This window comes from Ursus arctos, unplaced genomic scaffold (genome assembly GCF_023065955.2).
Source record: "Ursus arctos isolate Adak ecotype North America unplaced genomic scaffold, UrsArc2.0 scaffold_13, whole genome shotgun sequence".
NCBI lineage: Eukaryota > Metazoa > Chordata > Mammalia > Carnivora > Ursidae > Ursus > Ursus arctos.
Window position 1 is genome coordinate 53,270,307 of NW_026622797.1, and position 284,057 is coordinate 53,554,363.

The following is a 284,057-nucleotide window of genomic DNA, read 5'->3' on the forward strand; positions in this document are numbered from 1 at the left end:
TGGAATGCTAAGACACTAGTATAAACGCAGAAGTCTCACCAGATAACAACTAGCTCTTAAAAAGAAATGCATGCAAAAAGACATCCTGAAGTTCTGGGTGATTGCTCAGTGAGGGTTCAAAGGAGCTACCCAATGAGCTAGCTGTAGAATACTGTTGGCTTATAAAAATAGAGCTTCCCTTACATACACTGAGGTCAAGGTTTCGCCCCCGAGCTTTTATGCCCTGCAGAGCTATCCATGCCCTGCTCTCTTGCTGACCCTGAAATAAAGCATAAGTTATAGCTGATTATGAAAGCTCTACGTACTATGAGCATTCACCAATCACTTAACACCTTCTCCACAGCCTTCCTGCCCTCTCTACGTCCTTGTCTTTTTTTCTTTTTTAATTGCAGGATAGTTAATGTACAGAGTTATATTAGTTTCCGGTGTACAATAGAGTGATTCAACAATTTTATATGTTACCCAGTGCTCATCACAGTAAGTGTGCTCTTAATCCCCATCACCTATTTCACCCAAACCCCTCCCCCACCTCCCCTCTGGTAACCATCAGTTTGTTCTCTGTAGTCTGTAGTCTGTTTTTTAGTTTGTCTCCTTTTCTTTGTTTGTTTATTTTGTTTCTTAAATTCCACATATAAGTGAAATCATACAGAATTTGCCTTTCTCTGATTTATTTCACTTAGCATTATACTTTCTAGATCCATCCATGTAGTTGCAAATAGCAAGATTTCATTCTTTTTGATGGCTGAATTATAGAGATCTTCTTTATCCATTCATCTCTCAATGGATACTTGGGCTGCTTCCATAATTTGGCTATTGTAAATAATGCTGCAGTAAACATGGGGGAGTGCATGTGTCTTTTCAAATCAGTGTTTTCATGTTCTTTGGGAAAATACCCAGTAGTAGAATTACTGGATCATATGGTAATTGTATTTTTAATTTTTTGAGGAACCTCCATACTATTTTCCACAGTGGCTGCACCAGTTTGCATTCCTACCAACAGTGCAAAAGGGTTCCTTTTTCTCTCCACATCCTCACCACCACTTGTTCTTTCTTATATTTTTTATTTTAGCCATTCTGATATCTCAATGTGGTTTTGATTTGTATTTTCTTGATATTTAGTGAAGGATGTTGAGCATCTTTTCATGTGTCCAATGGCCATCTATACGTCTACTTTGGAGAAACCCTTGTCTGTTTTACATTTCACCACTCACACAAGCTCTAAAATCCCTGCCCCAAACTCTGGGTCTCATGCCCTAACTTTGATTTCAGCCTTTGGACCTCTCAGATTTGGCAGGCTTCAAACTCTAACCGGGTTCTTGGATCTTGTCCCATAATGTGACTTTAAGTTTTTTTTTTTTTTTTAAGATTTATTTATTTTATCTTAGAGAGGGGCGAGGGACAGAGGGAGAGGGAGAGAGAGATTCTCTCGATCCCAGGACCCTGAGATCACACCTGAGCCAAAATCAAGAGTCAGCCACTTAACCTGCTGAGCCATGCAGGTGCCCCACATAACTTTAAGCTTTGCTCGCTCCTTCTGACCAGTCTCTGGTCCCCAAAACCCACAAACGACATGCTGAGTTGGTGCCAGCTTAGTGGGATATCTAATGAAGAGATTCCCCCCCTATCTGACATTTAAAGAAGAGTTAATACCAGTTCTTCTCAAACTAGTCCAAAAAATAGAGGAGGAATGAAAACTTTCAAATTTGGTCTATGAGGCTAGTATCATCCTGATACCAAAACCAGATAAAGACACCACAGCAAAAGAGAATTACAGGCCAATATCTCTCGTGAATATAGATGCAAAAATCCTTAACAAAATATTAGCAAACCGAATCCAACAATACATTAAAAAAAATCATAGACCACGATCAAGTGGGATTTATTCCTGGGATGCAAATGTAGTTCAATATTCAAAAAATAATCCGTGTGTTAGGTGGCATCAATAAGAGAAAGGATAAAAGCCCATATGGTCATTTCAACAGATGCAGAGAAAGTATTCAACAAAATATAATATCTATTCATGATACTCTGCAAAGTAGGTCTAGAGGGAACATACCTCAACAAAATAAAGGCCTTTTATGAAAAACCCACAGCCAGCATCATCCTCAATGGTGAAAATCTGAGAGCTTTTACCCTAAGGTCAGGAACACGACAAGGATGTCCATTCTCACCACTTTTATTCAACAGAGTACTGGAAGCCCTAGCCACAGCAATCATACAACATAAAGAAATAAATTAACCAAATTGGTAAAGAAGAAGTCAAACTCTCACTATCTGCAAATGACATGATACTATATAGAGGAAACCCTAAAGACACCACCAAAAATCCACTAAAACTGATAAATGAATTCAGTAAAGTTGCAGGATACAAAATCAATGTCCAAAAATCTTGGCATTCCTATATACTAATAATGAAGCAGTAGAAAGTGAAATTAAGAGAACAATCCCATTTACAATTGCATCAAAACCAATAAAATATCTAGGAATAAACACAACTGGAGAAGTAAAAGACCTGTACTCTGAAAACTATAAAAACACTGATGAAAGAAATTCAAATGACACAGAGAAATGGAAGACATTCTAAGCTCATGGGTTGAAAGAACAAATATTGTTAAAATGTCCATACTACCCAAAGCAATCTACACATTTAGTGCAATCCCTATCAAAATACCAATAGCATTTTTCACAGAACTAGAACAAACAATCCTAAAATTTCTATAGAACCACATAAGACCTTGAATAGCCAAAGCAATCTTGAAAAAGAAAAACAAAACTGGAGTTATCACAATTGCAGATTTCAAGTTACATTACAAAGTGGTAGTAATTAAAATAGTATGATACTGTCCTTAAAATAGACACATAAATCAGTGGACTAGAATAGAAAACCCAGAAAAACCTCCTGATTATATGGTCAATTAATCTTCAGAAAGGAGGAATGAATCTACAATGGGAAAAAGGCTCTTTAACAAATGGTTTTGGGAAAACTGGACAGCCACATGCAAAAGAACAAAACTGGACCACTTTCTTTCACCATACAGAAAAATGAACTCAAAATAGTTTAATGATCTAAGTGTAAGATGTGAAACCATAAAAATCCTTGAAGAGAGCACAGGCAGTAATTTCTCTGACATTGGCCAAGGCAATGTTTTTCTAGATATGTCTCCTGAGGCAAGGGAAATAACAGCAAAAATGAACTATTGGGACTGCCTCAAAATGAAAAGTTCCTGCACAGCAAAGGAAACAATCAACAAAACTGAAAGGCAGCCTATGGAATGGGAGATGATATTTGCAAATAACATGTCAGAAAAAGGGTTAGTATCCAAAATAGGTAAAGAACTTATAAACTCAACACCCAAAGAACAAATAATCAATTTAAAATGGGCAGAAGACGTGAACAGATATTTTTCTAAAGAAGACATACAGATGGCCAACAGACACATGAAAAGATGCTCAACATCACTCATCCTCAGGGAAATGCAAGTCAAAACTACAATGAGATATCACCTCACACCTGTCAGAATGCCTAAAATCAGTAACACAGGAAACAACAGGTGTTGATGAGGATGTGGAGAGAAAGGAACCCTTCAGCACTGTTGGTGGGAATGCAAATGGGTGCAGCTACTCTGGAAAACAGTATGGAGATTCCTCAAAAAGTTAAAAATAGAACTACCCTATGACCAGCAATGACAGTACTAGGTATTTACCCAAAGAATACAAAAAAACCTAATTCAAAGGGACACGTGCACTCCTATATTTATAGCAGCATTATCAACAATAACCAAAATATGGAAGTAGCCCAAGTGTCCATTGATTGATGAGTGGATAAAGAAGTGGTGATATATATACATACACACACACACACACACACACACACACACACACACACGGAATATTACTCAGCCATAAAAAAGAATGAAATCTTGCCATTTGCATAATGGCAAATGAATGGAGCAAGAGAGCATAATGCTAGGTGAAATAAGTCAGTCAGAGAAAGACAAACACCATATGATTTCACTCATATATGGAATTTAAGAAACAAAAGAAACGGGTGGGTGGGGAGAGACAGACAAACCAAGAAACAGACTCTTAACTATAGCGAACAAACTGATGGTTACCAGAGGGAAGGTGGGTGGGGGGATGGGTAAATAGGTGATGGGGATAAGGGAGTGCATTTATTGTGATGAAAATAAACAGATAAATAAAATAATTGTGGTAGGGTTGGATTCTTTGGTCTTTGTTTCTGTTTTTTGTTTGCCTTAGTTAGGTTAAGGATGTTCTCTTCTATTCCTATTTTTCCTTGGTTGTTTTTTTAATGAATGAGTATGGAATTTTGTTTTCTTAATGTCAAGAGATGATCGAATGGTTTTCTACTTTCTTCCATGTTTCATTTTTCTTCTTTTCTTTCATATTTTCCATCTCCTTGTCTGTGTTACATTTAGTATAACTTTCTCAAAGTACCTTTCAGTTAATTAATTCTCTTTAGCTTTCTAATTTGATATTTAACCTAGACATGACTTAATTTAACTTTAATTTCTAAAAGTTATATTTTGTTTTTCCAAATCCAGTCAGTCATTTTTATAGTGTTGCAATTTACTATTTGGGGGATGACATTTTTTTTCTTGAAACACTACATATCTTAGCATTCTATACTATGTATTTGGTCTCTCCAGTACCTAAAACCCTCAGAGGGTCTAAATATGTTGTTTGTTATTTTTTTTCTTACTCTTATTTATCATTTAAAAAATGTCTAGGTAGGGAAAAATAAAAAGAACTACGGTAGCTACTGCAAATAGAAGGAATTTAATATATGAAATGTGTGATACAAGTGGGATGGCCTGGAAGATTGAAAGAGGAAAGGTAATATTACCTAGAGATTCAGAAGTCAGTCTTTCTCTTAAGGTTGGAGAAGGAAAAGGTTAAGTGGTTCATGCAGTCCCCAGGAGCATGATGCTGACGCTGTGCCAGCCCCAGTCACTAATCGCTGTCATACTCCTTAGGTAGCCCACAGCCTACACTTTGCTGCCAGAGGCTGGGAGCCCCAGTCCCTTTGAAATTGCCAAATTTGCCACTGATGCTTTGGGGGCCAAAGTTTCCCCACCACCTATCCAGCCTGCAGTGATCTGCGGGTGCCTGCCATTGCCAGAACCTAAGCCAAAAGAGAAAAGTGGTGTCTCTCCTCCTCCCCCAATCATCCCTGTTTTCTTCCTCTGATAGAAAGTAGCCAGAAACCAGCTGACAAGGGCATTTAGGAAATGTAATTTTCAGGCTCACAGCCCCTTGCAGTACAGTGGATATCAAGGAAGTGTGAAAATGTCACCGAATGCTAACTGACTGAAAGTCAATATCGTTTCCTTGCATGATCTGTGATTGTGAGTTAAATCATGGTTGATTTAATCAGGAGAAAACCTCTGGGCCTACCTTAGGATGTTTTCCTTCAAAAAACGGCCCCTTGTAATAGACAATTCAGAAATAGTCATTTCTTTTCAGGCAATCTTTCTGGAGTGTGTTACAAGGAGAATGCATCATACAACCCCAGAGGGCACCATTTACATAGAAGGCGATGTAAATGGTGCCCTTCGGAGTTCTTTATCCTGGTGACCCTATTGCTTCCCACTCTCCTGGGGTTGGGGGGGGGCTTGTTTTTGTTTGTTTGTTTTTGTTTTGTTTTGTTTTCTTAATGGTCGGTCTGGTTGGAGGGAAGGAGGTGTGGCAATGCTTTAAAGATTCTTTCTCTAGCAGGACCTATCTAGTCTGCCTTATTGCCCCAACTGAAGCTCTCCATGTAGTACTTTTATAAAAACAATAGGGTGATGCTTCTTGGCCTCGCCCCCTTCAGAAAAGGAGAAAAATGGTAAGGCCGATAGAGAGCTGGGAATTCTGTCAGCTACCTTTCAATAGAATTTGTGCTGTCAACCAGGGAGATGTAGAAATATTAGCTTGTCCTAAGAGTTGGCGCAAACCCTAAACCAGCCAGGCACCCAACTCTTTAGGTTTTATAGGATACCGATTCCCCAAAAGTACAGAGCGTAATGGACTGAAGACTAATGTGTCCCAGCATGTATTACTTATTAGAGGCTATAATACTACACTGGTCTATAGTGAAATGGTTAAACTATAAATGTCAAATAAGGCCAGCCTAGTGAACTTGAATATAGGCTTAGTTCTTTAGAGTTAACCTCAAGATGATACCTGTGAGGACCACCTGGCAGAAACCGTAGGGAATGGAAAGACAGTCTGGTTGGTACTCGGTAACTACAGAGAAAACGGAGGTGCTGAACAGGGCGAACAAGCTTTTGTGTGCAGGTCAGATACACAGCTTGGTTTAAATTAATGAGGAAAACATCAAGGGGTCCGCCATTAATTATCCTAGAGTTGTAAAATTCCAATAGAACATAACAGTTTTAGCATTAATATTTTAAAGGCTGTAAGATAAGGTGTTGTTCCGCACAAGACTATCTTTCTGTGTGTCCAACTCTGATTTTCTGCATGTGTTTTCATGTGCTTCTTGTCTGACTCCATATTATCTTTTCGTGCTTATCTTCACCTTTCTTAATATTAGCCAATCTGGGATGCTGTGTCTCCATCTTGCTTTGCCTATATCACTTTCCCCCACCCCTCTGTTCTTTCTTAATCTCCTTTCTGCTTTTATTGCCAATAATTTTGAACTGACTCATTTTGAATATTACATATTATACTTACTGAACAGTTCTAAATTTAAAACAGATGAATAGATCATTTCATCTTTCCCCACTTAAATAAAATAACTTGATTTTACATGTGGGAGCCACACCTGATTTTTCTCCTAATAACAGAATAGGAAAAAAAATTCCTCTCTCCTGATCTAGAAACACTCCTAACTTGGGAGCTTCGTTAGAAGTGGTATAGATAAGTTCCATGAACTAAAGTAGAAAAATACTGCAGATTCATTCTTGATCCACTTTTTCTACCCCATTTTTTAAAAAGATTTTTTATTTATTTATTTGACAAAGATAGCCAGTGAGAGAGGGAACACAAGCAGGGGGAGTGGGAGAGGAAGAAGCAGGCTCCCAGCGGAGGAGCCCGGTGTGGGACTCGATCCCGGAATGCCGGGATCACGCCCTGAGCCGAAGGCAGACACCTAAGGACTGTGCTACCCAGGTGTCCCACTACCCCATTTTTTTAAAACCTGGATTTAATTCAGCCCTAGCCCAGGCATTAAGTTGAAGAGGGGAGGAGGGGGTAGGGACCCTAGATTTCATAGCTATAACGCCAGACACCTCTCCTAGCCTTTAAACTGCATGCCTCTCTCAAGATAAGGGTATTAGAAGGGAACAGCTACAATTTCTGCAAAGATCAGATCTATGAATTTAGTAAGTACCAGAGGCCCAGCTATGGCCTCTGAGCCAAATCTACACTTGTGGTTGGTTTGAAAACAGAAGAAAACTATGGAGAAAGCCCTTTCAGTAGATAATCACTACCCATTCTCCCCTCCATCTGCCCAGGAGTTATGGATAGCACTCCCCCAGGACAATGTCATTCTGAATTCCAGAGGTAGTTTTGAGGCTCCTACACCTCTACTTTAGTTCTTACTTAGAACAAAAGAAACTTAGAAACCACCTGATGCGATTCTTTCATAGTATAGATAAAAAATACTGATGATGTGGGGTGCCAGGCTGGCTCTGTGGGTAGAGCATGTGACTCTTGATCTCAGGGTTGTAAGTTGGAGTCACATGTTGGATATAGAGATTATTTTAAAAAATAAAATTCTTTTAAAAAATTGCTGATGATATAAGGACTCATTCAAATCCAGGGAAATAGGAGCAGGGCCAGGAATAGAACCTCACTCTTACACTGGATGCTTTTTCACACTTGGTGATGCCTTGTGGAGATTAGATATACAGGAATAGATAAGAATTTTCATTAAAAGCCATACTGGAAAATATTATATCAATCTTTAAGGAAACATAGCTGGAAATGACTATACTTCACTAAGTAGTAGCTTAGCTAGTTAGCTACCTGGAAACCAGAGTCAAATGAAAGGATTATCCAGGCAAGCACCCAAGGCATCAGTCTTAAGGGGTACTAACAAGATGGCGCTCTTGTGTGAATTAGAAATGTTTCCCCTGGGCAGATGCAGCCCCCTGCCAGGGGACCTCTGTGAGAATATGGACACCCCTTTTTCCGGATGAATGAAGCCAGTGCCCTGGTGCATAGCATAGCAAGTAGAAAGTAAGATGGATTTCACTCAACACTTACCTCCTTGGATAACTACCAGAAATCCTCTCTTGGAGATTATTACAGGTGGTTGGGAAGAAAGCTGTGACAAGTACTCAGAGTGGGTTTGAGACAGCCAAGCAGCAATAAATATCACTAACCTGACTCCTTACTATGGTAACTCTGGTTAACAGGGTGGGCTACAAAGTTGGAGATTAGGCTATAGAGCTTGGGCTGCAGACTCCCCTGGAGGTCCTTCTATGTCTCTGCAGGGGCCTCATGCTGTGGGAATGGTTGTAGGCACAAATTTTTACAGAGTTAATTCTCTAATTCCCCTGGAAATAGTGTGCAATGTCAGAGGTGAAAGAGCACTCTGGCATTTACTCTGGAGGTAGAATTTCCATTTCTGAGATGGTTTGAATACTTCCCTTCTCTTCAGTTTCTACGGACAAGATGGAGTATGCACTTTGCAGTGATCTGACAAATTTGAACCTTGGCTCCGTCTTAGCTCTGTGAAGACTTCAGACAAATTCCTTTAAAGCTGCTGAGATTCCTTTTCTGTAAAAATGGGCTTTTTTAGGAGGATTAAAGCAGACAACTCATATCAAATATGTGGCAAAGGTAGGTAGTGTACAATCGGTCTGGCCAAAAAGAGGAGAGCGGGCTTTTCCTCTCCACTCCACCTCACTCCACTTGCAGACAGTCTACTGCTGGCAGCCCATTGCACTGTCTGCGCCGCATACAAACCCTTGGTTTTCAGGGCCTAGAGGAGCTGGGCGCCAGGATGACTGCCTAGAGTGGAAAGGAGGAGGATACCTGAGGCTCGATTTGTCCTTTGGGTATCACAGTTCCCCTAATTTCTACCTTTCCTGCTAAAATGAAGCCCTGGGAAAGTTCCACCTATTTATGGGTGTCCTTATAGACCACAGAGTGCTCCTACTTATTTATGATTATGACTCTGTTGGCATCAGAGAGATCTGGGTTTGAATCCTGGTTCTATTTTTTACTTTTTTTTTTTTTTTTTTAAGTATTTGTGAAGTCCTGGGCAAAAGTCAGCCCCAGTTTTCCTCAGCTATAAATTGGGTTAATATTAGTTATCTCATAAAGTTTAAAAAATTTCCTGGCGCATAAGAAGCACTCAGTAAGCATTAACTATTATTGCTGTCGTTGTTATTAGGGGATCAGCTGGGTCAGGTGTTCCTGGGCTGCTCTTAATGAACCCTCCTACAAGTGGCAGAAGTGGGCAGTGCCTGGCAATCCCTGGGCCAGGTGACCGGTAAGCAAGGCGGGGGGTGGTGACTGGGATCAGGAATGCTGGACTGCGGAGCACTATGTCTGTGTTTGCACGGAGTTTGGCATCAATAATGTGAGCTTTCCCAGAACTGAAGATTCTCAGGTTGCCCAAGGAGGGGGTTTTGGAAACAGATGCAAAACATGGTTATCAGATATTCTGCCATGAACAGAAACACTGAACTATGGGTGAGACACAGAATTGGGATAATACGAAAAAAACAGAACACACGAGTTTACAACCCTTAATACGTCCACTTGGAATTTAGGATGGGAAGGACTTTCTGGTCACACCCATGCCATCCTCCCAGGACTTTTAAGAAGTCAGGAGTACAGGGGCGCCTGGGTGGCACAGCGGTTAAGCGTCTGCCTTTGGCTCAGGGCGTGATCCTGGTGTTATGGGATCGAGCCCCACATCAGGCTCTTCCGCTATGAGCCTGCTTCTTCCTCTCCCACTCCCCCTGCTTGTGTTCCCTCTCTCGCTGGCTGTCTCTATCTCTGTCAAATAAATAAATAAAATCTTAAAAAAAAAAAAAAGTCAGGAGTACATAACGCATGTGACACATACAACAGTTCTCATGATGGGGGCTATAAAACTTCTTTCCGATGGTCCAGAAAGCAAGACCTACCCCAAGGATGAAGAAATAGAACTATTAAAATGTCATGACTTTGAGGTCAAGCATCTTGGCTACTACCTTTTCCCCTACAGGGATGACAGTAGGTGCTCCATAAACAAACACATTGGCAGGAACGGAATTAAGGAATTGGCAGGATGATCAAAAGACCCTAGATGTTCCCACCTTAGACCCCTCTCAATTGGCAAAGCTCAGATAAGGGCTCGTCCATTGTCCTATGAGCACCTCAAAGCACTTCTATAATTTGGATGCCCAACCACCCAGGGCTCACTAGGGGTGTTGGAGTTAAGGGAGACGTGTTTCCTTCACGGTTATCATGAGCCATTATTCCTTCCCTTCCAAGTCCGGAGTCGTAGGCAGTGAAAATTAGGCCACCTCATGCCCTCTGATCTCCAGGCTGGGGAAAGGCGAGATCGCTCTTTGCCGCCCCACCACGCCCGGGAACAGGAAGATGGGGGAATCGATTAATAAGCAAACCCGGCTGTTCACTCTCCCGCGAGCGCGGCTATGGCTAAACTGACAGCGAGGGACTTCGGGGAGGGCGGGAGGGAGGAGGCGTGGTGGCCCCGGCCCGGCGTGACCGGACGTGTGCCCCGCACCGTATGCCCGGCCGGCGCGGGTGCGACTCCGGCGGGTGCCCGGCGCGGTGGCCCCCGGCGGCGGGCCGGCGTGGCTGCGGCGCGGCCTCGGCGGGGTGGCCCGTGTGCCCGGGCGGCGCGGGCGCGGCCGGCGCTCCTGCAGAGGGAGCTGTGCGCCCGGCCCGGCGCACGCACGGCGCCGCCCGCTCCCTCTTGCCGCCGCAGCGGCCGCTGGGCCCGCCCGCCGGGGAGGGGCTCCCGGTCTCGCCGGCAGTTGCTTCCTGCTTCCAGCACGTCCTCGCCGCCTCGCCGCCTCGCCGCCGGTCCGCTCGTGGGAGCCCCGGCCAGAGCCGCCCGCCACCGCCGCCGCCCGCTCGGCCCCCGCCAGCGCCCCAGCCTCGCCCCTCGGCCAGCCCGGCCCGCTCGCGCCCACAGCCCGCAGCCCGCGCCCCCACGCTGCCCCCCGCCCGCCCCTGGCCATGCTGTCCTTCCAGTACCCCGACGTGTACCGCGACGAGACCGCCGTGAGTACCCCAGCCCGCGCCCGCCCTGCTGCCGGCCGCGGGTGCCGCGTCTGCCGCCGCCCGCAGCTCCTGTCCCCGCAGCCCCTCGCCCCCTGCGTCCGTCCCCTCCCCCTCGGCCTTTGTTTGCGAGAAACGGGCCGGGGGCGCCGGGCTCCTCCCGAGCCGCGGGGGCCCTGGTGGCCGACTTTGGCCGCCTGCTGGAGGCGGAGCCTGGGGTCAGCCACCGTTTGGCCGCCTCCTAAAATCAATGGGGTCAAGGGCAGACGCCCAGGTAGGAATGGGCGTTTTACGGAATTGGGAAGACAGAACGTGTCACTGCTTTTTGGCTGGAGGAGGCTCTTGCTTGAATATGGTGGTAGGAGAAAGTGTGTATGTGTGTGGATGATGTAAGATTTAAAACAAAAGCAAACTTTTTAAACTTCCAGATTTAAAATCCTTAAGAGTTGAAGTTCATTCATTCGATTTTAAAAACGTGTGTTGAGCGCCTGCCCTGTCACAGGCCGGGTGCTGGGCGTTGGGCGCTGGGGATGCAGAGACAAGACAGAGTAATGGGGAGGGTGGAGCAGTGACCCCATAGGGTTGCAGTGCTGATCCAAGTTTTCCTAAACAAGAAAAAGAGTTCATGGGGGTGAGAGGAGGCCTTCAGAAGGGAGAGGGGATGGCCTTTTTCAGAACGAGTTTGTTTTGCTTAGTGGAGGGGTTAGCCATCATTTACATAAGCTGTAGATTAGCTCAGGGTAACTGTTGAGATCTAGTGGGTGGAAATCTGGGCAAACACGCTTTTTGTGTAAAAATTAATTTGGCATCTTAAGAACTGGAGTGAATCCAAACGTTGTGGGCATGATTTTCTTAGGAATAGCCAAATTTCTCAGATTACTTAGAATCAGAATAAAAAAAAATTGTATACATACATTTAGCTTTTTCGTGCTTACTCTGACCTGATTTATGCCAGAAAGTCTGTACTTCAAAGCACATTTCACTTTGGGTTAAAAGGTACTGAGACTTTTGAGTAAAGGACATATTGTTTCAAATTAAGACTTCGAAGTGGCACTGTGCATTCATGGTTTCTTTGACCAGTGACCATCTGGTAACCATGTTTTCTCTATTCAGCTGCTTGCTTATTAAATTTACCCCAACAGCCCGAGAAGCTCTATTCCTGTGTTTCCTTTGTGTATGGGAGTAAAGTGATCCTGCCGGGAATGGAAAAGAGGACAGACCAAGTAAGGAGACCTGAGTGCTAGTTCTGGTTATGCTGCTCGCTAGCTGGATGCCTTTGGGGAGATCACTTATCTGTTACAGGCCTTCTTTCTCGGATATGAAATATTAGTGCTGGCTTGGCTAGTCACAGGGCTTAGGACTTATGTTTGCAGTTAAGAATCTCGTCATTCATTTATTCACAGGGCTATTCTAGCCCTGCAGTGTGCCAGCCTTTAGTAATTGGAAGACATGTGAATATCTCAGTTCAGTTCTTCAGGATCTTTGAGTTTTCAGGATGGATAAAAATATAAAGAACTATCTAGTATGTGGCTTGATAAGTGTTGTTTTAGATTTGTTTTGTTTTTAGTGGGGATCGGTTCTTGCTTAGTTTTTCCATTTGGGTCACCAAAGTCCTGCAGTTCTAGAAAGGGTTAAGTGAGGATTTTTTGAAAACATCAAAAAGATTGTGAGCAATTAAAACAGTAATGAAAAATTAACTCAAAAGGTGCCGTGGATTTTAATATTCTCCAGTTCGTTCTCACCAGAGAACTCATGAAAACCCTAAGCCTCATGGACAGGGGAATGTAGCTCTCGTCCAACTTGGACCCTACCGTGTGGCTCCCAGTGTGTTTATCCCAGCCCTGATAGCCTACATGGGGTGTCTTTTTTCCTGTGACAGAGTCTGATCACCAAACCTTAGGCTAGACTTAACACATTTACTCAGATTGTAGCCTTGATTTCTAGGATGGTTTTGTCTTTCTCCAGCAGGTGCTAGAGATTGCTGCAGCTCTCTCTCTGTCACTTGAACATCTTTCAGCCATATACCAGGCAGTCTTCTGCCGAACTGTGGGGTTGCAGTGTGCAACCGTTTTTGGTGGATTTCTGCCCTAATAAGCAGAAATTCGGAAACCATGACACTTCCAGTGTAATGCCATCGTCCATTCCCCCAGCGTGTTGCTGTCAGGAAACATTCGGGCCTGCTACAGGGGTTAGAAGAGTGTGTAGGGTGAGTGGAGAACACAGAGGAGAATGGGATTAATTTCCATCAGGGGAAAGAGATCATATGTGAATTGAGCCTGGAATTTGGCCAGTTGGATAAGGTAGAAAGGACATTCCTGGCTGCATGACCAAAATAAATCATAGTTATGTAGGGCTGGACAGTTGTGGACTTGCACTGGTTTGTAGGATGGCAGGAAGGCCATTGGCCATTGTGACCATCCATGGGTGGATAAGCTTAGATGGGGTCTGAAAGGAAAAAAAAAAAGTGGTCAGATTTGATGGGCTCTGCCTACTGTGTATCGGACTCTGCAATTTACCCTGAAGTCAGCAGGTTAGCTATTGAATAGTACAGCTAAAATATTGCATAGTAACAGTGCCTTATCAGGGCTCTATTTTTAAAGGCTTTTGGGGAAGTGAGGAATGGCTGGGAAACTTAGATCAGATAGAATCAGACACTGCACAACTTGAGTTCAGGGGATGTGGCCATTAGACCACCCCACTTGTAGGGGATGGTCTTGTAGAAGAAGTAATGGGGCAAGAGGAGTAGGGTGGTGGCCCTTGGCTCCTGGGATTATCCTGGAAAGAATCCGTTTCCTATCCTGGTGAAAAATGTCTGCTGATTAATTGACCTCAATCTGCTTTAGTTGGTAATGCTGGTACCAGGAAGATGGAGCTGTTTTCTCAGAGGGAAACACCATTCAGGAGGCACCACGGGGTTCTGAGTCAGGGTCCAGGTGTGGCCCTGCCAATTTACACCTGGCCTGGTTCATTAGCAAGAGATTAAGTCCACAGGCTTTGGGGTTGGCTTATATAGAGGGTCACGGTTCTACTCCTTATTAACCATCAGACTTCAGTTTCCTCACCTGGAAAATGGGTTAGTAAGAGCCTCTCCATGAGATACTGTGGCTGAAATCTGTGGCACGGTGTTTAGTTCACCGTGATCTCCAAGCGAACAATACGTTTGCGGCCTTTACGCTTGCTAACCTTTGTGAATTGCATTCCGTACTCTGTAAAATAGGAATGTCATCCACCCTCTTACAAGGTTGCCGTAAAACACTAGGCACAACAGTGTGGATGGTGAGCAAATGTTCATTGCTTTGGATCTAGTATTAGGCAAAACTAGCATGATTTCCTTTTTTTTTCTGCTTTCTTATGACAAGTTAAGTTTATGGAAACGTCTGAGTTTTAGTAACATCATAATCGAGGAACATTTTTAAATCTGGTGTGTCACCTCCAAGGAATATTTGGGGAAAAGCTGTTGGCAGTTTGCTTTAGTCCCAGCCCTTGTTCTGAACTCTGTGCGGCCGTGGGCATGTTGCCATCTTGTGCCTGCCGTGGTTCCTAGAAATGTTGGATTGGAAGATCCTTTACAACTTTAAATTTTTCTGATTTCTTATTGTCAGGGAGAAGAAGGTGGTTATTTTAAGCATGTTTAAAACCACTTCAAGGTGTGTAAAATGTGAAAGCCTTGCAGGTAAGAAGGAAAGATAAGTTTTCATTCAGTGGTAACAGCTACAATTGAGAGAGGTTTTCCATATGGGTTGAAAGTTGGTAATTTTATGAAGACTCATGAGGAGAGATTTTAGTCTGGTGTTACGTCCCTTGCACTTGTCAGTTGTTTAATGAGAATAGTTTCTGAGTGTTCTACCTAACTGCCCATTCTTCCAGGTGTGCATTTCTCCAGGTGCTCTCTCACCTGGCCCCAGATGAGGTGAGATGAAGGCCCTTTGTGGAAAGCCTGGGTTTTAGGCACCAGGAGATTCTTCTCACCTGGCCAGCACCCACAGTGGAACTGTGACCGGCCGTAGAAACAGCAGGTTTTCCTTTTCCAGGAGATTGTTTGCCTCCATGAGAGAGGAGCCCTTACCTTCTGATATTATAGACAAAGCAAGGAGACAGGTTAAAAATTCATCTGAGACCCTGGTATTGTTCCCAGAAATTTTCTTTGAGAAACTATAACTGGAATGTTGGAGTTGTTCACAGAGATTTACTGGAAAGATGTTGTCCGTGTGGTTTCAGTTAGATTTATCAGGATAGCATGAAATGGAGAGATTCCGTAACAGTCTTTACCGTTGGGAATTTTCTTTAGGCATGATCACCTGGGAAATGGTGACTCCCACCCGCTCTGGCAGCCTTGCTCAGTTTCTGAGGCCAGGCCCAGGATGGGGGCTTTTCAGAAGCTTGAAGGTGTTGCTGATGGTCAGTTCCCTTGGGAGCTCCTAGAGCCGTCCCCTCCGCCAGACCCAGCCTGCACTAAGCAGTTGTCTGTCTTCAAATACCAGGCTAGTCTGAATGGGTGATGCCTTCGGGCCTCTTTTTTGTGTTTCGTAACAATACACAAAAGGGAAGAAAGGCTTCAGTTTTAGAAATATTCTTTCATTGTGCCTAAGTCAGCTTTTTCAGCTGGTATCAACTAGAATCTTTTTACTACACGTTGGTAACTTGCTTTTTGCAGTTGAGACTTACAGACAAAAACTGATCATGTAATACATTGCAGGGGGATTTCCTCATCGTTAGCCAGCCTAGCAGGAGCAGCAGAGCAGCCAGTAAGCACGTGTGTGGTGGCTTCTGCACAAACACGCGCTCGCTGCGTCCCGGCGGCATTGTGCGGTTCTGTGCTCTGCCACTGACCACACACTTCCAAGTTTCTTTAGCTCAGCGGCAGGCCTTTGTTTTGTGTTGTACAGACAGAGCAGTTCCCTATTCTGACCTTTCATCTTTCTTCCCTCCCCAGCTAAAACATTCTTTTCATGACGGGTGGCTTGACACCTTTGGGATCCTGCCAGCTTTGGTTCATGTGGTAATTTGGGCAGACACATTGCCAGTGAGCCAATTGGGGTATTTTCTCCTGTCCTTCTCTATTACATTCAGAAAATACCAATTTAATTGTGTGTTAGACACTAATTGTCCAATACCACATTTTGTCTGTTGCAGGTGCAAGATTATCATGGACATAAAATTTATGACCCTTACACTTGGCTTGAAGACCCAGACAGCGAGCAGACAAAGGTAATTGGGGCTTATAATTAAAGATAAGGTGGTCTTAGTACCTGACGCCAAACCCTAGCCAGTCGGTAGCTATGGCTTTTCCTTCCTGGTGTCTTCCCGTGTTTTCTGCCGTGGGGTGTCAGTTGAACCTGTTGCTGCCACCACTTCTTGTCAAACGATTCATGGGAGAAAGATGAGAGCGGTTTAGTCCCAGAGAAAATAAAATATTTGCAATAATGTTTACGGTTTATGGTGACACTGATGTACCAAGTGTTTGAAATGAAAATATGAGAAAGAAAGAAAACTGATTGTTACCAAGTAAAAATGAAAACATAAAAGAATGTGAAGGGAAAGTTGCCTAAAACATTTTTTCCAAAGGAAAAAGAAATCCTATAACGTTGGTCCTTGAACAACCTGGGGATCAGGGGCATTGAGCCCCCTACGTAGCTGAAAATCCAATGATAACTTTTGAGTCTCCAAAAAGTTAACTACTAATAGTCTACTGTTGCCAAGAAGTCTTACCAATAACATGAACAGTCAACACACATTTCGTATGTGATAGGTATTGTATATTGTGTTCTTAAAATAAAGGAAGCTAGAGAAAAGAAAATGGTATTAAGAGGATCATAAGGAAGAGAAAATACATTTAGAGTTCTGTGCTGTAAAAAGCTCATGTATTAAGTGGACCCACACAGTTCAAACGTGTGTTACTCAAGGGTCACCTATATATTGAACAAATATCAGGTCTTAAAAAGTCAGTGCTGGTCTTGGATTCCTTATTGATTTTAATGCAACAATAATAAAACAAAAACCAAATTGTAAATATAAGAACATTCTTACATTTTATAGAAGTAAGGGGGTGGAGATGAGAATTTTCTGTCTAAAAATACAAAGCTTTCCTATTCTTTTGGAGAAACACAATATTTCTTTTTTTAAAGATTTATTTATTTAAGAGAGAGAGCACAAGTGAGAGCACATGAGTGGGGGGAGGGACGGAGGAAGAGGGGGAAAGAGAATCCGTAAGCAAACTTCCTGCTGAGTGTGGGGCCTGATGTGGGGCTCGATCCCAGGACCCTGAGATCATGATCTGAGCCAAAATCAAGAGTCGGCCGCTTAACCAGCTGAGCCACCCAGGTGCCCCAAAACACACAGTATTTTGAGCTGAAGTCTCATTTCATTAATGAAGTTGCCCCTGAGTGCTCTGTTGTACAGATATTCCGTTCTCCTTGGAGTGCCCAGGACTTGTCATTTAGGACTCATCCTTACATTTACTGTATCTGGTTAATGAGTTTGCTTGGGTGAGGGGATCACGTTTCTCCAATTCATCTCAAGTTCCTTGATGCTTTTTGTAGCTATGTTTACATATTCCGTAGTACATGGGAATATGTATACTATTTCTAATATGCTCACTATTCCAGAAATTTATGTGAGCTTCTTTAGAATCCCAGAAGACGTTTCCCATTTTTTAAAAAGCAGTGTTAAATACGCTCCCTTTCTGTCACCCTCTCCTGTTCTTCCTAGCATGTCTGTCCTACAACTTCTTCCCTACCTTTTGTCCTTGAAATAAGCACACCACCATTTTGAGATTTTCTAGTGGTGTTCCTTAATACTTCTAATCCTTTTTATCTCCCTTTCCTGACCTTTTAAGAAAGACAAAGTTCTCGTGAGTGAGAATGATTGGTATTTGGGTTTTCATAAAGCATTGGTTATAGACACGGATGGGTAGAGATTCTAAAACGAGAAACAGAGGGGGATCTTCAGTGGGCGAAGGCTCTAGCTCTGCAGAGAAGGCTAGGAGGTGCAGGGAGCAGGTGTGGGGCTGCCTCCTCACCTCGACCGCGCCACGAATGACCTAGATCAATGAGCATTAGCTTGAGCTGAGATAGGGATTGAGCCTGAGATGGAGAGTCACAGGCAGCTGCAGAATCTAAACAATGGGAAGCAGTGGGGAAGGGAGTGAGCTTCCTGTGCATCTCCTAGAAAACTGTCCCCAAGGACTGTCTCTGTGATAATTACTTTGTCTGGGGTTTTGGGTACAACCTGGATTTCTTCAGGCTTAGATGGTGATTGAGGGATTCAGCAATGTCAGAATGACCCAGTTTTAGTTTATGTATTAATGAACATAACATATAAACTTTGCTGTTCCTTAATTGACACTGGCTGGTCCCATGGTTGACAAGCCACTTATTAGTAGATAAAACTTTGCTAGTGATCTTACAGTCCTCATTTGATGGCAGCTAATGAGTATGCACTATTATTTTCATGGTATACGTTTACTGGATGCTTACTGTGTGCCAGGCACTTCATTGGTAGCTTTGCATACCCTATTTCATCTAATTCTCAAAGTCTAAAATAGATCTTTTTATTTTCCCCATTTTACAGATGAAGAAATTGAGCTACTGAATGATTAAGTAACATGTCCAAGGTCACTGGGCTTGTAGGTGTGGAGCCAGGAGTGGCATCCAGGTGGCCCAGGTTGTTACCAATTTTACATTTAAAAATAATAAAAGATGGGGCGCCTGGGTGGCACAGCGGTTAGGCGTCTGCCTTCGGCTCAGGGCGTGATCCGGGCGTTATGGGATCGAGCCCCACATTAGGCTCCTCGGCTATGAGCCTGCTTCTTCCTCTCCCACTCCCCCTGCTTGTGTTCCCTCTCTCGCTGGCTGTCTCTATCTGTCAAATAAAAAAATAAAATCTTTAAAAAAAATAATAATAATAATAAAAGAAAAAAGACTCCGGGCGTTATGGCTTTGGGAATGCAAGCTGTAGGGACATATTCGTGTCTTTGCTTGCCAGGGGACTTTGAGGTCCTTCTGCGAGGACCGTGGGCTGGCCCCCATGCCCAGGCCAACCTGTGCAGACAGCTTCACTCAGGTGTCAGAGGGGCTTTGCAGCTTTTGCCTCCCCTCTGCAGTCTTCCTACACATTCTTCTCACCCCTCTCCAGACAGGTTCGTTATTGACAAATAGTATATCATGTGGTTTCTAAGGAGTTAAATTTGGGTCTCAGACTGAAAAGGTAGGGTGTGCTTTTCCAATGAGCAGAAGAGCAACATGAACATTTTCTGCTCATAGTTATACACACATACACAAAGGTGTATTAGTCATACCTTGGTGTAAAAAGGAGCACCTTCACATAGCCTCCAGAACAAAGAAAAAGCTGCTTTTTCTTTTTCTTTTTTTTTTTTAAAGATTTTATTTATTTATTTATTTGACAGCACAAGCGAGGGGAGCAGCAGGCAGAAGCAGAGGGAGCGGGAGAGCCAGGTTCCCCATGGAGCAGGGAGCCTGATGTGGGGCTGGATCCCAGAATCTTGGGATCGTGACCGGAGCTGAAGGCAGATGCTTAACCAACTGAGCCACTCAGGTGCCCCTAAGGCTGCTTTTTCAATAAAAACCAGGCAGGAAATAAAGAACATATGTAGCTCTTTTATACTAAAATCTGAAATGCTATCAGTAGGTCTTTGATTTAATCTAGTATTTAATATGGGTTATCCATTTCTGACAGTGCCTGGCATTTAAGGCTTTATCCTTTATAAAAGAATATCAGAGCAGACCTGTAGCTTAAAAAGTTCTCAAAAACCAGGGTAGGAAGGTGTTGAATCTAGATGAATCCTTTCAAGCTGTCAAGGGCCATATAATCCCATTTTATAGCAAATATTCCAGATTGTAGAAGATCCTGCACAACTCAGTTGATTCTCTGAAGTATATCCAACCTTGACATGAAAACTTGAGAGAGACTTTGTAAAGAGGAAACAGATCAGTGCTGCCCAGTAGGTAAATAATACCAGCCACATACATAATTCAAATTTTTCTAGTAGCACATTTTAAAAAGTAAAAAGAAACAGTTGGAATTAATTATATAGTACTATATTTCATTAATTAGTATTGTCAAAATATAAATAACAGGTAATCAATATAAAATATTATTAAAATATTTTACTTTTTTTTTCGAGACTAAGTTTTTGAAATGCAGTGTGTATTTTACACTTCCTGCACGTATCCGTTCAGAGCAGCCACACTTCAGGTGCTCAGACGCCACATGTGGCTAGTGGCTATGTATTGGACAATGAAGATATATAGACCAATGTTTCATGTGAATAGAGATTAAAGAACATATATGTTAGTAGATTTAAAAGAAAGCAGAATTTATCACAGGAATTGAAGAAGAGTTTAATATTAATATAAAAATGGATTAAATAAAGCTATATAATTCTAATTAATATCAAAAAGAAATTAAAGAAAATTTAAAAGTAAAGTAGAAATAACAGTGCTTTATCAAGATGACATGTCATTCAAAAACAACAACTTAATCACTAGGCTAAAATGTCTCCATCACTACTATTTTTATATGTTTACAAAGCTTTGACCAGTACAATAAAACATGAACCAAAATTTGGAGAAAAGAAAATAAAATTATCATTAACTATAGATTATATGATCATGTGTCTAGAAAACCTGAGGTAAACAAATGAGAACTTACTACTGATTCAGTAGCGTGTGTACAAAATAATACGTACGAAGTACAAAACTGTTAACCCTCGTATCATTGATAATGAGAAATTAACCCATTTGATGGCAACAAAAAGCAAACACTTGGGAATGGAAAAGAGATTTCACACCTCCTGGGAGAGTAATAATGCCATTTCGGAAATATGGAGATCTCAAAGTGTCAGTTTGGGGTGTTATTTCTATTAGTGAAAAGTTAGCATTTGCGTAGAATGTGTTGAATCTGCTCAGTGAAGTCGTAGATACATCTATTAAAATGTTGGGCTGTAAAGATTGCTTACTAACCTGAGAGAGTGCTTATGATGGAATATTAAGTGGGAGAAGAATACAAAATTCCAGCGCTTCAAATGATTACAGCTTTAAAAATGACCTCTGTAAAAATGAGTGTAAGAGAATATATATGGAAAGAGGACTCAACAACAAAAATCAGATAAAGGGAAAGCTGTGGGTTGAAAGTACTTAGAGACCTAGGCATGACTCTTGAAGCATCTGAACCACGGTGAAATCTCACTGGTGTAAGTGGAACACCAGGGTCACCTTGGAAGTTTTCAGCATGGAGTGCTAGACAGGGAGGTTTGCAGTCATTAAAAATGATCTGAGGGCTAAATAAGCAGGTCCCAAAAGGCAGTTAGCTCATACTCCTTTCAACAGGCATTTCCAGCGTGTTCCACGCACATCGTGGGAGGCGTTTTGGACGCCAGTGTTTTGACACTGAGGTTAATTTGAGCCTTCAGTCTAATAACAAGTCCCCGCTCCCCCGTCCTTCATCCACTGACACTAATGTGCCTGTGGCTGGCATCCTCATGTTTTAACTTTCGAAATTTCTTTCTTGTTTCTGGTGGCAAACAAGCAATCCCCAAACCCCAGACACTGCCGTAGCTTTTTGCGACCTCTGTCTTCCTCTCTTTGGTGTCCTGACCCCTTGGGAGGTGCCCTGGTCAGATGTTATTTCAGATCTTCTCATGGGCTGTCTCCCTCTCTTCCTCTGCCTGTCCACAAGCCACTCTCCATGCCCCTTGATGTAGCTGAGCCACCTTCCCTTGTCACCACGCCCAGGAACATTTCCTGTCAGTACAGACCAGCCTCCATCATGAGCAGCCATGGCCCACTTGTCAAATCCAGAAACTTCCCAACCCTGTGTTGTTCACTGTGCATGTGGACCACACATCTGGGGGAGTCATGGAGACGTGTGTGTGTCCTGGCCAGGGGACTGCTCTGCCACTTGGCCCTGCATTGCCTCTCAGGCCCCCAGACTGCTCCCATTGCTTTTGTGGCTGAGATGGTGGTCTCACTGTGAGGAGTGAATATTTGTCCTGGCCTCTCCACCTGCTGTGGTGCTGTCAGTCCACACCATGCCATTTGCTCCCCTTCCCGATAGTGGTAACTTCCTCTCTTTACCTCACTGGGCTTGCTTTTGCAGCCCCAACGTCCAGGTAGAAGCAATGTCCTTGTAAGCTCTTGAGTCTTTTGGTCTCACTCCATGTTTTGTGGCTCCAACTTCTTAGTTGCATATTCTAGAAGTCGTTACTGAGTTACTGAAGGGGAGATACACAGAGAAAGGAAGAATTTCTGTCTTTCAAGGGATAGCTGTCTTAATTGTAACTAATTGTCAGATCTGACTTTCAGAGAAACTCTGTCCTGGGACTTTGCTACAGGAGTAACTAAGTGTAGAATATCAGCGCATACACCTAAGGACTAATTTTTTTTTCTCCCTGAGAGCTGCCCAAGGCAAAATGCAAGTAACAACAGCTCCATTTCCTTGGTGGATCATAAGAGAAGAATGCTAGTAAGAACAGCAACAACAACAAAAAAAGAGTTGTTTTTATTTATATTCATGCTTTCTGATAAAATGAAAAACAATTACCGTCTGTTTCAGAGAGGATCAAAGGAATACGCAACATAGGCCTTCTTTTCTGGGACATTATTTGCTCTTCCTTTCCATTCTCCCATTGGGCTGAAGAGTTACAGGCAGCTAGCTCATTACACCTGCTGATAAGGGGCTAGGAAAAGTAGGGAGGAGAGCAGGAGTCCTTCAGGCTTCCAGAGTAAGAAAGCTGGGCATGTCACCTTTCTCTTCCCCTGTCCTTGTACTATTTTCTTACCTGGCAGGCAAGATTTGAATCTCAAAGGACTTCTGATCATCTCTAGGATATTGAGGTAGTCTAGAATTTCACTGTAGGTGTTTTAGTGTCACAGAGGTCAGTGGAGAACAAAGTTTAGGGAGGTCAACACCTGCTTTCAGGCATCCTTCCTGCCTATTGTGAGGTCCCTTTTCTTGTTTGCTTGCTTTTGTTTTCATTGTTAAAGGTTAACCCGAAAAGCATGTAGTGTGAGGAGTTTCTGCTCTGTTCTGGTAGCAGTCTGGCCTCGATCTCCCCAGGCACTGTGCTTTTCCTAGTATGGACCCAGAGCCAGCTTGTGGAAGAACGAGCTTGGAGCTAGGTGAGCAAGATTCATCTGTCCACCTGCTTCGCTGCATCAGGCCACCGTACCATCAGGCTGCAGAGCCAACAGAGTGGAAGCCTGTTCCCAGGACTTCCAGTGCTGTGAAGGGCTAGTCCAATGTCTCTGAGCCAAAAGACAGCAGATAAACTTTACTGGAAATTAATTGAAAGTATAAAAGACTGGTTTGAGTTTATGGTGTTCTTTGAAGACTTTGAATATTCTCTTTGTGGCTAGTTCCTTCATCCTGTGGGCTTGCAGGCATTCTTCATGACCCTTTTGTTGGGAGAGAGTGTGGGGGCAGAGGATATTTGCCAAATGGGACTGGAAGTCAATGCAGAAATCAGAGCTCTTGTGCTTCCATTTTCTTCTGCTATGACCATGGCAGCCTACCTAGCCTGGGTTCATTTTATTCATCTATGAAATGAGTATAATCGTCATCAGTTCATCTGGCTTCCAAGGTTTTAATGACATTCAACTCAGAAAATGCACAGAATTCACTTTCCATACACAGCAGAGGTCTGTACAAAGATGGCACAGCATGGGTCACTGCTGCTCAAAGGTCTTGAGATCTAGACCCTCAGACTCGAGTGTTTCAACTCCTTAGTCACAAGGTCGAACTTAAAGACTCTTCTATTTTCATCCAGAAAACTAAGCAGGATTTTCCTTTTGAAGCCTACGTTTTTCAGATAAATGTGCTTACGTTCTGGGCATTGGTGTTTTTCCATGGAACTGTGACCTCTTAGTGAGGCTTCTGTGTTCTAAAGCATGAGGATTCAACAAAGGCGAAGATTACCTTGAAGCTGTTTGGTAGAACCCCTTTTAATTGGGGCCTTGTGAACTCCACTGGCAAGGCTGGCCTGTAAAACGCCCTTCCAGGAAGCATTCATTAATGTTTCATGTAAGGACCTGGATTCAGAATTACTACTATGCTGTCCATTCTTGAGTGGAAACAGGAAGTGCGTTAGGTAAATATATTACCACATATTATCTCAGTCTCCAAGACTCGTAAGGTCTTAAATATCTCACCACCTCCTTTGAAAATGTTTACCCATATCGTACTTTGTAAACATACTTCGCATAAATCCACAATTGAAATATGTAAGTAGAGAACAACTTCCTTTTGATCTGTGGATGGGACAGTCATCAAAAGTATGAGAAAATGGGGCGCGTGGGTGGCTCAGTCAGTTGAGCGTCTGACTCTTGATTTTGGCTCCAGTCATGATCTCAGAGTCGTGAGATTGAGCTCCATGTTGGGCTCCACGCTGGGCAGGGAACCTCCTTAAGATTCTTTCTCCCTCTGCACCGCCCCCCCCTCGCTTTCTAAAAAAAAAAAAAAGTCTGAGGAAGTTGCTAGTACTGGACTCTTTTCTAAGTGCTGCTGGACCTTTTCTTTTTCTCTCTCTCCCTCCGTGCCTTCTGTAATCAGGGTTTTGATACAACCAGCAGAATGGATTCTGGCCAACGTCAGCAAATAGGGAATTTATGGCAAGGATGAGGACCGCTCCGAGGATGGATTGAAGGGCTAGGTTTGGAACAGGCAGGAACCAGATAGTTCTAGGGCTCTGTGGCAGGAATTTCCACTTTTCACCCAGCACTGCTAATGGCATCAGTGATCTTCACTCATTCAACCCTCTGTCCCTGTTTTGTGACTGTCCTAGAAGAAGGAGTTTGATTGGCCAAACTCTAGATGTGTGGTCAGTCATTCCTTGGCTGAACTGTGGCCATGAGAAGTTTGGTAGAAGCCCTAGGGCCCCTCTTTGGCTTCTGTAGCGTCAGCTACCTGGAGTTACTGTCGACTAAGAAGGGAGGACACTGGCAAGGGAGGAGGGATGCTGGCTATCCCAAATGCCACAGGTCTGCTGGTTTCATCCTCTCTTCCCTCTCTAGGTGTGTTTGTCCCCTGGCTTTCCTCCCCTAGCCTCCGTTGACCTATGTGCCCACTGCGGCAAGCATTAGGTTAAACCGGGGGTAGGAACAGATCTGCTGTCCTATGCACGACAGATGTGGCCCCTGTGGGCATGGAATTTACATGCTAGCCCAGGTGAACTAGTGATTTGGGGGTGGGCAATCCACTTAACCTCTGAGCTGCTGGAGGTCAGTGCCGAAAGGAGGCTGAGAGACATCTTGAGTAGAGTCTGGGATGCTAGCGTCCTGTGTTCACCGTCAGGGAAAGCTCCATTTTAGAAAAGCAGACCCCAGACCACTGATGAAATGCTTTAAAGCGCTTAAATACATTTAACACTGGTACCGTCCCTGTGGGCAGTTAACTTGGCTTGGGTCTTCATCGTCTACTGTGCTGCCACGAGAAGTGCTAGTATCAGATACGGGGTGTTTGGGAAAACCATCGTAAAGAGCTAACAGCTGAAGAACTGAAGTAACTCGGACTTCTCCCAGCCTCTCTTTCTTCCCCCCCAAACTTAGGTGTCTAAATCCATTCACCACCCCACACTGCCGTGTCCAGGGAAAAAGCACTTAGTCATGACAATCACCATCCTTGGGCACGTGGTAAAATACAAGTGCCCAAGCTGTAATCCTGGAGCATCTGATTTCTGTAGAAATCTCTGTTTCCCAAACACTTCACCAGATAACTAAGGTCCAGAAAGCTTGGGAAGACTGCCTTAGAACGCCTTTGATGTATGTGGGGTCCACTCGCAAGGAGCCGAAGTTCTAGTAGCTGCCTCGCTGTTGTTTATAGCATCTTTATAAATTGGCAGTGTTTGTGGTTCTTAATTTTTTTCATTAGGAGAAACCAAGGCACACATTAGAATAGAGACATCTGGGCCTCTCCTATATAACATTGTACAGCACTGTGGCCGTTCCAGTCAGCTGTCTAATCATGCACGTGATTCTTGGGAGTTTCAGTTCTGCCTCTGTAAAATCTCACGCCTTTCTCTTCTTTTTTTTTTTTTTTAATCTCTGCTGACATTGCTCGGGTTAAGGCAGGTGTTCCCACTGTGCTAGACATTTTGGTAGCTTCCTAACTTGTCTGTCTTCTAGAATTTTCTCTCTACCCTATCCCCTTCCCCCCGCCCCCCCAGCAACTAATGAGAACTGTAGAGATCTTAGAACCTGTTTATTCGTGGGAAGGCAATAGTTTAGGGTCATTTAATGAGCAGCTTCGGAGGTAGGAAAAGCAGGTTTGAATCTTTATGCTACAGTTTCATCCGGTGTGACATTGGTCATATTTTTCAACAGCTCTGAACTTCAGTTTTCTGATTTACAATTTGGAGAAAACTACTCTGTCTGGTTGTGGTGAAAGTTAAGTGATGATGTTTTTGAACCATGCAGCAAAGTGGTAAACTCAAGTAAGTGCCTAACAGGTGCTTGCCATTGCCTTCATTATAGAGCAGTTTAAATAGCATGGAAATTATCTGTGTGATAATTTAGAGCTGTTAGGGACAAATTCTTCTGTTGCAATTAATTCTTGGTCTCTTTTCCTCTTTCATGGTTATTGCCTTGTTCAAATCTTCTTTCTTTCTTTTTGGATCAATTTTAGTCCTTTGTATTTCCCAGAAAGTTGCCCATATCGTCGTGATTCTAAAATTGACCAGCAGGGGGTTATCTGTAATATTTCTTATATTACTGAATTTACTCTATGGCTATATTTTTTTGTCACTTCTAATTTTGAGTTTCTATACCATCTCTCCCCTTTCTTTGATCAGTTTAGCCAGAGCTTTGGTTGAATCTGGTTTTTTCTTTTTTCTTTTTTTTTTAAAAAAGAAGCAGTTCGAGGACTTGTAAGTTATACTTTTTAATTTTCTGGTTCATTAATTTCTTCTTATTTTCTTTTGTTACTTTAAAACTTCTTGATTTCAATGTTTAGTTTAATTTCACTTTCTCATATACTGATAAGGCACCATTCGTGTAGATATACCTTTTTTCAGGTTTTGCCAGCCAGGACTTGGGCAAGCTTCGGATCAGGTCCTCTTCTTTTGGGCTGCCCGTGTTCAGCTGACCTTACCTTGCTCAGCCGACTGCAGGACCCCTGCAAGAACTATGTTAAGACTTCTGATTAGCAGTGCCTGAAGCCCAGCTCATACTAGCTCATACAAAAAATGGAGCTGAGTGGCTCACATAACTGGAGGCCAGGGTGTATGTGCGTTCAGGCACAGCTCAATCCAGGAGTTCACATATTTCTGGAGGCCTGTCTCTTTGTCTTCTAGATCATCTGCTTTTCTCTGATTGTTTTGTTTTCCAGTAGCCTCTTCCATGCGGTAGGGAAAGATGGGCCTTGCCTCTTTAGGTTTTACTCAATCCTCATAGCCCCAAATCTTATAAAGTGAGATAACTTCTGTCTTCTAGCATTCATCTCTGTCACTGAAAAAGGATTCTGGTTGCTTTGCCTGGGTTCGTGACTCCTTTATTGACTGTGGCCCATAGAGAAGAATTGATGGAAAGACTCTGCTTATAAAATGAATAGGGTTCCCTTACATACAGAATGTAGAAAGAAGTTAACATAGTTAGAATACAGACAGAGGTAACATTATCTAGGACAGACAGTGGTGCAAGCTACTGGTGCCCAGAAATGGTAAAATCTGATGGATGGAGAGAGAGGGTAAGCCACAAACTTCCTGAAAACATAACGGTCACTTTCCAGACCCAGCTTTTTTATTCAGATACAGAGCACCTCACCTGTGCCAGATGTACCTCATCTGTCACAGTGTGATTGCTGTCCTTCAGGACGTGGTACACCCAGGCACCAGCACAGTCCCCCAGGCTAGCTTCAGATCCACTCCTGAAATCAGTGCTGTGGGACTAGATCAGCTCAGCTCCCCCGATGTGCGTGTGAATCATGAAGCAAGGCCTTGGACACAGCGCAGGCCTCATCCTGCAGGATGTTCTGCCTGGCCCCGGATCAGCCCCTGGGTCCAGGGGAGAGGTGCTCGGAGGGCTGGCAGAGGTCACACACCCCTCCCACGTGCTATCAGCGGGCCTCCTCCAAGGTACCAACAAGAGAGAGAGCACCTCCAAATGTTTTGCCACATCTCATGAATTTTAATTCTTAATAGCCTCATTTTTCTTGTTTTCTAAGTATTCTTATTGTAGTTTGGATTCCCTCACTGATAAAATAGTTATTCAGGAGAGGATGTATATGCATTTAGCTTCTTCATGATCAGGTTTTTAGGGAGGTTTGGATTTGAGGTACCCTCTGTCCTTGCCAGGTTTCTGGTTAGTAGCATGTGTACCAAAGGACTGAGCCAAATGGTGTTAAAGTTCAGCTTTTAGTGGACTCCCTGGTAGTGACTAGATTTGAGAACAAGGCTTGACTGTAAGGTCAAACCGATTTGCACGTATGGGACAGGTAGAAAAGGTGGAGAGAGACCTGGCTGGGCTTCTGGAAGGCCACCTGCTCTGTCAGGTGCAGCTGGAAGCTCAGCACAAGCCTTTGTCACCTGAGGGCAGACGGTCCCAGACAGAAGAGGTGGACCCGCTCTGGGATTTTAATATTAAAAGGCAAGCCCAATGGATTTGGGGTTCTCACCACTTGAGTTCAGTGTTTCTCCTCCTTGCGAATGAGTAATGGGTTTGTGGGGCCAGGAAGAGAAAGGCACCTCACTTAGTTGAGGTTAATGGCATCGTGGTTATAATCTGACTGAAACCAGCTTTTCTTCTGGAGATTTAAGATTTCCTTAGTTGTCTGAGGTACTGCTAATTTTTATAAATGTTCAGTGAGTACTGGAAAATATGGGACACTCTTCTCTCCCTTCCTGTCACGTTTTGTTTTTGTTTGGTAATAAATACATTCCTCATATTAGTCGTAAAGTACGTTATTCCGTTCCTTTATAGTCTTAACTTCTAGATGTGTTTCCTTTGAAGCAGCTGCATCTAATTTTCTGCTTGGCATGACCTGCCTTCAGTTTTCTGTGGGACTGTCCAGCCCTCCTGGAGTGGCCTGCTGGCCCTGGGTTCTGCAGCCTCAGGGAGGAGCTTTGCCACCCCTTGGCTTCTTTTTTATAAGCATATCCCTGCCCTTAGTCATTTCTGAATTCTGCTACACTCCCAGCAGTGACAGGGGACACATAGATGCTTCTCCCTCTGGCCTCCAGGAAGCGCTCAGCCCTTTGCTGGGCTGGGACCATGGTTTTCTGCCAGGCCTTGCTCTGACACCAGCCATTTTCTCCAGAAGCCCCTGAAAGTTGCTTTAACTTGGTCATTCATTTTTATGTATTTATATTTATATAAATTTATATATATGTATTAAATTTATGTTTATATGTATTTACACACACACGTTGTATATATATTTATACACACACACGTGTGTTTGAACTTTGTGGGATGTGGATAGCACCATCCGTAGTTTTTGTTGTTTATTTGGGAAAGGTGAAGGTTGATAGCCTTCCTGGAGTTGGTTTCTGGTCCTCTTGATGCCTGCGGGCCCCACTCCCCCACACCCCTGCCCCATCCTGGAAGCAGTTTCCCCTTTATTTGTTCTCCTGCAGCACTAACCTTTATTCCTGACCGACCTGTTTAATCTTACATTAATTGTGGTGTTTTGTATGTATGGCTAGTTAATGAGTAACTAACCATATGCTTCGTTTTTCTCATCTGTATGCATTGTATTTACGAAAGGTCTTGCAGTATTTGTGGATTAAAATACAGGGCATGTGAGGACAACTTGAAGAAATTCTTTCTGAAGACAGTTAGGGTAAAGGAATCTCCAGCTTCCCACCTGAGTGACCCTTTGCCAGGTGGCTTTTCTTTCATGAGGGTGAGAACATTTCAGATGGGGTCTGCCCTCTGACCAGGGTTTTGTGTGCACAGTACGGTGTTGTACACTACAGGCACGATGCTCTACAGCACATTTCTAGAACTTACTCCTTGTGCATACCTGAAACATTGCTTTGCTGCTGGAGCTTCCTGATATTCGGGGCAAAATGACATGTGAGTAGGGTTTCTTCGTTTTGAGCAGGTCTTTGACACGTTCAGATCCATCCGTAGCAACACAGTCTAAACTGTTGATCTTTAGAGGCTCAGCCGCGGGCGTCACTGATGGGCTCCCAGATTCCCGTCACTTTAGCAACACTCGGGAGTGTGACCGTGGACACTGAAACTTTTGGAGGAATGAAGAGAATTCTAATTCTCCTCACCCTGCTTCTTTATCACCGTGGAAGTCCTCCAGTTTTTTTCTCTACCCTTACCCCTTTTCTCCCTTTCCCCCGATTTGTTCTAATATTGAGACCAAGAAGCCAGACTTTTTAATCCGTAAGTGACCAAGAAGGTACTTTCCTGATTAAGATATCAGAAGTCATATTGAGAGTGCATGGAGCCCTAAATTTCCACAAAGCGCTGTTACAGGTAATTTGCACATGAGAAGGATTTGCCCAAGTTATAAAGATGTGCATGAAGAAAGAACTTGAGACTTTGAGGAATTTGCACACTGTTTGGTTTTACATGTAGCTATTTGACTTGGAAGGTTATAGTCTTTAAATACTGCTCTATTTAGAGTAATTAATTGACTAACATCTGTGGGTGGGGGGTGACAAAATTGGTCACAGTAATCCTTGAATTGTTCCATTATTTAGTGGCATGTCTATGTCTGGTATCACAGTTTTCTGAACAATTGAAATGAGAAAAGCCAAAGTGTCTTCTCTTGTGTGAGCTGGCTTCTGTTGTGTCATGAGACATCTAACAGAAGCAATGTGAGATGGGGAAGCAATTGAAGAACACAGTTCCACTTTTTCAAAGGAAATGAACTGAGCCCCCTATGTCTTTTGGACCCACCGTGGTCCTACTATAGCCAGGATAAGGCCTAGATCAGCCTTAGACAAACACAAACCAGAAGAATAAGAGAAAACAAGCCTGCATGGTGTCCTCAGAGGCCCCTCCAGTGGAAGAAGAGGGGGCCAGCCGAGACCCTCAGCATGCTGGGATCCCAGGATGGGAGCCCTAAGTAGAATGTTCTGTATACTAATGTGTACGGTGACCGTTTTCCTCTGTCCCCATCCCTTTACAGTGGTCGTTCTTCCTCCTTTTAGAGACCAACCCTTTCACTTGGGCTCAGCTCTCACCTGACCACTGGCCCACCTTCCTGACCTCCACTTTTCTCCCCTAGTTTATACTTCATCCAAAGCAAGGGTAGTTTTCTAAAAAGGATAAACCATATCTGTAACTGTCTCCTTTACCAATCATAGCTTGTTTTCAGCTTTGAGTGAAGATTCAAACTTCCTAACTGCTCACCAGGTGCTACATAATCTGCTCCTGCCCGGGTCTTGGCTCCCTGTCACTCTCTCCCAGCCTCGCTGACCTCCCTCCTCTCCTCCACGCCTGTCAAGCTCCCACCCCCCAGGACCCCGAACTTGCTCTTCCTCGGTCTGCCATGCTTTTCCTGTCTGCATGGCTGCTCCCTGTACCCTAGTGGACCTTCATTCAGAACCTCCTCGGAAGGGCCTTCCTGGCCACCCTCCATGGCATAAGTGTTCTGCTTCCCGGTGCTTCCCAGGATGCGTGGTGATTGACTGGTTATTAATTTTCCAAACCGATGTGGATTGATATTTTTGTAGAATGTGACAGACCTGTCACAGTGATGTCCGATTGCTTATAGTGCCCCCTCTCGGCCTCTCTGTGTGCCTCATCCCGGCCCGGCAGCAGGCAGGCACTCAGGGCCAGCTCGGCCGCAGAGGAGCTTGGTTACGCTGCCTGTGTGTCCTTGGGACTAACTGTACTCTGTAACCTTACGGCTTGTGTTTTGTGTCCCCTGGTAGAATGTTCGCTCCACAGTGCTAGGGAGCTGGTCCTAGACTTGTCCCCCATCTGTCCACAATGCCAGGATCAGCACTGACACACACGAGGTTTTCCTTAAGTCCTTGCTGAAGCTTCAGTACCCTGATGTGCCTGTCCAGCCCCGCCTGGCCTGGGTGGGGGGAATCATGGGAGCCCAGCCGCCCTTCTCCCCTGATTGTCTGCTTTTGCTCAGCCCGCATCCAGAATCAGGCCTGGAGTCGCCCTCAGTCACTGCTACCATGACCCTTGAACAATGTAGAAGATGGAGGGGCCCACCCCCACGAGGTTGAAAATTCCCTTACAACATTTGACTCCCCCCAGATTTAACTACTGATAGCCCACTGTTGCCTGGAAGCCATAGACAGTTGACTAACATGTATTTATTTGTATGTTATATGTATTATATACCGTATTCTTACAATAAGGTGAGCCTGAGAATAAATAGTTATTAAGAAAATCATGAGGAGGGGCGCCTGGGTAGCTCAGTCGTTAAGCGTCTGCCTTCGGCTCAGGGCGTGATCGGCGTCCTGGGATCAAGCCCCCTATCAGGCTCCTCCCCTGGGAGCCTACTTCCCCCTGCTTGTGTTCCCTCTCTCGCTGGCTGTCTCTCTGTCTGTCAAATAAATAAATAAAATATATTAAAAGAAAAAAGAAAATCATGAAGAAGAGAAAATATATTTACAGGACTGTAAAAAAATCCACATATAAGTGGACCTGCATGGTTCAAACCCGTGGTGTTCAAGGGCCAATCGTAATTCCACTTCAGTGCTATGGCTAAGTCACTGTGTGACCTTGACCAGCTGACTTCAGTACTGCAGACCTCCATTCCCATGTCTGGAAAGTAGACATGGCATTGCCTTCCGTCATGAGGTCGGGTAGTGCTCTTGCACACCTTGGGGTCTCCACAAGGCTGCCCCTGAGTGGCTGCACAGCTATACAGTGATATTGTAATAAAAACAAAAGCCCATTTCCCCACTGACGCTCTGAAAAAGTCAGCAAACTTCTATAAAGGACCACGTATTAAATATTTTAGATGTTGTGAGCCATATAGGTCTCTGTTAGGTTTTTGGTTTTGTTTTCCGACTCTTTAAAAACGCTGTTATTAGCTCACGTGTCATAGGAGAGCAGGCCAGGTGAAGTTTGCCGTGTAAGGACTAGTTCTTTTTTATTGAGGGAAAAATACGCTTTCATGGGTACATATCAGTGGATAACACTCCACACGGCATGTTATATCTGACATATCAATCTTATATCTGACTTGCTTGTTCGTTAAAATTTTCTGTATAGGCTTTCGTCGAGGCCCAGAACAAGATTACTGTGCCATTCCTTGAGCAATGTCCTATCAGAGGTTTATACAAAGAGAGAATGACTGAACTGTATGACTATCCCAAGTATAGTTGCCACTTCAAGAAAGGAAAACGGTATGTGAGGTTGCTTTTATTTAATTTTATTTTTACTTTGCTAATCGAATGCTTTCTTAAATCTTAAAATACAAATTCTAAATCACTTATCAGTGTATAAAATTAATCCATTATGAAATCAATTCATTTCTGCACTTGAGTATAACGGTTTTTGGTCTATTGTCCATATTCTTAAAATCACGATTAAGAAATTTAGAGGTATTTCCTAGAAAAGCAAATCTGGATCGTAGGAAATTATTGTTGTCTTATGGCTAATAATTGGGCTAGGATGATTTGTAGACAGCAGTGGAGATTTGTTTGCCTCTAAAATTCTCCTTGGCTTTTACTACTAGAAAAGCTTTTATTGTATGGATTTCTTTATCCCAGCATGGAAGGGGCCAGGATGGGGTACCTATTCGTCCACCTCTCTCCCTCCTCTCCCTTCACGCCAACGTAAACATGTTCTCTTGTTCTTTTTTTTAAGTCTCTGTGGAACCACCATCACAAATTTACTTGAAAATTTCGTAGACCCTCCCCTCCTTCACACACACACACCAGCAAAGTATGATCTACATGCCTAACCCTTCCTGCCCCTTGTTTTTGTAAATAAAATTGAAATGGCACACAGACATGTCCATTCATTTATATATGATCCATAGCTGTTTTTGTACAACTATAGAATTGAGTAATAGCAACAGAGACTGTATGGCCCACAAAGCCTAAAACATTTGCAGTCTTGCCCAGTACAGAACAGGTTTGCTGACCCTGGCCCTAGCAGCCTGTCTAGGGAAGGATCCAGCATTTCATTTTAGAAGATCTGGGGCGCCTGGGTGGCACAGCGGTTAAGCGTCTGTCTTCGGCTCAGGGCGTGATCCCGGCATTATGGGATCGAGCCCCACATCAGGCTCCTCCGCTATGAGCCTGCTTCTTCCTCTCCCACTCCCCCTGCTTGTGTTCCCTTTCTTGCTGGCTGTCTCTATCTCTGTCGAATAAATAAATAAAATCTTTAAAAAAAAAAAAAAAGATCTGCTTTCTTCTCCATTGAAAAGAAAAAGTTACTGCTTTGTTTGATTATCCGTTTCAGTTCTAGCAAATGAAGCAGTCTTTATTTGTCCCTATTTAGCTAATATGCAGGATTACAATAAGTTATTTCAATACTTAAAACAATTCAGATACCAAACTAATTACAGGGAGGTGGTGGGGCCTTCCACCCGAGTCCCCATGTCCCTGGCATGGCCTGTTTGCAACTGAACATTTCTATGTTGTTTTTCTTTTTCTTTTTTGCTTATGTATATTTGATTGTACCCCACAAGTGGAAAACTCCAAGGCTAAATAAAGACCATCTCTGTCCCCCAGGTATTTCTATTTTTACAATACAGGTTTGCAGAACCAACGAGTATTATATGTACAGGATTCCTTAGAAGGTGAAGCCAGAGTGTTCCTTGACCCAAACATACTGTCTGATGATGGCACGGTGGCGCTCCGAGGTGAGTGCTACCCGGCTGAGCCCACAGGAGTCCCGGGGCCCTCGCTCGCAGCTGATGTTGGTGCAGTCCCCTCACCTCTGAAATACCAGACAGGAGGGACCGTATTGTAGAACAGATGCACATTCAATATCAAGAAAGCTTATTTTTGCACGGGATCTTTAGATTTAGTGAGTAGCCCCATGTTCTGGTGGCATGAAACAGAACTGAAGAATAATTCACACTGGACCCACATTAGCTTCTAGGGTGTCTGAGATGTTTATCATCATCATTGCTTCTAACATCCCTGAGACCTCTCTGTGTTTAGGAAAGAAATCTTCTACAAGTAATTTAAGCTCTATGAGGAATGTTCCAGCTATGAATGTAAAACAGGAAAGAACATTTACAAGATCTCTTCCTTGGTGGAGAGAAAGTGATCAGAGTTTTAAAATTTAGCTGTATTTTAGAATGAAAAGTAGAAAACCACAATCTTGTAGAAATTAGACAACTTGATACCCTGCTCCCTGAAGATGTCAAGTTTAAAACCCGAATCAGTAAGTTTTGCCCGTAGTTGCCATGTGTCTCCTAAATCACCTCCTCCCCGGGCCATAAAGATTGCCCTAGGTTTGTGCCATAAGCCTAGTTCTGCGGAAGGAAGTTGGCATTCACTGGTTCTGTGGTTTAATAATTGTATATCTGAGAATCATCTCTTGTTAGGATCCTAGATTTTTGTGAACTTGGCTCGGCACTTGCCCCACAGCGTCTTCTGTTTTGTAGAGAAAGCACAGGCGAAGACTCAGCCCTGTGGAGTTGAGCGATTGGAGCACTCTAGTCCTGCAGTCGATTAGGGGGGAACGAAAGGACCCTGTTCCCACGGCGCTGTGTAAAGACCCTTTTAGAAAGCCACTCAGTCATTTAGTGGTTCTTCCTCTGTTCTTCCCAAGTAGGCTGTGTATGTAAATAATGGTCCTTTATCTAACTAGTGTTGAAAGGATCAGTATTGAAAGTAAGATGCCAGCCAGCTAGCTAAGAATATTCTTCCACAAATTTGAGCTCGCAGTTGTAAATGACTGTAGTACACTGGTTCTGTGTAGGAATACACGCTGTGTAGGACACCAACCTTTGTTAAAATTAAAGTTTCTGTAACTCATCCAGAAGAACTTCATTTTAAGAGGGTCTCTGAAAGTTCATTCCAGTAACTTTTTAATGGAATGCCTGCAATGTACGGGTCCTGATAGCTGAAAAGGAAAATCAGATGTGGGACCTGGCCTCAGTCTTTGAGTTTTCTGAAGAAGATATAGGGAAGTTACAGTATGGGTAAATATACAGATTCTTTTGGTAGTATATGATTTTTTTATACATTTCAAATCAACATTTTTATTTAAATTTTTCCTGAAAATTTTCTAATTACGTATAAATAATTTATGTAGAGTGAGAAGTATTTTCTCCGCCTTGCCTTCTAAACTCTTCTCCGTATTTATATACTGATGAGCCTTAATACTTCATAGGAATTATAAAGGATTAATAAGTAGGTCTTGTGAAATTTTACCCTTATTTACCACTAACAGAAATTCCATGTAAAACAGTAGGAAACCTCTGAAAATAGTTGGGTTTCTGGGGATAGTTTTCAACCCCTGGTAACATTTAACAAACATCGTAAGAGGAAATCTCCAGTGTCCATGTCTGGTACCAAATGCTATCTATATGTACTGTATATTTATAAAAGCCAATATAAACATAGAAGATTTCTTAACACACATTCCATAGTGATTAGAACATGGACTTAAAGAATTAGACATGCATAACAGTTCATAGATGGTGTTGCTTTTCTTTTCTTTTTCGTGGTTGCTTTTGGAATACACTCTGTGTGAGCCTTCACTGCAACCCTCAGGCTTTATATACCTGGGCTTGTGCTGGTCAGACGGTGTGGACAACATTAATCCTTGAGTGCCAGCAATACTCAGAAAATGAGGTTGTAAAGAGTGATTTCAAATAGTTTGGAATCCATTCCAAAAATTACTTAATGGCTTCCATTTAGTTCTGTTACATGGTATGTGTCATAATCCAGTCATTACTGTAAAAGCAGTTTCCTTATTCTTTTTCCCCTGCTCTTTAGAGTATAAATAAAATATGCTGAAAGTCTGAGATGAGCTCTGCTTTTAACTGAACTGCTCATTGAATTATAGGATTATAAACAAATGGAAGCGTCTTAGTGGTCATATAATCCAATACGTCGTTTTATAGATGAAGAAACTAAGACCTGGCGAGGCAAGGACACTTGTCGAAGCTCATGAGGTGAATTCCTGTGAGGCCTGGGCTCAGTCCCCAGAGTTCCTCGCGACACGTTCCTTGCTCCTGCCATTGCATGTACGGCAGAGATCTGTGTCAGGCAGCACGGAGGCAGCGGGCAAGGCTAGGGGTTGTGTCCCCACGTACACCCTGTGAAAATTTCTCCTGTGTCCCATAGGCTATGCCTTCAGCGAAGATGGTGAATATTTTGCCTATGGTCTGAGTGCCAGCGGCTCAGACTGGGTGACGATCAAGTTCATGAAAGTTGATGGTGCCAAAGAGCTTCCAGATGTGCTTGAGAGAGTCAAGTTCAGCTGTATGGCATGGACCCATGATGGGAAGGGGATGTTCTACAACTCCTATCCCCAGCAGGATGGAAAAAGTGATGGTAAGTGAAGATGGCAGGTGAAGCGCCTTTTTCATGAAATACAAGTGTGACTTCACATGACTTGAAATGCTAAACTCTACATGGAAGTTGTTCGGTGTAGACCCAGGTTTCCTCAAAGGGTCTTGTATCAGTTAGCTTTGTTGTATGACAGATCGGCCCAAAACTTAGTGTCTTAGAATAATAACTATATTTTTTTTGCTTGTGAGTCTGTGGGTTGGCCAGGCTGTTCTAGATTAGCTGAGTTCTGTCATGTGTCTGTGTTCAGCTGTGGGTCAGTTGGCCGATGTTGGCTTAGCTCTCTCCCGTGTCAGGGGCCTTGGCTCTGATCGTCCAGCAGGCTAGCCCACTGGGTTTGTGTGGCAGCTCAGCAGAATTCCAAGAGGGAGAGTTGGAAGGCACGAGTGTCTTCGATGCCTACACTTGCTCCTGGTGCTCCATCGTGGTGCCGCGTTCTGTTGGCCAAAGCAAGTCATGGCGCCAGCCCTTGTTCAAGGGTTGGAGAAACAGTTACAAGGAACCAGCAAAAACTAGGCCATGATTACAACCAGTCCTTTACAAATATGTTAAATCTCCCAAGGGGTCATGGAGAAGATGCATTTTCTTCCCCATGAAACTGATTTGTTTAATGAGATTGAGCGATTATAAAATTTTCCTACTGTGGTGATCACATATCTTCCTCTGATTAGAAGTTACAGGTCGCTTGGTTGATTTATCTTGACACTTTTCTCGTTGTAAACTTCCAGGACACACCTTCGTTCTTCTTTTCAATTATACGAAGGTCCTCTTATGTTCACACGGTCTCTTTCTTTCCCCTTCACGCCTCATCTTTCCAGAGAGAAAGGCCCACATACCTTGTACCTTGCTATTGCAAGCTGTCAAGAGTCATCTTCTTTGTGCTACCCCATCTCTCTACAATGACCTGCAGCATTTTCCTGTTGTCTTGGTTGGTCTTTATGAGCGGGTTTTACAATCCCTTTGCTGGAGGTTTGGAGCCGAGGTACAGAGGCTCAGCTGCAAGGCCTGGAGCTGGCAAGAAGCACAGCTAAGCCAGTGTTTTCTGCCACATCTGCTGTCCCCTTATCATGACCTGCTGTATCATTCTAATCTTTAGATATGCTGGCTTGCTTTTCTGATTTCCCCCAGTTGAACTGAGAATAAGACTATAATACTCTTCATCTCTTTTGGCAGTGTTCAGCTTTTGCTGCCTTTTCATTAGACTAGTGCAATACTTTTTTTCTTAATTCACCAGTGAACTACAAGAAGAGCTGATTCAAGAGTAGGCTTTTTTTTCCCCCCAAGGCTGTTGGCTAAAGAAAGACCTCTGTGCTCTGTACACCGAATTAGCCGCCCGTGTTGTAAGAGTGGTGCTGAGTTAGAAAATGGCTACTTCCAAGTTCTGGGAGACCCAAAAAGTATTTCACTGGCCATTTCTCATTAGAGAACAATGTTATTAATTTGTGAAAAACATGAAAATTGTTATTTAGGCTCAGCTTTCAGTGGCAAAAACAGTAAAGATTAGTTACTGTGATTGATTTCGGAAGGGTAGCATCTTCGCCCAGCTATAATTTGCTGCCCCCTTGTTGAGAGAACCTCAACAGCCTTTCAGGTTTGTGATGGAGGAACTTACCAATGAGTTTAAACAATTCTGACCATGTGCTTCCCGGAAAACCCATGGAAAATTACCAAGTGCTGTAAAGCTTTCTTTTATATTATAGTGTTATCTTCTTTTTCATTGTCCTGAAAGCTTAGTACCTTCTTACAATGAAAAAAAAAATAGTTCAATCTCATAACATCTGAAATCAACAAATATGTGTGAATTACTTCCAGGGTGATACCTACCAATACTTAAACTCTCTCTCCTTTTTTTTTTTTTTAATCTTTTAGAGCATTTTTAGGTTCACAGCAAAATTGAGCAGAAAGTACAGAGATTTCCTGTACAACCCCTGCCCCCACACATGCAGAGCCTCCCCTATTATCAGCATCCCTCACCAGAGTAGGTACAATCGAGAACCTCCACTGACACATCATAATCACCCAAAGTCCCGAGCTTGCATTCGAGCTCGCTCTCAGTGTTGTATATCCCACGAGTTTAGACAAACGTAGAATGATGTGCGTCCGCAGTTATAGTGTCATACAGAGTTTGACCACCTCATAATCCTTTGTCCCACCTGCTCACCCTCCCTGTCCACTAGCCTCCAGCAACCACTGTTCTCTTGACTGTCTCCATGGCTTTGCCTTTTCCCAAACGTCATGTCGTTGGAATCATACACTATGTAGCCTTTTTAGATTGGCCTCTTTCAGTTGGTGATACGCATGTCTTTTCATAGTTTGATAATCCATTTCTTGTTAGTGCTCGATAGGATTCCATTGTCTGGATATAGCATAGTTCCTTTATCCTTTCACCTGTTTTGTAATCCATTCACCTCTTGAAGGGTATCTTGGTAGCATCCAAGATTTGGCAGTTGTAAATAAAGCCGCTATAAACATCTGTGTGCAGGTTTTTATGTGGACATAAATTCTCAGATTCTTTGGGTAGATACCAAGAAGTGTGATTGCCAGATTGTACTGTAAGAATATGTTTAGTTTTGTAAGAAACTGCAAGACTGTCTTCCAGAGTACTAGTTTGTGTTCCCACCAGCAATGAAGTTCCTGTTGCTCCACACCTCACCAGCATTTGGTGTTTCTATTGTTCTGGATTTTGTCCATTCTAATAGGTGTACACTGGTGTATTATTAATTTGCATTTTCTTGGTGACAGATGATGTGGACCATCTTTTCATATGATTTTTTGCCATCTGCATTCCTTTTTTTTTTTTAAGGAGAGAAAGTGCACACGCGCACAGGGGAGGGGCAGAGAGAGAGGGAGAGAGAGAATCCCAAGCAGTCTCCACACTCAGCCGTGCGAAGCCTGTTGCAGGGCTTGATCTCACCACCCTGAGATCATGACCTGAGCCAAAATCAAGAGTCAGACGCTTAACCGATAAAGCCACCCAGGCGCCCTTGTATATCTGCTTTAGTGAGGTTTCTGTTAGGGTCTTTGGCCCATTTTTTAATAGGGTTGTTTTCTTTTCTTTTCTTTTTTAAATTTCAAGAGTTCTTTGTAAATTTTGGGTAACAGTCCTTTATCAGATATGTCTTCTTACAGATATTTTCTCCCAGTCTGTGAATTGTCCTGTTCTCTTGACAGTGTCTTTCACGGAGCAGAACTTTTTTATTTTAATGAAGTCCAGCTTATCAGTTCTTTCTTTCACGGATCATAGCTTTGACATTGTATCTAAAAAGTCATTGCCAAACCCAAGGGTCATCCTGATTTTGTCATATGTTATCTTTTAGGAATTTTATGGTTTTCCATTTACATTTAGGTTTGTGATCCATTTTGAGCTGATTTTTTTGAAGGGTGTACAGTCTGTGTCTAGATTCATTTTTCTGCATGTTGATATCCAATTGTTCTAGCTCCATTTGTTAAAAAGGCCGTCTTTGCTCCTCTGGATTGCCTTTGCTCAGTTGTCGGAGACCAGCTGACTGTATTTCTGTAGGTCCCTTTCTGGGCTCTCTACTCTGCTCCATCGATTTACCTGTCTGTTCTTTTGCCAATACCACACTATTTTGATTACTCACAGTAAATCTTGAAGTCGGTTAGGGCCAGTCCTCCAACTTTGTTCTTTTCCTTCAATATTATGTTGGCCATTCTGGGTTTTTTCCTCTTTCTATGTAAACGTTAGGATCAGCTCATCAATATCCACAAAATAACTTGCTGGGAATTTTTATTGGAATTAAATTGCATCTATAGATCAAGTGGGGAAGAATTGACATGACAATATCCAGTATTCCTGTCCATAAACATGGAGCATCTCTCCATTTACTTAACTCTTTTTTGATTTCTTTCATCAGTTTTGTAGTTTTTCTCATATAAGTCTTGTACATAGTTTATTAGATTTGTACCTAAGCATTTGTACAGTATCATTAACTATTACTAACTGCGGTCACCATGCTATGTATTACATTCTTAATGATAGTATGTTTTTAATTTCAAATGCCACTTCGTCATTGCTGGTATACAGGAAAGCAGCTAACTTTGCATATTAGCTTTGTATCCTGCGACCAGGTAATTAACTTTTTAAACATTTCTAGCATTGTACAATACGGATGGAATAGATTTTCTTAAAATTGCCAACCGCACTTCAGTATGCATTTTTAACTCCTTCAGGTACAGAGACATCCACCAATCTCCATCAAAAGCTCTGTTACCATGTGCTGGGGACCGATCAGTCAGAAGATGTTTTGTGTGCTGAGTTTCCTGATGAGCCTAAGTGGATGGGTGGAGCCGAGGTATGGAACCACTGTGCGGTTGCCCGCACACACCATGGCACACGGGTTGTGCATATGGATGCTCTTGTTGTGTGATCTTTATGGTTGTGATAAGTCCTGTGAGTGAATATTCTCTTGTTAAAAGTATCGGTATTCAAATTATCTCTTAATGGTGAAGGTGGTAAACCTTTTAACTACAACCTCAACATAAAACACTTAATACTAAAAGTAGTACATGCTTATGGTTAAAAAAAAAAAGTTGAAGTACAGAATCACATAAAGCGAAACATGAACATTTAGGAATTCAGAATCTTACATCTCAGAGGTGAGAAGAGTATCCTTCCAAAAAATTTTCTTTGTGTAAGTGAGAATGTGGGGAGAGAGAATGTGTTTTCCTTTTTTACACAGCTTTCCTCTTCGTGCATATTGTTCACTTGTTTTTACGTTAAAACGTGTATTTTTAGACATTTTCCCATCTAATAGATATTCAGGTATTCCTTGAGGGTCTTGACCATAATCAAACTGTATTTGAAGTCTTTGAAGTTACTGGCCCAGATTTTATTCTGTATCTTGAAAATCAACTGTGAAAAAACTTAGAGATGCTTGGAGTAAAAATTTAACTCTTGTTAGTTCATTTCTGGGTACTAAGAAATATTTTTTAAAGAAAAGCATTGTGAATCTTTTAACATAGGTGGGCTGTTGGCCCATTTTTAATGGGAATGAGAAATCCACTCGAAAGTCTTTAGCTCATGGAGCCACTTAGAACTTTGGTTAAAAAAAAAAAAAAGGAACATTTGATATTTGAACTTGAGCTTCTGGGTCTGGTTCCCTGGGGGTTAGAATATGAATCCACAGTATTTTAGTTCATGTGCATTGATAGACCTTATTCCAGATTGTCCTTATATTTATTTATTTTGTTTCCCTAGGCCAGGGGTTGGCAAACTACTGCCTGCCTTCAGGCCACATCTGCCCTGCTGCCAGCAGTTGTAAATAAAACTTTATCAGAACACAGCCACACCGTTTGTTTCCTGTTATCTCGGGCTGGGCTGCCTTCAGACCGCCATAGCAGGGTTGAGTAGTTGCTGCAGAAGGCCCCGATGGCCCACAAAGCTGAAAATATTTACTTTCTGGCCCTTAATAGAAAAACTTCCCAGACTTTAATGCAGCGTGTTAAAAGTGAATTTATAGGACTTCTGTGACCTGAAACTGTGTCCTTTCTTCATGCTTTTTCCTTCTCACTGAAGTGTCTCCCCCCCCTCCCCCCGGAGTTTCTTGTGTAGTTACTATTGTCATTTTTCTCACCTATTTATTTTTAATGGCTTTTCTGACTCTATTTATAGATTGTTTCTACTGTTTTCTTCTTAGTTCAGCTTCTTCTCCGACCTTCGTCTTCTGGTTACTATGGATAATAGGTGTTGGCTTATAAAATAATATACATTTTTACTGTCATCTGAGTGAAACAATGAGGGAGATAAATATGCTACCAAACAATGTTTTAATGTTAGATCATGTGTATCTCTTTTTGGAGGGAAGGTATTGACAGGGAAAACCTAAAATAATATATTTAATGATCAATTTTATTCCCTCTGGATTCTTCATAAAGTGAAAGACATACTTTTTTGGAGACATTTTTATGCTTCAGAGCTAATAATTTCATTATAGCAGACCTATTTTAATGAAGGTAAACGTATTTGGTTGATACAGTAACAGGGATACTGAAAATAAATGCCAGAATATTTATATAATTTAGCATATTGGCCTAAAAGGAAACCAGCTTTATCATACAATATGCGTGCAACTCAAGTTGCTTGGCTCTCTCTTAGCGTTTGGTTGAAGCAGTTAGATTTTTTTTTTTTTTACTTCTGAATTGTGGTAAAATATACATAACAACATTTACTAGTTTAATCATTTTTAGGTACAGAGTTAAGTGGCATTAAATACACTGACCCTTTGTGCCACCATCACCACCACACCTCTCCAAAACCTTTTCCATCTTGCAAAACTGAAGCTGTCACATTAAGCAATAACTCCCCATCTCCCTGGCTCCCCCCATTCCCTGGCAACCATCCTTCTACTTTCTGTCTCGCTGTGTTGGACTATTCTGGGTGCCTCGTACAGGTGTCATCGTAGAGTACTTGTCCTTTTGTGACCGGCTGTTGACGTAGCGTAAAGTCCTCGGGTTCGTCCTGCTGTAGCATGTGTCAGCGTGTCCTTCCATCGTGGGTACACCCCGCGGTTTACTCATTCATCTGTCGACGGGCACTTGCAGTGTTTCTGTAGCATTATTGTCAGCAACCAGTTTTTAAAAATACAGTGAGGGGCGCCTGAGTGGCTTAGTCAGTTAAGCATCCGATTCTTGATTTTGGCTCAGGTCATGATCTCAGGGTCGTGAGATCAAGCCCCGCGTTAGGCTCCTTGCTGGGCGTGGAGCTTGCTTGAGATTCTCTCTCTCCCTCTCCCTCTGCTCCTCCCACCCCCACTCGCTTGCTCGCTCTCCCTCAAAAAAGAAAAATACAATACAATAAAAATATAGTGGAGATACATATGTATTTAACATATGTATATTCAACTCTACTAGGAAAGTGAAAAGAAAAACAGATTTAAATAGTTGATATGATCCTTTTACCATTCATTAAAAAGATGCTCACTCTGTGTAAATTATCTAATATAATCTTTACCAAAGCCTCGAAAAGGAGGTGATCATTCCCTTGCATGCACCAAGTAAAATGCCTGCCGGAGAGATTAACTTGCAAGTCCGTGGCTGGAACTGCCTGCTGAGTGTATTAGACTCCACAGCCTGTGTCTTCCTAACCACATGCACTTGGCCTCTCTGGTCAAAAGGAAAGAAGTCTTGCAGCAAAGACTGTTGAAAGGATGGCAGTGACTGAAGCCATGCATCTGTACTGCCCAGAAGTGGTAAAGTTGTTAAGAAACTAAAGGGACATATATGGTGAGTCCTAGGGAACTTTGTGTTGGAGCAGAGCCTTATTAGTGAATTATACAGAGGTAGTCTCTGAGGAAACCAGCAGGCCTAGTAAGCACAGACTGGTGTAGTCTTCCTTGAAGCTGTATTCCAGCTACTTGGGTGGTCTTGTTACAACAGGTGACCCCCCACCAGGTGCCGGGGTTGGTCGCTTCATAACCACGCACTGATGCGTGTGCTGCACTGTTGTTGTATTTTTTCAAGTAGTTGCTTTAGGGATCATCATTTTGAACCCAGTTTTGTTAATACCTCCAACACTTTCACAGTGTCTGAATGGAGAGCTAGTGTTACAGTGATGGTGTACTATAACAGAAATTCGGAGATTTTATCCTAGTCGTGTCCGTGCGGCCTTGGGCACACCCCTTCTCTCCAAATCTCTCTCCTTCATTTCCGCTGGGGCTTTTTTGGCTCTGAAAGTCTATGGATAGAGGATTTAGCGCAACATCTCACCGACCCTGACGCAGGCTTCGTGGGTGAGGAAGTAGCTGCTGGATGTGGGAGCAGCTCGGGCTTTGTGGGTGTGCCTAGAGGGGCCCGAGGGATGGGTGGCTGGCTGAGCGTGTGGATGTGCGTGGATTTCTCCGGCGAGCTGCCATTCTCCTCCCTCTGGGCCATTGCAGTCCAGGGTCACTGAGGACTTCCCTTGGTATGCTAGACACTGTCTCCTTATAGATGCCTCCTCTGCCTTCCTGCATGGACAGGTCTTCTTGCCTTGAGCAGTCCGTCATGTACAACCAGGAAGCAGCTCTAGTTTTTCCGTCATTGCCTGTGACAGCATCTGTCCCCAGGACGACTAACTTCCATCCAGCAGAACCCATAGCTTTCTGGACGTTTTGGGTATTAGAACTGTCATGAAAGATCCACCGCAGTCCAAAGCAAAATATCAGTCTCTCCAATTTACATGCTTCTTCCCTCTGTCCAGCTCAAATTTGGTGAGCCCATGGGGGACTGGCAGGGGAATAGGAAGTACTCAACCCCCTGCTTGGTGGTTGTTTTTTGTTTTTGTTTTTTTTCCATACAAAGACTTTATTGAAGATAGCCTCAAACTAGCACAGTCCAAATATCCATTATCAAGGGCATGAATGAACTAATTGTGGTACATCCCTACAACAGAATACTACTCAGCAGTAAAAAGGAACGAGCTGTTGACAGACTCAGTAACAGGGATGAATCTCAAAATAATTATGCTCAGTGGAAGAAGCCAGAAGAAAGGAGTACACAGGAGTACAGAGTGTTCGATTCTATTTATAGAACACTCTGAAAAATGCAGACTAGTCTATAATGACACAAGACAGATCAGTGGTTGCTTGGGAATGGGGGTGGGGAACAGGAGGGAGGAGATATGAAGAGGCAGGAGGAAACTCCGGAGGGTGATCAGACTGGCACAGTGGAATTGACGTTTTACAGGTGAGGCCATTCTGAGCAATGCCAGCGTGTCCAGTTCTCTCCCCTCAGTGACTCATCGTGGATTAGTTTCTCCGGCGGCCGTGCAGGGCGGAGGAGTTGCAGGAGGGGAACAGGATTCTCGCCCCTCTGGAGCTCTTTGTCGGTGTGCAGTTGCCACAGTGTGCTTGCAGTCATGACCGGCATCTTGGTGCCCGCTCCTGCAGGGCATCCCTTTGTAGTGAGATCCCCTCCATTCTGGGAACCTGGGTGCTCTTCTCTGCGGTGGATAATAAACTCTCTGGCTCACATTTGTGTTGCCTCCCAAGGCTTCTGCTCCCAGCAGGCTTCCCTCCGTAGCTCCCCTCTTCCATCTTTTCTCCGCAGGGACCTTTCAAGATGACCGGGGGGAGGTGCCTTCCTGGTGTCTCTTGTTCTGAGGGAAGCGACCTCCATGTCGCTCCATCCTGGAAGGGCGGGTGCTGGTCCCTGCTGCTCTCCTCACCTGCCAGCCCAGGGCCTCCTCCCTCAGTCCCTGAAGCTGCCTCATGGCCCTGGGGTAACTGAAACCTATCTAGAGGGACAGTGCTGTCAATTATTTAACATAGACTATAAGGCTTTACCTGGACAGCAGGATTGTGGGAGAATAGAAATTGTCATGTTTTAGAAGATTCTACTGATCCAAAAAAAAAAAAAATTCCCTTTATTTTAAAGTAATCCCAGAGCATTTGGGAGCGGGGGAGGGGGTGGGAAACAAGGAAATCAAGTATTTTGAAGCACTTTTCCCAGCAGAGGGTGCTCTAGAATGAAGATTCTGAAAATGTGTCAGGCACTTTTAGAAAGGATCAAGGAGAAAATGCCCGGCCTTTTTGTGACTGTCTAGCTGAATTCTGTATTGAGAACCTAATTCTGTCATAACTAAGTCTTGAGAAGGGGCTTCTTTTTTACAAGGGTAATCCTAATCTTAATGTTTATCATGTATCTCTAGAGCCATTTGTATCTGTCACTTGTGATCCCTAATCATTCAAGTATGTGTACATTTGTGTAGACGTTTATATATTATACGTATATGTTAACATGTAAAGTCACTGCCTGATGCTCGACTCTGTGGGCACACAGTGAGCGTTAGTTTCGTTCCCTCCCCTGCCCCTGCTGAGGTTCATGCCCTTGGAGACCCTCGAGGCCTGGTGCGCACCCAGCTTTGCCTCACAAAACACAGGCAGTAACGGCCAGGTGTCCCTCGGGGAATTGCGCCTCACCTGCCCCTCACTCCTGGAAAGCTGGGCTCGGAGCAGTCGTCTTTCAGCAGCGCTCTTCGTGGTCCCCTGTTCCCCGGGGGCCCAGGAAGCCGTTGGCTCGGCTGCACCCCGCTGCTAGGGCCAGGCGATCCCCGGGAGCACAGACCGGCCTGCTCTGGCCCTTTGGAAGATGTTCTTGTTGTAGTCAGCTCTTCTGTTTATACACGTGTTACGGTATTGCTGAGGGGCTGAGGGCTCATGACGCGGTTTCCGTTTGTCTGTCATTTTAAAGACCCTTTGTCCTCCTGCCCCGAGCTTTGGGAATGGAGCGTGTGTTACGGGTGAGCCTTGGTTTCCGTGCGCTGTGCCGGAGAGCCCGCACTTTCCCAGCGGCCGGCGCGGCCGAGTGGCTGTCCTGTCAGTCCCGGGGTGGGTTCGCAGCCGGACTGTGCGTGTCCGCGGCTCATCACCCGTGTCCCCTCTCTCGTCAGCACCGCAGGGCGTGATAATATCCATCATGCTGATTAGCATGCGGGAAAATCCCAGCCCATGGTGGGGAAGAAAAGTCCGGAAGCCACACAACAGGCCCGAATGTGAGTAAAGCTAGAAAGCAGCGCCGCTCTGCATACGGGAAACAGCTCCTGACAGGAGAGAGTAGGTTTTGGTAGTAGTAGGGTCGGAGTTGCTGATCAGTCAGTGAGGGAGAAAAGAAAACAAACAGATTCTTAAACAACCCAGTGGCTCTGCCAGAGAAACAACAATGGCGGCTCTGTCATGTGAAGACCTACGTGACTCGTTTTACTTTGAATGTGGGGTTTTCCCCCCTAGAATCTTCTGTCAGATCTGTTTCTGGTATACTGAGGAAGGAACACATCACATAGGATTTGGGTTGATTTCCGTTTTCCCCCATTGCTGTAGGGCCACGCTGTATTGGGAACGCTGCGTGCTCTGACTGAATGACTGCCTGTTGGAGATGTTCGTGTTAACACACGTCACGCGAGCTTATGACTCCCCCTGTCCTTGTGTACTACGCCACTCCTATTGTTACACAAATCCATAACGACTCCCGTAAGTGAGAAGCCATCACTGTAGATGATTAGTTCGACCTTTAAAAGTTTTCCTGGATTAAGTTTTGGAAACATACTTAATATTAAAGAGATGATGTCGTGATTCACTACTACTGTGAAAGGGATCCAAAAGAGACTATGAAATAAAGTTGATAAAGTTTCCTGCTCTGAGAGGAATATGATTAACTCCCAAAGCTATTAAAATCCATTTTCATTCCTTTTGTTACTATTCCAGACAATTTTAAGTGTCACTGCTTTTTAGGATACTTTTTTTTATATACACAATTCTTTTGTCATAATATGTAAAAGGAATACTTTCCTCGATTGGAAAAGTGCATGTAGATTCAAATTATGAAAAAAAAAACTTTCTTCACTTCTTATCGGATTCTAAGTGGAAATTATTATATGTACCAAAGAAATTTCATGTATCTGGAGATTTGTAAATACGGAGCAGCTTGATCCAGACTGGTCTGAATCGATCATGGTCACACCTACATGAGGCATTAACTGAAGACATTTGATAAAAACGTATTTGGGATTAGATTCCCCTGAGGTGTGCTCCCCTTGCTGCTTATCTTTATCTTTTTAAATTCTGTGATGGTTTGTAGAGGTTATAGCCTGAATGTGCTGATTCATGTGAATTTGGTGTTTGCTGGAGCAGCATAGGTGAACTAACAGAATAAAGTACAAAACATATACTCCAAGGATTTCTTCATATTATTATCTCAGTGTAGCTTAATACCACAGTATACACAAGTTTCTTAGTGAATTAATGCGGCTTCTTTAATGGAAGTATGAAGTCTGATAACCCCATAGCTTAGGCCCTTTTGGTAAGTGTCAGTGAGCGTGGCAGCCAGTTAACTGGGTCCCCTCTTCAAAACAGAAGCCAACACTTAGAACGGTTTTCTCCCGTAGCACAAAATATGCCAAGTTGAGAAACCACAAAGGTTAGAGGGGAGCACTTCTTTCCACACTCCTCTGACCTCCTTTTGGGGGAGTTTTCTTCAATCAGGGCTTCTCAGAGGCTAGATATGAGGCAGGTTGGGAGTTCTCAACCTAAGCGAGTCACAGTCTTGAGCCACATTCTTACGGAAGACCTGATCAGCAATCAGGTCGATACCTGGCTCTGTGTCTGCTGACTCTCGTTTTGTTTCTAGCTCTGAGCTAGGAGAAGTGCATTGTTTGTTGGGCCTGCCCAGGAGACGGCGTGGAAGCGTGGTGGTCATGGGCTGTGCTAGGTTACACACCACGTGTGCACGGTGTTGTGATGGCTTTGCGTGCTGTCACAGGCCAGGTTCCGTGGAAAGCAGACCCGGAAGTTGGATGGGAGTGCTTTCGAAACCTCTCTGCCTGTGCTGGGGAGTGAGGGCAGAGAGGAAGGAGTTGAACTGCAATGCAGTCATGACAAAGACCTCAGCCATCCTACAGGGAGCTCTCATGGGTTGGCCTTCAGCATTTTCCTGACTGGGGGCTCTGTACCCTTGCCTTAATCAGTCATTACATGTGAGAAGAACCCAAAAGGATTTGTGACTTTGGGGAGGCGGTTCTCTCCAGCCTTGAGGACAGGCCTGGAGGTTCTCAGCCGATCCCTGCCCGCTCCTGGCACCCGGCCGACCACAGTGTCCACCGCATACACTGCCGTCCATTGGCAGGCTGTACACTTGAGAGTGAATGTACGTAGCTCAAGTGTATGTCAGCATAGTTCTGTGAACCAGATGGTTATGCCACCGTAGCACTTGTAAGAAGGCAAAATTCAAGGAACCATTTGAGAGAAATTCTGCTTCTCTTTTAAAATCATTTAAGAGCCATCCCTCCCCCAAAGCCTTCTCAGAGCTCACTCTACCTCCACCTCCGCTCCCTGTTAGGTGCCCTTCTCTGCACTCCCTTCATACTTGGCACGTCTTGCTGTTAATGTTCTATAGTGTTCACCCATATGCACGTGTGTGTCCATCTTTCCCATCTGAGCATGAGCTCTTCAGGGCCCTGTCCTACTGATCTGTGTTTCAGAACCCGGTTCAGCGGCGGCCGACCCTCAGTAAATGTTGGTTGAATAAACGGCCTTAGCTCTCACACCCCGAATAATGGCCGTCTGTGTTTGATGGCATATGTTAAATCGTGTCCTGTTAAAACCAGCCACTGTGGTGATGGTAGTCTCCAGCCCCACCCACCCCAGAAGCAAGGGGGCTGTGGCTAGGGTGGCTTTTGCATGTTGAGTTTTGCCTGGTTATGGATAATGAAAGGCTAAATGGTAAAGAGTGGTTATTTATGAGTAAACAAAGAATGGTCGCTCCAGGGGCGCCTGGGTGCCTCGGTTGGTTAAGTGTCTGCCTTAGGCTCAGGTCATGATCCTGGGGTCTTGAGATCTAGCCCCGCATCAGACTCCCTGCTCAGTGGGGAGCCTGCTTCTCCCTCTCCCTTTACCTCCCCCCTCATGCTCACTCTCTCTCTCACTCAAATAAATAAATAAAATCTTAAAAAAAAAAAAAAAGAATGATAGCTCTCATCCCTGTTGGTATTGTTTGGAATGCAGTTAATGGATTTAATATCCGCAAATGTAAATACTTGATTTACAGTAATTCTTAGAATTTTTTTGGTTAATTAATATTTACATAAAAGGTAGATTTTCATGGAATGAGATCATTTTGACTTAAGGAAAATTTGTTTAAACAATATAGACATAAAGTAGAAGCAAGCTGTGAAAAGCACAGATTTAAGAATTACATCTTTTATGATTGGTCAGACTGGTATTATTCCCACCTTGTTGCAACAGGTCAGTGCTTTTGAATCACATTAATTGCTTCCAGAGAACATAGTTATTCTAGTTAATATATTGTTTAAAGAAAAAACAATAATATTTTGTGAACAGGAATTTATAGTATTTTGTGAAAGTCTGATGGGGCCCTTGGCACACCTGTTTATCTGTTTTCTTTTTATCTGGATTTCAGAAAAGTCATTTTAAAACAAAAAAAATATTTTATTGTTTGTCAGAGAGAGAGAGCACAAGCAGGGGGAGCTGCAGGCAGAGGGAGAAGCAGGCTCCCTGCTGAGCAAGGAGCCCCATGGGAGACTCCATCCCAGGACCCTGGGATCATGACCTGAGCCAAAGGCAGATGCTTAACCAACTGAGCCACCTACGCGTCCCAGAAAAGTCACTTTTTTTCTGCTGAGATGCAAGTGCCCTCCTCATCAACAGTATTTTTCTTTCCTCCTCCCAGTTTCCAAAATTCATTTTTAAAATTGCCTTTAAATAGTCTGAATGCGAAGCTGTGGTTAATAAATATACATTGTTACAATTTTAGTGGAAGAAGGTGTATTTCTAACCTACGTATTTTGGGGTAGCAATGACACTTATATAAATGATTTTGAAATCTGAGACTTTGAGCATTTGAAAATTCAGAATTGTTTCCAGTTTAGCAGATTTGCTTGGTGGCTATGAAACATCACTGGGTTGTGATGAAGGAGCTACAGTGAAAAAGACAGACTGAATTGGCATCCCAACAGCAATGTACCTCGGGACGTCCTGCCTTAGATTAAATATAAACTGCTACAATATTTAGTCCAGCCAGAAATGCTGAGAAAAACTCATTAGACGTGCTCGAGACAGCTGTCATCAAAGGTTTGGTGTGGTTCTTGCAGTGAGTTTTACTGCCCTGTTTTTCCATGGGCTGAATCACTACAACTGAATTAACATCATTTATGATCAATATAGCATGACTTTAAACACTAAGCTATAAAAATTCCATCTTCATTTAAATGATGAGAGAACAAAACTCTGAAGTATTAATGAGGCTGCTTTTCATTACATTTGATGAAGTTATGATTGTAAGGTTGCTTGACGATATTCATATAGGATCAATTAAAAATAAGGTGGAACTTAAATTCTAGACATGAGTTTATTAACTACGTATATGAAAAGCTTAAGGAAAACATATAAAAGCCTAGAAATATGATATATATAACTCCCAGAGCAGTCAAAGAAGCGACAGTGTTCATAAAGAAATTTATATTAATGCAGTACCAAGAGGAAAGAAGGGGAAAACAAGGTGAATAGAATACTTGAAATTAAGAACATGGAAGCCAGTACATCAGCAATAACAATTGATGGAAATGGAATATGGATTCTTAGGTTGGATTTTAAAAACTCAGTCAAGTCTAATGTTATTTTCAAGAGAGTCACTTAGCATTATGACAGGTAAGTTGGAAATATAATGAGGATGAGAATGGAGAAAAGAATTAATGGAAATCAGAAATTTATATGAGGATTCTCCAAAACTGACGATCTTTGAAAAGATTAAAGAGCCTCGCAAAAGATGAAAGAGAACACACCTGCAGCATTCGATGTTATGTGTAGTTTGTGGCAAAAACCCATACGGCGAAATACTATTCATGTTTGTTAAGGGAAACTGCTTCTGAACTCAGAAAAGAATGTCACCAGGAAAGAGCAGCCAAATTAGACAGGACTTTCTAGAATCTTTGATAAAACCATAACTTACTTGGAATCCCACTTCTGTTTCTCAAGTACAGATTATCTCTGTGCTTTTAAACAGTCTTTTCTGAGAAAGAGATGTCCAGCTTACGACATCCAGTGTGCTGCCAAGTGTTTAAAGATGCTGGGCACTTTAGACATGCATAGTCATTATGATTAATTTATAAATGCAAAAGAACCTGATTGACCAAAGTTTTGGTCTACCAAAATGAACCTGTAGATAGAAAGTGAATGGACATTGTCAGAGGGCTGGAATCTAATTCCTACAAGTCAAAGCACTTGCTGCTGCTGGGAAGTAAAATCTGAAGTATTCCATGCTCAGACACTCTTGTCTAGACGACGTGCAGCTCGGGGTCATCACATTTCACTGATAGAAGGAAACAGTGTATGTGGGCTTGATGAGAGCAGTGCAGCAAGTCAGCGTGAATGTGTGACAGTTTCATCTCTACGTAAAAAAAAAGAAGCATGCTCCAAAGGCTGCAGGAGGTTCACAGAAGTTGTATTGGAATAGAAAACGGAAACAGTAAAAATACCTTACTGTGTAATGAGATGGAAGGAAATATATCATTGTGATATTTTTTATTAATCATGGATATCATCTTTTAAATTAATTCCATATTAATTACATTCTTAATTTTATATCTGTATATTTCAAGCATGCACAATAATATACTCTTAAAGATGTAATTATCCAATTAAAATGAGTTAGAAAAAAAACACGATGACAGGTATTTGCCTCTGGCCTTGGCAGTGTAACTGGTCCTAGAGCAGTCCTCCTGCCATAAACAGTGAGAAAATTACACAAAATAAACCAGTCATTTGCAGATACAGTGAGCAGGCATTGCTGGACCATCATCTGTAAGAGAAGCAAGTCCTGTGATTGCCCCATCTTTCTGCCTTTCTGGAGATATTTTCTGGAGTCTGGCACAAGGAGTGAGTAGCCCACAGATTATCGCAGTCTCGTCAAACTTAGTATCCAAAGAATTCAGGAAGACTGAAGCCACTGGAATTTGCAGGCAGAGTACCAAAAGGAGGGAACTACCACGAAGAGTCCCAGAATTCTGCCTTGGTCTCCCTTTGTGTCTTTGCTGACCATTAAGTAGTAGGTGCACAGGATGAGACTTCATGATTCAGTCTAACAACTACCGGGGAGCTATGAGCCAACAACTACCAGAGGTTTAACAAGCCTGGGAGACTGCCACTTTCTAACCAAAATGGAAAGACCTTGTGAACACCCAGGGTATTCACCAGCAACCCCAGAAAGGCCACACGTTTCCAGTGGGGCCGTAGGTGTTCCCCAGCAAAGCTTGAACACAAGCCACCCATGGATCAGGCTGATCCACTAACAGATTAACGGCCTCAAAACTTTTTAAAGGAAGACAAATGCAAACAAGTAAAAAAATCCAGACAACATTCAAAATGTGTAGAATCCAATTTTTAAAAAGTTGCTAAATGTGTAAAGAAACAGAAAAATGTGACTTATAACCAGTAGAAATAGTAACCAATGAAACAGACTCAGAAATGACAAGTAGTAGAACTACCAGACAGGGACTTTTTAGAAGCCATTATAAAATAATTTTTAAAGGATTTGAGAAAATGTTAATTTAATGAATAAAAAAATAATATAAAAATGAGCCAAACATTCTTCTAGATGTGAAAATAAGCCATCCAAAATGAAAATGGGCATAATAGCAATTTAGATACTACAAAAATATCAGTGAATTTGAAAACAGGACAACTGGAAATAAACCAAAAAGAAAAAAAAAAACAAAAAACAAAAATGAACACAGCCTCACTGACCTGTGCGACAATGCTAAGTGATGTAATATTATGTGTTTGAAGTCCTACAGGAGGGGTGAGAGGATACAAAAATATATAGGAAGAAAAAGGCCAGAAGTGTTAGGAATTTGATAAAATAGAAACCCACAGTTCCAAAATGCTCAACAAATCTCAGGCAGGCTACTACAGCCCATTATTAATTAATTTGCATAAAACCTAAGATGATAATTAAAAAATTTTAAAAGCAGCCAGAGGAGAAAATACACATTACCTGTAATGAGAAAACGGTAGGAAATGACTTCTCACTCGAAACAATGCAAGGCAGGAGACAATGGAAAGACGTTTTCCTTCTTGACTACCATATTTAAAAGTACATTTCCTCCGTCCCACATCCTGCCTCCCTTACCTACACCTGTTCTCCATGGCATTCATCATTTTATAATATGCTACCTAATTCCGTATTTATCTTCTCTACTAGAACGTAACATTTTTTTTCCTGATTTGTTCACTAATATATCTTTAAATGTCTTGCACATAATGGCTGCTTAGCAAATATTTATGGAATGAACATATGAAAGAGTAACAGTCATTGGTGAGTGTGTGAGGCTTCTCAAGAGAAGCAGAACCAACAGGTTATGTGTATGTGTATAGAGAGAAAGATTTATTTTTAAAAAGTTGACTAACATGATCGTGAAGCCTTGGCAAGTCCAAAGTCTTTAGGGTAGGTTGGCAGGCTGGAAATCCAGAGTTTCAGTTTGAGTCCAAAGGCTGGTCTGCTGGCAGAATTCCTCCTTGCTTGGGAAGGTCACTGTTTTTCTACTAAGGCTTTGGACTGGTTGGATGAGGCATGCTCACATTACAGAGGGTAATCCCCTTTAAGAGTCCACCAGTTTAAATGTCAGTCTCATCCAAAAAACACCTTCACAGAAACATCCAGAATAATGTTTGACTAAATATCTGGGTACTGTGGTCTACCAAGTTGATACGTAAAGTTAGCCATCACAGTGGGATGTGGAAAACCAGGAACTGTTATTCACTGTGACATGTAAGATAATTTGGCAACGCCTAAAAAGGTTGAATATGGGCATATCCTATCACTGAGCAATTTTACTTCTAGTTATATATCCGGAAATACAGTTAAGACCATAAATGAACGTGTTCAGAATTTTTGTGAAGTGTTGCTTAGAGTAAGAAGAAAATAGAAATAAAGCATTTATTCGTGGGGAAAATGGATCAGTTGTGGTATATTTCTATCAGAATACTGCATAGCATTAAAAAAAATCAATTAATTTTTTAAAATTATGTTGAATGAAAAATAATTGCAGAAGGATATGTGTGTGCATATATATAGTGTTTGATACCACTTATATAAATTTTGACAACTCAAAATCATAATATATTGTTTATTATATCAGTTTACTAAAATTCTTTTTGCTACCTGACAGTCTCGTGTGTAATACTACCAAGGAAATCTACGGAAGCACAGGCTTTTGATCTTTGACATCACGTTGTAGAGGTGACTAAAGATACACAGAGTTGTTCGCTAGAAACTGTATCATGTCACCAGTGTGCACCACAGATGAACTTCCTTGAGTCATGCCCACTTTGCTAATTCTTACTCATTTACAACAATTTTAAAATGTGACCCATGACGAAATTTCAAAGTCAGGGATGTTAACATTCAAAATGACAGATTGCATGTATTCTCAGTTAAAGCCTAGACTATAAATTTAAATAAAAATCACATTGAGTCACGACATTCAGTTGTATCTATTGATATTTTCTATTTAAATATTTCACTATGTTTTTTTTAAACTGTGATGTAAGAGTAAAATAAAATTGATGTTCATCTTTTTTTCCTAAGTTTCTTTGCCAGTCATAAATTTGGGGTAACCATATGACATTTGATGCTAACCTTTATTTTTTACTTAACAGTGCTTTCACAAAAGATATTTTCTAATCAGCCCCCTGCACTGTTTTTATTTCCTTCCTAGTTGTCTGATGATGGTCGCTATGTCTTATTATCAATAAGGGAGGGCTGTGATCCAGTAAACCGACTCTGGTACTGTGACCTACAGCAGGAATCCAATGGCATCAGTGGTAAGTTATCTTTCAAACAGGTAATTATTCCAGAAAGCTCCATTAAGAAGCAATTATTTTGGTCTTCTAATTGATTTCCCAAGAAACCTTCTTTCATTCAACCATATGAACCCTCAGTTCATATTTTTTCTTTCAGTATTGTTCCATAAAATGAAGAAAAATTGAATGACACTCTTTGTTGGCTTTAGCATTTTCTCCATAAATTGAGGTTAACCATGTATTTTGCATATGAATGTGAAAATGTCCTGTGAATATTGCAGATGAAGAGTGTTAAGGAGACACTAGCCCGTTGGTCTGTAAAGCATTATAATCTATAGTATAATTCTAGATGTAATGGTGCAGACTGTCACAGGCAAAAAGGTAGGAGACCAGTGAGAATTAGCGAGGTTAACAGGTAATTGTAAGACAAGTTTCTTAGCGCTGAGCCACATGGACAATAACAGCTTGATTTTGCTTTCTGGAAGCCTTATACAGCGTGATAGTAAGCATAGTACCAGCCAGCTACAAATCGTGGAGGTGGCTCATTTTAAATAGTCTTCTCTTTGAACATCTAGGTCATAGCAGCAGCATTATTGAGCGTTAAAGCTTTCCAGCTGCACAATTTGCTATGCGAAGAATACCCAGACCCCAAAACTGCACAGATATGCTGGCCCTCGGATAAGGACAGTAAACTAATTACGCTGTGATCTGGTTAATATAAAATAAATGTATTTTAGAGAATGTGATGCAGATTTTCAAACTATATAATTTGAGTACATTTTAAGTTATTAGTTAGATTACTTCATTATTAATACCTAATTTATGTTACATTTTGATAAGAAAATATACAATTTTGTTTTTTTATTGATCGGGCATTGCATCATTTTTAAACTTCTCTGAGCAAGATCCGCATCCCGACATTCTTAGATACTGCAGAGCGCCATTCACAGATGCAGCAGGATGAAGTCAACAGATTGATTCAGGTGTGAAATATATATCCATTTAATAAAGATATGTGTAGGGGTTTTTTTTTCTGTTAAAAAAAAAAAGATACACCCATTTTGATCGCAAAAGAAATTTGCATCAACCACACCAGCTTTCACATTCTTTGACAGGAGCAAAACCAGCACCCAAGAATTGTTCGCTTGAGTTTCAAGCCTAGTCTACACAGAACTGAACCTCTGAAGAACGAGATCTGAAAGAAGCAGTGACAGCTGTTACTGTGCTGTTACCCTGACAGTATTCCTGTGTGAGTCTGAGATGGTGGAAAGGACTTTGCCTTTCCCCGGTTTATTAAAAATTCCGGTTCTGGCGTTCTTCCTCCAGACAGTGCTGGTTTCATTTTCTTTTTATTACTTCGTTATATCTTTAAATTACTAGGTAGACTTGTTATTAAATGACACAAGTTAACAAATCAAAAAACACAAATTGTTTCATTTACTCTAAATATAAGAGAATTTCTTCCATAGACTGGTCTACTGAACTCGTACTCCTGTGTCCACTTTAATAATAGTAATACTCTGCGTGAAACTTTCAAAAGGGCTGGAGGAACTGGAGGAAACCCTGTTTTCTTCTGAACCTCTTGGTCCTTCTCCTCTTTTTTTTTTTTTTTTTTTTTTTTTTTTTAACCTTACATACCTTTTATTCCCTAATTTATCATTGCCATATTACTGAGGAATTAGGAGAGTATGATACCCAGAGATTGAGATTCTGAAAGAAAGGTAGTGCAAAGGTACACTAGGCCATCACAAATAAAATGCTAGACTCTGTAGCCCTGAATGAGCATGAAGGAGAACGAAAGAGAGCGAGAGAGAGAGAGAGAGAGAGATGTATTGCAAGAAATGGGCTTATGTGATTTGAGGACTGGCTAGGTAAATCTGAAATCAGTAGGGCAGGCGACCAGGAAGAACAGGCTGGAATTCTCAGGCTCAGGCGGAAGCTGCCGTGTATAGGTGGTATTTCTTCTTTCTCAGGGAAGCCTCAGTTGCGCCAGAAGGCATTTCAACTGATTGAATCAGGCCCACCTAGAGTATCTAGGATAATCCCTTTACTTAAAGTCAACTGATTATGGCCTTTAAACACATGTGTAAAATACCTTTATAGTAACACCTAGATTAGTATTTGATTGATTAACTCTGGACATGTCAAAAGACCATCCCAGTGAGCTCATGGAAAACCACAGCAAACAAATCTGACCATGCTAACCTGATTTCATTTTTTAATAAGGTGACTAAACTGACCAGTATTTGGAATTCATTGAGGCACCTTTAGAAAAGTATGTGATATCCTATAGATTTTGAAGTGAATAATAGGATAGGTGGAATCGAAGCTGTTGATTTGTATACTGATATGCATAGTGAAGGCACTGGGGAGTGTTGGTCAGTGATAGCTGCTAATGTCTGGGTTTAGCTCGGCCTGCCGTCTTTTTTAATTATTGCTTTAGCTAGCATTAAATCTGTGGATAACATAGACCTCAGAGTAGTTACTCCTTTGAATGGCAGTCCTGGGATTCTGAAAGCTCTGGACAGTTACAGTGATTGGCCAGTAGTAATTAAGATGAAATGGGTATCTATTACCATGCTTGGGTTTAAGTCAATTGCATACAATAATATTAGAGAGATCTTGTTTTTTGTTTGTTTGTTTGTTTTAATTGATTGCTGATTCATTAGGAGTCAATGATATGATTATTACTGTTTAAAGAAACAAGTACTTTGTGTGAGCTCAACTGTTGAAGACATTAAGTGTGTTTAGTTTATAACAGGGGAGACCTAGCAGACCGAGACAGTGATCATTAAAATTTTTTTAAATAATCCCTATTGATCACAGTTGGATGTATTGCAACAACAACCAGAACACTTTCAAGTCAGATGTGAATTTTAATCTCAGCTCCAAGACTAACGGGTGAGCCTAGGGTGGGAATGTTTTCTGTCAATATTTCCGTGACTACCGATGGGGAAGGAATGCCTACTGCAGGAGGAATTGTGAGGAATAATGAAGAGGTGTGGAACAGGGCTTAGCAGGGTTCCTGGCATAGTAGGTTCTCAGGAATTCTTCCCTCCTTTTTTCCTTTGTGTCTTGACTGAAAGAGGAATATTTGGAATGAGCACACTTTGGTTTGGGTTACCACAGTAAAATAGATTGAAGATATCCTAGAATAAATAGTTATCTTCAGTATCAAAGCTACTCTAAACACAGATCTTGGTGTTGACTTGTTTCCTGCAAAACCAGATTCATAATCAAAAAAGCGTCCTTTTCATTGACAAAAACATAAATAGGTGTGCCTCTAAGTGCAAGACTCTTTGGGAAAGTGTCTAATTTTTACAGGTCAACAATTGAAATTTCAGGGGTTTGTATGCCAAGGATCTTTTTCTTGCTGTTTCCTTACCTGCTCCATTTTTGTTACATTTTTTAAACGAGGGGAAGAATCACTAACACTTAACTTAAATGCTTAATGTGCTAGTCAACTATTAATTAAACTTGAATAGCCGGTAACCAAAAACTGAATCCAATGTTATGAAACCTTTCATTTTATATTGCTGAAATCTGTACCCCTTTTATAACCTATAGCCTTTCTGCTACGATTTTAATCTTTTTTACCTTAAAGGCAGGGAAAATTATCAGCATTTTCATGCAAATTAATTCTTCATTTATTAGGGCATTGCTGAATTGCTCGTTGGGAAAACTAAATAATTTCACTTAGGTAGTAGCACTTTTTAACTTTTCTGTCCACTTTGTCTCCCGAGGAAACCTTCTGCCCCTGTGCATTTTGAAATGAGAATCACAAAAAGCACAAATAAGTGGCTGATGGCTATATAATGTCATAGGAAAAACAGGACATAGAGAAAACAAAACTACATAAACACAGGTTGGAAAAAATTCCTAGGATCTTGAGAGTTAAATGAGTTCCCCGTGGAACTGGTCCTTTGTCATTTACATTTGTCGTGTAAATTTCAGTTTCTCTTCTCCAACCTGCTGACCCTCTTGCCACTCTGTCAGCTGGATCTCTCCTTGGAGAACCTCCTTTCCACCATTTACATCTGCAGAATTTTTACTTAAGACTAATATGAACACATTTGTTACAAACTGTGGGCCATAGCCTTTCCACAGAGCTGCAGTTCAGGGTGGTCGGCTGCTCCTTTCCTGACCTTTCTGTACAGGTAAGTCCTCTGACTCACCTCATTCACCACCATGTAGAAACAGCACTAGGCGTATCTACTGGGCCTTAGAAGTCTGTATAATTTCCCAGGTGTTGAAAACAGCTAAGCAGGTGCCCTCCAAAGAACATCGCACCCCCTTCTGCGCCGACTGCCAGAGACGTTCTGAGTTGCTGACTTCTTTCTTTGGGGGAGGAGGGATTTTTGTCCTAGCCATTACCACACTTCCTCATGCCTTCAGTTGACACCTTTCCTTCTATGGTTGGCTGTTCTCCTTTGCCCCATTCTGATTTCTTTTTCTTTCCATACAAAAACCAAACAACAACACTTTGTGAGCTGCATGAGATCGGGGACCTTGTCTGTCTTGCTCTCTGGAGTGCCCAGCACCTAGAACAGTGCCTGACAGATAACAAGGACTCTGTCTTTGACGACTTTAGTCAGGCTTCCCTAAGCCCTCTCCTCGACTAGGCTTCACTTGCTTCCTCAGCCTCCTGCTTCCTCAGCCTCCTACTTCCTCATTGGACCAGCACAGCTTAGCTGTAGCAAGAATCTCACTACATCAGTGTAGAGAGAGTCCCTTACTCTCCATGTCCGATCACCCTTGGTATCTGGTCAAATTCCTCACCCCATCCCCTTTCCCGCCATCATCTCCCACATGATATCTGATGACCTTGACCTTCCCTCACCAAGACTATTCCTGGGTCAGTTTAGCAAGAATCCCCCTACTCCATGTGTCCTCTTAGTGACTACCCCTGGTCATTGGCTATAAATCCCCAGCCGTCTTTTTTGTATTTGGAGTTAAGCCTGATCTATCGCTCTTATTGCGATAGTCTTGGCACCTATCTCGGCAGTCCTAAATAAAGTCTTCTTTGCCATTTTAGCAAGTGTGAGATAAATTTTTTCTTTAACATAGACTCATAGAAGGTGGGGTCCAGCTTTTCTTGAATGACGTCATTGCCGCTTTATGGCTCCTGGTGCTCAGACGGCCCTGCTTTATAAGCCGTCCTCCATCAGTAACGGTTAAATTTTCTTGTAGGCATTTTGAATCGTCACTTTTCTGGCCGCCTGAATATTTTTAAAATTTTTACCCTTCGTTAAACTCTGAGAATGATGAATAGGTACAGACCATGTTTCTCCAGTCATGTGTATTGTATGAGCCAAAGATTTTTGCTTCTGTTCTTCTATTTCTTGTTTAAGAACAAAAGTGAGGAAACCACTTAGGACCCCAGGCTGGCGTGACAGTTTAATCGTTCTGCAGTAGAAAAGACAGCTGAGTCTTGACTCCTGTGATTCTTAATGTGATTCGTGCCTGCAGATTAGTTGAAATTAATCATCCTGAACCTTGGAAGAAAATGATTTGTGTCTGGATTTTCTTAGTTATATTTTCTGTACTTTTCCTAATTAATAGTTTTTTGAATTATATATATATTTTGTTTCCTAAGTTTATTATCCTATTTTGAATATGCAGTTGACCCTTGAGCAACCCCGATTTCAACTGTGCAGGTCCACTTATACATGGATTTTTGTGGTTTTTTTGATAATAAATACAGTATTGTACTATAAATGTATTCTCTTATGATTTCTTAATGTTCACTTTCCTGTAGCTTATGTTATTGTAAGGATACCGTATATAAATACATATAACATACAAAATATGGTTAATTGACTGGCTATGTTATCAGTAAGGCTTCCAGTCAACAGTGGGCTAGTAGTAAAGTTTTGAGGGAGTTAAAAGTTATATGTGGATTTTTTACTATGCGGGGGTGTGGGTGTCCGTAACCCTTGTGCTGTTCAAGGGTCAACGGTATATAAAGTTACCTCATATCAACTTAATGGGGAATAAATTTTCACATATTTTCTACATTACAGTTAAATATCAGGCCTTAGATCTGTTCTTTTTTCAAATATGTGGACTTTAAAAAATTTCATTAAAATTTAATTTATACCCTGAAAATATAAATGATGGTTTTCAACATTCTCTTAGACATATTTATCTTAGTGTTCAACATAAATATTTAACGTACATTTCTAAATAGTTTTATTGGAAAAGTATGAGACTACAACTTTAAAATTTAAATTTGGTTTCTTCTGTCATCTTCACACTGTCAACAAATAATTTATAAGTTTCAGTCTAAAATGCAGGATTACGTAAGTGTTATCTGCTCAGTTACGAAGCACACGTGTAGCCATGGCCCATTCCGTGCTGTCACTCCTGCCCTGGCGTGCTCCCCGCCTGCTGGGCAGTAGCTGTGAGATCGCCGTGTGCGACTTCAGGGCGCAGCAGTGCCGCGGCCTGGAGCACAAGCCCAGGCTCAGAGGTAGGACAGCTCCGGAGTTCCAAAACACTCAACTCCCTCCCTCTCCCCTCTGTTTTCTTTCTTTTGTTCCCTCTCTTTTTGTTTTTTTCATTTTTTTTCTGTGAAAGATCAGAGACTTTCTTATTTTTTAAGGTGAATACCAACAAAAGAGATGCTGACCATTTGGCCCAATTCTGAATGAATTTACACTTGTGTTAGAGGTTTTTAAGTAGAATCCTTAGGAAGCAGTTATTAAGTGAAAAGAACTATCAGTGCCTAAAATCCTTGTTAGTAACGTAACTCGCTTTGGCACCAGCGTCGCCGTCCTTAATGCAGGCCCGGCGTGGTCTTTGCTCCTATTGCAGCATTAATGAAACATTTGGCAGAGAAGACAGATGGTGCTGACATAATTGATCTTCATAAAGGAAATGCCAGCTTATCCTTACATCATCCGGACTTTCACTGACCTGTCTCTGTGCTTTTTCCTTTTTTGCTGAAAGTTCGATCCTCTTAGACCGATGAAGTTTCCAGCACTCAGCATGTTATTTTAGAGCTTCTGTGTCATTAATGAAAATTGGCTTTCTTCTGAATGAGAAATTCATCTGCACTCCATGTTACATGTAACAATAAAAGGAAGCTCAGTATTTGTCAGACACTTAGATTGTTCCTTTAGCCAGCTCTGGCTAACACAGGGCACACCTCTTGTTTCTAGGTAGCTGGGACCATAGTGACTCCACGGTTCATGCCTTGTGGGGCTGGGGTGTCTTTTGGGGGTGGAGTGGAAAGGGGGAGATAAACATTTGAGAAACTTTAAGCAAATGAGTTGTCCAAAGCTTAGCAAGATCAGCTGAGTGTGAAGAGCCAGACCATCAGGCGAGGAGGGCGTCTGTGAGAGGCAGGGAGTTATTAGAAAATAGTGTGTGTTTCCTAGTGGGAACGCAAGAAAAGCAAAAAGAACTGGAACATCAAAAGATGGCATAAGAAAGAAGCAAAACATTAATTTTGAAGTAAAATAAGTAATAGTGATAAAATTAGTATTTTTACTAATTTTAAAATGAGTGATGTTAAGGGCTTTTTCTAGGAAAATAGCTGTGTGCTGTGACAGATGGAAATTAGATTTTAAAGTTCACTATTAGCAAATCATGCTGTTCAGAAGTCACATTTAGCTTATTTTTGTCACTTGAAGAATGCTGGGATTATTTGGAATAGTAGTAAGTATTGACTATTTAACATTTTCTGTGTGCCAAATTCTGCGCTAAGAGCGTGTATAATTCGTGTAGTCTTCTCAAGCGGCCTCAGAGGAGCACATGCTGTTATCCCCAGGAACCTGGGGATGGTGAGGGCAGTTGGCTTTCCTGATGTAAAGATTCAGACTCAGGTCAGTTGGAAGTCCCAAGCCTGTATTCTAACCGTCCCTGTGAGGCAGGGGGATGGAAGGAAGGCGTTAGGCCGAGGAGAACAGCCACCTTCTGCCCCTTCGGTTTTAGAGCAAGACCACACTTTCCACTTGTTTATTGTTGTTACATAGGGTTTCATAAAGTATAAAAGCACTTTTTAGCTCCTGTTGCTGGAGAGCTTGCAAAACATTTTCTATGAAACATAGTTAATTCTGTGCATTTTCAAAGAAAGCAATAAAAGTAATGACTTTGCTCTAGGGAAAGCATAAGATGACTTATTTTAAGCTAATCTTCACTCAGTAAACAAATCATTTTCCCACCAAGAATCAGGTCTATAAAAAGTAATTTTAACTTTAATGTGGAGAAGTGTGGGGATTGAATTCTGCTGGCTTCAGAGTGAATAATGCCACTTACAAAGAAAAGAATCTAAGAAAGGGTTGGCAGAAAGTGAGATGGTTTGGGAGTTAAGCCATGTCTCTTTTTTAAAAGTAATTTTTCTATTTTCCATTTAAATCAATAGTGTTCTGACTTGTGAGTAGCAGAACTGAGTAAGCCCCATTGTTCAACTGAAATACCATTTCTCTTGAGTTATTTTGTGCCAGAGCCCTGAGGAGCAAGGGTTTCAGGAGAGCAGAAGGATTTCATGAGCTCCATTTTAAACATCCTGCCCCTTGGGGGCCAGTACTTTGAACCACATTTGTATGAGGATAGCCAGATACCTAAATTTGAATGAATTTATGACTTGCACTATTTATTAATGACTAAGGTTAATACTCCAGAATTTGATGGTAGATAACAACCACAAATTCTGTTGTTTCGGTGTTCATTGGACCCTTGATTTTTTTTTTTTTAATAGCTATCATTTATTGAGCACCCACTATGTAAGGTATGTTTCTTTCTCTTTTTTTTATCTATTTTATTTTTAAGTTTTTATTTTATTTATTTTTTTTATAATGATTTTTTATTATATTATGTTAGTCACCATACAGTACATCCCCGGTTTTCGATGTAAGGCTCGATGATTCATTAGTTGCGTATAACACCCAGTGCACCATGCAATATGTGCCCTCCTTACTACCCATCACCGGCCTATCCCATTCCCCCACCCCCCTCCCCTCTGTAGCCCTCAGTTTGTTTCTCATAGTCCATAGTCTCTCATGTTTCATTCCCCCTTCTGATTACCCCCCCATTTCTTTATCCCTTTCTTCCCCTACTGATCATTCTAGTTCTTATGTTCCATAGATGAGAGAAATCATATGATAGTTGGACCCTTGATTATTTAAAACAAATGTGCCACATCTTCAGGCTCACCTGATCACATAGAGATATTGAAGGAAATTTCTACTGTGCCTTTGGTAGATATTTCAGTGACTTTTTCTGTTGGGGTGGGGTGGCTAGGGTCATAATAAATATCACTACAATGGCTGCAAGACCTTTTCAGACAGAAACCGTAAGATGGTTACTTTGAGAAATAAAGGTTGCACATCAGGAAATGTTTTATTGTCAGGGGAACATTTAAGGAATCTGACATTTTCCTGAACCAAAACTCTGTGTCTACAAATGTCATAGTCCAGGAAATTGTGACTCATCATTCTTACTATAAACAAATGTACCTTCTTGATTATCTGCAATTTTTGCATTACCCGCTAATTTTTTACTTATTTACTTTTCTAAGGAATAGTTTTTGGGTTTTTTCCCTTTTAAAGCATTGTTTTATGTAAATTGAAATGAAGTTATCTTTGAGTGGTCACCTGCTTTTGAGATTAGCAGTTTGTCACTGAAAAAAAAAATTGTAACTTCAATGCACAGCTTAACCTTTATAAAAATGAATTGTAAGGATTTCTCTTTGAGGGAGTTTAGGAGATTATATATTCTGAGTAACCTCCCGATTGAAATGCCATAAAAAGTTTATAAAGTTTCTTTCTAAATATATTGCTAAGTTGGCACACACAAAAAAAGAGAAACCATAGAGACCAAAGACAAAGTGAAAGCAGGAATCCTGGATTGTTCTGGAATGTTCCTGCTGGGCTTTGGGGATTGAGTTCCCAACTGATGGCCACCCAGGGCAAGGGGGATGGAGGATAAAGCCTCTGGTTCTCCATGTTAGAAAGTCTAATAAGGGATAGGCTCAATGTAATGGTGATTAAGAAATAAACCGGCGGGGGGGGGGGGGCGCCTGGGTGACTCAGTCGTTGGGCTTCTGCCTTTGGCTCAGGGCGTGATCTCGGCTTTATGGGATCGAGCCCCGCATCGGGCTCTTCTGCTGGGAGCCTGCTTCTTCCTCTCCTACTCCCCCTGCTTGTGTTCCCTCTCTCTCTCTGGCTGTCTCTCTCTGTCAAATAAATAAATAGAGTCTTGAAAAGAAAAAGAAAAGAAGAGAAAAGAAAAGAAAAGAAAAAAGAAATAAACCTGGGGGGGCTAGGGAGAGAGAGGAAGAAAACCTGCCTGCCTTTACCTTCACACTAGTGAGGGAGAGGGAGCTGCAGGATGTAAATGCTCCTAAAACATGAGAAAGACTGACATGGGTACAGGTTGTCTGGATTGTCCCTCTGAGGTCCAAAAATCCTCATGCCAAGAATTTAATTTAAAGGGCTCCCAGATTGGTTGCCTCCCAATATGCAAGTGGAAGCCAAATAGAAATCTTCTCTAGAGGAGCACCATTTTAACTCAGGCCTCCACGAATTGCCACAGATAATGTCTTAAGGGAAATCATTTCACAGTCAAAAATCTCAAATTTAAAAAAAAAAAAATGACAAATCAGACAAAATCACCAGCACGAGAAATAGGGCAACTGAAGCAGGGAGTGGACTTACCACTTCCTAATGTAAAATAAGTACATTAAATATACTTTTAAAAATAAACAATGTGATGCTGCTTTTACAAAAAAATAACCAAGAAGCTTGGAAGTATAAGCAGGAAACAACATATTGTAAAGAATGACCAGATTGGAAGAAGACTCAGTAGAATTTCTACAAATAGGGAATATGGTTATTAACATTTAAAAACTCAGTTATTAGGTTGAAGAAATTAGACACAGCTGAAGAGAGAATTAATGAATTAGAATATGGATATAAAGAAATTACCTAGAATGTAGCCCACCAAGAAGTGGAAAGCATGAATGGTTAAGAGACCTGGAAAAGAGAAAATCTTTTCAGAAATAATAAGACAATTGGGACCATTTTGCAGAGGATAACTGGCCCATGTTACCATGAAAATCACATAGCTGTCTAAATATCAAAGTAGACTTTAAAGTAAAAAGCATTGCTAAAGATAAAACTTCATAACCATTAAAAGGTTCAGTTTTATTTAACCATTCTAATTATGTATATTGAACAGCATGATTTCAAAATACAGAGAACAATTTAATAGAAATACAAGTAAAAATAAATCTACAGTCATAGAGGAACATTTTAACAGAAATTTTCTGTGACTGATAGAAAAAAATGGCTCCCCAAATCAGTAAATACATGGATTTGAACAATGTGATTAACAGATGACTTAATAGATATGCTTAGCATATCATACACGAAAGCTGCAAAATATGCAGAAACATACAGGAATATTTAAAAGTCATTAAAGGAAAAATAATTAGGCTATAAAGTTTTTCTCAGCAAATTTTAAAAAATGGAAGTCATACATACAGAGTGTGTTCTTTGAGCAGGATTCAGCCAAAAGTCACTAACAAAAACCAGAGAATGAACAGTCTCACAAACATAGTGTCATGTGAAAGGAGTCAGACATGAAAGAATACATGTTGTATGGCTTCACTGTACGTGAAATTCAAGAATAAGGCAAAATTAGACTCTAGTGTTTATGGATGCATATTAAAGCAGGAAAAGAACAAAGGAAAATGAAATAATTAGTGTAAAAATCAGGATGATGATTACCTTCAGGAGGAGGGGGGCTCATTCAGAACATCATAGTGCAAAAAGGTCCTCTTCATTCTGTTATTTTTTTTTTTTTTAAGATTTTGTTTATTTGAGAGAGAGAGCACAAGCAGGGCTCCGGCAGAGGGAGAAGGAGAAGCAGACTCCCCGCTGCACAGGGAGCCCAAGGCAGGGCTCGATCCCAGGACCCTGGGATCATGACCTGAGCCGAAGGCAGACACTCAACTGACTGAGCCACCCAGGTGCCCCTCTCCTCATTCTATTATGAAAAATGTATTGAGTATCTTTACGTGCATATTCTTTCAAATGAACTTTAGAATGATGTTGCCAATTCCCTAAAACTCTCATTTGAATTTTGATTGGAATTATGTTAGATTTTTAGATTTCCTTTGGGATTATTTACACCCTTAAAATACTGAGTCTTCCCATTTAGAGATATGGTATGTGTTTCCAGTTATTCAGGGTTTTTTGTTGTTGCTTTTAGGATTCCTTAGGAAAATATTAGCACTTTCTTCATATAGATTCCACATTTCATGTTAAGTGCATTCCTAAGTATTAATTTTGCTTCTACTGTAAGAGAGGGCCCTCCTCGTCCCATGTTTTCTAAGTGGTTATGCTGGCACTGCTTATCTTATTAGTTTTAATTCTAGTCATTCGTTTTATTTTTTTAAAGTATATAAAATTTAATTTATATACAATTTATAAAAGAAATGTAATTTTATATATTAATATATATAATTTGATCCCTGCTCTATTTTTTTAAATAATTTTTTATTATATTATGTTAGTCACCATACACTACATCCCTAGTTTTTGATGTGATGTTCCATGATTCATTACTTGCGTATAACACCCAGTGCACCATGCAATATGTGCCCTCCTTACTACCCATCACCAGCCTATCCCATTCCCCCACCCCCCTCCCCTCTGAAGCCCTCGGTTTGTTTCCCAGAGTCCATAGTCTCTCATGGTTCATTCCCCCTTCGGTTTACCCCCCCCCCTTTCTTCTTCCCTTTCTTCTCCTACTGATCTTCCTACTTCTTATGTTCCATAAATGAGTGAAGCCATATGATAATTGTCTTTCTCTGCTTGACTTATTTCGCTTAGTCCTTCGTTTTAAAACAATATTTGTTGAGTTTTTGTTGTGGGGTAGGTATTAGTAGTCACTTTATAATAATTTTTGAATAGACTTATTCTTCCTAGCTTACAGTTGAGAAAATGAAGCTTAGTGGAGGATAAAGAGATTGCTCAAGGTCACACAACTGAGCAGTGGAGCAGGGGTTTTAATTCAGTTACATCTCACAGAAAAACCTCTCTTTCTACCATGGGAGTATATTTTTCTTGATAAATTTAATTCAACAAAAAATCAAATAAAGATATTATGGTATGGAGATGAATGAGGTAATGTAAAATCTCCTTGAAAGATTTAAGGAATATATGAACTATCCAAATTAATGTAGCAGTTTCACTGAGAAATTTAAGGTAGGGGATTAATTCGAGAATAGCCAAGATCTGGCATTGTCTTTCAGTAGTTTAGAAATCATAGAGCCCATTTGTTTATAAAACTTTTGAAATGTTCTCTGAACATCTGTGTCGGTCACATTGTGAAATAGATGTCTTCCCAGTGGTTTTTTTTTTTAATTTATATTTTTTATTTTTATAAGTGACATTTAATGTGAAATCAACCCTGGGTGTGTGTGTGTGTGTGTGTGTGTGTGTGAATGTGTGTGTACATATGTGTGTCGCGTGTGTGTGTGCGTGCGCGCGCACATGTGAAATCAGCCCCAGGGGAGAACCACTACCAGAGACCCAGAGACGAATGATGAAGATGTGGAATGGTGTGGTGGCAGTTGAGGTAGCAGGAAGTGCTGAGATTTGACACACACTCAGGTAGAAGAGGATTTCCCAGATTACATGGGGCAGAGTGCTGAGAGGAGAGGTCCTTTAGTCTCCTTCATTGCTGGGTTTTTCAGGAGAAGAATTCTTCACATTTTTAAAAACCTTAAAATTCACCTGCACTTTTCCTTGCTCTTTCTCAAGCCTTAGATCTTCCAAATACTGTGTCTGCTTTGTGTTCCATGGACAGAAAAGACCTACCCTCCCTTCCCTACACATAAATACACCACACCACTTTCAACGCAGGAGAGGTGACAGGGATGCTTGGTCTCTCACCAGGAATCCTGAAGTGGGTAAAACTGATCGACAACTTTGAAGGAGAATATGACTATGTGACCAATGAGGGGACAGTTTTCACGTTCAAGACAAATCGCCATTCGCCCAATTATCGCCTGATCAACATCGACTTCACGGATCCGGAGGAGTCGAAGTGGAAAGTGCTTGTTCCTGAGCACGAGAAAGATGTCTTAGGTAAGATTACATGCTACTTGACCACTGTGTGCTCTTGTTTTTGGTGAGAAGGCCATCAAATTGGTACAACTCTCATTCTCTGGTGACTGGTTACAAGGTAAAGAGTCTTCAGCCTTCAGTCATGGAGAGTGAAGTGTGTGAATGGCACGACCAGATATTTACTGGATGACATCTGTGTCGTTAGTACGATGTCATGCAGGGTCTTCATAAAAATTGTAGAGTATGAATCCAGGCTTTCAAAGGTAGTTTGCTGTTGTTTTGATATCAGTCCCTCTCTGTGTAGTTATTATTTGATAATCATCACTGACATTTGATTTTTTAAAGCATTTAGATCAGAATCCTTCCTTTTAGCTTTTGAATAACCTTTGGCTGTTTGTATTACACCTGTTGTAGATCTCAGGGTGGATTTACAGTCCTCTTGTTGGAGAAGAGAAGAGACTGTTGTCAGGTGCCACTGAAGCTCACTGCAGTGAGCTACATTAACCTCTGGAGAACCTCCCTGTAGCATTGTTTCAGAGTGCCCTCAAGTTCCCTCTTATTCATTTTCTCTGTGATTTTCCAGAAATGATATGCTGCTTTATAAATTATTCATTGCCTGAAAGCTAATTTGATTAGAATAAGGTCGCTAACTTTGTTACCGTTTTTTATACAAAGGGAGAGTCCAGTACCTTTAAGCCAATGAAGAGTTTACTTGTTGGAGGTGAGCTTCTGCTCATGGGTTGAATAGGGTAGAATCTAGGGCCATCCCAAATTGTGAAGGTAGAAGATAGAAAATTAGGAAAATAATTCCTTTTGGGATCTGCAGAGTGGCCCTGTCTCTGATAAAGCAGTTCTTAATGTGTTTTTCTGTGAATTAAAGCAAACGTATTGGAGTCAGACAGGTCCAGGTTCATGTCCTGGAAAAGTAAGGGACTCTTTCTCCCTTGGCTCAAGGCAGTATCCCCTGTGCTTGGTACATTAAACCTGGCCTTGCTAGAAGGGAAAGGACAGACAGATGATTGTCTCAGGGAGGGCTTTCTGCTGGGCCCTTGCTTCTGCAGTTCCCTTGGCCCTGGAGGAAGCACTCCTCTGGGTGTTGGCTTGAGATTCTCCTCAGCCCTTGGGCATCTGGCTGCACTCCACCACTTCTTCTGTACTGAAGTCTCTGCATCCTCCTGGACAGTTCTATTGGATAGGACCCAAGACAACCCCATGCCTGCTCTTTCCTGCAAAACCCACATCTGGAACTCTGAGGCAGCAGCGCACCCCAGGCCCTTCTCCTGGCTTCTAGATGTTCAGTCATAGTCCTTTTAGCTTCTCAGGTTCGGCTCTTTCATAAGCTGAGGTTCTCCCTGGGGGGAAGGGGGACCTGGAACATGACAGGGGCTCTCTTCAAGGAAATTCCTCCACCTGCCTCCTCAAAATTCTCATTCACCCCCTGACCCTCATTTATATTTGGATGAGGGATCCATGAGCCAAGGAACAGGGTTTTGGCCATTTGCTTTAAACCAGAGGAATCTGGTTTGTAGTGACTTTGGTAGCCTGATGGCTTCTGTCTCAACTGAGACAGAACGTCCCCTCAAGGATGGTAAGAGCCAGCATTTAGTGAATGCTTCCTAAGTGCCTTCACATTTGGTGGGTCCATGAATTGACTTCACATTTGGTGGGTCCAAGCGAGCCTTTAGCAGCGTAAGTCTTCGTGTAGATGCCCTGGGTGTTTTTCAGGAGCAAGTCAGGTTGCGTCAGTGATCCTCGTATAGGGAGCTATGAGAGACAGAAATACTTCCCCAGACATGTGAGTTTTCTGCCTTTTAAAGTCCCAAAGAAGTGGTTTCACTTATGTCTTAAGGTGACAATCTCTTTCACTTGTAGATAGAATGAGATGTAGATCAATGCTTGAAGATTTTTTTTGGGGGGGGGGGAGTGATATATTTTTACTATCTTCCTTCTATAAGGTTATAAGTTCTTTAGACTAGAAAGAGGAAACCTTCAGTATTGACTAGAACGCATCACTGCAAAGAGAAGCGCTGTTGAATTTGCTATGTATCATTAGCGCAGAATGCCCTGCGAGAATAAAAACTAGAGGTGAGTCATAAAGTACAGCCATGAAGTGAGCGCTTTTGTTAATGACAGTCTGCAGATCACCTTGTCTTTATCTTATTCACTCTGTCTGTTTTAAAATTCTGACGTGCTCATAGTTAACACGGAGTGATTATTCTTTGACAGAAATAATTTGCTTCAGTTTTCCCCTGTACTTTCTTTAAAACATGAAGGCCACCTGAAATATATTGCTTGACTGAGGCACTTTAAAAAAAATTGTATTGGACGATGAGCAAATTACTTTTAGATGTAAGAGTTCTTCCGTCCTCTTGGCAGAAAAGCTTGCTAAGGTAACCCAAACAGGGCCCCTGGGTGGCACAGCGGTTAAGCGTCTGCCTTCGGCTCAGGGCGTGATCCCGGTGTTATGGGATCGAGCCCCACGTCAGGCTCCTCCGCTGTGAGCCTGCTTCTTCCACTCCCCCTGTTTGTGTTCCCTCTCTCGCTGGCTGTCTCTATCTCTGTCAAATAAATAAATAAAATCTTTAAAAAAAAAAAAAAAAAAAAGGTAACCCAAACAACCTAGCACTGTTGAGACCCCGGGTGATCCTCGAGAGTTCCCTCTGGCCAGTATCTTGTTCATATTGATAATTAATCATCTTAGAAGCACGAACCGCTAGTTTCTTGGGTTGTAAGAATAAGTGTCAAGAACCCACCACCACCACACCCCACAGCATGAAAAGCTTGTCTTCTCCACATGTTTGAGCTAGATTACCTGCTCCCCGTCCTTCCACTTACTATAGCATCGCTCCCTTAGAGGAGGGGGTGCTGTCCTTACCTCAGGCCGATCCTGTGCACGCCAGCTCGGGGCCAGGGGCCTGCCCTTCTGTTTTCTCCTCTCCCCATCCGCCCGCTCACCTCCTGTCCTGGCTCTGTCACTGACAGCACTATTCCTGACATCGTTGCAACCTTGGGAGTTGAGGAGGACTCCTCTCTCTGCCTTACTGCCCATAACCCCATGGTTACCACATCCTGATGATTTTTCTTGGGAAATGGGTTTCTTTTCTTCCCTCCCTAGACGTTGTTCCAGCTTGATTTGATTTGACTGGCTAATAATGGCAGTAGTGTTCTTCCTCGTCTCCCCTCCATCCTTCCATAGACCTCCATTGTTCTGTAGCCTTCATTGCTATCCTCTATATTTACGTTATCCTTCTGTCCAGACGGTAACTCCCCTGTAATGGCTAAGTGAGGACTAACCTCCCCTGTCCCGCTCACCAAACCCCCTGCAAACCACCACCCTCTCCACCCACCCCACACTGAGTAGCTTTTTTCTTCTTGAAAATGGATGTCTCACTTGTTCTCTTAACCAGTCTCCCTCCCTCCCTGCTGGTCGTTCATATTCCTTTTCTCTCTCTCCTTTCCCAGCTCTGGCTGTCCTTCCTTGAGTTGCCTGTCCTCGCACCACCTCATTCCCCCAGAGAGCTGTCCTGTCTCTGACACCGCCCTAGGCACCCGTCACCTCACACCCCTGTTAAGATGTAGTTCAGTTCTTGCTTAAGGGCTCTTGTGTGTTTGGGGTCCCCAACCAGCCTCTCAGTTACCTTCGCTTACATGTTACTGCTTGTATTTTTATATGATTGTGTCTTAAGGGCAGAAGTGACATCATCTGCCTGCTTGTTTCTCCAGCACCTTGCAGGGTATCTGGCACATACCTGGGGCGTAATATATTTTTGTTGGAAAAACAGCCCGAACAGACATGGTTCTCCCGCCTATACCATGATACTGGGCACAAAATAAGTAGACAGGATTATTTGTATCACAAAATATTTTGTAGAATATTTTGTTTCCTCTGGACATGACAGTAACAATCATTTATTAAAGGAATACTCTGGCACTAGATGAACGATTACATCTAGTTATAAAATCACTTCGCAAGTCTCATTACTGCATAACACAGTGGAGAGCTGAAGAGCCATTGTTCGACGAAGCACGTATGCTTTTCACTACTTTCAGAGCTACGTTAGCTTTTATCTGTCCTTACCTTTTCAGAATGGGTAGCTTGCGTGAGGTCTAACTTTTTGGTGTTATGCTACCTTCACGACGTGAGGAACATTCTGCAACTTCACGACCTGGCCACTGGTGCTCTCCTCAAGACCTTCCCACTGGAGGTCGGCAGCGTGGTGGGGTACAGCGGTCAGAAGAAGGACACCGAAATCTTCTATCAGTTTACTTCCTTTTTATCTCCAGGTGAGAGTCTTTTCACCAGTGTTACTCAGCTTAAAAATCAGACAAATGTTTGGGTTTCTTTTGGGAAATGGAAATGGAATGCTGTGTTATGGAAAATCCCATATGCTGTATTATAGCAAGAATTACATAATGGGAATAAAACAGTAAAACAGATGCTTAGAACTCAGGGAAATGGGAATGCCTAAAACGGCACACTCATTCATCTTATATCCTGCGTCTCTGTTCTGGGGACAGGACCAACTGGTGTTCTAGGTTGGTTTAAAAAACTAGTATGAACACGTAGAACCAGAGATTCAGCCTTCAGTCTGTGCAGGTCAGGATACACATAGTGCAGAGTAACTAAAAGCATTAAAGAAAAATCTGTAGTCCCATCTGACATGAAAAACCTGTTTTCTAAAACGGACTGAGAATAATTTGTGCTATTGTGAACTGAATTAAAATATAATTCTAAAAGTGTAGTCTTATGTCATATAGAAAAAAATGTGTCACTTGATTCAAGTGAAAAGGAAAGAAAAAAGTGCTTATAAGTTACGATGCTGTGCTCCATGGTATAGGTTAGTTTTCCCCAAAGTAAACATAGTTCTCTTTTTAACTTTTTTTCAGTTGGTCACATTCATTTTGCTGTTTTAGTTTTTCCTGCTTCTCCACTTGGCTGCCCGGGTTTTGTTGTAGGCAAAGCCACACAGATACTCTGATTTGTCCCAGGAGCCTGGCTTAGTTGGCAGCTTGCAGTTGACCGAGCAGACCCTATCTTTTTTTTTTTTTTTTTTTTTTTAAGATTTTATCTATTTATTCGACAGAGATAGAGACAGCCAGTGAGAGAGGGAACACAAGCAGGGGGAGTGGGAGAGGAAGAAGCAGGCTCATAGTGGAAGAGCCTGATGTGGGACTCGATCTCATAACGCCGGGGTCACGCCCTGAGCCGAAGGCAGACGCTTAACCGCTGTGCCACCCAGGCGCCCCAAGCAGACCCTATCTTAAAAGCAATCTGCCTGAAAATATTTCTGCACTTTCCTCGTTTGTTTTTCAAGCTCCTTCATAGCCCTTTTGTGCCGTCCGGCTTTGTGGCCATCGTGCGGCCCCTGGCACAGTCAGCAGACGTAGGGGAGAGAGCTAGGCAGGTGCCCAAGTGGCTCTTTCGTCATGGGGTTCGGCCAGGTGGCAGCGATACGTTGTCTACTTTCGTGTATGTGTGTGTCTGTGTGTGTGTGTGTGTGTGTGTGTGTGTGCGCACGCGCGTGCCTGAGAGTCACAGAGCAGGCAACCATGAGGAATCTTATCGGTATGACAGCTTGCTTGTCAGGGTTATTGAAACCAAAAGAGTGATGTTCTTCTGTAAGTAGGTCTGATGGTAGACCCGGAACACCAGCAAGCTCTACTTTCCCATGTGTCTTTCAGAGGATCCAGGGGGGCTGGGGAAGTGCTCAGAGCCATGTGGAAACCAGGCCCAGTGCCAGGAGTCAGAAACTGACAGGTCAGGAATCCCATGTTGGGGTGTCCTGTGCCACACCCCTTCTGCCCTGGGGTACAGGGGCAGCCAGTGGACAGGAACCAAGGAAAATCCATTTCTTCCGGATTATTATTCTCAACCCACTGCTGTGGGGGTTTACCATTTATTTCCCCAACTTACATTGGTGCCAGAATTTCTGCTTTAAAAATCCCATAGCTTAAACAGTTTAAATGGATAAAGGGCAATGAGAACAGGGTAGGGGTGACTCAACCATTCTTAATAAAAGCCAGAGTCCCCGAAGGCCTGTAACCTCCTTCAATGAGTCCATGTGACCATTTATTTCAGGAACAAGCTCATCATTACCTGGGCAAGAAAGGGCTCACTGACCTCGTGTAAAGGGATGGGTTCCGTGCCAGGCAGTGAAACACTAGCTGTGACTATTATGTCTGTGAAGTTTGAAAAGTTGAAAAGTTCTGTACCGCCGGGCAGTTTCTGAACAAGCTTTAATTTGTTGTCATAATGCTTTGTTCTTCCCCTTTGTCTTGTCTTACTCATTTTGCCTCCATTTTTTCTCTTTTCTCCCTAATGCAATTTTTGATGTCTAAAACCAGAGAACAGGGCTTCTGGTCTCAGGCCTTCTGGTCCAGAGTAAAAACAGCCATCAGAGCATTAAACTGGGTCTCGAAAGCGAGAACTGTCGGCATGTGTATATACATCCACGCACATACATACCAGAGGCTGTCTTTCCCTGGCCTCTGAAAATTAGCTGTCTGCTACCGTGGTAAACAACAGAGATACTAAATTATAAGTAAAGCCTCAGGGCCGAAAATAACTACAGCTCCAGCTGTTTAGAACATGTGGTGGATCTGGCCGGTGGGCGCCCGCTGACTTTGTTTCCCATGGAGGCACCCAGTGAAGGCTATGTGTCTTGAGCCCAAGCTATTTAGGACTTTTATACCTTGAGTCAAACTTGGGAGACAGTGAGCAGCCAGAGCAATTTGGAACACGATGCACTTACTCCCTGTGGCCCAAACCACTTAGTGACTGAGCTGATTAATTCTGTATTCATGGAGCCTCAGAGGGTTGTCTAAGGTTAGCTCCAGACAGACTTGCACCTTGTAATAATCCAGTATAGCAAGTCCCAGGTGCATGGCTCTGGGAAACAGGGATGAGCAAAGAAGCCTTTGCCAGACTGTTTGGAAAAGGCAAAAAAAAAAAAAAAAAAAGAAAGAAAGAAAGAAAAATTTAAGGCTTAATTTTTTAGAGCAGTTTTAGGTTCACAGCAATATCGGGAAGATACCAGAAATTTCCGGTATACCCCTGCCCCCGCATCACCGCCTCCCTCATTATCAGCATCCCCCACCAGCGTGGGACAGTTGTTCCAATTGATGAACCTACATTGACACATCGTAATCACCCAGAGTCCCTAGTTTGCATTATAGTCAAATGCTGTTGGACCTTCTATGGGTTTGGACAAATTTATAATGACATGTATCCATCATTATAGTATCCTATGGAATATTTTCACTGCCCTAAAAATCCTCTGTGCTCCCCTATTCACCCCTCCCCTCCCCTCAACCCCTGGCAACCACTGATCTGTTTACTGTTGCCACAGTTTGTCTTTCTCCAGAATGTCATATGGGTGGATTCATGCAGCATGTAGACTTTTCATACTGGCTTCTTTGACTTAGTACTAGGCATTTAAGTTTCCTCCATGTCTTTTCATGGGCTCAATAGCTTATTTCTTTTAGCCCTAAATAATACCCCATTGTCTGGATGTACCAAGATTTATTTACACATCCATCTTCTGAAGGACATCTTGGAAGCTTCCCAGTTTTAGCAGTTACGAATAAAGCTGCTATAAACATCCGTGTGCAGATTTTTGTGTGGACATAACTTTTCAGCTCCTTTGTGTAAATACCAAGGAGTGCAAACATTTTTAAGACTTGTTTTAGTTTCCATTTGTGTTTTTTTCTTTTAATAACATTAAAACCCACCCTATACAGGTGGGTCTATATGGATCATCTTTTAGAAAAAAATTTTTTTGCCTTCTCTGTATATATCCAGTTTTTCAAATCCTTTGATTTTTCTTTCACAGTTTCTCCCAGAGTGTCCCGTTCCTCTTAACTCCCACTCCCATTTCTTTTACCTCTTTAAATTTATTTTCGATTATTGGGAATATATGCGCTGATCATCCCTGCCTCCTTCCTGTTACTCAAATGGGTTTGTTAAACCACTGCTTTCATCAGGAGACCCATGTCCTCAAGTCCAGACACCTCCTCTGGCCTTAAGGGACTTCCATAACCCAATTCTCTCTTTTACCCCTAAACGTGGAAATTCATTTGCTAGAGATCACCTAACCAGTCCTCTCCAGGGATGATTCTAAGATGTTTTCTCCAAACTCCACCTCCCTTGGACTTACCAAGGGGAATCAGGACACAAACCTCATCAGCCAATAGGGATTCTCAGTATGTGAATGTGCAGTGGGCTCATGGAGGCTAACCCAGATGGATGTGCAAAGAGAAAGTATTGATCAAACGTATTAAGCGCCGGTACATTCAGGTTTAACCCAGCCTCCCCCACCTGCCACTTTAACACAGGGCAGAAGAGAAGAAGTCATGTTCTTGGTACCCTTTCTCTGAATGGTACTGAGACCCTGTTGCCTACTTGTTTTATTCTGCCGTTAGAGGATGTGATGTCTTAGTTTTTGCAGATAAACAGGCATTTAGAGTACATTTCCTATTCATTGTCTTTCACAGAGGAATTTGTATTCTGCTACTTTGGCGACTTGTCCAAGGTCATTGACCCAGCACCTTCAGAGGTGGGAGTCCTGGCTGCCTGGTCGTTTGCCATTCACTGTGGTGCAGGCTGCAGTGGTTCCAGGGAGAGTCGGGCTTGAACGGCACATGCTTGGTCTGCAGTCTTTTTTGTTGTTTGGTTATTCAGGCTTGGTTTTTTTCTTTTCTTTTCTTTTCTTTTCTTTTTTTTTTAATAAGGATTCAGATCTTTTGTGTGTTTTGAGGAAGGGGAGCAATACTGATCAAGAAACTTTTCAGAAATTAACATATCTCTGAAAATAGCCTCACCCTCGAGATTACATTCAGCTACACAAGAATAATACTCAGTATATCCGGTACATTAGAATGTATGCCACCCCCCCAAAAAAAATGTATGCCCAGAGTGTAGTTTGGAACTACTTGATGTATAAAGATATATTTATATTTCAATAGAGAGCCAAGTATGACTTTAAACTAGGAAAGCCAATACTTTGGTCATGTTACTTATCTTCTGTCAGTATTAATCATACTTCCTGTTATAGTACCTTAAAATAATTTGTCTGTAAGCATGAGACTTGCGATGACATTCATAGGGATCAACAGTCGTACTATCAATGAATGTAAACATCTTGCTCTTTGCCATTGGGGGTGCAGAGTACTGTTTCTCATCCGTCAATAAAGTACACGCACAGAGGAGGTGAGAAGAAAGCAAGCCGCCATCAAAATACGTGATCAATCAATTTGAATGTGCCCTGTGGGAGTACCGTTTGGTTTCTAGTTTTCTAGCAAGTATTAGGATCACCAAATCGATTTTTCATGTATTTGACAGCATATGTTTAAAGTATTGTGTGGGAGGGTTGTTTCCACACCAGCCATTCTGGATGACTAATTCTGTTTCATAAACCACCCCAGTGTCATTGTTTCCGAATAGTAACGACTCATCTTACTTATTGTTTCTTTGATTGAGTTTTTAAGTGTTAGAGTGTAATAGCATTAAATGCAGGAAATGGAATTTTAATTAGTGATTAAATAAGCTGGCATTCTTGGTGTATATTCATTAATTTGTGTTGTGCACAGTTAATGGGATAACCAAAATTTTAAAAGCAACTCTAAAATGGTACCTGATCAAATTGGGTCCCTGATTGCTGTCCACATGTATGTCAGTGGACAGGTGGGTGTCGGGTATCTGGAGCCCCAGAGTTCCCATCAAGAGCCCCTGACTGCCTGTTGACTTTGGGCAAATCGTTTGAGTTTTTCATCGTACTCACCTTGCCAGTGAAATGGCCCTACATAGAGTTTCCCATGTCCTTTGACCTGCACTCCTAAGCGACCTGGCATAGGGAAGCCTGTTAAGTTTCCACTGTGACATTTTTCTACCTCTTCTCATATTCACAGAATGCCGTGGAATCTTCTAAAATGTCCTCGCAGATTACAGTTGTAAAAAGGAAGACTGCATGTGGTAGTGATGATGAGGGGTGAACACTCACGTAGCACCCCACGCACCAGACTGTTCTAAGCACTCTTGGTGCGGTAACCCTTACCGGCCTCAGAGAATACCTAGGTCCCTCACTGATGCTCCTCTCTTGCTCTTTGTGGCGTCCGGTGGTGCTGTGTGATCCTAGTCCTCCTTGTATCCAGTGAGTTCGTGGACTAAACCAGGACTTCCGCTTCCTTCTAGGTATCATTTATCACTGTGACCTCACCAAAGAGGAACTGGAGCCAAGAGTCTTCCGAGAGGTTACCGTGAAAGGGATCGATGCTTCCGATTACCAGACAGTCCAGGTACGGAGCAGTTACGAGGGTTAGAAAACCTGACCTCCAGGCCGGGCCGTCGCCACCCTAGTTTGTCAGGAGCCGTGGAGGGAATGCTCGGTAATGCAGACAACAGGGGTTTTTGGTGCTCCTGCTGTCCCTGGGCACAGAGCCGGGCACAGAGTCGGGCACGGTCCCGCCCTGCTAGAGCGCGCAGCTTCTCCCGTAGCTGCTGCTCTTGACCAGAAACCGGGGTCCCCTGTGGGGGGATCCTACTGCAGGAGCTGTCAAAGCGGCACCGTTTGTCTGCTTGCTGGAGAGGGTTATGGGCTAGCCCAGGGCCTGTGACGGCCCGAGTAACACACAGATCTGCCGTACACGAAGTCCAGGGCTGCGAGTCCATCTTTCTCATCTGACGATCACATGTACTTGTGCCTGGCACAGACGAGGCACTCCATAAAATATTAGCATGAATGGCCTGATGAATTGTCATGGCACCACAAGCTCCACCTCTGGCCACCCGTCCTTCCAGGTTAAGATTCTCCATTTTTGTTTTTCCCGCTCCCCAAAGGCATTGAGTCTCCCAGAAACTGAATCATTTATTGATTGAGGACGTAGAATGTTCCTTTGCAATGAGAGGTCACTGGAGGTACCAGGTGTTTATCAGGGCTCTCCCCCGTGGAGGGCCGGACCACACAGACCACAGATTAGGAATCCAAACACTGTGAAGGAAGTGTAGAGCAAAGAGCTGGATGCTTCCGTCTCTGTGAAACCAGGGCATTACTTGATAGCTTGTTGAGTTACCCTTCACCTGTCTAGAAGTGGTCTGGATGATGGCGAGATCTAGGTCATAAATAAAGTGTTGTTTACAGAAACCCATGGTGGGCCAGATCCGGCCCAGGGCTGCAGCCTCTCACCGCTTGCTCTAGATCAGGAGTTGGTGAACTGGCCTCTGGTTTTGTGGGAGAACAGCCATGCCCATCTGTTTACATGGTGTCTTGGTGCATTAATAGGGTGGGTGCAACAGGGCCTATATAGCCTATTTGGCCCACTAAGTCTAAACTACTTAGTATTTGCCCCTCTAAGAAAAAGTTTGTTGTTCCCTGGTCTATATTAAAAAGTACTTATAAAATCCAAATGTTCTCAGGTGCATAGGGAGCTTTGTCATGAAGCTCTGTCAGGCCTGAAATGTGCATATACTTATTGGGTGACATTGGGTGAGTCATTTAACCTTTCTACTACAAGTTTTTTTTAGCTGTAAAATAGACATGGTATCTATTTTACAGGATTCCTATAGTGTTGTATGACATGATATATATTAAGTGTCTGGCACATAGAATATAATCCACTTTTTCAATCAATATTAGAAATAAATGTAACAGACTATTAGTCTTCTCTATCTATTTTGGCTTGCTGCTGCTTTCATTTTCAAGGTGAGCTATTGCCTCGAGAGAGATCCCGTGGGAGCCAATAGCCCGTCTGGCGCTTACATGGTTCGCTAAATCACCCTAGTCCTGTATTAGACTTTAAAAATCATTTTTAGGCTGTTGTTCTTTGCTGTTAGCCCTTTTCTCCATGTATTGAAAATTTGTCCGTTCAAATGTCACATGTGACCTCCCCAGGGCCTACGTCTAGTCTTCGCCTCAGCAGCCCTGGGGCCAGGGTGTGCTCATACACGCCATCGCCTCCCCCATCAGTAACACCAGGGATGCCCAAGCAGTACCCACTGACTGTCCCTCCTCTGCCCTGAAGGGCGAGGCCTTGGCTGCCCTAGAATTGGACAATCACCTAAGAAAGACCCCCTGTCATCTCATCTCTACTGTGTAGCCATTCAGCTCTATTTTAAAAAAACACATTATTGTCTTCTCCTTTCCAGCTTCCCACAAATAATTAGTGCTCAAGTCTGCAGTTATCTCTGGGGTTTGGGTGAGGGAGAGGCACCTATAATAATGCCAGGAAGGCAGCTGCTTACCGGGAAGTAACTCTTCTCACAGGGAGGGTGGTTGGAATTGTTTCTCCTGTCAAGTAGCTGTTCCTGTCCATGCTGGTAATAGTAATATTCTTGATGGTGATACACAGAGAAAGTAGTTACAGCTAATATGTATTGTTTTCATTTATAAATGAAAAGATAAAATGTTACAGCTGAGCAAGTGCTTGGCGGAGTGGACATCTCTCCACCACGTACGTAGCCTGACATCTCCACATTTAACCGGGGAAGAGACAAGCTGGGGTGATGTCCATTGTCTGTATCATGGGACAACTGAACTCCTCTGTGCCTGGTTCTTGTACCTCACCAAGAAAACTTCCCTGATGTTGAGCTACCCAAAAACAACCTTTTGTTTCTACTACTGCGGTAAGGAAGAAAAAAGGGAGAGAGCTGGTAAATATTTGACAGGATAGTAACTGGACAGAGCACATGGCATCCCGCATCTCAGTGCACTGCCCCTCATTTCCAGATTCTAGGAAGTGGAGCTATGCCTGTGGACAGAGATGCATGATGCCACTAGGGGAGTTTCTGTTGACGATACACATCAGAGCTCTTGCACGGAGTTACCAAAACAGAATTCTTTGGTCGTTTACGGGTGCCTTTGAACTGCTCTTTGATACCACAGTACCATGGACTTGTCTCACTTAAACTCCATCGCGCAGTGGTTTAGATTCATGTGCATCGGCAGAGCTTTGACGTGACCGTGAGCGTGACACATGTTCTCACATTTTGATTAGGTTCTCGGTGGTGTGCCAACAATGACCTAAGCGTTGTAAAAGCAGGCCCTCGAGGGGGATTTATGCACGAATGGAAAACATCCTGGCGGTGTGTAATAGAAACCACAGCATTTTTGGGGGGGAAAGATATTTTGTTTTCACTTTAGTGTAATGTCACTTTTGATTCCTCTTAACCCTGCTGTTTATATTTATTCCATATGTGATTTAAAAAGAAGATCCTCTGGGCTGTTTGTGATTCCTTCTTAACATTTTGTGAGGCATGTTTTCATTGGGAGCAAATACTGCGGCACAGATTATGCTGCGTCAGTGGTCAGTGCAACTCATGGTGGCCGTGACCACGTACACCTACCTGGTGGGGTAGCTGGTAAGATAGACCAAGACAAGGAGAAAGAGAAGGTCAAAGAAACACAGGCTAAGTAAGTCAGAGGGCTACTCTTGCATGTGGTACATTCATGCAGGACCCAGCGCATCTTGAGTTTGGGGGGTGGGAGGGATATGGTGTCGTATTTTGCTGGCAGACATAGAACAAAACTGTATAACCTTTACCCATTCCTGACTGCAGCTGCGGGTAGAAAATTGATTTGTGTCAGGAATATAATTTTGAAAATCAGATCCTGGAAAAACTGTTCATTTTTCGTACAGTCAGGGGTACATATAAAAATACAGTTTTAGATAGGGTTACCAAACCTGCAGTTGACTAATCCTGTCTTTTTTCTTTTTTTATGGTGAATGACACGTCCGCATAATATGGATTAGAACCTCCGTGCCCCTCTCTTTAAAAAGAAGCTGAAATACTGAACATTAGAAATTACATTCATAAAATAAGTTTGATGATAAGTGATTTACCTGAAAAAATCTGTCTACCTTTATAATTAGTAATGTGTTTCATTTTAAACAAATGTGAAGTAATAGGGAAGTGGTAAATTTAGTCTGTCAACAAGTATGACCTGACCTTCAATGCTGCTGGTACTGTTTGCATACAGAGGATTTCTGGACACAAGGCATTGACCCTGGGAAATTTACAGAAAGTTGAGACATACAGATCTGAAAGGTCAGACACCGCCAGGGTGTTCTGTCCGTGAGCAAGGGCAGGGTGCAGCCAGTCAGAGCTGCAGTGTTGAAGACCACCCTGACTGGGCTGGAGGAGGAGGTCTTCACGGGAGGGTGGGTGCTTCCGTAATCCCTACTTGCCCAGGAGACTCCTGACCAGTTTTACCACCAACCTCGTTTGGAGACTGCCTTTGCCTTCTCGCGGCAGGTTAATTTTATAATGTCACAGCAAATTCAAGCAGGGAAGCACGCCCTCAGTATCCCGTGCAATGGGCTGCCTTTTGTCGTTTGTGGATGGAATAGTGTTTGCACCGCAGTGGAATGTGCATGATACATAGTGCAGCAAAGTGTACTTTTTGGTTTCTCAGTATCTCATTTTTGTCCAGCCAGCTGAGAGATTGGCTTTTTTTTCATCCCCAAATGAAAGACAAAATTTATAGACCTGAAAAAGAACAGTGAACGGAGTGTACTGTGAATAAACTCCATTATCGACAGTTTCCACATTTCGTAAAAGACAATAAATTGGAAGAAAGGTCCAATTTTATAGGTGAAAGCAAACCATATAGTACAAAAATAGTAAAAATCATCTTGATTCCTGTTTTCTTATGCTTAGTAGGGACTTTGCTGAGGTTTACCCACAGTAATGCATATGAAACAACAGGAACATCCCAAAGGCAGTTTGCTAGGTAACTGAAAATAAATGTTAAAATTAAATAATTCTTTGGGTTTACCAAGATGTCTTAAAGTGGAGGGAGTGAGGATTTTTTCTTTAATTTAGTGTAGATTTTTCTGACCTTGGTGATAACTGATTTGTGGTTGCTAGCATACACAGGCTTTGCCATTCAGAGAACATATGCTCAGAACATTAATTAGCCCTTTAACATTTGTTAACTTCTGTGCTGAGCGCATGGCACACCCAGTTTTTGGATATTGACTCATCTACATCCCCAGTGAGCTGACCATTGATCATGTTTTTCTGTAGCGCTGTGTTCTCACAGGTGCCGGTCAGAAATGTTCAGGAATGTTAGTGAAGAGTGACTGGGGAGCATTTTCAAAAAGAACTTTCTGAGGGGTCACTGTGCTTGCATATGATTAGGAAATGGCTTTAAATTGTTCTTGGCAGGACACCTGGGTGGCGCAGTCATTAAGCGTCTGCCTTCGGCTCAGGGCGTGATCCCGGCGTTCTGGGATCGAGCCCCACATCAGGCTCCTCCGCTAGGAGCCTGCTTCTTCCTCTCTCACTCCCCCTGCTTGTGTTCCCTCTCTCGCTGGCTGTCTCTATCTCTGTCAAATAAATAAATAAAATTTAAAAAAAATAAAAATAAATTGTTCTTGACAATTGAGTGCCTGAGCACCCCAGTTATTGGAGATACTATGTTTCACAGTGGCATTTTCTCGCATAAACAGATTCCCACCCCCCTTTAGAACTCTGTTTGTCATGCAGGTATTCTAGATTGAGGGTATAATGTTCGTGTTCAGAGGGTACATGTTTGTGTCTCTTTCCCCTTTTGGTATCAGCCGTGTTAAAATAATTTGACTGTAAAGGTTGCCAAAGAGTTTGGTCTTTTGTTATCTTATAATAGAGAAATAAGTTACGGGGCCCAAGTCAGTAGCTGCTGCCGTCCTCATACCGCTGTAAATAAATCCAAAGGATATTACTTTGCAGCAACCTGCAAATATGTAACCCTCTTCCGGTAAAAATCCCAAGGTGGCCTTGAGAATTGAGCAGCCGGTCCCCATAATGAGAAGCCTGGGGAGGTGTCTTGGGCCTTCCGTGAGCCTTCGCTGTGACAGCGTGGGTGAAAGCCAGGCCAGTGCTGACCTTGCTCAGAGCTTCTCTGAACTGTGCTGAGGAGATGGAGTCTGCATGGAGATGGGGGCCAGGAAGACCGTTGAACCCACCCTGGTGACTGAGAGCCTGAGGAGGGCGGCCAGGAAAAAGAAGCCCTATTGCTTGGCTGTCCTGGGGGACACGGTGGTGACTCAGCAGCAGGCATATTTGCTCAGCTTATTTTGCTGAGACGTTAATGAGTTAGCAGGTGTTGATTCTGTTTGAATGGCTCAGATTCACTTCCTAGAAGGCCGTCTAGATTTATTGTTCTTTATTGTATTAGAGGCCCTAAATGTCAGAGATCAGGCTACGTGTAAATTCAGTACATAGGTGACAGCTATACTCATTGGAGATTTGTTCTTCCTAAGTACACACAAAATTTGTAATTTGTACATTACAAGCTACATTACATTTTTTTATCTGTACATTGTAATGTATCAGATATCTACAGATAATACTGAGTTTGCTGTCATATGTAATAAAGCCACTTAAATAGATTCAAATTTTGTTTACCTTGTTCTAAGAGTCATGGCTTTGGAGATCCATTAAAAGTCACAGGTTACTGAGCTTTGCTGATGTGCAGGTGGGTAGATTTCCGATTACTCAGTGCTAATAATTAGCTCCAGCTCCTTGCTAGAATATGGTCTTAGGAAAAGAATGTCCTGTTTCATTATCCTATAGGAAACAAAGTAGCAAGTAACTTCCTTATCAGAACTGAGTCAGTAGCATGGTATCCTCTATGAATGGTGTGTGTGCAAAAGGTACTTTTGTCATTTTAATAATTTTTTGTCTTTAAATATGAATTTGAATCTTGGGGTGCCTGGGTGGCTCCGTCAGTTAAGCACCCGACCCTTGGTTTTAGCTCAGGTCATGATCCCAGGATCCTGGGATGGAGCCCCATGTCAGGCTCCGCACTCAGTGTGGAGTCCGCTTCTCCCTCTCCTTCTGACCCTTCTCTCCTTCTCTTAAATAATGGGATAAGTCTTTAAAAAAATAAAAATGAATCTGAATCTCAAGGTATGTTATTCAGATTAGATTCAGCTATGAGCAACAGGAAACACCAAAATTACCATGGGTTAAAGAAGAGAGACATTTATTTCCCTCTCAGAGAAAAGAAGCGCAGGAGGAATCAATTCAGGGCCGACTTGGTATCTAAGGTGGGAGGAATCCAAGCTCCTGCTCTGCTTTCTTGCTGCTTCCTCCCGCGTGGCTTCTGTTCCCAGCATCTCTTCATGGTCCTCAAACGCTGCTGGCCGTCCAGCCACATTATATCCACTTTCTAGCCAACAGGGAGGCAGCCATTGGGAAGAAGAGCGAAGTGGGGGAGGGAAGGTCCTTGTCAGCGGTTTTAGAAGCATGTTTGCTGAAGGTGACAACATTCTGTCTGCTTTCATCTTATTGGCGAAAAAGTACTCATTTGGCCACATCTAGTGCAAAGAGGTTTACAGATGTAGTTTTAGTTCCAGAAAAAAAATGTGCGCACGTAAATTGGGCCCTTTTTATCGATGAAACGGGAATAGACATTGGGGGACAACTAGCAGTCTGTCACACAAGACAAAACAGGACTTCGGCAAAAATTTTTGGTGTGGGTGGGGCACCTGGGTGGCCCGGTTGGTTAACTAAGCGTCTACCTTAGGCTCAGGTCATGATCCCAGGGTCCTGGGATTGGGCCTTGTGTTGGGCTCGCTGCTCAGCAGGGAGTCTGCTTCCCCTTCTCCCTGCCACTCCCCCTGCTTGTGCTCTCTCTCTCTCTCTCGCTCTCGCTCTCGCTCTTGTTCTCGCTCAAATTAAAAAATAAAAATCTAAAAAAAAATTTGGTGTGGACCCTGAGATCAAGGAACCCAAACGCCACCTGGTGGCCAGGTACCTAAACCTCGGGGTCAGTATTAGAAAAAGTCTGAAAAAGGTGAATATTCAAATATTGTAATTACAGACAGCAGAAATCATGTACTACAAAGAGAGAAGCACCCTTTAAAGAGGCTCTTCTCCCGTTAAGAAAGACCTTTAATATTGCTTCCAGAACATGAGTTATGTATTTCTTGAACTCTGGTCTTGACGTTAGCAGAAGTGTAATGCAAGGCAAGATGGGACTCTATGAGAATTAGAATCAAGACGAAGTGTAAGAGGTTATCTCTGGCAGGATGAGGAAGCCAGGTAAGCTAGGTCCAGATGGTTCTCCAGATGTTTGACTGCATGCTACAGTCTTCTTGCCTGGGAAAACCAGCTCCCAACCACCCTCCTGTGAAGGATGTGGACACAGGCCATCCTTGCAGGACCTCCTCATTAGAATGGAAGCATAGCACAGATCCCTTTGGGGAGGGGGTCACGTCTCCAATTTCATAGCCGCCTCTTTGCTTTTTCCTGGGTGATCTATTCTCCCGCTAATTTGGGGCTGCAGACAAAGTTGTGTTCCAGTTGCATATACATTAGGGTTCATATACTTGAGACTTCTCATTTTACAGATGAGGAAACTAAAAATTGATGTGTTTAAACAAAGGTAACAGTGTAAAGAAGTGGCAGAGCCGAGACTAGAATGCAGAGCTCCGGAGTTGTGCTGGTCTGCATGCTTCATTATCAGGATGAATTATTGCACACTGTATAGCTCAGTTATTGTTTTTTTCACCTCTAAAATAAATTAGACTAAAAGCCTTCTAAATTCCTATGCCTGCTTACCTCTAAAAGTACGTTTCTGCTTCATGTAAGTATCCAGCGATTTCTTTGTAAACTCTTATGGAACCTGTTAAACAATAAAAATACTCTGTGTGTGAAAGGGGAGACACTAAGGGCCCATAAATACATTTTAAAATTTGCTTATAAATACGATTTATTTTAGTGTTCACTTCTAATCTCCTTGTTGCATGTTAATGGAGATTCTCATTTCCTTATCCATTTATGTATATATTATATATTCACACACATATACATACAATCGGAGGAGTTTTAGGTAAGTCTTAAATGTTGGTCACCACACGGCAGCCTGAAACTCCACTTAAAAGTGAAATAAAACTTGAGGTGTTTATGGTTTTGCTTTTGTCATCTTATCTCTGCTAGACTGCCCCCAACATCTTTACTCGGGTTGGCACTAATGCCAATACTGGCATCAGGTTGCTTCAAACTCAAATTCAGAAGACTACCCTCCGATTCATTTTGGAAGTGCTAGCCCAAGACCTTGGCTTGTACAGTGAACCCAAAAAGTCACTTCTATGCCCAAAGCAGGAGACCTTCTCAATTGCTTTTTTTTAGAGAAGTACACCCGTTCCAGTGTCTGTCCATCATTTCTGCCTTCTTAATGGGTGAAGTTAGGTTAAATTTAATAGGATTAGGTGGATGTCTAGAAACTGGAATCTGAAAATTGCTTAGGTTTTCTCTGCGCTGCGAAGTCTTGATGGGAGAGAGTTGGAGTAATTTTTCTCCTTTTCTGTGATAATATCACCCCTAAACCCCAGGGGTATGTCTTTATGTAGGCTGTCACCTAGATAAGTGTTCTTTGGCTTCCTGCTCTGCTCTATCCTTAGGGCAGATGGGGAGAAGAGAACATAGGAGCTTAGTGTGGTCTCTCCACCTGCTACATAGTTCCTCCCGCCCCTCCCCTTTGCCTACATTACACTGATGGCCGATGGATGAGAGACTGAGTAAAAATAGACCTGGCGCTGCAGATGTTCCATTAACTCCCTGGAGGAAGAACTGTTATGGTCTAACTTCATTGGTCTGTGAAGAAGGAAGGAAACGTGTGCCATTTCCATAAGTATGACCTTTTGATTGGGGTCAAGTATACCTTGACCTGGGCTTAGAGAAGTAGACGATCATTCTCTATTCACGCCAAGTGCTGACTAAGCGTAAGTGGTAGATGAGAAATGTTGTAATAGTGATAAACATGAAGGCAAAATATCGCCAATTAGAAGGCATTGTGAGGGGGGCGCCTGGGTGGCACAGCGGTTAAGCGTCTGCTTTCGGCTCAGGGCGTGATCCCGGCGTTATGAGATCGAGCCCCATATCAGGCTCCTCCGCTATGAGCCTGCTTCTTCCTCTCCCACTCCCCCTGCTTGTGTTCCCTCTCTCGCTGGCTGTCTCTATCTCTGTCAAATAAATAAAATATTTAAAAAAAAAAAAAAAGGCATTGTGAGGGTACTAAACAGGGACACGCATAGGTTCCTAGTCATTGTCTGTGTTAAGTCTGAGCTCCTCTCCCCAACTCTTGATGCCCTCTTTGATCCAGCCCCGCAAAAGTGCTGCTTGCTGCCCCAAGTCCCCACTCCAACTACTCGGCACCGTCAGGGCTCAACTCCCAACCAAGTCCTTGCCCACCATATGCATGCTTACCTCTGCCTGGCTCTCCTTCCTCCATGCTTCATCGTCGCACTGTTCATTTTCTTTACCGCATTTTCTGAAATTCTATACATTGTGAGTACTCAGCCAAGTCCCAACTTCTGTAGAAGCTTCTCTTCTTGTTCCTACCATGGGAAACTCAGTCAGAAGCAAAAGACAGGGGAAGGGGAGAGTGTGCTGTTACTTGGAAGCAGAGCACGGATGTGGGCACTCCCTGTGCCAGGCCGCGTGCCCCTGCTCTCCGTGCCTTCTCTCCTTTCTTCACACAGTCAGGACTTTCATGACTTCCTTTCTCGAGGTAAAGAGGCTGCGGTGTAGGGAAGTCAGATGACTTGTCTCTAATCACACAGTGGCGTAGCCAGTGCTGTCAGCCCTGAGGAGCTCGGCCAGCTTCTTCCTAGTTGTCCCAGTTCAGCTGTTGAGTACCTGGAAGTAGGTGGTTCTAGGTCTTCCTGTGGGAACTGATAGAAAACTCTGTGGCTTTATTAAGATCCTGGAGAAAGCTTCATTGCTCACCTTGGTTTAATGGCTTGAAAGAAGGAAATGTACATCATCTACTCAGGCTGTGTTGATAAATGCAGCCCATATCAATTCTTATACATTTAAAATCATCTGCTAGTTCGTTCTGCTGAGTTAAGTCATACCTGACCAACCTTGGGTCCTCCCTGCCTGCAGCTGCATTCGTTTGTCTACATGTGTATGTATATGAGTAGATATCGATATTCATATGCATGTTAATATATTTTTAAACAGAGAATATGCTCTTCCATCCCGAGGTGGGTAGTGGGTAATTCTGAAATAGACTCTCAAACAGAAAACCATTTAGGGTGTAGTAAAAATCACTGTGTATGTGCGGCCTTCATCAGGACCCTGAAGCCTTCCGTGTTTTGCATAGGATATAGCTAGTTCAACTCCAAAGGTTAATGTGCATATAGCTAATTTAAATATTTGGAAAAGATCAGAGAAGAGTATAAATACTCTAAACTGTGGCTGGTGCTTTGCTAGAGAATCTGCAGATTTGACTGTTGAAGTGCCGACTTTGAACCATCGCTCAGAATCTGCAGAGGTAGGAGGGACCAAGGGGTGTCGTGGGGCGTTGCTGGCGCCACCTATGCTCCCCTGCCTAGACTTCCACTCTTCCTGTAGTCCATCTACAGCTGCCAACAGGTGTCTTCCTTACCTGCCATCAGAAATTGGTCAGCACTGTTGTGGGGAGGTGGGATGGGGAAGAGAACCACTTTCATTCATCCAATCTGTGTGTTTTTTAAGAATTTACTCTGTGCCAGGCATCATGTTAAACAGTGATCTAGAGAGCTGTGGTCTTTAGAGGAGTATAGGCAGAAAGAAAACAACAACCAAAAAACCCCCAAAAAAACAAAAAAACACAAGTGAACAGAAAATAAACGTGAAGATTGCAAGTTGGGGGAAGGGCCGTGAGTAAAATAAGTAGGGCCAGAAATGAGTGGTCAACCAGAGTGCCCTTGGGTTATGTTAGTGGAAACATAAAGGCGATGTGCAAGGGAACTAACCAAGTGGAGATGTGGGGAGAGCAGCCCAGCTGTTAGAGCAAAGACCCTGAGAACGAAGCGCTTGGCCTCAGAGAGGACCTGAGAGAGGACTGGTGTGGTAAGCGAGGGAAGGCAGAACCTCATGGATGTGCTGGGGTTTGTTAGGGATCCCAAGTGCAGTGAGAGTCCTTGCAGGGTCTTACACTGGAATGGGACATGTTCTGGTTTAAGAAAGCTGTCTTCCATTTTATGGGGAATAGATGGAAGGGGCAGATGTAGCTGTAGAGATTGCTGGAAGACATAAGGTGGCCTAGACTAAGGGAGAGACTGTGGACACGAGGAAGGGTGGGTTTGGAAAATACCTGGAAGGTAGAATCAACAGGACGCACTCAGGGGTTGCACGTGGAGGGGAGAGGAGGAGGGACACATCAAGGATGACTCCGAGATTTGGAATCTGAGCAGCTGGTACCATGTATCAAGTTGTTGGCAGTGGGTCAGGGAGGACATGTCTGGGAGGGCGAATATTTTGGACGTATCAAGTTTGTGTTACATTGTCAGCCAGTGGCAATGTCAAGTATGGACTGGATATTTGAGTCTCAGGCTCAAAGGACAGATCTGAGTCGGACTTATAAGCATGGGCATCTTCAGTGTCAGTGTGTTGTTTAGATCTGGGGCAAGGACAGAATGACATGGAGTAGAATGAGGGAGGGTCAGGACTGCACCCTGAGGAGCCCCACCGCCAGGCGTTAGCTGCAGGAGGAAGAGCCAGCAGGGGAGTCCCAGAAGCAGTAGCCAGGGAGGTACGAGAAAAGCCAGCAAAGTGCAGACCGGGGGAGCAGGACGTCAAGGAAAGGGTATTAGAAGGAGGCGGTGGCAGACAACACTCAGTGTGATTGGTCAAATAAGGAAAGAAGAAGAGTTCTTGGATTTGACTGGGTGGATTCATTGGTGATCTTGACGAGCACTTCCAGGAGCAGTGGGGCCGACTGGTGGCTGAACAGGGTATATTGAAGAAGAGCAGAGAAGACATATGTGGTTTCTTGAGGGGAGGATGTTATTGAGGGATTGGGGGATTAGCTTTGCTTTTCGTACGTTGTTGTATTGCATTATGAGTCTAGTTAGAACAGTCTTGTGTTAATGCTGTAATCTGAAAAGCTTATATTTTTAAACTTTAAAAAAATTTTTTTTTAAAAATAATCCTTGGTAGGCTAACTGCACATCTCTGTCTTTTAACAACTGTGGTTTGTCTTCCTACCCTCCCCTTCTTCTTCCTCCTTCAGATTACTTTTCAGATTTTTCATTTTCTTGCTGTAGAATACAGCTGTGCTAAGAAAACGAATCAATCCAAAAAATCAGATTTTAACTTCATAGAACATTTTATAGATGGAGCCTTCCATAGCTTTTGTGGCAGTGTGTTGTTCAAGATCAGGGAGAAGGGAGGTAGGGAGAGGGAGGTGGGGAGCCGTGTGTGTAGACAGTCTTGAGAAGTTGAATTGCATGAGGTGATAGGCATGTACAAGGTCAATGGGCTGTCTTATGAAGGGGGGAGAAACCAGACTGTTGTGGTGTGTTGATGGGTTGGCCAGTAGGAGGGAACCACCCCAGGAGCCAAGTTCCTTGAGAGGGTGGGAGGGTTCCAAGCCCTGATGGAAGGCCTGGCCTTCGTAAGAGGGACATTCCCTCCATTCTGTGAGGAAGGAAGCCAGCTCCTTACTTTCCTTCTGTGAGACCTCTTAGGGCCTGAATTCTCTATCTTCTTTTGTTCTGTTTAGTTTCATGTTTTTATTTAAATTTTAGTTAGTTTATATGTAGTGTAGTATTGGTTGCCGGAGTAAAATATAGATTCATCATTTACATGTTACACCAGTGCTTATCATCACAAGAACCCTCCTTAATGCCCATCACTCATCTAGCCCATCCCCCATACACTTCCTTCCATCAACCTTCAGTTTGGTCTCTATAGTTTAGAGTCTCTTACAGTTTGCCTCCCTCTCTGTTTTTATCTCATTTTATTTTTCCATCTCTTCCCCTATGTTCATCTGTTTTGTTCCTAAATTCCACATATGAGTGAAATCATATGGTATTTGTCTTTCTCAGACTGACTTATTTCGCTTAGCATAATACCCTGTAGTTCCATCCACGTTGTTTCCTCTGCCCCTGGCCCCATCTTTGACCACAGCACCTGAAATTCTGTCAGTAAAAATCCATTCCATTATTTTTAAGCTTTCATTTTCCAAATATTTTCTTTAAAAATATAAGCGGCTCTAGAAATCTTAGTAAGGCATTACCTATTATTTTCTCCACAGGCATTATTTTTTCTGGTGGACTCAAAATTATAGGAGAGTTTGTGTCCTGAACACAGTGTTTTAAGTAATGTGGGTTTTCCTACTTTACTTAATGAAGAACATAAGCACTGCCAGGGGGCTCCTGCTTGGCTGAGCTGCTGGGAGCTGCGGCTCACGTGTGCCGTCTCGCCTCACAGGTCTGCTGCCATCAGGCCTTTCGGAATTCTGCCCGAGCTCTCGGGCCTCCATCACGCCCCTGTGGACCCGTCTGCATGCAGGAACTTGCATCAGGCCCCGCTAGTCGGTCAGAGGAGGGCAGGAGGACGCTGCCCGCAGCACCAGTGACCCCTGGGCAGGCAGCATAGCCGGCACTGTCTTCCTTCTCGGTCTTCCCATGCACCCACTCTGGCGCCGCCTTACCCCTGCCGGCCACGTCCGGCGAGCAGAGCTCTGGCTGGAGAGGGTGACTGTGGCCACTCTCTCCTCCACATTCCCGGGCCGGCCCGATCTGTGGGGCCAGCCACAGAAACTGGGGCTCTCTGCTCAACTACGGTACCCTTCCTTCGGTGGAGAAATAGAACTCTTCCCTCGCCGTGACAGGTCTCCCGCAAACACGTTACCCCCACAATACTGAGATTTCATGGTGGTGTCAGTGGCTGGGAATGATTTATGTTACTCTCGACACATTAGCGGGCCAACCTCCTGGCTGGGGTCAGTATCAGCAGGCAGAGCGGCCAGTTCTGAGATCCGTGGTCCAAAGGAAAAGACGGTTGGCTGTCGTTTCACAGGATAATGTGGCTTCTTCATAAATTGCATATCCCTTATGATTGCATTTGTCTGCCCGTTGACCAGCCTGGGAGTAATGCCCACAGGCCTCCCCCCACCCCGGCCTGGCCCCTGTCCCCTCCTGCTGGGCACTCTTCTGCAGTCACGCTGGCTGCCTCGCTCTGCCCGCACAGGTCCATGTGCGCTCCCCGTGCTGCAGCTCTGCTTCCTTCCTCTGCCTGGACCCTTCACCCCCGCTCCTTCGTTTACCTCCACTGTACTGATCAGAGCTCCCTCCTCTCCCTCCCCAGTCAGATAGCAGCCCTGCCCCATCCCGTCGTCCTGGCATCCAGCTTTGTCTCTCCATTTGTTTATGTGTCCCTCTGTCTTCCCTTCAGAAAGTGGTTTTCCCCACTGCTATGTCCCCAGAGCCCAGAGCAGATACATGTATATATTTGGCAAATGAATAAGAGAAGTCTTGATAAATGATGCAGTCTGAAATTATCTAGTTATCACTGCCAGAAACCTATGTGAATGGATCATTCCCTTTCTGTAAAATTTCGATGGGACCAGCTCCCTCTCCCCTCCAAAGGTAATTTCTATTCAAAACCAGCAAATGGTGTCAGAAAACGGATGTTTGTTACCATCTGTACTTCTGTGGAATTTCTGTGTGATCTAGTCTTTAAGTGTATTTCGGGTCATAGTCTGTGACCAAAGCAGGAAATAATCCTCTTCCTTTTAGAGCATCAAAGTTAATTTTTTAAATATCTTCCTGGTACACATTTATTATGTTGTTTTCTTGCAAGTGTCTGGGAAACTTTTAGACAAGCTGAGCAATGAGAAGGCAATTCTACTGACGTGTAAATTCAGTTGACCAGGATTCCTTGCTGTGTTTTATGAGAGTATGTGATCATTTGGGTTTTTTAATTAATGCTTTCAGACTTTGGAAGCTTAATTCTCTTCCTTTGGCTTTTGGCTTTTCTAACATGTTTTCTAAAGCAGCCTCTCGTATTTCATGCACTCCGTTTCCCTTTCCTTCTTCACTCCTCCATAGTTTTATTGATTTGTATGTATGGTTCTTCTCTTCATTGTTCGTGTTTCTTGTAACGTATTCCCTTGCTGTGTTTGTCTAAGCCACAGCCCCAAAGTCCCAGTGCCTCCCAGGGAGAAGCCGGAGGGATGCCTAAGGCAGTGATAGTTATAATAATACTAATTTAAATAAAATGGAATTTCTAAATGAGAAGATGGTATAAATAAAAAAAATAATTATTTCACAAACGTTTATCAAGCTGCTGCCTTGTATCCGGCAGTGCTGGGACTATAAGGTAGGATAGAATTTACTAGGTGAAATGGTGTGATCAAACATTTGTAGCAATTTGATGTTGGGAGAAACTCTATGAAAGGTGATCCCAGGTCCTGTGAGAGCCCAGATGTGGAGGAACATCTAAGACTGTCCCTGGAGGGCTTCCAGGAAAGGAGCTTCGGGCAGACAGGGGAAGGACACAGGAGGGAGGAGAGCTTGTACACAAGCAGAGGTCTCCCCAACACCAGGGCTGCACCCCACCAGCAGGAGGTGAGCCTGGAGATGCAGACAGGTCAAAACTGTAAGGGCCTGGTATGCACCCAGGTGGGGTGAGATTTTATCCCCTGGACAGTGGGGAGCCCTTGAAAGGGACTGTGCTGGATACCTATATAGCATTTGTCAGGTGCTCAGAGAATTAGGGTCAGGAGTCAGGAGAGTCATGAAGGCTGGCCATGGTGGGGGTCAGTGAGCACCTGGGCTCAGATCAAACCCTCTGGTGGTGTGTATGGAGGGGAAGGAGGACGAAAGGGAGCAGTAACATTTAAGGATTGGGGAGGTGGCCAGGAAAGCAGTAGACTGAAGAGGCCGTGAGTGGAGCCGCTAAGCCTAGCCGTCTGGGAAAGAGGAGCCTCCTTGCAGCCCTGGGCTTTGCCTGTTAATTACTAGGCAGTAGAGATAGTACACAGAATTCACTAGATGAAAGTTTCTGTCTGCAGTGTGCTGGTTTTGTAGCCAGCTTTTCTGCACACCCCCCTGATGCTTCACAGTCATCAAATGTTCCCCACCCGCCATCGTGAATGCCATCTATCATCAGAACAGCACAGTGTTCTTTTCCAGATCTTCCATGAACATGAATCGATTATTCATCTGAAACGTTCATTTTCCTTAGACTTTGATATTTCACTACCTTAATGCCTTGATTACAAGTGATAATAAAAAGGTGTGTGTGTATGCATACTTAAAATTACACCATTTCCACGTTTAAAGCATCTGAAAATGAATAGACAAGATCTCTCTATCATGATAGTGCTGGGGTGAACACGGTGGTGGGAGGCATTTCATAGCCATCAAAAAAGAAAAAAGTGATACACGGTTCCACTGGTAAGATTTCTGCTACTGTTATTGTACTGCACAAATACGAAACATTTCACACAGCCAAGCACAGAATGTAAATCAAAGAAGTTGTGCTTGTAGCTTTGTAGCAGGATTTCTGAACCTTGTGATTTGCGTTCATTTGCTCCCCTTCCTCTTTTCCATCCCCTGGTGAGTTGCCCCCAGTGGCTGTCTGTGATGCTCCTAGAAGCCTCTCCTTCTGTGTCTTCCCATTGACCACCTCCGTGCAGCCCGCCTGCACCAGCGTGAGTCCATTTCTGGCTCCACGTTTCCCAGCGTGGGGGAGTGAAATGCACTGTGGTGCAAGTGAGCTTCTTAACGATTGTCCTTTAAGCAACCCGAAATCATCCAGGATGGGTTTTGCCCACCTCTGACTCTCCGAGGCCTTTGTTTTGGTGATTTGCATTGGCCTGAGAGACTCCAGGTAGAAGCGGATCAGTGTACTAGCAGCGTTGGAGGTGTGCAGCAGAAACCCCCATACATAAACGTCTTTATGCCAGAGAATCTTACTTCCACATTCCCCTCTTCAGTATTCCAGTCGTTCGTTTTCCCGCAGTGAAATGATGCTCTGTGCATTTGCTCCTCGCAGCGTTTTGCTGCATCTCCCTTTCCCAACTTGGATAGATAGACAAAAAGATGGTGATTGGACAGTTGTGCCAGCGTCCTGGCTGGAGGGCTTTTGTCTGTGCTGCCCTCGATTCAGGGCCACTCTCGGCTGCGAGCAGTTCTGGTTCAGCGCCGCCCCCCCCCCAGGAGCTGCTTGATTGCACAAACACTGCTTTCCTTTCTCCTCACCAACATCTGTCTCTCTCATAGTCCAGCCTTTTAAGGCCTGCAGAGCTACCAGCCACAGAGCCTTAAAGCTGTGTGGCTGGTTCTCTTCTGTGACTGAACATTCTGGCCAGAGTTTGTCATGTCAACATTTTGCTTATTAATTTTATTTTTCTAAGGCAGTAAAATAAATAAGTGGTCCACCATAGTTTTGAGTTAATGAGAATTTGAAATTGATTTCAAATATTCTTCCTGGGTTTTTATGACGCAGGTGCAATCTCATGCAGTAAATTACCATAACTAAACCGTTTCGGAGCCATAACGCTCGTCCACCGTGGCATTGCTAAATTAATAGATGAACGGCTACACATAAAATGTCAGATGTTAAATATTTTTCATTAGTAATAAGTTGGAAATTTGTAACCTTATCCAGTCTCTTGAGTGCCTCAACCAGAGTTAATTTGTATTTTATTCCTTTTCAGCTTATAAGCATTTTGGTGCCAGAGTCTAGACCGCTTTATTTTATAGTTTTTTTCAGGGCACTGCCACTCGAAATACCTTCTTGTGAGTTGTTTGATCGCAGCGTGGTGTCCGGTTTGCGTGTTTATTTATGCAGCGATCCAGACTTGTTTTCTAAGTGCTCGCTGTCTTCTAGGCACCGTGCTGGATACAGAGAGGTCCACAGACACACACAGACACATGATGGCACCACAGCTGTGAACAGGAGGTTCAGGAAGGGGGCCCTGGAGGGGGTTCGGGGGCTTTGCTGACCCTTTGTTCCTAGTGACTGACAGCATGGAGTGTGGAGTCAGTCAGCCCAGGTACAAATCTTGACTCCATCACTCCCAGGATATATGACCTGGACGAGTTACTTCTCTTGGTCAGAGTGACCCCCCTCCCCCCAAAATGGGGCCCTTCGTGGTATAAACCTCATATGTGGATTAAATGAGGGAATATTTATAAACTCCTTAGAATAGTGCTTGGTTCATGGTAAGAACTATTAAAGTGTTTTAAACAAATCAAGTAAAATAAGTAACATCTATTTTGACCTAAGGACTGAGGAAAATCCTATTGTGAAAAATGTAGAAACCTACTGGGGGGCACTTTAGTACTTTTTTTTTAATGTACAGAACTTTAGTTGATAGTTTATATGGAAATTTACTATCACTGGGTTCTGTCTCCAGAGCCTTGGTTGACTTTTGTTCCTGTGTTTTCATTTATTTTGACATTTTCAGGTAAGGAAGGACTTTCTAACAGTGAGAGAGGCTCCCAGTGAAATGAGCTGCTGTCTGCGGTGCTGTGAATTTCTTTCTTCTACTAGAACTAGCCAAGCAAGGGTTGAACCTGCTGAGATACAGCTTTAGGGGTGCCTGCACTGGCTGGGGGCTTGAGGGGGGTCAAATAAGTGAATTCGTAGGAGCCAGCCAGTGAATTTTTTTTTTCCAGTTGTGCTTTAGTCTATAAGGCCTGGTGACTTCAGGGATCTGGAGATGCAAATGGCAGTTTCAGTGGAGAGGACAGTTGCGGTTGGGAAGGGTTCAGAAGGGTTGAAGGTAGACAGTGGAGATATTTAATGGCTGGTCTAAAACGTGGACCTCCTTTTATAGAGGATGGGGAGGTATTGCATGTTGTCAGTACGGGAGTGACCTAGATCAAAAGGAAGGTTTTTAATCTTAGGGAGATCTCTGTTGTTTTTTAATCTTAGGGAGATTAATCTGGCAACAAATGCCCAAAGATTGGAAGCAGGAATCCTGTTAGAAGGCAGGGCCTTCCTCTGGGTGGGCAGGGAGGACGTGCCTCTGAGCCTCAAGAACTGAAGCAAGCCAGCAGGGGTTTGGGGGGAGCAGAAAGAGTGTTTAATGTGCAGTGCTGACTTGTTTATTCATTCATCAGATGTTCACTGAATGCGAGCAGTGCAGGGCTCTCCTGATGATGGACTCCTCACACTGTTTTCATAAAGAGCAAAACAAACACATGTACGTTTGACGTGCCACCCCAGCGCCCCTGTAGTGAGCCTCGTTGCCCACACTTGATGCGTTCTGTGAGCTCACCCCGAGAAGCAGTGCCCATTAAAATACACAGGCAGCTGGGGCGCCTGGGTGGCGCAGTCGTTAAGCATCTGCCTTTGGCTCAGGGCGTGATCCCGGCGTTCTGGAATCGAGCCCCGCATCGGGCTCCTCCGCTGGGAGCCTGCTTCTTCCTCTCCCACTCCCCCTGCCTGTGTTCCTCTCTTGCTGGCTGTCTCTCTCTCTCTGTCAAATAAATAAAATCTTAAAAAAAAAAAAAAAAATACACAGGCAGCGTTCCCTGAACCTGTGCAGGCAGGCAGATCCTTCCATTTTAGGAGAATGTCTGACTATGTGGGCCTTGACCACAAAGAGGTCAGATCAGTGGAAGTGAAGATGGCGATTATGGTCTGCGATCCAGTCCTATTTACTCATCACAGCCCCGAAAGTTTCCAGACTCCAGCCAAACTCATCAAAGTGCCACGATCCACGTGGGCCACTGTCTTTCTTCCCTTGTGTTCAGCACCTTCCCATTTCTGTTTCACTTCTTGCTCCACAGTTTGGAACTTGGAATAGGTTTATTCTTCCAAAGAACAGATGGCCTAGCCTTGGAGAGCTGAGGCATTTCTGCAGAGACAGTCAGCAGAGCACTTAGCACGGTGTTGATGCTCAAGAAATGGACCAAAAATTAAAGTAGATTTTCTAAATAGACTGACGCTGCTGTTATTGAGGTGCCCCCCCAGGAGTTTTTAAAGTTCTACGGTTAGAAAACTGGCCATCCTTTGAAAAGCAAAGGAAAAGTATCTGGAATAGAAATTTCCCTTTATATTTTCTGCCCAACGGTGACTCTTAAACTCCTCCCCACTTATCCAAAGTTAAACGCCTGGAAAATAGATAGGACGGTGACTTTCTAATGCCTGGCAGGTATTTTTAACCTAAGCACAGGACAGAAATGTGCAGCACCCCCTCGAAACCCTCCGAAGCTCTCCCTATACTTGCTTTACAAGGTAATGGAGGCGCAACGGTTGCTTTCTGCCTGGTTCTTTGGGCAGTGGAATGTCTTGACCCTGCTTGCGTTGACCATGAGATTTCTGAGCAGCTCTGCTCCTCGTCACATGTGTTTGCCACACTTAGCACAGGCCACACAAGTGCCTCTGTCAACTCTGATAAAAAGGGAAGCTCAACACCCTTTCATGAACATTCTCCTTTAAACCTATCAGGCCCTAAAATTAGGAAGGAGCTGCTATCACCAGACATTCTTCTCACCGAAGGGCTTGCCCTTTGCAGTTTACCTTCATCTTTCATGTGCAAGCATGTCCCTTTACTGGGGATAATGAGAGTGCTGGCATTTGCCTCAGATAGCACCAAACCTGAATGAGAACAAATCTGGGGTTGAAGATTGATTATTTTCAGAAACTTCTGTGGTTGCCCATGTTTGAATGTCTCAGCAAAATTGATCTTACTACTAAGTGTGTTCATTTCAAGAAAAGTAATCATTTCAGTAGTCATGGTCTCTTCATGACTGATGTCATTCGCTTGAAGAACGGTAATGTTTCCTTGATTTCTTAGGTTTCCTTGCTCTGCTTTTTTCCTTTAAAGGAAGATGTTTTTATTTCATCTATCTCAAACCAGGTTCACCTGTGAGGACAGCCAGACATGTATTCCGTGACTGTCATCTCATGCCAAAGCCCAGCTCCAGAGTAGCATTGCTTTATATTTGGTGATGCCTCTGGAAGTCATGCTTGATAATAAGGGGTGGTCATTTCTGACATGTTTTACTATATGCTTTACATAAGTGTAAACCCTTTGTCTCTCTTTCCTTCCTTCAGTAGTTTTTTAATTTAAAGACTTCAACTCAAGGATCTGTGAGCTCTTATCTGGTAAATAATCATTCATTAGAATATGGGCCAAAATATGCAAAATTGGAAGCTGCTTTAAATTTGATTCCTTAGAAAATGGGGGTTGCTCGCTTTATGATTGTCTAAAGCATTTGTTTCATTTGTGAAGTTAATTGTGTCTGTTACACCTTTTAAAAATATTGAGACGATTTTTTTAGTAGAATGGCATTGCAGGATATACCGGGCTTTTTTATTATTTTAATCTGTCTTCAAGATGGTAACACTGATGACTGTTTGGAGAAGGATCATCTTTCCACGCAGACTTATTTTGCTTTAAAAAAAAAAAGTAAATATAATAACCTCTGTATCTGAAATATGGCTTTTGACATGCTTGAATGAGTCTCCTTTTCAAGAGGGCAACAAAAACAGAAAAGCAAATAAATCATTGTATCTCTGGCAGAATATTTGTCCCCTGGATTTCCTAGAGACTGGTGATTATTGTCTTGAGGGAAAAAAAAATCTATTAAATCAGTGCCAAAGCTTCTAACATTTGCAAAATTTTACACAGTTACACCCAATAAAGATATTTACAAGGAAGTAATACCGTAGAGTGAATTACTTTGTGATAAGAGTAGGAGAAAAACCCTGGACCAGGGACTTAGGAGACCATGGTGGTGATTTTCCATAACTAGCATTGTCACCTTGGCAGCTGTCTTATCTTGACTGATCTCAGGTTTGTCATTTGTATAATAAGAGGGTAACCAGTTTGTGAAGTCCCAGAGTGACAATCTCTCCTTGTATCTAAAACATTGTAAATTCCAGAATTTGAGATAATCTTATTAACTCCCCGGCTGAGAAAGAACTGACACCAGCTTTTTTGTACGAAGTGCCACAGTCTTGGGACTGCTTGGGAAAGACCCATCACTGTCCTCTATGAAGAAACGAGTGGGCTTCCCAGAGGGTACTGCCTTGCTGTGCTGAATGCTCTTGGTTGGAGATGTGGAGTAACATTGTTACACTGCTGTGAGGGTCTCCAAAATGAAGAATTTAAGTCTTAAAGGGGGAAAAATACGATCAAGGAGGGAAGCTTGCTCAGTACAGAGTTTGAGCAACCTTTGGCCAGCTCACTAATGTTTAGAACGAACGGTGGCTTTGAATTGCTGTCATGATGTTGGTTTTTACTTGTGGCGTGGCTCGAAGATTTCATGTGGAAACATGCTAAAGCAGACGCTCCTCCGAGATCTCACAGGTGCTTCCAAAGGCTCTCTGCCACAGGATCTCTGGCAGGACTTGCGGTCTGTTAAGGCGAAGGTGTGTGCCAGGGGGCAGACCCCGTTGTTAACGTTGGCATCACGGGCTCTTTGCTGAGCTGGCTGTATGGCACAACCTATCTGCTCTGCTGCTAGCACAAGAAGGGGGAAGGCAGGGCCCATCAGCTTCACATGACGAGCCATTAGCCCTGGATGACACAGACTTTCTCGATTGCTCAGGTGGCTGCCCGTTAGATCCTGTGCGAGCACTTTGTCTTCCTGTCCATTAAGGATCCCGTAACAGCTCTGGCATTCTATTCAAGGGCTGTGGCCACAGTGGACGCTCAAAAACAATGGATGTGTATCGCCAGCTCTCTCTTATTTGGTTACAAGTATGGGGGACAGGGAATAAGTTGTTTTGCTTTTTAACTTGAGCTGAAGTATTGTGGTGGCAGTGAACTATTGAATAACGGAAAAATAACACATGGATTTAAGCTTGGCAGTTGTCTACTCATAAAGCACTAATGGCTTCTGTATTTTTTTATATATATTACATTATAATTTTTGTATGTGACTAATAATAGTTTAAGGTTCTACTCTTCCTACCACAACTCCACTTTCGCAAATGTGAGGCGTCAGGGAGAACGGCTGGCTTTGAGGCTCATGCAGGAGGGAATCCTGAGCAGGCTTGCCAGTGCAAATGGGAGAGGAGAGGCCTGGCTGTGGGAACTGGAAGGACTGAATGGGTGCCCAGGTGTGGGGTCCTTGGCACAAGATAGGATTCTGAGAGTTGGCAGTCAAGTGGCTGAGAAGAGAAAGAAATGAGGGAGAGCCCCGAGGAGGAGCATGTCCCCAGGGATATCGGGGCATGGTGACGTGGAGAGGTAGACGGGCCACCCCCCTGGGAGATCACAGCCCCTCACAGGGGCCTGCACATGTGGACTTGAAGGTCCTGAGCACAGAGTGATTTATTAGAGCTCTCTGAGAATGGCAGAGGGGGGACTTGCAGAAAAAAGAAGACCAAGTATAGAAAATTGCAACACAGTTGCAGGTGGCGGGAGGAAGAAGAGCTAGTAATGGATCAATTAGGAAGGTTGAAAAAGAATTGGAGAAATAAAAAAGAACCAAAGAACTACTCCACCCAGGAAGCCAAAGAAGCAGTTGCCAGATAGAAATTGAAACAGATGAGGCCTGGGAAGGAACCAATTCAAAAGTGGCATTAATCCTTCAGTGAGTGGTACGTGATAGTTGGTCTTCAGGGGAAAGACCATATGCAAAAATAAACTCCCATTTGGATTACAGATATAAATGTAAAAATTTGAAATGAAAATATAGACAAATATTTTTATAACTTGGGGTGAGAAACTCCTATCTATGCAGTATGTATATTCAAGATTCCACAAAGAAAGTTAAAAGACAGATTATAGACGGGGAATAGATACAAACAAACCTTGACAGAAAAAAAGTTACCTTGATGTAAGAAGAGTTTTATAAACTAATCAGAAAAGTAACACAATGAAAGAATATGTATGTTTTATTTTCTGAGGAAGAGACATAAAATCAATAAATGGATGAAAATATTTTTGAATTCAAAAATAATCTTAAAGCAATAATGAAATGGTAATGTTTGTTAGACTAACAGAAATTAAAATCCATTTTAACATCCACTGCTGATAAGAAATGGACACTTAGGTAATCACTGTCACTAGGGACTTAGGTTGATACACCATTTTTAGAGAATTACTTGTATTGAATGTATTGAATTTTTAAATGCACATAGAGTTTGATCTGGCAGTCTCATGTCTGCGAATATATATCCTATAGAAATCATAGCATGAATATATGAGATTTATCCCATCATTGTTAAGAGAAAAAACAGAATAGCCTGAATACCCACCAGTAAGCAGATGATTAGATGCATTTGTGCACATTCATACAGTGAAATATCAAGCACCTGTTTTTGTTTGGTTTGGGGTTTTTTGGGTTTTTTGGTTTGGTTTTTCGTGTGTGTGTGTGTGTGTGTGTGTGTGTGTGTGTGCACGTGTGTGTGTTTTGTTTTAATGGGGTAAATCTGGGAGTTTTAACATGGACAAAAACCCATGATGTCTTGCTGTGTGAGGAGAGCTATGTTGTAGGCCAGTGTTAGCCCGACTCCATGCATCACCACATGACAGTAACCTGTGTGTGTGTGTGTGAATATGTGAGAATAGATGTGTCTCTATAAACTTAGGAAAAACTCGGGAAGGACATGCACCACCGGGACAGGGATGAAGATGGAGGGGTAAGGAGAAGGACAGAAACGTTCACTGATGCCCTTTAAGACTGGTGATAAAGCTAGGGCACCTGGGTGACTCAGGCAGTTGAGCATCTGACTCTTGGTTCCAGCTCAGGTCATGATCTTGGGGTCATGGGATCGAGCCCACGTAGGAGTCCACACTCAGCATGGAGTCTGCTTGAAATATTCTTTCCCTCTGCCCTTCCCCCTGCTTGCTCGCTCTTGCACTCTCTTTCAAAGAAATAATCTTTAAAAAAAAAAAAAAAAAAAGTGGGTGGTAAAGACACCACTTTACCACCAGTGGTGAATGAGGTTAGAAGGCATGAGCTGTGGGTGTAGGTTACCGTGGAGATGTGTCATCAGGAAGGAAGAGGGAGATGGAAATTTAGCTTGAGGGGCAAGCAGGGCAATGCAAAAGGTTTTGGTTTTTTGTTTTATAGGATAGGAGAAATCTGAGTGTGTTTGCATGCCAAGGAAAGGGAGAAAATACAAAAAGAAAACGTTGTGGTAGTCGGAAGTGTGATGGTGGTGGGATTGGCAAGGACTAGAATCAAGGCCGAGTGTTTCCCTGGGGTTGTAGGGGGTGAGTGAAGTTGGCAGAAGGTTTTCTAAGGACTCCAAGCAGATGGCCTCTATGACAACAGGCAAGACAAAGAGTAGGGGATGCAAATGGGTGGTGCTGGGAATGGAAGAAGACGGAAAGTGTTGGAAACAGCTACTCTGGAATTGATTTCAGAACAAAAAAGGGTATAAGGGAGACATTTAGGAAAGACAGAGGGAGGAAAAGGAGGAGAACATAAGGAATTCATTTAGGGAAAGGAGAAAACTGACATAAAGCCTAAGTTCAGAGCCCGTGAGGTATTACTAATTTGCAGTGAAGTGAGCTGGCATTTTCTGAGTGCCAACAACCTGGAGGAGGAGAAGGAATCCAGTGGCTTCCGTTAGAATTAGAGGACTTCAGGCATTCGTGACACCGAGAGGGCTGCCTAAGGGTCTCGAGCCCAAGGCTGACAGAGCCAGAGAGAATATGAGGGACTGAATGTTGTGATAAAGAGTTAAAAACAACAAAGCAGATACCTGAGGAGTAAGGAAGGGAAGGAAGTGGCGGAAGAACAGGTTGGAATCACGGCGGGGCCGTCAGCGTTCCTTGCACAGAGTTTCAGGATCTCAGGGCAAAGACAGAGCCAAGGTCATGGGTGTTTGTCGTGCCTGCTGGCTTGTCTCCGTACACCCTAAGGCCCGTGAGGGAAGGGGTTAGCCAGCTCAAATTCATCTTTACATCCAGGGCCTGGCCCGTGATAGACACCCAGCAAATGTTCGAATGAGCAAGTGGCCAGGGTGCTGTGGAAGCTAAGATTGGACAGTAAGACATTCAGGCATCTGTAAGGACAGGATGCTGGACAGGTTGTCAATTTCATTGTTAAAGTCACTGAAGAAAATCGCATGAGAACTGGGGGGAGAGAAGTGTAGGGTCGCATATTGAAATATCAAGGATTGTGGGGAAACACCTGGTTTTCGTTGATATAATTGACAAGGATACAGGGAGTGATAAAAGCAAATGGTGTGACTAGTTTTGAGCCCCGATCCACCTGTGCCAGAGAAGGTAGGAGACAGGCTAAATCTGCAGCCTTGAGCGCTCCAGCCCACACCTGTAGAATTGGAACTTCTGGGAATGCCGTCTGGGAAACTGTATTTTTAACATGTTCGTCTTAGATGCTTAGGCCCAGCCAGTGAGTTTCAAGCACCACTAGAGAGGTTCTGAAGGGGAGCTTTTTGGTTTGGCCAGGTTTAGGAAGCAAATGGAAATAGGGAGTTGGCTAGCTTTTCTTCCTAACCAAACAAATCCAGAGCAGTGGGAAAGACACCCCAAAGCCTCTTGAAGAAAAGCTTTGAAGGAAGTGGCTTCAAGAGGAAAGCAGTTCCAGTTAAGTCACAGAAGTAGACAGTGCGTGATGGAAGATGGCTGGGCTGTGTGTGATGCATGTTTCTAAAATGTTCACGTGGATTCCTTCCGTGGTTACGAAAAGACTCAGGATTCAATTTGCCCTTCTATTGAAGGTTTATTATCAATTGCCATGCCATAAATGGAAATGGCCTAGAGCACGAGTGTGTGTGTGTGTGTGTGCGTGTAGAGATGTGGTGAACTGTATACATACGTATTCACGTGGTGTGTATATTCAAGTCTGAAATAGCCTTCTTGTAAGGAGCTTTCTCGAAGTTGATTTTATTGTAATCATCTTCACAGTGCCCTTTCGCTTTTGGACAGTGTTCAAAATGGTGTTATTTTAACATCTGAACCATACAAACTTCAGCTTGGATATATTTTTGCAAGACGGGCGTGAAGGGGACTTTGTGCTTCTGCTGGTGTTCTAAAAGGATTCCTCTGTCCTGGAGCCAGATGGGGGAGGGAGACTTGCGCACTGACTCGCAGGCATTGGAGATCTCCAGGCGGAAGCAAGAGCAGTGGGACAGGGGAGCCACACTGTCCTAGAGCACCAGGATGGGGCACTTTGGGAACAGGAGAGCCAGCTGAGTGGCGAGGAGAGGTGCATCAGCCCTGCTGGCTGGGCGAAGAGCAGGGCGCAGAGGGGGGTGTTGTGGGCGGGTGAGCCGGACCACAGAGAGAGGGGGTGCCGGGGCAGGGGTTTGAGGATAGGTTTAAGCTGGAGGGAACGTGATTTTTGATCAGAGGCTTCGTTTAAGGTAGGATCATGTGAGACAGTTTGCTCTCCTGCTCCTTCTGTGGTTGGCGTGCTCCAAATTCTCCCCACGTCTGAGCTGAAGACCCTGTATTTGAACTCATTAGCCCCAGCCAATGACTTGGAACTTGTTCCTCTCACTCTGCATTTACTCGAACCACCCACACAGTTCCACTCTATTAGAGGCTGCTAACTGGCAGCCACTAACAGCTTTAAACAAAAGTGTGGGTCCCTTCTGATAGTTTTGAATCCTGAGGAGTAAGTATTCTCCATGATTCCTGAACTCCCAAATGTACATCTCTCTCAGTATTTCTCTCCAAAGTCAGAAACAAATGCTTTCTTTCGCTACTTTTTCTTGGCGGGTTTCAGGAAACTACCGAGCTTGCAGGCATTTACTGTGGCCTTGTAGTGCTTTTCGCTAAGTCTGAACCCCCACTCCCCCACCTCCCAACCCCCGTTGACTTCCAAGGACTTTGTGGCAACTTTCTACAGTAGAACTGCTACCGTAAAAAGCTTTGGATAGAATATGGCTCCAAACCACACTAAGTGCGAAGGCTTATGTCCTTGAGTATAACATGGGAGGTCAGCAAGATGTTTCTGAGTGGGAACACTTTCCAGGTATCACTTGGGGTAAAGACACCATGTTTGCCCAAAGAGAAAAACTATTTACAGATTTTCTGTCTGGAAGAAACCATTATCTGCTTTTGGTGGCTTATCACTTGATTAGCATTCAGTGTTCTCTTTCTTATTCTTTTTCTCTCACTCTTTTTATCCATAGAGAAGCAATGAATATAGAAATGTTGACTGAACTTGCCCAAGGTTGCCCAGACTCTGGCAGGTGTCATGAGCTTTAATTAAAAATGCTGAAGAATGGGGTGCCTGGGTGGCTCAGTCAGTTGGGCATCTGACTCTTGGTCTCAGCTCGGGTCTTAACCTCAGGGTCGTGAGTTCAGGCCCCACGTTGGGCTCCATGCTGGGTGCGGAGCCTACTTATAAAAAAATGCTGGAGAAAATGTCTTTAGGAATAATAGGCTTTCCTTGTTCTTGTTGTCTCTCACCTAATGCATATTTTGTAGTGGTTAACATTTTCTTAATAATAGCTGAACACAGAAAAATGAAGAGTATCTTAACGTGAGAACACCTGTTCTCTTCTGTGTTCCGTGTGGTGGGCACAATGGCCCCATTTAGGGCTGAAGAACTGAGGCCAAAGATGATAAATGGCTTACCCACGGTAACCTAATTAGATACTTGTGGAGTAAGAATTCAAATTCAGGTCTCCCTACTTTCCAACACTTTACTCCACAAAGTCTCCTTAAAACTGAAAGATGCTTCACGTCAGGTACCCAGGGGACTGGCTACCTGCACGTTTCTCCCATCTGAAAGCAAGCAAGCGTTAACTGATACTAAATCTGTTCTCTCTTTTGTTCTAGATTTTCTACCCCAGCAAGGATGGCACAAAGATCCCAATGTTCATTGTGCATAAAAAGGGCATCAAGTTGGACGGCTCTCATCCTGCTTTCCTGTACGGCTACGGCGGCTTCAACATATCCATCACGCCCAACTACAGGTAAGCGCAGAAGGCTCCCAGAGCTTCGGCGTGGCTGTGATGTGGGAAGAAACCAGAGACTAGTGCACTAACTCAATGTTTCAAATGTATGTAACTGTATATTTCTTGCTTTTTTTTGTGGAGGGGCAGGACTGTGTGTTAAGTACGTGCCCTTTTGGTCAGGAATTTCAGGATCACGACAAGCTGGTGTTGTGTCACCAGTGAATAGGTTGTTTGAGAACGAGACGCTGAGGCTACAGAAGGGGCGCGTCAGCTGAGGTATGGACGGAAGGAAGCTCATCCCTGCAGTGGTGGTCATTGGCTGTCCTGCCACTGCCCTCAGCATTCTCTTCATAGGGAATGATTTTTCAGCTACTGGTTATATTTTTCAGCAGCACCAAGTTTTAAAATAGACCATCTTAACATTCAGCCACAAGTGTACTTTCTGTATGTGCTATTACTTCATCCATTGTAAGCTGTTTACGTGATTATTTCCCAATAAGTATGGTTCAGGGGGGAAAATCTGCATTGCCACATTTGCTGTTATTCAAATAAATATCTTCTGTCAGTTATTTGCAAACTTGGCTATACCATCCCATTCACAGTATAAAATGGAATTTGTGTTGAGCATTTTTAGTAAAAACGAGTCTCCCTCCAGCAAGACCGCCATGAGCCAGCTTCTAAATAGAGCCTCATATGAAATCTGGTCCCATTCGGGAGAAATGTATGGACTGGTGACTCCCAGGACATAAATTCAGAGTAGATTCAGCTGGCTGCCCTGCCCCTAACATGAAGACAGGGAAACTGCTGCTTTGTTTCGAGCCTTTCAGGATTTGGGGAGGTGTGAAACACGGTCCCTGCCCCGCAGTAGCTTATAGCCAAATCGTGAGCTGCCTTAGATGTCTGGCTATCCTTTTGTCAGTGAGCAGCTGATGAACTTGTAAAATCATCATGCAGACACTATTTCCAGAAGATTTGTGAGGTATCATCACACGGGTACGTTGAAGGGAAACCAGGTAAAAGCGTGGAGCAGTGGCGGTTCCTCATTCCTGTGCAGCAACGGTGGCGCTCTGCGTCCGCGGTGTTTCCTCCACACCAGCCAGTATTCAGGGCACGGCCTGAGCCACAGAGCGGCTGCCCACCTCCGGCCAGTTACCCAGGGAGTCAGCTTTGCTGTCTCGTTCGTATGTCTGTGTCTGTGTGGTTAAACCATATGCCATATTTATTCTGTGCTGATCAGTCTAAGAATGCAAACCAACACCTGTTCGTTCTTTAGGTTAAGCTAATCCTTAAAACAAAAACTAAAACGTGTCATTGTTTGCCCTTTATCACTCAAAGTGATGAAATTCAAGCTTCAGGTCCAGGTCATGGTGAGGCTGAGTGTAGGGCCTATGAGCATGTGTGTCATTTCGTGAACAAGTTAGGAGTCTTGCATCATGAGCCCCACTTCCCTTAGTCCCTACGGGGGGGTCTTGCGTGGAGACCACCCTGATTTCTGAGCAGATCTATAGCTAAGACTGCTCGTCTTTGTTCATTTGTACAAGTAGTTATTAATCCTGCTCCACTGGGACTTGAGAGATGAGTAAGGAAGGGGCCCTGTACCATTTTTATCCCAGAACCCAGCAGATATGCTGGGAGCTTCCGTAGAGACCGTGAGGGGTGCGTGAACAATGTTGATGAGAAGACCAACAGATGGAAAATCTGTTTGGCCAATCCGGTTGTGTGGTATGATCACCTCTCCCAGCTCTCCTTTTCTCTGCATCCTCAAGACCCAGGAAATCGGCACTCAGTCCATCTAGAGCCCCAGGTTACAGAAGCCTGCATTTACCCAGCTACCAAAAGGGAGAAGGATAAAACTTTCATAAACACTCCTTAAGACAGAATTAATTTTAGCTATCAGAGATAATGGATGTCATTTAGCACCGTTAGGGTCAGAGCAGAAAGAGGAAGAGAAAACAAAACCCAGATTTCCCAAAGGACTTACTTAACGGCTTTGTGCTATAGTCTCTTCTGCTTATTTCTAGAAAACTTTTTCTCCAGCCCTGAGCCCTCCATGCTTGCTTTCTGGACTGTGTCCTTGGTCTCCCCAACCCCTCTCACACCTTGTGTTAGTTACGTAGTTCAGCATCTAAAGGTCTATAAAACTGGAACACTTCTTTAAAATCCCAATTTCAGAAACAGCTTGCTTTATTCCAACTTGAACAATGAGGAGAGAGATACAGTGGAGCAGGGACCACCACGGGGGATTCCTGCAAGCCCAGAGCCATTCACACCAGGGCTGTGTCACATGGCTGGGGATACTCAGTTTGCCAACATAGTTGTTTAAAAGAAAGATGGCTTCAGCATGAAATGAGAGCTTCCAGCTCTTTCTTTCTTTGCATGATGAATTGTGTACTCCCACTTCCTATAGTTAAGATATTTACCAGTATAGAAAAAGGATATAATACTGAATGCACATGAAAATGTGTGAACTTTGCTGTTAAACATTAATCAGAACTTCTATATTTTGCACTTTAATCAAATAATAGAGAACTGGACTCCTATTTCAGTAATATTGACATGTGGAGTGTCTTTGGGGATACATTGTTTGGATGGAGAGAGACAGCATGGTCCTTCCCAGGTGGTTGATGGAAGGTTAATTATTTGAACTGCTTCTCAGCGTGTCCAGGCTCATCTTTGTGCGACACATGGGCGGCGTCCTTGCAGTGGCCAACATCCGAGGGGGTGGCGAGTACGGAGAGACGTGGCATAAAGGTGAGGTATTTTCTCTACAGGAACACAAACGCGGCCGAGCCAAAGCTGTGTTTGAATGAGCTGATGGGGTTAGCAGCAGACAAGCGGAAAATAAGGAGCTGTTCAGACATGTTGCAGGCACCACCGCCCCTCTAAAAACAGCTCCGTGTTTTCTCATTTTGTTTTCCTTTGTAGTCTGTTTATTTTAATGAAGTCCATACTTTTCAGAAGCATTCCCTATAGACCATAATCAGAACTGGGGTTTTTAGCAATGCACGGGATGCATTTTTATCCATCACTGGCGGAAGTGGGTCTGCAGGCCACTTTTCGGCATTTCTTTGATCTCTTCTGAGGCGAGACCAGGCTGTTTGGTTAGCATTATGTGGCTCTCTCCAGCCGGGTCATTTTCTCTTAAAAAGAGCAATCTCAAATAGAGCTTTCCTGTACCCAGAGTGAGCATCCTTCTGCTTGTTTCCTCTGATTTTCCTGACGTGGCTAAGACGTAGCATCCTCCTAGCATTACGGCTGTGACTCTGTCGTGTGCAGGTGTTAGACTCGAGAGCTCACTCTTTTTTCTTTTCTGGTTTTAATGATTCAGTCTCCATTCTCCAGGCTCCTGAAGCATGGATTCTACTCCATTGAGGATACTGCTTCGATACTAAGCTTCATTCCCCAGGCTGTCATAATTTTTTTAAACCTTTATCTCTTCCTTTTCTTTACATATGGAGCACATCCTTTCCCCCAGCCTTTTGTGTCTGGAATTCTTAGACTACCAATAGCCAGAGGAGGATGTGGGAACGCACATTCACTCCCATCAGCCCCAGGCTTCTCCCCACTCTCATCATCGGCCGTCATTTATAAGGAGGTCTGTTGGAACAAAGGTAGCCACCAGGCCTTGGGGTTGGTCAGCAGCACCAGGCAAAAGGGTCTTCTCCCACAGTAGGAGCAGCAGACCTGCATGTATCCACTTTTTCCTGAACCGGAGGCCAAAGGCTGTGATTTTCTGCATCAAATCCAGTCTACAAAGATGAGGGGAGATCTGTAAAGAGATTTTTCATAAGTACCTGTTAGATGACAAGATGTAGAAAAGGCCAGGCCTGACCCCCTGAACATCCAGCAAGCACCCCAAAGGCTGACATCAGACAACATACTTAGCAAGAGCACCTTAGCAAGAGGGAGTATTTCTCATTAACAGACGGGCTCCTGGCCTGCCCACCATGGGGATGACTCTTGGGAGCAGTTGCCCTAAGACTTTATCAATTGTTATTGTATAATTTTGACCCTGACCTGATATTAGAGTTTAATTACACTAAAATCATGCTGTGATATTGAGATGATTGATCAAAGAAAAATAAAATCTCTACATATCATATTTATGTTCCAAATCTGTATGCGAAGTCTAGACCCCCAACCCGTGTCATTTACTAGCTAAAATGTTTGTGGCATACACACAACCCTGCGTGGACTCTTGGTCCTGTGGCCCTCTCCTAGAGAACCCACATCGGTCTCCATAAAACCCCTCTGGTCATCAGGTGCACTCCGTGCTGTGATAGGCACCCGTGCTCCCTCATCTCTGTGTTAACCGACTTAATTGTTCAAAAGCCGGGGGCGGGAGGGGGAGTTTGGAGCTTGAGTGAGTCTGAAAGTAGACTGTCTGTATTTAGACTGATTCATAAACGTTCTCCAAATTTAGGCAGTCAAGGGGCCAGAAATGGATTTTTTCCAGTTAGACCCTAGTATACTAAACATTGATAGATCTAAATTCCATTGTTTATTGAGTTTAAAATTTAATGCTCTTTAAAAAATATAGTCATATACCCAAAATGATATTATTCCTGGAAACTAAGTAATTCTAGCTGTTCTAATTCACCGATAATTTCTTATTAAAATTTTAATAACATTTGTTTTGATATGAAAAAATTTCTTCAGTAGCACTGCTTCATCTTTAATTGAATTTCTGCAGAAGTGGTTAATCTCAAATATCTAATTAGACCTGTGTCTGCTTTTTGTTCATCTCAGGGGCAGTTACTTCAGACATCTCTTCCGTTGAGGGCACATCTTTGACTTTTGGCCTTTACTTTTAGATATTCCAAGACTTTACAAATGTTCCTCTCTTTACGTAATTTCTTTGCGTGGTTTTATACATTGGATAACTTCTGGATGAGAAAATCCAGATTCTCTGGGGAGATGTCTGAGTTCTTCATTCAAGAATTAAGAAACTATAGGGGCACCTGGGTGGCTCAGTCATTAAGTGTCTGCCTTTGGCCCAGGGCGTGGTCCCGGGATCGAGCCCCGTATCGGGCTCCCTGCTCCGATGGGAGCCTGGTTCTTCCTCTCCCACTCCCCTGCTTGTGTTCCCTCTCTTGCTGGCTGATTCTCTGTCAAATAAATGAATAAAATCTTAAAAAAAAAAAAAAAAAACCTATAACAGGCTGCTCTGTGCACCACCCCCTCCCCACCTCACTCCTGCTTACATTCCCTAAAGAAGGGAGAAACTGAAGACCTTATTTCTCAGCATTACCGTTTCCAACTCCTGCCAAGAGGAGGGCTGAGAAGTGCCCCCGTGAGTGCACAGCCGTCCCTGAGAGGGGGGAGTGTACACAGCCCGGTGGGTCAGAGCACAGAAAGGGTTGAGCATGGCTCAAGGTGAAGTTCGGCTTCTCTAAAATCTAGGTTCTTTTTGGCTACCTGCTTTCATACTTTTGTCCTCGTGGTTCTCTGACGTAACAGATCATCTCTTCCCTATGCGGCACTGCCGTTGTATTTAGAAAAATAAAGATCCACACTATGGATTCGTGATTATGGTGTTGATGGATTTCCGTAATGCCTGACAAAATTTCAGTTGAGGCGTTTTTCTAAATGCGGTGTTAGCCTGCTGTGTAAGTGATCCGTAGTTGAAACTCTGCCCTATCAGTTGAATTCCCTTTTGGTTAAACTGTCGTGTTTTTTACTGTTTTCTTTCTTAACCATCTTTCACTTTGGCCCATTGCAGGTGGTATCCTGGCAAACAAACAGAACTGCTTTGATGACTTTCAGCACGCGGCCGAGTATCTTATCAAGGAAGGCTACACCTCTCCCAAGAGGCTGACTATTAACGGAGGTTCGAACGGAGGCCTCTTAGTGGGTGAGAACTGGATTCTTTTGTGCTTACTAGTTAACACTCTTGGGGTTTTTGGATACACTGTCCGTAGACAGCTCTTGACTGAGTTTGGCTCATGGATGGGAGCAAAGAAAGCAAAACCCATTTGTATCAGGGCATCTGATAAATGACCGATGAGCCCAGCTGAACCCGCGGTGTACAGGCCTGATTCACGACAGCCTGAGAACCTGTCCCCCACCTGCTCCAAGCTCTTCTGGGCTGCACACTGGCTGGGGCCCCCACCCCCACAAACTGGATCCCCAGGTTTCTAGGGTTCAGCCAGCGCAGGACTGAGCCGATTACCCCTGGGACTGTGTTACTCAGAACGTGTAAGATGTGATCACACTGAACATCCGTTGAGTACTTACGCTGCGGGTGCAGAGAGAGGCATGGTGAAGGAAGAGGCCGCAGCGCACACAGACGCGCAGCGGAACAGACAGGAAATCGTTCATGGTATTGATTCCCACTTGCTGAGCCCTTCACGTGCACACTCTCATTTGTCATGCAGCCTGGGGGACAGGAACGGGTAGGATTCCCATTTTACCGAGGACCCGGGGCACAGAGAGAAAGTGGTGATGCTGGGGCTGGAACCTAACACTGTGGTTTTAGATTCTGTTCCTTTAACCTGCGGGTGGTTCAGCATCTAAGCGGCTTTTCCTAATTTGGGTAGTTGATGACCTCTTACCTTGTAATGAACATTTACGGTGGCCTGCACTTTGCTTCCTGGGTCCTACATCCAGTGTCATTAGGATATGAGGGACCATCGTACAAATGCAGGCTCAACTTAAAACATGTGAAAATCCAGTTTTGGAAGGGGGCTCAGGGGAGCCGCACATGGACTCAGTTTCCTTATCCTTGAAATATACTGAGTCATTGTAAAACCTGGACCCCTGTTCTTACTCTTTACCCCAATATAGTCTGAAAAAAAATCCCATTTGGTAAAATATAAATGTCCAGAATAATTTGTTGAAATTTAGAAAGGGTGTGGATATGTTTCAGACAAAACAGACAACACCTCTGCCCCCCCTGGAGCTTTCGTTCTAGTTGGAGGAGGCAGACAACACACACCGAAGGCCCCGAGGCCAGCAAGGGCTCAGAGTGCTCTAGCAACAGTATAGAGGCCCACAGCTGGGCATGGCGAGTGAGGGAGAGGGGAGAGGTGGCAGGAGGCGAAAGCAGGCAGCACCTCAGAGCCCGTCTAGTGGACCTGGTTGACTCTGGGAAATGAGAAGCCTTTGGGGGAGTGTCCTAAGTTGACTTATATTTTCAGTTTATTGGATTACATCTGTTGGCAAACCTGGTTCCTTGAGGAACTTGCAGAAAATGCAGGTCCCTTCTCAGGGTGTTGAAGGCTTATTTGCAAGGACAGATTCCTACCCTCTCATACAGAGTGAGAGAACCAAGGTCTCCCAGGGTAGGACTCAGGATCTGGTATTGGGAATAAGCACCGAAATCAAAATCAGGATGTGAACTAGGTTTTTTGCCAGAGGCAGGAGAAGTCCAGATCCCCTTGACTGTCATGCCAGCTTTGATGTGACTTCCTCCCAAAGCCCCCCTAACTGCCTTACCCCAGGTTGGGCTCCCCCACAGCAGTGATTCCCACTAAAGCATGCACGGATCGGACTCCAGTGCCAGGCACGTGGCAGGATGTTCGATAGATACTGAATTACCAAAACAAAAATACACTTATGTAACTTAAGTACACAAAGACGAGTGTTTTTAAAACAGGACAGTACTGGTTGGAGCCTGTGCTGGGTTTCAGGCCCTGCCTTGGACTGTATGTACAGTTTCTACTCACAACACTTCCACCACCAAGTGTATGGGTTTTTTTCCTCCATACCAACCAGTTCTCCCATCCCCACTTGGATGTCCTGCACTTCAGTCCTGATACTGCCCAGAGTGAGCACAGACCCCACGTGGTAGGGGCTCAGTCTCCCAGGACTGCCCCCACTTCAGACACCAGTCCCAAGTCCTGGGCCTCTCGTACTTCTGGCTGACTGGCTATGTATTGGCATTCCCAGGCTCTGCCTGCTCGGGTTTGGTAATTTGCCAGAACAGCTCCTAGACCCCAGGAGAGTAAGGTGTGGGGTCGAGGGGGCTTGCAGATGTGCGTGTCATCTCTGGGAAGGCCGCCCTTCCAGCACTTGAGTGCTCACCAACCCGGGAGCTCTCTGAACTCCGCTGCTTAGGGGTTTTTGTGGCGGTTCTATTATGCCGACATGATAGATGAAATCATTAGCCGTTATTAATTTTCAGCCCCTCTAACCACAGGGTTGGCTCCTGTGGCAACCAGCCCCCATCGTGTAGCCCTCTAAGAGCCCCCCCCAAGAGTCTCCTCGTTAGCATAAACACAGGTATGGGTGAAAGGGGCCAGTTAGGAGTTCTAAAAGACACTTTTCTCACCCCTGTCACTCAGGAAATTCCAAGGGGTTTAGAAGTTCTGTGCCAGGAACTGGGGATAATGACTATGTGTTTTTTATCATGTCACAATATCACAGATTACTTCTGAGATCCTGAACAAGTTTTCCTTGTGGAAAAAAATTTATATATGGATAGATATAGATATAGATATAGATATAGATAGATATAGGAATGGGAGCGGGAGACACAATTTTCCAGAAAGTCCTTGAGTTTTTCTGAATAACCCCCGTTGAGATTCATTTCGGGGAGTAAATCTGTCACCGGTGATACTACCCTGCCTCTCAGATATACTGGAAGCAGGGAGAGAAGCTAGTGGCCATTAGCCGGGTGGTTTATGATGGTTTCTTTGCTCTAGGAAAAAAGGCAGCAGTAGTTCTGAAAGTAAAGTGTTGATTTGTTTTTATTTAGATGTTTAATGACAGACCACTTTTTACTTTCTTTCTGTCTTGGTTTTCAGCTGCTTGTGCAAATCAGCGCCCTGACCTCTTTGGTTGTGTTATTGCCCAAGTTGGGGTAATGGACATGCTGAAGTTCCATAAATACACCATCGGCCATGCCTGGACCACCGATTATGGGTGCTCGGACAGCAAACAACACTTTGAATGGCTTATCAAGTAAGTCTTAATTCATGTTAATACATATGGTATGTGTTGCTAACAATTTGATATAATACTGAACACAGTCAAAAGGATAAGGGTTTGACTCTGTCCCCTTCAGTGTCTATTTGCATATCATTTACTGTAAAAGAAGGGAAGTGATGAGAATCCCTATTTGTCTTGTTCTGATCTGGTTTTATTTTTCTTTTTTAAAGATTTTATTTATTTGACAGAGAGAGAGAGAGATAGCCAGCGAGAGAGGGAACACAAGCAGGGGGAGTGGGAGAGGAAGAAGCAGGCTCATAGCAGAGGAGCCCGATGTGGGGCTCGATCCCAGAATGCCGGGATCACGCCCTGAGCCGAAGGCAGACGCTTAACCGCTGAGCCACCCAGGCGCCCCTGATCTGGTCTTTAACAAAGACAACGAACTACGAAGATGTGACAGGCAGAATTCTAAAGATGTCCTCCCGCCCTCAGATTCCTGTCCCCTGCTCTCTTCAAATCAGACTACTAATCTGAGTGCTGCTGTGAAGGGACTTTGCAGATTAAATTAAGGTTACTAATTAGCTGACCTTAAAAATGAGATAATCCTGGATTACTGAAGTGGGCCCAGTCTAATGACAAACCACTTTCTTGGGCTGGAGGCAGGGAATGCAGCAGAAAGAGAGGTCAGATTAGAAGCATGAGAAGGACTGGATCTGCCATTGCTGGCTTTGAAGGTGGAGGAAGGGGCCTCTAGAGCCTGAGAACAGCCCCCAGCTAGCGATCAAAGAAAGGGAGACCTCAGTCCTATGACCACATGGGAACTGAGTTCTGCCAACATCCTGTATGCATCTGGAAATAGATTTTTTTTTCCCCAGCATTTCCTGATAAGGGCCCAGCCAACCAACACCTTGATTTCAGCCTCGAGACCCAGAGCAGAGAACCCAGTTGAGCCAACCCAGACTTCTGGCTGACAGAACTGTGAGATAAGAAATCTGTGTTGTTTTCAAAAGCTGCCGAACTTGTGATAGTTTGTTACCATAGCAATTAAAAACTGATAGAAAAAGGTGTCATTATACTTTACATCTATGTATGGGATTTTAAGAAGGAAATAAAGAGGGATATATGCGGGTACATTAAACTTATTTTGTTCTCTCAATAAACTATATATTTGAAACTGCAAATCACATTATTTATTACAATATTGTAAAACTGCATTCCTATCCTTCAACCTCTTTGGCAAGACCAATGAGAAAATAGCAGACATTTAGACTCTGGAGACCGCAAGCCACGTTCTTTTCTGGCTGTTCACAGTCTTCACTTCCCATGTGTAGGGGTTGGGGACCGACATCAGCAGTTACGAACTGCCTGTGTTGACTCCAGATTTCAACACAGCAATTTCTTCAGTCAAGCTCTTTCATTTTATGTGCTTTTTTAGGGTTTTAGCTCTTCAGCTAAAATGACTAAAGTTTTATCATTGAAAGAACCTCATTGACAAATACCAGTAAAAGCTAAATAAGCTATAGTTCAAATTAATATAAAGAAAATACACACTTAGGGAGTCCCATCTAAACTCAATTGAAGATACTGACTAAATTGTGTATCAAAGGCCACAAAACATTCAATGGAACTTAATACTCTAATGTGGGGGAAAAAAATAAGAGTAAATATCTTTCAAGATGTCTGTGATAGTCCTACTTTAGACTTGATTTTTCCATCCTAGCTCTCACGGGGCTGTAGTCTCCTCAGACCTGCTGCTCCCAGGTGAGCAGGGAGCTCAGCCCTACACACTCAAACCAGAGGGGGCCATACCAGGAGCTGCTGAAACCCTGCACCATGTCCCATGAAGCGACATCTGGAGATTACAGGGGGTCCCCCCCATGAAGGAGCTGGATTTCCAAGTTTGGGAATAGCTTGGATACATTTTTTACAGAACTTCTCAGTTTTCCAAACCTTTTTCCCCAAGAACTAACCTTTTCTGGAGGGCTGGGGTGGATTCAAGAACACTCTGAAGTAAGATCAGAAAACCAATCCGTTGCCGCCGCCACCTTCTCTGTTGGGAGCCTAACTCCAGAGCTTTCCAGTCTCAACTTGGTTAACTGAGCAGAAATTGTAGTGTTTTTGACTATTTACCCTCCAAAATAAAACTCTACTGAAATACCCAATTATATTCAGTAATACCGAACACTGAGAAAGATGACGTCCACACTGAGCAAATGTAAAGGAAAAAAAATCCAGAGATTTCACTCACTAAACTGCTATCAGTTACTGTTTTAAGTCGCTATACTCTTATTCTTAGAACCCATTTGTTCCCTTATCTGGAAGGTTGTTCAGAAGGTGCCGCCTCTGCTCCTCCATTGACTTTGTCACCATCGGCCAAAGGCCGTTTCTTTCTGCCCTAGCGCGAGTCAGCAAGAGGCCCAGACAAGACCCGGGTTCTTCCTCAGACTGCCACGCTGGGCTTGCAACAAACAGTTTATAGATGGTAAAGGGGCAAAATTTCAAGTTTTTCAACAAAAGAAAGGCTGGCAACTCTCATACCCCCAATCAGTGGCTTAAAGTCAGACCACTGTGTAGTAGAGAGAAGGTCAGTCTACAGACTGTGGAACTATTCAAGACCGTAAGTGCATCTATAGTTAGGGTTATCTCAGCAGCCCTGGAAGTTTCTCCTTTACACAGTCTTCCAAAGCGGGAGCCACATAAATGACACGGCTCCCCAGTTTCCAGTAGCCCTGGCCAGTTACGACCTACATGGCGATGCACACAGAGTCTGCGGGGGTCACCCGGGTAACTAGTAGCCGCCGTCACAGCTAGTAAAGTTAGGCTGATAAACCACATGGGCTGCTGTGCCCGCCCGTGCTCCTTGATCAGCCTGGTGAACGAGCCACTCGGCCTTTGCCATCCGGCCCCACGAAACTGCCTTTGCCTTTCAGATACTCCCCGCTGCACAACGTGAAGCTGCCGGAGGCAGATGACATCCAGTACCCGTCCATGCTTCTCCTCACCGCCGACCACGACGACCGTGTGGTCCCGCTCCACTCCCTGAAGTTCATCGCCACCCTTCAGTACGTCGTGGGCCGGAGCCGGAAGCAAAGCAACCCCCTGCTTATCCACGTAGACACCAAGGCCGGCCACGGCGCCGGGAAGCCCACGGCCAAAGTGATAGAAGAGGTCTCAGATATGTTTGCATTCATAGCGCGGTGCCTGAACATCGACTGGATTCAGTAAACGGACTCTCCCACTCCCTCCTGACAGCCGCAGAAAACCTCAAGGGCTTTCACACCGTTCACACGGAGAAACCACTGGGCCTAACGCTTCCCCACACGGACACTATTCCTGCACTCACAGACTGCAGTTGAACAGAACTGCTGCGGGAATTTTATCTTTTTTAGGCTTCTCCTTTTTAGCAAGCCCTTGGCGTTTCTTTCTCCACCCTGTGCAGGCACATGTTTAAAAAAAAAAAAAAAAAAAAGCATGTTTGGATAAATAGCTGAGTGGCAGCCAACACATTGTGAATATTAGAGTGCTGAGTTCAGAGTCGTAGTCGGGCTTACTGCATCTAGACCACTCAATGAAATCTGCTTCTATAACCATAACCAGTATATCTTTAAATGGGAGAACTGTTCTCATGAAAAAGACTTCTTTGCAACAATAATAAATGTTATTTAAGAATGGGAGGCTTTTTCTGATTCCTTCGTGTTGAGGGGCACTCACTCTGGATCACGTCACTTCCCTATCGGAATAAGCAGTTCGCCTTTCCATACACGTTAGTTCCCAAACGGTGAAGCCGTAGAACGTCGGCGGTGAGAAGCAGGTGCCATTCCAGCCCCTTGTTGATGGTGATGAAGCTGTTAGAGGCAGCTCACTAGCTTCTGTATTAACCACTCAAGTCAGCTGGTAATCGGAGCCAGGGCCCTTTTGATTTGGATAGTTAGGCTGAAAAGTCGGTGGACCAGAAGCTTCAGATTATTGGCCTATCACTGTGGTTACAAATGGACGTCCAAGGACCTAGCGTATAAAACTCACAGTGAACTATCTGGATACATTTATCCAAACTTCTCTTCAAATCAGAAATTCAGCATTTCCCAAGCTGTTTCCCCCCCACAGACCACTTCCTAGAAATAGTCACACTGGAAACAGTTCTGGTCCCTTCCCCCTGCCACCCCACATGTTTAAGAGGGGGTGTACCGCTCCTCAAACTACTGTTCATACCATTTCAAGGCATTAACGTCTCATGAAACCCTTCCTTTAGGCATCAGTTTAGGAAATGCTGATCTAATTTATGAGAAGAACACCGTTTCTTCTTTGTCTTGCTTCAGATGACAAAAATAACTTCTATTTTGTATGAAGTATCTTAACCTTAAAAAGGCTTAAAAGATGACTTCATTGTTCCACTAACTTGTACTTTTCCAGAGAAGTCCTATTTTCCAAATCATACATATTTGTGCTTTTCTTTAGAGCTCTACCTCCCAAATCGTGGTCTGAAATTAGACACAGTTTTCTGTCAGTATAGCACTACATATCCAGCATAGCTGAAAGGTGGCTGCTTTGGTTTTTCTCATCTAGAATCATGCATTCTAGTAAAGTGTCAGTAAGCACTGGATACGTGGCTGCACACTCAGCCCCGCCCCGGAGAACAAGGGCGCCACCAGCTATCAGCACGTGGAGAATTGACATCACCTCCGCCTAGAGTCGCTCACGCTGGCTAATTGCCATGTACCTGCCGACCTGAGTGGCAGGGGGAAAAAAAAAACATTTGCATAGATAAGCTGGAGGCAGCCTTTTTCTTAGACCAGCTGGGTGGTTTGAGGTACAGACAGCTGAGTTGTTCCCCCCCAGTCCAGAGCATGTCCAAGCCTGCACAGAATCTAGCCCTACTTTCCCACTGAGGTCTCCTGCTGAGCAGTGGAAAGTGAAAACCACGGTGGGTAGGGTCTCAGTTGCAGGAGAAGTCAGTCAGGCCCAGGTTCAAATCCCACCACTCATTTCGTAAGTGGCGATTAGGAACAAACATTATAATACACTTACCAAAGTGCCTACCAAAGAATTGCCTCTAATTGTGAGTTCTCTTTCCTAAGCTAGTTTCCACATCTCGATTTAAGCAGGACCGCTGAGCCCGCAAACTGAAGGTAGCTTTTTTAAGCCTTAAACCCTGGGAGTATATGAAGTTGGCCCCTTCCCAGATAATCGGGGCCTTCCCTGTGAGATGCCCCCTCCTCTCTGTCCAGTGCTCCGCCCCTCTGCTCTGTCTTACGTTGGTCTATGGTGTTTTGAGACAAAAGCTGCACGCATTGCACAGGTAGCCTCATGTGCTACACAGGCCACGGAGCATTTGCTACCTTAGCGAAATAGTCACATCTCTGATGTTTCACGCGTACACGCCTGGACTAGTGTAAAACCTGGCAATTATGGTTTCCTAATACTCCCACTAAAACTTAGCCAATTACACACAAATGGTGCTGCGGGCGAAAAGGTTAAATTTCGGCTAAGAAAGCTTGTTACCAATCTGTCTATCAGTTTTACCAGCTTCCGGGAGTTCCCCGGGGCAGACCATACAGCCACAGCCCAGAGAGGTTACAAAGACTCAAAGAAAGATGAGTGAAGGACAGGATGGAAAGCTGTGAGGAGTCTAAAAAAAGCAAAGGTCGGACTGGAATGGGGTGGTCAGGCCAGCAGGATGAGGGCTGAGGCCAATGAATAAGGAATATTTAGCCACGTTCTCCTTCCAATCATTCCAGGGGCTGCGGGTACAAAATAAAGCCCTTGTCTTCATGAAGCTGACACTCCAGAAGGAGGAGACAGAAGATAAATGATTTTACCGAGTCCCCTGTGCCACCCAGCCCTAAGCACTCTGTGTATGGCTGTTTGTCCTCAAGCAACCTTACAAGCCACATGCTACCCTTACCGTAGTCTGGCCAAGGCCCAGTTCCCTGGCCAGGAAGTGAGCAGGCAGGGCAGTAACCCGAGCAGCTGGACCCTGGAGTCCGCACTCTCACCCACCGGTGTAGTAAAAGATAATATGCAAGAGGCTTCTCATTCCAGATAGTGACATGGGAGGTTCCAGAACTTACCTCCTCCCACAGATGCACTGAATCTACAGCTATACACAGAACTACATCTTCTGAAAGAAACAAAAACTAGATGAGCAACTCCTACAAACTGGGCAAATGAGAAAAAAGCCCACACTGAAACGGATAGGCGAGGCTGAGACACGATCTTCCCTTAAGCACCCCCCCCCCCAGGCCTGGTCAGCCATGGTCAGGAAGAAACTCACAACTCCCACCTCCTCCCTGAGGAGTGAAAGGTCTGCACCCCACATCTGACGCCCCAACTTTTACGACCTGAATCTAAGAGACAAGCCCCCAAAACATCTAGCTTTGAAAGCCAATGGGTTTGTGTCCATGAGACCCAAAGGCTACAGCAAACTGAGAAACACTTGTTTTCTGTAGTCTACTCACATTTTTTGTTTGAAAGATAAAAAGTCCATGAGAATATAGAAATTTCTGATCGTTTTTTTTTAATCTCCTCTCTTAGCAACTTTCAAATGTACAGTATAGTACTATTAACTACAGGCACCATGCCATACGTGACATCCCCAGAACTTAGTTACAACTGGAAATGTGTACGTTGTGACTGCTTCGCCCATTTCACCCACCGGAGAAACAGCTCTTAAAGGGCTCGTGCAGACTGAGCTGGCCACCCTCAGAGCTCAGCGGAGAGGCAGCCAGCTGAAAAGTGTCCAGTCTTCCTGTGAAAGCCACCAGCTTGTTTATCTGAAAGATTTGGCCTGAAGGAGGGGACAGGCTTCTAACTTACACACCTAGCCCCCTTCTGAAATATTCTAGACTGCGGGGGCCGGTGGGAGCCATCCACGCGCTCTCCCTCTGCCTCCCTCCAGGTCACTGGTATTTCTGGGAAAGGCACTTATGCACACATCTGGTGCCCTGGTTTGCACAGCTGCTGCCTAAGGGACAACCCTTGATCACCTGGCTCTGGCGGCCAATGGGACTTACATTCCTGGGCCCCATAGGACTACAACCAATGGAGAAAGAGTTCTTTCCCGGCTCCCTCCCCGCCAGGGCACAGCACAGAGACAGCACTCTGAAATGCACCTCCAGCATTTCTGTGAAAGAGGCCTATTAGCTTATCTTCATAACTGTGGCCCAAGTGGCAAACTTCTGATTAAAAGCACTTCTAGGGGTGCCTGGGTGGCTCAGTCAGTTAAGCGGCTGCCTTCAGCTCAAGTCATGATCTCAGGGTCCTGGGATCAAGTCCCACATCCGGTTCTCTGCTCAGTGGAGAGCCTGCTTCTCCCTCTCCCTCTGCCCCTGTCTGCCATTCCCCCTGCCTGTGCTCTCTGTCAAATAAATGAATAAAAATCTTTAAAAATAGATAATAAAAGCACTTCTAAGGGCCAACTATAATTCTCTCTAGAGACCAGGGAGGCTGGCAGCATTATGCTCCCTCTGTCCCACCCTAGGTCAGCAGGGTTTTCAGCATTTGTGGCCGTACCACATCCTTTGATAGCCTGGCTCTGGTGGCCAGAGGTGCTTGTGTTCACAGGGCTTGTGTTTTTGTGTTAATGGAACAGTAGCAAACAAAGAAACAGTTCTTAACTGGCTATTACCCAGCACAGAGGGAGCACACAGAAATGCCCATCTCCCAGTTTTCCCCTGAAAGAGATATGTTTGCATACTTTAAAAACTAAGTGTCTGGCTTCCAATCAGCCTGAATCTAGGTGCTGACCAAGATACTCCCCTTTGGGACACTGATAGATCTTGGTAAACCCTTACCTACTGGAAGCCACTAAGACAACAGCAGGCTGCTTGGACAATCACAGAGGTTTGTGAGACAGCCAAGAGCTGGGTAGGGTTGAGCAATAAGGTTCATCTCCTACATGAGGTCACCCCTTCAAGACAGAGAGGTGGCTATTTAAATAATAGATTTAAAAGAAAACAACAGAGATTCAAAGAAAAATGAAACAAGAATATGTTCCAAATAAAAGGATAAAATAAAACCTTAGAAAAAGCCCTTAATGGAACAGAGAAATAATTTACATGATAAAAAGTTCAAAGTAACAGTCATAAATTTGCTCACCATGCTTGGTAGATGCATGGATGAACACAGTGAGAACTTCAACAAAGAGACGGAAAACAGAAGATGGTACCAAATAGAAGTCACAGAGCTGAAAAATACAGTATCTACGCTAAAAAATACACTAGATTGTTCAATAGCAGACTAGATAAAGCAGAAGAAGGAATCAATGGACTTGAAGACAGGGTAGCAGAACTCAGCCAACCAGAACAGCAAAAAGAAAAAAAGAATGAAAAAGCTTAAGGGACTTACAGGACAAGATCAAGCAGACCAACCTTCACATTATAGGGGTCACAGAAGAGAGAGAGAAAAGGGGCAGAAATTTTATTTGAACAAATGATGGCTGAAAGCTTCCCCAACCTGGGAAAAGAAACTGACAGCCAGATTCAGGAAGCCCAGAGAATTCTAAAAAAGATGGACCCAAAGAGATCTACACCAAGACACATAATTAAACTGTTAAAGACAAGGAGAGAATCTTAAAAAGCAATGTGAGAAAAACAGCTTGTTACATACAAGGGAACTCTCATAAGACCATGAGCGTATTGTTCAGTAGAAATTTTGCAAGCTAGAAAGGAGAGACATAAATATTCAAAGTGCCAAAAGGAAGTGCCAACTAAGAGTACTCTATCTGGCAAAGTTGTCCTTGAGAATTGAAGGAGACATAAAGAGTTTTCCAAACAAGCAAAAGCTGAAGGATTTCATCACCACTAGACCAGCCTTACAAGAAATGCTGAAATGAAAGGAGAGGAAATGGTGCTAATTAGTAACAGGAATACATATGAAAGTATAAATCTCACTGGCAAGGGTAAATATATAATAAAACTCAGAATAATCTAATGTAAAAATGGTGAGTTTATAGAGCTAGTATGAAGGTTAAAAGACAAAAGTAATAAAATAACTATAAAAAGTTATTAATGGATATACAAAGTTAAAAAAATAGAATATGTGACATCAAAAGCAAATTGTGGGGTAAGAGGGAAGTAAAAAATGTAGAGCTTGAGAATGTGTTTGAACTTAGTCATCATCAACCGAAAATATTGTTATAAGTTGTTTTATGTAAGCCTCATGGTAACCACAAAGCAAAAACACATCCTAGATACACAAAAGAGAAAGAGAAAGGAATCTAAGCACATCACTACAGAAAATCATCAAGTCACCAAGGAAGAGAAGAGAATAAAGGAATTTCAAACTAGCCAGAAAATGATTAAAATGGAATAATACCTGTTGATTTGCTTTAAATGTAAATGGACTAAATTCTTCAATCAAAAGACACAGAGTGGATGAATGGATTAAAGAAACAAGATCCATCAATGATTCCAGTCCAAGATGGTGATGTACGAAGACACTGAACTCACTTCCTCCATGGAACACAACAAATTACACCTATTTATAGAGCAATTCCTCCTGAAGAAGAACTGAGGGCCAACTGAACAGCTTCTGCACAACAAAAGATGGAGACACATTAACAAAGGAACCCTCCATCCCTGATGCTGCAAATGGCAATGGGGAGGGATGGTACAGAGGGACTGGGAGCATATTCATCTATTCTGGGGCACAGAAAAAAAGAACTGCAGCTAAAGTAACTAGCATATAAAAGAACCAGACCTAGTACTCCACCACACAGTGAGGAAGCTCCTAAATCTCTCCAGGTGAGAAGAACAGCCAGACATGGTCTACACTTCTCCACCTTGAAAGCACAGACCAGGGTACAGTCCAGGCACCCTAACCAGCCTGCCCATCAGTGAGCCCCTGGTTTCTAGCCCACACCAGCCTAGCCATCCCACCAGGGTGGCCACAGGGCAATGCATACCCAGAAGTCCCTGGTTAGCAATCATTATAGGTCCAGCTTTTGCACCAAGGTGAGAGGTTCAGAGCACCCTGGAACACTCCAAGCCCATACCACTTGGACTTTGGGCAGCTTGCTAGGCACTCCCAGTGCAGAGAGCTCTAGTACCTCCTGGCTGCCATTTGCTTCAAATCCAGCTGCCCCACCAGGTTGCCCCCTGTGTGAAGCACCCTGGGAATCCCCCACCTGTGCTTGCCTCAGCTCCAGCCGCCCCACCAGGGCACTCTCTCTATGCAGAGTGCCCCAGAACACCCCCACTCATGTCAGCCTTGGCTCCAGTCACCTGGCCAGGGCATCCCGTGTGCTGAGCACTGCAGGACACCCCAGCTTGCACTCACTTTAGCTTCAGCTCTCCTGCCAGGGTGCCCTCAATGTGTAGAACCCCAGGACACCCCAGCCTGCACCCGCTTCAACTCTAGATATCCTGCTAAACACCTGCTGCACAGAGCCCCATGACACCCGGACTTGCAGTCACTTCAGCGTCAGCTGTCCTGCCAGGGTCCTACTGCATGGAGAGCCCCAAGACGCCTGGCCCTACAACCGCAGCTCCAGCCGGCCATCAAAAGTCACCAAGCACACAGTCTACATAGAGGATGAGCATACACAAGACCATGCCTTCGAGTTTAGGAGAAGTAGATGTTCTGCTAATCTATAGAAACAGAGAAAGTCAAGCAAAATGGAGAGACAGAGGAATATACTCCAAAAGAAAGAATAAGACAAAATCTCAGAAAAAGAACTAAATGAAATGGAGTTAAGCAATATGCCTGATAAAGAAGGTAACATAATGATTATAAAGATGCTCACTGAAGAGTGGAAAAACTCAGTGAGACCTTCAATAAAGAGATAGAAAACACAAAAAAGAACCAATCAGAGTTAAAGAATACAATAACTGAAATTTTAAAAAATATGTTAGAGGGATCAAAAGATTAGCTGATACAGAACATATCAATGATCTGGAAGACAAGGTAATGATAAGCACCCAAGCTGAAAAGCAAAAAGAGAAAGGAATTTTTCAAAATGAGGACAGGTTAAGGGTTCTCTTAGTCAACATCAAGCAAACAAACTTTTGTATTATCTGGGATCCCAGAAGAAGAGAGAAAGAAAGGGGCAGAAAACTTATTTGAAGAAATAAGTGAAAACTTCCCTAACCTAGGAGAAAAAAATAGATATCCAGGTTCAAGAAGTACAGAGTTTCAAACAAGATAAACTCAAGGAAGTCCACACCATGACACATAATCTTTAGCCTTTGATGTTTTCATTATTAAAAGAGAATTTTAAGAGCAGCAAGAGAGAAGGAAAACATTATGTACAAAGGAAATCCTATAAAACTATTAGCTGATTTTTAAGCTTTGCAGTCCACAAGAAAGTGCCATGATATATTCAAAGTGCTGAAAGGAAAAATCTTAACAACCAAGAATACTTTAACCAACAAAGTTGTCATTCAGAACTGAAGGAAAGATAAAGGGTTTCCCAAACAAAAGTTAAAGGAGTTTATTACCACTAAACCAGCCTTACAAGAAATGTTAAAGGGACTTAAAGTGGAAAAGAAATGGCCATAATTAGATGTAAGAAAATTATGAGTAAAAAGATATAAAATATGACAGCGTATACATAAAATGTGGAGTAAAAAAAATTAAGAATTTGCACTTAAATGATAACAAACTTAATACCTAGTATTATATAGTTAGGATGTTATATACGAGCCTCATGGTAATCAAAAACCAAAAACCTGTAACAGATACACAAAAAGAGAAAAAAGCCAAATATAGCACCACAGAAACTCAATTACAAAGAGAACAAGAAAGGAAGAGAGAAGAACAACAAAATCAACTAGAAAACAATTAACAAAATGGCAGTAAGTACCTACCTATCAATAATTACTTTAAATGTAAATAGCCTAAATGCTCCAATCCAAAGGCATAGGGTGGTAGGATGGGTAAAAAAAAAAAAAAAAAAAAAAAAACCATTTATATGCTGCCCACAAGAGACTCACCTCAGACCTAAAGACACATACAAACTGAAAGTGAAGGGATGGAAAAGCATTTACCATGCAAATGGAAGTGGGGGGAAAAAAAAAGCTGGGGTAGCAATACTTATACCAGACAAAACAGACTTTAGGGCAAAGACTGTAACAAGAAACAAAAAGGACATTATATGATGACAAAGATCCATCTAAGAAGAGGATATAACAATTGTAAAAACCTACGTACCCAACACTAGAGCACCTAAATACATGAAGAAAATATACTAATGGACATAAAGAAATTTATGATAATAATGGCAGGGGACACCCCACTTACATCAATGGATAGATCGTCTAGCAGAAGATCAGTAAGAAAACGGTGCCTTTGGAAAACACATTAGACCAGATGGACCTAACACATATATAGAACATCCCATCCGAAAACAACAGAATACACATTCTTTTCAAGTGCACATGCAGCATTCTCCAGAATAGATTACCTTAGGCCACAAAACAAGTCTCAATAAATTTAAGAAGACTGAAATCATACTGTGCATCTTTTCCAACCACAATGGTATGAAACTAGCAATCACGAGAAAAAAAACTGGGAAAAACACAAACACGTGTAGGCTAAATAACATGATACTAAACAGCCAGTGGGTCCATGAGAAATCAAAGAAGAAATTTAAAAATACATGGAGACAAATGAAAGTGAAAACACAATCACCCAAAATCTCTGGGACATAATGAAAACAGTTTTGTTTTGTTTGTTGTTGTTGTTGTTGTTTCAGATTTTATCTATTTATTAGAGAGAGAGAGAGAGAGAACACGAGGGGAGAGGCAGACAGAGAAGCAGGCTCCCCGCTGATGAGGGCCTTGATCCCAGGACCCTGGGATCATAACCTGACCTGAAGGCAGACACCTAACTGACTGAGCCACCCGGGCACCCCATGAAAGCAGTTCCAAGAGGAAAATAGATAGTGATAAAAGCCTACCTCAAGAAACAAGTAAAAGCTCAAATAAAGAAACTCATCTTATGGGGCGCCTGGGTGGCTCAGTCAGTTAGGCGTCTGCCTTCAGCTCAGGGCGTGATCCCAGGATTCTGGGATCGAGCCCCACATCGGGCTCCCTACTCCACTGGGAGCCTGCTTCTTCCTCTCCCACTCCCTCTGCTCGTGTTCCCTTTCTCACTGCCTGTCTCTCTCTCTGGCTGTCTCTCTGTGTCAAATAAATAAAAATCTTTAAAAAAAAAAATCTCATCTTACACTTGAAGGAACTAGAAAAAGAACAAGCACAGCCTAAGGAAGGAATGATAAATTGGAGAAGTAAATGAAATAAAGATTTTGGGAAAAATAGGAACAAAAAATGAAAGAGCTGGTCCTTTGAAAAGATAAAACTGATAAACCCTCAGCCAGAATCATGAAGAAACAAAACAGAAAGGACCTCAAAAAATAAAATCAGAAATGAAAGAGAATTAACAAAAGACACTACACCACAGAAATACAAAGGATTATAAGAGAGTACTATGAAAAATTATGTGCCAACAAATTGGACAACCTAGAAGAAATGGATACATTCCTAGAAACATACAATCTTCCAAAACTTTATCAAGAAGAAATAGAGTATTGCATGGTGCACTGGGTGTTATACACAACTAAGGAATCATCAAGCCTTACATCGGAAACCAGGGATGTACTGTATGGTGACTAACATAATAAAAAAATCATTAAAAAAAAAGAAATAGAATATCTGAACAAATGGATTACTAGCAACAAAACTGAATTGGTAATCAAAAACTATGAAAAAATAAAAGTCCAGGACCACATGGATTCAAACGTGAATTCTAACAAACATTTTAAGAAGATTAATAACTGTTCTCCTCAAATTATTCCAAAAAATAGATGAGGAAGGAAAGCTTCCAATTACATTCTGTGAGGCCAACATTACCCTGATACCAAAACAAGGGCACCACACACACACACAAAATTACAGGCCAATATCCCTGATGAACATAGATGCAGAAATCCTCAACAAAATATTAGCAGACCACATTTGAAAGGATCACATTAAAAGGATCATTCACCACGATCAAATAAGATTTATTCTAGGGATGCAGAAATGGATCAATAGTTGTACACCAATCAACATGCTATACCACATCAGTAAAACGAAGGATAAAAATCATGATCATTTCAATAGATGCAGAAAAATCATGTGACAAAATTCGATATCTGTTCATGATCAAAACTCTCAACAACGTGGGTTTAGAGGTAACACACTTCAATGTAATAAAAGGCCATCTATGAAAAATCCACAGTTAATATCATACTTACTGGCAAAAAAACTGCAAGCTTTCCCTCTAAGATGAGGAGCAAGACAAGGATATCCACTTTCAAACTTTTATTCAGGGGCGCCTGGGTGGTGCAGTCGTTAAGCGTCTGCCTTTGGCTCAGGGCATGGTCCCAGAGTTCTGGGATCGAGCCCCACATCAGGCTTCTCCGCTGGGAGCCTGCTTCTTCCTCTCCCACTCCCCCTGCTTGTGTTCCCTCTCTCGCTGGCTGTCTCTCTCTGTCAAATAAATAAATAAAATCTTTAAAAAAAAAAAAAAAACAACTTTTATTCAACATTAGTACTGGCAGTCCTAGCGACAGAAATAAGACAAAAAAAAATAAGATGCATACATATTGATAAGGAATAAATTAAGCTGTCATTATTTGCAGAAGACATGATATTATACCTAGAAAACCTGAAAGACACCACCAAAAAACTACCAAAGTAATAAATGAATTTGGTAAAGTTGTAGGATACAAAATTAATACCCAGAAATCAGTAGTGTTCCTATACACCAATTGTGCAAAAGCAGAAAAAGAAACGAACAATTACAATTACACTAAAAATAAAAACCTAGAAATAAACTTAACCAAGGAGGTTAAAGACCTGTACTCTAAAAACTATAGAACGCTAATGAAAAGAAATTAAAGATAACACAAATGGAAATCTATTCCATGCTCGTGGATTGGAAAAATAAATATTCCACATTTCCCTTAGCAACTACAGATTCAATGCAATACCTATCAAAATTCCAATGGCATTTTTTTACAGAATTAGAACAAATGATGCAAAAATTTGTCTAAGAGCACAAAAAAGCCTGAATAGCCAAAGCAGTCTTGAGAAAGAACAGAGGTATCACAATCCCAGATTTCAAGACATACTACAAAGATGTAGTAATCAAAACAGTATGGTACTGGCACAAAAATAGACACACATAGACCAATGGAACAGAATAGACAGCCCAGCAATAAACCCATGCTTATGTAGTCAATCGATGACAAAGGAGGCAAGAATATACAATGGGGAAAATGATCTTTTCCGGGCGCCTGGGTGGCACAGTCGTTGGGAGTCTGCCTTCAGCTCTGGGCGTGGTCCTGGCGTTCTGGGATCGAGCCCCGCATCAGACTCCTCTGCTGGGAGCCTGCTTCTTCCTCTCCCACTCCCCCTGCTTGTGTTCCCTCTCTCGCTGGCTGTCTCTCTCTGTCAAATAAATAAATAAAATCTTAAAAAAAAAAAAAAAGAAAATGATCTTTTCAATAAATGGTATTGGGGAAAATTGGATAGCTACATGCAAAAGAATGAAACTGGACCACTTTCTCACATATACACAAAAAATAAACTCAAAATATTTTAAAGACCTAAATGTGAGACCTGAAACCATAAAAAAATCCTAGGGGAGAACACAGGCAGTAATGTCACTAACACTGGCCTTAGCAACATTTTTCTAGATGTCTCCTTTGGCAAGTCAAACAAAACAAAAAATAAAGGGGCTACATCAAAAATAAGTGTTTGCACAGTGAAGGAAACCATCACCAAAACAGAAAGGCGACCTACTGAATGGCAGAAGACATTTGCAAATGATCCACTCAGGGGTTAATATCCAAAATATATAAAGAACTTCTACAACTTAACACCATTAAAAAATGGGCAGAGGACCTGAATAGACATTTTCCCAAAGAAGGCATACAGAAGGCCAACAGACACATATACCATGTCAATATTCCATTCAAAAGCAGCAGGATACACATTCTTCTCAAGAAAACATGAAACATTCTCAAAAATAGATCATGGTAGGCCACAAGTCTTAAATTTAAGAAGGTTGAAATCATATCAAGCATCTTTTCCAATCACAGTGGTATGAAACTAGAAATCAATTAAAAGAAGAAAACTGAAAAACTCCCAAATATGTGAAGATTAAAAAACATGCTACTGAACAATCATGAATCAAAGAAGAAATAAAAAGACATATTCTGCTCCCCCACGGCCCCACCCCACTAGATTCAGCAGGCACATGCAATCCCCACAGAGGATGCCCCTTGAACACCTGGATCTTGTGGCTGGGGGGGGGGGGGCTTGTGTTTCTGAGCCCCAGGGGGCTAAAACAATTGGGGAGGCAGTTCTTGGTAGGATACCACCCCCAGGGCACTGACGGCACAGACAGCAAACTGAAACACACCTCCAGTCTGCCTGTGATCACTCCTTCAAGACTGGGAGAGAGAGCTCTTTCACCTCATACTAGAAAGAAGCACAGAGTCCAGCAAAATGAGGAAACAAAGAAATATTTTCCAAAGACAAAAAACAAGATAAAATCCCAGAATAAAACCTTATTGAAACAAAGATAATTTCCTTAATGAAGAGTCCAAAGTAACGGTCACAAAGATGCTCGCCGATCTTGACAGAAGAACAGATGATGCAGAGAGAACTTCAACAAAGAGGAAATGTTAGTACCAAACAGAGGCATAAAGCTGAAGAATACAGTAACCGAGTAATACACCAGAGGGTTTCAATAACGAACTAGATGAAGCAGAAGAAAGAATCAGTGACCTGGAAAACAGGACAGTGGAACTCATACAAACAGATCAGCAAAAAGAAAAAGAATTTTAAAAAGTGAAAAATAAGGGATCTTTAGAAACAACATCAGGTGATAAAGGATAACAAGCCTTTAAGTGGACTAGCAATTTTGCCTGGAGTGACCTTAAAGAACAAAATAACCTCTGAGTGATTAAAATCTAGACTCACTAGTTAAAATATTACATCACTTACTGATGCAAGATATTGATCAACAGAACAAGTTACCCTCAGATAACAGTGTAATCTTATTCTAGAGTTCATATCAACAACAGGGTTTACCACCTCTATTGTGTCAGGACATCCCAAGGTACAACCACTGTTAATGGTTCATTTGGCCAAGGATTAAAATCCTACATGATCTGAGTTCGGACCAAAGTAATTCAGGGTAGTTTCTATGATAAATTTCTCCCAATATGAAAGGACAAGAGAAATGAAGTTAATCAATAATCAATATAAACCTAGAAGTACTATTCATGCTAGCTATACCAAGCTCAGTTATATGTTCCATCCTCTGATCTAGACGGGCCTCAAATTCAAATATGCATTACTTGGAGCTATCCGAGGAGTAGCACAGAGAATTTCATATGCAGTAACTGGAGCAATTATCTTATAATCAGTACTACTGATAAATGGATTGCTTACGCTACCAACATTAATCATTACTCAAGAATACTTATGATCAATTTTTCCATCATGACCACTAGCCATGATAGGATTCATTTCAGTCCTAGCAGAAACCAACCGAGCTCCATTCGACCTAACAAAAGGAGAAAGAAAACTAGTTACTGGCTTCAACACTGAATATACAGCAGGCCCACTTGCCCTGTTTTTCCTAGCAGAATGGGACAAAATCCTCCTCAAACATTTTCACAACAATCACATTCCTAGAAGCATTTCACAGCCCCTACATGCTAGAACTATATACAGTTAATTTCGTTGTCAAAACCCTCCTACTACCCTCCATGAATTTCAGCATCTTACCCACAATTCCAATACAACTAACCAATACGCCTCTTGTGAGAAAACTTTCTATCACTAGATTAGCCCTTTGTATGTGACACGTATTCTTGCCTATCATTAGATCAGGTCTTATGTCACAATCCTAAAAATACCTCGGACAAAGAGTTTGATAGAGTAAATAATAGAGGTTTAACTCTTATTATTTTAATATAGATTAAATATATATTAATATATAATATATACATTATATATAATTTAATTTAAATATATATTTATACATTAATATATAGTATATATTAATGTATAATATATATTAATATATATTAAATTTACATTTATATATGTTATGTTAATCACCATACAGTTCATCATTAGTTTTTGATGTAGTGTTCCATGATTCAATGTATTGCATGGAGCACTGGGTGTTATAAGCAATATATATTTTAATATGTTATTTCTTTTATTCCTAGAATTACAGGAATCAAACCTACTCCTAGGAATTAAAAAATTAAAAATTATAGCATATTCTATATTAAAGTCAGCCAAATAAACTATTGGGCCCACCCCCCCATATTGATTAATATCCTTCCCTAATAAACCTCATTTTTACATTATAACAACCATTATCTCAGGAACTATAATTGTAATAACAGGCTCTCACTGACTCACTATCTAAATTGGCTTTGAATAAATATACCAGCTATTATCCCAGCTTTAATTAAAAAAAATTTAACTCTTGAGCCATAGAAGTATCTACTAAATATTTCCTAACAAAAGCAACCACATCAACACTTCTTATAATGGCTATTATTAACTTAATAAACTCTGGACAGTGAACAATTACAAAAATCTTTAATCCAACAGCATCCATCTGCCATTGTAACAATAGCTCTCATAAAACTTGGACTTGCCTCTTTCCACTTCTGAGTACCCAAAGTAACATAAGGAATTCCATTATCCTCAGGCCTAATTTTATTAACATGACAAAAACTTGCACCAGTATCAATCTTATACCAAATCTCATCATCCATTAATCCAAACTTAATTCTAACCATAGCTCTCACATCAATTCTAATTGGAAGAGGAGGTGGACTTAAACACGCATATATGAAAAATCATAGCCTATTCATCAGTTGCACACATGAGAGAATAACACCTATCACAATTTATAACCCAACTATAATAACCCCAAATCTATTAATCTACATCATGATGACATTCACCACACTCATATTATTATGTGTAATTCATCCGCCACAACACTATCATTCTCATATATATGAAACAAAATACCCTTAATCACTACATTAATCTTTACCACCATATTATCAATGGGCCTTCCTCCTCTCTCGGGATTCCTGCCCAAATGGCTAATTATCCAGGAACTGACAAAAAAGGATCCTATTATACCAACATTAATAGCCATTATAGCACTACTCAATCTGTATTTCTACATGCAATTAACTTCACATCACTAATTATATTTCCATCAATAAACAACATAAAAATAAAAGGACAATTTGAAAGTACAAAATGGTTAACTCTTTTAGCACCACTAATTTTAATACCAACAACAATTCTCCCACTAACACCAATACTATCAATCTTGGAGTAGGAATTTAGGTTGGAAAAGACCAAGAGCCTTCAACGCCCTAAGCAAGTGTATTCACTTAATTCCTAAAAAGTACAAGGATTGCAAGACTTTATCTTACATCAGTTGAACATAAATCAAAATTTTTTAAAGCTAAAACCTTACTAGATTGGTGGATTTCCACCCCATGAAATTTTAGTTAGTGGCTAAGTACCCAAATCACTTGGCTTCAGTTTACATCTCCCACCATCTAGGGGGGAAAAAAGTCAGAAGAAGCCCCATCAGAGGTGAATCTGCTTCTTTGAATTTGTAATTCAGTACGATATTCACCACAGGGCTTGGAAAAAAGAGGACTCAACCTCTGTCTTTAGAAGTTAATGCTTACTCAGCCCTTTTACTTATGTTCATAAACTGCTTACTATTCTCAAGAAACCATAAAGATATCAGCGCTCTAGACCTACTATTTGATGCATGAAATAGAATAGAAGGAACTTTCTGAAGTCTTTTTTTTTTTTTTTAAGATTATTCATTTATTTGAGAGAGCGAGAGTGCAGGGGGAGGAGCAGAGGGAGAGGAGCGAGCAGACTCCACACTAAGCATGGATCCCAACACAAGGCTCGATCTCAAGACCCTGAGATCATGACCTGAGCTGAAACCAAGAGTCAGATGCTTAACCAACAGAGCCAGTCAGGTGCCCCTGTCTGAAGCCTTTTAATCCATGTGGAACTTGGCCAACCTGGAGCTTTACTGGGAGATAACCTAATTTATAATATAACCATAATTGCCCATTCATAATTTTCTTTATAATATTATCTATTATAATTGGAGAATTTGGAAACTGTTTCATCCCCTTAATAATCAGAGCACCTGATATAGCATTCCCCCAAATAAGTAACATGAGTTTCTGACTATTACCGCTATCATTTCTGCTCTTACATCAACAGTTGGCACAGGTACAGGAACCAGTTGAAGAGTATCCACACCCCTAGCCAGCAACCTAGCTCACTAGAAGCCTCAGTCAATGTAACCTCATCTCTCTCCATCTCTGTGTAGCCTCAATTTTAGGGGCTATCAGTCATATTACCACAATCATTAATATAGATATCACCAGCTGTATCTCAATACTAAACATCTTTATTCCTTGGATACTTCCTAACTATAGCCATTCTGTTACTACTATCACATCCAGGCTTAGCAGCCAGAATTACCATATTACTAACAGACTATAACCTAAAACACCAGATTCTTTGACCCTATAGGAGGAGGCAACCCAATTTGACACCAATGCTTGTTTTAATTTTGATTCTCCAGATATCCCAAAGCTTATATTCTTATCTTCCCTGGATTTGGAATAATTTCATGTATTATTATGTATTATTATGTATTGTTCAGGGGAAAAAAAGAACCTTTTGGATATACAGTAATAGTTTGAGCCATATTATCTATTGGATTCCTAGGTTTAATTGTATGAGGCCGTCATATTAACTGTGGGCACGGATGTTGACATATGAGCATATTTTACATCAGCCACTAGAATTTTTGCCACCCCTATAGGAGTAAAAGTGTTTAGCTAACTAGCAACCCTTCATGGAGGCAACATTAAATGATCACTAGCCATACTATGAGCTCTAGCTTTTATCTTCCTATTCATAGGAGGTCTGGCAGGAATTGTCTTAGCTAACTCATCCCTAGACACTGTTCTCCAGGACACATACTATATGGTAGCACATTTTTACTACATATTATCAATAAGAGCATTATTCACCATCATAAGAAGATTTGTTCACTGGTGCCATTTTTTACATCTACACAATCAATGGTCTTGGACAAAAATCCTCATTACAATGATAGTAATGGGAGCTAATAAAACTTTCTTCCCATTCAGGGCCTCTCAGGAATGCCCTGACATCACTCTACCCAGATGCATGCACAACATGAAACACTATGTCATCTATAGGTTCATTCATCTCTTTCACAGCAATATTAATTATCTTCATAATTTGAGAAGTATTTGCATCCAAGTGAGAAGTAGCAAAAGTGGAATTAACTAACTTGAATGACTACATAGATGTCCTCTATCATATCATATATTTGAAGAATCCTCTCATATCAGCTTAAAATAAGATAGGAATCCAACCCTCTAAAAATGGTTTCAAGCCAATACCATAACCATTATGTCTTTCCCATTAGTGAAATATTAGTAAAAATTACATAACTTTGTCAAAGTTAAATTATGGGTTTAAGTCTTTTATATCTCCATGGCATATCCATTCAACTAGGTTTTTAAGATGCGACATCCTCCATTACAGAAGAACTCCTACACTTTCATGACCATACATAATCATCTTCTTAATCAACTCTCTAGTTCTTTATATTATTTCACTAGTATTAACAGCTAAATTAACCCACACAAATACAATAGATGTGCAAGAAGTAGAAACAATATGGACTATTTTACCAGTCATTATCCTAATCCTAATTGCTCTGCCATCACTATAAATTCTTGATATAATAGAAGAAATTAACAACTCCTCACTGGAAAAACTTGGCTATCAATGATACTGAAGCTATGAATATACAGACTATAAAGACTTAAACTTTGACTTGTACTTCCTGACTTCTTTGACTTCTTAAACTTTGATCCCCACACAAGACCTAAAACCAAGAGAACTACAACTTGTAAAGGTTGACTAACCAAGTTGTCTTACCCACAGAAATAACAATCCAAATATTAATCTCATTAGCAGATATCCTGCACTCATGAGCCATCTCCAGACAATTAAATCAAATAGCCTAATACCTGCATGCATCCAAGCCTATATTATGGGCAGTGCTCAGAAATTTGCAGGTCAGATCAGTTTTATACCAGTCATTCTTGAATCAATCCCACTAAAACACTTAGGAAAATTATCTGCAACTATACTGTAATGTCATTAAGAAGTAGTATTGGGGTGTCTGGGTGGCTTAATTGGTTAAGTGTCCGATTCCTAATTTTGGCTCAGGTCATGATCTCAGGCTCATGAGACTGAGGCCCACGTCAGGCTCCATGCCCAGCATGGATTCTCTCTCTCCCTCTCCATCTGCCCCAACACCCCTAAAAAAATAAAAATTTAAAAAAAAAAATTTTTTTAAAGATTTTATTTATTTATTCGACAGAGAGAGACAGCCAGTGAGAGAGGGAACACAAGCAGGGGGAGTGGGAGAGGAAGAAGCAGGCTCCCAGCGGAGGAGCCTGATGTGGGGCTCGATCCCGGAACGCCAGGATCACGCCCTGAGCCGAAGGCAGATGCTTAACGACTGCGCCACCCAGGCGCCCCTAAAAAAAAATTTTTTTTAAAGAAGTAGTATTAACCTTTAAATGTTAAAGTCAGAGTTTAAGCTTCTCCTTAATGATACACCACAACTAGACAGTGTAATTTATCACCATCATATCAATAATTATAACCTTATTTGTTGTATTTCAGCTAAAAATTTCAAATCACTATGACCCATCAAACTCAAAATTAAAAACAACAAAGACACTGGAGTACTTTACCTCTTGAGAGAAAAAGTAAATGAAAATCTATTTGCCTCTTTCATTATCCCAATAATGATAGGGTTATCTATCATAATTTTAATTACTATATTTCCTACAACCTAACCAAATATCTACTATCTAATTGCTATCAAAAAATGACTAATTCAGTTAGGGGCACCTGGGTGGCACAGCAGTTGAGCGTCTGCCTTCAGCTCAGGGCGTGATCCCGGCGTTATGGGATGGAGCCCCACATCAGGCTCCTCCGCTATGAGCCTGCTTCTTCCTCTCCCACTCCCCCTGCTTGTGTTCCCTCTCTCACTGGCTGTCTCTATCTCTGTCGAATAAATAAATAAAATCTTTAAAAAAAAAAAAGACTCATTCAGTTAACATCAAAACAAATAACTATCCATAATCATAGGACACAATAAAGGACAAAACTGAACCCTAATACTCTTATTACTCATTCTATTTATTGGCTTACCAAGCCTACTGGGTCCACCACCACACTCAGTTACACCTACCACACAACTCTCAATGAATCTGAGAATAGCCATTCCACCTTGAGCAGAGACAGTTATTAATAGCTTTTGTCACAAAATAAAAGCATCTTAGCCCACTTTCTATCCCAAAGAATAACCATCCCACTCATTTCAATACTAGTAATTATCAAAACCATTAGTCTTTTCATCCAACCAATAGCACTAGCTGTATGGCTAACTGCCAGTATCACTGCTGAACACCTACTCATTCATTTAATTGTAGGAGGAAGCCTTGCCTTAATGAAAATTAGCCCCACTAGCTCTCATTACCTTCATCACTCTTAATTCTACTATCCTTGAATTCATTGTGGGCTTAATTCAAGCTTACGTATTCACTCTACTAGTAAGCCTTCCCTCCATGATACCATCTAATGACCCACCAAACCTACACATACCATAAACTCCTGCTCCCAACCATTTATAGGCACTCTATCAGCTCTCCTTATAACATCGTGTCTAGTAATATGGTTTTACTTTAACTTAATCTTCCTCCTATCCTTAGGCATTAACAACAGATGTCTTGACTATGTGTCATTGATGATGAGACATTTGAAAAAGTACACTCCAAGGTCACCACACACCAATTGTTCAAAAGGGCTTCAGTTTGGAGTAATTCTTTTCATTATTTCAGAATTCTTTTTTACTAGCTTCTCCTGGGCTTTTACCACTTAAGTCTCGCTCCAACACCTGAACTAGGTGGTTGCTGACCACACTGACATCCATCCCCTAAAACCCTAGAAGTACTGCTTCTCAATACCTTTGTCCTATTAGCTCTGGAGTATATCTATCACCTAAGCCCACTGCAGCCTAACAGGAGGAAATCACAAACACAAACTTCAAGCCTATTCATTACAGTCTCTCTAGGACTTTATTTTACCTGATTACAAGCCTTTGAATACTATGAAACATCATTTACAATCTCAGATGGAGTTTATGAATAGACATTTTTTATGACTGCAGGCTTTCATGGACTACATGTAATTACTGGCTCTACCTTCCTCATCATCTGTTTCCTGCTGCAACTAAAATTTCATTTCACATCTAATTATCACTTTGAACTTGAAGCAGTTACTTGATCTTAACATTTTGTAGATGCAGTATGACTATTCCTCTGTCTCCATTTATTGATGAGGGTCCTATTCTTTTAGTATTAAATAGTACAATTACAATTAATCAGTTTCAGTACAATCCAAGGAAGAATATAATATTAACCCTATCAATTAACACACTACTAAACTCATTGCTTGCATTAATTACATTTTAACTTCCCCAACTAAACATCTACATGGAAAAAGTAAGCCCATATGAATGTGGATTCGACCCCATAGGATCACCACACCTGCCCTTCTCCATAAAATTCTTTCTGGTACCCATTACATTTCTGTTATTTGACCTAGAAATGCTGTTCTACCTCTATCTTCACTGTTCCAAACAGCCTAAAAACCATACTTATCATGACATTAATATCAATCTCATTACCAGCCATAAGTCTCACCTATGAATGAACCCAAAAAGAATCAGAATGAACCAAATGATAATTAGTTTAAACTAAAACCATGATTTCAAATTAAATTATGGCTAATTTCATAATTATCAAATGTCTCTAGTCTATATCAACATTATTCTAGCAATCATTGTATCCTTCATGGAAATATTAATATGTTGATCTCATTTAATATCATTTTGCTGTTTAGAGGATATATTCATTCACTAATCATTATAGTAACCATAATAATTCTAAACACCCACTTAATATTAGCTAGCATAATACCTATTATCTTCTTAGTATTCATGGCCCATGAGGCTACACTATGATTATTTCTACTAGTCATGGTGTCTAATACTTACAGTACTATGTATAAAACCTTAACCTCCTGCAATGTTAAAAATCATTCTAACCATTATACTGGTACCACTGACATGATTATCAAAAAACAATATAATGTGAATTAACAAAACAGCCTACAGCCTATTAAATAGCCTTATTGGCCTGATATTCCTAAGTCAACTTTACAAAGCCTCAACTTTTCATTACTATTCTTCTCTGACTCCTATTGGGACCCCTACCAGCACTAACATGACTTCTTACACTGATACTCAGAGCCAGCCAATTTCATCTATCAGTGGAAGCCCTAACCCAGAAAAAGCTGTATATTACTAATTCTATTATAAATATTCTTAATCATAACTTTCATTGCCACAGAATTTTACTATATTCCTATTTGAAGCCACACTAGTACGAACATTAATTATCATCACCCACTGAGGGAATCAAACAGAATGATTAAATGAGGGGCTCTAGTTCCTATTTTATACATTAGTAGGGTCACTCCCACTTCTCATTTCATTAATCTACAACCAAAACCTCATAGAGATGTTAAATTTCTTTAGTACTGAGCCTAATCAGTGTCCAACTATTTTTTTTTAATTTATTTATTTGACAGAGATAGAGACAGCCAGCGAGAGAGGGAACACTAGCAGGCGGAGTGGGAGAGGAAGAAACAGGCTCATAGTGGAGGAGCCTGATGTGGGGCTCGATCCCATGCTGGGATCACGCCCTGAGCCGAAGGCAGATGCTTAACTGCTGTGCCACCCAGGCGCCCCCAGTGTCCAACTATTAATCTAATATTTTCTTGTGACTGGCATGCATAATAGTGTTCATAGTAAAAATACCCCTTTATAGGCTATCCCTCTGACTGCCAAAAGCACACATAGAGGACACTATTGCTGGTTACGTGGTACTTGAAGCCATACTACTAAAAGCAGGTGGATATGGGATGCTACTCGTAACAATACTAAACCCTATAACGAACTACATAGCCCACATAGGAGCACCCAAATATATAAAGGAAACCTTAGCAGACCTAAACAGAGAAATTAACAGCAGCAATACAGTAATAGTAGGGGACTTTCGTACCCCACTTGCATCAATGGATAGATCATCCAGATGAAATAAGGAAACATTGGCCTTAACTGACACATTACACCAGATGGACTTGATATATACAAAACATCCTATCCAAAAGCAGAACACACATTCTTTTCAAATACACTATTCTTTTTCAAGGATACATCATTTATTAAGTCACAAAACAAGTTTTGATACATTAAAAAAATCAAAACATCAACCATCATTTCAGACTACAATGGTATAAAACTGAAATCACAAAATTGAAAAAATCATAAATATGTGAATTGTAAACAACATGCTACTGAACAACCAATAGGTGCATGAAGAAATCAAAGGGGGAAATCAAAAAATACCTTGAGGGATTAAGAGTACACTTGACTTGATGAATACTGAGTAATATATGGAACTGCTGAATCACTATATTATACATCTGAAACTAATAACACTATGTTATCTACACTGGAATTAAAATTTACAAATTAAAAAAATACCTGAGACAAATGAAAATACAACATACCAAAATCCATGGGGTAGAGCAAAAGCAGTTCGAAGACAGAAGTTCATAGACAGAAATTTATGGCATAGCAATAGGGGTCTACCTCAAAACACAAGAAAAATCTCAATCTAACTTTACACCTAAAGGAACAACAAAAAGAACAAATGAGCCCAAAATTGGCAGAAGGAAGGAAATAATAAAAATCAGAGCAGAGGGGTGCCTGGTGGCACAGCTGGTTAAGCATCTCACTCTTAGTTTTGGCACAAGTTGTGATCTCAAGTCATGAGATCAAGCCCCTTGTCAGGCTCTGCACTCAGCACAGAGTCTGCTTGAGATTCTTTCTCCCTCTGCCCCTCCTGTCTGTGCCCTCTCTCTAAATAAATAAATCTTAAAAAAAAAAAAAGAGCAGAAAGAAATGAAAAAGATGGAAAACACAATAGAAAAGATCAAGGAAACTAAAAACTGGTTCTTGAAAAGATTAAAAAAAAATGAATAATATTTAGCTAGGCTAAGGGGGGGTGGCTCAAATAAAATCAGAAATGAAAGTTACAACTGATACCTAGGGTATACAAAGGATCATAAGAAACTACTATGAACAATTATATGCCAACAAATTGGACAGCCTAGAAAAAAATGAATACATTCCTAGAAACATACAGTCTTCCAAATTTAATCATGAAGGTATACAATATCTAAATAGGCCCATTACTAGCAAGGAGATTGAATCAGTAATCAAAAACCTCCCAGCAAAAGTTCAGGACCAGATGGCTTTACTGATGAATTCTCAAACTCAAAAGATTTAGTACCTATACTTCTCAAACTCCTCCAAAAAATTGAAGATGTGGCAGTGCTTATAAACTTATTTTACAAGACCAGCATTACCCTGATAACAAAACCAAATGAGGCACCACAAAAAATAGGCCAAAATCCCTGATGAACAAAGATGTCAAAATCCTCAACAAAATATTAGTAAATCAAATTCAACATTACATTATAAAGATCATATATTATGATGAAGTGGGATTCATTCCAAGAATGCCAGGATGGCTCAATATCTGCAAACCAATCAACATGATACACATTAACAAAATGAAAATAAAAGTCATATGATCATCTCAATAGATACAAAAAGAACATATGACAAAATTCAACATCCACTTAGGATAAAAAAAAAAACTATCAACAAAATCAACAAAAACAGAATGTACTTCAATACAGGCCATATGTAACAGGCTCATAGTTAACATCATACTTAACAATGAAAAGCTGAAAGCTTTTCCTCTAAGGAAAGGAAATTGACAAGAATGCCCTCTCTTGCCACTTTTGTTAAACATGGTATTGGAAGTCCCGGCTGGAGAAATTACGTAAGAAAAAGACATGAAAAGGCATCCAAATTGAAAGTAAAGAAAAAAAACCTGTTATTTGTAGATGACATGATACTATATAGAGAAAATCCCTAAAGATTCCACAAAAAAAACCACCATTAAAATGAATTAACAAATTTAGTAAAGTTGCAGGGTACAACATCAATATACTTCTATACACTAATAGTGAACTATCATAAAGGGAATTAAGAAAGCAATGCCATTTACATTTGCATCAAAAAGAATAAGATACTAAGGAATAAGCTAAACCCAGACATGAAAGATGTGTACGCTGTACTATAAGAGAGTAATAAAAGAAATTAAAGATGACACAAATAAATGGAAAGATATTCCGTTCTTGTGGACTGGAAAAATAGTGTTAAAATGCCCATACTACCCAAAGAATCCAATACCCAAAGATTCAATGCAATCTCTATCAAAATTCCAATGGTATTTTTCACACACACACACACACACACACACACACACACACACACACACTAGGACAATCTGAAAATTTATATGGAAGCACAAAAGACTCCAAAGAGCTAAAGCAATCTTGAGAAAAAAGAAAAAATGGGGGCGCCTGGGTGGCACAGCGGTTAAGCGCCTGCCTTCAGCTCAGGGCGTGATCCCGGGGTTCTGGGATCGAGCCCCACATCAGGCTCCTCCGCTATGAGCCTGCTTCTTCCTCTCCCACTCCCCCTGCTTGTGTTCCCTCTCTTGCTGGCTGTCTCTGTCTCTGTTGAATAAATAAATAAAATCTTTAAAAAAAAGAAAAAAAAAAGAAAAAATGGAGGCATCATGCACCCTGATTTCAAATTATATTGCAAAGCTATAATAATCAAAGTGGTACGGTATTAGCATAAAAACAGACACAGATCAGTGGAACAGAACAGGGAGCCCAGAAACCCACACAAAGTTGTCTGAAAAATTTGTGACAAAGAAGCCAAGAATATACAATGGGGAAAGGACAGTTTCTCCAATAAAAAGTGTTGGGAAAACATGCAAAAAATAAGACTGGACCACTATCTTCTACCATACACAAAAATTAACTTATAATAAATTAAAAGCTTTAACATAAGATCTGAATCCATAAAACTCATAAAAGAAAACAAAGGTGGTAAGTTCCTTCACATAGCCTTTGAGGAGGATTTTTTTTTGCAGATTCGACACAAAAAGCAAAAGCACCAATACCAATCTGGAAAGAACACAAACACATGGAGGCTAAACAATATGCTACTAAGCAATGAATAAAACCAAGAAATCAAGGAGGAGATTAACTAATACATGTAGACTAATGAAAATTAAACACAACGGCCCCAAAATATTTGGGATGCAGAAAAAGCAGTTTTAAGATGTAAGTTGAGAACAAGCAGGCCTACCTCAAGAAGCAAGAAAAATCTCAATAAACCAACTAACCTTACAACTAAAGAGTTAGAAAAATAAACAAGCCTTTCCCTTAAGGTCAGGAACGAGACAAGGATGTCCACTCTCACCACTTTTATTCAACCTAGTACTGAAAGTCCTAGTTGCAGCACTCAGACAAAAGAAATAAAAGGCATCCAAACTGGTAAAGAAGAAGTAAAACTGTCACTATTTGCAGATGACAAGATACTATACATAGAAAACCCTAAAGATTCCACCAAACTATTATAACTGATAAATGAGTTCAGTAAAGTTGCAGGATACGAAATTAATATGCAGAAGTCTATAGCAGTTCTACAACAAATAATGAAGTAGGCATTCTTAAGAAAAGAATCCCATTTACAACTGCACCAAAGAGAATAAAATACCTAGGAATAAACTTAACCAAGGAGGTGAAAAACCTGTACTCTGAAAACTATAAAACACTGATGAAAAAAATTGAAGACAACACAAATAAATGGAGAGATATTCCATGTGTGTGGACTGGAAGAATATTATGAACATGTCCATACTACATAAAGCAATCTACAGATTCAATGCAGTCCCCATTAAAATACCAATGGCATTCTTCATAGCACTAGAATCATTCTATAATTTGCATGGAACCACCAAAAGACCTCTAATAGCCAAGGCAATCTTGAGAAAAAAAGAGCAAAGCTGAGACATCACAATCCCAGATTTCCAAATATACTACAAAGCTGTCGTAATCAAAACAGTATGGTATTGGCACAGAAATCTATGTATGTCTACACATAGATTAACAGAACCGAATGGAGAGTCCAGAAATAAACCCACACTTATTTGGTCAATTAATCTATAACAAAGTAGGCATGAATATACAATGGAGAAAAGACATTCTCTTCAATAAATCGTGCTATGAAACTAGATAGCTACATGCAAAATGATGAAACTGAACCACATTCTAACACTACACCCAAAAATAAATTCAAAATGAGTTAAAGACCTAAAAGTGAGACCAGAAACCATAAAATGCTTAGAAGAAAACATAGGCAGTGGTATCACTGACATAGGCCTTAGCAACATTTTTCTAGATAGGTCTCCACAAGCCAGGGTAACAAAAGCAAAAATAAACTATTGGGACTACACCAAAATAAAAAGCTTCTGCACAATAAGGAAAACAATCAACAAAACAAAAAGGCAATTACTGAATAGGGGAAGGCATTTGCAAATTATATATCCAATAATGGGTTAATATACAAAATATATAAAGAACTTCCACAACTTAACACCATAAAACCCCAAATAATCTAATTAAAAATGGGCAGAGGACCATTATTAAACCCACAGGAACCAGAACCAATTCACATAGACATCCTTCCAAAAAAGATACACAGATGGCTAACAGAGACGTGAAAAGATACAGTGTCACTCATTATCAGGGAAATGCGAATGCAAAACAATAAGATAGCACCTCACACTTGTCAGAATGGCTAAAACGAAAAAGACAAAAAATAACAAAGTGTTGGTGAGAATGTGGAGAAAAAGGAGCCCCTGTGCACTGTTGGTGGGAATGCAAACTGGTGCAGCCACTACGGAAAAAGTATGGAGATTCCTCAAACGATGAAAAATAGAACTACCATATGATACAGTAATTCCATTACTAGGTATTTACCCAAAGAATACGAAAACACTAAGTTAAAAAGATACAAGTATCCCTATGTTTATGGCAGCATTGTTTACAGTAACCAATCATATATCTGATAAGCGGTTCGTATCCAAAATAGGTAACTCCTCTAACTCGATGACAAATCCAATTAAAATAGGGCAGAAGAGCTGAATAGACATTTTTTCCGAAGACGACGTACAGATGGCCGTGAGGTACACAAAAAGGTGCTCATCACGGACATGCGTGAGGATTACAGTTAATAATATCATACTGTATGTTTGAAAGTTGCTAAGAGAGATTTTAAAAGTTCTCATCACAAGAAAAAAAAATCATACATTTACAGGACGATGGGTGTTAACTAGACGTACTATGGTAATAATTTTGCAATATATACATATGTTGAATCATGTACACCTGAAACTAAGTTAGTGTTCTATGGCAATTATATCTCAAAATATCTTAAAAGATAAACAGAAAATATAATTTCAGGAATGAATAAACTATGAAGAAACAAAGCAGGGCAAGTAAATAGTTCAGGACAAGGGAATGGTATTTTAGTCAAGGAGGCCAGAGAGGACCCCTTGAAGGAAGTACCATTTGAACGAAGACCTGACCGCGGTGGGGCGGACTGGAGAGGGCAGGGCTGGGCGGCTCCCCCACGGGGGGCCATCCATGCTGAGCAGGGAGAACAACGGGCTCAGACCCAACAACGTGAAAAACTGACTCCGGCAAAAGAGGAAAATAAGCGGGAGGACCATTTAATGAGAGGCGGTCTTCGCACCTTTAAGGAATTTTGAGGTTGGGGTAGTAGGAACCCCCCATGACAAAAATAACACTGACCTGCTACCTTATGGACGAACCTCAAAAACATTACGCTAAGTTAAAGAAGCCAGACACAAATGACCACATAACTTAGGATTCCATTTACAGGAAAACCAAAAAGAAAAAAAGTCTGTATTAACACAGAAGGACAGAGATAAGAGTTGGGGGTGGATATAGGGCTTAAGGGGCATAAAGGGTTTTATTAGGACAATGAAAATGTTCTAAAACTGCATTACAGTAATGGATGCACAACCCAGTAAAAAAGTTTTTACTTTTACAGAAGTCGTTGAATCGCACACTTGAAATGGGTGAGTTTTATGGTATGTAAATTATACTTCAGTAAAGTCAAAATTGGGGCACCTGGTTGGCTCAGTCGGGCGAAGGCTTTGGGCTCAGGTCATCATCTTAGAGTACTGGGATCGAGTCCCGAGTCTGCTTCTCCCTCTCTGCCACTCCCCCCACCCCGCCCCGACCCCACTCATGCTCACTCTCTCAAATAAATATAAAATCTTTAAAAAATTAAAAAATAAAAATAAAGTCAAAATTAACTCTGGCAGTGAAATAAAAAGGAACAAATGAATTTCTGGATAAGCAACATCCAGGATTAGCCACCTGGAGAATTGCCATGTTAAGTAAAAGGCAGGTGACGGGGAGCAATTGAGATTAAAGCTTGTTTATCAGGTTCGGGCTTGGAGGACGAGGACTATTTTGAGCGGTGGTCCTTAAGTCAGAGTTCGCCTCTCGGGGCACAGCTCTCCCCCTCCCGAGTCCCCTCCTAGAGCTCAGACTGCTGCTACCGTGTCCTGCCAATAACGCCCCGAATCCACTTCCCGGGCGTCTCTCTGCTAAGAAGCTCAGGGCCTCCCGCAGACTCGATCGGCTGAGGGCAGGCAGGAGACACAAAGGCAAGCAGGCTCCCTTGAACGCCGGGTAAACAACTAAGAAAGGAATCATTTTCTCTAGCATTCCAGAAAAAACGTGCTGGTGGCCATTTGTGGGAGTGATTAATACCGAATAACCCCAGGAACTGTAAACAAACTACCTTCATGGTAATACATGGTTAGAAGGTGATTCACGTTTGTGTTGGCGATGAAAACATAATGGTCCAAAATATTCACGGCGTTGGTATCAAAGCAAGAGCTTCCAGACATTTTGAAGACAGAGCGAACTGAGGTTAACCTGAAAACAGTCGGTATCAAGACATAACAACCCTCAATTCTGAGGAAAACAATGGAAGTGAACACAGGTAACGCCATGTGACTTCTCCCAGGACCCTCAGGCGTTGGCCCTGCAACTGGCCAGTTCCAGAGAACAAGGTTCCCTGCAACCTTAGCCCCCAAAAGTTGCACGTACCTGCATGTCTCCAGGAACACCAGGGACTTGACTCCCTAGCTCTGTGCTGCTCCCATCTTGGCCTCAGAGCGTAAAATGCCCTCCAGCTCATCCCAGAGAGCGGCTAAATGCGAATGTATTTGGGAGGAAAAAAAAAAGAGGAGGGGCTTCATCTCTTGTTAACACCTGAACTCCTGAGTTGATTTTGCTGTTTCCGAGCGAACAGCAAAGCTGCAAGGGCTAACAAGTTAAAGTGGGTTTCGGGTTTACTTGGCAAAGGAGAGAATGGTCAGAGTGGGGAGGTCGTTCTGGGAAGAGATGATTCCAGAAAGGAAAGTAGGGAACAGATATGGCAGACAGCTTGTCTCTCACTCTTGCTCTCAGCGTTTCAGCCCCGGAGCGCTGATTTCCTGGACTCACCTGTCATGTAGGAGTTTACCCCCAGCCATCCCACAAGATCAAGAGCTTCAGCTGAGAGCAGTGATGAAGATAGAGGAATACAGGTTTTGCAGCCTAAACCTGCCCAAACTGGTGAAGAAGGAAAATTATTAGACCCACAGGAACCAGAACCAATTCACATAGATTTTGTACCTTTACAAACACACATTGTTTCAAGCACTGGTGATTTTTATCACAGAAGCTATATACCCTTTAGAAAGTGTCTTTTACTAATACCTTTTTTAGTTGTTGCAAAAATGAATGTTGTTTGTAATTTTTTGACTTTGTAATTTAGATGTGTAGAAAAGTTGCTAACTCCACAGAGAACCCACATGCCCTTCCCTCAGATTTCCCTAATTGTAACACCTTCCGTAATAATAGTATAATGATCAACACCTGGACACCGTCACAGGCTAGAGAACTATTAAATAACCTACACACCTTATTCAGATTTTTCCAGTTTTCCCACTAAATGTCCTGTTTCTGCCCCAGGTCCCACATTTTATTTGGTTGTCATGTCTCCTTAGTCTTCCATCTATGACGGTGCCTCTTTTTTCTTGTCTTCCATTGGCCTTGACACATTTGAAGAAGACTGGCCTGTTATTTTGTAGAATGTCCTTCATTTTTAGTTTGTGTGATATTTTCTCACTACTAGAATGAGGTTATGCATTTCTGGTAAGAATACCCCAGATGGGATGTTTTGCCCTTCTCATTGCATCATATCGGGGGTGCATGCTGTGGATACATCTTATTCCGGGTAACATTAATTTGGATCACTTTGTTAAGGTGAAGTCAGCCTGATTTCTCCACAGTAAGGTTCCTTTTCCCTCCTGAAGATTTCTTTACAATCTAATGATAGTTATATTTTGCCTAAATTAGATATACTATTTAAACACCACCTTTTAGAAAAGTACTTGAGACAAGTTATAATGAAAGATGTATACGAATAAAGGTCTTGTGTGTCCTATCTCAGTGAATAGTCCGAACCAGCGATACCATTCCCTGAGCCTGGAAGAAGTCTTGCTATTTCCGTGTAAAATCCAGTCACGTCAGGTTCTACCAAATCCCCCTTCTATCATGCCTCAGCTGTGTCCACTTCACTCCAGCCTCACCGTGTTTCATAATCCATCCCCCTGAATCCAAGTCGGGCTCCCCTCATATTCTATCTACAACCTAAGAATAAACTTTAAAAAGCCAGGAAGATTGGGTCATCTGCCACTTGGATCCTTCAGTGGCTTCCCATTGCCTTCAGGCAGAGCTGACCTGTGCCGCAAACCCTGGGAGGAGCCCTCTGGATGAACTGGTGATAAAATGATCCCCTGAGTAGCTGAACAAGCTCATCTCTGTTGCAGATCAGGATCAACTGGGGAGTTTGTTAAAAATATAAATTTGCGCGGTCCTACCTTCAGTGACTCGGACTCCGAGAAGGACCCTGGGCTCTGCGCCGTAACAAGCTTCCCAGGTGATTCCAATGTGGGTGTCAGCTGAGGAATCACTGATTCACACACCAAAATGATGTCAGCTCTGAGGGGGACCTCGGAGAAATTTTTTTCCTTAGTCTCCTAATTCACAATGCTATAACTCCCAACTTCTGTAAAGCTGTTGCAACCCTGCTGTAATTATTAAGTGGACCTAAATTTATTTAAAATTACATTAAATAAAAAATCAGCCAAATGAGAACTCCTGGTATATTCTAACTTCTGTTGAATTTGCATATATTATAAGGATGCAATAATTTTTCTTAAGAAATCATTTTATTTTCTAAGACTCATTAAATTTAACTCCCTCGTGGTGTGGATACAACCCTTTTGGGAATCATGCTATGAAGTCTTGCTGTCGTATTTTAAAGATCCCAGCCACTGCCAGGGTCCAGCAAAGGCATTTTCCACGCTCGCTCTGCTCCTCGTCTTTTAAAACCCAGACTGGGCACTGTGCCTGGTCATGGAGTGCAGGAAATGCTACATGTCATGTGGGCATGCAAAGACAAATACAGTCAGGCCAATGTTAAATATGTCATTTTAGTCATTCCCAATATTCTAAATCTAAATAAAAGTTAAGCAATTTCAAATACCCCCATGAGGAATTATTTATGTCAAGTTTATTATATTTTTATAGGGGTCAAGTCATTCCAAAACCCCTATCCTATGTCTGACTTATGTAAGCCTTGGTATAATTCCCCACAGTAACCCTTAGCCTAATTTTTAAGCAAAATACATAGTACACCAATGACATTCAAAGTTCAAATTAAACATATGATGTAGGCAGCCATTTTGTTTCCCAACAGAATAAAAGGAGTGGCATTTAATCAGACTTGTTATGTTCAACACGCACCTCCCTCCACTTCTGGGCTTACGTGTTTTGCAGTTGAACTTACTGAGGAAATGCTGGTGGAGAGGCGATGGGGAGCAGCGGGCCCGTGTACTGGCCCGAGATGGGCTGTAACTACCTGGTTCTCTAAGCTTCCCTGACCTTAGTCAGAACGCATGTGCTTCCCATTCAGGCCAAGGAGTTAGCCCTCCTTTGCCACCTCTTCCTTTGTTGGTTATGTCTGGTGACAAATGTACATATTTTTTAACTCCCAAGAAAAACTTAAAATGTAAAATATGGCAAAATCCTGATGAAGCAATGGCTTTTCTTTGGTTAATGAGAAAAGTATAGGTAGTGAGATAGATCTTTATTATAGTCTCTGACCATATGCAAAACTGAGAAAAATGGAAAATGCGTGACGTGTGAACATTCAATATTCTGCTATGTTTATTTCATCTTGAGTTTAGAGTATAAAATTAAATCCAATAAGCTCCAAATAAATGGGTCATAAAATCAACTGGGAGAACTCATCAGGGGTTTCCCCAAAAGCCACTTTCATCCTGCGTGGAGTTTTTCTTTTGGGCTCACTGCAGCATTTTTATTAAAAGGTCATCGATTGAGTCATTACCACAGTTCCAAGCCACACTGAATTTTATCTGTTTGGGGTATGTATCTTGGGAGAATTCTGGGCATCATTCACAGTTAAGCAAGACATCTCAGAGTAGAAACCAGAAAATATAAAAAGCTTCCACGGAGGAGAGAAAGTGATACTAAGCACCTGGCTGGAGCTGAGGGTTGGATTTCGCCCCAAGTCTGCTGGCCCTTGGACGAATTTGGGTAAATTACTCTCCACTTCTGGAGCCACAGTTTCTTCAGCCACAAAATAAAAATACTATTTATCCCAAAGGACGAATACACACCATACAGATTCAATGAGTGAATGACTTCACCCAGGGCAGCTCTTCTCCTCCAGCGGGTCTGTCTCTCACCTCCTCCTGGGCCAGTCCTTAACCACAGTAAAGAGCTGGTCTGTGCCCTACACTGGTGACTGTGGATGCTCAACAGTCTCATTGCCCTGCCCGCTGGGGACAGCATTCTGTCATCTGCCACCAGGCTCCAGAGCACTGACCACTTGCCCTCACTCTGCAGTTTCCTCCTCCTGACCTCAGGCTCCAGGTGGTTCTCCCCAGATCTCTGAATTTTTTCAGTGGGCCTCTTGGAGACCTCTGGCTCCCCACAAATTTCCTGCAGGCTGTGGAGAGCTGGGGGCTGCCTCGGGCCCATCTGTCACAACAACTTCTCCTTCAGGGATGAGCCACGGTCCATGTGCCAACCAGTGGATGTTGCCAACCTCCCAGGGATCCAGAGGGTTCAGGGCACAAAGCCCTTTGCTGTTGCCGCCACCAGTTTACCTTGGCTGCTGGACACTGGCCCAAAGAGGTGGTTAGGACACCCGCATTTCACTGCCTGCTTCCCCTCATTTTCTCTCCTCGTTCACGCATGCCACCTACCCTCTGTCATACGCTGACTTCTCTCCATCCCTGCCTTTTATTATGATCTAGGCCACAGGACGGCTCTTGACAGGTGCTAAAGAAATTCTCTCGCCACAAAGCTTGACTTTCAAAGCAAATGCTTTTCTGCAGACCCAGAAGTCCTCCTCTAGATGTCAAAGGCTGGATGCTGAATCTTCCTCTTTGCGTCCCTCTGTGACACTCCTGATCCTCTTCAACGCAGCCCAGATACTCCAGGTCAGAAAATGCAAATCTGTATTTGAATATATTTCAAAGAACATACACACTTTTCAGAATGTCACATCTCTCCCTGTAAATTTCTCTCCCACCTCACATTTCCTCTCTCCTGACTAAACAGGGCTAAAAAGTTCCCTCCTAAAAAGATCAGCTTAAACTGGGACCTTGGGGGAAAACAGGGAGGGGGGATCGTTGAGGATGAAGCAAGACAGGGGCTTTTTGCTTCACCACACCAACTCCTGCCTTTTGGTCATGTGTATATCCTCAGACGACTCCATCAGAGCCCGCAGTCTCCTTTCCTCTAAATACTTTTTCGAAAGATGCTGTGTCCCCTGGTGTAAGAACTTGAGAACAGATTTCCAAACCTCTCCCAGCTACAGAAAGGTCTTTGCTGCCCCAACGATTCATGACCAGCCCTGAAAGATGCTGTACATTCTCAACCACGGTTCCATGAAATTCCTCTTACAGACATTTCTTTCCGCTCCTCCCGGGGCACAATGCTGTAGGCGGGAGGCATGTGGAGATGAGTAAGTCAGGGCCTGAATGCCTGGAATTCACAACCTAGTGAGGGCACAGGAGGACAGTTGAGCAACTCCCTAATGAGCTGCGAAACAATGGAAAACAAAATGCAACAGAAGTGCTAACAGTGGATCCTAAAGGACACATCTCACATGTAATCTCCCAGAGGCAACCCTGAATCATGCGCTGGGAAATAGCCGGGACAGAAGGGGCCTCCATGACACCGAGCTCTCCTAATGATCGCTAATAAAACCACCTGGAACTAACTAACCATCATGGTTCAAGTCCATTGGCTGCTTTTTTTTTTTTAAGATTTTATTTATTTATTTATTTGTCAGAGAGAGAGAGAGAAAGCACAGGGGAGCAACAGGCAGAAGGAGAAGCAGGCTCCCCGCTGAGCAAGGAGCCTGATGCGTGGGACTCGATCCCAGGACCCTGGGATCATGACCTGAGCCAAAGGCAGACGCTTCACCGACTGAGCCACCCATGTGTCCCAAGTCCATTGGCTTCTGATCAGGAGGAGGAGACTGAAGCCCCAGCGAGGGCCTCAGACTGCCCGGCACTTCTCTACAGCAAGTTTGTTAGAAGCTGGGTGGGAGACTCCAGTCTGGTGTAGAAATCGGCAGCAGTTCTCTGTGATGTTCTAAGCTGCTGTGAGAGCAGACACGTGCTTTGGAAACCAGATAAGCGGAGGGTAAGGTTGCTTTTGTGCCATGAAACTTGAGACCACATTCTTTATCCGCAGAGTTTTCATCCAGCTGGAAGGCAGAGAGAGGTCTACCAGGAGCAGAAGGAAGAGCACAGTGACATGAGGAGAGCTGGTAAGGGTTCACTATGAAGGCGAATAGGGAGAATATTCATAACTGGAGACCACGGACATTACTAAATACTAGATCCAGGAATTGCTGTGTATTTGAAAAATTCAGAATAAGTCCTTTAAAGAGGAGATAAGGGAGTCAAGAACTGGAAAGGGCACCATTCAAGGGAAGCTAATAAATATAATGGGAAAGAAATCAAACACAATGTAAATAAGCAACCCAAATATTTAGTGGGAAAATGTTGCTAGGAACTCAGAAAATGAAATAGATCTACTTAAATAAACACCTAAGGGTCTCTCACTTCACATCATGTGCCCAGAGCTGCCAAAGCCCTGTCACGATGACCAGGGTACACAACTCTGGGCCTGGAATGGGGCTAATGTACTTTACTCCATTGTCCTATAATCTGACAGCAGGAGTAGTATGCTTAGGAAATTGTTGCTCAGCCCAAAGTTTAAAAAAAAGTTAGTCAAGGGGCCCGGTGTGTGATGCTTAGCCGACTCTGTGTAGTGAAGGGGATGCTGATTCTGGCCATTTTTATATCTCCGTGTAAATGAAAAACTTGGTGTTCTGGTTTACCATTTGGATCTTAACCCAGAGGATCTGAAGCAAGGGTCAGCAAAGCAAAATGCAAAACCACAGAAGAAAGTAGAAAGAATGGGACTTTACTAAAGATGTATGTATGGGAGTGGGGCCAATGAATACTCTTGCCACATACTTTATTATTTTTTTTTGCCACATACTCTAAATAGAATGTGAAAAAAAATCTGTGACACAAAAATTAAGTAGAAAGAACAAAATCTAAATGGCAAATTTGAACATTGAAGGAAGGAAGCAGGACAAAACTTAAGCAGTTTCTTGGTATCAACTTTGAGTGTTAGTTACACATGGGTCATAGAAACAAAGTAGGGAGAGCTGACGGATAGAAAACTTTGTAGCCAGCCGTATGATATGAGGACAAAGACAACACATTTCTTGACTCTACCATTAGAGGAAGTGGGGCATTATTTATACAGTTTCTTCTCAGTTAAATAACTGTGTTTAAGGCAAAAGATGACAAGATCTGGGTGTCAAGGATCAAACTCTACCCCCCCACACACACACACAAAATTATGGAGCTGGAGAGATACAACAGAATGGGAGAAAGATGTGTACAACCCAGACAGGCATGTCCTGAGAAAGGTCATGCTAAGGAAACAAAGTGAAGAATCATAAAGGCCAGGGGTCTGAGGACAAATAGGAAAATCTTATCCCGTGGGGTAAAACATAGATGGAGAAAACCGAGAAGGAGTTGAAACAATCCTTAGGCTGAGCTTGTTGCCTGTCTAGACCTCAGACTCACATCTATAAAATAAGTAAGTTAAATTAGACAATCTCTGAGATCAGATTCAGCTTGAAATTTCATTACGGAATGATATGTGGGGATCGGCAGCATGCAGAAGAATTAGGCCAATGCAGAGTTATCCCATGAAATGTCTTCTGCGACAAACTACATTAAAACCAATAAAAAGCCCCTGCCCCAAGGGAGAGTTTGAGCTGAACGTGGAGCAGCGTGGGGTCTATGCAACAAAGACTTTTTGAAGTTGGTTCTCTCGCTGAATGAGGAGGAGGCTACTAATGCAAGAAAAGTTTGATGGATAAGAAAGAGAGTATAAGGAAAACAAAACGTTTTTTACCTTATATTTACAATGAGTTCACACTTAATATCTTTTACATTTTCATTGGTTTGTGGGGGGGGGGTAGAAAACAAAATGCAAAGTTGTCTCAGAAATTAAAAAAAAGTTGTAAGGTCAACTTTAAAGCACCTCACAAATACACAGTAATTCCTATTTTTATCGTGTAACGAGCTCAGTGGGAACACAGGCGCGCTGACTCCCCAGGGCCCTCAGCACCGACTTGGGGGACATTCGAACACACGCTACAAAAGCAGCAGTTGACGACCACCATGGTAGATGGGCTCTTACAACGACTAATACAGCAAAATAAAAATCCTTATTGATGGAGGCCGAACGACACTAAACTCAAAGGAGCAAGCTGAAGTTCCTAGAAGAGCTTACATGTTTAGAATCTTAGGTCCTCATTAGCATGAATATTAGCACAAGTTTACGAATGGTGTTAGCTAAGCTCTTAGAAATCTCTTGTGCTTCCGTCCAGACTACCAAGCAAGAGGGAACGCATTTCAAAATGAATAAATGGTAATAATGTTATCGTCAAACATCCTACATATTAGATAGCTCTAACGCTTGCTTCTTGGGAACACAGGCCAATTTTCAGAATAAAAAACAACAAATGCCATATATTGTTTTCCCCAAGAGTTGAAGCTTTGCAGCCTCTCTGATCCATAGATTTGGTGCAAGCCAGTTCCGCTGGCCTTCCGGGGGAGGGGCCTGTTGCACTGATTCTCAGATGTCTTTGCCTGGACGGTATTGCATCCTCCTTGCCAGGGGTCCGGGCTCAGTGTAAGTGGCTCCAGATTGCACTATATGGTGGTGTTTTGCTCCCTGAAGGTATTCAGCACCGATGGGTGGGGTGAATACGGTGGCACCCCACTCTCTAGCCCCAGAGGTGAAAGTTCTCACCTTCTGCTCTTCAGTGAGCCCTCACAGAAAAGCAGTTAATCACTCTTGTCTCCCCAGTTTTCCTCCCAACTCTGTGTTCACCCAGCCTGTGACCAAGCATTTTTATAGACCAGGCATGTGACCCCATTTTGAGTCTACAAACTTTATGGACTCCAGCAGCACAGACCCATGCTGGAAGTGGGGGGGCGGGTCTTGTCACACTTATGCCATTTGTGGACCCCTGCGTGGAGAGCGGTCACCCAGTCGTGTCACGGTTCATGGTTTATGGCAGCACCGAACAGAAAGCCAGTGCCTAGACTCACTGTTTACAGCCTGGTGGCCTGTAGTTCTCTTTTTTTGTAGGGTTTTTGTTTGGTTTTAGTATCAGGGTAATGCTGGCCTTACAGAACAACTTTGGAAACTTTCTTTCCTCTGCTATTTTTTGGAATAGTTTGAGGAGAATAGTTATTAATTCGCCTTTAAATGTTTGGTAGAATTCTGTGAATCCATCTGGTGCTGGATTTTTATTTTTTGGTAGTTTATTTTATTAGACTAGTAATTGGTCTGTTCAGACTTTCTATTTCTTTCTGATTCAGTTTTGGAAGATCGAATGTTTCTAGGAATTTAGCTATTTCTTCTAGGTTGTCCAATTCGTGGGCATCTTTTCTTCCTTTTGTTTTTATTGTGGTAAAATATACAAAACCTAAAATTTATCGTTTTAAGTGTATAATTTAGTGTCATCAAGTATATTCACATGTTGTGTAACTATCACCACTATCTCTGTCCAGAAGTTTTCAATCATCCCAAACAGAAATTCTGTACCCATTAAAAATAACTCCCTATTCCCTCCTCCCCATCAGCCCCAAGGTAATCACTATTCCACTTTCTGTCTCTGTAAATTTGCCTATTCTAGGTACTTCATGTAAGTGTATCATAGTATTTGTCATTTTGTGTGTGACTTATTTCACTTAGCATAATGTCTTCAAGGTTTATCCATGAATTTATCAGAATTTCACTCCTTTTTATGGCTGAACAGCATTCCAATGTATGTATATATCACATTTTTAGTCTATCCATTCATCTGTTGATGGACATTTGGGTTATTTCTGTCTTTTTGCCACACATACTTCACATTGCCCAGGGTAGAGGATTTGTCTTCCCTTCCTTTATTCTTAACATTCAGCCCCTATTTCTTCCTGGCTTGTTACTCTACACGCCTCATTACTGACCTTCCCACCTACACATTATCCTAGGCTTCTTTAATCATTCTTTTTTTTTTTTATAAAGATTTTATTTATTTATTTGACAGAGATAGAGACAGCCAGCGAGAGAGGGAACACAAGCAGGGGGAGTGGGAGAGGAAGAAGCAGCTCATAGCAGAGGAGCCTGATGTGGGGCTCGATCCCAGAACGCCGGGATCACGCCCTGAGCCGAAGGCAGAAACTTAACCGCTGTGCCACCCAGGCACCCCTTCTTTAATCATTCTTATTCTCTCACTCCCAGATACTCCCACATCATTTTGAACCCTTCATCCTCCAACACAAAAGGTAATTCCCAGTTGCATCTCAATTCACACATCTAAGAATAACCAGTGACATACCCTCCTTCCCTTTGCCCAAACTCAACTGGATTTATTTCATTACATACTCTGGTTCATTCAGCCCAAATAGCCAGTATTCACATAGGACTTATTTACTCTCATAAAACAGATCTTTTCTACCTAGTTAGAATGCTTCTGTTCTTCTCTTTCCAGCCATCTTCTCAAATATTCCTAAAATATTTCATTGAGTGCTCATAAATCATTTTCCTTAAGAGTCTATGACAATTCCTGATTGTCACTAATTGTACCAACAATGCTCTTGATCTTTGTAAGTGGATCTGCCTATTTGTGGAGAGAAATGGGGCTAACTCTAAATGGCCACATGGTTATTATACAAGTAAGAACTTGGAATAAGTGTATAGTAATCATGGTCTTTTTATTTTATGATGTTTTGGCATTTTAAAGGCCTTGCTGGCTAGGGAGAGAATGTTGCTCCTAGGGCTAGCTAATTCCTAGAGATAATAAGTAACTCACCTCCAAACATGCCTTTATACAAACCAACCAATCACAATTCCATATCCCCAAATACCCCCCTTCATCTAACTCACACACCAAGCCAATATTTCCCCGGCCCTAAATCAACCCAGGGCCAGGTATCAGAAAACCATAGACCACCCTTATGATAGCCCGGAGCTCACTGAGATTACCCACACTAGCTAATTCTAAACTGTGCCTCCCACCCTACCTTGCCTTTCCTGCAGGAAACAAAAAAAGGCTTTGGGTCACGCTTTCTTTTCACTCCTTTTACTTCCCAACGCTATCTGGTGCTTCCCCATGTGGCCTTGTGGGGCGTGGCATGCCCTTCTACCCCCTTCTCTTAGGAACTGTGAGGAAAAATTCTTTCAATGGCATTAGCCTTTCTGTGGGACTTCCCTAAATTAAAAGTTCTGAGGGGATAATTGAGACAAAAGGCCAGTCAAAACCATCAATGGTATCCATACATCCCAAAGAGGGGGAGGAGTTATGCAAAGGTTCTTCTATCAACTTGTTCTGCCCATACAGAATCTGAACCCGTGCGGTGCAGAAAGAAGGTAATACATTATGCCGAATGCTATTTTTTGAAAGGCCTGCTTACTAATTTGGCCCTTGGCTGGTGTCTGGGACATTCGATTTTAGAAGCGCTCCCACCATTAGCTGATAAGAGTGTCTCACTCTGTCTGAACTATTTGTACAAACAATGTGGTTTATGATAAACACATATTTTCCTTCTGGGAGTGTGGATTTGGACATTTGCCAGGCAGAGGGTGTCCCCAATAAAAACCCGGGATGCTGAGTCTCTAATAAGCCTGCCTGGTTGGCAACATTCACACTGTTGTCATAACGCGTTGGTGGGAGCATTAAGGTCACGCTACGCGGCTCCACCGGGAGAGGACCCTGGGAGTCTTGCACCTGGTCTCCGCGGATGTTCCCCACACACTTTTCCCCTTTGCTGATTGTGTTTCGTATCCTTTCACTGTAGTAAATCGTAGTCATGAATACAGCCATAAGCTGAATCCTATGAGTCATGATAGCCATTCTTCCAGTTCAGCTGCTGTAATTCGTCCTTACTTTTCTAATCAAAGCAATTCTGGCCCGCATCCATCATTCACCGAGGCTGATATATACTGTCATCATCTTCAAGGTTCCGTGCTCTCCTAGAATTATGGAGGAGCCCTGCAAGAAGCTGTCCGTCTGTGGCTGCTATTTCACTATTGCTTCCTGTCCTGTGGCTCAAGCACTCTTCCGTGGTGTCCCTTCAGTGGTGCTTCCTGCCATCCCCAGGCTGACCTATTCCACTCCACCCCCTCACATCCCGTGTCACAGTTCAGACTACTCGGGATGATATAGTTTCCTAGAGATTCCATCTCAGTCCCTTCTTTTTCCCTCTTTCAGACAATTATCTGAAATCGTAGCTCCTCAGTTTGGTCCCCAGTTCCTACTAACTTCATTCCTTCCAGGGGCTATGGATCCCACAGCATCAGAGCAAAGATGTAATATCTAATGTATGGGGGGTGAGGTGTGTGTGCGTGTGTGTGTGTGTGTGTGTGTGTGTGCATGTGTGTGTTAAGAAAGCAGGGGAGAATAAGGGGGGAGGTAAAAAAAAAAACTTATTTCTCTAGTCACTACACATTTGACACCAAATGTGTGGGATGTTTACCACCAACCAATTTTTCAACTCTCTGGACACTAACTGGGTGTCCTAAAATCTGATTTAATTCTGACACTGACTGCCAAAACTGAGCAGCAGACCCTCCATGCTGAGGGCTCCGTCCTACAAGAGTGCCGCCCGCTCAGATGCCACTCACAAATCCTGGGCCTCCAGACGTCTGGCTGACCTGGCGACAAATCAGAGGTTCATACGATCTCCTCCTCAGATTAGATAATTTGCAGTGGTTCACAGAAATTAGGGAAACATTTTATTCAGTGTTACTGAGTTTCCTGTATGCCTGGTATTACTGGTTGATGATAAAGGATATATAGATAAACAGCCAAATGAAGAGGCACACAGGGCAAGGCCCAGAAGCAGCTTCTATTCCTGTGAAGTTGGGATGTGTCAACCTCTCAGCACACGGATGTGTTCACTGACCTGGAAGCTCTCTGAACCCCATCATTTAGAGTTTTAATGGAGACTTCATTACGTAAATGCGATTGATGAAATCGTTGACTGTTGGCGATTAGTTGGTCTCCAGCTCCTTCTAGAGGTTCCGGGGGTGCGGCTAAAGGTTCTAACCCTAGAATGTCTTGGCCGCTCCTCCCACGACCAGCCCTCACCCTCAAGGGGTCATCGCTTGCTTAGCATAAACTCAGGTATGGCTGAAAGGGGCTTATTATGAAAACAAAGATGCTCGCTCACCCCTATCATTCAGGAAATTCAAGGACTTCGGGAGTTCTGTGCCAGGAACTGGAGGCAAAGACCAAGTATGTATTTCTTTTCATATCACAATATCGGGGAGAGTAAGTGGGAATTAATCCTTTATATTTGAATCTCCTACAACGGTATGAATAAAGCATAAGAATAATATATCAATAGGTTCTCCTCCTACGAAAATAGTAAACTTGACTTTTATTAAGGAACATTCTGACCAAAGTCATTTACTTATTAGCACCAGTCAGCAATTTTTCTTCCATATCATCTCTCTGCTACCAGCAGACAATTCACTATTACTCAACCTTTCTCTAACATATAATCTCGGCAGGACATCTCCAGTCTATTTTTTGTTTGTAACATCCACATACAACTTCCAACAACAATTTATGTCTGAGAAGAGAGATTTCTAACTGAAACAACTATTGGGATAGCAGCATTAAGATTAATTCTGGAAGACTAACAATCACACACAACAACCACAAAGGCATATTTAACTTTGACGTCCCAATTCCTGTGGAGAGCCTGGGTAAAAGGATTCGTATTTCTCTACAGCAATTCTAAAAGGCCAAGAAGAGGTGTCCCTGATGCCTCACGCACAGTGCAAATCCTGCCGGTCCATGCCTGGAAGCCCCTGCAGGGTCATTCGATAGTACTGTGCTTTAATGCCCAGTCTGCGCCCCAGGTGGGCCAAGGCCTTCTCTGTAAAGGACACTGCTGAAGCTTCTGGAGTAGTTTTAAATATAAGGTATGATTCTCCAATAAAAGGAACCAGGGTTTCTTGAAATAATGGCTGATTTTAGGCCACGAAAATGCAAGATAAACTGGAAGCATCTTTTAGTGTCAGCAAGGAAGGAAGTGCTCAAAAATAAATAAATAAAAATTTAAAAGATGGGGCACGTTGAAGGAACTCAAGAGTGAATCTGAAAGAGCTCTCAATGGACAAAACTGACACAATCTAAGCAATGAAATAAATAACATAGCATCGGATTATAACCCAAAGTATGACATAAATATCCATGGGTCCATACTGATAGAAATAAATGACTGAAGAAATAAATGTGGGAGAACAGACAAATCTTCCTTACAGAGGAAGGAAGATAATGTATGCAGATGCTCTACCCTCCAGTAGGTGAAGCCTAATCCTCTCCCCCCACCCCCACTCCCACCTCGGCTGCTTCCAAAAAATAGACCAAGGCAAGGGGGGAGAAGTAACTTTATAGTGGAGCAATCTAGCAAACACTACCCTAGCCAGCTGATCAAGGTTAACATCACCCATGATGAGCCCAATTCATCACGTGTACTCTTTGATATAATGGCATGAGAACGGACTTTCCCTCTCTAGTATTTGTCCCCAGAAGCCCTAACCCCAGTCTAGTTATGAGAAAACACAGACAAACCAAAAATTGAGGGGCAATCTATAAAATACCTGACCAGTACTCTTCAAAACTATCTAGGTCATGATAAACAAAGAAAGACTGAGAAACTGTCACAGACCAGAGGAGATTAAGAAGACCTGACAGCTCTATGCAATGGGACATCTTGGACAGGAGCCTGGACCAGAGAAGGGATAGTAGTGGGAAAACTAGTCAAATCTGAATAAAGGCTGTAGTTGTGTTGATAATATTCCAGTGTTAATTTCTTAGTTTGACAAACATATCTTAGATTTTGTAAGATGTTAACATCAGGGGAAGCTAATGAAGAGTATATAGGAATTCCTGTTCTATATTTGCAATTTTCTATAAACCAAGAATTGCTCCAAAATAAAAAAGCTTTAAATATAAATGAATAAATAAATAACTGTATTTATATATTTACTACCTATTTAATAAAGATATATTTGATATATTGAATATACTTAATACATTTATTATATAATAAATTATAACATTATATAATAAATAATTTAAAGTTCTGATAGGACAATATATACTTATTATATAATAAATAAATTTAATAAATATATATTTTCAAATCCACATATTATGCACTGGGCACTGACTCCAGCACATAAAAGCATCCTCTCTAGCCTGGTGTTTCTATTTTATTTATTCTGAATCTGCTTTGCCTGGAAGCTGAAACTTGATTTCTTAAAATCAACCAGAATGAGTGGATATAGAGGAGAGCTTTCTCCTCATGAACTAAAATGAATATATAGAAATACTTTCAACCCCATGGGTAGAGCCTATGATGCCCCGGGACAGCACCTGCCAAAGATGAGCACATAAGAGTTATAGGTCTGTGTCAAGAAGGCTTCATCTCAGCCTTCTGTAATTAACAGTTTGCTTCAGTGCCTTAATTCAGCATAAAAGAAACCACAAAGGAACCAGCAGTCTTTGCCATTAAGAATTGCCAGTGAAAGTGTGATTTGCAGTTATTAACACTTTTCAATTGTGATCTTTGGTAATTACTTCTATACTCCAACATCATCTTCAGTTTTCACTTCAATTTTTTTTTTTCAGACAGTGGGGGGAGGAGGGGCAGAGGGAGAGACAGGATCTTAAGCAAGATCCACGCCCAGCATGGTGCCGGATGCGGGGCTCCATCCCATAACCCTGAGATCATGACCTGAGCGGAAATCACAAGTTGGATGCTTAACCGACCGAGCTGCCCAGGCGCCCCTCACTTCGATTCTTTCTAAAACGTTTACGTAATACCTAGTGTATCTGGATTTAACTTTACCTGCAAAATCAAATTGTAAAAACTATCATTTAAAAAGCATTTGGATCATTTCCTCAGCTAATATCTATTTGAACAAAATAAAATTCCCTTTTACATGAGATTTAAAAATTTAAACATGTTAATAACTAGTTTTATGCTGTACATTTGCAACATACTTTCATATACCTAAAATCATCCTTATAATGACTCTTTCTTGCAGGCAGGACACATACTATGAGCGTGAAAAGTCAGGCAAGCTGGTTTATGTCACACTGCGATCTCAGCAGCAGACAAGGTGGAGAGAGGAAAAAGCTATCGTGGGAGGGACTGGAGTTAGGAAAATTGGCACTTTCATAAGCAAACCCCCCAGAGGGAAGACCATGGCACACATTACAGAGAAGGGATGGGCTGCATCTGGCCTCATCTGGAGATGGGGAATGGCAGAAGGAGCATCATGGGGACCGTGGAGAACCCAGCTGATGGCTACAGTCCCCAGAGAGAGAAGGGATCATGGACCTAGCTATAGCGAGGTTCTGACCCTGGGTAGACGATTAACCAAAAACCAAGCAAAATACCTCACCGCATACTTCTCACTCTGTCCCAGATGGTCTCAGAGACTATACAGAATACAGTCCTCTTCTGGAGACCTCGGGGCATCAGCTTAGAAGCCCGGAGAGACAGGTTGTAACAATCACTCCCATTTTTCAAATAAAGAAGTAGGTTAAGTGATTGTAACCACGGTGGACTCTGCAGCCAGCCTGCCTGGATTCAAGTTCAGCTTCCCCCACTTCCCGGGGTGTCAGCCAGCACGGGCTAGCCTGCGGTAACGAGTAGACCCCCAAGGTGTAATCACTCACACAAAGTAGAAGTTTGTTTTTACCTATGTGATACCCCAAGGAGGCTCTTCCTGATTGATGGGAGTGACTCGGGGACCCAGACTCCTTCTACCTGTGGCTCTGCACCCCCCAGTGCCTCATCCTCTTCTTCATCTAGCCGGCAAAAGATGCATGGAGGGGGCACTCCAGCTTCTAAAAATGGCACACATCTCTCATGCTGTCAGCTGGTACTTAGTCCAGTGCCGCTCTTACTGCAAACGAGGCTGGGACGTGTCAGCTGGCTTTGTGTCCAGAAAGAAGAGACAAGTTTTGGGTGAATGTTGTCGGCTATCCTAGCTGTGCGACCTCAGGAGAGTTACTTAACATCTCTGTGCCTCATTTCTTCTCATCTATAAAGTGGGGATTCTAACATTACCTGCCTCGAAGAGCTGGTAGGAGAACGAACGAGCTGACACATGAACGCTTTTGAACAGCGCCGGGTCCCCAGGCAGCGCTCCCCACACGCTGCCCCCTGCCATCATCAGCAGCGTCTTCCTCATCACTATTTTCATCGTTACCAGGATTATTCGAAAACAAAGTGGCTGGGATTTAAATCTGCATCTTTTGACTCAGAATCCAGGGAGAATTTGTCCTTCTCTTCTAAGACTGCTGCTGCAGTCCCTATCAGCCACATAAAATGATTCAATTCTCAGCTTTCCTCCTGAAATACAAATATTGTTTCCCTAAAAAACGCAGATGAGAAAATTTGGTCACAATAATTGGAAGCAACCGTTGGGGCGAATGGAAGAATGCTGTAGCCTTATTTGATTTCAAAAGTAATATTTCAGGGTTTCTTCTTATTTGAGAGTTTTCATTTCAATGAAAGACAGCATAGAAATACCACGCTGGGGAGAAAATCCAACTAAAGGCTCATTGTTTCCTAGGTCTGTATTTTGAGGGGATAATATACATATTTAATTTTTTTTTCAGCGAGCAGCTTAGTATCTCTCCCTTCACATTCATTTTTTCAGGACCTATTAGAGCAGCCATGGAGTGCTTACTCAATTATTCCTTGCCCTTCTAGCCTTTGGGCTAAAGCAGATTATATCATTCCATTTTTAGTTAATTCTATTTCATTTGCTGGAGTATTGAGAAGAGTATCAGGAAATGAAATTTTCCTTCAGTGAATAAGCCGGACACTTTTCAATCAGGTAAATAAAAATAGTAGGACACATATCATTCCTCATGAACAATACGTTTTTCATTCAATTTTCATTTTCATCCTTGAGCTCTTTGACCATCTAATGTTGCTGTCTGTCTGCATATAAACGGGGGCTTTATTGCAAATGCACTGTGATTATGATTCATTCTCAGGCTGCCTGTGCATCTTGCCAACGGTCTGGACTCGTTTATTATTTTATCTCACTCACTGGATGGGAAAACCTGCAGCACAGTTGCTCCAGCCCAGCAAGACTGTCTCTGCTGAAATGCTGTGATAGTGGGCTTGAAGCATCAATTTATTCTCACCCAAACAGGAAGCATTAAACAAGTCACTCCTGAGGGGGTATAATCTGGTCCTTTTGTTCACTTTCAAAGTCACAAAGGTAGAAAGTCTACTCATGCATTCTCTCCTCTGTACTCAGGAAATTCCAGGCATGGAATTTTTCAAGAAGGTGTCGAAGGAAAGAATGCTGTGATGTGTGAGTCTGGAAAGCATCCTGGACACTTCTCTGGGGATGCCTCACCTTCTTGGGTGATCACCAGAGGCTTCTGGGAGGTGCGTGAGGGAACTTTAGATAGAGTAATGTGGCAGGGACTGGGAGCTGTCTGCCAACATCTGCTCCCCACTGTTCAAAAGTAACAGGAGTGTAGCTGTGCACAGGGCTGTCCTGCAAGATTACATTTCCCAGATGTTCTTGCAGTGAGGTGCGGCCATGGAGCGAAGATTTCACCCAAGGGATGTGAGCAGAAGTGGGATGTGCCACCCCCGAGTCATCAAAGGAGCCTCTGCCACCCCACCCTTCCCTTCCCTGCAGGTCAGACCCTGAATGTGTCAGTGGCTCAGCTCTGACAGTGCAGGCAATGAGAAGCCCTAGGGTCTTGCAACCCCGGTGAGGTCAGGGACTAGCACTGAAACATAGGAAACTGTTAGAAATGCAGAATCTTGGGTCCCGCCCCAGACCGTTTTTTTTTTTTTTAAGACTTTATGTATTTAAGAGAGAGAGAGAGCACAAGCAGAGGGGGACGGGGTTGAGGGAGAGAGAGAAGCTTCCCAGGACCCTGGGATCATGACCTGAGCCAAAGGCAGATGCTTAACCGACTGAGCCACCCGGATAACCCCTGCCCCAAACCTTCTAAAATACAATCTTCACTTTAACAAAATCCCTGAGGAATTCCTAGGCACGGGGAAGTTTGCGGCACACTAGCCAAGAGATGGCAGAGCCCTCCTGTGAACAAAGCTACCGCCCTGACCCGCCACGCTCACCTGGAAACTACCGTGTGAGAGAAAGAAACTTAAAATATATATATATTATTATTATATATATATTATATATATATATTATATAATATTAATATAATATTATATATTATATAAAATATATATATATTATTAAAATATATATTATTATATATTATTTACTGTGGTTATTAAAGTCATGCTATTTTGGAAGGTCTTCATGGTGAGGCTTAGATTTATCCTAATGCCAATAGTGCAACACCGTCCACAGGGTCTTATTTGTCAGACCCTATATTAAATTTCCTGTGGGAGTTCCTGTCCCCAAATGGATCAGTCTTAAAAGTCTGCCATAAGCCTGTACTCTTATCAGCTTAAAGATGTACCAAATGAGAGTTCAGGACCCAGAGACAGCTTGACTAGTAACTAGTGATCCTTGCCCTGGAAGATTCAGGCAGTCAAAAATCACCAGCAAAATCAGGAACTGGGAAAGAGAGTTCCTAATGCAAAGTCACGAGAGTCCAGACCGGAAGTCAAGAGAGGAACTGAAATAGGTGAAATGAGAGCTACAGTACAGGAAGCTCCGGGACCCCCATCGCTGTCTGGAACAGCAACCGCCCACCTGCGTTCCCCGCACCGCCAGCCTGAACCCCTGTCCTCCCGCGGTCCACTGGCTTGTTCAGAACATGGTGGTCTTTGCCCTATCCATCTATGCCCCCAAACTGTCCTAAGGTCAGCATCTTATCTATGAAAGAAATGACAAAATTATAGTCGTAAATGGTATTTCCCACAAGAACGCAATCTCTTTAATTCTCTAATGGCTCCACACACGTGAGCCCGTCCTCAGTTTGGCTACTTGATGCATCTCCAGCCTGCCCACCCTTCCTCTCCTCTTCATCACAGGCCTGCTCCACATACCCCGCACAAAACATTATGCCATTCCTTTGGGACATTCCCTTTCCCTTCTCTTTGGCTTTTCCTATAGCTTAAGCACTCTGTTTTCCAGAACAACAGCTTTTCTCTAGCCGGGAGTCATTCCTCAAGACCAAATGTAATGCTTCTTCCTCCCAGAAGCCTTGCCCTGGCTCCCACTTGGCTGTAGGGCTCTCCCTCTTCTGTCTACAGCAGTTAGTAGCTCAAAAGACATCTTTCTTCTCTTCTTTTTTGTTTTCTTCTCTTAACTTTCAAATTATCTGGAAATACCTAGAGGGATAAGCTTTGTATTTAAGTTCACCTTTGAGAAACAAAACTAATGATCAAAGGAAAAAAAAGAGAGAAACCAAGAAACAGACTCTTAACTATAGAGTATAACTTAAACTGATGGTTACCAGAGGGGAGGTGTGGGGGAGGGTGCGGGTAATAGGGGATGGGGATTAAGGAGGGCACTTGCTGTGATGAGCACCGGGTGATGTGTGGAAGTGTTGTATCACCATATTATACACCTGAAACTAATAGAACACTGTATGCTAACCATACTGGAATTAAAATTAAAAGTTAATAAAAATAAATAGATAGATGGATAGATAGATAAATTCACCTTTGAATTCTCCATGGCAGAGCCCAGCCTCATGGAAGGTAAATTGCTGTTGTGAAATAAATTAATTTTCTTTTCCACCCCATTGTCCCTGGGCCCATTTATACTTAACTGTTATACTTAACTGAGCTTCCTTTGTAAACTGTGGGTACACAGATTCCCAGCTGTTTGCAAGCTTCCATTCTCAGGGCCCATGTACACTTTTAAAGAACCTGTAAGCCCTGGTAGAGCCTAAAAAATGTGCAAACAGAAGGTACCAAAATAATGTTGGTTGATCAACTGAACGAAAGGTTTTCTTCAAGGAATTTTTATTTTATTTTATTTTATTTTATTTTATTTTATTTTATTTTTAAAGATTTTGTTTGTTTGTTTGTTTATTTATTTATTTATTTATTTGACAGAGAGAGACAGCCAGCGAGAGAGGGAACACAGGCAGGGGGAGTGGGAGAGAAAGAAGCAGGCTCCCAGCGGAGGAGCCTGATGTGGGGCTCGATCCCAGAACTCTGGGATCACGCCCTGAGCCAAAGGCAGACGCTTAACGACTATGCCACCCAGGCGCCCCGCTTCAAGGAATTTTTAAATAGGAGTTTGCCAAGTCAATTTTTCTGTTGAGAATTTAGTTTTTCTATTTTTTGAAATGTTTTATTTAATAGAATCTTCCTAACACTTGGATTTACCTTTGATATTTTCCTACATTACCCTCAGTGCCCAGATTTTGGTTCTCAATACCATTCCCACCACAATAAAGCTGGGCTCCCTACAGAAATGGCTGAATCCAGGTCTGAGACAGGAAATGTCTAAGATACTTTGTCACACCAAAAAACAAGAGACTCTCCAAGACTTTTGGAGACATGTCAGTAGGAATCAGGAATCAACTTGCAGGGTTTTCACTCACCAAAAAGGGACAATTTCGACGTTTATAAAATATGCATTTATGATAAATATAAATTTCAATGGTTTGAAATAAATCATGTAAGTTTTTTTTAATATTTTATTTACTTGAGAGAGAGAGAGAGAGAGCACAGAGGGAGAGGGAGAAGCAGACTGCCTGCTGAGCAGGGAACCCGGCATGGGACTCGATCCCAGGACCCTGGGATCATGACCTGAGCCAAAGGCAGATGCTTAACCAACTGAGCCACCCAGGTGCCCCTAAATCAAGTAAGTTTTTTAAAAATCCATGGAATTGGGATGCCTGGGTGGCTCAGTCGTTGAGCGTCTGCCTTTGGCTCAGGGCGTGATCCTGGCATTCTGGGATCGAGCCCCGCATCAGGCTCCTCCGCTGGGAGCCTGGGTGGCTCAGTTGGTGGCTCTCCCACTTCCCTTGCTTATGTTCCCTCTCTTGCTGGCTGTCTCTCTCTGTCAAGTGAATAAATAAAATCTTTAAAAAAAAAATCCATGGAATTGTAATGATATGCCCACCCTTTAAAAAAAAAAATTAAGAACCCTAATTGATTACCTTACTAATCATAGGATCTATGGAACCAATTCACTATTCTAAAAATGGTTTGAAAGGGAAAAAGCCAAGCATTTATCCTGCCCTTTTTGTATGAAGTTTACTCCAGAGAATGGAAAGCTGAGTTTATGCACCTTCCCATATCTGCACAGCCTCACCTGCCCCTGAGGCTTGGCCGCTTCTTCGGTGGACATGCCACCACTACCACTGTCGCCTGCTCTAGCACAGCAGCTGTCTCAGCCTCCCCTGAGGCGAGCTGGGCTCTGAGCACGTGGCGGCCGTACCTGCTGCTTCGGGACACCAGGAGCTCCAGTGCCCGGGTTCAGCCTGAGAACACAGCCATAAACATGCCGCCTCCTCCCAGGGCTTCTGGGCCCAGATACAGCGTTAAACATCAGGACATGGGATCTGGCTTCCCCAAATGCTGGCCTGCGTGGTCGAGAGTTCAACCCGGAAGGTTAGAGGAGTTGACAGCTCTTCAAGTGAACTCTGAATTTTGAGCAATGCGAGACGGGACGTGGGAAATCATCAGCAGAGGGATTTGCCTTCCTCCCTCCCTTAGGGACTGGTCCAACAGGTAGCATCTCACACCTCCAGAAGATGTCCTATGTGACCAAACAACCGGTTGTGCACTTCTGTGAGGCTATACCAGCTCCGGAACACACCTCTTTGCACCTGCTCTTCCTCCTTCCCTGCCTCACTTCCTCTCGTGCTGCCCTTGAGCTGCACCTCCCCATAAAGCTTTAGCATGCAAACTTTCATCGGGTGACCACATGGACGAAGGAGCAAAAAACAGCATTGGCATTATGTAAGTTACTACATAACAAAGACGTGATGGAACTAGAATATCACTTTGCAATCTCTTAGAAAATAATTTATTTTATACCTATCAATGGCTATACTATGTTTTTTAAAATTCCAAGGATTTGTAATGGTATGCTCACCCTCCTAAAAGACAAAACAAAATTAAAAACCCCAATGGAGGGGCGCCTGGGTGGCTCAGTTGGCTAAGAGTCTGCTTCAGCTCAGGTCATGATCCCAGGGTCATGGTCCCAGGATCAGGCTCCCTGCTCAGCGGGAAGTCTGCGAGTCTGCTTCTCCCTCTCCCTTTGCCCTTCCCCAGCATTCGTGCTCTGTCTCTTGCTTTCTCTCTTTCTCAATAAATTTTTTTTTTAAATAAAAAATTCCAAAAATTTTAAAAATAAAAACCCTAATGGAAGCAAGCAGAGAAGTCTACACTCTGATTTCTGTGGTGGGAGAAAGGGTCTTCTTCTCACAAAGACTTGCATGATCAGAGCGTTCCTCTCACCTGTGCCCTTCCTATGTGAGGGTCCCCTCTCCTTTAACCTGACACCATAAGCCTGACACACTTCAGCCAACACAGTCTATCCTTTCTACAAATACAACCTGCACTTTTCCAAGATCACACCATCATATCCATTCTTTGACCTTCCTTGAAAATTCCATACAAGCTGCCATCTTGAAATGTATGCAGGAGGACTGGGAAGGGAGAAGCATTGCACAGATCAAAGATTTGTGCACAGGCGGTTCAAGTCTAGGCCAGTGATGCCACAATTGAAAATAAACTTTCCTCCATCAAATTTTCCTTGAATATTTTCCAAACAGAAGTGATTTTTTCCCTCCCAACAGTCTCGAAAGCACTTGATTTGTAATTTTTGCAAGTCAGTGATTACTTCCATCCTTTTCGAACTGAAGTATTCACACCCACATTGGCAATAGACCAGGGTTTAGGCAAAACCGCAGGGTAAACATGAGACCTTTCCTAAGTTGTCAATTTTACTTAAGTATTTGAGAGAATAAACAAAATTTTAAAGAGTGTTTTAATGTTAAATGTGTACATATAGATATATACGAGAGTGCATATCTTTTTTTTTTTTTAAAGATTTTATTTATTAATTTGACAGAGAGAGACAGCCAGCGAGAGAGGGAACACAAGCAGGGGGAGTGGGAGAGGAAGAGGCAGGCTCATAGCGGAGGAGCCTGACGTGGGGCTCGATCCCAGAACGCTGGGATCACGCCCTGAGCCGAAGGCAGACGCTTAACCGCTGTGCCACCCAGGTGCGCCTACGAGAGTGCATATCTTGCATAATTTTTTCAGGTAAAACGTGTAGCAGGCAGCTTTAAATTTGATCCTAAACTTCCCTCAGTTACACTCCTTGTATGAGGGAGGGGGAGAGGATGCAGGCGGGCAGGTTGAACATGCCTCTGGTTTAGTAAGGGCTTGGAGAGTCTGAAGGCATCACACACACCTCCACTGCTACTATTACATAGAACTTAAAGTTTTTTGAAAATGAGTGGTTACTTTGATAAGAAGACAAGAAGCCTACTGGAAGGAAAAGATTGAGACCTCAGTCTTATTTTTTCAAGGTTTAAGATTTTGGAACACGGGCAGATAGACTAGGATGTTCCTCATAAAGCCTAGGTGGCGGGGAAGAGCTACGAGTCTCCTGTAGGACAGCCCTATAAAGACAGGGGTGGCTTCTGCACCAAGAGTCTGAGGTCCTCCTTGGGACAGTGGCTTGGTCTTCAGATCCAAACTGGTAAGGTGCCTTGGAAAAAGCAAATGGGTCCACTAAAAGACATCATAACTTCTTCTGTGTAGGTCCACTCCAGACTATAGTTCTTCCTAAAATGAAAAGGTTGATGGGGAATATTGCAGGTCCAGGTGAGTCATGTTGCCATTTCATTCTATATCTTGTTGTAGGGAAGTCACCCATGTCTATTCAAAGTCTAACACATGGTCAAACTAAGGCATTGACTTGAAGAGGAAGAAGTGGAGGACTCTGACAATACCAGCAGAGATTTTATTTTTAAATTATGTTAACCGCACTTTCTAATCCACTCACTTCCCCTTTGTTCTAAACACAATCACCACCCCTAGTTAATCTCTGTCTTTAGCTGCAGAAGATCAATAATGATGATGATGATGAAGACATACTATAGATACGTGTGCATATGTTTACACACACATTGTATTCTTACATGTCTCTCATTTAATATTAATTAAAATTACATTCCTTGGGGGCAAAACACCTCCTCCAGTATTTTTCTCCCAATGCTCCAGAGCGTGTAAAGCAGGCTTCTACACACCGTGGGTGGACACGCAAGGAAATTTACGAACTAATTGATGAAGTTACTGCAGGGAATGCCATTATTTGCTTTGCTCTTCCAGGAAACAAAGATTTGGTTTTTATGAATACCAATAAAAAGCTGCTTCCTGGGTTTCAAAACATCATTTTCTCCACTAACACATTCATATTCCCAAAATATAATTCTCCAAATTCAATGATAAGAAACCAATGGTAAAAGGTTTAAGAGATTACATCTTATTGCATGAAACAATTCTTTTATGCGGGAATTCAATTTTGCTGTGAAAGCTGAAAAAGACCTCTATGTCAACAGAGATGGATACGATTTAGCATTTTTTTGTGTTGATGCAGGCATTATCAGAATTCAAGGTATGCTCTAATTTCCTTGGAGTACAAAGGATGCAAGAATGGGGAGCTAGAGGTGCCCTACTAGAGAATAAACAAACACACGTATGTGCGTATTTTACACTGGGCTTTTCAAGGAAAATTGTTGGTTTAGGTAGCAATGGTCTCTCATTCCAGAACAGCCTCTCTTCAGGCCAGCGTTCACAGAATCACATGCTTGTGTCAAAACATTTTGTTTCATGAAGCATTTTGGCCATAATGAGGATCTGTGAATCTGACAAGGTCAGTAAAGGTTATCAATAAAGACCCAGAGTCTACAAAGCAATCCTAGCCAACTGAGTTACAGGACGGCTATAATAAGAGTACCAGCATCAGCAGAATTACAGCCAACAAAGAAAAATAATGACTTTCTCAATCAGAATGCAGAAAGTGGCCAGCTTATTAACAGGCAGCAACAGAACCGGCCCGCATGGACTGTGATTTCTAAGACTTCTCAGAAGTGCCCTGTTTGTTTTGTTCTTTATTTCTTATTATGAGATTCACAGTATAAATTAATCTCATTTGAGCTTTATATCTACTTTTTCCCTTGTTAGTCCTATTCTGTTACTGTAATTCCAATTTTTAGCTGTAAGAAGAAAAATAACTTAAGCCCAATAAGTTATTACTTATAATGATAACTAACCAAAGAGAATAAATCAGCATTTGCCAATCTGCCATATTCTTTCAGTGCACATTTAAATATACATTGTAGATTTCATACTACATTAAAATTATGAAACTCATCACATCTATTATTTCTTAGCGGATAAGAATAAACAAGGGAATATGAAAAATCCACAGCTAACATCATTCTCAATGGGGAAAAATGGAAAGCCTTTCCCCTAAGGTCAGGAACGAGACAAGGATGTCCACTCTTACCACTTCTATTCAACATGTGCTGAAAGTTGTAGCCACAACAATTGGACAATAAAAAGAAATAAATGGTATCCAAATCAGTAACAAAGGAGTAAAACTTTCACTATTTGCACTATTTGCAGATACATGATAAAGAAAACCTGAAAGACTCCATCAAAAAACTGCTAGAACTGATAAATGAATTCAGTAAAGCCACAGGATACAAAATCAATGTACAGAAATCTATTGCATTTCTATACACTAATAATGAAGCAGCAGTAAGAGAAATTAAGAAAACAATCCTAGCTATAATTGCATCAAAAATAAAAAGATACCGAGGAATAAATCTAACCAAAGAGGTGAAGGACCTGTACTCTGAAAACTATAAAACACTGATGAAAGAAATTAAAGATGACACAAAGAAATAGAAAGACATTCTACGGTCGTGGATTGGAAGAACAAATACTGTTAATATACTACTCAAAGCAATCTACTCATTTAATGCAATCCCTATCAAAATACCAAAAGCATTTTTCACAGAACTGGAATGAACAATCCTGAAATTTGCGTTGGGGTGCCTGGCTGGCTCAGTCGGTACAGCATGTAACTCTTGATCTCAGGATTGTGAGTTTGAGTCCCATGTTGCGTGTAGAGATTACTTAAAAATAAAACCTTTTAAAAATGTTAAAATTTGTATGGAGCCACAAAAGACTCTGAATAACTAAAGCAATCTTGAAAAAGAAAAGCAAAGCTGAAGGCATCACAATTCCAGACTTCCAAGTTACATTACAAAGCTGTAGTAATCAAAACAGTATGGTACTGGCACAAAAAGAGACACATACAGCAATGGAACAGAATAGAGAATCCAGATATAAACCCATAGGTACATATTCAAGTAATCTTCGACAAAGCAGGAAAGAATATCCAATGGGAAAAACACAGTCTCTTCAACAAATGGTGTTGGGAAAACCAGACAGCTACATGCAAAAGAATGAAACTGGACCACTTTCTTACACCATACACAAAGATAAACTCAAAATGGATTAAAGACCTAAATGTGAAACGTGATACCATAAAAATCCTAGAGGAGAGAGCACAGGCAATAATTTCTCTGACATTGGCCATAGCAACTTTTTTCTAGAGAAACCCCGAGGCAAGGGAAACAAAAGCAAAAATAAACAATTGAGACCACATCAAAACGAATGGCTTCTGCACAGCAAAGGAAACAATCAACAAAACTAAAAGGCAGCCTACAGAACGGGAGAAGATATTTGCAAATGACATATCCAATAAAGGGCTAGTATCCGAAATATACAAAGAACTCATAAAACTCAACACCCAAAAAACAAATAATCCAATTAAAAATGGGTAGAAGACATGAAGAGATGTTTCTCCAAAGAAGACATCCAGATGGCCAACAGACACATGAAAAGATGCTCAACATCACTCATCATCAGGGAAACGCAAGTCAAAACTATTTTGAGATATCACCTCATACCTGTCAGAATGCCTAGAACCAAAAACACAAAAAACAATAGGTGTTGGTGAGGATGTGGAGAAAAAGGAACCCTCTTGCACTGTTGGTAAAAATGCAAAGTGGTGCAGCTATTTTGGAAAACAGTATGGAGGTTCCTCAAAAAATTAAAAATAGAACTACCCTATAATCCAGCAATCGCACTACTGGGTATTTACCCAAAGAATACAAAAACACTCATTCAAAGGGATACACATACCCTTATGTTTATAGCATTATTTACAATAGCCAAGATATGGAAGCAGCCCAAGTGCCCATTGATTGATGAATGGATAAAGAAAACATGTACATTTATACAATGGAATATTATTCAGCCATAAAAAGAATGAGATCTTGCCGTTTGCATCAACATGGATGGAGCTAGAGAGTATAATGTTAAGTGAAATAAGTCAATCAGAAAAAGATATCATATGATTTCACTCATACGTGGAAATTAAGAAACAAAACAAATGTGCAAAGAGGAAAAAAAAGAGGGAGACAAACCGAGAAAGAGACTCTTAACAATAGGGAACAAACTGATGGTGACCAGAAGGGAGGTGAGTGGGGGGATGGGTGAATTAGGTGACGGGGATTAAGGAGTGCACTTGTGATGAGCACTGGGTGATTGAAATAAAAATTAAAAAAAAAAGAAGAAAGCAATGAGAAATTTTTGCTGGAAGCCTTTCAGGAGCACATGTTTAGGCATGGAAGCTCATATCAGGTAGATCCTAAGAATCTTTTTCAGTCAGTTTTGTTAACTTATATGCAGTAAATGTTTAACAAATGTATACACCCATGTGGCCATCACCACAATCGAGACATCAAATATTGCCAGCATCCAAAAAGATTCCTTGTGCCCTTTTGCATTCAGATCCCCCTTCCTCCCGGCCCCAGGTAACTAGTAAGCTGATTTCTGCCCCTAGATATATGTATTTTTTTTTTTTTGCCTTTTCTGGATTTCATATGAATGCACCGCATATAGGTACAGTATGTGACCACCTTTTTTAGCTTAGCTTAATGTTTTCGAGATTCATCCATGTTTTTGCCTGAAAAAGTAGTTCCTTTTTATTGCCAAGTTGTTCCCCATGGGGCATAATTTATTTGACCAGTTGTTTTTGACTTGTAATGTAATGTAGTGAACTGGGTATTTTTTACTTGATTAACTAACAGTTAGTTGCTGTATTTTGATCAGATGCATCCGAGTGTCATCACTATGAAGATGTCCAGATGGTTGGACTGACCATGATTTTGGTTAAACTAATACAAGAAAATGACATTTAAAAGCTTAAAGAATTTAGTAAAGAATGAACATGGTATGATTATCAGGGTCAGTATTACATTTCCACTACTATGGTAGGTCTGTGGTTTAAATATTTTTTCCTTTTTGGAAAAGTCATTCTTTATCTCCCCTTATCTTTGGAAAAGATGAGCTTTCTTTTATATTTAAGCAATTTTCATTCCTTTTGGTATATGGCGAGTAAGGGATCATCTTCATATTATCTTCTAGCTTTTTATTCCCTGCCCTTCACAAGTTGGCATGATCCTTTCTTGTTCCTTGGGAACAGTGGATTTTTTTTTTTATATAATTACTTTAAACAGTGAATATTTTTGATATTTACAATATTTGAGGGTTTAAATATTTGAAACATAAAACAAAACAAGAAATAAAACAGGGCACCGGTTGGCTGGCTCAGTCAGTAGAGCATGTGACTCTTGATCTCGGGGTTGTAAGTTCAAGCCCCACACTGGGTGTAGAGATTACTTAAAAATAAAAAAACCTTTTAAAAAAAGAAATAATACAAAAAAAAATGAGGAAGAAAAAAATTCCAAATCCTGAGCTCTGAGGAACTCTGATATTTATCTTCCATATTTGTCAATTTGTTCAATGCTTAATATAGATACAAAAAGAACTCTCAAACAAAAAATTAGTACAAAACATGAACTAGAATAAAGCCTTCTTGAATTTCTTCTTGTGAAAATAAAGTTGAAAAGTAGTTTGTGCTACCAAATCACCTGTGTTATATTTTGCAAAAATGAGGCAAAACATTTTAATCGAGTGAGCAGAGACTCGGTGATAATACGGTGAGCACAGCAGATAGATTCCTGGCTCCCGCTGGGCTCACGCTGTAGCTCGGGGTGGGGGAGGCAGCAGCAGACAATTAAAATCTTAAAAACATATTTTATAATGTTATAAATGAATAAATGTTATGAAGAAATATAAAGCAGGGTCAGGGGATAGAGGATGGCGGGGTGATCAGGAGAGGGCTGAGGACAGACGGAAGAGTGAGGAGGGAGCTGTGTGAGCACCTGGGAGAGAAAAGAGTGGACGGGGGGGGGGGGGGGGGGGGGGGGGGGGGGGGGGAAGGGCAGAGGCAATCCGTTTCTGAATGTAGCAGACGTGGTTCTTAGCAACTATGATCCAATCAGATCTGAACTATGGATTCACCAAATAATTGAAAATAACATAGAATCAGACCATAGTGTCTCTCTCTCTCTCTCTCTCACACACACACACACACACACACACACACACACACACACACACACACGAGCACACACAAGCACTGCTCACAGGTATGCTCCTGTCGACAAGCTAACCAGGAATAGGAATTAGCTAAATGGTTCTCAAACTGTAAAGTGCATGAGAATCACCTGGGGATCCTGGTAAAAAAGAAAAAGGAACAGCGCAGGACAACTGGCAGACTGCCAAGCACTTAGTTAGCTCTCACTTTTCACTGTGGTGATCATGTTTCAACTTTCTCTGAGCTTAGTTTAAACTTTTTAAGGACAGTTTGCTGGTGTGGAGCCAGAAAGCAGAGGCTTGTCATGAAAAGGGAGAAGGGTTACTTCGAGTGGGAATAGCACCTGAGGTCATTTGGACCAATGGAAGCACTGAAGACAACAATAAAATCTGGAGGAGATTTGGTTTTTTAAAAAATATATCTTAAAAACATCATAGAGATAAAAGATACAGATTTACAAGGGCAAAACTTTGAAGAGGAAAGTGGAATCTTTTCTATCCTCCACCTTATATCCTCAGTCTGGAAGAGACAGTCAAAAGATGATTTGGGGAGACCAGGGAAGTGGTGTGGAGGGAAATAAAATCAAAGTCCAGTACCTACCAGGTTGGCAGTGCTGACCTCCTCCCCCAGGTCCTGGGCTGGGGCTCCGAAGGGCTACACCGTGGAAGTGAGTCTACGGTGTGCGGTCCACGGACCACTAGCACCCTCAGGGGCTGGCAGAAAAAATGCTTTCTGGGGGAATAAAACATCATCTTAGGTCCAAATTAACTCGATAAAGATTTTTTTTCACATACAATGCCAAGCAAAAATAAAACAATAATAAGGTACACGAAGAGATGAAACAACGTGAACCACAGACGTAACGGACACAATAGAAGGCACGAAGGGACCCACGGGAAGGAGCTCCAAACAGTGGAATTACCAGACACAAACTATTCCGCGGCTTTGCTTACCACGAGCGTGGTGATAAGGGCCAACCTCGGAAACGCTGGCGAGGAACTGGAAATTTAAAAAGGGATATTGCAAATTTGAAATAACCAAGTAGAAAGTGTAGAACTAAAAAAATATATATATGTAATAATTGAAATTGAGGAAATAATAGGTAGCTGAAGAAACTATCCGTGAAATGCAAAAGAATTCCAAAGAAACAGTCTGGAGCGAAGCACAGGGAAACAGAGAAAAGGGGCAAATAAAAAAGGGAGGGTAAGAAGCCCAGAGGCCACGTGTGAAGACTTAGCATGCACATGATTGGCGTCACAGGAGAGGAGAGAGGGGTGGAGCGGTCCTGGGAGAAACGGGCTAAACTAACATTAACCTCCAGAGTCAAGGAGCCTGACAAAGTTCAAGCGGAATTTTTTCTTAAGAGCCCACACCTAGAGACACTGAATGGCGCTGCAGAAAAACCAAGAGAAAATTTTCTTGAAAGAACATGCAGTTGGTTTAAACCCCAACTGTGCCATCAATAAGCCAACCGAGGTCAGGTGAGCAAGCAAGCTACCTCTCTGTGCCCCAGCTTCATGTCTGGAATAATGGCTACTTCACACAGCTGTTGAGAAAATGCAACAAATCGCTTATGTAAAATGCCTAGTATGGTATCTGGCACACGAGCGCCCCTTGAGCTATGCCTACTGTTATCAATTGTCAGCACCATGCGGCTTTGTGAATAGTCTCTGTTAAGGAGACAATTTTAAACTTCTAGGGCAGGTATTTCCTGAAAATTTTTTGAAGTATAATACTGAACCCAGAAATCTAGCCAAATCTGCGGGTTAATGACATCAATGCAAAAAGCTTTCTTTTAACCTTTGAAGTAAAGGAAATAGGTAGTAGTAAATTAAGATCTCCACCCACCACCAAGCCCTTTGCAAAGCATTTCCCCCAACATCTCTGAAAGCTGGTTTTGTTTTAGTCTGAGTGCTGTAATATTCATCATGGCAAGACGCTTCAAGTTCTTACTCAAAATCATGCCTATGTTCCTTAATTATAAAAACCTAAAGAGTTAGGGCTACACCATCAAAGAGAAAAAATAGATATTTATCTAAAAATACTGTCTAACCAGATTCTTCAGTATCCTCCACTTAGCTATGAATTTTGTAATTTCATTTTTAAATCCCTTCTTTATAGCAAAAGACTCTTGTTTTCTTCAAAGAAAGGCTGCATCTTGAATTTATATTTGCTAAAAATTTCTCTTTCATTCTAAGTGTGATATGGGAACTTCCGCACAGAAATTGTTATATACATTTCTTAGGGAAAATATTTTGCATGATTAATATAATAGATAGCAAAGCACAGTGAATCAACAATGTTAAGAAAGTGTTTCTTACTGTATAGAGGGAAAGAAGTACGTATACCTTTTATATTGACCACATTTCCCTTTTATCTTTACCTTTGTTCTTTGTATCACTAGACCTCACCTTGCTGGTAGATGAATAAGGCCCTGATATTTGTTTCCCCCCACCCCAGCATCAAAAAGGAAAATCCTTGTGGATTTTCCTTGTGTGTGTCATGCTTCCTGAATATTGGCCTCATTTTATAGATCTCCAGATCCATGCCTCTAATTAAATTTTCCTTGGGAGTCACAAAGTCTTTGCTTTAATATTTAAGAGAGACCGTGGCAAGTCACTACTTTGCTCTGAGTCTCTGCTGATGAGGGAATCAGCCCCCCACAACCAACAGAACTTCATCATGTGCTCTAAAAACTAAATCCTAACCAACAATGAGACATTTAATATTATTCCAAGATAAGTACTACTGCCCCTATAGATTATCTATAAACACTGTCTATATCTATAAACACTGTCAGCTCTCAAAGTTGATTATCAGTCTTCCTTTCTAATGGTCTTTTGGGAGTTTGCTAACTTAATACATCCCCTCCCCTAGGGGGAGTCAAGAATGAGAGGTAGCCTCTCCCTGTCCTGAGCATCTGGAGGCCCCTCCTTCCTACTGACCCAAGTCCATTTTTGGAGGGGATCTTAGCGTGTACTCATGAGGGTACACCATCAGACAACTCCCAATTGAGGGACATTCTGCAAAATACCTATCAGTACTCCTCAAATGTGTCAAAGTCATCAAAAACAAGGGAAAAAACAAGGAAAAACAGTCACAACCAAGAGAAGCCTAAGAAGACATGATGACTAAATGTAATATGGTGTCCTGGGTGGGATCCTGAACAGAAAAAGAACACTAGATAAAAACTAAAGAAATCTGAACAGACCAGTTACTAGTAACGGGATTTTTTTTTTTTTAAGATTGTATTTATTCATTTGACGGAGAGACAGCCAGCCAGCGAGAGACGGAACACAAGCAGGGGGAGTGGGAGAGGAAGAAGCAGGCTCCCAGCAGAGCAGGGAGCCGATGCGGGGCTTGATCCCAGGACCCTGGGATCACGCCCTGAGCCAAGGGCAGACGCTTAACGACTGAACCACCCAGGCGCCCCTAGTAATGGGATTAAATCAGGAATCAAAAACCTCCGAACAAACAAAAGTCCAGGACCAGATGGCTTCTCTGTGAATTCTACCAATCTTCAAAAAAGAATTAATATCATTCCTTCTCAAACTCTTCCAAAAACAGAAGAGGAGGGAGCACATCCAAACTCATTGTACAAGGCCAGCATTACCCTGACCCCAAAACCAAACAAGGACGCTACAACAAAATTAAATTACAGGCCATAGCCCAGATGAACAGATAGGTGTAAAAATCCTCAACAAAATGTTAGCAAACCAAATTCAACAATATATTAAAAGCATCATACACCATGATAAAGTGGGGTTTATTCCAGAGACGTAAGGGTGTTTTACCATTTGCAAATCAACCAACATGATCCACCACATTACCAAAATGAGGGATAAAAACCATGTCCATAAATATAGAAAAAGAATTTCACAAAATTCAATATCCATTTATGATTAATAAAACCCTCAGCAAAGTGGGTATAGAGGAAATACACCTCAACATAATAAAGGCTGTACGTGACAAGCCCACATCTAACATCATATTCAACAATGAAAGGAACAAGACAAAGCCTGCCCAGAGCAATTAGGCAAGAAAATGAAGCAAAAGGCATCCAAATCAGAAAGGAAGAAGTAAAACTGTTACTATATACAGATGACATGATACTATATATAAAAACCCCTAGGGACTCCACCAAAAAAAACCTATTAGAATTAACAAATGAGTTCAGTAAAGTTGCAGGATACAAAATCAATATTCAAAACTCTGTTGCATTTATACCATTGATAGCAAACTATTAGAGAAATTAAGAAAACAATCTCATTTGCAATTGCATCAAAATGAATAAAATAACTATGTATAAATTTAACTGAAGAGGTGAAAGACCTATACACTAAAAACTATAAGACATTAATGAAAGAAACTGAAGAAGACCCAAATAAATAGAAGATATTCTATGCTCATGGATTAGAATAATTAGTATTGTTAAAATGTCCATACTACCCAAAGCAATGTACAGATACAATGTAATTTCTATCAAAATTCCACAGGCATTTTTCACAGAAATAGAACATACAATCCTAAAATTTGTATGAAGCCACAAAAGACCCTGAATAGCCAAAGCAATCTTGAAAAAGAGCAAAGCTAGAAACATCAGGCTTCTTGATTTCAAACTATATTATAAGGCTATAGTAATAAAAGCAGTATGGTATTAGCATGAAAACAGACAAGTGGATCACTGAAACAAAATAGAGAGCCCAGAAATAAGCCCACACGCATATGGTCAATTAATTTATGACAAAGAACTCAAGAATATACAATGGTGCTGGGAAAACTGGACAGCCACATGCAAAAGAATGAAACTGGATCACTTTCTTACACCATACACAAAATTAAGACCTGAAACCATAAAACCCCTAGAAGAAAACACAGGCACTAAGTTCTTTGATGTCAGTCTTGGCAATGACTTTTTGGATTTGAAACCAAAAGCAAAAGCAACAAAAGCAAAAATAAAACAGTGGGACTAAATCAAACTAAAAAATTAAAAATAGGCCTACCATCTGATCAGAAATTTCACTTCTGGATATTTATCTGAAGAAAACAAAAACACCAAAAGATATATGCTCTTCCCCCTCCCCATGTTCATTGCAGCATTATTTGTAATAGCCAAGACGTGGAAGCAGCCTAAATATCCACTGATGGGTGAATAAAGAAAATGTGTAAACATATACACACACACAGAGGATTGGTTTTTTTGTTATCACTCAAGGTGTCTTTCCATATTGCCATCTGTCATCACTCCTATTTTATGGACAGAGAAACCGACTTGTAGGAAAAGCAGACAGACACACTTATACATACACACACACACACACATACACAATGGAATATTATTCAGCCATTAAAACAGAAGAAAATCCTGCCATTTGTGACCTCATGGATGGATGGCCTTATGCTAAGGGAAATAAATCAGAGAAAAACAAATACCATATGATCTCACTTACATGTGGAATCAAAAAAAAAAAATCCAAAAAACAAAACCAAAAAACCCCCAAATTCATAGATATAAGAGAATAGATTGAAGGATGCCAAAGGCAGGGACTGGGGGGCGGGGGGATGGGTGAAGCTGGTCAAAATATACAAACGCCTGGTTATAAAATAAATGTCATGGGCATGTACTGTGCAGCATAGTGACTGTAGTTAATAATACTGTATTGCTTATGTCAAAGTTGCTAAAAGAATAGATCTTAAAAGTTCTTATCACGAGCAAAAAAATTTGCACCTGTGTGTGTTAGTGATGTTAACTCGACTTATTATTGCAATCATTTCACAATATATATAAATATCAAATCATTATGCTATACACCTGAACTTAATATAATCTTACATGTTGGTTATATCTCAATTCTTAAAAACTAAGGAAATCTGAATAAACTATACGGATATCCATTAATAATAATGTATCAATATTGGCTCATTAATTGTGACAAGTATACCATACTATTATAAGATAGTTACATCAAGGGAAACTAGGTGTGGAGTATATAAAAACTCTCTGAACCATCTTTGCAACTTTTCTATAAACTTAAAACTATTCTACAATGAGAAGTTTATTTAAATAGAAGTTGAAGAAAGTTTGCCTATTCTGGTGAGTTAAACTGGGGGTTGCGATCTCCAGCTTCTGACTGATAAGGATTTCCCTTCTTCCACCCTCCACTGGTCTTTATAAATGGAAAAGCACTGGGTTTTTATTTGATCACTTATTTCTTAATATTTGACTTTTAATTCTGATTCTGTGGTCTGCTTTCTCCATCTATAAAACTGGAGTGATGATAGACAGCAGTAGGGAAGGACGCCTCGAGCAATAAGGAAAAAGCACCCCTCTGTTTGGGTGTGTTCACCTGTGACACTGGGTTCTTACCAACGTACCAAAACACCACCAGCAGTGATGGGACTGTTGGCTGTCCCTGGTCTTCACGCGAAAATCAAAATGGACCTGCCTGTGGACCCTTCCTTCAGAATGCCTCATTAATTCACTTAAAAAAAAATAAGTGCCCTACCGTACTGGCAGTAGTCTGAGTCTCCCAGACAGTGTTAGTATTTTATAAGACAGGCTAACCTGAAACTCTAGCAGAGCCCTCTCAGGGTATCCATCAGCTCATTTGTGAAGCACAAAATGTTTCACCTTGGATGTTGTCAGAAAAGGTGAGTGGAAAGATTCATCAAGCGACAATAAGAAAAAAATATATAAAAATGTCACACTGAAATGAAGAACTTTTCAAAAGAGTCTCTTTGTTTTTCTGCCTTGATGGAGCTCTACGCATGGATTTATCTTTCATAAAGGAGAAAAGCACACAATTAATCAAAGACAGAAATGAAAAGTCATGCTGTCTGGCTTTATCTCATTAGGAAACTATTTCCAGCGTTGTTTATTTTGGCACTGCTAACACATGTTGAAATGAATTTGAATAATAAAGGGTAAGATCTTTAGGGGACATACCTATTTTTATACTGAAGAATGTAGGGTATCACAGCAAGGTATGAGTGTGTGTGTGTGTGTGTGTGTGTGTGTGTGTGTGTGTGTGTGTAATAAAGTAAAGAGAAGTTATGATAAGATCAGAAACCCGTAAGTTAACCTGAGATGATACACTGGAAAAAGAGAGAGACCTATATATCCAAGCTTTTGGTGTTGGAGATGTTTACAAATAAAATGGCCTGAAATGTACACACATGTCAGAAGGAATGAACACCCTTTTCACCTGTAAGTTATCACTGTTCTGCTCCCTCCCATCTGAACACTTTCCATGTCTGCGGAATTCCTCTCCTTATGAGTTCTGCTCACAGGTGGGGGCCAGCTCCCGGCACGCCAGCTAAAACTGCCAGATCATCACTCTCACAGCATCATTTCAAGTTCACACCTCAATGTCCCTGCTGCAGACTTTGACAGGGACACAGGGAAGCAGAACAGTAGGGAGTTTTCTCCAGCAGTAACAGCAGCAGGAGTATCGGGGCACCGGGTCCCGGTCCCGCGGGGCTGCAGTGGCTAGCTCCATGGGGGGAGCTTCCTGGCCAATCCACAGTCTGTACAAGTCGATGTGCAGGGTGCCAGTGGCAGTGTCCTCACTGGACCGACTTTGTGGTATAATTTGAGATGGCTAGACACAGATGAATTGGGCTACCTGATTTCAGTAGGGATACCAGAATCCAGCCCTCTTGGTATTTCTGTGAGTTATCCCATATTCTCCCAATACATTTCTTTTCTATTTAAGTCAAGATGAGTTGGTTTATTTTTCTTGCAACAGCATCCTAACTGCTATGGGGATGGCTGCAAGCAATAGATTCCCAGAGAAATAGGGCAGAATCTGAAATTGATTACTTGGCCTGGTCAAGGTTTAATTCAGCTATGACTGAAGGATTGGCGGGGGGCAACTCTGACCCTCTCGGCACCTGCAGAGGTGAAACAATGCATTTCATTATTTCCCCATGGTCATCAGGAATGAAGCACCCACTGAGTGGTTACTGCCACAGATCAGTTTCTCCGCTTCAGCACTACTAACATTCTGGGCTGGATCATTCTTTGTTGTGAGTGCTGTCCTGGGTGTGCACCATGAGATGTTTAGCATCTCTGACTCCGCCCACGAGATGCCAGGAGTATACCCTCCCACAGCAGTGACAAACAAAACTATCTCCTGGCATTGCCAAATGTCCCCCCAGGGGCAAAATTGTCCCAGGTGAGAGCCACTGTCATAAAAGAGCATGACGAAGCTGATGAATTAAGGGACCCCGGGGTGGAGAGCTTGATAAAGGAGAGTGACAATCCATAATTCTTAAATTCTTAGTTCAAGGGATGGAGAGAAGACCAGGGACTCCATCTGACTTTGCTAAAAGACACCTTTCGCAGTTACAGCCACGAGGCTATGAGAGCCAAAGGTCAATCTCAAACTTGAGCCTCACTCTACCACGTGGCTCCCAGACCAGCAGAGCCAGTAGTGCTCAGAATGCTGCAAATGGGAAGCCATATGGAACTTAAGGCAAGCGTCTCCTGAAGGACTTGCTGCCCCAGCTTCTGAGCGTGGGGGGAGCCTACAGAAGCATTAAGCTGTCAGCCCTCTTCTCGAATTGCCTCAGCTGAAGGGTTTGCCCAAGGTCATGCCCCCTTCCAGGGGAAGCCTATATCCAATGACTGATGACACAGGGCTGTAGATGCCTGGCTCCCTCACATCAAATTCAGCGACAACTCAAAAGGGCCATCCAGCTCTCAAACACTTTGTGGATTTAGCTGAGGTCTTGACCGAGACTACACTGCAGCCAGAGATTCACTGGTAAACTGGGCTCTCTGGAGAAGGGGGGAAGCCCTGATTTATAACATTTACCAATTTCCAAGCACGCTAGTTCCAACACACCACTTGTCACAGTCCCACTTCTCTCTCAGCCCCTTTCTGTTTTCTTCCTTCTTATCTACCAGTGGTGATGCCAAGACCATGCCGTGAACAAACTCTTGGACTCCAATCTCTGTCTCAGAGTCTGCTTCCAAGGAAATCCAACCTGAGAACAAATGGCAACTCAGGAAAGTGGTCGGCCCCTAGAAGGGAGAACCAGGTCCCATTAGAGAAAAGAGTTCACTGTTCAAATCACAAAGAGCCTTGCTCATCACATGAAGTTGTTTGGAACTTGTCTCATAGGCAATGCGGGCACAGGGAAAGTTTTAACTAGGACACTAACAAGATCTGATATATATTGGGAAGGTTGTTCTGGAAGCAGAACACAGAATTAAGTGGAGACTCATCGGAAGACTGTTGCCATAGTCCACTCAGGACAGTGACAGTGGGATGGAGAGGAAAGCCCACAATAAATTGGGAGGATATGATGACTAATTAAATGTGATGGTGGGAAAGGGAGAAAGGAGTCAGAGTTAGTTAAGATGATTACTAGTTTGGGAGACTAGTCGGATTAGTTCATGGCAGAGAATTTTAGGAGGATACATTTCCACCATGTCGAAATTAAGGTTACTCACATGGGTCATCAGGATGGATATATACAGAAGGTGTGTGTGTGTGTGTGTGTGTGTGTGTATGATATAAACATACGTGTGATATATCATATTACTTAGGTTCATACCCTGACTATTCCAAAGCAAGGCTATATAAATACATAAATGGACGAAACCCTGAGGTGAAGAGAATTGAGCTAGAGGTGAAGTTAACACACAGACCCTAAACAACAACTACAGATAGGCCACCAAATCTGCCCTGAACTTCCCAGTTGCAAAGCAGAGGGAAGTACAATCAAGCACATGTTTCATGAGACCCTCAGTTAAAAGCAAGTCAGTGGTTCCAGAGAACTACTCATTCCTACTGAGACCTGAGGGGCAACATCTTCCAGGACCAAGAATCAGTTGGATATGGAGAAAAGAAGGTTTGTAAGTGAGCCCATGATGAAAATGGAGGTGTGGAGGGGCGCTTGGGTGGCACAGAGGTTAAGCGTCTGCCTTCGGCTCAGGGCGTGATCCCGGCGTTGTGGGATCGAGCCCCGCATCGGGCTCCTCCGCTAAGAGCCTGCTTCTTCCTCTCCCACTCCCCCTGCTTGTGTTCCCTCTCTCGCTGGCTGTCTCTGTCGAATAAATAAATAAAATCTTTAAAAAAAAAAAAAAAAAAGAAAATGGAGGTGTGGGAGTTGGGGAGCATGGGTGGTGGTGATAATGGTAGGCACAAGGACAGTGTGTGACATAAGAAGAGAAAGGACCAAGGATGGAACCCCTGGGAACACTGACATTTAAAAGAAAAGCTGGAGAACCAGGGAAAGAGAAAGAACAGAGAAAATTAAGCTCCCCAAGAAATCCCAGACATATGAATTACAGACACACAGTTTGAAAGGACTTGCAAATGTGTCTTATAATTTTATTGTTTATGTCAATGACAATAGAAATCTTAGTCTTGAAACATACCAGTAGTAGCCTTCAAATGCTTGCCTGGGGGAAAAAACCACAACAATCTTTTATCTATTAGAAACACAAATAAAAGCCACTGTCAAAATACAACCCAAAATGCAAAGGAATATTAGGTTATATCGATGATGTCGTGAATATTATGTTATGACTAAAGGGATGTCGCTGGCAGTGGCAAGATGTCTATACAAGACTTTAATAAGAGTTTCTGTCTCAACTCTAATTTTAAAGTAAAAATTATAATTTATGTTCACTTCAGAAATAACTGAGTCTTGAGAAAAGATACTTTTTTTTCGAGAAAAGATACATTTTTGAACAATAAGCTTCTCCTAACATCCTGTCCTAAGAGTATACAAGTTTTGTGGGTTGTTTTTGTTTTTTGCTTTTTTTTTCTTTTGCATAACAAATAAATTCTGCCTATATCATCCTACCATAACAGAATCACTTGGTTTACCTATGGATTAGCTGATAAATGAAATCAGGTAATCTCTGCCCCGAGGAAATTTGAGGCCTGCGTATTCTCAGAGAAGGAAGGCTTGAGAGAATCAGCTCGAGAGGTCACTGCAGGTGCTACTTTTCTTGAGGGGTTGGAAAGAGATGAAATACCACAAAATGCAAAGAAATAATGTAAATAAAAATGATGGAGTCCAAATTCAAATAGTTTCTGATTAAAGAATCAATGGAAATGTCATGGAGAAAAATACACTATTTTATACCAGATTTTAAAAAGCCATAGAAAATAGAAGTAGTCTGTGCATCTTGTCTGAGAAAAGAATGAACAGATGTAAAACAGACAACCAGATGAAAAGCCCATTGAAGAGAACTGGATGATTAATACACTACAAACAGGTTGGGACAGCGTGATTTATCTCCATCTCAGAATGGAAACCTACGATGCAGAAAATGAGGTTAAAATGAAAAATGTAGGAATCTTGACAAACAACAGAACAAGAGATAATCTATGTTTAAAAGAAGGGCATAAATTAAAATGAAGAACCAAAATTCTTGTAAAGAATCCAGGAATCTACTGACACGTGTTGGCGAATAAATGGAGTTGGGATTTTTCTTAAGAGAACTTCGGGTTTTTCTCTAGCCCAAGATGAACCATAGATCTAGAATGACATGACCCACTGCCTTTCTTAATAAAACGATGACACTTTATTGGTGGCAAAGATTTTACAGAGGGGCCAGGGCAGGGCAGGGAAGCCGCTTAGATTTTTCTTTGTGGTGGATGCAGGGAAATAATTGAGGGTTCCCAGAGAAATAGTTGCACTCAGATGATGAGTCATCGCAAAAATCAAATTAAGACAATCTAGAACCAAACTTGGAATTCGACGGTATTCTGATATGATTCATACTCAAAATAAAATATCAGCTACCAGGTGGCAGACAAGGTGGTAGGGATGCATTTTCTTTCTGCAGAGGAAGAAGCAGGCTTCCAGTGGAAGGAGGACAATGTCAAAGGTTAAGATGAACACATGGCTCCAAACTCTGATGTCTTAGTGGGAAGAGTGCTCCAGAATTCTACGGTATAACCTATTTGGGGGAAAGCAATGTTTTCCTACACTTAGAAGGAAAAGTATCTCCATTTTTCCTATTCCCACTTTCCAAAATCAAGGCCCCAAGTTTCCTGGAAGACGTCATTAAATAGCTAAAATTTCATTATGGTAACAGTTGGTTAGTACAGGCCTGTTTTCTTTTTAAAGCAAGAGCAATATCAGTACTGATTTGTGGCTTTTTATATTTCCTTTTGGACTTTGTGTAATGTGAAATTTTATTGAAATACATATACAGAACGTGCACACATAAAGAGTGTACAGTTCAACTAATTTTCACAAAATGAACACACTTATGAAACAAGCTTTCAGATAAAGAGCTAGAGTGTGACCAGACCCACAGAAGTCCTCTCGTGCCCATCCCTGTCACTCACCTTCTCTCAAGGGTAACAATCATTTCGAATTGTAACATAATGAATTGGTTTTGTCTGGTTTTGAACTTCATAGAAATGGAATCACACAGATTTATCTATTTTGTGTGGAGCTTCTCTCATTCAGTATTCTGGGATTTCTATCGCTGCAGGCGGTCTTAGTTTGATCATTCTCACTGCTATGCAGTACTCCACAATTTATAGATCTATCCTATCATTGATAGATGTGTGTTGGGGGGGGGTTTCCTTCAATTTTTGATGGGAAAACACTGCTATGAATACTTCCATATATCTTTTTGGGGAACATGGGGGGTCATTTTGGAATCATTCAAATTTATTGGCTATATTATTGATAATTTTGAATGGAACTTAAAACTGTATCCTTTCTTTCTTTTCAGTGTATATTCCTTTATTAATTCTTGAGACCATCCACTCTATATGTTTTATGTTAAATTTTTCCCTAACAGTGTTTCTAGAATGATTGCCTTAAGAAATGGCAAAGCCTTAAGCTCCTGAACATGTTACTGCATGTTACAGAAATTCCACAGTAATCAAATAACATGCTAGTATAGACTTCTGTTAATGGCAGATGAGGCTCAGAACCAATGAGAAGTGCTGGATAATATTTATCTTTTAAAAGTCTTCTTAAATGCATTGACAAACTGGCTAAAATAGACGGTAAGGAACACTCAGGTCAAAAACTAAAGGGGAGAATGCAGAGAGGAGAGAACACTGACGTCCCTTTCAACTCGAAGGCCCGTGCTGGAGTGAACAGGAGCCTTAATCTGCACAGTCTTCTGGAGCTGGGGAAGAGCAGATAAAACCCAGGGCTTGGACAGTAAAGCTAGGACCCAAAGACCCAGTGGAAGGATGAACTAGAAATAACCCCTATCTCCCAGGAAATTGCAAAGATAATTGCCAATGAGTGGAAGAAGAAAAAAATTGTAATAAGAAATAACTCCATACTAGTCCATAAAGTCTCAACAAGTTTCAAAGGAAAGGTATCAGACAGACCACATAGTTCGGAAACCTGCAAATAATGACCAGAAATATCCCATATTTGAAAACAAAGAAATACACTTCTAAGTAACCAATTGTTCAAGGAAGAAGTCATAACAGAAGTTAGGCAACATTTAGAACTAAACACTAATGCAAATTCTAGGTATCGAAACCTTTGGCATGCAGCTAAAACAATAATTAGATAAATAAGCTTTGCTGCATCTACTAGGAATGAGAAAAGGCTACACATTAGTGAACAAAGAATTCAACTTAAGAAATTAATGAAAGAACAGCAAGATAAATCCAAAAAAAGATGGAGGTAAGAAATAGTAATGATAAAATCAGAAATTAAAAATCAGAAGACAAAGGTACAATAGTGAAAATTAACAAATCCAGAATGGGATGATTACTAAAATTGACAAACTTCTGGTAAGACTGATACAGAAAAAAAGAGAAGAGGCACAAATAAGCAATGATAGGAATGAAAAAGGAAACATAACTACAGATGCTACAGACGTTCTAAAAGGATATTATGAATGACTTTATCTAATAAATTTTTTAAAATTTAGATAAGATAGACCGATTCTTAGAAGATGCAAACTTATCAAGACTGACTCGGAGTAAATGAAATATCTAAAGAAATGGACTTGATGATCAAATACCTTCCTGTATGAGAGATAATAATAGGTTCTTTTTCAATGCTTCCATATTTTGAGGTAGTTTGTCACGCAGCATTAGAAAACCACAACAGTATCCGTATTTGTGATAAAGGTCTCTAGGTTAATTTCAACACAAACTAGATACTTATTGATATTAAGGCATTATGATTAATTTTAGATATGATTCTGGTATTATGTTTAAAAATAATTCCTTATCTTTTAGAGGTACATTGTTGAATATTGATGGATGAAATGATATGAAATTGGAATTTCCTTCAAAGTAATGAAGTGGGTAGGGGTCACACGACACAAGACTGACCATGTGTTGATAGTGGAGGGAGGTGACTGGTAGCTACAGGGGTTCATCATATCCTTCTCTTCATTTTTATGTGTGTTTGACATTTTGCGTAACAGACTCTAAGTTCCCAGGCATGAAACTATAACTTATATGTATTTTGTAAAGATAATTTTGATCTATTCAATAGTTAATTAACAAACTTTTAAGTGAAGTCAGCATTGCCAAAATAAATTTGATACAACTTCTTAGATAATTTGGATACCTCTCCTACCTATCTTAGGGAAAACACATGGTAGCTTTATCTTTGAACACATTTCAAACACTTTTTAGACTAAAACATCTCTAACAAATCATGTTCCTTGTATAGAAAACACCAAACCCCCCCATTTTCTTGCCCAGACTGAATCCTTATGTCCCAACTCAGCCTCTTTCCAGGATACCAACACTAAGAGCAATTTCATGTACAATGTCCTGTCTCAATTTCCCTGCCATATGTGCACTAGGATGCATATCGCTCCCTTCAGAACAGGCGCCTCATTATATTTACATTGTGCGCGTGGTCCTAGCAGAGCACCCAGCCTGTGGTTCACGCTCCATAAGCAGCAGGGTTATGCACTCACTCTTGCCAGCTCCCACCTCCCTTGCTGGCTTATGGTGAGGCTTCAACCAGACGAAAATAAAAGCCCTGGAAATTGAATGTCTAATTGCTCCAGATCCTCTGCTCCAGGTAGAAAGCAGGCAGCTCTCACCTTTTAAAAGAGGCTTCTTTGAGTGGAGGAGGCAGCTCCTTCCCTCACTCACTCCACTCCCACAGGCAAATGGAGTCTTTCTTTGTTCCCTCGCTCAGCAGGTTGGGCTTCCCTGGCAGGGTGAGAAGAGGCTAGAGCCAACGGAGGGCAAAGCCCTGATTTGCGGCCAGTCTCACCATGGCTGTCTCCGCAGGGACGCGCGCGTTACTCAGAGCCCATTTTGGCACAAACTCAGTCACTTCAGTGAACTCAGAAGGGGCACGTGAGCTCCTGGGAGGGAGCCACATTATATCGAAAGGGCACAAAATATAAGGAATTTTCCCCTGTGGCCTCACCCAACTTAACGTATCTTCTTAAGTAGCTCAAATGCTAACCAAAAATACCACAAATCTCCACTTCCTTCCTCCGTTTGCTCTCGACAAGGTACAAGGAATTTGAGGAGGTTGTGAGACTGAGCCCAGAGTTGGGCTCCGAGCTTAAGATTCTTTCTCACCCTCTCCCTCTGTCCCACCCCCTCGCCCCTCTTGCCCTCTCTCAAAAAAAAAAAAAAAAAAAAAAAGGAATTTGAGAGCAGCTTTTTTTTTTTTTTTAAAGATTTTATTTATTTATTTAACAGAGAGACAGCCAGCGAGAGAGGGAACACAAGCAGGGGGAGTGGGAGAGGAAGAAGCAGGCTCATAGCGGAGGAGCCCGATGTGGGACTCGATCCCAGAACGCCCTGAGCCGAAGGCAGACGCTTTAACGACTGCGCTACCCAGGCGCCCCATCTTTTTTTTTTTTTTTTTTTAATTTCTGTTTCTTTTGCCCTTCCGTAGTCAAGACAAAATAATGGGTTAGTATGCTTCACAGGGGCATGGAATAATTTCAGTTAAATTTGAGATTGGTGTTTAACATGTCAAGTTTATCATTTTAAATTAATTTCTCTGTGCAAATCAAGAAAGAAAAGAGGGTTCTGGAATGAATCCCAAGGGAGCTGAATAAGCAGCCATTCTGTGTGGATTTGTTTAAAAAACCATAATTGAGAGGTAGTCTACGTAATCCTATTTTTTAGCTGTTCAGATGAACTTTCCTGGCTTTTCGCTTATCTGATAGAAACTTGTTTTTCCGCATGGTATTAACTCAAGAGTTTCACACCCAGGACCAGCTGAGGGACAATTTTACATCTGAGTATCTTTTTGAGTGTCTAGTCTACCTCTTTCCTTCCTGCAGGTAGGGCACGCTCTCCCTCTCATACCCTCCTGGCATGACTCTGGTCCAGTTCTCCTCTCCCTTCTGGGGGACATAAGTGTACAATTTAGTCAACCTTATTCCACAGGAATCAATAATGTACCATTGTAGCTTAGAAATGTTATTACAGCTTCCAGAGAGGACCTCCCCACCCTAGTCCCAAAGATCAACTTACTCTTTAAACCGAGAATCCCAATTCATCAGGAGAATCATGCACTGTAATACTTGATGTAGGAGTTATTTTATAGGAAAGTGTCACAGGGCCACTTACATGTTGACAAGTTCTGTTTTCTTTTGCTCAAGAGGGAACTGGCATCTCTTGAAAGACTAGAGGGAGGAACGACCTCTCTTACCATCTCTTACCAACCATCTTTGCTCTCTAGGTCTCCTGTGCCAGCTCAGTACCGGTAGAGATTTGCACACTTGACAACTAGATCTGACCCATCTCTGTGTGTGCCTTTGAGATGGAGGGGAAATAGGAGCCACTCAAACTAAGGTCACTTGCTTTGGTTCCCATTTCCACTGTGGACTGGTTCATTTGTGTTTGAAGAAATTTCATATGGCCTGAAATGGTGTATGAATGTGTGCGTGTCTCTGTCAGTGTGTTATTTAGGTAATTTAAGTTAAAAAATGTATTTGAAAGATAAACCAGTAAGAACCTGGAACTGATGTCCTACAACTAGGCTTCCTGTTGTGTTAAATGTCTCTTACAATCACATACTTGTTGGTGGCCAACGGAATTCAAAAGGAAAATATGCATAACACAGACTAATACAACGCTTTCCCAGACTCTGGAGAACAGCTTGCTGTGGGGCTCTGTTTCATCAAAGGAAGCCCTGCTCTGTTGCAAGAATGGCTTGCTCATTCTGCTAATGAATTAGTTGTATTAACGTGCCAGAAAGAAAACAGCAATCTGGGGATGGTTTCTATAAAACTCGATGTTTCATCCAAATGTAATTAGCACAGCCAATAATTTTTGTCCCTGCAACTGTGAAATAATTTGGAGCCAGAGGTGGAGTTAATCAAAGCTAATCTTTTGTCCACATTTAAAGAAAAGTGTCACTTGATTTTCCTTTCTGCATAATCGCTTTCGAGAGAACCATAAATAAGCCTCTTGGTTTTTTTTTCAGTTTGAAGATATTTTTTAGCGAGAATCACACGATGGAATCTGCCAGATTAGAGACTCATTTGGAGATGCAGAATACTTAGGGGGATCAACAATATGCAAATTTTGTAACAAAATAGTTATTGGGGGCTCCTGGGTGGCTCGGTCAGGTGAGTGTCTGACTGTTGGTTTTGGCTCAGGTCATGATCTCATGGGCTGTGAGACTGGGATCCGAGCTCAGCTAGGAGCCTGCTTGAGATTCTCTCCCTCTACCCCTGCCTCCCACACACAAGCACGTGAGCTCTCCTTCTCTCTGAAATAAATAAATCTTAAAAAATAGTTATTAGATATATATTAGATAGACACTGACCTTTAAAGTTATAGCGTACCAGGTCAGAAGGTATACACGTAGCCTTGCTTTTATCTACTCTTTGGGAAGCAGTTAGGCTTGCAGTAAAACATACACACATGGGCATCAGAGTGAGTCAAGGTTTTAACAATGCCTCCGTCACTTTGCACTACAGTGGGAACAGAAGCAAATTGCTGGAGAGTGCTTATGCCCCAATTTCCCATCAACAAAGAGGGCTAAATGTACCTACCAACCTCACTGAGAACCTGAATGAGAATTTAAGTAAAGCACCTAGCACAAAGTACCCTACTAGCTGCTTAACTATTACGTGCCCATGATAATTACACTGTAGGTGATAAGATTATGCAGCAAATTGGAAGAAATAGTAAGAATTTATCTTATTCGAATTAGCATCAACTCAAAGTGTTAATACACTAATTTTCTCCATAATTCACACTGCTTTATCCACGTATACTTAGTAGATTATTAAAAAAAAAAAAAAAAAAAAAGCTCCACCACTTAGCGCATCCGAGACAGCTGATGTTCAGGAAGCTGTCTGAATGCACGACGATTTGACTCCAGCACGCTGACTCAGAGTGGCAAAACAACTCAGTGTTTGGGTACAGAACATGATTTCTATTTTAAATATCTTAATCCTTTAAACCTCAGTTTCTTCACCAGCCACGATTCAGATGGAGGGAGAAGGGAAGGCAATCGCTTACCGCTTCCTGCTTCTCCACTAAATGGGGGATCCAGGATTAAAAGATGAAACTTTTTGACACCCAAGTATGTGCATTTCACTCCTGTACTCGACTGCCTCCCAAGTGCGGGATAAAGACAGGCAGTGCCAGAAGTTTCCAAGCAGCCACCCTCGAGAGAAGCAATGTGGTACAGGGGTGAGAAGTGCGGCCCCCTAGAACCCACTGCCTGAGTCTGAATCCAGCCCTGCCGCATGGGCGATGAAACCTTGGGAAAATTACTCATCTCTGTGCCTGAGCTTCCTTCTCTGGGAAGTGAGGATGAAAACAATTCCTGCCCATAAATTCATAGGAGGATTAAACACTTTAATATATGTAATCTGCTCAGAACAGTGCCTGACCTATAATAAGCATTTGCTACCTGTTATTTACCTTGACGGACATATGGGAAAGAGCCTAAGGTTTTGCTTTTTCTTTCATTTGTTTGTTATTAGATCTGAGGGACATTGACTCATTTGCAACAAATTTTTTACTTTGTCCTAAAAATTGGGGGATATGCCTTTTATCTCTTATGCACTCACTACTTCAAACACGGCTCATATCTGGGTTTTTTTCCTTCCTATTTCACAGGGATTTCTGGGGGATTAAAGGAGATATTTCTAAATCAAGTTATCCCTCCTTGAGGACTGTAAGTGGTATTTATCTTTGGGGCAATGGTTCCAAAATCATTAAGCTTAAAAAGTGGGTCATTGGAATTTTCTGTAAACTGCTGAGAACTGTGGAGTCATAAGGTAAGCTCTTACCTAGGGAAGTTGGCTCTTATCATGGAGCTTGGCTTTAAAGTCAGCATTTAAGGCAAAAAAATAAAGATAGTTCAAAGTATTCTGGAACATGTCTTAGAATGCAGGACAACAGTTTTGTTTTTGTTTTTAGTAAATCCACTCTAGATACTTTTTTCTCCAGCTTTAGAACAGATCACATTTCTGCTGTTGAACACCAGATGAAATAATTGGCTTGTACTTAAGCCAATTTGTACGAAAAACATGGACAACCTAAACCAAGCACTTCTTTGTATACTCCCTCATTTATTTCCCACAGTTACCATCTGAAGTATTAGCAATCCCTTTTTTACCTGTGAAGGACTGAGGCAAAGCAAAATAAATGACTTGCCTAGGTCACCAGCAGGTAGACTGGGAAGTAGAATTCTGACCTCAATTCTCTTGGACATGGAAGCCCTTATTTTCCCTCTAATGCTCCCTCTGCCTAGAATCACTCTTGCATGGCTTTGAGGGAGACAAATCATCCTCTACTCTGCTGAAGAAGACTGCTTACCATCTATTAGAGGAAACACTGAATTTAGACCTCCTCATATGGACTTGAATACGAAGAAGCTAGAGGAAGTCCAATGAAGACTAAGGAACTGTTTGGAAAGAAGTCTCTGGAGGGCTCTGGTTTAAGAGTGGAAAGATTTAGAGAGAGACAGCAAGGCCATTACTGACTCCACGGCATTTTAGAGACATACATAAATGATGCAGGGCAGCCGAGGAAGAATCAGCCTGGAAGTCCGTGTGGCTTGGCGGCAGCCCTCGTAGAACACGGGGCTGGGTGGGGGCCTCCTGTTCCACCTCGCCGTTCTAGGAATCCACCCTAGGCTTCACTAATAAATGTAGCAAAGTCTGAGAGGGTTTTGGCCGAGGCTAGTTACAGATACCGCTCAGCTGATTTCCTGGAATGCCTTTCTGAAGGGAAACCAGACATGACTGTCTTCCCCTCATTTAATGATGGGAAAATGAGACCCAGACAATTCACAGGGAAAGTGACTATTCAATGGACAGCCCCACGTTCCCAGGTTGACACATTGGTTTCCAGGGCAGGGCTCCAAGCACATCAGTGAGAGTGGCCACGCTTACCCTCCAATCCTGCAGGAAGTGCACAGAACATACCTAGTAAGCCCCCCACCTGCCCGTGGGAGGTTATCGGGGCAAAAGGAAGGGAATGTTCCCCATGGCTGGTCCTGTCTACCTGAGGCCGCCAGAGCAGCGCATCGCCTGAGACCAATTACTCAAACTGCTGGCTCACAATAAAGGCGGGACCCTTTCTTGTGCTCTTACTCTTTCTAAAGGGTTCTTTTCCCTTTCATTGTGTTTTTCTGACTATGCATACAATATAGTTAATACAAAAAAAGGAAAAAAACAGAAGAGTGTACAAAATAAGATAAACAATGTAAAGAAGATCATATATTTACTAACATATTTTTCCTTACAAAACTTAGCTATAACAGTAACGACAATAATGATGAAACAGCCTCTGTGCCAGGGGCTGCGCCACACGCTTCATTTGCACCATCTCACTCAGTGAGAGCCATTCTGGACAGGAGACATTTGACACTTCCTCCAGGTCCAATCCAGTATGGCACTCTTAAAGGGTCACATTTATTTTCCCTTTTATTTAAAAAAAAAAAAAAAAAAAGCTAAAAAAACCCCCAATCCAATGATAAAGAACATCAGAATGAGCTAGATCAGTTTATCATCTTAATTATAGCCCCAGACGTATGGTTAATATTAAAACATAAGAAGAACAAACAAAAATTAACATGAATGAGAAGCCCTGGATCAGAAGGCCCCTCTGGGCTCTGTTAACCTGGAGATTCCGCAGTGGCCCAGAGCACTCAACCTCCAGGCCACCGGTAAGTTCGTCAGTCTATTTTCAGAACTTGTTTAGGGTTTGTGCTTCAGCCCTACTTTACTTGGATGACCTTCTGTAAAGGTCTACTATTCTTTTTAGTTCTGCAGGTTTCAGTCATGTAATTGTTAAAGATGATGCTGATATAAACATTTTGCTAAACTTTATGGAAGGTATAATAAAAAAAAGACCAACACATCTAAACGACCAAGTTTTCACTTATCATTTCTTTTTTTTTTTTAAAGATTTTATTTATTTATTCGACAGAGATAGAGACAGCCAGCGAGAGAGGGAACACAAGCAGAGGGAGTGGGAGAGGAAGAAGCAGGCTCATAGCAGAGGAGCCTGATGTGGGGCTCGATCCCAGAACGCCGGGATCACGCCCTGAGCCGAAGGCAGACGCTTACCGCTGTGCACCCAGGCGCCCCTGCACCTATCATTTCTACATAGAATTGTGTGGGGAAGGTAGGCTAATACTGACAAATAATCGATAAAAAGTGTAAAGTCCTTACTGAAGAATTCCACATTTCCATCGTCTTGTTTTCACTTTAGTTGTTTTGCATTTACCTTTTTCAGGGTTTTTCCATTTCTCTACTGGCTCTGAACATTAATTCTCTCCTCTGGAGCTTGCACATAATTTGTAATTTAACAATCCTTTAAGGCTACTGAATTTTAAAATGTGCTTTTTTGATTAAAATCATAGCAAAAAGACAAGCCTGAGCGAGGGCTTACTCTTGTGAGACACTTTTACAGGACAAATCTTCCTCTTTGCACTGTGCCTCAATTCCAGCCATAACCTATAAGGCAGGAAATCAGACATGTTCCATTCACTATCCCCACACATTAAAGCAACTATATCAAGTCACTCAAATCAGGTTTACAAATAGGAGTTGTAAGCAGAATATATTTAAAGACGAATTTGCCTTCTTTCCTGAGGATATTTTCCTTGGAATGTGGGTTTTGGAATGAACTCTCAACTTCAAACTGTGGCCATGCCATGGCAATGGACCAGAGAGCCATAGTGACAACCCATTGGTGCCCAGAACAGTGCCTGGCACATGGTGGTACTTTATAAATATTTGTTGAAGGAATGAATTTGCAGCTGATACAGTGATATGAAGAGCACAGACAGAAATGGGCAACTCTGGTGTCTACCCCCTACCATGAACCAAGCCAAGAAAACCTCAGTTCTTCCCAGGTCCCACATAATGGCAGGGTCACCCCAATCATTTGGTTTTGCCACAAAGACTCGTTGTAGTTGGGTTTTTGCTACGGAGGAGCGTGAGGCCTCTTCACAAATGCTGACCTGGACCTTAACTGCTGCCCTCATTTTTTTTCCTCTCTGACACAAAGTAGAGAACTAGAGGTTAGATAGTAGTTAGCCATCCAATTTGCTGGGAAAGAACAACTGCTTATATGATCTAGACATTGAGATTTGTCTTCCAGTTACAGCTGCTCATCAATTTACAGGATGCCCAGAAGAACATTCTTTTTGAATGGTTATAATACTTTAATGTGTTTAGTTGGCACCTGCATATATTTGAACCGATTCATTTGAGAAGGGAACATTTAAATAAATTTCTTTGTTACTGTTTATTCTTTATATATTGACTATTGCCATTTTCTCCCTTTTTATTTACTTTACAGTTTTTTTATTGAGATGTAATTGACTACAATTAATTTTTTATTTGGTCAAGTGGAATAGGAATAGTTCACACTCAGTTCTTGCTCATTTGTTCATTGATCAGTGTTTACGTTTCTTTAATCAGCTCCATACTGATAATCTAGACCTAACTGTAATTTTTATGGCAAGCAGTTTTCCTTGCTGTTTAAAAAGTAACTCTTGTTCATTTATATCCTGAATGTCTTGAATTTAGGTCTTTTTCTTGATGATGTAAAAATTTACCTATTATTATTTCCCCCCAAATTTAGTATTCTATCTTAACTTAAATCTTTGGCCTTCTGTACTATATGAAGATATATCTTGAAATGAGGAATGTAACTTTGAAAATTGCCTGGGCCTCACTGGGTCACACAGAAGTTCATTGTTCACGACTCAGGAAATATCTCAAGATGGATATTGTAAACTAATCAGAGACCCTCCAGACACCAGTGTTGCATGAAACTCATAAGAATCGTGAATGCCTCAAAGATCCCCCAATCTATTCCAAGCAGGTATTCCTGCTACTAAACATAGAGACTAAGGGCTTCTGGGTAGATAAATGTTCAGACCTCTTCGACAAGATGTGACCTTCACCTAAAAGCTGGGAACACTCGAAACTTTCATAGGACGGACTCCAGAAGCATGTTCCTGGATGACTCACGAGGCTCTAGGAAAACAAAGGAAAAAAAGCCAAAAACAAACTAAAGAGCAACGTAGACACACCACGCAGCACTTGTTTCAGAGAGCAACAGAAATGACTGAGGATTTTCCTGGGTGCTGGTGGAGATCTAGTCAGGACGGCTCACTGGGCTGGACTGCAGGTCAAAACGCTTCCTATTCCCCCGGCCAGATCCCCCGCCCAGCTCCCACTGCCCTCAGGCCTGCTGGGCTCCTATCCGCCTACACACATTGCTACTGTCAATTCTGGGAGCAGCTCTGACAGCCTTGACTCTGACACGTGCACAAAGAAGAGAAGCTCAAGAGCTTTTTATCAGAAGAGTGCAGGGTGAGTAAGAAGGTGAAGTCTAGACAACTCTAAGAAGTGCTTTGATCTAAAGCTATGTAATGAAGTTGGTACTTAAATGGGAGAAACGTTCAGCTTCAGAGACAAAATAAAAAAGGGAAAGGGAAAGGACAGATGGAGAGAGTAAGTGAGAACAAAAGAGGAGCAAGTTTAACCAAGGAATCACAAGATTTGTACACTGAAAACTAGACAACATTGCTGAAAGAAAATAAAGAAGATCTAAATAAATGAAAGCTATCCCACGCTCGTGTACTGTTAGACTTAGTGTGGTTCAGACGGCAATACCGCACCAAAATAAAAAGCTTTTCCACAGCAAAGGAAACCATCAACAAATTGAAAAGGCAACCTCCTGAATGGGAAAAGATATTTGCAAATGATACATTCAATAAGAGGATAATATCCAAAATATATAAAGAAATTCTACAACTCAACACCAAAATAATAATAATAATCTGATTTAAAAATGGGCAGAGGACCTGAATAGATATTTTTCCAAGGAAGACACCCAAATGGCCAACATTCACATGAAAAGATGCTCAACATCAGGGAAATGGAAATCAAAACAACAATGAGATGTCATGTCACACCAGTCAGAATGGCTAGACTAGAAAAAAGATAAGAAATAACAAGTGTTGGTGAAGATGTGGGGGAAAGGGAACCTTCATATGCTATTGGTGGAAATGTAAATTGGTGTAGCCACTGTCGAAAATAGTATGGAGGTTCCTCAAAAAAATTAAAAACATAAATACTATATGATCCCATAATTCTACTACTTGGTATTTACCCAGAGAAAACAAAAATGCTAATTCAAAAAGATACATGCACCCCTATGTTTATTGCAGCATTATTTACAATAGCCAAGACTTGGAAGGAACCCAAATGTCCATCAATAGATGAATGGGTAAAGCAGATGTGCATATATACATATGTATAATGGAATGTTACTCAGACATAAAGAAGAATGAGATCTTTCCATTTGCAACAGCATAGATGGATTTATGGTAATATGCTAAGTGAAATAAATCAGAGGAAGACAAATACCATATTATTTCATCTATATGTAGAATCTAAAAAACAAAACAAAGGAACAAATAAACAAAAATCAGAAACAGACTCATAAATACAGAGAACAAACTCATGGTTGTCAGAGGAGATGGAGTGGGGGGGATGGGCAAAATAGGTGAAGGGGATTAAGAGGTACAAACTTCCAGTTATAAAATAAATAAGTCATGGAGATGAAAGGTACATACAGCATAGGGAATACAGTCAATAATATTGTAATAATGTTGTATGGTGACAGACGGTAGCTACACTTAATTGAGATGAGCACTGCATAATATATAAAATTACTGAATCACAATATTGTACAACCAAATCTAACACAACATTTTATGTCAACTATACTTCAATAATGAAATATTTTAAAAAATAAAAAAAGGAGGGGTGCCTTGGTTGCTCAGTTGGTTAAGTGGCCAGCTCTTGATTTCGGCTGGGGTTATGATCTGGGGGTCATGGGATAGAGCCTGGCGACAGGCTCACCACAGAGTCTGCTGAAGATTCTCTCTCTCTCCCTTTCCCTCCAATTCGTGCTCTCTTTCTCTCTAAATAAATAAATAAATAAATAAATAAAAACTAAAAACAAATTTCCGCTTTTGGAACTTCTTTTAACCTATGCACCCAAACAATCATACACACAGCATGTGCTTGTAATAGCAAATATTAGAAATAAATAGTTAAGGGGATAAATACATTGTGTTATACTACTAATAATACCATAAAATTATGCAGTAGTTTTAAAAAATGATTATATACATATGAAAAGAGAAAGAAACTCCAAGTTATTTTGTCCAAAAAAGATAGCCAACAAATGTAGTTTGATGTCACACAATATACATTTGTATATGACATTACATTAATGTATTACTTGTATAATGAAAAAATTATAATAATGAAAAGCAAATGAGGGGTGTAGAGAAAGAGAACTATGGAGAATTATACAGGGATGAAAAAAACGAAAGAACCATGGAAGAAAGAAGGAAGGAAGGATGAAAGGAATGAAGGAAGGAGGAAAGAAGGGAGGAAGGAAGAAGCAGGGCTAGTGACCAAGCCAGGCTGGATTCACATCTGGAGGAAGGGGAAATTAACAAGCAAATGCAGAGGTCTCAAGGATGGAGGCTTAGAGGAGGAACAAGTTGATGTCAAGAGGAAGGAAAAAAGGAAGACTCTGAAAGCCTCAAAGTAAAGCCTTCCCAAGAAAAGTGGATTGAATGAATCCTGGTTTAACGCTTAATCTGCTCCTAGTTCTTCGCCATGGTATTCCTCACACTGCTGTTGCAGCTTGAGTTGTGTGAGCTGAGTTGACTGTGTTTCTGCTCAGCCTCAGAGGTTTAGTCAAGAAAATGCCCCAAAGGACCTGAAGGGATGGAGGCTGTGGATCATGGACACATAATCTTTGAAGTAGAAATGCAGCCAGAAACCCCAGAGAGACCTACACCTGTGGCTGACATACAGGGTACCACTTCATCGGAGTGTTTGTTTCATAGAGACTCCGCAGTGAAGATCAAGGCAGGGATTCGTACAGGAAGGAATAAGAAAGAAAAATCAGAACACAGCGGGACAGCAATATTTAACATAAAATTCACCAAAGAAGGGACAACACTGTATGTACTAATAGGCTGACTATCTAAACAACACATATAACCTGTATTAGTTACAACAAACTTAATGGCTTAAAATAACACACATTTACTAACTCATAATTTTGGTGGGTCAGGAGTCCAGGCACGACTTAACTGGGTCCTCGGCTTAGGGTTTCACAGAGCCACAATTAAGGTGTCCTCTGGTCCGCATTCACATCTGGAGGCTTGACTGGGGAAGAATCTGTTTCCAAGTTTCCTTCAATGATGGACAGAATTCATTTCCTTGTGTTTGTGGAACAGAGGGACCTGGCTCCTTGCTGGCTGTTGGCTGGAGGCTGCTTTCAGCTCCCAGAGGCCACTGGCAGTTCCTGCCACACGGACTTCCCAACATGGCCACTTCTTTCATCAAGCCAGAGACAACAGTCTCCTGAGAAAGTCTGCCAGCAAGACAGAGTCTTTTGTAATGCAGTGTCATCCCAGGAGTGACATCCATCCCCTGTGCTATACTTATTGTTCATAAGCAAGTCACAGGTCCCAACTGCACTCAAAGGGAGGGGATCCCACAAAGACGTCAACACCAGCAGGTGCTGGGAATCACGGAGCTACCTTAGAGTCTGTCATACAAGGTTATCTTTGCTGCTTCTGAGTTTTTAAATTAAAAATAACCATAAATATAATCCTTAAAACATTGCGATGTGCAGCAGTGACTAAGAAGTGAAATCTAAACCTAGAGCACGTCTGGTATCAAAGCTTGTGACCTTCACACTTCCCTGGCCATATTTCAAATGTAGATATATACATACCATTGACTAGATCCAGGTCAAACTTTATTTCTAACATTTCTGAGTAAATCTCTGGAACGAAGAGTAAAAGCAAAGGCCGAGCAGTGGGGTATTTTCTAGCTAAGTACAGTGTGTAAGAATATGGGTATTTCTTTGACCCTCAGTTTCAGCACAATTAAAGGAGGTTAATTTTACAGTTTATATTAATTACTTTTGCAATTATTCTGGAGAGACATTGATTATTCAATAAATGTTTGCTTCTGGAATCACTGTCATCAACGTGGTTACATGAAGTAAAAGTGAGGGTGCTAAGGGAAGGGAGACGAAATCCTTGAGTTAAGTGCTTCACGGGTCCCTCACTGACTACCCTATGGTTTGATCACCAAAACAAAACAAACCTTCACTAATTTCATAGGAGGAAAAATGCATTTGAGTGTTGCCTGAAATTGCATGCATTTGGCTTAGTACTGATTTGAACACTTTCTATCATTTGTATTTTTAATTTTTTCCGTCTATGGTCGTCTCTGCTCTTCACCCATTTGTGGGGTTTTTTTGAGCTGTCCATTGATTTGACCTTCCTCTGTCCCATGCATCCAAATATTCTCATCCCCCACTCTGGTCATTTATCTCATTTTGTTTATAACGTGTTTGGTGGGAGGCGAGGTGCGGGAATGAGAGGGCACACATACAGTTGCTTTTCATTTCAGTAGTCCGTTCCATCGCTCTCCTGGAACTGCGAATACCAGGCTTGTTTTCTAACCCTCATCAGTGTTGACTTCGGGGAAGCCCTTCTTGGCAAACTTTGGTCCGCAGGGGCCGCTAGGTTTATCAGCAGTCCTACACTCCGGTGGCCGCGCCGCCTGCTCCCGGGAGGCGGGGGCGACCCAGGCCCCTGCGAGGCCGCAGCCGCCACCGCCCTCCCCGCTCTCCCCGCTGCGCCCCGGGGCGCGCGCCCGTGCCCGGCCCCCGCCCGCGCCGCCGCGCGAGCTCCGAAGTAGGCTGCGGTCACTGCGCGTCCCGGCGCGGGGCCGACGCCGGCCGGGTGGGCGGCGAGGAGTGCGCGAGCCCGGACGCCCTGGGCTTCGGTGCCGGCGCGCTCGGCCCAGCGCGCTCGGCTGGGAAACTTCTGTGGGCCCAAGGCCGGAGCTCTGCGCAGGGTCGGGGAAAGAAAGGTAAGGACGGGAGCCCCGGGGTGCCTCGGCTGCCGCCCTCCGGGAGCTGTCCGCACCCTCGCACCTCGCGCGCTTTGGTTCAACTTTGCCGGCGCGGTTTCTACCCCGGCCCCGCCCCAGGGTGGGGGCTGCGAGGCCGCCGACCCCCCGGGAGCGCCTTCGCCGCCCTGTGTTCCGCGCTGCCCGCGCCGCCGCTCCGCTCCCGCCCCGCTCGGGCCAATTCGAGCCCCGGAGTCCGGGTGGCGCCGCTCGCAGCTCCGCGGGCTGCTGGTCCGGGGCTAAAGGCTCCGCGCGCACCGGCCCCTGGGAACTCTGCACTAGAGGCGAATCTTTCCCCCAGATCTTCTGTTAGCCCCACTCTTGCCCAGGCACCTTGGAGCCCAAAGAAAGAGGCCAGATTTTCGAGAGAGCAAAGCTGGTCCAAGGGGCCCTGACAGTCTTAGGTTTCATGGGGAAGTGCAGCGGTTGGGAGTTCCTTTCCCTGTCTGCTAAGGGCCTGATTAGGGTCAGTGTTTTCACACTGAGTTGGGAACAGGAGAAAGCGGTCTCATCAAAGGTCACGCTGACCTGTTTTCTCTATTTGGGGATCCACCTTGAAAAAAAAAAAAAAAAAAGGAAGGAAGGAAGGAAGGAAGGAAGGAAGGAAGGAAAGAAAACCAGTAAGTTACCTCATCACCAAGGTCAGTTACAGAGGTATAATACATTTTGAGGGTCTGTATTTTAGGAAAAGATTAAAGGCACAGGATCAAAATACAGTAATAGGGCTATATAAAAAAATGTTTTAGCCAGGAGACATTTGCAAAACATGAAAAAGTTCTACATGTGAATAATAAATGGAAAAGTAGAATTAGAAGCCCACTTTTGAACATAATTTTACTTGATTTAGTAAACACCTAGAATGGGACAATCTTCCTTCCCGGCTTTTTTTTCTAACTCTTGTCGTTAGGTATTTTGAATTTGCAAGCTTGCAATTGCATTTTATGGCAGCCTTAAAAAATTATTGGTCTCTGTTCATACTAAGGTTTGGTGGTGGCTGTTTTCTGTTATTTTTAATATCAGGGACTGATGCATGGTCATATCCCTTGTGTGACAGTACAGTAACTTGGCATTGTTCTGTGCGGCAAAAGAAAACCAAACAAGAACTACATGAAACAAAATATAAATAAAACAAAAATTGGATCTCCTTCCACATTTGCAGAATGAAGAGCTCTAGCTGATCCCAGATGATTTTAAGGCTATTTTCCTTCCCTGAAGACTGGAGAGTTTAGGATACAAAGACAAACTGAAATGTAGAGTAAGACATTTTCTGTCCTAAAATTGTATACCTATAAACTGGAAGACACTGGATAGTCGAGTTTCTTTTATCTCAACAGTGTCTCAAAAGAGCTGAATCATTGTGCATCCTGTGCTTCTAAATGGTGACATTCTATGCTTATTAAATCAAAATATGTCCTGGAATACCAAACTCCTTCACCACAAGACTGACTAAGAGCATTGACACACTGGAGCATTCACGTCTGCTTATTTTGAAATAGTCAAGATCAAGAATGGTTACGAGGTGTTTCCTGTAGTGTATGAGTCTAACAACACATAAGCAACATGGCAGCCAAGAAGTTTCAAAACTGCTTTGGAAAATATCCATGATAGATCGATCTGCAAGTCTGCAAATTACAGTTAAAATTGTTTTTTGTAATTATGGTTGTTGGTCAACTGGGATTAGGAGCTATAGAGAGTAAGAACTGACAGGAGTATATTGAATCATTAATTACATTTTTTTTTTTTTTGGAGGAAAAGGGAAAATGTTTCCTATCCAAGTAGTTACAGGAAATGTCTTAAACTTTGAACAGGCATTTTTATTTTTTTGAGGTTTTATTTATTTATTTGTCAGAGGGAGAGAGAGCGCACAAGCAGGGGGAGCTGCAGGCAGAGAGAGAAGCAGGATCTCCCCTGAGCAAGGAGCCTGATGTGGGACTCGATCCCAGGGCCCTGAACCGAAGGCAGTTGCTTTACCAACGGAGCCACCCAGGCATCTCATAACAGGCATTTTAAAAAATTAAATAACTAACCGAAAGTTGCTGACTTGAAGTCCCTATAACAATACTGGATCGCCCTCCAATCCAAAGAATATAGGGACTGATTCACAACGACCCAGAGTGGGACCTTCTCATTTTGTTGTTCTTCATTTATATTCTTCAACAGAATAGTAACCTCTGGTGACTCTTACACACAGTATGAAATTGGTTCTAGAAAGACAATCAACTGGCTGAGCCTAGGCACGAATCTTCATTGCTCTGAGCCTCATTTTTCACTCCAAACAGTGGTGATAAAACTACTGACATTGCAGAGGTGCTGTGACTCCTAGAGTCCGTAAAAGGAAGACCTGGTGCCTGGCACATGGTAGGAGCCCAACTAATTGTAGTTTTCCCAGTCTCCCTTAGTAGGTGTTTGTCTAGTGACTGAACAAACTAGACGATGAGCAGTAGTTACAGTTTTTGCTTTTAAATTCAAAAACTCTATGTAGCAAAATCTTGATAAATTGTTGAATCTGGATAATAGGTATATGGAGATTTATTATCTAGTATTTTCTCTATCTTTGTATATGTTTATTCATCAGAAAAGCCTGGACCTGGAAAAAACACATAAAATACATTTCTAATCTTGCACTGCATTTTAAATTGCAATTTTAAAATCATTCTATATGGCCTGGAAGGATAAACACAATTATATATAAGGAGTGAGTGGGTGGGGAATGGTACTTGAGAACAGTTTCTGGTGATCTTCAATTTTTGTGGAATTTTTTTTATTATAAAAAAGACTTAAAATGACAATGATGTTTGTTAATTATGGTCATTGGGCTCATGGATTTTAATTCTTAGAAATTTTTGTATTTAAAATTTTTCACATTAATATAAAATCACCGTATTATTTTATAAAATTGTTATAAAGAATGCAAACAATACAGATATATACAAAGACAAAAGCAAAGTATCCCACTATCCAGAAATCATCATCTTCAACATTAAGTGTAGATGGTTCCATGTCTTTCTTTTCATTTATACAAATAGAAGGATATAGATCACGTATTAATTAATACATATGTATTAATATGTAACATGCTACTCTGGGGACACAAATAATATTCTAGGGTTTGTTTGTCTATTTGTTTGTTTTCAATCTTTGATGGACATTCTAGAAAACAAGCTTGTTTGCATTTTGATTTATAAGACTTTAGACTGTCTCTTAAAATGTAGTATTTATTTAAAAATTTAGTATGCAATAACTGACTTTGAATGAGTTTTAAGTAGCTTGGGTTTATTTGCATATAAGAGATATTTTTAGCTATTTAAAATAGATCTCAAAATTTGAAAGTAAGCTTAAATTATATGAACATTTGAATTTCACTAAAATGCAAGTTCCAGGAGGGCAGGGATTTACTGAATTATTGCATATTAATTAAAAATATTTTCCTGGCCATTTGAAAGTTGATGACACAATTATGTTATAATGTTTGTTTTGAGAATAAGCATCATGTCAATGCATTGGAAATCTTAGGGAACAATTTGAGCATAACACAAATTTTTTGCTTGCTCATGCATCATTTACTCGGCCAGAACACCAGGTGAACACATTAAAGTACAACCAGATGACTTAAGCCATGTAGGAACACACAAAACACAAGTACACATACACCTGATACATCTACCAGCTACCTTGGTTCAACACAGGTTATCCTGCAATATTGTGTTCTGCTATTCCTTTGCAATGGTGAATTTTTCTGTATAAAAACACACCCCTTCACCATCCCAAGAATGTCTAAGCATCTTGATTCAAAATGTCAAATAGGGGCGCCTGGGTGGCTCAGTCGTTAAGCGTCTGCCTTTGCAAAGCTCAGTGCCTGATCACAGGGTCCTGGGATCGAGCCCTGCATCAGGCTCCCTGCTCCACTGGGAGCCTGCTTCTTCCTCTCCCACTCCCCCTGCTTGTGTTCCCTCTCTCGCTGGCTATCTCTGTCAAATAAATAAATAAGAGATAGCGGAAGAGCCTGATGTGGGGCTCGATCCCAGAACGCCGGGATCACGCCCTGAGCCGAAGGCAGACGCTTAACGACTGCGCCACCCAGACGCCCCAATAAATAAAATCTTAAAAAAAAAAAAAAAAGCCAAATAGTGCATGCAAAAGGAAAGCTTCAATATTGAAGAGAAACTTGAAATAATCAAACATTTCAAAAGAATCAAGAGAACACGTATATTTCCTGAGCAGCAGAAATAAGGGAATAATCTTCATTGCTTATCCACTGGTAGTGCTGCAAAAATAAGAGGAACATCTGTGGTTGGAGTAACTTCAAGTTTTACAAAGTCAATAAAAACAAGGCCACAAGAAATAGAAGAAATGGAAAGATTATAGAGCATGTGGACTGAGAACCAAACAGTAAACAGTCTCCCACAATCAAAGAGAAAGCTCCTATCTCTACGCAAACACCTTGAAAGGAAATCCCAGTACCCGGCAGAAATGCTCCTTTTAGTACTAGTGTGGCTGGTTTAGTGGTTTCAAACATCGCTGACCCTGGTGTGTGGTCCATCTGTTATTTAGCCAGGAAAAATGAAAAAGAAAGACTCTAGCTAGTTAGCGAGATCACATGAGCTTGTTAGGCATGTTTGTCAGGAAGAAACATGAGGACCTGAGCTAAATAAACATAGAACAGTGAGTTCATTTGCTGCATATAGGTCACTTGGAGGAAAAGGAAGTGAAGTTGTCTACCTTTGATTCATATCAAGAGAAGACCATTTAATGGAACCATGGATCTCCAGCTTGTCTTGCATTTTTCATCATGAATCTCCGGTGAACTTACTGCATGACATGATAGCAGCTGCTCGAAAGTGAATGGCCTGCTTGTGCCTTTAACCATTTCCAGGTTAAGGAACCTGAAGCAGAGCTTGGGATTGTTTATTAAAAGCAATCAAATGACATTCTTGAGAAGGAGAGGTTTACTGCAGTTTCAGCAAATTAAGAATTATAGGACACTGAGTGATTCAACATGGGACTTACCTTCCTATCCCTGTGTTGCTCAAAAAATTGTAATTTCTTAAGAAGACATTTAAATTCACTGAATCTAGAACTGAAGGGAGAAAACAAGAATGTTGTTGATTTGTTCCACTAAGTCCAGATATTTAGATTCAAACTGTACATGAAGCAGAAATGTCATTATTTGCGTCTGTCTGCCTGGGAGTGATTCTGGGCTCTCTCATTTGTGTATCCTTAGGCAACCTACTTAACTTCCCTATACCTCAGTTTTCTCATCTGTAAAATAGGGACAATAGAACTATGTATTGTGAGGATTAAATGACATAATATTTTAAGATTCTTAGAAATGTGCCTGGCTCATAGTAAGTGCTCGGTAAATGTTAGATGCTGGTAGTGGTGGTGGTGGTGGTGGTAGTAACCGTAGTAAATGAGGTTCAAGGAGATGACAACTAGATATCGCATTAATTTCCCATTGCTCAACTCATCTGAACTTGGTGGAGTCACACAATTAGAAGAATTACAGAGCTATTTGAGTTTCTGTAGTGTCTTTTGAGTATAATCTCTAGATGTGTCTGAGACATCAAGTATTTGCCCTATACATATGGCTCAATTTTACAAAGAACTGACTAAGCTGGAAGTCACCCAGGGAAACTTGGTATTCCAGGAAGTTTGGAGATTGTATATGAATGACCTAATTATTCTGGAAATTGCCCATGTGTCCAAATTCTTAACAATTGTTGGGGCTGTCTGACTCCACTGAAGGAGAACCTATAATGTGTTGCTGGGAGCCATAGTGAATTACATGTAATTCCCAGGGCCTCTCTGAGTGTCTTGTTTTGCAGACACTATTCTTCAAAAGTATTACTGTTCTTACCTGACTTTCCTGATTTAAATCCAGCAAAGATTGAGTGTCTTCTGCTCCATAGATCTGTTTTCCAACTCAATCATAAAATGTAGATTATTAGATTGATGAAAAAAGTCTTGTGTATAGTAAGTACTCATAATTGTGTGTCCATATTAGTTTCCTAGTGCTTTGTAACTGAGTACCACAAACTAGTGGCTGAAAACACCACAAATCCATTATTGCATAGTTTTTGTGGATCAGTAGTCCAGGCACAGCTGAACTGGATCCTCTGCCTTGGGCATTGAAGGCCTGCCATCCAGGTGTCGGCCACACTGCACTCTTCATTTGGAGTCCAAGGTCTTCTTCCAAGATTTTCAGGTGGTTGGCAGAATTCAGCTCCTTGTGGTCATAGGACTGACATTCCCATTATCTTGGTAACTGTTAGTTGGGGACTTCTTTCAGCTCACAGAGACTACTGGCCATTCCTTGGCTTGTGGCCCCATAAGCAGTTCACAACATGGTGTTTGCTTTCTTCCAGGCCAGTAGGAACATGACTCTCTAATTTTCAATCCCTTTCTAGTCCGACAATCTTATATAACTTAATAATTGCAGGTGATCATTCCAGCACCATTTGCCATGTAATGTTACCTAATCGAGGAAGCGTCTGTCCCATCCCATTCACAGGTCTGCCACACTCAAGGAGAGAGGATTGTAGCATGTGTGCACCAATGAGACAGGAATCTTGGGGGCCATCTTATAACTCTATGTGATAAAGTGAGAAATCAGACACAGCTGCAAGTAATCACATGGACTTTAGCGAAGACATGAGAATCAGAGAAGTCCAGCACAAGCTGTAGGCATTTTCTCTAATTTTCTCAAGTCTCAAGAGAAGCCAAGCTCTCATTGGTTTGGAAGGTCAAAGTCATATTCCAGCCCAGAAGCCTAGTGGTGCATGAAGAAACTCATATGTTATATGAAAACAAAGGCTGGCATGGACCCTCCGGAATCCAAAAGGCCACAATTCAATCTCCATTACAAAATTTATGAGAGTATCTATCTGGGATTTCCAATGTATTCCATGAGGTATCATCATAAGATGAAATGAGAAAATGAAACAATGTGATATAATTGCTTGGGAAAATGTAATTTTCCTAAGGAAAAAGGAAAAAGTAGTGACTTCCTTGGTAGGATAAAAAGGCCAAGAGCTATCGTGGGGCTGGCCACCTATCTAGGCAGAAGCCAGATGGCAACATCTATGCCATGGATAAGATCTGATGATTGTAGCATAAGAATATTGTAGCCAATATCATTTACATTTATATCAACTCTGTTCTTAATCTTAGATAATTCTTCCATATTTATACACTTATACATTATACATATGTACTATTTGCACAGTGTCATGCCAAGTCTTTTTCATTTCTTCACTGTTACTTGAGAGGCTCTAGACCAGCACTGTCCAAGAGAAATATAATGCAAGCCACATACATAATTTTAAATTTTCTAGTAGCGACATTAAAAAATAAGAAATGGGCAAAATTAATGTTTTATTTAACCCAGTATTTCTAAAACATTATCATTTCAACGTATAGTGAACATAAGAGTTATTAATGACATGTTCTTTATCTTTGTGCTAAGTCTTTGAAATCCATGTGTATAACACATCTCAATTCAGACCAACCACATGTGGCTGATGGCTACCATATTGGACAGCACAACTCTAGAGTTCTATCAAAGGCCTCGGATCATGGGCATTTAATTTCAACTCTCATTCTCTCTGCACTCACTTTCTAGCTAATCTTGCCAACCCCAGGCTTTCTTCAGTATTGTCCTGTGTAATAGTAACTATTAAAGATACCTCTGTCCTGCCCCTTATCTTCTGCTGTGAACTCTGTTGCTAGACCAAGAGTATTAGATTAATTGAGGATAAAACTGTGTTCCGCTTTCCTCTGATTTCTTTCCAAACTTTGGGCTGTCTTAAAGTTCCAAGGGTCTTCAACCTTCTTTGTTCCTCTGTCTCAGAGTCACTTCTTCCTTTCACTTCTTCCTCAGAGTATAAAATATGCTTTCCTTTCTTCCTAGTCCAACATCTAAATCATCAACTCAGGTGTTGGTCAGATCTCACTTGCGCTTCTTACTTGTTCCAAAACTATTCTGAATGCTGCTTTTACCTGGGCATTGTTATCCTCATCAGTCACTGAACATTTATTGAAGCCTCACTGTGTTCTAGACAGAGGGGAATTCCATATATGTTTCCATAACCAACAGAGCTGACATTTATATGACCAAATATACATGACCAATGACTATATATATATATATATATAATGGTCAATATAACATAACATGTGATGGAAGCCATGTTGACAGATAATAGAGGTAAAAATTCAGAGCTAGAAGGTGCACTTCAGGCCACCCTGTTAAGGAAAGGCTGCTGCAAAATCTCCACAAGCCTTGAGCCCTCTTGGAGCGATGAGTGCCAAGGAAGGAAAATGCCCCCCCACCTGAGCAAAGCATGGGAATGAGAGAACATACAAGGCAAAAATGTGCCTTTCCAGCTCCTTCAAAATAAGAATTAAAATTAGACCTTTACCCTACAGACTGTTCTGGTGTCTCTCAACCTCACCACCTAATAGTTCTTAGCCCTGGTTACACTTCAGAAAATGCCAATGCCTGAGCCCACCACAGTCTGTAAGGAATAAAATAAGTCGTCTCTAGAGTGGGTCCCGGTCATAAAGCTGGTGCTAAGATCGGCAGTCTAAATTCCGTTCTGCTACTCAGCTCTCTATTCTAACCCATGCTAGGAAAAAACTTCCATTCCTTATCACATAGAGTCATGTTACTTTAGAGCCAAAAGGGACCTCACATCATTTTGTCCAACACTTCCGTTTTACCAATGAGGAAACAGGTCTAGTAAGATTAAAATCACACAGCTATTTAGGGGCACAGGTAAGACTAGAACCTTTCTTTTAAGTAACAGTGTGAACTGAACCGACTGGACACAGAATGGAGCGCTGCCACCAGCACTACTGCCCCGGGCAGACAGTGAGGGCTCAGAAGCACAAGAGTCATCAGCATAGCAGGACAGCCAGTGGTCAGCCAGGAATGAACAAAGCTGAGGTCCTGCAAACAAACAAGGATAATTCAGAAATCATGCAGGAACAACATAAAACAATGGCCCTCAAATGTTAGTGTGTGCGTAAGAATCAACTGGGAGCTTATTAGAAGGGCATCTTCCTGGGTCCCTTCCTGGCAGTAATTCTGGGGTGGTGCCGGGGAAGGGACAGTCTAACAAGCTACCCGGGTGACACATCAGTGATTTGAGGATACCTGCTGGGAAGCACTAAACACTAATCTGAAGCAGAAGAGCATCGTTGTCCTCCAGAGACTGGCTTCTTGGCCATTGGGAAGTAAAGAAAGACTCAAGGGTGGGTTGGTTATGGGAGTACCCCTACCAGCCGTAGGAGGTCAGGACACAGGGAAGAATAACAGAGATCACCCCTGCAGGAATGAGTAAATTTAGAATTTAAAATTTAAAGTTGGGTAGCCACCAAAAGTAACATTTGTATTTCTGTATTCAATTGTAATCCTCTGGGTGAAAGAATGCTTTTTAAAAACTAAATTCTTCGGGGCGCCTGGGTGGCACAGCGGTTAGGCGTCTGCCTTCGGCTCAGGGCGTGATCCCGGCGTTATGGGATTGAGCCCCACATCAGGCTCCTCCGCTGTGAGCCTGCTTCTTCCTCTCCCACTCCCCCTGCTTGTGTTCCCTCTCTCACTGGCTGTCTCTATCTCTGTCGAATAAATAAATAAAATCTTTAAAAAAAAAACAACTAAATTTTCCAAAAGGCTCAGCTCTGTAAAATACAAGCAACAAGTACAGCAATGCCTTCTCTATATTATTTTTAAATTTGCCAAGAAGTTTTAATTTAGATCTTCTCGTTTGAGTCTTCTAGCACCCTTTAGCATGGACACAGTAGGTGATATTACCTCTGCTTTACTGATTAAACATGCCTGAGTTCATCGAAGTAGCAAGGAGGAAACGAATGCCTACATTTTCTAAATACTGATACCGTGGAAGCAGGATAATAAACGCGGTTTAGTCTGTGAGCTTCAGAATCAGGCAGAACTGGGTGGAATGTTAGTCCCAATATTCACAATGTGACCTTGAACAATTTACTTACCTTCTCTGGGTTTCAATTTTCTCATCTGTAAGATGGAGATATAGTACCTGTCCTGTGGGGTTGTTAAGATTAAGTGAGATAATTTTAAATACGTCTGGCACGTAGGTCCTGAGTAAAGTGTACCTCCTTGAGGATAAGTAGAGCAGCCCAACTCTAAGTAAATGATTATTTTGCATATGGAACACAAACCAAAGTTAGGACCTATTCCAATTAATGAGTAGAATATTGATGGAATTTTTATCTTCTGGGTTGCCTAGCAACCAAAACTAACGCAATATCACAAGCTACGAGAGTTGTTGTTTTTTAATCAGATGAAAATTCAACTGCTCTTAAGGAACTCAATTTCTATGAAGACAAAAGGATTCCCCTATGAATTTGGAGCTGTGCCAGACATTTAAATAAGTAGTGTCCCACCTCCTTAGTGATTTTTTTACCAAACTGCCTTGGATATTGGGATATTGCCTACTTCTTTTCCCCTGGGTGAAGACGATGTTAGAACATCCATTAAATCGGGTAGAGAGTAGGCATGGAGAAGGCAGAGTGCTTGCTCCTGGATACCAGTGTATTCACTCAGTGTTCACTGAGTGCCAGAAATACAAAACATTTGTCTTTGCCCCTTAAGAGTTTCAGAAGCTAGAAGGGCAAGTCAGCCAGTGTTGAATAATAATATAGCAAATTATTTCACGAGTGGCCTTCTAGGTCTATTTCCCTGGCTCGACGGTGAGCATTATGGATGGAGCGGTACACGTGGATATGGCAGGTCTTAAATATTCAGTGTTAGGATTACTATTTTCCTGGCAAACCAGTGCTGACAATATCCCACTGTCTCCCAACACATTCATATCTGATTCACAGCCTTGAAAGGTGGCCCTGCCTGGTGGCGAGGACATGGCGCTGAGCGGACAGGGACGCCTACCTGGGACTTCTGCCTTTCTTACCTCAGGCCAGTTACTTAGCTGATCTCGTGCCCTGCTTTTCTCATTGGTAAGCAGGGCATGATGATTTAGATTCTGCCTCCCTCCTGGCAACAAGTGTGATACAATGAGATCATAAATGTACAAGTTGTGAACAGATACACGCAATTTCTGAGCTAGTCTGAATCGGTTGGTCCCAAGGCTCCGTCATATTTCATCGAGCATCCTTGCACCTTCTTTTAAATGTTCTTATTCCTCTATAACTCAGGGTCTTACAGCCTAAGGAGTAAAAAGCGGGGAGCTGGGAATCATTGTGTTTATTTGCACTTAATTTTGTCTCCATCGTTTGTCTCCATCGTTTGTATCTCCGTGTGCTAATTTCTCTTGCGGGGAAGATGGGCTTTATCGCCGCAGAAATCCATCGTGCCACTTTGGCATTTCAACATTTATTTACCCAAAAACATGACTTAAGGCCTACAGGCCTTTCAAGCAGGCAGCTGGTTGATGAATCACGTTCAGTCATCGAGTGCTGCTGGCACATAGCAGAGGAACACTCATGCCCGTCACCTGCCCCTGTCAGTTCTTTCTCTTCTAATAAAATACATCTGTTTTGGTGACTGAATAGAAACACACCAAGTGGAGAAGGGCTGGGTGCGGAGTAATTTAATCAGGGCAAGTCAGCACTCTGTGTCGCTGTGTTGAGTGATACAGTATCAAGGATAGGAAGATGATTTGGTAGCAGCTTCTTGAAACAGAAGCCGCTGGAAAGGGCCGGAACCACAGTTCCTGATGATCATAATGGGTCACCCTCCTGGCCTGCACGTGGCCCAGTCTGTCCCCCAAGTCTGGATCATCAGGGGACAAGATTCCCAGAAGCTCCCTTCCGCATCGTTAGCATCATGTTAACATTTTGTTGAGGAGTATAAATTTTTAAGGAAGTTCAAACCAAAGTTCAGAGCTCTGCCAGCAGTGCTTTTTAATATTGGCTTCAGTGGCTAGGTTAGGTATCCGGAGGAACTGATTAATTTAAAATATCCTCGTTTTAAAAGTGAAACAGCAGGGAGACTGACATTTGCAGTCTGGTATTCTGCAGTTCTCACTACTCATTGTATTTAAAAACATTTTTTGTTTGTTTGTTGTGAATATCCAGTAGGATATCATTTTGTGTTGTGTTTAAAGAAGAGGGAGTAAACATGTTCAGGGTGCTGGTCTGCCCCGAATCGCATCATGTCACAGAGTGATGGGGGGAGGCAGAAATTAGGGGGCACGGGATGTTTAAAATGCATTTGAAAGTAGCTTAAGTACAAATAGCAAGATATGTTATAGGTCTGTGTTATATATTTTTTCATTTTTTAATGATTCACCTGGTGATGCTCTCAAAGTCATGACTTGCTGGAAAAGAATCACTATCCAGGACGAAGAACCAGGGACTCCCAACAACCGTGGCTCTTTTCTTTCCATTTCTAGTTCGTTGGTGATGATACTGTTCCCGTTTTTACTTCAGCTAAGTCGTTTTCACCTCTCTGTGTGTATTTTTTTTTCCTATGAGACAAGATCTGTGATATCCGATATTTTATTAACAGGTGTTCTGGAAATGATCTGTCTCAAAAATAAAAACACTAAATATAGCACTTAAGTTCAAGGCTTCTGAATGTTGTTATGGTTTAAAAATCCAATCTAAGGAATGCTTCACATTGAAACTATTTATTGTTAAGAAACCTGGGGATAAATGATACATATCCCACAGCTCTATCATCCTGGTTAAATCTCTCCTGACTCAGATCACACATTAGCATTTTTACCATATGGCTCAAAGGGTAGAGAATATATGTGCAGAGGAACAAGTTGGTAACATTTTTTGACCATCTGGTAAATAAATGTGTAAGTAGCAGGAAGTTTAATACTATTTATTTAGTTACACGGTGCAGACTTTAACTTGCATAGCCTCTAATACAATAAGGTAGATCTGAATTTGTATTTCTCAAACAATTTTGATCTAATTCACGAAACATACTCATAGTCTACTCTGTGCTATTAAATCTGACTCCTAATTATGTGTTTCTCATGTTTATTGTTTTGTGAGGGCTCCTTACAGTGCCTAATTTAAAATCTCTTTCATGAGAGGTCACATGATTGGATCCAATGTACAGGCTTACGTACAGAAGTTCTGCTCTACCCCGACCGCTGTACGACCTGGGATAAATTACTTGGCCTCTCTAAGCCTCGAATGCTTCATCTGTAAAGAGTGTATAACATTGTCAAACAGTATCTCTTAGAGCGTGGGCCATGAAAGGCCACAGATTGATGCCTCAGAACCATGTTGGGGGGATTGTTAAGATACGAACACATAGGCCCCACCCTCAGAGATTCTGCCTCAGTATGCCTGCACACAGCCTACGAGTCTGCATTTTTAGTCCCTGTCCCAAGAGATTCTGAGGCACCGAGCTATTATTATGAAGACAATTTGATTATAGCACCTAGCTTTCTAGAAAGATATGTAGTTAGCTGATTCTAACAAATACTAAAATTTCAGTAAATAATTTATTATTATTATTAAGTATAACCCTAAAAATATACATTTTTCTATCCTAGAAACTTAACAGCATTTGTACTTAAAATATTCTAACTTCATAGAAAATAGGATAGCAACTTGAATAGTAATGCTGGTGATTCATTTAAATATACCTCTCCATTTTCCTTGTTTAATTAGATCCTTCTTTTTTTTTCTTGTCCAGGAAACCACAAATTATTTGTGGACTAGATCTGAATCAGGAGCCCAGATGAACTTAAAGAAGCTAGCATGGGATTTTTAGTTTTTCCAAGATCCATACACACGAAACCCTGAGTCAGTACAACTCCAGCGTCCAGGCTGTCTCTGGTTTTATAAAGATGTAGCGAAACTCTGATGATGGAAAAGCAAAGGACTTAAGTAATTACTTGCTTCAATATCATCTAATGTCAGCTGAAAAGTGAACCAGACAGTAGGACAGCCATGGAGAGAAATTCAAGTCTATGGAAGAACCTGATAGATGAACACCCAGTCTGCACCACCTGGAAGCAAGAGGCCGAAGGAGCCATTTATCATCTTGCCAGTATTTTATGTGTAGTAGGTTTCATGGGCGGCAGTGGATTCTTCGGGCTCCTGTACGTCTTCAGTTTGCTGGGGTTGGGTTTTCTCTGCTCTGCTGTCTGGGCTTGGGTAGATGCCTGTGCAGCCGACATATACTCCTGGAATTTTGTACTGTTCGTCATCTGCTTCGTGCGGTTTGTTCACATTGCGTATCAAGTTCGCAGCATAACTTTTTCCCGAGAATTCCAGCTCTTGTACAGCTCCCTTTTCCAGCCCCTGGGGACCTCTCTGCCCGTCTTCAGAACAATTGCTCTGAGCTCTGAAGTGGTTACTTTGGAAAAGGAACACTGTTACGCCATGCAGGGGAAAACCTCCATTGATAAACTCTCTCTGCTTGTTTCGGGAAGGTTTGTACTCCTGGTGCTTGCTCTATATTAGTTAGTGCCTCTGAACTAGTTACTAGCTGGTGTTTCTTTCTGTTACAGTTTTCCATCTCAGGATAGCATAGTCCTGGGCGGTTTTTAGCACCGTGAGGCATGAGAAACCCCTTGACATGTACGTGAGTCATGGACATAGGCATTTAGAGTACATGCTATTATTTACTTGAAGCAGGATATAATCTAGAGCCTTAATATTTCTTCTTAGAAATCAAATGTACGAATGGGTTTGTCTGGATATGCTATTTGTTTCCAAGCTAATCACTGAGAGTCAAGAAGAGCATGATGCCAGCATGAATTAATAGAATACTTATGTTGGCATGCAAAGTACTTTAAATAGACTCTGATAGGGCATTTTTTTAAGTAATAGAGAACATTTAAGTTTTATAATGACCAATTTTCTTCAGTAAATTCTAGAATTGCCCACTTGCTAGAAGCAGGGGGTGCACCATATATATTTTTTATATGTATATTTGTATGTATATAAACTTTGAAAACAAAAAGTTTGGGGGAGGAAACAATAAGGTGATTATTCATGCCTTTAAAACGTTTAAATATTTAGTCTACAGAGGTATTTACAGTGGTACTCCTTTATGTTCTTCAGTGTTTTCCTACTTAATTTAAAATCTGATTGAGGGCATTGAAACTTTGTCTTGAAGTATAATAAATACACACAGAGGGGCACATGCCATCAGTGTACACCCCGAAGCATGATCTGACGAATGCCACCCAGTACTCCAGAGTCCGAACTGTGTGAGGAACATTAGTACATGAATCTTATAGATTTTGTCATTACTATAATGTGTGAAATTAATATTTTATCCTACCGAATTTTAAAAGCCATGAAGGCCACCAGAGATCTGAAATACCGCTCCCTCCCCTTGCCTCCAATTATGGGCTTGCTTTCTCCTTCTCTCATAAATAATGTTCTTTGTGTTTGGGTAGGATCAGAGTGACAGTTGATGGCGAATTTCTGCATTACATTTTCCCCTTCCAGTTCCTGGATTCTCCTGAATGGGACTCACTGAGACCCACAGAGGAAGGCATTTTTCAGGTAAGGGACAACTAGCTCACAGAATGAACACTGCCTCTTCCAAACAGATAGACGTTTGTTTAAAAACAGGCAAACAAAGGGAACAGCAGATGACAGAGCAATAATTTATATTTAACTTTGGAATGTACTTTGCAGCATGCGTGACTTCCCAGCTCTGGCTGACTCTTGCTGATTACTGTCGCTCTGTAGGTCCAGCAGCAGGGGCCTTGTATGGGACAGAAAGGAGTCCATGATAGATGCTCTCAGATTTTCCTTTGCTTAGCTGCATATATGGAGATTAAAATATCATTGAGATTTGACTAGAAACTAAACACTGCCACTGCCACCGTGTAGAAAAACACCAAGAATTTAAAAGTCTGCCCTTATGACAAAATGAGTGATTCTTAAAATTTAAGATGCTAATAGATTTTAGTTGTTTTCTAGCAAAAAAAAAAAAAATTGCTAAGCTTCCTGTCACTACTCTGCTGCTGAGTCTGATAATTTCGAAAGATAATCACTTCAGTGGATTCTGTTATGGCATATTGTTTTCCTACGATGAACACAAGTGATATATGTATGCAAATACAAATTCATATACATATGCAAAATAGGTAAATAAATTCTATTTTGTGCTGCAGAAACAATTAGAGTTAAATGTCTGCAGTCTTTGGGACTGACTTGGAAATACTTCTCTAACATTAGCCAACTTTATTATTTTTTAGTATCAAGTAGCTCTCCCTTCAGTAAAAGGCAAAATATAGATACCCAGATTTTGAAAAGAGATAAATTGGAAATGGGCACAATGTTGTGATTGTTCATGTTATAAATTGTATATGTAGCAAGACATTTTGTAGTTTCTCTCCATTTTTACAATATATTGTGAGTCAGTGAGCTTTTTTAACCTACGAAAGCAGCAAGTGAAATTTATTTAAAATTGGGGCAAAAAAAAAACCCAAAACAAAACAAGGAGGCAGAACTTTTCTTGCTTCCTAATCTCTGTTTTTTATGTGGCCTTACATTTTTTTTAGGTAACCCTCACAGCAGAAACTGATTGTCGATATGTGTCTTGGAGGAGAAAGAAATTATATTTGCTCTTCGCTCAGCATCGTTACATCTCCCGCCTGTTTTCCGTTTTAATTGGCAGTGACATTGCAGATAAACTCTATGCCTTGAATGACAGGGTATATACAGGAAAAACATACCACTACGATATTCGGTTACCCAACTTCTATCAAATGTCAAGTCCAAAAATACCCAAATCACCCCTGACAGAACATTTCCGGAATTCCAGACGGTATTGTGATAAATGACATCAAAGTTGGAAGTTTTATAATTATAGAGAAGACCCTCATCATCATTCCCCAAATGAAATACAGAAAATTGTGCTCACTCATATTTTTATAAATTAAACTCAGAGGCAAGATGCCACTGCCAGCTGTTTTACTCATCTCAACTTCTGCATTGTGAATAAAGTTTACAAATTTCTCTGTGTTTCTTATTGGAATAAATGGGGAGGGGGAGAATGAATAACTGTGGGCAGTTTCTCCCTTTCTGTGTCAGAACTGGGAGAATGAAATTTTGTGTTCTCAACTATTTCCTCAGATTTATTCAGATCTGATGCCTTGCCCTATTGAGTTAGGCACTGCTTCTCCAGAAGCAGCCAGAAATTATTCTCAGCATGAGAGTGGGTTATGACTGTCCACATCAGGGTTTCCAGAATTCACTTTTTGCCACAACCTCTGATGAAAGCAAGGTGGATTATTGTGGTGGACAGCGATTATTTATTTTAAATGTGAAGTTATTTAATATGACTAGAAAGAATAAATGCAAGAGATGATATGTCCCTCTTGAAGGCTATTTTATTGCAACAAATAATTTATCAGCTCCATCTTTCAATAACATTTAAAAAGAGGCATTTCGTGGAAGACAAAGATGCATACTAATTACGGAGTAAAAAGAATCCCCGGGAACGAATAGTACAAGTGTTGCACAGTATTTGAATCTCACAGGTTAGCCGAAAGGGCAAGTGTGAATGGTGTGACTGGACAGCAAGGGACTCGTAGCCAAGCGCTACCCACCACACTAACACGGGAGTCCCTTCGACACTGTAAAGAAGAGCTAACAGACGGATCCTCGATCTGATCCGTATCATCAGAAAACTGGTTCTCTGGAGATCATGTGCAGGCCATGTTCTTTGGTAGAAAGAGAAATCATCATGCCTTTAACAAGTATGTATTGAGCACCTACCATGGCTCCGGGTGCTGACCTGAGCACCAGCGATTCATCAGGTAACAGAGGCCATCCCTCACAGAACTTACATTCCGGGGTGAGAGAGACCGATAACAAAATAAAACAGAAAAACCTGGAGTTAGAAAGAGTGTCACCACAGAGAGAGGTAAATTAGGGACGGTGGGTAGGATGGGGCATTGTCATTTCAATAGGATGGTCAAAGAAGGCCTGAATGAGAAGGTAATGTTTGAACAGAGATCTGAAGGAAGCAAAGGAACAATCCATGCAGACATCTGGGGAATGAGCAATCTGGAGGAGCAGAGAGAAAAGCAAATGAGAAGGCTTTTGGGCAGGAACAGCTAGAAGGCAGCATGGCTGCTACAGAATGAGTGCTAGGGAGAGAAGGCAAAGCGAATTTGAGGCAGATTGGGTGGGGCCTAATAAGTCACGGTAAGGACTTTGACTTTTACTCTGAGAGTGACCAGAAGCCACTGGGGAGTTTTAAAGGGAAGTGTGCTGTGATCTACCCTCTTCAATAAACTCAACAGAATCACATCGGCCAGCCTAGTGAGAATAGACTGGAGGAAGCGGAACAAGAGCAGACTTGGAAGGGGAGATCAGGGTTAAGTGTGAGATGCCTACTAGACACTGAAGCAGAAGAAATAGTTGGATGAGTCTGGAGTTCAAGAAGGAGGTCTGGGCTAGAGATAAAGATTTGAAAGTATGTCACCTACGGATGATATTTAAAGCCATGAGACTAGATGAGATGGCCAAGGCAGTAAGTAGATTCAGAAGAAAAATTCTGGGAGGACCTTTCCTCGGAGTACTCCATTGTTAAGAGAACAGGGGAAGAGCCAGCAAAGGACAAGGGAAGGAGCAGCTTAGTGAGGTAGGAAGAAAACCCGAAGCATGTCCTGGAAGCCAAGTGAAGAAAGTGTTCAAGGAGAAGGGAGTGATGAACTGTCTCAAATGTGGCTGACAGGTCAGGTGCTGTGAAGTCTAGAATAAACCATGGGGTTGAGCAGCATGGAGGTCACTAGTGAACATGACAGGAGCAGTTTTAGTAGAGTGATTGGGAACAAACACTTGACTAAAGTAGGTTGAGGGGAAATGAAAGGCAAGAAATTAGAAAAGCAAGTACAAGTAAGCTTTTCAAGGAGTTTTGATGTGAAGGGAAATAGAACTGAATAGTAGCCTGAGCAGAAGTGGGGTCAAGAGAGAGAATGTTTTTCATTGTTGTACGTAAGATAAGAGAAATAAGGGCCTATTTGTATGCTGATGGCAATGATCCAGAAGAGAGGGGTGAATTGCTGGAGGGATGACTTTGGGCAGGTGACTGATGATGGGATCCAGTGACCTTAAACAGGAACATGGACAATCAATCATTAGGAAGGAGGGCAGGCAGAGAGTACGTGGAAGCGCAGTTGCTGGCAAACGAGAGAGGTACTGGGAGCTTGTGAAAGTTCTCTCATAATTACTTCTGTTTTCTCAGTGACCTAGGAAGCAAAGTCAGCAAGAAGGGTGGGGGAAGAAGTATTGGGGTTATGGAAAGTCCATTAACTTTCTGTACATTAGCATGTGCTGTGAGTGGGACAGTGTGATGAGGTCTGAATCATAGTCTGGACGAGCTACTGAACTCATCCAGTTCAGCACGAACTAAAGGGATAGATGCAGGGGTGGTGTCCCAGCCCCCCCGTGGCCATGAAGGGCAGCTATTACACAACAGACGCAGTGGCAGCTCTCTGCTAGGGACAACTGAAGGCCTTCAAATATTCCAGTAGAGCACCCTAGCGAGAATCCACACCCTTGGTCAGTACCAGCTAATAATTTCAAAGGCGTGTGAAATTATCAGAGAGTTTTCTAACCATGAGAGTCAACTGAGAACAAACCACACAGAAATGGGATGTAGATTTTTGGTTCAAATCATGTTGGCAGAGGGAGCAAAAGAATTTACATATAATTTTTCCAGAAATCTAACCATTTTTAGGATGAAGAGGAAGGAGTACAAACAGAACAGGCTAAAGGGATGTTGAAAGAGGAGGTGCAGACAGGAACCTCACCATCTTCACACTTGTGCGTAGGGCTGGCACGAGCCGTCCTCAGCAGAACAGAGACGGGATTATCCCACACCTTGGTTTGCACCCAGCTGTTCTCACTTCAACAACAACAACAAAATATCAAAATCCCTCTACTAACCTCTATATAGATAATCTGTATGTTTGGTTTGAAATGTCTAGCCAGCCACATTTTGCCCTCTCAAAGTACTCTGATCAATCGAGACAGAAAGAAGAAACCACAGATATCCAAAATAATAATAATAATAAAAATTTAAAAATACCCCTGAAGCACAGTATCACTGTGCCCTTAAAATTTAATTTCTATTAAAAATTGGGCTCATTTTCATCTCAGTCTGATTGTTTCCAGCCCTAAATCCCTTTGATTCATTTATCACTGGTAAAAGTGCAATAAGATGAGGAACTGATTGTTTCCTTGTGTTAAAAATGCTTTACGGCTTTGGACACAAGATCTGTATATGCAGAAATAAATGAAGCCCCTTGTTCAGGAAGTATAAAGAATTTGAAGACGGAGAAAGCAGAGCACTGAACCACATGCAGGGCTTCTGCAAGCCTGAGGCCCTTTGCATGCCCACAAAGCTGAACCCGGCCCAGCATTGTCCCTGTGACTTAAAGGATTGTGATTGTGATTTTCTGTCCTAAATTTTGTGGTCAGGAATGACCCTGAGAAGCAGCCTGAGGGGGAAAAAGAAGTGGCTTAAAACAAGCCCGTAAGCACTCTCCCCCCAGTCACCTAGGGACAACTCTTGACCAGGATCAGCGTTGTGGGCACGCAAAGGGCCTCAGGCCCCGTTTGCACAGCCTTTACTGCAGTTGAATATTTGGAAGCTTCCCGTTCCCCTCAAGCGTTCATCCTTTGAACTTGATTTGACCTCCATACAAAAGCACCAGTATGATTTGGACTCTGGACTCTGCACCCCTAGGAACTCATGGTGCTGAAATTAATCCACCATAAAGAATAGCATGATGCTCTCTCAGCACTTACGAGCTGAAGAATTTTCTCTCCTCTTCAACAAAGGAGCAGAAGGCAATTCAGTTGCTCTCTGCTCATCTGGATAAACTTTGGATGTCATTTTGTTACACTGCACAGAAGCAGAAGGACAGAATTGATTTGACAGAGAAGTTACTAAGTGAAATCCCCCAACTTAGCCAGCAAGAGCCATACGAAAAACATACTAAGCAGACAATACAAATTATAAGAGCAACACATTATACATCATGTACGTGAGACTCCTGGTTGGACCAAGGACATAAATGTACACGTGGCACTGGACTGCACTGACTGGGTTGCACATTGCTATATGACACATGGTTATAGAAGAAACTAACCTTCAGAAATGGTGTTCCCAAATATTATTTTTTAGCAAATGACAGCTTATTAAACTGTGGGCCATCAGTGAGCCTAATTCCCTTATTTTTCTTCCTTCTACTAAAATTTAATACATACAATCAGTAAAAATACAAATAGATATCAGTATCATATAGACTTACAATAAAATATAAGTTCAATTTGGTAGAACTGTGTATTATTTCAAGTTCAAAAATCTTACAATAATGAAAAGATGTTGCAAGACTGAAATATTACTTTAGCTCTTAGTCATCTCACTATGAGTGTTACCATCATTTTAATGCTGGATTGTACATTTGCATGTAACATCAGCATGGTTTCAACATAATTTGAAGTTTTATTATCATGCTAAATTTGACTAGTTTTAAAACCTGCTAGCTATTAAAGATTGACAGGGAACTTTTTCCCCCGGAAGAACTGATCATTTGTGTCTTGAACTATCATTTTTCCCTTACTGTATTTCAATTCAAGCTTTAGTGATCTTTTTTTTTTTTTTAAGATTTTATTTATTTATTTGACAGAGAGAGACAGCCAGCGAGAGAGGGAACACAAGCAGGGGGAGTGGGAGAGGAAGAAGCAGGCTCCTAGTGGAGAAGCCTGATGTGGGGCTCGATCCCAGAGCACCAGGATCACGCCCTGAGCCGAAGGCAGATACCCAATGACTGCGCCACCCAGGCGCCCCAAGCTTTAGTGATCTTAATAAATATAAATTTTTTTATTTATAGGATTCCAAAACTATTTGTTTTTAGATACTTTTACAGTAGGATGCTAGCTTCACTTGATATAACATGAAATGTTTTGAGTCGTCTAACTTGTGATTACCACTCTTACTAAATATAAAATTATCTCCCAAATTATAGAATTACAAAACAATATTTGACATCGGTTTAATACTTTATTGTTTACAAAGCATGCCCACATATGATTTCATTTACTTGTTTCCTGAAAGAATCCCACTTTATGGATAAAGATTAGAGAGGCTGACTCACAGTGAGTGGTGACACTCAACTTAAGCCAGTTCTTCCAAATCAGTGTGCTTGTATTTTGCACGCTGCACTGACCATGGTGCTGAGTGACTTGCCCGGAACTAACATGCCCCCAATCTGAAGTGAAAGAAAAGTCAAAGCCAAAATGCTAACTACACATCTGTGGAATCTGTTGGTGACAGCACGGGGGAAACTATCTAAACGTGAACCTTTCTTCTTCAGAACCACCAGCAACTCGCTTGAGTTGAAATGTGCTTTACACATAAAATGTGTAATTAAATGTAACCCTACTAAAAAGGCTATATGTTTATATAATGAAAGAGCATGGCCCAGCTTCTTGAAGGCAGTTTTTTTTGTTTTTTGGGTTTTTTTTAATTTTTTCGAGAAAGAGAGAGTGAGAGAGAGAGAGAGAGACAGAGACTAGGGGGAGGGGCAGAGGGAGAAGCAGGCTTTCTGCTGAGCGGGGAGCCTGATGCGGGGATCCATCCCGATCCCAGGACTCTGGGATCATGACCTGAGCTGAAGGCAGACGCTTAACTGACTGAGCCATCCAGGTGCCCTCTTTGAGGCAGTTTAAGTAAATTCTTTAAATCTGGGATCTGTCCCCTACCATTTCAGATATTTCCATGTCTTATTTGTGATCTCTCCAGAAGTTTTACTGAGAAGCCTTCCTTATCTCAGGCCACCAAGGCTTATGTGCCACCCTCCCCCAATTTATAGGTAAATTAATTTAGTGTCCCCTTGTAGTGCTGTTTCTCCCTCTCTTTTCAAAGATGGAATAAAACTCTATGCACAGTGAAACTTGGTAAATGAAAACGTCTTCAAATAGTAGCCAGTGAGGTCTCCAAGACACAAAAGATATTTTTTGGCGCAGTATAAGTGGATATTTGTGAAGAACAGGGTATTACTTTGGGATAGAAATCAGTTCATTGGAGATCAAAGTTTAGCCAATGTATGAGCACAGTATCTATTTTTCTGAGAAAAGGAATTTTCTTTTCAAACTCCCCCACTAGTCTATATCTGTTTGGGAACAGTGCCTGGCACATGGTAGCTGCTTTGTAAATATTTGTTGAGTTGAAGGAAAGTAATTGCATCTGTTCTTGAATCCGTATCTGAATTTTAACACTGACTCCCCCTCCCAATTGGACTTCGACTATGCAGTGCCATCGGCAGTTTTCTCATGAAATAAAATTAAAGACCTGCAATCGTATTTTTTCCCACATATCTTTTTTTCTGCATGATACAGAACTATGCTATTTTAAGTGACTTGAAAGCCACATTCTTCTTGCTGATGGTGTTGAGCTGCGTTTGAGCAACACCTGTTCAGAATGCACAGTTATTAGTTTTTGGGTTCCAAGATCATTCTCTGGGTTGAAAATCTGCAAGGTGATTTAGCTTAGAGCCTCTTTGTGTTGGAAACATGCGATGGATTATTGTGTCTCCTGAGAGTAATTCTATTTTAAATGAGAAGTTAAATAATATAACAGTTTTTGTATTTCATGTTTCTCAGAAATATAGTTGGTAGAGTTTGACCTCCTCTGACCTCACCTAAAGTCAGACTCCATACTTTTATTCTAATTATATTTTTTCCTGTGCAAAAACCATTAAGTGCTCATTAAATTATTTTCAAAAAAAATGAATAAAATGTGCAGGAGATATGAAATGGGGAAACACTGGTCAGACAAGTGCAAAACACACCTTTTAAAACCTGTTACTGATCTCATCCTGTTCTTATACCGTCTTCCCTGTGATGGCAGAAAATACTTGATCCTGACACTTAAAAGTAGTTTCTTCCCATTTTAAACAGTCATTTAAAATAATTCTGTCAGTCTTTCTGCTTCCCTCCTTGCTTTAGGTGCAGAGGCAAATTTATAAGACCTCATGGAAGAGCAGGAGAGGTGTTTTGGCCTCTCTCTGTCCTGAGTCCTCCCTGGACGGACTGCAATGTTGTTTGGCCCTTTGGTCTCTGGGATTCTGGGCTGATGGCTCCAAGAGCGTGTCTGGTCCTGCCCATGCCTCTGACATTGAGGTCTCTGCCTTCTTCCTCCACTGCACCTGACCCCAGGCATTCCTCACCATCAGACCAATCAGTGTTTCTAAATGAATGAATGAATGAATGAATGAATGAATACATCTCAGGCTTAAACCATCATCTCTTCCCTTCCTTCCAAACCTATCTTTTCCAACTTGTTCCTGTTCATCACAAATCAGCTAGATGGGAAGGGGGAGGAAAGGTACTGGGAGGGTATGAGGGTGGACAGGGGAGTGAGGTGTCGCTATTATAACAGAGAGGTCACCATAATTCTAATAAAGTGATCTGATCTAGGAGAACATTAAGTGTCATTTTGTTATTTATTCCTTTTATTAGAAAAATAAGGTGATCATATTATAAGTAAGTGGAATAGAAAAAAAAATAAAGACAATAATTCCACTAAACCAACCTGACTTCTATTAACATGTCAGTATATATTTCTTCTGTTATTTCCCCATTCATAATAACTTCAGTTGTAAAACAAATTTTTAAATATTTACCATTTCTTCTATTGAAGAATAATAGTACTTGAAACAAATGCACTTGACTATTCCATCAACTAGTATTTACTGAGTTCCAAATATAGGCAAATCACATGCTAAGTACCATGGAGATATGAAAGATAAATCAAACACACATCCTACCCCCCAGAAACTTACCACCTAAAAGGAGAAACAGACTTGTACATAAATATGCAAAAAACAGCAAGTGATAAAAGCCATAACAGAGTTAGAGACTAACTGCTTAGGAGAATCACATTTCTGCAATTTCACTTTGAAACATGTGCGAATCACACACCAATACACTAACCACTAATAATATAAGTACTAAATGCCAAGGCATTTTTAATGATTTCATCTTACGATGGTCATTAATAGCAATATTTTCTACTAGATTTTTTTTGCTATTCAACGAACATTTTCAAGGTAACGAAGTTTTATTTATTCATTAAAACAGTCATATGAAATCATCTGCGAGATTTCCCGACTCACTTTGGAATGCTTTGTGGCTTTTAGATGCCATTTTCTGAGCTTATAATATATTCATTACAGTTCTCTTCAGATAACTTGAAGTATGTAGTTGATGTAAAAAATACTAAGAAATCCCCAAGTTGTGGCATACAGTACAACTGCATACGAAGTTTTGTACATGGCACATAAGCCAGACTGGGCTTCTGTCTGAACATGTGCTTCCCTAAAGTATTTTTAATCTTCCCATACTTTGGAGACTCAATGACCTAAAATCCTAACCTTGTCAAAGCACGACCTTGTTCTCCTAGGGAAGAGTGTGACCGTCTCGGTGGTTTTCAAACCAAATACCACCGTAACCATTTTGTGAGGTTCTAAATTTTACCAACTAGGTTTGATCTTGAGCTAAAAAAATATTTCATCTTGTTTACCATTGTTTATGCCAAATGATAAAACTGCTGGTAGCAGGCTCATAAATATTTTATTAGCTTTTATATATGCATTAAGCTCAGGAGGTGTCTTATATTCATGAATTCATTACAACAATTTAAGTAGTAGTAATAATAATAATTTGCATTTAAATAATTCTTTTCTCCCGAGAATTCTGAGTGCTTTTGCACGTCAATTAATGCCGGATGGCAATGTCATTATTCCCAACTTTATTTTATTATTCCATCTTTATAATGTGTTGCTCTGGGTTTTTGTTTCTAGCTGATGTCAATTACCGGGCTGGCTATTATCAGACCTCACATTTACCTCCAAGACCAGCCCTTTCTGAGGATTAATCACATAACAGAATGATACTGCTCAGTAGAAACTCTGTGAAGTTCTGCTTTCACCAGATACAGATTGCAAGTCACCCCACGGCTTCACCGTCCATCAAAATCTTATCTATACCATAGACGACATATTACCAAGAATTGCCAAAAGTTATTTTTCTATCATTCACAATTTTTCCTTTATAACCACCAAATGCCTCATATAAAGAAGTTATTTACACACTACAAAAAAAAAAAAGTACCTTTGAAATTGTCTTCCTCGGGGTTGCTGCATTTCTCTTCTCTAAAAGTAGAGGTGCTTAACTGCGGATTCATAGACAGGATTCGAGGGTCTGCGAATTTCTAGAAAGTCCCAAAAGGGCAAGAACAAACACAAGAGAGGTCAGCACAGTGGTTGGAGCCAGACTTTTGAACCTGTCTTCTGGGGGTGCCTGCCTGGGCCTAGCGTCCAGTTTCCTTCTGAGGAGCCAACAGGGGCCCCAGTTTGAGGTGTCTTTGGGAATCAGAGTCACTTCTCTGATCACCTTTTCACATTTTTTAAAAAACCGTAATTCTGTGATGCTTAGCTCCTTATAATAAATTCATTCTCTTTGAAATAACTTCCTAAAAGATTAGAAAATCCTATTACATGTTTCATCAAGGGCCTTTGTTGGCTGTTGTCAAATATTTAAAACAAATAATTCACAAATGCAACTCTTCTGTTTTAGAACGAAAGCTACGTAAGGAAGAATAGACAGAAGGAATATCAGGCCTCTCGTTTTTGACATAATAGTCACGGCATGCATGTTTCTGCCAACCCCAAGATGGTAAATGGCTGTAACTTAGCTCTGCCGAGTGCCCGGTTTCTAGAATCTATACTATTGCATATTTCATGAGTTTGCTTTTAAGCCAATATCTCATTTCTGGCTACTCCAAGGAAACCCCAAACCACTGGAAATGTTAGCATGTGCCAAACTCTTGCAAGTTACAAATTTTGTTTGAAACATCAATCTTGTGTTTGCTAGAGTCCATCTATTTAAAACAGGCAAACACATAAAAAATAAAACTACCTCTTGGGTGTTTCATGTGTTCATAGGATATTTCAACTATTTCATCAGACTAGGGAATTTTGATGATTGAAATTCTAATAACTTTCATTGATTATGTACCACGTGTGGAGCACTGTAAGGGGGATAGAAAAAGTGTCCAATTAATGTACCGAAAACTTGATGCCAGACATTTTTTAAGAACATGGTCTCTAAAGGTCAAGATAATCCTGTCAACTACAAACTATTATCCTGGTTTTACAGACAAGTAATTGAGGCTCAGAAACGTTTAATAAATGATTGGAATTCACCTAGCTTTTTAAATATAAAAACCATGGTTCAAATCCAGCTGCCAATTCCAACCTCTCCCCCCACTCTTTTGACTGCCTTCATAATTCACTGTCCTGTTTAAGTTCTGGGTCACTTTTCATTTAGGAGTTTTGCCCTTTGGGTAAAAGCTCATTTTTAAATGAATCAATGGTAATCCAAAGTTTTTTATGGAGCTTCTCCATGAATTTAGAAATATTTGGGTAGACACTGTTTTAACTAATTTTTTAAAAGACTGTGGGCTTTGGGAAGCAACAATAATATGAAAGATCACATCCCTTTGCTTTGAGATGTTTCTCATTTTTTATTTAGCCAAGATATACACACCCGTTCAGTGTATAACCTGCTTAGTTATTTTGAACAAATTAACCAACTCAGTTTAAAAAGCAAAATACCTATTAAAATGACTAAAACAAAGGGTGTCTGCTTCTCCCTCTGCCTCTGCCCCTCCTCCCTACTCATGCATGCATGCTCTTTCTCTCTCAAAAAAACTTTAAGAATACCAAATGCTACAAGAATGTGAAATAGCAGGAACTCTCACTCATGGCTTGTGGGAATGGAAAACGGTATGGCCACTTTGGAAGGCAGTCTGGCAGTTTCTTTTCAAGCTAGCATAGCCTTACCATGCAGTCTAACAATTGCAGTCCTTGGTATTTACCCAAATGGGTTAGAAACTTGTCCACTCAAAAACATGCCCACAAATGTTTACAGCAGACTTATTCATAATTGCTACACATTGGAAGAGACCAAGATGTTCATAAAATGGTGAATGGAGAAACAAACTGCGGTACATCCATCCTATGGAATATTATTCAATGACTTTAGAAATGAGCTATTAAGACCAAAAAAAAAAAAAAAAAAAAGAGGAAACTTAAATGCATATAGAAGCCAGTCTGAAAAGTCAATATTCTATATGATGCCAACTATATCACAGTTTGGAAAAGGCAAAACTATGGAGACAGTAAAAAAATATCCATGGTTGCCAGGGGTTAGGGAGGGGAGGAAAGAGAGAAAGAAATAGATGGAGTACAGGGGATTTTTAGGGCAGTGAAACTATTTGATATTAATGGTGGGTACACGACATTACTAAAGGAAAACTCTATTTCCTCTCCTCACAACACTAGACACCAAATGGGGGGAGGGCAGTTCCCACACTAACCAGTTCTCCAACTCTCCAGACACCAAGTGGGTGTCCTACCATTCAATTCTGACACTAACTACCCAGAGTTAGTGTAGACCCCACAGGTTAGGTCTCAGTTCCACAACAGTACCTCTTTACTTCAGAAGCCAATCACAAGTAGTGGGCCCCCAGGGTCACACTTCTGACTGACTTGGCTATAAATTGGGGTTCCCTTGACCTTGTCCTCAGGTTTGATAATTTGCTATAATGACTCACAGAACACAGGGAAACACATTTACTGGTTATGTTATAAAGGATATAATGAAGGATACAAATGAACAGCCAGACAAGGAGGTACACGGGGTAAGGTCCAGAAGGTTCCTGAGTGCAGGAGCTTCAGTCCCTGTGGAATTGGGGTGTGCCACCTTCTCAGTATGTGGATGTGCTCACCGACCTGGAAGCTCTTCCAGGAGCCCACCCAGACTCATGTCATTAGAACAAAAAATGTTCCTCTCACCCAGGAAATTGCAAGGGGTCTAGGAGCCCTGTGTAAGATGTGCCTATCATCCCCATCACTCAGGAAATCACAAAGGCTTTAGGAGAGCCATGTCAGGAATTGAGGGTCAAACACTAAATATAAGAAAGAAAGATGCCCCTAGCACCCTATCACTCAGGAAATTATAAAGGTTTTAGAAACTCTGTGTCAGGAACTAGGAAAAAATACCTAATACAGATTTCTTATTGTGTCAGAGGTAGATACACAACGTTATACATTTGGCAAAACCCATAGGACTATACAGTGCTGAACCCCAAAGTAAGTTTCTTAATAATAATGTACCAATATTGGTTCTCCATTGTGACAAATGTATCACACTAATGCAAGATCTTAATAAAAGGAGAAACTGTAAGCAAGGGAGAAAGGGGTATATAGAAACTTTCTATACCATCTGCTCAATCATCTGTAAACCCAAAACTGCTCTGCAAAACAAAGTCTATTAATTTTTTAATGTTTTTATCAATGTTTTATTTTTTAAAAATTTTTAAAAAGATTTATTTATTTGAGAGAGAGCATGCACGTGTCAGTGGGGAGAAAAGCAGAAGGTGAGGGAGAAGGAGGAGGAAAGACTCTCTAAGCAGACTCAATGCTCAGTGCAGAGCCAGACGCGGGGCTGGGTCTCACCACCCTGAGATCATGAACTGAGCTGAAACCAAGGGTTGGACCCTTAACCGACTGAGCCACCCAGGTGCACATTTTATTAATTTTTTTAAAAAAGGAAACAAAATTTAAAAAGTCAATTGAGGTTGGTTGTCAAACTGGTCAATGAAAAATTTGATGAAACATTTAACGAGAGGAACTTAGATATAGAAAAAATCTAATTAAATCATTGTTTAATAATGCATGTTTGATCAGAACTGTCTTCCTTGAGACCATACCAGAAGAAGCTATGTCTCCATAAAATAAGGTCTGTACTGATGTTAACAATAAGCAGATATAGATACGAAAGATAATGCTACATACTTTTAAAACTGGCGACTCCCTGAGGTCTTGTTTTGTTTTCACAAAACTTATTCTATCTGAACTTTGAAATCTCATCAAGGCTTTGTCCAAATAGTAAAAGCAGTCTAGGATGCCCATAGAGAAACGAAGTTAGAAATCATCATGTCAATTTAAGCTGTGTTGGGCAGAGTTTTTACAGAGGAGACAGGCTGCCCTATATTTTGTTATTTATGCCTTGTACGCTTTTCATTCTACACTTCTGTGCAACTTACTTCCCTGCATTAGGTCAGTTTCCAAATGGTGCTCAGAATCTTTCAGCCTGACCTCTCCGTGACAAGCAGGAGGGGACCAGGGAGCCTACCCATTCCCAAAACCAAGTTTTGTGTCTACAATTCTTATTTTAAATTTTATAGAGCTATTATTCATACATCAGTGATAAGAAACAAATATAAAATTATGTTTTAATCTTTAGATGCATTATAGTGAGGCTGTTAGGTTTAGTTCAGTCTCCTCTTTCTATGGAACACAGACTCCAAGAAAACCCAGACTCTATCAAATGCCAGTTCTCAAGTCTTAGGATTTTGAATCAACTACTCTTTTCAAAAAAATATACAATCTTTGTATGATTTATATACCTTACAAGCATCTTATTCTGCTAGGTAAGGAATGAGTGTGTCCTGTAACAGCTGACTCTGTAACTGTACCTCTGGCTTCTGGCCTTCCCATCCGCAAAAGCCAGAACCTGGGCTCTACTATTTTAATAAATATGTTTTTAAGTTACTATAAAAGTAACATATAATCATTGTAGAAACTTTAGCAGAAGGAGAAGCAGGAGGAAGGGCGGGAGGAGTTGGAAGAAGAAGGGGAGAGGAAGGAAGGAGGGGAAGAAAGGAGGGAAAAAAAAGAAAAATCACATACAACCTCACCACTCTGAGGTAAGGAAGGTACACATTTTCGAGCTTATCACCATGGATGATTTCTAATATTCTACACACCCTTGTAACTTGCCTTTTTCTACTTAACATCTTTCCATGGGAAGCAATGTAGCTAGAAGTAGAAGGTAGCAGAAACTTGTAGCTAGTGGACAAAGGTGTGAGCTCTGGAACTAGACTACCGGGTTCACATCCTGGATCAGCTTTTTAGCTGTGTGACCTGGAGCAGACCACTCTGCCTCTCTGTTTCCTCAGTTTCCCATCTATAAAAGGGTGATATTGGTAGTAGTTGTTTCTTGGTAGGGTCCATTATGAGGATTCAATGGCTTAATATAGCTAAACCACTATAACAGTGCCTAGCACAAAAGTATACTCTGTATCAAGGCACAATAGTAAAGAACTAGAAAGTAACTATTTTAGGCTTTACTGGGTCATACAGTTTCTGTTGGAACTCCTCAATGCTGCCTTTGTAGCACAAAAGCAGCCATAGAGTATGGCTGGGTTCCAATTAAATTCAACGGACACTGAGTTTGAATTTCAAATAATTTTCACACATCGTGACATATTCTTCTTTTCATTTTTTCGACTGATAAAAAGTGTAAAAATCATATTAGCTCTTGGGCTGTACAAGAATGGACAGTGGCTGGGCCTTTAGACCATAGTTTACCGTCTATTCTATATAATTAGTTGACATTATTATATTTCTAATATTTCTACAAAAAAATTTTTAAGTAGATTCCACGGCTAACATGGGGTTCTAACTCTCGATCCCAAGATCAAGAATGGCAGGCTCTACTGGCTGAGCCAGCCAGGCACCCCTCTACAACTTTTTTTTTTTTTTTTTTTTTTTGTCTGCTTAGAACAAGATTGTTTGGATGTTCTATAATTTACTTAGTCCCCTATGGTTAGAGTTTAGGTTATTTCCAGTGTTCTTTATTATAAGCCATTCTCCAATGCATATCCATGCAGAATCTTTGTGCACACTCATTATTGCATCTACATCTTAAAATGTATTTAGTGGTAGCTACCAAATGGCTGGCAGAGCACCTAGAAAGAAACAGACTCTGAAGAAGTAGCCCTGAAAATTAACCTTGCTTAGTTACAACAAAATCAAACACGTTAGGGAAGGAGCTTTATCGGTATAATGTATATTCATATACATAGAACTTACTATGTACCACATCCCATTCTAAGCCTTTTACATATATTAAATCATTTAGTCCTCAAAACACTCCTATGAGGCATTGGTGCAATCATCATCGTTATCATCATCCCCATGATACAAAAGAGGAAACCGAAGCACAGAAAAGCTAAGTAACTTTCCAAGGTCACACAGCTAGCTGGTGGCCGAGGCGGGTTTCAAACCCAGCCTGTCCAGCACTAGGCCCCATGTTCTTCAACACTGTGTTGCCCTGCCTCTTCCCTGGAGAGATTTGGCGAGTGTGCACTTCCAGGTACCTACCTTATAATGTACCTGTTGTCTTTTTCATGTTTAGATCATGTTTGGCACGCACGAACGACCTCATACTCTAATATTCCGTACAAATTCTATCCCACAGTGGGACACTTCGGGTGGAAACTGAACGTCCATCTAACCTTCTTCCTCTTTTGTTCTCCAACACTTCCCCCCATGCCAACTCTTCATTAATTTCCGCTGCATTTCTTACCCCAAATAGGTGTCCTCTATGAACAGTAAAGATTGATTGGAGCATACTTTCACATCTTGTTTTCCAACTTAAGGTCCCATATCTACCAAATTCACTGGGCAATTTCGGGTGGAGTTTCGCTTAAAGTGGAGGGCCCTGAACCGCCATAGGAATGCAAATTTCGGGTTAAGTACCCTCCTTCTTTGAAAACAAACAGTGGCTTGTGTCAAAAGTCTCTCCCGCGTGGCCCCCGCAGCAGCAGGGCTGGCTTGGGCTGGCTTGCTCCGGCCAGTAGCCCGGTTGCCGAGGGCGGTGTCCTGCGTCGGTGTGAGCCAACCCGCCAGCTGCCGCCGCCGCAAGGCTCAGAAAATGAGTTGTGCGCACTCCCGGCCCTTCCTGCTGCTGCTGAGAGGCGAGCCAGTGTCCCAGAAAGGAGTTACCCGAATGGGTCGTTGGACTTTGAGGGGAATGACATTCTAGTTCTCATTTTTATCCTGATTTCTCTCCCTGCTGGGATCCTACTGCTGGAGTTATCCCCATGGCGATGAGCCACCAACGCCTCTGGTCCTAAGATGTTGCCGCCCCCCACGGATGCCCAAACAAGGACAGAATCGAGAAGTGGAGAGGAAACGGGGAAAGAAAAAAGCGGGTGTTTCAAACTGTTCACGGTGGTGCAGACACGGCGGTGGAGCTGGAGCAGCCCGGCGGGGAGTCGGGCCGAGGCCCCGGGCTCCGCCCGCCGGGGGGCGCCGGGGCGGCGGGCGCCTGCGCGGTGCGGCCCCAGCCGGGGCAGCCACCGTCGCGATGCCTATTTTAGTCAAAGCCGCTGCCGGCGCGGGGACCCGGCACCGGCCAAGGAGGCTCCGGACCCGCGATCCGCTGAGGCTTTCGCCTCGGACGCCCGTCGAGCCGCCGCGTCGCTGTCCCCGCGCCCTGCCACTGTCACCCCAAACTTTGGCCAGCGCCGCCCAGGTTCGGTGCCAGGGACAAGCCAGGTAAGGAGCGGGAGGCGTAGCTGCCGGCGGCTACCCCCCCCCCCCCCCACGCGCCTGGCTATTTGCAGCCTCGGGCTCCCGGGGCTAAATCGGGAACCGAAAGTTGGATCGCTGCTCCGCTGGGAACAACTTTGTCAGCCCCCGCGGCGGCTGCGGGTTCTCCGCGCCCGGGCCGCCAGGAGCCCTGCCCTCTCCTCCCTGGCCGAGCCCTCGCGGGGTTCCCTGTTCTCGGAAGCCGCCTTTTTCCCGCGTCTGGGGTCCACGGCCACAGACCCTCAGGAGTCAGCTGCTGCAGCATCGGTCTGGCAGCGCCAGCGTCCCCGGGCGCTCCAGCCTCTCCGGTACCGGTTCCCGCGCTCTGCCTCGGGCAAGCCCTTGGTGAGCTGGGCACCCCTTCGTCCGGCTGGACGCCCGGGGCTCCCGGCCCCTAACCCACTAAGGTTCCTCCTCGCCCGCTGTAGGGCCGCCCGGTCTCCTGCGGAGGCTGCGCGCCGCCGGGCGCACCGTGTGGCCTGCCCCGGCCCGGCGCTGGGATTGGCAGGTGGGGCATGGCGCTCACTGCACACCCCTCGTGGCCCGAGCGTTCGGGTCAAGGGGAACAGTAGACACTGATCCTCCTTTAAGGAGCGAGGTGACCGGGTTCCCTGGGGAGATCCGATGGCTGGGGAACCCGTGAACCTCGCCACCCACCCGCACCGTGGCTTCTGAAGCACTGGGAAATGTGTTGTTGACCAGACACGTCCCAGGAATTGCTTACTTTGAAAACGCAAGAATAAGTGCGAAAAGACTCTTGGCAACGTAATGCCCTTTGCCATTCCCCGGATTTGCGAAGGTTCAGTTCGTTTTACAGAATGAATCAGGTCTGCCAGCACGACTTTTGCTCATTGCTGCTTTTTCATTTTTTGTAGTTTGGTGAAGGGTTAATGTTAGTTTCACCATGTAGCTGTTTAATCCTGCAGACACCTATTTGGAAATCGATAGATAAACAGGACTTTACCAGACTGGGTAAAGAAATTAGATTCTAAAGAATTAATAGGACAAAGAAAATTTCTCTTGATTCAGTCAAAATTGACCTGACCGTTTACCAATTTTTTGGTCTAGTCTTCCTCCTTAGACTTATTGTCTGTATGAGGATAGTTCAGTGTAAACGACTTAAATCCATTAAAAGTGATCAAAGGGAGCTGAAACTAGTAAGATCCAGTCAATATTATTGACAGGAGTTAACTGGCATTTCAAAATTGGCATAGCGATAAATACACATAGATAAATAATAAACAGATATATAAATAAATAATAAATTATATAATAAATGTGTTATACAATGTTAGCTATTCTACAAGCTATAATACATATAGAAAATAAAATAAATATGTATATAAATACCTATATCTTTAATAAGGTCTGGTGCATCAAAATATGTTGTAGGATGATCTCACCTTTTAAAAATTCCTATTGCTATTTCCCTGGTTCTTCAGTAGGTTGTAGTTTTCCTATCATTTCTCTTGGAGCAGAAGTTGGTACCTTTAGTGCCACTTGAAGAACTTTTAAAAGCCTGAAATTGAGCTAGAGTGGATTAGTTGGCAATACAGGTGTAATGGGGTGGATATGAGGGAGAATATGTATTAACTAACTTACTATGTAAATGTGTATTAGAGCCTCAAGCTATTAAAATGTGAAGAGGTTTCAAAGACCAACTAGTCCAGCCACCTCTGTTCCCAGGACGAAGCCTACCCAAGGAGCAGAAGTGACTTTCCTTGACTTACGTGGCTCCAGAGGCCCTTTTGGTATAGAACCTGACTTTCTTAGTCCCAGGAATGCTGGGCACTTTCCTGTCTTTACTACTAAGGTTTGGGGAGACTGAAAGTGGTTTCTAGAAATGTTTGTCATGTCTGTGTCCCTTCTGTATGGCTTTCACCTATGGCATTCTTTGCAGAGTCTAGGCCTTGGGTATACCTAGATGAATATGACATCGCCTCTGCTTCATAGAGAACACGGGATAGTTAGGAAAGCAAATAGGACAATGGAAGTGGACGCACATTCCAAAGTGCCATAGAAATGTAGTTATTATTAGTTTAGGTAATGCTAATGCATAAGCTGACATTGACATTGATTGTGAGTGATAGAGGGCGGACCTTGAGTATCATTCTCCCTCCTGCAGAAATTATGGGATTAATTCTCATTTGGTCCTTGAAAGCAAACTTTGTATAAATGGAATTATTCAAATAATGGTGCCTCTCACCCCAATAGGCTAATATTTTTATTGATTTAAACATTTGGAAAGTAGTTGAATTTATGTAGCTTCTTTCCTTTTTGCAGGAAATCAATATCTAAGTCAACTATTTATCTTTTATTTATGAACTATTTCAGAATTCTACGAAGAGATCTTTAATTGACTTGATCATTTTATTTATACTTTGTAATTCATGGACTTTTTTATTATCTTAAGAGATGTGTAATTCTTTCAGATTTGTCTAATAACATCCTTTCAAAATGCCCAATCTGTACCAATTGTTCTACCACCTAAAACCTTTACTTTGATATGATGGGAAAAAAAGATGAATGGGAAAGTAAGGTTAATTGTGTGACCTTATTATGGAAAGACATATTATTAGATTAAATTTAAAGATATTTGTGGTTCCCATTTGGAATTCTTTTTCTGAAACAGAATAATTCATATAATCTGTAAACCTGCATGGTTTTTGTCAGGGACCAATGTGAATAATTAATAATAGAAAGAGTTTTTTAAGTACCGGAGATGGAGGGCAGGTAATTTAGTTAGGAAATGGTGCCACTTTGTGTTAAGGTTTAGGTAAGCATGTGCAAAATGTGTACTCTTTGAAATGTAGTTGCTGCAGATTTTAATATTAAATAGTTGAATGTATATTCATTACCTCACCTACATATAAGTAAACCACAAGTTTACTACTTTTTAATTTGTAACATGCTACCTAGTAGAGTTTTTATGGGAAAGAAAGTAGAGATTTAAATTGGACAATGAAAGGAAGAGTAAATTTTATATCTCTGTGTGTATATATAAATGATTAGCAATGTATTTATTACGTGTACATATGATAATATAGAATATATATATGATACAATGATTTAATGACAGTATATAAATAGAGCCTTCTAAATATCTTAAGCCTTCATATAGTAAATATGAGAGGGTTAATTTTTTTGAAAGTACTTAAAAAATCAGTTTTCCCAGTTATTTTTTCTGTGTTTGGATTCAGTGTCACAGTGGGAATGTGATGGAAGACTTTGTAATTGCTGTGGTTTATGAACAGTGGTGATTGTCTTTTACGCTAGTTAATTCCTCATTCCTCTCTCCTCCACCATGTATGTTTGTATACAGATATGTGTATCAGTAAGAAGTTGTGCACTATGCTAAGTATTTTATATATTTCATTTCATTTCATTAGAAAGTCAAATGAGGTATTACTCTCGTCATTTAACAGGTAAAGTAATAACACTTAATATGTGACTGGTAGGGTTCAAACCTGAGTCTAATTCATAAGCACCAGAATAGTCTATCTACCAACATTTAGTTCACAGAAATCATTTTGATACAATACCTATAGCGGTAGTAAGATACAGCTGCCATTTTTATGATTGTCCTTTTGTTTCTTTGTTTTTACAGGGATTTTCAAGATGAATTATACCGAGTCCAGCCCTTTGACACAATCAACTGCAATAGGTTTTACACCTGAGTTAGAAAGTATCATACCCGTGCCTTCCAATGAGACCACATGTGAAAACTGGAGAGAGATACATCACCTAGTTTTTCATGTAGCAAATATTTTTTTCACCATTGGGTTGGTTATTCCAACTACTCTTCACCTTCATATGATATTCCTTAGGGGAATGTTAGCTATAGGTAAGATACCTAATTGAGACGTTTGTAACTTCTCTGTAACTGGCATCAGATGGGCTTTGTGCTGGGGACTTCAGGGCATTTCTTGTCAGTCTATAGCATTCCAAAAATCTGGGTCTCTGTCAGCGAATTAGCAGTACATATATCAGGTAACCTGCAATATAGGCCTTTACATGCCCTTATTTATTTTAGATAAGACTGTATTTTCCATATTGTTTAGATTTTCCAGATAGCAAAATTTCCATTTGTACGTACGAGTGTGTGATCCAAATCCTGGTTCCACTACTTGCTAACTGTGTAACTGGGGCAGGTGATCGAACCTTTCTACTCCTCAGTTTTCCCATGTGTCAAATAAGGGTAAAAATAATACCACCTCCTAGGGTTGTTGTAAGAATTAAATGAACATGTGTGTGTGTGCATGCACACACGTGTATGTGTGATATTTGACTTCTAATAGTGCCTGGCACATAGTAAGTACTATCCAGTCTTAACCACTGTTATTTGTATAGGCATTTCTTATGGCCTACAATGTGACCCTGGGAACAAAAGCCATTTCCCAGACACAACAGTTCAAGTAAAACATTTTTGAGGGCTCCAGTAATCCTGATGAAGCAGGTTAAATTGATTCACATCAAAATATGGAAACAATTGAATGAATGATTTTAGCCAGTGATTCTTGACACATCACTCTCTGTGTGGTTGTTCCTTTGGTGATTTATTTATTCAGGTGCATTTTTGAGCACCTATAATTTGTCGGACAAAGACTGAAGAAGGCAGTGTCCATCTTTGAAAAAGTTACTTTTGGGGGATTGGAGAGGAACAGGTGGACAGTCACGTGTGAGATGTTGGATGCTGTGCTACAGGTGTGCTCCCAGGGCCAGGGAGAAATGGAGGGGGTGATAGGCTCAGCAGGAAGGTGGAACAAGGTCACACTGAGGGGATGACACTGGAGCTGGCTTTTGGAAGCTGAACCGGATTTATCTGAGTGTGAGTGTGTGTGGTATCCAGGTAAAAGGCACAGAGGAGAGGAAAGTCAGCCTACTGAAGGAGAATGAAGAGTAGCTCATTATGCCTAGAATACATGAAAAATTACAAGGAATGGTCAAAGTAAAGCCTGGAAGTGAGAGGGTTCCAGTTAGGGAATGAATAAGTTATGGGAATAAAAGGCACAGCATAGGGAATATAGTCAGTGATACTATAATAGTGTTGTACGGAGACAGGCAGTAGCTACACTTGCGAGCACAGCATAACGTATCAATTTGTCGAATCATTATGCTGTACACCTGAAACTAATGTAACATTATGCATCAACTATACTCAAAATGAATAAATAAGTAGATAGATAGATAGATAGATAAAATAAGAAGAGGCTGGAAGGGAAGCTAGAAGCTTGTGGGACTTTTGTGGCCGTGTTACCTCTGAGTAAGGCAGGGATTGCAGCATTAGAGAGTGTTGAATGAAAAACAAAACAAAACCACACCCTATAAAAAGGCCAAGGCTAATTATAAAATTTTTAAAGATTTTATTTATTTATTTGAGAGAGAGAGACCGAGAGTGTGTGTGCAGGGGCAGGGGAGGGGTCGGGGCAGAGGCAGAGAGAGAAGCAGACTCCCCCTTGAGCAGGGAGCTCAAGGCAGGGCTGGATCCCAGGATGCCAAGATCAGGACCTGAGCCCAAGGCAAACGCTTAACAGACTGAGCCATCCAGGCATCCTGCTAATTATAAATTTTAAGACACAGTTTTAGAGGTAGGACAGACCAAGGAGATCATCTAATCTGAACAAGAAGAAACCTAGAGAAGTTAAATGACTAATTGAAAATTAAGAGAGAGAGAATGTGGCAGAACCAGGACTGTAATTCATGTTCCCAGTCAAAGCATTCTTTTTCCCTGTCTTCTTTAAGTAATAATATTTTAAAATTCAACAAAATTTGCTATGAAATATTATTTTAAAAACTTATAAAGTTTTACATTTTGGTCTACTCAAATGCACCAGATCATTCTGATGAAATAAAAATTGCAAATGGATAACTTTTTAATGTGGGAGGTGAGCTTTTATGTGCATGTATGTTGTTATTTATATCATACTGATCATTTTATTTTAAATTAAAAATATATATTGACTCTCCCACCAAAAATGGATCAAAAGAAAATGGGATATTTTTCCTAAAGTGAGAAAATTGATAAAAAGCAAGAAAATTTCCATAGGTGACTGGAAAATCATCAATGAAAAGTTCAGATGGTTAGAAAATTTTGGTAAAATATTTGGACTCACCAATAATCATGGAAATGGAAAACAAAAAAACATACTGAGGAATTCCTCAGTATCAAATTAAGAGTTTTCAAATTTTATGATATTAACAACTGGATAGTGGCATTCCCAACTCATAGGATTGCAAATATCTGTGTACCTTTGGGAAACAATTCTTCATTCTCACCAAAGCCATAAAGTTCATTTCCTTGACTTACTGTCAGGTAATCCACCCTAAGGAAATAGTCAGAAAAACATTAATTCTTAATGTATAAAGATGTTTCAGTGATGTATCAAAAATTACACCCCAAAAATCTCATCTGTTTACCAGTTGGGAAATGGTTAGATAAATTAGGGTTTAATCAGTTACAGTCATTAAAAACTATGTATATGAAGAGTTTTAACAAAATAGGGAAATTACTACAATAAGTAAAATAAGAGAGAGTGGGTTTCAAAATGTTATGTACTGTAGATTTGCCATCTGGTAAAAATGCGTCAAGACTGTAAGGAATTATTAAATATCAACAATGGTTTTCTTTAAGTAGTAGAATTATGGGGTTTTTCCCCCTTTAAAAATATTTTCTATATAAATTTTCTACAACAAAGCACGTTTTTTCTTTTGTGGTAATAAGACAAAAAATAGAACTTAATGTGATGTTTGGCTTGGTTTTGTTTTGTTTTGTTTTGTTTTTTGAGAGAGAGAGAGAGAGGGAGCTCTGCACAAGCAGGGGGAGGGGCAGAAGGAGAGAGAGAGAATCCCAAGTAAGTTCCAGGGCTAGTGCAGAGCGGTGCTGGGGTGAGGGGAGGTGGGAAGGTGGGGGGAAGTGCAGAGGTGGGGGAGGGAATGGGGGTGCTTGATCTCAGGACCCTGAGATCGTGACCGGAGCCAAAATCAAGAGTCGGACGGTTAACCGACTGAGCCACCCAGGTGTCCCTGACTTAAGTATTTCTAAGATGTGTTTGGATTTTTTTTTTATATACAGAGGATAACATTTATTAAGCTACATGCTGACGCTATTCCAGACATCTAACACGTTGACTTTGTTATTCAACAGGATGCACCCTTTATATTGTCTGGGCCACTCTCTACCGATGTGCCTTGGATGTCATGATCTGGAACTCCGTGTTCCTGGGTGTCAACATTTTGCATCTGTCATATCTTTTGTACAAGAAAAGACCGGTAATTATTAAAATTAATTAATAAGGAAGAGATTTTAAAGCCAAAAAGCTTTTGAAGTGCTTTGTTCAGACTTGAGAATGAACATCTAACATCCTTAGTCCCTTTAATATCATTGCTCTGATTTTGTTTATATATGTCTGAATGTGAAATATTTGAATACCATGAACTTTGTTCTACAAATGAGTCTTTTTAAAATAAAGATGTATGGATACTTTGGAAGACAGTTTGGCAGCTTCTTACAAAATTAAACATTCTCTTGCCATCCAATCTAAAAAAAATAAAATAAAATAAAATAAAATAAAGATGTATTTACTTATTTTAGAGAGAGAGAGAGAGTGCAAGCGGGAGGGACAGACAGAAAGGGAGAGAGAGTTTCAGGCCGACTCCACACTCAGCATAGAGCCCACATAGGATTCTACCCCATGACCCAGAGATCACGACCGGAGCCGAATCCAAGAGTCAGGCACTCACCTGACTGTGCCACCCAGACACCCCTACAAATGAGTTTTTTAAACTTTTTACATCATTAAGGCAATTTGGACATGAGAGAACCTTTTTTGTCATTTAACTTCATTATTTCTTTTGTCTATTGATATTTAAATGTCACTTGGAAATATCTTTGCCCAGCTGTAAAATTAATTACTCACCAGGCAACTTCCTTGAACATACTAATGATTTACAAATAGTTCCTGCTATTTTGTAAATGTAATGACTTTATTTTTTTTTCCATTATGCCCCAAATATTCATTTAAGGAAGTCATCATTTTGGGAGGGTGTTGCCAAAACACTAGTATTTAACTTTTTTTTCCAACTGATTCATCTTGTTGTATTTCCTTAGTCATTCTAAGAACAAAAAGATGTAAATATGATAAGAAAGCACTTCTTCTAGGGGCGCCTGGGTGGCACAGCGGTTAAGTGTCTGCCTTCAACTCAGGGCGTGATCCCGGCGTTATGGGATCGAGCCCCATATCAGGCTCCTCCGCTATGAGCCTGCATCTTCCTCTCCCACTCCCCCTGCTTGTGTTCCCTCTCTCGCTGGCTGTCTCTATCTCTGTCAAATAAATAATATCTTAAAAAAAAAAAAAAAAAGAAAGAAAGCACTTCTTCTAGAAATCCCTCCCTACATTGTTTACTAACGGTTCAAAGACAACCAGGTATTCAGTAAGGTAAAAGATACAGCACTTGTCCTCATCTTATGTTCAAAGCCAGACATATGCACGGAAAACTTTAGAAAACAAGACATTTCACAGGAAATGATCACTCGAATAATATAGATGATACATGTTATAGGCACTCTACTAGGTTGTAACCTCCCCAAACATTGCAACCCAGTCTGTTTTGCTTACTGTATTAGTTTTCTCTAAGTTAGCCTGTGTAATAAACAACCTGAAAATCTCAGTGACAAATAACAGTGATACGTCCTTTTTCTCACCCCCCATATATGTGGACTCTAGCAATTGTGTGTCCACTGTGATTCTGTGCTGTGTCTTCATTTCAGGGTCTCTACTGAAGCAGCAAGTTCTATTTAGACATACATTCTCATGGCAGAGAGAAAAAGTACAAGAGAGCAAAAGGCAAAGACCCAGTATCTCTTAAAATTTCTGCACAGAAGGAGCATACGTCCCTTTTGCTCACATTCCATTGGCTAAAGCAAATGACATGGCCAAGCGTGATAGCGTGGGAATGGGCTGGGGTTAGGAGATTGATAATCCTTGTACAGGGGATGGGAGCAGCAAACAGTTGGGAATGATAATATCATCTACCACCTTATTGTTGTATTCCGAGTTCCTGTCAACCATGATTGTCACATAACAAGTGCTCAAAAAAACAGTTGATGAGTGCTTTCACAAGAAGAATTAAGAAGGCTGCATGAAGGAATTGGGACTTGAGCTAAGACTTGCAGAATGAGCGGATTATGTATTTGAGCCAATAGATTTTCCAGTTCCTATGTCCATTACTAGGCCACATTGGCTAGTGTGTATCCTGAAAGTGGGACATATTTGTGAATAAACTATTTTAAACACTCATTACTGGACCTCTGACGTGATGGTAGATGGTAGCAATAATGAGGATTATAATTTCTGAATATCAGAATTTGCTGGAATCCCAAGTTCTGAACATAAAGTTCAGAAGTTGCTGATGTGATGGTAGTAGCATCAAGTAAAACCCTCACCCAGTACGTGTGCTTTTGTTTCTTCACATATTGTAAGCCTACTTTTTTGAAAAATATAAATGCTGGTTCTTTATTAAAATGAAAGAGAGCAAGAGCATCACAAAGGCTGTAATGACTGCTGAGTGGCTATCATTAGCTGGATCTATAAGCTTTAAGAGTGTGGCTGTCATAGATTTCATTGGGATAGACGATCATCTGAACCCCAAAGTTCATTCACATGCTATACAGTTTTCCCAGGCTAATGCTGAGCCCAAATATGGCGTATGATCTGGGTCTTGTCTGACTGCAGAGGTGATTCAGCCATTTTGCTTCTCCCTTCCTCCAGTAGCCAGACTTAATTCAGTGGGTTCTCATTCTACAGAGTGTTTTAGTTTAGGATGAAATTGCTACACTGAAATCCTTTTACTCTCTTCGCTTGGCTTCAGAATAAATAAATCAGAAGCAATGATCACATCCACAGCTGTGGATATTTGTTTTCCTATAGTGATGCATTAAATAATACTTAAAAATGCTTAATGCCTGTATTTTCATAAATTTTCCCAAGTTGATTCCTATTTTATGTTTATTGTTTTGCTATAACATTGAAAAGCTCACGTAATTTCTTTCTGTGAAACAAAATTGTTACAAGGACAAAAAGGTTTCATGTTATTTATAGGAAATGCTAACATTGGAAAGGTCTGTGTTGTGGTTAACATTGAGAACCTCCACAGCTGCTCTACAGCGCATGGGAAGAGATGTGATCAGTAGTGCAAATCTTTTCCATATGCTCTTAGAGTTGCTTAACTGCAGAAGTGCCCTTTGAGCATCTAAACTTGTCACCGCTTACTATCTGCGGACGAGTCCATTGACTGAAGTGCAGAAAGGCCATGGTGCGTCTTGCAGATTTGTCTCTTCCCAAACCTGGATGGAGACGGCAGACACCAGTGTTTCGGTGTTGCTGTGTTATGGTAACATCTGGTCATTGCTGCGTTTCAGGTAAAGATTGAGAAGGAGCTCAGTGGCATCTACCGCCGATTGTTTGAACCACTCCGTGTGCCTCCAGATCTGTTCAGAAGATTAACCGGCCAGTTTTGTATGATCCAAACCTTAAAAAAGGGCCAGACGTACGCTGCGGAGGATAAAACCTCAGTCGACGACCGTCTGAGTATTCTCCTGAAGGGGAAGTAAGTGCTCTCTGGAAATTGAAATTCCCAGTTTGCCTTGAATTGTCTCATGTCCCCTGGGTAGGGAATGACTGGAAGGGAATGATACAAATCATCAGGTCACAGAGTTTGTTGGTGGTGAAATCCCATTTTCAGCTGCATTTTAGGACACTGCAGAGCAACAGGTTAGAGTATATAGAATTGACTACATTGAATCTTGTACATGTTAGGATTTCCACCTGTGAACATTTTGAACTTTTATTGACCCTTTCTTTTTTTTTCAGTTAATGAGTCAACATTGAAGTAGGTTTAAGTTAGGCATTAAACTTCCAAAAGCTTGTGCATGTTTCATAGGTGATTTGTTTATTTTTTGAATATCAGAAAAATCGAACTTCTAGGAATATCAGTCTTCTCAGGAGAGAGCCAGTATATACTGTTCTACCACAATTTTTAATACCAGCCTTTTCCATCTCAAAAGTATCTGATTTTGAGTAATAAATTTATGGTCACTCTAGCTATATGAGCAATGATAACCATTGGAAGGCACATGTCTGTTCAATACTGGAACCTGTCTTTTTTTTTTTTTTTTTTCTTGCTGGTGAGATTTCTATTGAAGTAAATATTTATGCTTTTCAGTATGTTTGTCCTCTGTGGAGTCTTTAAAACTTTAGTACAAAATACCAACCCGTAAGATTAAGGATCGTCATGTTATTTGTGAAATATTATGCATTTATTAACATTAATTTCTGTTATCAGAATGAAGGTTTCCTATCGAGGACATTTTCTGCATAACATTTACCCCTGTGCCTTTATAGATTCTCCTGAATTTAGATCAACTCAGATGCACAAAGGTGAAAAATTCCAGGTATGTTTTATCATGATTTTCAGAAGATTGGAACTAGTTCATGTCTCATTTGATACCAGAGGATAGTAATAGAAAAGTGATTTATTGAAAAAAGAGATTACCATATGGTACATGCAGCATGACCCCGTTTTCATAAAACTTAAACAAAATAGTACCTCTATGTGCATAAAAAGTCGTCTAGAAAGATACATCCTTCTTTGGCCATAGGGTTAACACTGTTATTTCTGGGTTGTGAGTTTGACTGCTTTTTTATTTTTCTCCTTTTGGTTTATTGAATTTTTTATAATTTTTCTGTAGAAAACATCTAGTGCTTTGATTATGAGAAAAAAGGAAAATGTCAGTTGTGGATAATCAGTGTTCCTAAAACATATAATTGGTTACTTTCATTGGGAAAAGAACAGAAACTGGCTTTGCTTGAGAGATCTTCTTTTGTTAATCCTTTTGAAAAAACTTATCACTTTACTCTTTTATATTTAATGAATACTTTAAGGGCAAAGGATGAAGTTCTTGATAGTTAAAAATCGCTCCATTACGTGGCACTTTGTTTTGATTCTTTCTGTAAGTGTCCAGCCCTCTTATTTTATTCCCCACTTGACTGATGGGAAAGTAACCAAGAAAATGGGTGAGAGTTTCCTTGGGTCTCAGCCTCTGGATGAACAGCAGTAAGGAAATATCCTGAGAAGATCCTGGGCAAGAGTGTTATGTGTATAGGTAGGAAGTGTAATAGAAGGGAGGTTATCACCTCAGGGAGGAAATGACAGTGTTTTTTGATGACACGTCTTATTTTTGAATGTCATTTTGAGGCGCCATACAATCTGGGAGGCCACAGGAGAGAGAAGGGAAAATTTACAGACATACGGTTGAGTTGAATTGAGTTGAGTTGATTGGAGCCCTCCCCCGCTTCTATTCTGCCTGAGTAGCAGGTGTGAATAACCACATAACCTGTGAAAGTTATGTGTATTTACTACAGGGTCTCATGTAAGTTCATTAACGGGGTGTAGTACTGTTCCCGTGCTGGCTAAGCTTAAGATACATAAGTGGAAAGCTAATGCTATTTTGTGGCTTCTTGAATTTACACTCTCACCTTGTGTTTGTGAGGGTCGGCTGTGTACTGAGACTTATGTTCTTACTGCACTGTTAATCACCACCATCTACAAACTGGTACAAAGCCACTGCGTTCCTCTCTCCTCCTTTCCTCTGCCCTCCTTACAATTTCTTCTTCCAAAGCCCATTTATCTTTTGCATCCATTTCTCTGTGTATAGTAGCAAGGGCCTTACACAATAACTCAGTCTCAGTATAACCCCGAAGAGACTGGAATTTGGAGAGGGGGTGGAAACTGAACCCCCTTTGTTTCTAGAAGCAAGTGCTCCCTGAGAGACCAGGGATATGAATATGTACTATCTTTTCCATTGGACTTCAAATTATATTAAGTTAACAAAAAGGAATTCCTACTACAAGCTACAGTTTCTTCTTGGGGACTAGGAGTTGGGATTAGGTAGTTGAGAAATGTTCCTGATAATTGCTGTGGAGATTCCAAAATCATGACCAAGTTCGAGGTACCGTAGCTGGGAAAAGATATTTATTTAGACTTTCCAACACCAGCCATCTTTTGTCTGCACAGAGTGTGGTGTGGCGTCTTCTGATTGGTCGATGGGTAAAAACTACTTTAGCATCGTGGGACCTGTGTCCTGCACAATTGGAGCAGGCTCCATCCGAATAAACCCTTGGGAGAGATTGTGTTTTGATTGTTTGCAAGATGTTCCCGTTGGCAGATACTCGAGAGTAAAAACAGCTGTTGCACATCTGTGTAGGAGTATATAGAGCCTCTTTCTGAACCACGTTCCCAAATGAAACATGCCACCTGCTCTAACGTCTCAGTACCTGTGCCCATAGCAGAGGAGCCTGGAAGGTGTCAGTGGTCAGACTTCTCCACCTGCATGCTTTTTACCTGCTACTCTCGTTTTTCTTTAATTCTAAACAATTAAAAGTGTTCTGACAAGGAGCGACTTCCTTCGAATTTTTATTTCTTTAAATTCATCTTTGGTAAGGGTGCTAATGAATTATAGAAGAAGGTGGAAGGAGAAAAGAAAAGCAAGTGGGCTCAATGACCATCTCTCAAAATTGCACAGCAAATGTTGTTTGGGTACATGTGTGACGATTGCGACAGGCACAGTGACAGAGCTGAAAAACAGATTCTGAACTTGAACTCCCAGGTGCCCGAGAGATGCTTACAGCCATTTTGGTACTCACACACCAAAGTTGCTGCTTAGAACTCTTGATAGACTCTTGGATGTCTTTATTAGAAAAGGCAGAAGTAGTCTTTTGTGTTTGGTTTCTTCTTCTTTGTGCAGTTGTTTTATGCCAAGTGAGCTTTACCATTTTCACATTTATCTTTTGTATTCTCTCTCCCACTATTGCTTTTCCCTGGCCAGTTGCACATCCTGTGCTGTGAAGCCTGAAAAACCAAAGCTTTATTGACTTTAAGGGAAGAAGAATGTCTTGGGGATCCCAGCCCTTGAGAAATACATGAACACTAAATTTTCACCTGTATTTAAACCAACCCTTATCTTAGTATTAAGTAAATCTTTTGGTTAGGCTGTGAGGCACTGTAATCTGCCAGCTTTGACTGTACTGTATTTTGGTGCTTAGGAGAACTCTAAGCATTGGTTGAATAGACCAGTCCTGGGACATTTTCACGTTCCTGATGTGCGAAATGTTATACAATACATGAAGAAAATAAGACTCTCCCTTGAGGACAGTCAACCGGTCATATTGTTGAACTGCTGTTTCCAGTCCTGACACATTTGGCAATTCCCTCAGACACCCTTGTTCTCATGTCATGTCTTCTCATTCTGTGAGGGTGTGGAATCTAAAGGGAGGGACAGGCATAGTGTCTTGACGTAATCAAGGCAAACCCGATAGCAAACACTTAGTCCAGTTCTCTCCCTGAAAGAGATCCTTTTGTATCTCCCATTGCCATGTTTGCTTTTATTTCCTCAGTAAAATTCTTCCCCAGAACTAAAGCATGGCACTAATGACTGAAGAGGCAAATTTATTTTACAGAAGCTTTAAAAATTCTTATATTGCTTTATAGAAATTCCTCATTAAAATATGTTTTACTTGGCTGTTGTGACAGGAAATCATTAAACACAAATGTCTATTTGGCAGCAATGAAGCATTAGCCATCATGTAAAATGACCTCAGTCAATATGCTAACTACACACTTCCAATTAAAGGCCTGCACTTATGGACTTGCAAGTTACTCGTACATACTGTAGGTATAGCTTATTACTTGAATAATGTTGTTAAATCTAAATTTAATAATAATTTAAACACGTTTAAAGTCTTTTTCAACTGTCAATAAGAAATGTATTTGCTAAGCAAATGATAGTATCAGAAGTATTATTTCCTCTGTGGAAACTTGAGGTTATTGGATTGGCTGAAAAGAAGTTAAATGCATTATATGTCATCTAGGTGCAATTCCTTTTTCTTCTCCTGGATGACTTCCAACTCCTCTTTTCATTTCTTTCCCCACTGCACATGACTTATATGTGCATGGATGACCTCTTTACCAAAGGAAGGCACCTCCCACTCCTAACCCTTTCTTCAGTGCTTGGTTACAGGGCTGTGCTATAGTGAGTACCAGAGCTCAACTTTCTTGAATTACTCCTGTGGAATATTATTCAGTTGCCTGTGTTTATTTACCCATTTCTTAGTGTTTCTGGGAACTCCTCAGTACTGGCTTGACTATACTTCTCTTCCTAAAAAAATTTTTTGCAGGGGGTGGGGGTCAGATGTCTTTGCTTACTGCCAGCTTCCTCCACTAGAATGTAGGCTTCATGACATTGTGTTCAGCTGTTCTTTATATGAGGGACTCTTGATGGACTCTGAGCTGACCTTGTGGTCACTTAGCTGAATTACTTTCAATGTGATTGTGTTGCTGAATATTGGACACATTGGGTAGGGTCTGGCCTGGTGGGAAACTGTCTGGGCTGGAGGTCAGAAATACTCACTCCACCACTAATCAACATGTGTTCATGAAAAAGTTTTTTGGTTTTGGTCATTTGGCATTTGAAAAATGAGGAAGAGTATTACTTGCCTTATCTGAAAGGCAATTTTGAGGCACTTACTTACAGATGTAAAAACACCTAAATGTTTAAAAGTGCAATACATATATGAAGTGAGTGGTAGTATGTGTAAGTGTCATTCCCTGGAGATTCTCTGCCCTTGCCCCTGTTCTATATTTGTCGAAACACTTATTGCCACCAAGGGTATCATATTTCTTTGTTTATTATCAGCCTCCTTCACTAGAATGTAAGCTTCCCAGGGCAAGGCTCTTGGCTTCCTTGTTCACATTGTAATATCATGCCTTTAACAGTATCTAGCAAAAAATAAGTACATAATACATGTTGAAAGAATGAGTAGAATTTAGTTTTATATGGTGTCATAGAGCTGGTGTTGCATGTCTTGAATCCAAATGTGTTTGGTTTTGGAGATGCCTACTCTTAATATAATAAAGAAGTGCAAACTTTTTTTTTCCAGGAATACTGACCCACTTTTTAAAGTAGCCAAACCCTGTAATTTGCTAAAGGTCACATTTCAGCTATTGATATTAGTTGAGAAGCTGGGTTTTCCATTTTCTCTTTTAGTAGACATAAATACCCCCTCATCATCAAGACTACGTTTAATTTTGTGACAAACCAAGGGGAAAGAGTGCCTTTGGAAATATTTGCTCTGAGGCTCAGATAACAATTCCATGTTGATTCAACCCTTTATGAATTTACTTGGACCAGCATTGGGTTTAATGTGGAGGATATAAACATGGAGTTTGCCTTCAACAGTACTTGTGTTCATTTGTTATTCTTTCATATAACAAATGTACGCTGAGCATCACTCTGTGTGGCAAGCTGGGCATTCAGACATGAAGATGCATAGTCCCTGCCATCAGAGTGCCCTGTGGAGCAGATGTGTCCCCAGATGAGTGTGGGTTCTGTGATTTGAGTGCCACGTGGAGACCAGAGGAGGAGTACTCACTGATGACGGGGACCTGCATGGGAGGAAGGGCTTCCTGACACTGAGCTGTAGGGCATAACCCCTCACTCTGGAGAAGGGATTTATTTGAAGAATCTCGAGCTCTGTGCGGTGTAATTATAGGGTTTTCCATTTTCCTGTGGAACAGTGTTCAAGGTAAAGATATGGTCTCTCAATTCTGAGCTACCTGGGGTATCCCTGTGTGAATCCCCAGTACCCTGGAGCTAGTCCTGAAAGGTCACACTCAAGAAATACCTATGACAAAAGGACCCAGATGAGGACCCTCACTGCCCATATCCCTCAGTTAACAGCCTGCATTCTATAACCAGTTGGCATGAGTCGGTTTTCTCCTTCTCCAGGATGTGTTTGTAAGGTGGGCGAGGCAAGTCTTTCATCTATAACTTGCCTCAGGGATCTTACCTCAATTCTTTTGCCTGAACCATATTCTTAAACCTCTGTTGTAATCATCAGGGTGTAAAGACATATTCAACCATAATCTAATTGGAACATTGGTCTAGTACAATCTATAACACCAGACCTCACAAAACAGAACAACAACAAAACTTGGAGAATTTGCTTGTAGTCTGCAGATTTCTTGGTTTTAAACTGATTTTAAATGTGATTTTATAATAGCTGTAGAAGCTTGTGTGTATAGATCTTGCTTTAATTTAATATGACAAATCATTGCTATAATAATATCCACCAAATTATTCTATTCTACCTTCCCCCAAAATTATCATAGTCATAATTCATATGCATAGATATACTTTTTTCTTTCTATGTCTGTTTCTCGGGCAGGTCACCATCATTGCAGATGATAACTGCAGATTTTTATGCTGGTCAAGAGAAAGATTAACTTACTTTCTGGAATCAGAACCATTTCTATATGAAATATTTAGGTATCTTATAGGAAAAGACATTACAAATAAGCTCTACTCATTGAATGATCCCACCTTAAATGATAAAGTAAGTGTTTTTTCTGAGTGTGTTTATTTTGTTAAACAAATACGTATAGTGAGGTGTATCTCACTTATGCAATACATATTTTTCTGAATTTTCATTAATTCATCATATGTTAAGTAAAGTGGAGATATTTGTAATTTAGAGATCCTCCAAGGGAATCATTTCTCAAGAGCGTGGAAAGATTTTATAATTATTATATTTGTCATTGCCTCATGAGGTGTCTCTAAATCTCAGGGACCTCCATTTGTGGTGATGTGGTACTGATCTCTCATAGAGTCTTTTAATCAATCTAAGGAGGATGGTACTCGAGTTGGAGGGAGGGATGGGGTAGGGGAGGCCAGGAAGGCAGGGGGTAGCAGGGAGGCTGCAGACTGAGAAGCACTGGCAAACTCCAGTGAGCAGAAGTTGGCATTTTAATGCTGATGTCCTCCAGTTTTGGACATCCTTCTGGTCAAGCCCCCTTCCAGAAAGCCCGTAAATGACAAGGGACGGAGAGGAGGGAGCCTGTGGCAATTCAGTTAGGAATTTCCGAGCTGTATGGATCCTCTCCAGTTTGCAATGTGATCTTCATTTCCCCACATTTGCTTAGAAGGAAATTAAAATGATGACAGAAGAGACATTGCAGAACATTGTTTCTGTGGTAAGTGCTGTTCTCCAGGAACTATGCATATGGGCGGATGCTCTCTAAAGTCCTCTTGTCTAGGCCCTTTATCAGATCAGGGTGGCGCTTATTTTTTCAAATTAATAAATAAGCTACTGAGTATATTAAATTTTTGTAACGTATGTGTAGTGATAGCTTATAATAAAAGTTATAGCTGACATTTTTTGGCCACTTACTATGTACCTGGTAGTTTTTTATTTCAAGGAAAAAATAAATGCTATTTACAGGGAATATATGACCTAAGTCTCATAGATCTCAGAGACCTTAAACCTTTGCTTTGCAGAAGGCCAAAAAGCTGGAACACCAGCTCAGCCTGTGTACACAGATCTCCATGCTGGAAATGAGGAACAGTATCGCCAGCTCCAGCGACAGCGACGATGGCTTACACCAGTTTCTTCGGGGCACCTCCAGCATGTCCTCTCTCCGTAAGTTATCCTGACCTGAGAACCCTCCAGGATTCCTCTGGATGTCATTGGAAATAGACAAATGACAACCATGATCAGAAAAATAGCTTTGCAAGGAACAATTTGGCAACCTAAAGGATCAACAAAAGTAATACTTTTTTTCTTGCTCTTCCTTTTCCATGTTGCACCTGAGCCAAAATCCAACATGAGAACTCTTAGTCCTTATTTCAAATTTCAGAGATTGTTGGCTTGTTTTGCCATGTAGTCTTCTTAAATACTGGTCCACTGGGATAGCGTGAAAGAGTCCGTATGGTTTGCTGGACATTCGGCTTCGTCGTTTTCATGATTTTCGTTCAAGTGAAAGCCTAGACCCAGCAATGTGTATAAATAAATAAATACACACAAAATAATCCGTTTTATTGGTGGAGATTTTATTGGCCAATTAAATAGATTGATAGCACACTGTGGTGGTAAAGCAGCCAGGAAGCAGGAATTCTTGACTGTCTGGAGACGATAGGTGTACAGCCTCTATGGAAATGTGACATGCGTATTAAAATTTAATGTACACACCTTTTGACACAGAAATGACACTGCTAGAGATTTACCCTATATATGCTCTATGGCAAATGATACCACATCAAGTGCTATTCATTCCAGCATTTTTCTACAATTGTAAAATTCTGGGACAAACCTGAATATCGATTGGAAATAAAAGTGGTAAATAAATTTTTGGTAAAAAAGAAGATGATGAGAAACAACTGCTGGGTGTTTTACTGCTGACTGGTTATCTCAGTTGTGAGCCCCAAGAGTTAACAGATGACCAGGTAATGGAATGTTCCTGAGGATGAAGGAGACCACCCAACACCTAACACCCTTGTGAGTTACCTCATTCACACACACAGACACCGAGAGGCAAGTTTTCCAAGATTGTCCTATAGGTTAGATCATTTTAAAATATTTTAAGTAAGGAACATTTTAAGACACAGATGTTGAAGATTAGTAAGTAAAATGAGAGAAACTAAATTATTTTAAGAATTATTCCAAGAATGATAGTATAAGAAGAACTTGGAACAAATTCATTTGAAGTAGCAAAAAGTCAGACAAATTCTCCCATTGCAGAAAATAAAAAACTATTAATGTATCCAATTGTGTGTTAATCTGAAGTAACTTTTAAGGACATACAGGTACACATTCAGCAATCCTAAATGTTTATGCAAATGATCTTGTAACTCTGGATGCTTTAGATAAATCGGATTAAGAAGGTTAAGTATCACATATTATAGAGAGGTTGGAATTGGCAAAGCCATGTACTCAGCATAAACTTCCAAAGCAAAGTCTAGGCATAGAAATGTGTTGTGGACCCAAAGGAGATTTCAGGAGTAACACAAATGAGAAATGGGGGATGGTTGTATCTTATTCCGACGTAACTTTTGAAAGTACTGACTGAGGCTGACCAAACTCTGCAATTTGCTAGCATATCAAATGCATTATCTGCCTTGTTGAAACAGTTTGGTGGTTAATAAGCATTTTCAAGTGGACCCTTCTTAATTGCATGTACAGTGATTACTATGCTAAGAAAGGTCAGCAGAAAGGGAATTAAACAATAAATTTTTGTTTTTCTATAGTATTTTCTTGTGTAAGTTAAATCGTTGGGGAGTAAAATAATATTTTAGAAAAAAGAAGTTTATCTAGAGTATGTTGTTTAAATAGAATAAAAACACATGTTCGAGATTAATATTTGTACTGTTTGTGCCACCAGAAACCTATATTGCCATGTTGTGCATACAGACCTGGGTTCAAATCTTGCACTAATGATTATTAGTTGTGGAACTAGTAAGTGTGGGTTTGAGTGTGGGTGTGTGTGAATTGCACAACAAAGCCCGCTCATACCTAACTCCCTTTGACTAATCCCTGTTCTGAGTTTCTTGGCTTCACTTCCTGCAGTTTAATGAAAGACTTTGGTCCTTGAGCACCACAATGATACTAACTGTGAATTATTTAATTCATCTGAGCATGTGATTCGTCAAAAACTAGTTAGTTCTGGTTTTAGCTCAGAACTGAAGTCTGGGTTTTTTGTTTGTTTTGTTTTGTTTGCCAGACCCATCAATATGCTTTCTTCTTTCTCATATTACAGAGGATATTTCTTGTAAAACAGAGAATACAGAACCAATCTCGTAAGACTTAGGTTGAAATAACAAAATTTACCACTTGTGGAGCATGTGGTAGGACTTAGTAAATGTGAAGTCCCTCAGACAAGCAAGCTCTTATCATTCTGGGTTTCTGATGGGCACAGGGGGGCAACTATGGTGGTTCCTCTCAGTAGTGGAGGCACCTTCATGAATACTAAGGAGGGGAGGGAACAAACACTGTGGACAGTAGTAGCTATTATTTTGCAGGAACTCTGGACATGATCACATGTAGTCTTTACTGTAATCCTGCACGGAGAGGTATGCTGGTTTTTGCTAGATGGCACAGCACTAACAGTCTCCCGGATCTCTGGCTGTGATGCAGAGACTGCTTTCTCGCACATGTGCACACCGGTGCTACTCCTGGCCCATGTCCTCCTCAGTCTGGGATGCCAAAGAGCAGCGGCTAGCTGGATAGCTGCCACTCAGGGCGGAGGAAAGACAGTGGTGGCAGAATCGTGCAATGGCTCTGAAAGCTCCCTCTTAGAAGCAGTGCATGTGGGACGCCTGGGAGGCTCAGTTAGCGTCTGCCTTGGGCTCAGGTCATGATCCCAGGGTCCTGGGATCCAGCCCTGAGTTGGGCTCCCTGCTCAGTAGGGAGTCTGCTTCTCCCTCTCTCTTTGCCCTTCCCTCCCCCACTCATGCTCTCTTGCTCTGTCAAATAAATAAATAAAATCATTAAAAAAAAAAAAGAAGTAGTAGTAGTGTGTGCCACTTCTTCTCCCGTCCGCTGGATCAGAGGAGTCGCTTGGCCAAAACCAACATCAGCCCGTGGATCTTTATTTTTTTTTTTTTTTTGAAGATTTTATTTCTTTATTTGACAGAGAGAGACAGCCAGCGAGAGAGGGAACACAAGCAGGGGAAGTGGGAGAGGAAGAAGCAGACTCCTAGCGGAGGAGCCTGATGTGGGGCTCGATCCCAGAACGCCGGGATCACGCCCTGAGCCAAAGGCAGATGCTTAACGACTGCGCCACCCAGGTGCCCCAAGCCCGTGGATCTTTAATCCTCCTGCAGGGTTGAGCAGGAAGGGGCCTGAGGAGGGAGGGAAAGCAACTATTTTGACAATAACATGGATCTACCTTAGTATTACTTCATTTTACACCTGAGAAAGTTAGGAATATGGATGCTTATTCACTTGTTGCAGTTGCACAGGGAGGGGCTGTGGGATACAAAGCTAGGAGTCCTGTCTGATCCAGGCTGTTTGACCATATTGCCTCTCTGTTTTAAAAAGAAAAGACAAAAAAAAATGCATATAATACTTGCTAGTGTTTTCTGTCACTTTCACACCCATTCCTGCACTTACACCTGACAACTCTGGCCCCAAGGCACATTCACTATTATTTACCCTTCGGTAGATGAGTCGGCCAGTACTCAGTGAGAAGGCAGTGCTTACCCCCAAATCACTTCTTTCTCCTACAGCCTACTTCACTGGGGAAACCTACCACCCCCCCCCCATTCCTTCATTATGACCAAGCAGTGCTGCAAATAGGTTTGCACAGACCCGTTGATTTCCATTTCAATGAGAAATTTTGCCTTACTTATCGTATGGGGGGGGGGTTCTACATAGGAACATTTAAATTATCCGGTAATGTCCTCCATTCATTTAGTGTTTGGTTAGCTTTCACTTCGCCTCATATGTCCTTCCAGAATTACAAGCCATGCTACCCTGTAAAAATTTTATTTATTTTATATATTTTCCTAATTAAACAACTTTTACATTATTCATTCTAGTCATCAACTCAAATATAGATTTAAATATTAAAATCCATATCAACATTTCCCTTAATTATTTTTCAAATCAGGATCAGCATGTACCCATTTGGTTGAAAAGTCTCTGAATCTCTGGGCCCCCCTTCCATGTCTCTCTCTCTGTTTCTGCATTTTTGTTTTGTTTGCCCTATAGAACTTGATTCTTAAATGTAATTGTGAATATGGATCACTTGGAGATTTTATTACAAATTCTGGTGCAGAAGACTGGGGTAGGGCCTGGGTTTAACAAGTGCCCCAGGGGTGCTGGTGTGGCTGGCCCCTGAGCCACACGAGGAGTAGGAGTCCCTCCCTACAGTGGAATTTCCCCGCATGCAGCCCCAGGGTGGTTTCTCCTATTTCCCATTTACTGGTGGGTAGATTACAGGCTTGCAGAGATTCCGGGGAAGGCAGGAAAAGAAATTGCTGCTGATCCATTTCTTACGTTGTGCTCTATCTTTGCGTATATCACATGATGCTAAATCCAGAGCAGGCGCTCTACTCTTTGCCGCGCAGACTCTGTATTCCATGTCAAATTATCGTTTGAAGACAAGAAAGTAAAGTAATGAGATAGTCCCAGAAAAATTGCTTCCTTCCTATTTAGTCAGTAGCCCATAATCTACTTAACTCCTTTTCGCTTTCCTGGGGCTTCATTTATTTGTTTCATGTTTGGAAGCGTGATTGTGAGGCAGAAGGACCGGAAAGGACGAGCGGTGCAGGGCCCCTGGGAAGGATTGCCTGCCCTCGTGTGGCTGTGAGCTCTCTCCTCTCTGCTGCGGCCCCGAGGTGCTCGTCAGGCTGCCTTACCATCGTCTCCTTACGAGGCTGAGCTCCTACGTGTGATGTAGAAACACACACGCATACAGATTGGACTTGGCAGGGGCATCCCTGACAAGCGGTGCCGGGCACAGGCGTCGTCATGGCAACGGGAGACCATATTCTGTTTCCTTAAAAGTTGTAGAACTTTATTTTAGCTAATTGGGGTTAAATAACCTATTGTGTGGTTTGTTTGCTTTTTAAATCCTGAGGCATGATAGGTAATGCATTCTGCTGGAACTTGTCTTTGAAAGCTTTTGCTAGTTTAAACCACGTATTTTTTTTCAGAAATTATAATTAAAATATATGATTTTTAAAGACACTATGAGATATTTAAAAAGAGGTTTTCTCTGAGGAAACAATCTTTTCAGATGTTTTTTGTTATTAATGTCAAGACGGCGTTCTGGACGATCTCCTGATTCCATGTGATCTAGTCACACTTTAAGTTAGCTTACATCTAGTTAGTATTCTTTGCAAAGACTAGCAGCATGTCTGACAGCAAGAGTTTCTCTCGGCTATCTTACCCATTTATTTACCTGGAAGGATACAAAAAACCAGTACAGCATTCTCAGTTTCAAGGCTGGTTTCATGAAATAACCTGTGCAACTCAATTTGTATTCCAGTCGCCCTACGAACAGCTACAGACGAATAAACGGCAAGCTTTACATGAATGACATGGCGAAGTAGAGAGAAGGTGTGGTCAGGCAGCAGGAATACTGGAACAGTTCTCAGACCCACCAAGACCTAGAGAGAAAAGCAGTGCCCCCACTTTGTACATAAGTAAGGAATAGCTTAGGGAGGCTAAGTAATGGGGTCAAGGCCACTGGGTTAGCTCTGAAACAAAGAAGTGTTGAGTTTGTTATAAGTTCTTGTTTTGCTTTTTACCCTATGGATATCCATATCCATTTGGGAGTGTGAATTTGTTTAGGGATGTTAGTTAGCCCCTGCTGTCGCAGCTGACACATCCTGACCACGTTCATACGTGTTCTCATTTAATCTTCACGCCCACCCACTCAGGTTGGTGTGGTGTTTTACCCTTTTAGGGTTGAGAAATATGACATTTATTTCCTCTAGTCCTTGGTCTCCCAGCCAGTAGGGACTGTGCTCTCTGTCTCCAGAACTCCTGTCCTCACCAATCTATTCACTGCCCTCTATCCTCACAGTGTTTTCTCTGTAAAATGATAGTAGAGGGATTTTATACAGTTATGAATTTTTTTATTTTATTTATCCCAGGATCCTGGGATCATGACCTGAGCCAAAGGCAGATGCTTAGCTAACTGAGCCACCCAGGTGTCCCCACAGTTACACATTTTTAAACTTTTAATAACAAATTTAAAAATTAACAAGTTCAGGGGCACCTGGGTGGCTCAGTCGGCTAAGCATCTGTCTGCCTTCAGCTCAGGTCATGATCGCAGGGTCCTGGGATCGAGTGCCGCATTGGGTTCCCTGCTCAGCACGGAGCCTGCTTCTCTCTCTGCCCCTCTCCCCCTGCTCGTTTGCTCTCTCTCTCATAAATAAATGAATAAAAATACTTTAAAAAATTAACAAGTTAATATACACACACGGATAACAAATAGTAAAAAAAAAAAAAAAAAAAATTCAATGAGAAGAAGTAACCCCCTCCAACCTAATTGCTAGCTAGAAGCAATCACATTGGAACAATTTTTGTCCAGAATGCTAAATAATGTCCTATAATTTGATTTATCCACTTATCGTTTATCTACTAACCTAACTTAGCTCACTTTTAACTTCCCTTCCCCCTTCTGCTCAATTGGGTGATACCTCTAGTTTTTTATTCTTTTATTATTTACCCTTGTAGCATTAAATAATACGCTTAAATCTCCATCTTGTTTTCTCTCTGCAGTATTTTTAAAGGTGAGGACATTAGCCTCTCTATCCTTTCTTATTCTTTCCCCTTCTACCTTTACATTGTTGTGGGTCTCCTCCTTAACTTTTAAACAATCAAGATGGATAACAAGTATATTGTTATCTTTTTTCAAAATTTTTTTATTTTCATAAAATACACATAACATCAAATTTACCATCTTAACCATATCTAGGTGTACAATTCAATGGTATTAAGTAGACTGTTCTTTTTTTGTAAAAACAATTAGGTCTTCCTTGCTTTTCTCTATGATTTTTTTCGAGAAGTTTAAGCAAAGAAACAATGTTGACATTATTATGCTTTATTCAGAACCAAATAGTAGACTGTGACTACATTTCTTTCTTTTTGGTTACAACATCATGATTCCTGTTCTGTTCAGAGGAGACTGTTTCTAATATCAAGTTCAAATGGCTTCTCCTTTCACATACAACATAAAAATCATGCCACAGTTTACTTCATACTTGACTTTACTTTTTTTCCCCTGGAGGTTTGTAATTGTCTTGCTTTGGGAGCCATTTTATTCACCATGACCCTAGTATCTTGTAGCTTCTTATTCTGCCTTTTAATGGAAATCCAGTTAGTTTCTTCTTAATGTCTTGGAGCAGTTGTTTCATATTTGAACCATGCCTTTTCATACTGATTTTTGTCTTTATAGATATTTCTAGTTTCCTTTCTTTCCCCTCATTTTTACTTTCTTTTTTTCTTATATCTGTACTCTCTCAGTACATCAATTCTGTGTCCCCTTTTTCTCAGAGACCTTCCTCCCAGAACCTTCCAGTCTCCTATCTTATCCTGGACTAGTTGTTGGCTGGGTCGGTGCGCAGCTGCCATCCTGGAACTGCCTTCCCCGTTCGCCTGAGTTTATTCACCATCCCCATGATGTTACAGCTTTCTCCTTGTGGGCAGGAAGGGGCTGCGGGACTTCCACTGTTCCTCGGCGGCTCACACCTATGGCGGGGCAGCTCGACACTCTGACCACCCGTGTGAGTAGTTAGCAGTTGATCTGGAAATGACCTGTTGGGCTAGAGAAAACCTCCTCATGGGAACCACTAACCTCCTCCAGCCTCTCTATTTGCCATAATTTATACATTTCTTTGGTTGAGTCCCTCAATGCTGGTGCCTTAGTTTCTCTAAGGGAAATTAAGGATAAAAGCTATCCCTACCCTTCATGATTATTTTTCAGAAAGTTTCAATCCAAACTCAATCTCTTCAATTTCAAAAAAAAATTTTAGGATATACATAGGCAAGGCAGGAAATGGGATGAAAATCCTCTCTAGCAACGAAGCCATTAAATCCTCCCCTATCCCCATTCATCAAAAATTGTATAATCTAATTAAAATTCTAAACCCTTTGTAAGGTTTTTAATTACTTGCTAAAGCATTTGGCCAGATGGTTAAACATAATAAAAATAAGAACACTTTGAAAGGAATGAGGGAAATGTCATCAAAGTTAACGGAATAAAGGGGAAAAAATCGTATAACATTATATTAGATAGTTTACCAAAGTGTTCTCCCTTTATAAAAAGTGTGTATCTTAGGCAGAGGGAAAAGTCACTTGACAAATTTCATATCGTGATATTCTATTTATTTGGAGACCAAACCCAAGGTCGCTTATTCATTCTCTGGAACAGGTGTGACCTTCACTCTGGATTTAAGCACAACAAACACGTCTGTTTACTTTGACTTGCTAAGAGATGCCCTCAGGCCCTCATGCCCTCATGTAATTAGAAGCACACTGAAATAAAATAAGCTTAATAAGGACAGAATTCTGTCAAAGGGAAGTTCTCTTAGCGAATTTTTCACTACTGAGGATACTAGAATTTGGACTGTTAGGTAAGAGCTCCCTGGTCTGCATGTAAAAAGGCTTCCTGTGGTTCTTTGACTGGGGACCTTAGGAAGACAGGAAAGGGTCTGGTGGGGCAGGCTAAGCGTGTCCTCACGGAGGCCCGTAACTTGCTTGCACAGCCAGGTAGCAGCCTGCAGGATGCACAGTGGGCCTCCGTACGGACTCGTCTGCTCCTCGGCGAGGAGCTCTGAACAGGGCTGCTGAGGAGAGACTCGACTTCCCAGATCCACATCTTCTGGTGGGCGTCCACAGTGTTGTCACCCCCTGTGATCTGACAGGAGTGGGAGGGCCCACTCTTTGGTTCAGGACTCTTACTGCTACGCCTCTGTCTTCTGCATGTGCTCAAAGCTCGTATTTTTGAGTTTGTCTGCCCCTCGGGATTGCTGTTCTCTCTCAGCTGAACACACCGAACGTGGTGTAAACTCAGAGGAAGTTCCGCTCCCCCGACTGTGCCTTCCTGGTGCGTTGGTATCTGTGGAAGGGGCATAGAAGTCTTTCTGATGGAAGATTTTTTTGCCACTTGGTGTAATATGAAACATCCCCCAGCAACAGCAACTCTTGACATTAACTGTTTAACAATTTCACACCTGATAAATCTGGATAGCAGTTCAGTCTGAGACTATTTGTTTTACATAACTTTTACAATAAACTGTGTTAATTGGCACCCAGAGCCAAGTAGAAGAGGATTATAGCTGATAGCAAAACATAATGCTAATTATCTCTTCTTAATTATAAAAAATACCAAAGGATATAGTTAACCACTTCTGTTTCCTAACTGTAAAACTGGTTTTAATAGAGGAAGGATAGAAATCAGCTTTCTGGATAATTTATGGATATGGAATTATTTGCCTGCTTAGAACTTGGAATAAATGAAAAGTAAAGCATTATGCGGAGGTCATGTACCTCATAGTAATGACCTTGAGGGACAAAAGTAATTTGAAAAAGCACTTAACTAAAGATAAGCTTAATTTCTTCCCCTCTCCTCTCCTCGTGCTCTTACATCTAGGTAGGTTTGAGCCTTCTGGGCAAATTTCTGATGATGCATCGGTGCATAAAATTAATGAAAAACCAGGCAAACTTGTAGAAAGAATTTATTAATGTTCAACTTGGGAAGTGTAAGATAGTTCCCTTGAAGCAGAATATTCTCTCTTCTTTTTTATAGTTTTTGGGGGTTTTGTCATTGTACACACTCCACATTGGCCTTAGATATATTAGTGGACAAAGGAATGATTTCTGGCAGCATAGTGATGGTGACTGAGTCTTTCCACCGAACCAGCAGGTGTCTCATTGAGGTTGGAGAGCATCAGGTCTAGGGCAAGTGAGCTCCTGGCTCCTCAGAGCCTGACTTTTTCCTGGCCAGACAGTGATTGATCCTCAGGTAGACCGGGTGACTATCACCCTTGGCCTTCAGTGGTTCAGGAGGCCCAGGCCAACTAAGGTTGGGACAAAGTGTGGGCACTCTCTGCGGCCCTGATTCCTGTGGAGGGGTCAGGCAGCCAGCTGCCACCGGGGAGCTTCCAGTGGTTACCAGGCAGGCTGGGTTCCTTGCCTTGTAGTGCATCTGACAGGGGGAGGAAGGGCAGTAAGGCGCTGCTGTGGGAACTGGGACCAGGGGGCCTGTGTGCTTTTACCCAGCCATGAAGCCTGAAGTGAGAGGGAATCTAGTATCCTGTGAAAAGAACATTTGCAGGAACATGCAATCTTGCTGGGCTGTTAGGTCCAGCAGTTCCTCCTGCCAGAATGTGACCCTGCCGAGGTGGTCCACTTCCTGGTGAGGAAGGATCCCTGTACAGCAGCCCCCCCACTCGCGTTCCTTTCACAGGCTCTCCAGGTTGTCTTTGCTCTAGCTTCTGAGTATAAAGTAGAAAGATCGTATGGATGTGGTAAGCATGAATTGCTCTGAAAAGTGCATTGAGTTCTTGAGAAACGAAATAAGATCGAGTCAGAGACTCTGTCCGATTCATTTTATTTCCCTAACATTTAACCCAGCCTCTAGTGCCTTGTCATCACTCAGCGGCACTTTTTGCTGATTGGGTGATGGCAGGTGGCAGGTGGTGATACAGACGTTTAAGTGAGGGGACGGCGCTCTTGCCCTTGCTATAAGCACCACTATAACCTATGCTGTAAGCCCATGCTATAAGCACTGGTGAGTCAATTATATGACAATGATTTCCCCAGGAAACATGACACAGAATATAGTGATAACAGTCCCTTTTCATTGTGAGGTTTTACTGTAACCCGAGACCGCCTGCACTTGAGAAATACAGGTGCTTCCCCATTGGTATGGTGGGGAATTGACCCACCCGAGATTAAAGGTGATGGCTGTGCGTCTTTCCCTTGTCCTCAGGCTCAGCCTTCTGAAGGCCTCTTGTGGAGTTTCATGTACTAAGTAATTATTTTCAGGTACTAAGTAATCATCAAGGACCTGGCTACGTGAGGGCTACTTCTGCAGGACGAAGAGGGTGTTCTTACAGCCCTCAAGATGCCTGTTTTCCAGTAAGGGACAGAGGCACGTACTTGTGATCACAATGAACTACAGAATGTGGAAGGGCTGTTGGAGTCTAGGGAATAGAATCTCCCCACGTAAGGAATTATGGAAGACTCCAGATGAAGAAGGTGGGGTTTGACCTTGACCTTGAGGAATGGGTAGGAATTTGCTGGGTAGGGATGGGAGTGGAGAGGCCACTCCAGGTGTGGAGAAAAGCAGGAGAAGAGGGAAAGGATGAGTTGGATTTGGGGAGCAGTGAATTTGCCAGAGCTTGGATTGGAAGGGGAAGGAGGCCAGGCTTGGACACCCCTGGGTGTCACCCCAGGACTCTGGATGACTCCTGCACTACTGTCTTTTTAATGCTATGTTATAAGCACCACAGCTCTTCCTTGGCTCCGGCAAATGTAGTGGGGACTGAACAAATTCTTTCACGGAGAAGTTGAAAGTCCTTGGAAGGTTTTCACCACATCGTTTCCAGTTGTCTTAGTTCCTCTCTTCATTCTCTCTCAGGGGGAAAATGCACCTATTGGTGATGGAGCTGAGAGGGCAGAGAACATTTGGCCCCGATGTAGACGGTAGCCTCGAGGTCCTATAGAATGTCTCCCCTGCTCTGATCGATGGGCTCAAACCCAGAGCAATGAGTCCCACTTCCCCAAAGTAAACTGGGTGTGTTTCTGTTATGTGTGTGATACAATCACGTCTAAATGCTCTACCTTATTATTGGGTTTAATGCTCTTAGACATGCCATCTTGTTGTTTGTTCGGAGAGTTTTTATCTGATTGCAAATGCTCAGTCTGAGCAATGTTTTATGAGGCTCAGCCATACTGGAGGCTATACATGCGACAGAAGGCACGGCTATTCTTTAAAGACAATTTCTCTGCACGTGGGACTGTTTCGATTGAGAAACACAAACCCCGATTCAAGTACAAGTCCCACTTGTTTTTATTTGCCATTCCTACTGGCGATAATGAATTTTAACAAATTTTCTAATTACGTTGGCCATTGCCCTCCAAAGACCGTATTAATAACTCATTGTATTAACTTACAAACTGACAAAACGACTGTTGCATCCCAGGCACTGATGTAAGAACTACACAAATAGTAAGCCCCTTAGTCCTCTTAACAACCATAGGAAGTAGATAATAGCATTATTCCTATTTTACAGATAGGGTCACTGAGGCAGGGAGAAGGGAAGTAACTTGCCCAAGTTCACATGGATAGTATTCATCTCCACTGGAGTAAACATGCAAATTGGAGGTTGTGGTTGGTGGTTGTGTTGTCACCTGCAAGAAAAGGGTCAAAAAACTGGCCTGGGCGCTCCTGTCATGCTGTGCTCCATGACAGAACTGTGTTCCTGGATCATTGTAATAGAGGCTTATTCTCTGCAGTGTATGTGCATGGTTGTCTTTCAAGAAACACAGTATTTTAATTGACTGTAAATGTTTGAAAGTGAACAATTTCCATGTAGGCACAGCAAACACATCAACTATACCAAAGTCCAAGCCAGTCTAATTCACCTCTTTTTTATTTTGGAGGCTGTGGCTGTTGGGAGTGGCATCTCCCCAGTGCAAGACTGGGACTGTGCAGTTCGTAATAAACAAGGAGTGGCATTTTCTGTGTGCCCAGCACCCTGCTGAGTCCATAACACAATTATTTTGTTTTATCCTCCGAACGACGGCAGGAGGCGGCCCTGGGAATATCTCCCTTCTACAGATATGGAAACTGAGGCTTAGTGATGGAGTGCAGACCACACAGCTAGGAAGCAGCAGAGCAGGGTTTTAAACCCAAGAACTGTGTTTTGAGCCTGGGGCCTTGAGTACAGTGTATGCTCCCCCCCCCCGCCCCCCCCCCGCCGTGCTGATGGCACTTCCGGCCCCGCCCCTCCACCTTGCCCACTGCATCTGCTATCACCTGCCGACCCTGCCAGGGATTAACAGGTGATCTTGCTAAAGTTCTTGTAGCAGTGCTGCTTCGCGTCTTAGTAGGGTCCCACTACCCTCCTTTGCTCTATACCAAGTAGTTGAAGAGTCAGGTTTCACCCATGGTTCTTCCATTATCAGCCTTACGCTCAGCGTGAGGTCAGTATTTGCTGATTGACTAATTGAAGGAATCCCCTTCTGCCCTGTTGGAGAGCAGCAAGGGCACCACGCCGCTGTGGGCGGGGCGGACGGGGACCCCCAACAGAAGAATCCTGACATTGAGTATGGGAACTTTGTGAAGGGGTGTTTATGCTGTCCTGGAGCCCTTCATCAAGCACCTTGAAAAGTCTATGCACCTATTTATAGTAACTTCTACTCTTACTTTTATTTTTTTTTAATTTTTTTAAAGATTTTTAAATTTTTTTTTAATCTTTTTTTTTCCTAAAGATTTTATTTATTTATTTATTTGACAGGGAGAGAGACAGCCAGAGAGAGAGGGAACACAAGCAGGGGGCGTGGGAGAGGAAGAAGCAGGCTTCCAGTGGAGGAGCCTGATGTGGGGCTCGATCCCAGACCACTGGGATCACGCCCTGAGCCGAAGGCAGACGCTTAACGACTGAGCCACCCAGGCGCCCCATATTTTTTTGACAGAGAGAGAGACAGCCAGCGAGAGAGGGAACACAAGCAGGGGGAGTGGGAGAGGAAGAAGCAGGCTTCCAGTGGAGGAGCCTGATGTGGGGCTCGATCCCAGACCGCTGGGATCATGCCCTGAGCGGAAGGCAGACGCTTAACAACTGAGCCACCCAGGCGCCCCTCTACTCTTACTTTTAAACCGTGCTTTTTTTCTGCATCAACCACCGTGTCCCTTATGTGGTAAATGATAAGCATGTGACAAACACATGAACAAAGGAGGGACAGACTGAGTCCTTTATTACTTGACTCCTTGGATATAAAAGACTTTAGGGATGTTCCTGCTCCCTCTGCTACTTGGGATTGTATTTTCTTCACCTGGCTTTTCCTTCCTGTGAGCCTGGACTATCCCCCTCCCCCCACCCCGCTTTCCCTCCCCTTCTCCCTCCTTCCCATCCCTCCCTCTCCTATACCAGTCCGGGCAGTGGCTGGACAGGTGGTGGCAAGAACTTGCCGTTTTAGGTGGTGCTACAGATAGTGTTAGCTTCCATAGCTTTAGGATGGAACTCTTCTTTTGGGAAATTAGGAATTTCCTAATCAGACTTTAGGGCAAGGCAACCCACTGGAAACTGCATATGTTGGAGAAGCTTCTGTCATCCAAGCATGTGCAGTGGAATCCATTCCACGTCTGTTCTTAAGACTGAGAATCATTTCTTGACTTCATCGTTTTCTTGAAATGCTGAATTGAAAATACAATATTTAGGGAAATAGCATTCCTGGTGCTAGCGACAGATACCCAGAGAGTCTGACTTTCCAGTTGGAGTTTATCGTTGATACATCATGTTAACATCAGGGCAGGCTGTACATTAAGTGGTTTTCCTCTCTGTGTCTTTGACAGACGTGCCATCCCCACACCAACGGGGCTCTGCCAAGATGAAACCAATCGAAGAAGGGGTGGAAGATGACGACGAGGTCTTTGAGCCCGTGTCTCCAAATGCACTGAAAGTCCATCAGTTGCCTTGATCAGAGAGAGAGGTCAAGTGACCAAGATGGAAATTGTCTTGAAGAGATCCTGAAAAATACCAGCACTTCTTCATGGCTTATTGATTGGTCTGCTGTAGCACTGGTAGTCTGAGGGCAGGAAAGTGAGGAAGGGTCAAAAAATGGGAAGGTTATTTTAGCTCTCCTTTTTATTGATCGGCTTTTTAAGAAATTGTTTTACTGAGCCTTCTGACTAAACCTAGTTCTATTTTGAGATATAAATTTTCAGTGTTTTCTAGATATATTATTGTTTTAACTTAGCACTCTGTCAATGCAAATGCCTTTTCACTTATTTTTTTTCTGAGTTGTGGTTCATTTTCCTCACAGTTTTTTCTCCACTGTGGCAAATGGGGTTGTCCATTTGATAGTTTTAACAAACAGTACTAGTTTGAAATTGAGGTTGAGGTGTCATTAAATGCAGGGAGTCTCAGGCCTTGTTCAATTGAATTTTTAGCTGGAAGATTTTAAAGAAAGATGTGATTTGGCTGGTGTTTATTTTTTCTCCCAGGCCAGACACATTACTCCTCCAGATCACCTTACTTATTTGGGCATTGTGTAGAGAGCTGGATAATGAGCAAAACTCATCAGACTTTGCTCACATTACCCTTATATTATGCTATGTGTAATCGGGTCTGGAAACCAAAGCTGGAAAGATAACAGATGGAAGCAGTTCTGAGCTCAGCTTGACCTTCAGCAAAACTCAGCTTATCTGTGATTTGGAGCCATCTTGTCCCCACACATCATGGTGTGGGGAACACTTTCCTTGGGGTAGGGAGTCAAAGTAGCCAAGCAAATGTCTTAGAATGAGGTGATTGAAAGAGCATTTTCATTCTGTGGTCTGAAGTTTCAGACGGTCCCTCCAGGGCCATAGATGTCTCCTTAAAACGTGTGCCAAATACCCAGTGCCAGGGTTGCAAATGTGAGCACAGCTTTAGGGGCAGACAGTTTCCCATAAGCCATGCCTTGGGCACCCAACCTAGATGTTGCTGTGAGGGCCTTGACTGTAAATTTCTCTTCTCTACTGGAATCATGTTTCAGGAAACAGTGGTATTTGGCTGGTGGGAAATGCGAAGTTTGCTGAAATCATCCATCAGACTGGCCAGTGTGACTCTGGCACTCAATGGGGTGAAACCCGTTGATGGACTGTGCTACATCATACATCATGTTGATTTTATTTCGTTCACTAGAACCAACCTGAGTTAGTCCCCTGTTACAGTAAATGGCGAAGGAAAGTTCCCAATGAAATTACTTTCAGGTAAGCTGAACCCAAAGCAGCCCATCTTGCCAAGAGATGATTTCTGTCAGAGAAGGTAGATAAGCTACTCAAGGGTCACCTCACTTTCCTAAATCCATTTTTTTAAGGCTAATTATCTTAGTAATTTCACTTGAGTTAAATTTACATGCTCGGTCACTCACTAAGAAAATTTCCACAGACTGGGAATCCAGCTCCTAACATCTTTATCAAAGTTGCCTTATTAACATCAGAGTGGAAAGGCTGATTTCACTTCACGATTAGTGTGGCCTCTTCAGTTTCCTAAATTATAAATTTATTTGGGGGAAATGAAGCACAGGTGAATGACTCAGCCTTGGCTTTAAGATTGTAAAGATTCATTCCGTGGAAAGCTCCCTTGCCGTGCCTGAGATCCCCTGTGTGGTAACTGTAATGTAATGGCTCTGGTACTGCTTTCCTCTCACTGTCAGAGTAAGGTCATGTAGACCATTTAGTTTCCACATGCATAAGACTAATTTACAGAATCACTCTGTAGAGTAATTAGATATGACACACTTCCCTGAAGAGAAAGTAATTTCAGATTCTGCTGAGGCCACGGCTCTAATGTTCTGTGGACCCACAGAAGCTTGGGGTTTCTCAGCCGGACCCATCTTCAGGTGTGTCTCACTTCGTCAAGCTGAGGCAGTGGGAAGGGTCCTCTCTAACGATCCACCTGCGTGTGTGTAGAGGTTATTTTCTGCAGCACTGGGAACAAACCTTTTTAAAGGCACACGGCTAAAACTAGATGATCAGAATCCATTTACTGTTTTTATGACAACCCATGTGTGCGTGTGCACGCATGTCACTGTCATTCATAACGAAGATTGTCCTCTCGAGCTTAGGAATCTTAAAAGAGCCACTTAGCCTGAATGGGAAACATGAAACTATTTTTAAATACACACCTCTAAGGAAAGACAATGAGGCTCAGAGAAAAGGAGACGCAAGCCATTGAGTAGCCCTCCCACACAGACTCGATAGCAAAGAAGCAGATAAGAAAACAAGAGTTTTAAGTGTAAGATCGCCTATGGATGGCTTTGAATTCATTTATACAAGTGAACAAGTGTATCTTTGTGTAAGGCATAAATACATAGACAAAAAAAAAACAAAACAACAACAACCACGTTTGCTGCCAAAGCCACCAATAAGATGCTTCCTGTGTTTTTTGGTGTTTACTTAGCTGTGTGACCAAGGTTCAGAAAATGATCTGCAAAAATTATTCTATATATAATCCTAAATCTACTAGGTTTAAATGTAACATCAAGTCTGTTGTATGAATCAGGAGTGTAACATTTATACCAGAATGTATGTGTCATTTGTAATATTTTGAAAGCCCTCATATTTATATTTATAAAATAATAGCACAGATACTAGATAGAAACCCAACGATGTTTATATATCTTAAATTAGTAATAATGGGTGCTATATAATTGTCAGTTACCACCTGTTGCTTTCTGGGATCTTTTTCACTGCTCCTTATGGTTCAGTTGCCCTTTCATCATCGGACACTTTTGTGTTTTTCTGCCAATAGTGTGCGCCCTGGGAGACACCCCCTTCCTATCTGGTTTTCCTTCCACATGTCAAGCTTTTCTGGTTTTATAACTTGGAACTGCCGATTCCTGCCTCCCACGTCCTATCCTGGCCCCAAAGGCAGAGCCTCTTGGATGCTGGAAAAAAATCTTTGGGGAAAGTTGGTGTAACCCACATTCTGGCCTGTCCCTGGTGCACCCAGGTAATGACTCCAGCCTCCAGGGAACATCGTCCCACCAGTGTGTGGGTGGCACCCAGCAAGCACTTGGGCGTGCGGGTCAGCCTGTGCTGCCCGAGTGCCGCGCGGTGCCCTCCTCCCTGTAGACTCCAGGGAGCAGCTCTGCGGATTCAGTTATGTATTCCTTGTATCCATTTCTTTGCACATTTCTAAAGCCGCTTTGCAGAAACCTCTGACCTTACCATGCCTCCATTTTCCTTACCTTCTTCCCAACCCCGGTTTCCCAACCTCGTTTTCTAATTATTTCCAATGAGAGTGATTAGAAATTCCCACCTATTCAATTCCAATTCCCGAGGACCTGAAAGGAGAGACTATTGTGTAGGGAACTCAAGGCTGCAGTGTAATCATGCTTCAGTTTTGCTCCAGGGATGACACATTTCCTCACAGACAGCCTTTCTTTGATTCTCAGAGGAGCCCCGGATACCTTATGTGTAATGATATATTGTGTCATTTCAGAAACCTGCTTTTAAGTACTATTTATAGGTTAATCTGTTATACTTGCAACCTAGTTTTAAAGTTCACGAGGATTTTATGAATGCTTTATACAGACACCTTTATAGGAAACTCATTCTTTCTGTTTTTAGGTGCCATTGACATTGATACCATTTACTTTATAATCAATTGACATTTTGTCTGAATAGAGCCTTATAGTTGAAAATATCTTCATATACTGTCATTTGATCAAATAAATTTCTTACTTAGAAAACATGGGTATCTTCATTTCATTCCTCTTACATATAGCTAGCTGATTTGTGCTGACTGCATGCCTAAAGGTGGGGGTTGGTTCATTTACCCTCAGGTTGTGGGAATTGCTCTGGTTTACAAAGGGGATGGTCTTGGGTCAATTCCATTTAATTCCAAAGCTCTGCCATCTTGGCTGCCTCCGGCCATGACAAGAGGCAGCAAGACAGTGTTGACTGGAGACAGCAATAGAAAGCCTTCCGAGTTTCACTGTGGGGCTACATAGATTTCAACATTTTATTCCTCCTCATTTGAACATTCCATTTTAGTTTCATAAGGTTTAACAACACAAGGAGTCATATGAAGGAGGCAGAAAATCTCCCCTGGATCTATTCTGTAGTGGGCAAGAGGAACCGTCTTCCTATTCTTGAAGAAACCTACATTTTCTTCCATCATCTGTCCTAGGAATCAGAATGGGAGTTTGAGAGTGAATCTCTTGGCCCTTAGAGACAGGTCCTTGGCACCCAACACACTTGTCCTGATCAGCCCCAAGACCAGACCCAAATGGAAGGGGTATCTCATACTGCCATAAAAGGAATGAATTCTGTCACTCAATAAGCCATGTCACCTAAACCTAGAGTCAGGTGCTGAGCCCTGAACCTCTTGCTGAGTTAACTGTGGAGCAGCTTTCCCTTTCCTTTTTTATTTTTATTTTTTGTTAAGATAGTTATTTATTTGAGAGACAGCACACGAGTGGAGAGAGGGACAGCGGGAGAGGAAGAAGCAGACTCCCTGCTGAGCAGGGAGCCCATTGTGGGGCTTGATTTCAGGATCCTGGGATCATGACCTGAGCCAAAGACAGATGCTTAATTGATTGAGCCACCCAGGTGCCTTTTTTTTTTTTTTAATTTTTAAGTAATCTGTACACCCAGTGTGGGACTCGAACTACAACCCCGAGATCAAGAGTCACATGCCCCACCAAGTGAGCCAGCCAGGCACCCCCAGCTTTCCTTTTCCTAAGCCTGTGATGTGGGACCTAAGAGTTTCCATCTATGTCCAGTTGGGGGTGTCCTGTGGACAGATTGGGCTACAACACATCATAATAGGACTTAGCCACAAGGACTTAGGCATGGATTTGTGGGAGCAGATGTAGTAAGGGAGAGAGCATCTCAAAGATCTCTGCCTCCAGTTCCTACTGGTGATTCTGTTTAGGGACATGGCACAGGACCAGGTTTGAGCAGAAAGACCAGGTACACTTTTGTCATGTTGAGCTTGAGAGGCCTTTGAGAAGAGCAGAGAGATGTCAAGTAGGTAGTTGGATAAGTAAGTGCGGAACTGAGTGGAGGGGTCTGGGCTGGAGATACAGAATTCTGAAGTAAAGATAGCACTGTGAGCTTGACAGCTTCCCAATATATAAAGATTTTTCTGATAAAGTGTGTGTGTGTGATGAATGGGACTTTTAAATCTTCTATTTTGAAAAGATGTATTAACATTTGGAAATCTGTATAATTCAGTGATCCAGTATTTTCTTTTTTCCTTTTTAAATAAATAAATAAAATCTTAAAAAAATTTTTTTTAAGAGAGAGAGCACAAGCAGGGTGAGGAGAGGGCAAAACAGGCTCCTAGCTGAGCAGGGAGCCCGATATGGGGCTTGATCCCAGGACCCTGGGAACATGACCTGAGCTGAAGGCAGATGCTTAACCAACTGAGCCACCAGGAGCCCCTCTTTCTTCCTTTTTTAAAAAAAAGATTTTATTTAAAGAGAGAGAGAGCAGGGACACAAGTCAGGGAGGGGCAGAGGGAGAGAACCTCAAGCAGACCCCAAGTGGATCCCAGAGCTCAAACGGGGCTCGATCCTATGACCCTGAGATCACAACCTGAGCCAAAATCAAGTCCATGCTCAACTGACAGATTCACCCAGGTGCCCCAGTGAGCCAGTATTGTGGGTATAAGATCTGTTCCAAGTGCAAAGGGGTTATTGATAGGGTTTCAGATTCCGTACTGCAACTGACCTTTAAGAAAATATCATTTGTTGAGTTTCCTTGTAATATCGAGAATATCCACAATTACCTCTAAAGGATACTAAAATACGCCTCCATTTTCCAACTACATATCTGTGTGAGGCCGGATTGTCTTCATACACTTCCACCAAAATGACGCAAAAGCAGACGTGAGAAGCCAGCTCTGTCTTCTACTAAGTCAGACTCTCAGGAGACTTGCAAAAGTGTAAAACAGTGCTACTCTTCTTGCTTTTTTGATTTTGCTTTGTTTTATAAAATAGCTATTTTTCAAGAAAAAATGTTCTTTACAATAACATGTAATGAGTTATTATTACTATTTCTAAGTGAAGTAATGAGCATCGCCATCCTCTAAGCGCCCCCACACCTGGCCTCTGAGGCTGCCTCCTGGCTCCTACCTTAGAGCCCCAATGTCTCTCTTCCTCT

The 284,057-nt window shown here is 41.9% G+C and overlaps 3 protein-coding genes, 4 long non-coding RNA genes and 1 pseudogene across 10 annotated transcripts; 5 read left to right on the forward strand and 3 right to left on the reverse strand.

Annotated features, from left to right (window-relative positions):
* Nucleotides 1-11,114: 11,114 nt before the first annotated feature.
* PREP (prolyl endopeptidase) lies at nt 11,115-123,117 on the forward strand. Of its 2 annotated transcripts, none has more exons than XM_026511722.4 (15): nt 11,115-11,220; nt 16,351-16,425; nt 33,369-33,502; nt 34,838-34,968; nt 37,412-37,621; nt 41,828-41,949; nt 56,859-56,964; nt 70,854-71,045; nt 75,111-75,308; nt 81,214-81,317; nt 110,462-110,598; nt 113,237-113,331; nt 116,303-116,434; nt 119,328-119,484; nt 122,382-123,117. In XM_026511722.4, the coding sequence occupies exons 1-15, from the start codon at nt 11,176-11,178 to the stop codon at nt 122,674-122,676; spliced, it is 2,133 nt and encodes a 710-aa protein (XP_026367507.1). In that variant the 5' UTR covers nt 11,115-11,175; the 3' UTR covers nt 122,677-123,117. The 2 variants fall into 2 exon arrangements, with proteins under 2 accessions (XP_026367507.1, XP_026367508.1); XM_026511723.4 differs by lacking the exon at nt 122,382-123,117 and adding an exon at nt 120,327-120,627.
* LOC130543556 (uncharacterized) lies at nt 41,957-54,558 on the forward strand. The gene is made up of 2 exons (XR_008958995.1): nt 41,957-46,318; nt 48,451-54,558. It is a non-coding gene; the product is annotated as an uncharacterized LOC130543556 (long non-coding RNA).
* On the reverse strand, nt 86,166-91,524 carry LOC123001752 (uncharacterized). Its single transcript, XR_006411002.3, has 3 exons — nt 91,213-91,524; nt 89,566-89,629; nt 86,166-88,319 (listed from the first exon to the last, which is right to left on the reverse strand). It is a non-coding gene; the product is annotated as an uncharacterized LOC123001752 (long non-coding RNA).
* LOC130543558 (uncharacterized) lies at nt 112,734-133,906 on the reverse strand. Its single transcript, XR_008958997.1, has 2 exons — nt 133,685-133,906; nt 112,734-114,349 (listed from the first exon to the last, which is right to left on the reverse strand). It is a non-coding gene; the product is annotated as an uncharacterized LOC130543558 (long non-coding RNA).
* A 5,298-nt stretch (nt 133,907-139,204) lies between these two features.
* On the forward strand, nt 139,205-140,927 carry LOC113264692 (cytochrome c oxidase subunit 1-like; annotated as a pseudogene).
* A 42,654-nt stretch (nt 140,928-183,581) lies between these two features.
* Nucleotides 183,582-198,188, reverse strand: LOC130543557 (uncharacterized). Its single transcript, XR_008958996.1, has 3 exons — nt 197,998-198,188; nt 183,929-183,974; nt 183,582-183,707 (listed from the first exon to the last, which is right to left on the reverse strand). It is a non-coding gene; the product is annotated as an uncharacterized LOC130543557 (long non-coding RNA).
* Nucleotides 198,189-211,175: 12,987 nt separating this feature from the next.
* Nucleotides 211,176-228,324, forward strand: POPDC3 (popeye domain containing 3). The gene is made up of 4 exons (XM_026511592.4): nt 211,176-211,338; nt 225,035-225,776; nt 226,752-226,860; nt 227,868-228,324. Exons 2-4 carry the CDS (start codon nt 225,292-225,294, stop codon nt 228,147-228,149), a joined length of 876 nt encoding a protein of 291 aa, XP_026367377.2. The 5' UTR covers nt 211,176-211,338; nt 225,035-225,291; the 3' UTR covers nt 228,150-228,324.
* A 16,229-nt stretch (nt 228,325-244,553) lies between these two features.
* On the forward strand, nt 244,554-280,275 carry BVES (blood vessel epicardial substance). 3 transcript variants are annotated; one of them, XM_026511724.4, is made up of 8 exons: nt 244,554-244,799; nt 248,440-248,676; nt 251,977-252,101; nt 255,250-255,437; nt 256,173-256,281; nt 262,112-262,279; nt 263,221-263,362; nt 277,755-280,275. In XM_026511724.4, the coding sequence occupies exons 2-8, from the start codon at nt 248,451-248,453 to the stop codon at nt 277,877-277,879; spliced, it is 1,083 nt and encodes a 360-aa protein (XP_026367509.2). In that variant the 5' UTR covers nt 244,554-244,799; nt 248,440-248,450; the 3' UTR covers nt 277,880-280,275. The 3 variants fall into 3 exon arrangements, with proteins under 3 accessions (XP_026367509.2, XP_044244783.2, XP_044244784.2); XM_044388848.3 differs by lacking the exon at nt 244,554-244,799 and adding an exon at nt 244,886-245,659; XM_044388849.3 differs by lacking the exon at nt 244,554-244,799 and adding an exon at nt 244,892-245,177.
* The last annotated feature ends 3,782 nt before the right edge of the window (nt 280,276-284,057 follow it).

What these genes read in the sequence shown, in the direction of transcription:
- POPDC3 (XM_026511592.4), top strand. Translation starts at nt 225,292, where the DNA reads ATGGAGAGAAATTCAAGTCTATGGAAGAACCTGATAGATGAACACCCA. An exon ending in TCTCTGCTTGTTTCGGGAAG is followed by an intron (nt 225,777 to 226,751) that starts GTTTGTACTCCT and finishes GTGTTTGGGTAG; the next exon opens with GATCAGAGTGACAGTTGATG. An exon ending in CAGAGGAAGGCATTTTTCAG is followed by an intron (nt 226,861 to 227,867) that starts GTAAGGGACAAC and finishes CATTTTTTTTAG; the next exon opens with GTAACCCTCACAGCAGAAAC.
- PREP (XM_026511722.4), top strand. Translation starts at nt 11,176, where the DNA reads ATGCTGTCCTTCCAGTACCCCGACGTGTACCGCGACGAGACCGCC. An exon ending in GCAGGATGGAAAAAGTGATG is followed by an intron (nt 37,622 to 41,827) that starts GTAAGTGAAGAT and finishes TAACTCCTTCAG; the next exon opens with GTACAGAGACATCCACCAAT. An exon ending in CACTTTGAATGGCTTATCAA is followed by an intron (nt 119,485 to 122,381) that starts GTAAGTCTTAAT and finishes TTTGCCTTTCAG; the next exon opens with ATACTCCCCGCTGCACAACG.
- BVES (XM_026511724.4), top strand. Translation starts at nt 248,451, where the DNA reads ATGAATTATACCGAGTCCAGCCCTTTGACACAATCAACTGCAATAGGT. An exon ending in TTTTGTACAAGAAAAGACCG is followed by an intron (nt 252,102 to 255,249) that starts GTAATTATTAAA and finishes GCTGCGTTTCAG; the next exon opens with GTAAAGATTGAGAAGGAGCT. An exon ending in ACAAAGGTGAAAAATTCCAG is followed by an intron (nt 256,282 to 262,111) that starts GTATGTTTTATC and finishes TTTCTCGGGCAG; the next exon opens with GTCACCATCATTGCAGATGA.